This window comes from Lissotriton vulgaris, chromosome 1_1, assembly GCF_964263255.1.
Source record: "Lissotriton vulgaris chromosome 1_1, aLisVul1.2, whole genome shotgun sequence".
Classification (NCBI taxonomy): Eukaryota; Metazoa; Chordata; class Amphibia; order Caudata; family Salamandridae; genus Lissotriton; species Lissotriton vulgaris.
In genome coordinates, this window is record NC_141685.1 from 2,108,997,037 (window position 1) to 2,109,285,394 (window position 288,358).

The 288,358-nt window shown below is 47.4% G+C and overlaps 1 protein-coding gene across 4 annotated transcripts; it reads left to right on the forward strand.

The window, feature by feature from the left end:
* Positions 1–64,928: 64,928 nt before the first annotated feature.
* Positions 64,929–188,589, forward strand: PARP11 (poly(ADP-ribose) polymerase family member 11). 4 transcript variants are annotated; one of them, XM_086921441.1, is made up of 9 exons: positions 64,929–65,329; positions 66,728–66,876; positions 68,136–68,267; positions 81,892–82,012; positions 93,689–93,764; positions 95,350–95,422; positions 114,112–114,242; positions 157,427–157,578; positions 187,929–188,589. In XM_086921441.1, the coding sequence occupies exons 2-9, from the start codon at positions 66,874–66,876 to the stop codon at positions 188,243–188,245; spliced, it is 1,005 nt and encodes a 334-aa protein (XP_086777567.1). In that variant the 5' UTR covers positions 64,929–65,329; positions 66,728–66,873; the 3' UTR covers positions 188,246–188,589. The 4 variants fall into 4 exon arrangements, with proteins under 4 accessions (XP_086777567.1, XP_086777575.1, XP_086777593.1 ...); XM_086921449.1 differs by having other exon boundaries at positions 64,965–65,183; XM_086921467.1 differs by having other exon boundaries at positions 64,965–65,183; positions 81,896–82,012.
* The last annotated feature ends 99,769 nt before the right edge of the window (positions 188,590–288,358 follow it).

A 288,358-nucleotide genomic window follows, 5' to 3' on the forward strand; every position in this document is an offset into this window, starting at 1 on the left:
GAAGGGGAATGAAGGCAGAGCAAAGGGTACAGCAAGTGATTCTGAAGCTGGGACAGGAACGGTTTTAGAATTTCTTTTCAGAGAAGTGTATGGAGGGAATCTTGTACATGTGCCATAGACAAAGGCACATTTTTATGCTTTTACTACAATGTTTCTGAAATTGTCAGAAGAACGGGAGAAGGGGCACAAAGAAGCACAATAGTTGAAAAACATATCACAAGTGTAATGGACTGATTTAAATTCATTATGCAAGATTATAATTCCTAGTGATTTGTGGGCAGAGTGAAAGGCAGTTGTTGCATGGCCAACTGAAGAACCAGCTATTGTTGCTCCTAATAATGCTCTTTTTGAGGAAGTAGCCAATAAGTACAGGCAGGTAATTGAGGATTTCAACAAAATAGTGCTTGAAAAATATATAAATTTGGTAGCACTTTTGAGAACTTCACAGGAGCCGAAGAAGTCAGTGCATGCTTTTTATGAGGGGCTCAGACAGATTTTTCAAGAAACACACCTACCAGTCAATGATCTTGAGAAAGATGGTGTCAGTGGTTTAGTGTCTGCTTTTATTATGGGTTTAAGGCCAAACATCAGTAATCATATACAACAGAGTGAATTGTGTTGGCAGACAAAAATCATAGATGAGATCCTGAAGCTCGCCAAAAACAGTAGTAATTACTTTGATGGAAAACAGAAAAGGATTAAGAAATGTCGATGACTGCTCGGAGAAAGGAGAAGGAGTTTGTGAGAGAATCCCGGAATCAAATGTGTTCAAATATGAATTATGTTCAGCCTGGAAGGAAAGGGATGAATCAAATTCAAGGTGCGCAAATGAGAAATGGATTGATACAAAGGGAACTGGAGGAAGAATAATAAAAAATGATGGTAGAAATGTTGAAATGGTGATAAGAAACACTGCTTGTTTCTTCTGTGGGAGGATCAAGCACTGGAAATGTGAGTGGTGTTAGGATCCAAATAGAATTGAATGTGAAGGTCTTTCCCAGATGCAGAAAATTTCAGAGCAAGGTGTGTAAAATCAGAAATAATTTGAAATGTTGTTCCCATCAGCAACAGTGCTGCAGCAAAATATGAGACATAAAATGCCAATGCAGGGCAACAATAGACTCATTGATTCTAAATAATGATTCAGCATGGAGCAATTCACAATGACGGTGTCTGAGGAGAAGCAGTCCTAGAGGTAAACCAAAGTGGCCCATATGTTGGCGGCAAGGACAATGGCCATCCCGTTTTATTTCTGATTGATACAAGGGCTACTCGTTCTACAGTTCGTTCTGTGGAAGTCCCATTCTGTAATAAAGATAACAATAAGAGAGAGTGAGAAGAGAACGTTCTCACCTTCTCTTATAAGTGCACTAAACAATGAAAAGCGAGAACGCTACCATATTCTGTTTATCTACTTGGGATGTATTTCATACATCAGTGTGGAAAAACCCTTGGTTTTTTAAAAAGACCCCTTATCCACTGACCTAATTGGTAGCATGCTTCATCATTTGGGTCCTCCTAGAGACAGCTAGTGCATCAAGGGTGTGCTAAAACACCCAATTACAGGGAGCGGGATTTTTGGGTGATTCTCAAGTGAGGAAAAAGGTGATTTAAAATTGCCTCTAGGTTCTCAGCAAATAAAGGTATATTTAATAGTGGTGACATTGGGCAAGGTTTAAATACAGTGGTGGATGTGATCTGCGAAAGTAATGAACTCTCGTATCCTAGGTCAACATGTTTCAGCCATAATATTTCAATGCCCCTAGGGTCAGTATGGCCTTCTTCAGGACCAATAGGGCATGCACGCTAAGTCAACTTATGATTGTTTTTGTTATTCTCTTTGAGTTTGTGTTAAAATAAAAAATGAGACAGTCATCATGGTTAATAGTAGTAAATTATTCAGGGAAGCATAGATTTCACGCGCTTACACCGTGCATTAAGCTCCAAGCATGATGGAACCTCCGGTGCCTCTGAAAAAACCTGCAGTAAATATTGCTTACTGTACAATGCATTGGAATTTATGTAGACTACAACAGGATGCAGGCATGTTCCAGCATAGTGTCGCTACACATGTTGTTTTGGCAGCGCAATGTGATAATGCATGCACTACATTTATGTGTTACACAGGCAGTGCGATGTATGAGAAACATGCATCACGTGAGGTAATCAGGCTTATAGTGATCAGCTTTAAAATGGTAATACACACACAAAAGATTATGTGAAGAAAATGACACAATTAACATGCACGTTTACTGTTCTTAAGCATCAGAATACATACTTGTTGTTCAGTTTATGTTGTCAAAACATGGAAGCTCCGACGGGCGAGCCCTGTAGTCATACACTGTAGTGATCATATGTAATATTATACGATGACCCATTCTCAAGGGGTTTACAAAAATGGTATTTAGGTTGTCTGAATCCCTAACCACACTTACTTCATCAAGGGTAATCACCCACTTATTTACCTACTTCAGACCTCTAGAGCTCCGTCTTTTACTTGCCCTCAAGCCATGCCTGGCTAAATAATATTAGTCAGCGCAGTGCAGTACTTCTGGGTAGTTCATTAGCACATGGGCGTTTACATTACATCGGTACCTGGAACATTCCTTGGGTACTGTCTGAGTGTTCTTTCGTTTACGGAATGAGAATGTGATTGTGGCACATAGAGTGTGACTGTGGCACATAGATCACTTTAAAATCAATAATTAACAAATTGTTAATCAAGTTACAGTAGATGCCCCAATTAAAAATGGTCAGATGGAAAATAAACACCAGTTCATTTTGTGGAATTCAATCCTTTGAATCTGATGGGCCGAGACTAGCTTTGCAAAATGAATTACGTGAATATTGTACACTGGATGGTTTTGTGTTTGAAACACAAGATGAGGATTTAGTGTTCAAAATAAAATCACAAGAGACTAGAGTTTAGCTTTCCCGGCTTTGACAAAAGTAGACCTACCTGTGAATTTTAGACTTAGGGCCTGATTATGAGTTTGGCGGTCAATCGGGATGCCACAGCACCTCCACCCTTGGTGGAGGTGCTGTGGCCGTCGGAGACTGCAGCACCAGTGGTCTGACTGCGTCATTACAACTGCAGCAGTCTGACCTCCTTTACTCTGCCGCAACTGGTAAGTTGCACCCCCGGCCAGCATATTACGAGTTTCCTCACTGTCAGCGGTCTCATGTTGGTGTTCACACCATGAAACTGCTGGTGGTGAAGATACTAAGGGGGCCCCAAAGGGCCCCCTGGTGCCTCATGTCATGGGGATGCATGCAGAGGGGCATATGGTGTGCCCCCCTGTCTGCATGCATGCCCAGTTCCTGCACAGTATGAACCTAACATTCCATGTTTCTGCTATAAGTTGCTTTGGTTTTCCCATTGTGGTGTCTTTTTTGAAATGGCACCACCATGGAAATGCCAAAGACCCCCCAGACCAGGAGAAAATTCCTAATCTGGTGGGCAGCCGGCTGTGGACTTTGTCGGTGCGAAAGCAGGCAGTGGCGTGCTCCCCGTTCCTGCACCACAAAAGTCGTAATCGGCCATATATTGACAATGATGAGGTATGGAATTTTTCTGAAAAAGAGATTGGATTGATTAAAAGTTCTGAACCAGTTAAAATAAAAGACCAGATGCAATTTTCCCTAGAAATAAACAGTGTAGACTTTCTTCAAAAGAAGGAGAGGAAAGAATGAACCCATTGACTGAAAAAATGATTGATCAGGGAATCCTCCAGGAGTCAATGTAAGGCAAAGACAGACTCAGCTGTTCCTAACGGATAGAGAGTTATAGGAGGTAGACCAAAATCACTGGAATTGTTGAGTCCACAGAATGCCAGGAATGGATCTCAAAGAAAAAGGCTGAGTTCCTTGTGAAAAAAGATACGAGAGTGCCCTACTTCTACACTCTGCCTAAAATTCACAAGGGTACCACCCCAGTGCCTGGACGCCCTATAGTGTCAGGCATAGACTCTGTGCTAGAGCCCCTCTCGCAATTTTGCGATCACTTCCTACAACCACTGGTGAAGAGAATCCCGTCCTATATCCAAGATACTAAGGATGTTCTCTATCTCCTTGAAAATCTGCCAGACAATGTCCAAATTGACTTCTTGATCACCCTTGATGTGGAGGCCCTCTACACCAACATCCCACAGAGGGCCACACTCGGGGTGATTGAGGAAATACTCAACAATGAGGAATGGACCTCGCCCACACCACCCTCCTTCATTATGGAGTGTGCCAACCTTGCCCTGACAGAAAATTTCTTTGAATTTAAAGGGCAACACTACCACCAGACCCAGGGAACTTCTATGGGCAGTACTTTTGCCTCCTCGGTGGCCTGCCTCTACATGGCTGACTTCGAGGATAAGCATATCAATGGCCCTATGACACCCTACCATTCCAACATCCAACTCTGGAGGCGATTCATAGATGACATCATCATACTCTGAAAAGGGACCGAGGACCTCTATCTAGAGTTCTTCAATTGGCTTAATACCTTGAACAACTACCTCACCTTCACCATCACAGCCTCTAACTCTAGGATAGCATTCCTGGGCCTGACGATCAGACTAGAGGGGGGTAGAATCGATACTACTATGTATTGTAAACCTACGGACCGAAACAGCCTGCTCCTATTCACGAGCCACCACCCCAGAGCCCTTAGGCTAAACCTTCCCTTTGGTCAATTCCTGCGAGTGAGGCGCAACTGCACCCATCTCAGAGATTATAAAAACGAGTCCAAAATCCTATCTCGCAACCTGAGAGAGCGAGGTTACCCAGCTAGAGAGGTCTACAAAGCACTAAAACGAGCACAGAATAATCATAGAGAGGCCCTCTTGGAGATCAGTACTCCTACCCCACAAGACAAGGATCTGCTGACCTGTGTTACAACTTTCTCGCCAGCCTCTACAGAAATCAAGAAAATAATAAAGAGACACTGGCAGATCCTTAACACAGGAAACCTTAACCTTGCAACCCCAGGTTTGCCTTCAAAAGGTCCAAAAATGTTAAAGACATCTTGGTTCACACCAGGCCTAAACAAGCAGATACCCACAGACAAAACACACTCTGGCAACTTCCACCAGTGAAAGGTCACTACCCCTGTGGGTCTTGTAGTGTTTGCCCTTTCACAAGTATCACCAAATCTATCCAACTAACAGAGACGTTTCTGTGGGAACTACGATGTCACACTAACTGCAACACCCCCAATTGCATCTACTTACTTAGATGCCCCTGTGACCTCCAGTACGTGGGCATGACCACGCGCCCTATTAAGATCCACATTGCGGAACACAGAAGCAACTTCCGCTGCAAGAAAACCAACGCTAAAATGTGCAAGCACTTTGTAGACCTTAATCACACTGCTGACTCACTGAGATGGCTTATCTTAGAGACACCAGGCGACAAATCCAAACAGAACCTGTTCCATAAGGAACAGAGGTGGATTCACAGGCTTTCCTCTGACAGGCGGGGTCTTAATGAGGACATTCCGTGGAGTACACTGTAAAAAACGACTATACCAGTATACTACGTACACATAACGCTAACCTTAATGCCCTACATCCTTGGCTGTTTATGGTATTAGACACACGATGCATTGACCTTACATTAAATTGTTATTCTTTTGTACTATTACATCCAACCCAGGGTCTATCCATAAATCCATTCTCCTTGTTACTGCAACCCTGCTTATTGACACTGGGACCCTTCCAAGATGGCCCCTGCGATAACTCCAACCAACTCCTGGCCTCTAATGAGAACTGACCACGTCCCGAACAATACAATTGGTATCAGACATACGATGCCTTGAACATTTAATAGGTTGCTACTCATTTGTATAGCTTTATTCAATCTAGGATCTACCCTTAGACCAATCCTCCTTGTTACTGCACCTTGCTTATTTAATTTGGGTCCCTTCCAAGATGGCCGCCGCGGTAACTCCCATTCACACATGACTTAACAGGAGCTCTGACCGCGCCCCCAACAAATCTCTAATCAAGGTTCCTGCCCATTGTCTCGGCACTATCCGGAACCCGGTAGGTCAGGTAGGCAGACGGTGCTGACCAAGGCAGCAGGAAGTAAGTGGCTTGCCCCTTTAGCTGTTTTTAACCCCGCGCAGATGCAATAGTTTTAATCGCGCTTAGCTCCCTAGCGTCGTAATATCATGTCCCGGAGCTGCTTTGCATCTTTAGCCATGCGCTTATGCCTTGCGCGTGTATCGTAAACCTTGTTCCCCTCCCGAGCCCACAGATACCGCGCTCCGGTCCCAGCACATCTTCTAGCTGGGACCGACGGTTGCTGGCACACTCGGCTCACCGCCATTAACCCTCCAATAGTACGCCCGAGCATGTCGGAATTTGAGCGCCGTTGATGCCAGGACGGGAGAGCTTATAACCGGACAATGCTCTAACAAATAAAGAGGACTATCCTTGAGCCCTTAAACAACTTTTGCCTGACAATCTTTTACATAAAAGATCAATTCACAACACGTGGGCATAGTAAAGAAATCGTTAACACTCCACTACAGGCACAATGAGGAGTAAGTCTAACTGACCCACGTCCTCTGTTCAAGCTACTTCTACAAATAGAATCACTACTCAGTGGTCGAAGGGATATTAAGATAGCTTAACACGCCAGGCTAACAGAGGGAGTCACAAAAGGAACCCCCCTGAGCATGGGACTACTAAGTCCTAAATATTACTTGTGCAAATCTAACCAGAACTTATACCAGGGCTACTATGGGATGCAGTAGGACTGGAGTCATAACCAATCCACCTAATAATAATAAAAATCTTTTACCCCCTAATCTTTGACACTATGAGGCGACTGTGTGATAAGATGACTACTGGGAATGTCTCATACATTTTACTGTTGCGCTTGTTCCTCTCTAACAGCCTTAAACCCCTATGGTTCTTTCCCCTTGAAGTAATACCTACCGGGTACTGTTGACACCTAGACACTTTGACTATTAGGTGAGTAAACATGTTACCCTATACATAGGTTCAGACGGAAGTTTCTGTTCTAATGCTGCTTTTTTTTAAATGCCACCTTCTATTTTTAGCTAATAGCACGGTGCAAAGTAACCATGTGATATATAGACAACTACATACTGGTCACCTGTTATCACTGGTATGTCATTAATTTTATGTCACTGCACCTTCACAGCACCAGGTGCTCACGGTCACCACAAGGAGTATGTTGTAACATAACCATGGTAATGTTCTCTTTTGTCTCCATAGACAAGAGTTGTCCAATATAGGTAGTACAACCTTTTAAACTGACACTTATCTAGGTCATGTTTTTTTTTAGGATAGATGTTAACCACTAGGTCCTGAAGAATCGCAGCCAAAGGGCAAAGCAAGAAACATGTTGACCTCACGTTAAAATCTGTAGTCCTGGATCGACACATGGAATCCTAAATTCCAGCGATCATAGGCTACCCACTGTTTTTAACTGTGACAGGGGACCACCAGAATAAATTGATCTCAGGTACCTCATGTCACATTTTAACTCACTTACCTACACTATCCGCTCCTTTCTGGCCCCTCACCCACACTTCACCCGAGGCAGTTGGTAAAAAGATCTCCGTTAAAGAGCCCCTCTTTGAGGTGAGCCCGTGGGGCATTGCACCGCCTGCCCGACGAGGAGCAACCGCCAATGATGAAGCATGACACTCGCAAGGGTGTGTGAGGCCTGGTCACCCCCACGCTCCTGTGCCTGTGCCTGCTCCCACTCCCGCAGCCCCAGCCACCCGAGGGCTGCCGAGCCCACACCAGCCTCCCGCAGCCCCAGCCACCCGAGGGCCGCCGAGCCCACACCAGCCTCCCGCAGCCCCAGCCACACGAGGGCCGCCGAGCCCACACCAGCCTCCCGCAGCCCCAGCCACCCGAGGGCCGCCAAGCCGGCTCCAGCTTTTCCCGCCGCCCCAGCCCGTGGCCCCGCCCCCCGACAGCCGATTGGCTCGCGCTCCCGCCTCCCCGCAGACCCTCCCGACCGGCTCCCTTCTTATGACGTCCCCAGAGCGACCGCGCAGCGGACGCGCGCAGCGGGAGCACCGATTGAGCGCCGAAGGTGCGCCAAAGGTAAGCCCGTCTACGCCCGTCCGCGCCTGGACCGCGCCCAGCGCCAGGACCCCTGGCCCCCGCAGATCCCAGCCCACCTGCCGGACGTACGACGCCACCACCCTCAACGCACTCAACGCCGGCCGAAGCCCAGGATGCTACCGAGCCACCCCGAGACGCACCCACGGACCCTTCTGCTGCAACTCCTTCAAGTTCACCTGCATCCGGACCTGCACCACTCCAGCAGTGCCCAAGACCTCGACGAGCAACAGCAGCAGCCACCTGAGATGCATCCTGCTCAACACCCGCTCCGTCCACAGGCACGCCATCGAGATCTGGAACCTGCTCGACACCACAGCCCCAGACGTCGCCTTCTTCACGGAAACCTGGATGAACGCCTCCTCTGCGCCTGACATCACCATCGCCATCCCAGACTGCTACAAGATCATCCGACGGGACCGCATCAACCACACCGGAGGAGGCATCGCCATCGTCCACAGGAACTCCATCCGCATCACGACCAACACCGACGACACCCTCACAACCGCCGAGCACCTGCACTTCCAAGTCCACATCAACCCGAAGACCACCCTCAGAGGCACCCTCATCTACAGACCCCCTGGACAACGCACACAGTTCAGCGAAGACATCGCCGACTTCATCAGCCCACACGCCCTCTGCTCCGCTGACTACATCCTCCTCGGGGACCTCAACTTCCACCTGGAGAACAACAACGACCGCAACACCACCACCCTGCTGGACAACCTCGCCAACCTGGGACTCAAGCAACTGCTGACAACCCCCACCCACTACGCCGGACACACACTCGACCCCGTCTTCGCATCCAGCAAGGACATCGCCTTCAGCCACGCCACTGGACTCCACTGGACGGACCACAGCTGCGTCCACTTCAGCTTCGCAAGGACCACGATCCACCACCACCAGCAACAGGTTGCACGCAGGAACTGGAACAAGATCACAGCCGACCAGCTCGCGTCCTCCCTGAGCATGAACCCTCCCACCAGCACAACAAACCCTAGCCAGGCGGCCACCAACCTCACGAAGTGGATCAGCGACTGCGCAGACGAGCTCGCCCCCCTGAGGACCCCGCCTAGCAGACCCGGCAGCAAGAAAGCCCCATGGTTCACCGACGAACTCAAGAGCTCCAAGAAGAACTTCCGAGCCCTCGAGAGAACCTGGTGCAGAGACCCCACTCCGGACAACATGACTGCCCTCAAGCTCGCCACCCGAAAACACCACCAACTCATCCGCGCCACCAAGAAAACTGCATTCAAGGAACGACTGGACAACAACGCACACAACAGCAAAGAACTCTTCAACATCGTCAAAGAGCTCTCCAACCCCAACGCTGGAAACAACAACATCACCCCTTCGCAAGACCTTTGCAACTCCCTCGCCTCCTTCTTCCACAACAAGATCGCGGACATACACAACAGCTTCAGCACCCAACCGACGAACACCACGACCGAACCACCGCCCCCCACCACCACCCTCCGCGCCTGTACTCCGATCAGCACCGAAGACACCGTCCGCACGATGAACTCCATCCACTCCAGATCTCTGACCGACCCCTGCCCTCACCACGTCTTCAACAAGGCCGACGCTGTCATCGCACCCCATCAACACCTCCTTCGATACCGCTACCTTCCCGGAGAGCTGGAAGCACGCCGAACTCAGCGCTCTACTCAAGAAACCATCAGCTGACCCCACCGACCTCAAGAACTACCGCCCCATCTTGCTGCTCCCGTTTCCTGCAAAAGTCATCGAGAAGACCGTCAAGAAGCAGCTGGCCGCCTTCCTCGAGACGAACGATCCCTCACCCCCTCGCAGTCTGGCTTCCGGGCCAACCACAGCACCGAGACCGCCCTGATCGCAGTCACCGATGACACTCGAGCGCTGCTCGACAACGGAGAAACAGCGGCCCTCATCCTCCTAGACCTCTCCGCGGCCTTTGACACTGTCTGCCATCGTACCCTAGTACAACGCCTCAGCAACATCGGAGTCCAGGAGAAGGCACTGGAGTGGATCATCTCCTTCCTCGCCGGGAGGACACAGAGAGTCCGCCTCCCCCCGTTCAGATCTGAAGCCACCGAAGTCATCTGCGGCGTCCCTCAAGGCTCCTCGCTCAGCCCAACCCTCTTCAACATCTACATGAGCCCACTCGCAGACATCACACGCCAGCACAACCTCAACATCATCTCCTACGCCGACGACACCCAGCTGATCCTCTCCCTTACCAACAACCCCGCCACCGCCAGAGCCAACCTTCATGAAGGGATGAAAGAGGTAGCCGAATGGATGAAGAACAGCCACCTGAAACTGAACTCGGACAAGACGGAAGTCCTCATCCTGGGATCCTCACCCTCCGCCTGGCATGACTCCTGGTGGCCCCCCGCCCTAGGCAGCGCACCCAAACCAACAGACCACGCACGAAACCTGGGCTTCATCCTGGACTCCTCCCTCTCCATGACCAGACAAGTCAACGCCGTCTCCTCGTTGTGCTTCAACATCCTGCGCATGCTACGCAAGATCTTCCGGTGGATCCCCACTGAGACCAGGAAGACGGTCACCCAGGCCCTCGTCACCAGCCGTCTGGACTACGGCAACACCCTCTACGCCGGAACCACCGCCAAACTCCAGAAGAGACTCCAGCGGATCCAGAACGCCTCAGCACGACTCATCCTGGACATCCCCCGTCGCAGCCACATCTCCGGACACCTGAGAGATCTGCACTGGCTCCCGGTCAACAAAAGAATCACCTTCCGTCTCCTCACCCATGCACACAAAGCCCTACACAGCCAAGGCCCAGGATACCTCAACAGCCGCCTCAACTTCTACGCTCCCAAACGCCAGCTTCGCTCGACCAGCCACGCCCTCGCCACCGTCCCCCGCATCCGTAGAACCACCACCGGGGGACGGTCCTTCTCCTACCTCGCCGCCAAGACTTGGAACTCCCTCCCCACCCACCTTCACCTGACCCAGGACCACCTCGCCTTCAGGAAGCAACTCAAGACCTGGCTGTTCGAGCAGTAACAGACCCCCCCCCCCCCCCTCCCAGCGCCTTGAGACCCTCTGGGTAAGTAGTGCGCTATATAAATTCGATGATTGATTGATTGATTGATTAAGGCCATTAATACCAACATATTGGTTACCCAGGGTAGCACTCCACTGAGCACTACCTTTTCTCCTTTTGTGACCGTATCTCTACCTCCTATAACTCTCTATCCGTTAGGAACAGCCGAGTCTGTCTTTGCCTTACATTGTCCCTTTGGGCTCCGACTGTGGCTGGACCTTCCATTCAGAGTTCCCTGAATGGTAAACTGAGCCCTAGGATCTCGACGTGATCTGCCCTTCCCCCCTTCATTTGCAATATAATCCTCCAGGAGTCCTCACAATTCTCCTGTGATGGTGGTAAAGTAACAAAGTGGAAATGGTTCATGACTTCGGTCAACTTTGGCCACAGATGGGCATTATGACACCTTCAGGTGCTCCTATAAACAATAGTGCTTAAATATTGGCTTTATTGAAAGAAATACAACATTCACAGCAAACTTCAGTAGTCAAGTGTGTTGCCCAGAAGGCTGGAAAATATTTAACTACATTTAGCAATAAATATCCGCACCAAATAGCATAATACTGTGCATTACGCGATAAGACAGTAGAGCGTGAAAATGAAAACCATGAATTAAGAATAAGCACTATACAAAATGCAAAAAATATAAGCTCCATCTGTATGAGTTCATTTCAGATTTCTAAGAGTTCTTCAGGAAAAAACCTCAGATGATGAAAAGAACAGATGGGAGAAATTGGGCTACCAGAAAAATTATCTGGATTTGCATGTTAATGCTTAATATAAGTACATTCTCCAGGATACAATGTTGCACTTAATAGATATAAACTTACATGGTCAGACACATGCAGCTACAGACAGCATGATACAACTATTTAACGAATATTGGGAAAATGCAGGATTTTGAAATGTTGCTGAGGAAATATTTGTGAAGAGCCTGGTATGCCAGATCAAGGCAAAAATACATTAACTTTGACAAATCAAACTGCTAAATTAGAAGACCCATTTACAAGACTCCAAGCAGAATTTGTAGAGATGCTGTATGCAGTGGTCTAAAGTACATCTTAGTCATTGTCTGCTTGTTTTATAAATAGGCCATTGCCTATCACACCCATAGATCAGATAGCCTTACAGTTGCCAAACTTTTGTTGAGGGAATTGATACCAAGATTGGGAATTCCAACTTCTATTGACACAGATCGTGGTACTCATTTTAAAAATTGGGTTTTGCAAATAATTTGCTCAGCATTTCATATAAGCCAATGGTTTGAGTGTAGTAATTGTGCGTAACCTTTAGGTGTGGTGGAGAGAGCTAATCAGACCCCCCCAGGATATAGCGGCATGGATTAGCAAATTTAGCAGCACAAATATGGAAATTTAGCTGCATTTTTGCTGCACTTTTATTTACTCATAATCATTCATTCTCAGCCTTAAATCAATGGAAAATGTTTTAGGGGGGTGGAGGGTGTCTCTTCCAGGGGTCCCAACCCTTCAGGGAGGCATCTAGTCTAAGGACAATGAGTATTTGTGAGATAAGTCAAACAACGTCACATTCTGGGGGAGGGCTTATGTTGCTTTCCCCCTCTGCCCCATTTGTTTGTAGTTCAGTTTGTCAAGATAGCACTCTCAGGTTTAAGTCTGTATTATCATTAGCCGCAAAAATGTTTGCTTCGAATCAGTGAACTCATGAAGGCACGTGTGAAACACTAAAGTGTGTCTACAGTGGAAAAGAGTGCCCGTGATCTGCATCGAGCACCAGCAGTGCCTGGGGCGTGGGCGCTAAGGCGCCTAGAAGCTCTTCCGGCCTGCCCTCTCCCCAAGTGCTCTCAGGACATCTTACGCTCCTTCTGCACCCTCGTGCCCCCGGGGTATCTATCTCGAAGGCAGCAGAAACTCTGCGAAGTCTGTGGCTGCACCGCCCTTCTCCACCCACTCCCCCCACCTTGCAGATTTAGCCCCCTTCTCCCCCAACCGTGCTCCCTTCTTCCAAACTCAGTGGATCCTCTTGCTCAACTATGCCACCCTGTGGCTTCAACCACCCACCCTCTTCACAACCACCCCGCTCTGCACCTCGCAGAAGCTGCCTTCTAAATGCTGCCTTTGCACCCCCTCCTTTTTAACTTTGAGGTGAGTAAAGCCACTCCTTCCCCCCCTCTCGCCATCTCTCCTCTCCCGCCCTCCTCTAAGCTTTGTTTGAAAGTGAACTCACATGAACGCTTCTCTGCCTCGCCTCTCGGACGGGGGCTGTCCCGGCTCCCGCTCACATAAGATTAATGCCCTCCGTGCCATCCAATCAGAGCAGTGCTGCCCTTGGAGATCTGGGAGCGAGCCAGTTCAATTAGCAACAGCGCTTTGTGACCCGCGTTGTCGCCGTAGAGTTTTCTTTTAATCAGAACAGTCTACAACTTGTGAAAGTAAAAAACTCTCACGGGCGTACTTACTACTTCCACATAACAGGAGCTGCCAGAAAAGTTCTTTGCACCAGGCCAAGAACATTTTCTTTAAAGGACGCGATCATCAAGCCAGGCAACCTAATAGAACTTGGGTCCATTTCGCAGGCACTTTTGTAAAAATTGCGGCATTTTTTACAAAAGTGCCGATTTTGCGGGGACTTTTTAAAATATCGCGGCATTTTTTCAAAAGTGACGATTTCGCGGCAAACCGCGAAATCGCAAAATCCTAGAGGGTCTGGCTAATGGAACTTTCATAAACAAATTGGCAAAAGTATGCGCTTCATCTGGTTTAAAGTGCCCTGAAATACTTCCTCTTGTTTTAATGAGGAGTACTCCACACAGAAAGACTAGTCTATCACCCCATCATGTGATCGTGGAAGAGCAATGAGGCTTGCCTATATTACATCAGCTGTATTACTGCATTAGTATCAATAACTGAACTAGATCCCTGCAAAGGCCAGAGTGATATGGTGAAATCTGTCTCTCATGAGATGAAAGTGGTAACGGAAGTGGCAAGTGACATTGTTTGTCACAGTTTGAATCCTGGAGCCTGGATAGTGGTCTGAAAGCATGTCAGAAAGAACTGCATGAAAGAGCGGTGACGTGGACCCTATCAGGTAATATTGACAACTATCATTCAAAGGAAGTGTGCTGGAGTGCTGCAGTGGATCAATGCTGCTAATACAAAACAGGTGTAAGCAACTGAAGTAGTAGAAGCAGAGACTAAATCAGTCACTAACCTACAAAGTCTAGCACAAAGTGAAATTCAAAACCAAGCTCACATTTGCAGCGTGGATACAGAGAGGGGTGAGAATTTTGGAACTGGTGCAGAAAGAAATTAACTCATACAATGTCAGGTTAGTAAAAGCTCTGATGAAGTACTTTAAAAGCCTAACATCCCGTTTCAAAGCCAGGATCAAAGTAAAGGGCTGTTATGGTGTAAAAACCAAAAGCATGAGTGTCAACGAGAAAAAGTATTCTCTGATCCAAACAATGAGAAATTGCAGTTTAAAATCCAAGTTACTAGAACACCCAGCGGAAGAGAGCAGTTTAGAGTAAATCATGCAGAAGAAACTGAACAAGGTTCAACCACAAGTGTGTCTAAGTACTTTAGAGCACACAGAAAACCTGATAAAGACTGTTGGTGAACAAAGAAAAGATGAAGACGATATTCCAATAAAAACAATTGGAAAAGAAAGTATTGTGAACCAGAAAAGCCTGAGAGGCAATTAGACTCTAAAACTAGTGGGAATGAATCACATATCGTGAAAAGGTCGTCCAGGAGGAGAGCACCAAATAGAAAATATGCTTCACCTGAATGAGTATATCTAGTCTCAGTATCCGGGGTTCAAGAAGAAGAATCAGAGTTAGAAAATGATAATCCAGGGAATAATTGTCAGTAACATTTGAGAGTGAATCTGAGAATAGAACAGAAACAGAAAAAGAACCAACTTGAACTAATAAAGAGACTGTTACGAAAAATTTGAAGTGAAAACTAATTGTTTAACAAGAAAAAAGACTTACGATCACAAACTGGAATAAACACTGTAAAGAAATACAGAAAATATTATTTTGAATGTTTGTTTTGATTGGTTTAAAGAAATATGAATAAAAGAAGGAATCTATTCTTGGTTTTAAGAAAATGTTAGTTGCCTCATGTCTCGTATAGAAGATGGAGAACAGCAATGCTGTACGATTGCAGGATTAATAATAATATGAACAATATTATTAGTCTTAATTGGGCTGTTACTGGGCTTACTGACCCCGGTGAGACATGTTTCTATGAACACTAAGTTAACTACTGTTAAGAATAGGTTGAAACATAATATGCTACAGCATGAAGAGAACTTAGTTACTGGATTTCAAGATAACATCTATACTAAAATGATACATGAATACATAAATATTATGAAGACTAAAGTGTTTTGTTTGTACTTTTCTTACTACTTCTACTGGTAAGGGATGAAAGTATGTTCAGCTTCCATTGTCTATGCTTTGCCATATAACGTGTATGTTGCTATATTTAATAATGATGGATTTCTTTCTCCTTATCTAGCAGTTTTCAATGTGTCTTTAGAGGGCTTTCTTATAAAGAAGATAACAAAACTGTTAGATATGATACATTTTCAGGGGTAATTATACAAAATAAGTATTAAACTAAAATTACTAACTTGAGTTATATATGTAGTTCAGTAGCGCAGAAAATAATTTTGTTAGGGAATAACAGAGATCATTGGAGAGAGCGAGGTCCAGTGGGATTCCTGCAGAGTGGACTCCCAGTGCGAGGAGACGGCTGCTGCACCAAGCAGGTTGTTCCTCCTGTGCAGATTCAAGTCTGCGACCTCCATAGGAGAGGGTCACTGTGAAGATAGCCATGAGCAGAGTACCGTGAGAGGAAAGTATGGAGAGGGGGGTGAAGGTTGGCACCCTGCATGGTAGTGTTTCAGCAGCCCCTTGTCATGGCCTGTGGCTCTAGGGGCGCTACCACCATTCTACCACCATCTTGCGGTGACTGTCAGTGGTGTGCCAAGAGATTGTACAGCAAGGTATTATGCAGTAAAATACACGGACAATGCACCACTGCTAAGTACTGGTTATGTTGCCCACTGATACTCTCCTGGTACTGAGTATTTCTATTACTGTGCACAGTTTTACACATGCTTCTTTGTTGGCATGCTCTTCTTTTGTGTTTCTTTTTTGTGATTTTTTTCTGTGCCTTTTCTTTGAACATAAGGAATGTTGCAGAGCTTGGTTGGCAGTTCTAACACATCTACAAACCTGTTTAATGCAGTCTCGAACACCGAGACTACATCTCCCAGCCACACGAGCGCCACAGCCATGTTGGGAGGGCCTTGGTATAAGACAAGCCCCGCCTGTGACCACGAGGTTGCTATTCATCTACTGGCTTGAGGAGCAGATATGCTCTGCTCCTTGTCTTCTGGGTCTATGATGGGCGCAGTCCCCCGAAGTCTCCAGGCATCTGATGGACTGTGTAAAGCAGATAATCCTGGCAGATGAATTGAAAGCAATGCTCAGCTTTCCTCGTCAGCTCACGGTGACATTTATGAGCTCGGACTGATCTTGGGGGTAAAAGTGCATGGTACAAGCCATAGAACGAATGCTCAAGAGAGCATAATCTTTGGACACTTTGAATCCTTGTACAAAGATGTGTGGCAAGTCCCGAATATGTAATAGTGACAGTTGAGCGACTTGGGCATAAATAACCAGTTGATGTCCTGTCTTGCAGAGTGCTCCAACAAAACCCATCCAAGAACTCTAAAAAGATGGATTCTGGTAGGTGTCATAAGTATAATGAGCTTTGGATGTTATAGACATTAATGAGTATTATGATTGTTGTAGTTGATACTATTGCTTTACCAATGTTTTTTACCATTGCCTCTTAGACATGTACCCTTCCATCACCCATCAGTAAGGTACCCTTCCATCACCCATCAGTAAAGACTGCAGAACAGCGTTCAGGTGAATACATATTGCCGTAGAGATTGGGGGTTGGTTAGGTGGACTGTTCACGAAGGATTAGTCCCGACTCTTGTCTTCTCTTACAGGTTTCTTTCTCCGCTGTTCCTTCCCCAAACTCTTTCCCCCACCTGGTCACTTGAATAGACTGGGTTATGAGATATGATATGAGAAAATATTTATATAGCGCACGGTCGCTCCAAGGAGCATCATGGCGCTTTAGCTCCATTGCTGATATGATGGGGGCTTTTACTGTTGGTTGATGTTGTAGCAAAGCAGAGTTAGACAAGTGTTTTGCAGGCTGACTCAGTTAGCCCATAGATCCAGGTTTTAAGGGATTTTTTAAATGTCTGTTCAGAGCTGATTGTACGGAGATGGAAGGGCAGTTTGTTCCATGCCTTGGTGCCTATAACTGCCAGGGATTTTCCTCCTTTTGTGGCCAGAAAAGGACAATAAACAGATTAGGGACAATCAACAGGGACAATCAACAGATTGGCGGTGGCTGACCTAAGTTCTCTTGTTGGATGGTATCTGTTGAACTTGTTATACAGATATCGTGGGCCGCGCTTGTGGAAAGCCCTAAAGGTGATCACTAGGACCTTGAATAGAGTGCGTTTTTGAATGGGAAGCCAGTGCAGCATGTCCAATGCGGCCGAGGCTGATGATTTTCTGGGCCATCTTAGGACCAGCCTCGCTGCCGAGTTCTGTACCATCTGTAGTTTATGCAGGGTAGATTTCGCCACCCCTGAATACAGACTATTGCAGTTACAACGGCATTCAGACTTGGTGGTGCCTGGTGGTGGACTTTCTGACATCGAGCAAGCTCTGAGGAATCACAGAACTTGACACCCCATATGCAAGCATGGGCTGCTGGTATTAAGAGTGCTCTGAGGATTGGGCCGCCTACAAGAACGGTGCACTGTGTAACCCTTAGGTCAAAAGAAATCATCGAGGATTCCACCCTGACAGGGCAGAACTTCCAATGCAGAAGGAGCACCAGAGCACAACCGATCACTGCTGGTGCCGACACATGGAAGCTCAAAGGAGAGCCTGCACTTGCTGGGTGCTGCCACGCCTCCAGCGTACTGCTGGCTCACCAAACAGGAACGGAGCCTTGCAACACTTCACTCTTCTTCACTGCTTGAGTAGGTAAGATTTGTTACGGGCCTACCGAGATTCGGAGGACTCGATCCTAAGAGTGCTGCGCTGCCAAGACACTTTTGATTATTTTCTAAGAGTCGGCGTGGACCCTTATGTTCTGGCCTACAAGTGAGCATTCCCTGGTTGCGGCTAGCAGTGAATTAGAAATAACCTCAACCATATTAGGAAAAAGGGGTGGTACAGCTATTTGCCAGTGAAGCATTAGAGCTTCAAGTTGTTAAAGTGCCGAAGTCCATGGAGGTATGCAGCATGGAACTGAGATGTGGATGTGACGGGGGCCACAGTGAGACAAGGTTAAATTTATTTGTAACAAAGTGGATAAGTGTATGTCAAGGGCATGCAACAGTTGTGTAAGTTAGGGTGGTGTGTGGTGAAATGTGAGGTTTGTCAAGTTGATGTATGTTGAGTTTGAATCTTTGGATGCATTAGTAGAACTGAAGCAGAGTAGGGTGAGTGAATGGTGAGATGCGAGTGTATGAGGACATGTTCATTTAGTAATGTATGTTGTGAGCAAGTGGCTCTATATGTACTGGACCAAAGTAAAGTGCAGTGAGTAGGCCACCAACCCCATAGGTATAACAGAGGTTAAAGTAAGGGATGACCTTACTCTCAAAAGTGAAAGCTTGGTCAAGCAGTAAGGCAGTACCAGAGGACAGTGTAAAGCATTTGTTGTACACACTCAGTCAGCAAAAGGTTTCACACACTCACGGACTGAACTCCAGGCCAATTGTTTTTATATCAGAAGATATAGTTGTTCTATTTTTAGAACCAACAGGTATCAAAATATACTTTTCTCAGTGATGAGTAATCTCAGGTTATTGCTTTGCAGAAAGGCAATGACTTTGTAAACACAATAGGAACAGGGGTTGCAATAGGCAACACTGTTCTATACGCAATTTAGCATTAAGCGCAATGGGTTTTTCTACACAATTACAGTTGATTACTGTTGGACAGGCCTCGAGAAGGGGCCGCTCCCTCCCCGCATCATAAGACTCGAACACCGGCTCTCCCGGTGTCACCAGAAGAACCACCCCGGCAACCCACAGAAGCAACCCGCAACCCGTCCCCAACGGGACGCCTGCCCCCGAACACCCCGACATCGGCTGGCCCGGGCCACCACCGGCAGCATTGCCCCGGCCCAGCCGCCATCTTGGACACTGCACCACGAGGCCGCGTGGCCTCAGCTCGACCCCAACCCTGGGCCTGGCCAGGCCCCAACATCGAGGCACCACCATCCACCCAGGAGGTGAACGGACCACTTGGTAGGTCAATGGGAGAGAGGAGTGTCGATGGCTCTCCCCCCGCCAGGTGCCGATCGCCCCCAGCCTCCCCGGGCGCTGGCTCCACCCCCCCTGCTGGGTGTCTGGACTCCCTCATCCCGGACCTCCCGACCTCCAAGAGCGAGGGTCCGGACATCAAAGGAGGCCAGACCTATAACTGGGGCAGCTCCAGAGCAGGAAGGCAGTTGTATCCTGGAGTCGAGAGACACCTAGAAGAACTCATCCTTGACGGACTGCTGGCGCTGCCGCAGCCCTGCCTTGTGAATCATCGTCCTGCCTGCTGGCGCTGCCGCGGCCTTCTGCAACCTACATCTTCGTCGGGACCTGCTGGCGCTGCCGCGGCCCTCTGCAACCTACATCTTCGTCGGGACCTGCTGGCGCTGCCGCGGCCCTCTGCAACCTACATCTTCGTCGGGACCTGCTGGCGCTGCCGCGGCCCTCTGCAACCTACATCTTCGTCGGGACCTGCTGGCGCTGCCGCGGCCCTCTGCAACCTACATCCTCGTCGGGACCTGCTGGCGCTGCCGCGGCCCATCCTTGTGTGAACCATCGCCTTTGCCGGCTGGCGCTGCCGCGGCCCTTCTCAAGTGAGACTTATCAACCGAGCCTGTCGGCGCTGCCGCGGCCCGACCTGCCAGAATTCCGAGCTCGAGGATTGTGAGCTATCCATCGTACCACCTCGGTACCAGACCGGTACCAAGACTGTCCCGCTACCCTTTCCCTTCCAGAGACTAGAATTAAGAGGACCCTCGTGTCCCGATCTCACTGTATCGCTGATATCCTTGCTTCAAGAATCGTATATAAAGAGTGTTAACCTCATCCTTGTGTGGTGTCCATCTGTGGGGGGGAAGTTACTTGTCTGTACGATCGCTGGAGACGGCCCTCTCCGGAGGCCTCTCCCCTTGTCCTCGGCCGACCCTCCAGGTCCCCGTCTAACATTGGTGGCCAGCGGCGCGATCCGAACCAACGCGTAATCGTACAGAGAGTAACTCACCCCATGACTCAACCACAATGACAACAAAAGAGAGCGGATCCACAGAGAAATTCCAGATGGAGAAACTAGAAGAGTACAACCACCGAGAGCTAAAGCAATTTTGCATAGAACTAGGCATTGCTACCACCGGACTGAGCACTAAAGAAGACTTCAAACACGCCCTAGAATCTTGGGCAGAAACGGGTACGGCCGTACCCCAAAACCAAAACCTCGAGGCGCCAGAAACAAACACCACTCTGACAGAAGGAAGGAGATCGGGTCTCTCCCTGGAGGAGATCCGAGAACGAGAGAAAAGCAGACTCCATGAATTAGAGTTGGCACGGCTTCGGTTGGACGGAGAGCTGAAATTGGCGGAACAAAAGATAACATTAGAACACTTGCGGCTCCGAGAGGAGCGGGAAGAGAAACAAAGGCAGAGGGAACTCGAAGAGAAGAAACTGGCATACGAACATGAGCGCAAGCTAGCAGAGATAGAGATTCGGAAACAGAATAAAGATCTCGGGGTGCCCGAGCGCCCGAACACTCCGGGCACTGCAGAACCGAAAGTCCACATCCCCAAGGATGTCGTCAGAGAATATTATCGGAACGACGATATCCAGCAGTGGTTCAAGGCCTACGAGATAGCCATGACCTCCCACCGGATTGATCGAAGTGACTGGGGAGCCGGGTTATGGGGGAGGTTCATCAATGAAGGGCGCGACGCCCTGCTGCAGCTCCCGGACCATCAGATGACGTCCTATGACCACATGAAGGCCGCCCTCCTCACTCGATACGGACTCACGCCCGAGATGTACCGCCAGCGGTTCAGCGACTGCAAACGGATCCCGGGTACAACTTGGGTGGAGTACGTGAACTATTTCAGCCGAGCCTTCGAGGGGTGGATCAAGGGCAGCCACGTAACCACCTACGAGCAACTCTTTAACCTCATTGTGTGGGAACACCTCTGCAACAATTGCTTCGTCGAGCTCAGGCAGCACCTCCTCGACAGTAAACTGACTGAACCTTGGCAGCTCGCCGCCGAAGCTGACCGATGGGAAAGCACTCGAGTTGCCCGAAATGGGCCCAGTGAGCCAAACAGAACCAACCAAGGTCCCCATCACCCCCGAGGAGGAGGAGGCCAGGGTCGGGGCAGAGACGCCGTCCCGGCAACTTCCGCCAGCAACACCCCGCCCCCGGCCGGTAGGGGAAACCCCCCGATGCGTCCAGGGTTCTGAGCCAACGTTACTTGCCACCGGTGCCAGCGGACCGGCCACTATGCCAACGACCCTAACTGCCCGAAGAACCAGAGTCCTATACCCCGCCAGGTCGCTGCTGCCGCCCTGGGAGAAGAGCAAGCACCCGAAGATTATGAAGAGTACGACCAGGAACAGCCCGAGTGGGAACCCGCCGCCATGCCCCTGGGTTGCCTTGGGGAAAGAGACATGATCCCGCGGGCTCCCCTACCCGCCAACACGAGAAAATACAGCCAGTGGGTGAACATCAATGTGCGCAAGGCCGAAGCCCTGCGTGACACCGGGGCCAGTGTGACGGCAGTCCGCTGTCATCTGGTAACCCCCGAGCAGATCTTGCCAAACGTTCTTTGCCCCGTCCGATCAGCTGACAATTCAGAGAGCCTGTGTCGAATGGCCTGCGTCCCCTTCGAGTGGGGAGGAGTGTCCGGTATGCTGAAGGTGACTGTCCGCGATGATGCCCCAGTGGACTGCCTCCTGGGAAACGACCTCGAAAGTTCCCCCTGGGCAGCAGTTGAGAGAAGAGAGCACCTGGGGATGTTGGGCCTCCCTGACTGGGCCTGCGTAACGACCCGGTCCATGGCCGCCCGCGCCATCCCCAGTCCCGAAGAACCCGAATGGCCAGCACCTCCTCCCCCGATCGTCCCGGAGAGAGACGCCCTCAGTACTGATACCCCAGAGCAAAGCCAAGAAGGGCCCGCTCAGCTCCAGGACCTTCCAGAACTGGCCCAGTGGCGTCAAGAGGGTGGACCCACCCAGGAACAATTCCGGCAAGAACAGAAGACCTGTCCCTCCCTCGAGGGACTCCGACAGCAAGCCCTCGCCCAGAGCGCAGGAGACACCGCAGGGGCACACTGGATCTATTGGGACAATGACCTACTATACAGCGAGCAAAGAATTGCTGAGTTGGGGGCCAGCCGGGTGCTGGTGGTGCCCTTCCGCTTCAGAGACTTCCTTTTGAACTTAGCGCACGATGTCCCCCTTGCTGGACACTTGGGACAAGACAAAACGTACAACCGCCTGGTAACACACTTTTACTGGCCCAAAATGCGAAATGATGTCTCCAACCACTGCCGGGCCTGCCCCAACTGCCAGGCCAGCGGGAAGAGCGGCCGAAAAATCAAAGCACCCTTGCAACCATTTCCCGTCGTCACCACCCCGTTCGAACGGGTCGGAATAGACATTGTGGGGCCCCTGGACCCCCGAACAGCACAGGGGCACCGGTTCATCCTGGTCCTGGTGGACCACGCCACCCGCTATCCCGAGGTCATTCCTCTTCGGACCGTGACAGCACCTGTGGTAGGCCGAGCCTTAATGGGGATCTTCTCTCGAGTGGGCTTCCCCCGGGAAGTCCTCAGCGACAGGGGCATGAACTTTATCTCCAAGTACATGAAATCTCTCTGGCAGCAGTGCGGGGTTACCTACCGGTTCACGACCCCCTTTCACCCGCAAGGAAACGGACTGGTCGAGCGGTTTAACCGCACTCTCAAGGGAATGATCATGGGCCTGGAAGAGCCCCTACGTCGCCAATGGGACGTGCTGCTCCCGTGCCTCCTCTTCGCCTACCGAGAGGTCCCCCAGAAATCCCTCGGTTTTAGCCCCTTCGAGCTCCTGTACGGACAACCTGTCCGGGGGCCCCTCAGCCTGGTCAAGGAAGAATGGGAGATGGCCCCCCAGAGACCCCTCCAGACGTGTATAAGTACCTCCTGACCCTCCGCAACCAGACTCGGTGATTCAGGGAACTCGCCAAAGCCAATCTTGAGGCCAGTCAGGAGGACATGAAGAAATGGTACGATCAACATGCCTCCTCCATTGAGTTCGAGCCCGGTCAGCAAGTATGGGTGATGTCTCCAGTCGAACCTTGTGCCTTGCAGGACAAATGGACAGGACCCTTCAAGGTGATTGAGCGCAAGGGCCCTGTCACCTACCTAATAGACATGGATTCCCCCCGGAACCCCCTCCGGGTCCTCCACGTCAACAGACTCAAACCCCACTTCGTACGATCGGAGCTCAGCCTACTGATGGCAACAGATAGTGGGACGGAAGAAGACTCCGAGCCCCTCCCTGACCTACTGAGGACCCGTGAAAAAGATGGCTCAGTGGAAGGGGTCCGACTCTCCGATGCCTTGTCCCCGGAACAACGCCAAGACTGTCGGGCTCTCCTGCTGCAATTTGCGAACCTGTTCTCCCTCACCCCAGGGGTCACCCCCTGGTGCCTTCACGACGTGCACACTGGGGATAGTCCACCTATTCGACACAGGGCGTACCGAGTGCCGGATCGGGTGCGCACCTGCATCCAGGAAGAAGTCTCTAAAATGCTCGCACTAGGAGTGATCGAGCCATCCGACAGCCCCTGGGCCAGCCCAGTCGTCCTGGTCCCCAAAGCTGCCGCCCCGGGCGCCACCCCCGAGCTCCGATTCTGTGTAGACTATCGGGGCCTGAACGCTGTCACCCGAACCGACGCTCACCCCATCCCCCGGGCAGATGAACTGGTTGACCGTATGGGGGCTGCCCACTACCTGAGCATCTTTGATCTGACCGCAGGCTACTGGCAGATCAGCCTCACCCCCAGAGCCCAAGAACGATCCGCCTTCTCTACCCCGGATGGCCACTACCATTTCAAAGTGATGCCATTCGGCATGAAAAACGCTCCAGCTACTTTCCAACGACTCGTGAACCAGGTATTGGCGGGCCTCGAAGAATTCAGTGCTGCTTACCTGGACGATATCGCTGTGTACAGTCGTCACTGGGCCGACCACCTTCACCACCTCCGAGAAGTCCTGCGCGCCCTCCAGCAGGCCGGCCTCACCATCAAGGCCAGCAAATGCCAGATTGGCCAGGGGTCCGTGACCTACCTCGGACACCAAGTGGGGAGCGGTCTGGTGGCCCCCCTTCAGCTCAAGATCGCTGCCATCCAGTCCTGGCAGCCACCTGTCACCCAAACCGAGGTCCGAGCCTTCCTGGGGCTCACCGGATACTACCGCCGGTTTCTGAAGGACTATGGCAGCATTGTGGGGCCCCTCACAGAACTCACCTCCAAGAAAAACCCCAAAACCGTCAACTGGACTCCGGACTGTCAAGCGGCCTTCGAGAAATTGAAGGCCGCCATGTGCACCGCCCCGTGCTCCAGGCTCCCGACTACAGACGGGAATTCATCGTCCAGACGGACGCCTCAGATCATGGCATTGGGGCAGTACTCTCTCGCCGAGGGAGTCGATCAACCAGTGGCCTTCATCAGCCGACGCCTGCTGGCCCGAGAGCAGCGCTGGAGCACCATCGAGCGGGAGGCCTTCGCAGTAGTATGGGCCCTCAAGAAACTCCGGCCCTACCTCTTCGGTACCCATTTCAGGGTACAAACAGACCATCGACCCCTGCAATGGCTGATGCAGATGCGGAGGGAGAATCCAAAGCTGTTGCGATGGTCCATCTCCCTGCAGGGGATGGACTTCACTGTGGAGCATCGCCCTGGCCAAGACCACGCCAACGCGGACGGCCTGTCACGCTTTTTCCGCCTCGGCGAGGAGAGTACCCAAGAAGATGGGTGACTCTCCCTGCCTTCAGCTGGGGGGGACGCATGTTGGACAGGCCTCGTGAAGGGGCCGCTCCCTCCCCGCATCATAAGACTCGAACACCGGCTCTCCCGGTGTCACCAGAAGAACCACCCCGGCAACCCACAGAAGCAACCCGCAACCCGTCCCCAACGGGACGCCTGTCCCCGAACACCCCGACATCGGCCGGCCCGGGCCACCACCGGCAGCATTGCCCCGGCCCAGCCGCCATCTTGGACACTGCACAACGAGGCCGCGTGGCCTCAGCTCGACCCCAACCCTGGGCCTGGCCAGGCCCCGACATCGAGGCACCACCATCCACCCAGGAGGTGAACGGACCACTTGGTAGGTCAATGGGAGAGAGGAGTGTCGATGGCTCTCCCCCCGCCAGGTGCCGATCGCCCCCAGCCTCCCCGGGCGCTGGCTCCACCCCCTTGCTGGGTGTCTGGACTCCCTCATCCCGGACCTCCCGACCTCCAAGAGCGAGGGTCCGGACATCAAAGGAGGCCAGACCTATAACTGGGGCAGCTCCAGAGCAGGAAGGCAGTGTCGAGAGACACCTAGAAGAACTCATCCTTGACGGACTGCTGGCGCTGCCGCAGCCCTGCCTCGTGAATCATCGTCCTGCCTGCTGGCGCTGCCGCGGCCTTCTGCAACCTACATCTTCATCGGGACCTGCTGGCGCTGCCGCGGCCCTCTGCAACCTACATCTTCGTCGGGACCTGCTGGCGCTGCCGCGGCCCTCTGCAACCTACATCTTCGTCGGGACCTGCTGGCGCTGCTGCGGCCCTCTGCAACCTACATCCTCATCGGGACCTGCTGGCGCTGCCGCGGATCATCCTTGTGTGAACCATCGCCTTTGCCGGTTGGCGCTGCCGCGGCCCTTCTCAAGTGAGACTTATCAACCGAGCCTGCCGGCGCTGCCGCGGCCCGACCTTCCAGAACTCCGAGCTCGAGGATTGTGAGCTATCCATCGTACCACCTCGGTACCAGACCGCTACCAAGACTGTCCCGCTACCCTTTCCCTTCCAGAAACTAGAATTAAGAGGACCCTCGTGTCCCGATCTCACTGTATCGCTGATATCCTTGCTTCAAGAATCGTATATAAAGAGTGTTAACCTCATCCTTGTGTGGTGTCCATCTGTGGGGGGGAAGTTACTTGTCTGTACGATCGCTGGAGACGGCCCTCTCCGGAGGCCTCTCCCCTTGTCCTCGGCCGACCCTCCAGGTCCCCGTCTAACAATTACTTTGCAGATTACTTTTGTAAGTCCAAGATTGGATCCTAGATTCAGTCCTAGGGTCTAAGCTGGAAACAGTTTAGTAAAACTTTTTTGGTTATTGCATTGATTTTTAAGGAATACAAAGGTATTTCAAAAAGTTCACACAGAAACTTTTCAGCGAAAATTTGGCAATGTTATTCAATGGGAGAAAATTCAGGTTACAGGTAAAGTATGCTCTCGTTACTTTTGTATCCAGTACTGGGCTCCTAGGTCCAGCACTGGGATCTCTACTTAAGACAGGTGAGTAATTACGTTTCAGTAGTATGTGCGAATTTTAAAGAATATTTCAAGTTTTCAAAAGTAGGCCCTGAGAAGAAATTTCATAGAAAAGCAGACAATGGATTCCTATGGAGAAAATACAGGTTAATGGTAACCCTAGTTTGGATTACTTTTGTGGTTCAATACTGGGCTACAAGGTATAGTACTGGCTTCTCTCCTGATCACAGGTAAGTACTTCGGAATTCGTTACTCGGCTGATTTTATAGGAATATTTTAAGTTTTCAAAACTTCACACTTAAAAGATTTTTCGAGTCAAACCAGCCAATGTCATTCAACGGCAGGTAAGTGAGTTACGGGTTTCCAGGTGAGTACTCGGCTGGTGAAATTAAGGTTCTGGGCATAGACTCAGGGGTCCCCCAGGGTCAGGTAGGTACAGTTGGTTCACCCTCAGCGGCACAGGGGTAGGGGGTGCAGAGATAGTTAGGTCCAATGTTAGCCAACGAGGGGCAGGGGGCCTTCGGTTGGTGACTGCTGGCTAGCAGGCCACACGGCTGTGGGAGCTGGGCTCCTGGTCTCTTGCTCAGGGCAAATGGGGAAGTAGGACAGGGCAAAGGTTGCACTGCCAGAGGCACTCGGGTGGCTGGGTGGAGGGTGCTTTGGGTGTCGGGAAATCTTACTCTCAGTTGGTCGCGGTTGGAGAGGTCCCTGGTTCTGAGGTTGCAGGCTTTGTCTGGTTCATCGAGGAGGGTCTTTGGGCACAGGACTTTGTGTCCCAGTCACCGGGGGGACATCCTTGTGGTTTTGGATCACTCAGCAGGTGCAGAGTGGGCAGGTCTTGAGCTTCCTGGCTGGCACCAGGGGTTGGTTGTAGAAGCAGAGCCTCTGCTCATGGGAGTCCCAGTCTTTAAGAGGCTCAAGGCAGGCAGGTCCTCCAGCTGTCCCACGGTTGCTGTCCGCAGGAGTCGCCAGTATTAAGCAGGAGCAGGTTCCAGGATCGACAGGCAGGTAGGGCTGGGGCTAAGTCAGTGGGTGTTGTCCTGTTGTGAGCAGTTGCACAGCGGGTCTTCTTCTTCTTGATCTTCTTTCTTCTTTTCTTATCGGGATAGGAGGCAGGAAGGTTCAGGGAGCCCATAAATACTGAATTTAGGGGTGTTACAGGTAGGGCAAGTGCAGGGACCAATAGGTCTCTGTCCTGGGGTGGGTACACCCCTTAGCCTGCTCCTCTCCGGTGGGAGGGGTGACAGGAACCTAGCTGTGATTGGGCTGGGCTCCTCATCTTCAAGATGGCCTGAGCCCGGGGTCGTGCTTCACCTCACCTCCCCCACCTGAGGGGTGGGGTTGGCACAGACTGGCACCCCCCCCCTTCTTGGCGTACGGTCTCCTGCCATTCTTCCCGACAAAGTGGGGGTCAGAACTGGTGGGGGCCAGTTGCTGGGTACAGCAAATGTTCTGGAGAAGCACACAGAGGCGGCATGCCTTTGATGCTTCCCCCTGCCCATCCTGGGGGAGGAGATCTAGCACCTCGCCCAGGATGTGCATTGTTGCAGGCCCAGGAGAGCGAGGGGCTCTCCAACCAGGGGTCCAGCAACATGTCTGCTGTGTGGCAGCCTGGGCAGCAACTCAGTCCAGACGTGGATTGTAGGTTAGGTTTCAGGGGGCATCTCTAAGATGCCCTCTGGTGCATTTTACATTAAACCGCACACGGGCATCAGTGCGGGTTTAATGTGCTGAGCAGTTTGATACCAAACTTCTCATTCTTCAGTGAAGCCATCATGGTGCTGTGTAGTTCGTAATGGCGAACTCCCAGCACCATATACTCTTAAATGGCATCACTGCACTTACAGTGCCCAGGAATGGACCTGGGTACTGTAGGGGCACAGGGCTCATGCACCTGTGCCCACACCACTGGCATAAGGCACCCAAGTAGAGGGGTGACTGATGTATGCCAGGGCAGTAGGGTTTATAGGCATGGCACCCAGGGATGGGTGCCATGTCGACTCTCTATTTAGTTCTGTACTTAGACAATCAGCTTGCAAAGGCAGTGTGTGGGTGTCAGGGTACAGGGCCCCTAAGGGTGGCACGATAAGTGCTGCAGCCCTTAGGGGTCTTCTGTGGTCACCATGCCCTGAGTACCTAGGGTACCATTTACTAGGGGCTGATAGGTGGCCAGAGATGCCAATTGAGTTTTGTTTCAACACAGTTTTAGGGAAGGAACACAGGCCCTAGGTACCTGGTTGGCAGGAGCCCAGGGCACACTCGGTCAAAGCACATCCTCAGTTCAGCAAAACATGGGGGCATACCAATGCAAGAAAGATGGCACGTTCTCACATAAGTGTCTTGTTGAGAGATGTGGTGAGGTGTTGTGTGAATGTCAGTGCTGGATGTGATAATGCACATTGTGATGAAAATGCAGTCATTAGTGAGGGTCAAAATGGTGATGAGAGGTGTCCATTTAACATGATGCGTTTAACGTCTACTGAGGAGTAGATGAGTACAGTACATCATGTACTTATCATGTATTGGAGAGGGGTTTTGTGTACATAGTGATGAAGAGTAGTGCTGTGAATGTAGGTGTGAATGTGAGAAGGGCAGCGCCAGTATGGGATTGTGAGAGTCTGGGTGGAAGAGTTACGTTACATGGGTGGAGCTTGGAGGGCAGAAATGGTTTTCCGGATAGTTGCAGCAGAGGGTGATTATGACAGCTTGTATATGTAGGATAGTTTGAGAGATGACCATGTACTTTGAGGTGGTTGGATGTAAGAGGGGTCAGACCCGCACAAGTAGAGATTATGCAGCCCAAGAGGTAATGTTGAAATGTACACAAGTGGAGATTATGTGGACGTATGTTTGCAAAAACAGCTGCCAGATAAAAGGTGGTGGAAAGCTCTGTCAAAAATGGCATAGTTTTAACTTGAACAGGGAAGTGACAAATGCACATCATAATACTAAAATCTGTTTTAACTTTTATGCAAAAGCACTTTATTTGCCAAGCTTTTGCTGCTATGATGGGGAAAACTCAAAATGTTTAGCATATTATTGATCCATTACTATGAAGAAGTACTGACTGTGTTGTTATATTTGTATTATCTTAGATTGGTATTTGACTTGCTAATTGTGTATCTGCCATTGTTGTATTGTTTTTTAACTATCTAAATATGATACATGTATTATCACCCCAAGGGCTTAACCGATCACTTTGATGAACTGATTGTTTATACAAGCTCAAAATGTTACAAGTTTGTATTTTCGCGTTTAAGAAATCAATGTATTTTTTATTTATAGCTTTTATGACATTTTCTGTCGAATAAAGCTTAAACAAAGAAAAAAAACAATAATGTTTTCATAGGCCACACATTTTTAAGGGAAATCTGAATTATTGCAACAAGTGCAACTGCTTTTGCCTGCTCCTGCTGCTCTCACAAACCCTCGCACCGAAGCCTAGAGTTCAGATACCTCAAGGGAATCATCCATGCACAAGGTGGATGCTTGAATTTGACAGCTTATTCCTAATGCAGGGATCCACTGTGAGGCAGAGCTGGAGTAGGAATTATTTCAGAGGTAACGTGCTGTGGGCAGGGCATGCGTGAAACTGCCTCACAGTGGACGTGTGGCAGACAAAACATTAAGCTTAACCCCTTAAGTGCTGTTGACGGCCAATGGTCGTCAGCAGCGCTACCTCCCCAGTGCTGCGCACGACCATTGAACGTCCATTCAGCACTAGTTCTAATGGACAGCGCAGCACTGGGGAGAAATGTTTACACGCAGCTAAGGTGTTAATTAAAGAGTAAATGGGTGTAAATGACAGCGACAATAGTAGAACCAAATGAGGGAAGACCTGAAAACAAAGAACGCCAGAGGGTGGGTGCTCATGAGGGTCTGTTAACATTACGCTGAACTGGATGGAGATGGTATTGATTAGGGTGGTTGTGTGAAGCCTCAGGCATCAGACATATTGAGGAAGGTCTCCCAAAAATAGGCATGCATTTGAACTGTTTTGGCGGGGACTGTAGAGTCGCGCTCTAGTTCACGCGTGCTACTGCATGACGTAGCGCGCAAGGACGCGAGATCGGGAGCATCTGCGCATGTGCGCAGAAAAGTGAAAGTAGTGGTGCACGCCAGTCGCTCGGCGCTCTCCCGCTCTGTAATGCTATAATAAATATATTTACTACCGCAACCTTGAGTCCTCTAATACTTCGTGCCAAGCAGAAGGCACATCTTTACAGTGGCGACGAGGTCAGGGATACTAAATTAAAAAAAAAACGAAAAAAAAGGAAAGAGACCATCAGGACCCAGCACCAGTGAAGAAAATAAAAAGAGGCAAAGCCCAGTCAGAGGCCACCACGAGGAGCTGCAGGTAGGCGGTTAGTCACCACAGCAACACAGATCAGCGGGGGAGCATGGCAGAAGTGTGCAGAGAAGGGGGGAACACCACTCACATGTTAAGGTGCCAGACGCAGTTAACCAGCAGAAGGTACGCATAGTACAGCAACAATCCACAGAGGCGCTGGCGGAGCTAGCAAGACGCAGAGAAGGGGGAGCAGAAGAGCCCCGACCAAACCAAGCGCAAGGCGAGAGCACGAACGCGCCAGGCAGCCCGGGAGGTCCAGGGGTGGAACCAGAAGGACGCGCCACAATGAGCGCGCAGGCGTCTTCACTCACGACACCGATCCCGTTCTTGGAGAAGCCTGGAGAACCTCAAATGAAGTGGGAAGACTGGAGGGAATACTTCAAGAACCATATTGAAGCCCTACAAGATGAAAATGGGGAGGCTTTCCGCAGTGTGAAGAAGATAAGGAGGTACTTCAAGTTCTAGAGAACAATGGCCTGACAACGGAATCGGAGAAGTGTCGACTCGGAATGACGTTGGTCGTCTACTTGGGACATGAGATAAGAGGACACAGCAGATTGCTTTCACATTCGCTCATTTAGGCGAGCGAATGTGAAAGCAATCTGCGACGCCATGGCCCCAACCAACAAGGAGGAAGGGAGATCCTTCCTAGAGATGGCTGAATATTATAGCACGTTTGTACAACACTTTGCCACCAAGACGCACCACCTGAGGTGGCTGATAAGGGTGATAAGGGACAAAACGGTGTTCAAGTGGACAGAAGAGCCTCCAAAGGAATTTGAAGCCTTAAAGAATTACATTAGTCAAGCTGTACCAATGCAGGGATTAAGCATGGGCGGGAAATCCGTTTCGTTCGCGGATTTTCGGTAAATTCGCAATCCGCGAGATTCGCGAATCTCCCGCAAAATCCGCAAATCCGCGAGCAGCGGATTTTATGGCTTGCTCGCACTGTTCGCGTGAGTTCGCGGCTTCCCAGTACAACTTCGCGCCCCGCGAATAAGCGCTAAATTGCAGAAATACGATCTTAGCAAAACTGAAACTACTTACCAGGTTCAAAAGTTCAGGCTCATCATTAGTAGCCATTTCCTGTAGTGCTTCATGAGGGGCCCCTCCAGAGTTCAGTTGCCAGTTGCAACTATTATGTGACCCTGCTCTGAACCTCAGAATAGTTACACATATGCCACAAAGGTCCTGAATTACAGCTAAGGGAGACAAGCAGGAGCCAGGCTGGAAGTTCAAATCCATTAATCAGCCCCTAATTCATTATTGTCAGTTGGGGCAGGGCAGGTGTTGTAACTAATTTTGCAACAATGAAAGCACTTAGCAAGTGCAAAAGATCACTAATCAGGAAGCACTAAGGAAGCAGGTGCCAGCTAAAAAAATATTCTGTGACACATTAATCAGCCCCAAATTAATTCAGGTCACTTGAGGCAGGGAAGGTGTGCTTTGCTTTGCCACAATAATGTAAAACTGGACAACCAGAGGGTGCTGTGATGAAACAGAGGGTGGCATGGGTGGGCCAGAGGGTGGCATGAGTAGTCAGAGAGTGGCAGTGGTGACAGAGAGTGGCAAACACAAAAAAAAAAAATCCGCAAATTCGCCAGAATTCGCGGATTTTGCGGATTGCGAGTTCGCAAATCCGCAAAATTCGCGAGCGCGAGATTCGCAAAATTCGCCCATGCTTAGCAGGGATACGACCCTCTTGGACAGTCGATATTAACGACGGATGCCAGCGAGAAAGGACTGGGAGCGGTCCTCATGCAGGAGAGAAAAGACGGGACGATTGAGACCCTCAGTTTCGCCTCGAGATCCCTATCACCCACTGAACAGAAATTCAGTGTGATCGAAAAAGAGATGCTGGAGGTGGTGTGGGCCATGGGGAAGTTCTGCCAATTCCTATGGGCTACGAAATTCCAACTAAAGACAGACCACAAGCCATTAGTCAAAGTGCTCACCTCAAGTGGGCATGCGAGTGCCACACCCCGCAATGCCAAGATGACATTGTAATTGCTAGAGTACAGGTATGATGTGGACTACATAACGAGGAGATGGTAGCAGTGATGGAAGACCCAGAATGGGTGATAAGCAACCAAGAGTGGACCCAAGCGTATGAAGAAGACAAGGACATCTGCGAGGTCAAGGAGTACATAATATATAGGTGGCCAGAGAAGAAACAATTGCGAGGAGAGCTCTGGAAATTCTATGAAGTCAGAGAAGAACTATGAGGAGGTGACAGTGGAATATTCCTGTTCCGAAGCGACAACGTAGTTCCCCCGACTACGCTAGTTCCACACTTGTTGGCACTACTGCATGAGGGACATCTAGGAATCGTAAAAACTAAGATGAGGGTGAAGCAGATGTACTGGTGGCCAGGAGTGGACATCCAAGTGGAGAGGCACGTGAGAGAGTGTGATCAATACCAAAGAGCGGACAAAACTCCGAAGCCCTTAAGGCCGGCCTTGGGAAAGTTTGGCCACCCGAGTAACCCCTGGGAAGAAGTGTCTGTAGACATTCTGGAACCCGTGCTGGACACCCTGGGGACGCCCTAATACCTGTGCATCCTCGTCGACAAATACTCAAAATGGCGGGAGGTACACATACAGGAGGAGATGGATGCGGAGAGAGTGCTTAAGTTCCTTACTTCTGTCTTTCTCAGGGAAGGGATCCCTAGATCCATTCTGAGTGACAATGGGCCGCAATTCACCTCAGAGAAGTGGTACAAGTATGCGGAGAGGAACGGTATCAAAATCAAGCATACCTCCATATACCATCCCTCGACCAATGGACAGGTGGAGCGGTTCAATAGAGTCATAATGGGGTCCATCCAAGCTGCCATCACGATGGGTAAAGACTGGGAGAAAGAAGTACAAAGTATGATGTGGGCCTACTGCATCACCCCCACCAGCACGGGGTACAGCCCTTAGCAAATCTTGAGAGGAAGACACCTCTTCACCAAGGACAATGTAGCATGGAGGGAAAAGACAATCACCAGCAAGTGGTCTCCTGCAGTAGTGCAGCAAAACCTAGAGAAGACCCAGAGGATATACACAGAGCACTACAACCGGAGGAGAAATGTGAAGGAAACAGCCCTTGAGAGGGGAATGGGTGAGAGTCAAATTAGCGGTACTAAGGAAAAAGGGAGACAGCAAATACAGTCAAATGCTACAAGTGAAAGAAGTATGCGATAAAGCAGCACTGCTCAGTGATGGGAATGTGTGGTCCCAAGACTGCATGTCAAAATGCAACAAAATCCTACAATGGTCCCCGGCAGAGAACGGGAGAACACAACAGGACCAAAGACAAAGAGAGAAGGAGGGAAGTACCTCTGCTGAAGAAGGAGATCCGGGAGCAGAAGGAAACAGTGAAGAGTTTGGAGACCAGGGAATGCTTGAGACGGGGGGACAACAAGAAGGGGAGAGAATGACCACAAGTAGAGAAGAGCCGGGCACCCTGAGAGACAAGGTGGTGAGTCCTGCAGAGAATGGCACTGGGGAAGCCCTCTCCACTCCGGTAAGATGCACACGGGCAGACAGAGTGGTGGTAAGGCCCACCCGCTTCCGAGGTTTTGAACTGGGGGGAAGTTAAACATCTTGAGAGACTGTCAAGGACATGTTTCTGTTGTTAATAAAAAAGAGGGAGATATGTAGAGTCGCGCTCTAGTTCTCGCGTGCTATGTCACGACGGAGCGCGCGAGGACACGAGATCGGGAGCGTCTGCGCATCGTGCAGAGAAGTGAAAGTAGTGAAGGACGCCAGTCGCTCGGTGCTCTCCCGCTCTGTAATGCTATAATAAATATATTTACTACCGCAACCTTGAGTCCTCTAATACTTCGTGCCTAGCAAAAGGCACATCTTTACAGGGACTAGGCTGCTGTGCGCACCTCGGTCCCTACTCATTCATGTGTCTGTTTACTTGCTTTTCCCTTGCCTGGAAGTGAGGTGTGTGATCTGGAAGGCTTTTAAGCAGGTTAAGCGCCTCTGCTGTCAATCCTACATCTTTAATGTTTCGCTGCTCTTAGAAAGTTAGTGTACAACAGTGTTATCCCATGGTGTCTCTTCAAGGCTTGACCAAGTCTCACCTTCTCAAAGCTGAAGTTAATGCAGTTTGAGTTTTCCTACATCTACAGTGTCGGTCACTGGACTCGCTGTTGTTGCTATTTGCTGCAAGCACTGCAGCCCTCTCACCATGTTACTGTTGCCGCCAGTACTGCAGTCCTGCTTTATTTACTCTGTGAGGGGCAGAAGCTAGTACTGTAGTGTTGCTCCCGTGGTCTCTCATGAACATTTATTTGCACTGCTTCTTTTACTCTGCTCTATTGGCGTCTACTCCGGCTATCACCCCAACATCCTGAAACCCAGGGGACAGTTTCTGTGATGAATACATGTTTAAACTGTGGTTATAGGTGTAGTAAGACTACCATGCAGTACCAGCTGCAGTCTTTCAGTATGCTGGCAGACCCTTTGCATCTACCTGCGGCCCTAGTGTTGTGTATGCAGCTTACCGTCCTAAAAGGGATAGTCTGGACAAGTCAATATGGTTGTTTTGTTCGGAAAAAAATCCAGTACATGATATTCAGAAAAGTGATGTTCATAAAGAAGTGTTGTGACTCGTTTCAAGGATTCCGAGTCAAGTTGCAAAATAGTGATAACAACCTTGATTGTTATCACTATTTTGCAACTTGACTCGGATCCTTGAAACGAGTCACAACACTTTATAAACAAGCATTTAAAATGAAACAGTCTCGCCTTTGCAAAATTTAGAGATATTGCATTGTAAATGACAAATTTTTTATTTGTGTTGGTTTTGAAAACACACAATTAATTGGCATTGTCATTTACAATGCCAATAGCTTAATCTCTCGCAAATGCGAGACCTATTGCATTTGCACCCACACACACACAGAGCCACACACACACACACATAGGTGGTGGATGTGGTGGATCTGGTGGATGTGGTGGTGGTGGTTTGGAAGTTGCGGTGGTGGATGTGGTGGATGTGGTGGTGGTGGTGGATGTGGTGGTGGTGGATGTGGTGGATATTGTGGTGGAGGATGTGGTGTATATTGTGGTGGTGGTGGTGGATGTGGTGGTGGATGTGTTTTGTTTTCCATTTTAAGACGAAGACGACACACACAATGCAGCAAGTGTTGCATAACCGGAGCAATGCGGGCCAGTCAAGGCGAAAGAATGGCGGCGCATTCTTTCCCACCATTTTCACTGGTGTAATTATATACACACCTCTGGCTCGGAGGCCCGGATGAAACACAGCTGAGAGTCGCACAGGCTCCTCCTGCCTTTGAAAACATGGAAGCCAGCTTTGTGATATGGCTACCTTCACAGACAGCAGCCTTCTAGTTTTTGCTTGCGGTTATTCAAGCCTGGACACAGTTTGAATATAGGAGGGCGCCCTTTGGTGTCGCGATGTCGCCTTGTGAAGGAAAGTCCCTTAAACTAGCAAATGAATGATGTTTTTTACACTTGGGAGCCAAGGCAACTGAGTGCAGTTGATCAGTCCAAGCCCAACTACGTCACAGGTGACCTTAAGGGTTTCTGAGGAAAGGGTCACACAGAAAGATGGCATGGGAGTGCTTTGTGAAGGGCTGCCCTCCGTGGGTGTCCCCAAACAAGTCACACAAATCCTCTGTTACAGCTGAAGGACAATAACATCCCTACATGGGTCTTAACTAAGCACCCACTCCGCAAAACATCAGTATATGTGCGAAATTTAGACTTATGTCCAGGATTTCTATTTTGCCCCCATTTGTCACCTCACATGGAAAGAATTTTAAAATCCGGCGAAAAACCTTTTCATGCACCCCAATAAATATTGGGTAGGTGAAAATAGTAGGGAAGATAAAAGGCAACATATTTTCTCTTAATAGCAGAAACTGCCTTTACAAATACATACATTAGTACGTTATGCTTAATTATTTAAGACCTTTCTTGCACATATTGGGTGTTTGGGGCTTTTTCACAAACAAAATGCACGATGAACTCACCCTATTTTACAGTAACTTCATGCGTGAGTGAGGGCAGGATATGGCATCAGCAATATTTGTGAATGCTCAAACAGTCTTCCCTTCGATGTTCTCAACAGTTTAATAGACATCTCTCAGACCCTGATCTGGGAACACCCAATCTGTGTCAGTCTTCAATCTCAATTTTAATACTCTTGAAAAAAACCTTAATTTTGTACATCCTCAAAGTGGCCCGATCTTTTTATGTGCTCGCACCTTAACTCTGCAACTCTTTTCCTCCTAATATCAAAAGTAACACTGTACACAGCCTTATTGAAAAAAATGTATGCTGCTTTTTTGCTACATAAGATTCTTCCACCTTAATAGAATTCATCACTACACACATCTCTGAAGATAGCCAGCATCACAAAAACATGAAGATACTTAAAAATAAATATTTAAAACCTCAGTGAGAGCAAAGTTAGCTCTGCAGTCAAGATTGGACTGTGGACTTAATTTGGATTTGTGATATTCAAGAGTGCTCGAAGAGAGCATTGTTATAATTTATTTATAAAGTCACATTTGGGGCTTTTAGTGGGTATGCATGGTAACCATACCCTTGTACCCTAGTAGCACCAAGGAAGATAATTAGATCTAACCCTTTTCCCCGTGATATTGCTGAGCGCCCTACTTAACTGGTAACCAACAGTATTCGATCTTATATACAGGGTAAGGCAGCCGCAGGGGAACATGAATAGAGATCAGGAAGCAAGAGATCTCTTTAGTAATTTAACAGCAGGAAGTTCGATTAGTGCAGCAACTAACATAGACCGGAATACCAAGAAAGAGGGTCTAAAGGAATAATTCAAGAAGCTGGAATCCCTAAAAAGGATGGAACTAAATAAATGGTGGGATGGGGCTACATTAAAGCAATACCTCATTGTTAATAGAGTACCACGTGAGCTTCGGTCACAGATTATGCCCACATATGAAGATCTTGAACCTGACCTCCTAGACACCTGGGAAAAAGAGCTAACCAGCAGTTGTAGGAACTTGATGAATATTCTTATTCAGAATGCAGAGAGGAAAATCACTAAACTTTTACAGGAGATACAGAAATCAGAAGATGATATTAAATAATTGAATCTGCCAGAAGCTACTATTAAGAATTACACCATTATGGATGAATATTTGAGTAACCTCCAAGCTGATATTAAACGTAGAAAAGCCAGGAAACTAAGGAGGGACGAGAACGATTATAAAACAGGAACCAATCAATAAATCAATCAATGACATTTATAGAGCGTGCTACATACCCGTAGGGTCTCAAGGCGCTGGGGGTGGGGGGTGTGCCGCTACTGCTCGAACAGCCAGGTCTTTAGCTTCTTCCTGAAGGAGAGGTGGTCTTGGGTCAGGCGCAGGTCGGTCGGGAGGGAGTTCCAGGTCTTGGCGGCCAGGTAGGAGAAGGACCTGCCTCCTGTAGTCGCTCTTCGGATGCGGGGGACGGCGGCGAGGGCGTGGTTGGCTGATCGGAGGTGGCGTTTGGGAGCGTAGAAGTTGATTCGGCTGTTGAGGTAGCTCGGGCCTTGGTCGTGTAGGGCTTTGTGTGCGTGGGTGAGGAGGCGGAAGGTGATTCTTTTGTTGACGGGGAGCCAGTGAAGGTCTCTCAGATGTCCGGAGATGTGGCTGGTTCGTGGGATGTCGAGGATGAGTCTGGCTGAGGCGTTCTGGATCCGCTGGAGTCTCTTCTGGAGCTTGGCGGTGGTACCGGCGTAGAGGGCGTTGCCGTAGTCCAGTCGGCTAGTCACGAGGGCCTGGGTGACGGTCTTCCTGGTCTCGGTGGGGATCCACCAGAAGATCTTCCGTAGCATGCGTAGGATGTTGAAGCATGCCGAGGAGACTTTGTTGACTTGCCTGGTCATGGAGAGGGAGGAGTCCAGGATGAAGCCCAGGTTGCGTGCATGGTCTGTCGGTTTGGGTGCGGTGCCCAGGGCGGGAGGCCACCAGGAGTCGTCCCAGGCGGAGGGTGAGGAGCCCAGGATGAGGACCTCCGTCTTGTCCGAGTTCAGTTTCAGGCGGCTGGTCGTCATCCACTCGGCTACCTCTTTCATCCCTTCATGCAGGTTGGCTCTGGCGGCGGCGGGGTCGTTGGTCAGGGAGAGGATCAGCTGGGTGTCGTCGGCGTAGGAGATTATGTTGAGGTTGTGTTGGCGTGCGATGGCCGCGAGGGGGCTCATGTAGACGTTGAAGAGGGTGGGGCTCAGAGAGGATCCTTGAGGGACGCCGCAGATGACTTCGGTGGCCTCTGACTTGTACGGTGGTAGGCGGACTCTCTGTGTTCTTCCGTCGAGGAAGGAGATGATCCATCCCAGCGCCTTGTCCTGGATTCCGACGTTGCTGAGGCGCTGTACTAGGGTGCGGTGGCAGACAGTGTCGAATGCCGCGGAGAGGTCTAGGAGGATGAGGGCCGCTGTTTCTCCGTTGTCCATCAGGGCTCGGATGTCATCGGTGGCGGCGATGAGGGCGGTCTCGGTGCTGTGATTGGCTCGGAAGCCGGACTGTGAGGGGTCGAGGGATCCATTCGTCTCGAGGAAGGCGGCCATCTGCTTGTTGACGGTCTTCTCGATGACTTTGGCTGGAAACGGGAGGAGCGAGATGGGGCGGTAATTCTTGAGTTCGGTGGGGTCCGCTGTGGGTTTCTTGAGTAGAGCGCTGAGTTCGGCGTGCTTCCAGCTCTCAGGGAAGGTGGCGGTGTCGAAGGATGTGTTGATGATGTCTCGCAGGTGGGGTGCGATGACAGCGTCAGCCTTGTTGAAGACGTGGTGAGGGCAGGGGTCGGTCGGTGATCCGGAGTGGATGGAGTTCATCGTGCGGATGGTGTCTTCGGTGCTGATCGGGGTCCAGGCGTGGAGGGTGGTGGTGGGGGGTGTTTGATCGGTCTTGGTGTGCGTTGGTTGGTTGTTGAAGCTGTTGTGTATGTCCGCGATCTTGTTGTGGAAGTATGAAGCGAGGGAGTTGCAGAGGTCTTGCGATGGGGTGATGTCGTTGTTTCCTGCGCTGGGGTTGGATAGCTCTTTCACGATGTTGAAGAGTTCCTTGCAGTTGTGTGCGTTGTTGTCCAGCCGGTCCTTAAAAACAAGTTTTCTTGGCGGCGCGGATCAGCTGGTGGTGCTTCCGGGTGGCCAGCTTGAAGGTGGTCCTGTTGTCTGGTGTAGGTTCTCTTCTCCAGACTTTCTCGAGGGCTCGGCAGTTCTTCTTGGAGCTCTTGAGTTCGTCGGTGAACCACGGGGCTTTCTTGCTGCCGGATCTGCTGGGCGGGGTCCTCAGCGGGGCGAGTTCGTCCTCGCAGTTGCCGATCCACTTCGTGAGGTTGTCGGCGGCCTGGCTGGGGTTCGCTGAGCTGGCAGGAGGGTGCTGGCTCAGGGAGGTGGCGAGCTGGTCTGCTGTGATCTTGTTCCAGCTTCTGCGGGCGGCCTGTTGCTGGTGGTGGTGGTTCGTCGTTCTCTTGAAGGTGAAGTGGACGCAGCTGTGGTCCGTCCATTGAAGCTCTGTGGCGTGGCTGAAGTCGATGTCTGTGCTGGAAGAGAAGACTGCGTCGAGTGTGTGTCCGGCGAGGTGGGTGGGGGTGGACACCAGCTGCTTGAGTCCAAGATTGGCGAGGTTGTCGAGCAGGGTGCTGGTGTTGCGGTCGTTGTTGTTCTCCAGGTGGAAGTTGAGGTCCCCCAGGAGGATGTAGTTGGCGGAGGGGAGGGCATGCGGGCTGACGAAGTCGGCGATGTCCTCGCTGAATTGTGTGCGTGGTCCCGGGGGTCGGTAGATCAGGGTGCCTCTGAGGGTGGTGTTCGGGTCGGTGTGGAAGAGTGTTTACTATTGCCAAACGTTTTGATCACTCAGTGAAACAAGGTCTCCAAATATGATTTCTTTGTTAAAGAAAGGACTAAGTTTTTGTCCTACTTTGCAACCAGATTGGTATATGACAAAAATTGATGTTTACAAATTCGTAAGAATGTTGAAATTGAAAAAATACTTTTTGAATGTACCAGAAAAAGGTAAACGTAAAGGTGCAATAAAGGAAGCAAGTGAACTGACTATAGAAGGAATTAATGCTACAAGGTTATTGTTATCTATAACTGAAAATGAAGATGATCCAGTGACAATATCACGACTTCTAGGAGATTTGGAAGTGAGTAGGTATGAGAGTGATAGCAGTGGTCTCAAAGTAAAATCTAGGTGGACACCGCAATTAACGACTGGGAATACTATTGATGCTTTTTACCGGTCTGTCATTGTTGACCTTGACAAATTAATTGACAGGAGTAGAAACACGAGGTACTTCAGTAGAAAGGACAATTTGACCAGGGGAGAGAGACAGGAGCTCAAAGAATTGTCAGCCGATAAAGAATTGACGATTCGCATGGTGGATAAGGGGGGTAACATAGTTGTGATGGATACAGTTACATATGAAGATGAAATAATGTCACAACTTAATAATAGGGACTATTATGAGAAATTAACATATAACCCCCTATCAGGATTGAGAGACATAATCAATGGTCAACTGAAGATATGGTATGATCAGACACTGCAAGACCTAGATGAATATAATTACCTATTGATATCTAGTCCGAGAGCACCGTGTATGTACACTTTACCGAAGGTGCATAAACATTTGGAGAAACCTCCTGGAAGACCCATAATTTCGGGTATTGGAGGACCTACTGAGAGATTATCACAGTTTATAGACATTTACTTGCGACCTTATGTGCAAAATCTCCCTGCTTACATACAAGATACCAAACATGTATTGAATATTATGCAAGATCTTATTTGGGAACCGGGCATGAACTTAGTGACCTTGGATGTAGTGTCTTTGTACTCTAATATACAGCATCACCTGGGTATCAAGGCATTAGAGATGTTTTTGAATAAGAGACCTCTGGAATTGTATGACCATACAATGATGATCTCACAGATGACGGAGTTGGTGTTAAAGAATAATGTATTCTTGTTAAAAAATAAGTGGTACAGACAATGCCTCAGTACGGCGATGGGCTCCAGGTTTGCTCCATCTTTCGCGAACCTTTTTATGGGTTGGTTCGAGGCGGAGTGGATTTGGGGCCGTCGTGGTCAGAGATGGATTGAAAATATCCACTACTGGGGTCGTTTCATCGACGACTGTTTGATGATATGGACCGGTACTGAGGAGAAATTAGAGGAGTTTTTCTTGTTCTTTAACGATAATGATGTAAACTTGCAATTTACTACACACTTTGATCAGGAACGCATCATATTTTTGGATATTGAACTTTTTGCAGTTGGTAATAAGTTGTGAAGCAGATTATATAGAAAGGAGACGAGTTGTAATTCTGTGCTCCATGCTGATAGTTGCCACCCTAAGAACTAGATAAATGCGATACCTTTCGGGGAAATGGTGAGAGTAAGAAGAAACTGTACCAATGATGATGATTTTGTAAGGAATTTGGAGGATGTATCGAAGAGATTTCAAGCTAGGGTATATGACCGAACAGTTATCAATAAAGCAAAAACAAGAGTATTGGATTTGAAACAAGCACAAACATTGAGACCTAAGGAAACTGTGGATAGAGACATAAATAAGAAAGGACAAAAGATCAGGCGTATTACACACTATAATGCTGATAGTTATAAGGTATATTCTATTTTGAATAAGCATTGTCATTTATTGACAGCAGATAAGGACATTATGCCATATATTGGCAAACGACCGGGACTAACATTTAGTAGAGGGAAAACGCTGTCTAATATTATTAGTCCCAGTTATCCATACAAGGGAGATGACAATTGGCGGACAAATAAATTTAAGGGCTTCTACAAATGTGGCCATTGCAGCTCATGTAGATGGGCTGTTAACAGAGTCAAGACTTTTACTTATAACAATACTGGTGAATTCGTTAACGATGATTTTATCAATTGTGATACCACCTATGTGGTATATGTGATAGTATGTTCATGTGGCCAGATATATGTTGGCAGCACTATTAGAAGATGGAAGGATAGGATGACAGAACACTTGAGAGCATGGAAAAATGGAGACACCAGGTACCCAATCGCAGCACATGCAATACAGAACTTTGAAGATCAACATAAACATACTTTTAGTTTTCATGGTATTGACCATGTTAGCCCTGACCCACGAGGGGGCAACACACAATTGAAGCTGAGACGGAGGAAAGTTATATGGTTAATGAAATTGAAAGCTGTAGAGTGCGGTATGAACATCGATAATGAATTCCAGTACTTTTTGGGTGATTAATATATATCAGTGTAAATGTACCTGTTAAAGTCAATTGAGCTATATGTTTCTCTAATTTGTTAAATTCATAATAAGAAGTTTCTGGATATGAGAATTGGTTGATAGAATGTCTGCTTTTTCCTTACATATGTGACTAAACAGGAAAATGTACACCTTCCAAAACCCTTTAGGGATATCCGATACGGATGGTAATTATGTATCTATGTGGCAGAAATGACGCAGAGATAGAAACGATTATTGTCTATGTAAATAGATAACGGTGTAGACTATATAATAAGGTTCTGCTATCTATGCTGTTAAGAGATTGCTTACTATTGTACTGAACACTTTTTATATGATATAATGTGCATATTTAAATGACCTCTTCAAATGTAGGAGATATAAGTTGAATGTAGTATTTAGGTATATTCTTTTATTTCTAGATAAGCTTACTGCACCTCTATTCTTTACTTTTCACTTTTTCCTTTATACTTTCTCGCTCCACTATAGTTTCTTAAAAATATTGTTTTGTTATTAAGTTGACACACAATGGCTACCCCGGGTTGATAGAATAGCAATGGTATTGTGATATGGTAATAAGCGTAACAGGTTTGTTCGACTGAGTATTATTATATTGTTGTTAGTACTGTGCTTTACGGATTCATGGAGACGTCTTACTATGGAGATATTTTGTTATACGTAGCAGCGCTTTCGTTTTTGAATGAGTGATGCTTTATTTATTTGGGGCTGACGAGCATTTATAAAGACGATTAAACATATTGTTATAATAAAGTTGGTATTATACGAATATAATTATTAACAAGAATTGTGTTATAATCAGTAGAACAAGCATAGCAACCTGGTATTTATATACGTTTACGTATTTCGGGATAGATATTTTTCCTAAAACTTAAGTGGATTTATATTTCTGCTGAGTGTACTGGTGTGGCGGATATTTAGAGACCTGTTTGCGCTAGAATACGCTTTAGATTATTTTCTTATTAATCTTAGTATTGTCGGGGTACTACCAACATTGAAACACACTTAAAGATGGCGTCCATAGTTCATTACTATAAGAGGTACAACCAAGATGGCGCTCGTGTAGAACGCCGACTACCGGAGTGAGCGTGCACTCGTGGACAGATTTGCCAACAGGTAAGACCTTAGGATATGAGTCGAGGATTTTGTTTGTTATAGCTAATGAAGTCATCGTATTATCTAAGGGAGATGTACTCTAGATTTGCACACCCGTTTTAACCAAACACAGGCGCATGTGAGACCATTGATAATTAATACTTTACGGTTATTATTACTAAGTAATAGTGTGACAATGAGAGCCATGGTTGGTGTGTTTCATATATATGACAAGTAACGAGCAAAGTAAATAGGTGTGTTGTTACTTTTTAGAGACAGCGATCGGAGAAACAGACCCGACGCATTGAACCTGATTAACATTGAAATTCGCTTTGGGTGAGTAGTTGTGGTCGTATATAGCTATTTTAGCTAGCTTGAATGTAACTCTTTGAATAATATTGTTACACAATTACTTGGGTTGTTTTCAGATATTTAGTAACAGTGCGCAACTGACATAAATACTGAAGATTGTCAGATACCAACGTGGGACGACGCGCAACGGTATTGAATTTGAATTACATATCTTGATTTATTGATGCATACCCTGAGTGTGTTTGCAGGGGGAGTGTTTTTGGATAGTAATGAGATTTCAACATTATGATTGCAGGATTATACAAATAACATTTCGTGTTGATAAAACTGAGGACAATTGAGAAGCTTGCTTTTCGAGTATAGGACAGGTAAATATATCCATCCTAACTCTTTTCTCTGCTATATGATTCTGTTGTGCGACCATGTCTCTATCAAATGACTAGAGTACTGCATGTCTTGAACTATGGTGGTGGCTTTCTTTGCCTTTTTGAGCACGATAAATAGGTGACTTGTACTTGGTTTTGACTTTACAGACTTTCCTTTTCACAGGATTCTAGTAAGACTGGATCTTTTCCGTGTGCTTTGAATTTGATTTTGAGCGTTTTACAAATATATAATGCTCGAGTAATTTATATATTATATGTTTGGGTTGCAGCCCTGAAGAAGTCAATATGTATTATAAGACATGACGAAACACGTGTTGGCTGCGTTTTGAAGATTAAAGTGGATGACTAAAATCCATTAATGTGGATCAATTGGATTGGAGTGTTTCTTCCTGCGATATGAGACTTTGATATTGGACTCTGGACTTAGTTTGGATTTGTGATATTCAAGAGTGCTCGGAGAGAACATTGTTATAAAAGATCTATTTAACACAGTGTTTCTGAGCTTACAAACACCGCGCTCTGTTCATTCTCGGGAAAGGCTTAAGCATTTAGATGGCAGTGAGATAAGCAGGCTCGGGGGATTTAATGATCCGGGGATTAAAGCTAGGGTATACACACAAAGTTAACATTATTCGCAAAGGCAACGAAAACGTGGAGAACATAGCATCGCTGAAAAATGGCCAGAGCTGCCAACTTGGGTACTGGGGAATCAGGTTGGAGTATCCTCGTCGACTCAACATTCTATGATTCTGGTCAACTTATTTAATCACCCCCATTTCTACCAAAAATTAATATGTCCTTCCGTAATGTAACTAACTGTTGCTTATGTAAAGCGCTCCAAAACCTTTGGGTCGATTTCCCCCTATATAAAACTGCAAAACATAAATATGATGCAAGGAGGGCTCCTTGGACAACTCTAAAGCACTTAACACAGACGTTTATACCCAGCAATCTTTAGCCTCTAACCACGTCTCTACAATCCCCTCGTGATCGGTCACCCTCCTAGCGGAAAGCCATGGGAGTTCCACTCGTCAGATTCTGGGAGATGGCAGGTCTTCTACACGGAAAATACTGGAAGCATGCCCCTCCCTACCCGGCTCCAGTACAAGTCTTTCGCAACCTAATCTAATCAGAGCACTCAGATCACAAACTGCTGCAAGCCTCCTTACACTCTGCACATTATCTAGAAAAGCTAAGACTTGACTGTCGCGCTTGCTTTGTGACCCCACTCATAAGTGACCTGCCTGGTCACTTCAACTGTGGCACTGCTAGTACACCATCTCGACCTCTAACCCTTAAACGTTCCGACCTACCTGCAGAAGTAGTGAGCTTTCTCTCCCGTCCACTATACTAAGACCCCACCTGCAAAAAAATATTCAGAAAAGCCTCCCTTTAAACAATACCCTGGGTCCCAATCCCTGCTGTTCTTACCCACAGCTCCGACTGACCAGAACTCCTGGCTTAAAACCTGGCAGTAAAGGAGACAGTTCACAGCTGTGGTCGAACGTGTTCTATGTAAAGCGTCACGGCTGGGTTGTAGCTGAAACACAAAAAGGAGACTAAGGGATTCCAACCAGAAACGCTACAATTGGGGGCCATCTTGGAACTCGAGGTTCAGGGTGTTGAATTTACCAATTTTTGAATTTTTAGTATCTACGGTCCCCCCTCTCACCTAGCCTCCATCCATACTCCCAGGATGACAGCAGGGGGTGCTGAAACTTGTGTTCGGGGCGCCTCTGCAGGTACATGGACCGTCCCTGCCCCTCCTTGGAGAAGCCCTGATAGAGCAGCATGCGCATGTGGGGCATGGCGGGTCTCATCTCCGGGTGGGTGCCCGTGCTGCCTCTGCCCAGCTCGGAGGGTGGCAGCTCGTCCTCCCGCTTCTCCTCATGGACCAACCCTGCCCCTCCTTGGAGAAGCCCTTATAAAGCAGCTTGCACGTGTGAGGCATGGCGGCTCTCATCTCCGCGTGGGTACCCCTGCTGCCTCTGCCCAGCCCGGGGCCGCCCGCTCTTCCTCCTGCTTCTCTTCTTCATCATTTCTTTCTGCCCATCGTGGATGCACGCGTGTGACGCCGGAACGGCGACGGCGGCCGTGAGGGCTGGAGACAGAGAAAGGGGGTAAAAAACAAAGGGGAGACGCTGCTGAGGGGGCCGCGGTGAAGTGCCAGTGCAGGAACCGAAGCGGTGGACGAGGGGCCGTGCGAGGACCCCCGAAGGAAGAGGGTGGCACGCGGAGGATGAAGGAGGAGGAAGTGAGGGGCGCATGACCGGGAGAGGTGAGTGGCCAGTACCCGAGGGGTGGGGAGGAGGGTAGGGGCCTCTAACAGTTTGACAGGTATGCTGTTTGATAGAGGAAAGTGAGATTACCCAGGGGGAAAAGGGTGCATGGTGGGAAGAGACGCCACTGGGGGAGGAGGAGGCTAGGAAGACCTGGAGGAGTTGCGCTGATCCAGGAGGAGGCGAGGTGAAGGAGACAGCGAGACGGGCAGCAGGAAGCTATAAGCCCCGTCCTTTTCAGACTAGGGGGCGTGTTTTGGACTGAGGACGTCACTGAGAGAAAGAACCGAAAAAACACACCCCCCAATCCGAAAAAGACGGGACTTAAATTGAAAGACAAACCTCTTCTCCAATGGCTTGCCGCCGTTTAGGAAGCCAGCCAATGGAGAAGAGGGGCGGGTTTAAGCCTCACTACTAAGAACATAAAATCTCGCCAGCGAGACTGCGCATGTGCGCAGCCTACGCTAGCCGAGACCTAAAGATCACTATTCTGAATATCATGTACTGGAATTTTTTCCGAACAAAACGACTATATTGACTTGTCCTGACTGTTTCTTGGAACTCTCTTGTGAACAGGGGTTAGGGGTTTCCCCCTGTCTAGGACAAGTACCTTATTTTGCTCAACTAAACACAGCCAGTAAGGAATCGGGACCTATCACACTTTTTTCCTTGAAGTACCAGCCTAAAAGGGCCACGGGTAATCAGACAGCGATAGTCCACTTTTGGTGTGGGGAATCATAGGACCCGAACCTGCACTTGAGACTGGCCTCAGCAAAATTCAAAAATCAAGTGCAGTATAAATTGTAAGTGGTAGGAAGTTAAAACAAGCATTTACAATGCAATGGTTTCGCCTTTTGAAAAGTTTGAGCTATTGGCATTGTAAATGACAACATTTGTATTTGTGTGTTGGTTTTGAAAACAGATAAATAAATGGCATTGTCATTTACAATGCCAATAGTTTAATCTCTGGCAAATGCCACACAAAAACACACAGACCCACACACATGGCTTACTCCAAGCATAACAGCACCTAGGATGCTGAGACTTAAAGCCTCAGTAGATAAGCATTGTAATGTTCTCATATCAGAAAATGCTTTTCATCACATTGTTGTTTTATCTTTTGGGTGTGAGTTTGTAGCATGTATCAACCCAAAAGTTATTTACTTTGTCAAAGTGGTAGGGGATACCATCTGCTTAAGCCAGGCTGCAGTTGGGTCATATGTTTACCACATTTCACAACTTAAGATCTCAGATATGGAAGAATTTAATTTCAGAATATTTTGAAGCGCTCCGGTTTGTTCAAAAGGATTCAGTAACTCCAGATGTCCCGAGGACTGATGGTAGTTAAAGGGTACAGACAATCTGAGTGTCTGAATACTGCAGAAGTACAACCAAAAAAAGCATAAATAACCAGGAGGACTGTGAAAAACAGGCTACTGCTGCATTAAAATTTGAGGTGAAGTGTGGTAGCTGGTATTTGCTGTATGGTGGCACGTTGCTGATGACACAATGACTGTGTTTTTTACGTCTGTGCTAATTGTAGAGAGATAAGCAGGGAGAAAAGACAGCGGCAGACAATGTGACGAGAGGTGCTAGGAGAAACGACCAGAGGGGAGGCTTAAGGAGAGAGAGAGAAAGAGAAGAGAAGAAAAAATTGAGAGGATGAAGAAGGGATATCAAAAGAAACTGGAAAATTAGGAGAGAGGGTAGGTGTGAGAAAGAATGGAGAGAAAAAGAAAGTGGATGTGAATGAGGACGAGTGAATGGAGAAGGGAGCACAAAAAATGAGGAATAGAAAGAGAAGAGAGGAAGAAAGGAGGGGATTGAGTGCAGAAAATACAGTCCAAGAGAAGGGAAAACGAAAAGAGGAGCGAAATATTCAGAAAAATTCGATGGTGAGAAGGAAAAAGAGGGGAGAAAGGGTAGGTGTGAGAAAGAATGGAGAGAAAAAGAAAGTGAATGTGAATGATACGGGAGAAAAGAATTGAGAAAACCGAATGGGAGAAGAGAATAGTGAAAGACAGTAGAGAAGGGAAAGACTGGGAAATGGGAGACAAAATAAATGAGGAAGAATGAAAAGGGTAGACAAATGTTGCAGGGAAAGCAAGATGAGGAAAGGAGGGTAGAGGCAAGAGGAGGGAGGACGTAAAGGAAGAGGCCTGGGCTCTGATAGATATAATTATAAAACATGACTGCGGGGAGGGCACTCAATAAATTAGAAATGCAGAAAAAGATGAGAGGGGTAGGACAAGGGACAACGAGGTTGAGCATGCATCAGCTCTGTACCCCGGCTGCTGAGGCGCCCGAGACCACCCGTGCCACGTGGCACCGAAGGACTGGGCGCAAAGACCACTATGGAGAGTGTGGAGGTCCGTCCCTGCCACCCAGGAGACAGCACCTAGGACTGGCAGCACTGCCGAGAGAGCATTGAGGAGGCAGACGGCCGTGGACGCGTGAGACAGCACCCAGTGCTGTAGAGAGAGCGACAGGGAAGTAGGATCAGAGAGGCGGACCCTTAGTAGAGGCCGTCAGGGACAGCACCTAGGACGGTCATCCAGAGAGTGTCAGGGAGGCTGCATCCAAGAGGCATCTGCATGGAGTTCCCCAGGAGCACCCACTAGAGGGGGGGCACCGTCGAGAGAGAGTCAGGGATCTGGGGCCACTTAGCCAACTGGGGGCCTCCCGGGGAAACCCCGCGGACGTGCGACGCAGTTAAGAGACCTCTGGCAGCTAGGACTAGAGAGCCAGCCGACAAACGGAACACAGCAGGGACTGGCGGCACTCGCAGAGGGGTCAGCGAGACACCAGCTCCGTGGAGGCACCCAGGAGAATGGCGAAACAAAGTTTTGAAGAAAAAAAAAACAAGTCAGGTCCCGGGCCGGCAGCCAATCACAGCGCGGCCCAGGGAATGACGTCACGGGGGTGTCCCGGGCCGGCAGCCAATCACAGCGCGGCCCGGGACACACGGCAACAAGGGTTGGGACTTAAAAAAAGAGTCAGAAACGCCCCCGAATCGCGTTTTCACGGGGAAAGCGTGATTGACAGCCAATATCTTCCAATGGCTAGCCTCCATTTATGGAGCTAGCCAAAGGAAGAAGGGGCAGATTCAAGTCCCCCATACTGTAAACAAAAGTTTTCACCTGAATGGAGCACTGCTTCGCAGTACTACGGCCAGGTCGAAACCTAAAAAACGTTGAAGGCTGAAGCTCATCAAAAACAGTAAAGCTAGAGCAGCTGTGCTACAAGTAGGCCTCTGGGTGCTGCAGCATGTATGGAAATGGTTAGATCAGATGGGCATGGCGGCTGTTTTTGCTGTGAATTGCTTTGTGAATCTAGGTAGACCAACAATACTTCTCTGGACTGCAGCCATACTGTTCCACAATGTACTCTCTCGCTCCAGCTTTTGTCTACATGTCATTAATGTTTCTACTATTCCGCTATGTCACATAGTGTCTAAAATGCTCAGAGGCTGATTAAAGGTGGCATTTTGGTGTTATGTAAAACTAAAATAATTATGAAGCATGGGGATTGTGGCGGTTGCTAGCTTGTGAGGGCGGTGTTTTCAGACCTTCAAATGGTGATTGGGCCAGGCTCTAAAAATAAGTAATTAGCATAGGATATCACCCTCCTCCCACCCTAACCCTCCCCCAATGATCCTGTCCTCAGCATGTCATGAGATCATGGTTAGTATGGATCTCTGGTTTGATGTCCGGTTCCTTGGTTTCTGTTGCTTTGCCTTGATTTATACCGCAGTACAGTTGTTCTTTTTAAAGGGACAGTGTGAAGCAGGAGAGATTGGCACAAGTTGAAATGTTCTTTGGGTAAATTGGTTTTATTATGTCTCAAAGTCTTCTCCGTGATATCCAATTTTGTTGAAAATTCGAACCACGTTTGACTCACTGCGATTGCTCGCTCTCCTTGTCAAGAAGCCTTTGAGTGGCTGTGCCAGCATAGTTTTGGGTTTCATGAGCTGAATGACTCAGTGGAAGAAAGGTTTATCCAGCAGCATGAAGTGAAAGTCTTGTGGTGAGTCTGTGGATCGTGTGTTTGTGTATATATATAGAAAAATATGCTGTGCGAATCTAGGTTGAGTTGGGAGTCAAGTAAGACGCCCAGGGGTTTTGCCAAGGTGATCATTTTGGTGTTGATGCCTCGGTCATATAGATTCTTGTGCCAATCTATTGTTAATCCATTGTTGTTTTTGGTAAGAGGATAAGGAATTCCGTCTTTTGGGTTAAGAGTTTAAGCTTCATGTTATTCAAGCAATTTTGAATGTTAGACGACTAATTATTCTTGGGAGACTGCCATAGCAGTCAATTCACATATAGATTTGGGGTTTTTGGTATATTGATGAATGAGACACCACTTTTACGTAGGAAATCTTTGAGAGCTCTACATAAAGATCTTAAAGAATGGGGACAAGGACTGAGCCTTGGGGTACTTCAAATGGTGATGGTGTAAGTTTACAAGTAGAGTTGCCTATACTTACCTGTGGGAATTGATTTGAAAGACAGGGTCTGAGCCAACTCAGAACAGTGGCACAAATGCTCATGTGTTCTAGAAAGATTGTTTAGAGGGTGGCCTGGTCAATTGTATCAAAGTCAAAGTGAGGTCTAATAGAATGAGAAGGCAGTCTTTCCCTTGAACGAAGAGTTTGAGGGAGTCATCCACTGTCTTGAGGAGTGGTTTCAGTACAGTGGCCTGTTCTGAAACTTGACTGTATGTCCATAGAAGTTACTGTAATATAATGTTGCCTCATATTCAAGCCTACCAAATAGAGGATCTGCCTGGTTGAAAAAAACTATTGTCAGCTCAACAAGATCTTACAATAGGTTTAATTCCCGTCCATTGCTTATCCTTGGTTGGCTTTATTGTCACTACCATTTGCCTGCTTATTCAGTGGTTTACCTTGTCCATCGTGTGTTTGTCCCTCCTGTAGAGCATAACCTCTTTACTTGTGTCCTTCCACTGTTCACTTATAGGAAACTACTTTTTTCTTTTTGTTTAAGCACTCCATGAGTGCATGTAATTTGTCGTTATCTTTGTTGTGTGCTTCTCCACCTCCATCTACTCCCATGCTTTAAGTTCTCGTCTGTGTGCTTCCCTCCTCCTGCAATCCATACTGCTCTAATCTGTGTTCTTCTCTCCCCCCTGTGCTTCACATTACTCTTTCTCACCTGTTTATTTCTCCCTTGTGTGCTACTTTCACCTTCCCTGATTCCTGTTGCTACCTCCCCTTCTCGCTCTTCGCTTACAACCCCTCTCCCCCACTCAGTGGTCCTATTTTTCGGTAGAGCCTAGCTTTGCAGCGCATGCGCTGCTGTAGGGTATGATGTTGAAGTGGTGTGGAAGCCCCGCCCACTCTCCTCCCATACTTTTCATTGGCTGGTGGCATCGTCTTTGTTAAACGCTGGCTTCCAATTCAATGAGGCTTGTTAGTCCCTCCTTGTTACCGCCCTGTCTCCATTTGTTGCCACCCATAAGGACTGGATCTTTTACTTTGCTCCTTACACGGCATGCTTTATCTAGTGGATGAGCACTATTTAGTTTATTACAATGACGTCTCTTGTGCTTTTTTATATGTTCATGCTGAGCGCTGGAAACCGCGCTGTTTATTTATTAACTTTAATTCGGAGAGCGGCGCCCGCTTCAGGGACAAACGGAGCTCTTACACTGATTCTGCCCCCGCCCTGCAATGTTATCGGTGGTTCTGGCGTGTACTATATTACCGTGTTCTCAGATATTTATTTAAGAGGCTTTGTTAACGAATGGTTTCACTCCTTAGAATACATGTATTTTAAGAAGGGTCTGAGTGCCTGCATCTGCTCACATCAGCCTGGTAGCTCAGTGCAGCAAGGTGCCCACTAGTCAAGGTTATAACAAGCATTTGCAATGCAATAGGCCTCGCATTTACGTGAGTTTCAGCTATTGACATTGAAAATAACAATGCCTTTTATTTTTGTTCTCGTTTTTAAAACATAAACAAAAGGTATTGTCATTTACAATGCCAATAGCTTAAACTCGCGTAAATGTGAGACCTATTTAGTGATGTGCCTCCAAGGAGGATATTTTGATACCCTGTCCTAACTGTATAGGTAGGTATCCTATATCATGCCCTGTTGGCTGGCCTGAGTGAACAATGGTGGGTGAATTTGTTTTATTTTACAGAGTTTTATATAGCGCAAACTTGACCCAAATCGGGTATCAGAGTACTTTACATAGCACCAGTTGCATTACATGTGGGCACATTCATTTTTGTGAGGCACGGGGAGATTAAGTGATTTGCCCAGAATCACAGGATGTTCAGCGTCATTGTCCAGACTTGAACCCAGTTCCCCAGATTCGAGGTCGACCGCAATAGCCGTATGGCCAATTCCTCTCCCCAATGGCACGGATCCACCAGGGGGGTGTGTACCTGGCCTGGCAAAGCACAGGGTGCCCCAAGATAGTTGTTTCCCAATGTTTTTGAGTGCGGTGTGCGTGCTATCAGACCTGTGTGCATGTTAGGGATTGCATGTAAGGAATTCATCTTTCTTGAGTCCTGCTCTGGATCTGGGTTGGATTCGTTCCATGTTGTTATTCCTGACACATCCAACATCCCATTCTGGTTGTGTCTCCCTATGATGACCTGGCTATGTGCCCTGTGGTGAGGCTGAGTTGGTGGTGGACATAGGCTATGTTGGATACCTGTTCAGACACTGCTGTACTCATCAGGACACAGGATATGGGACTGTGTATTTGGGTTGATGGGGGAGTGGCAGTCCAGGTTGGACTGTAGTAGTCTTATGTGTTGTTTGTAGACATGTATTGAACTGTCAACAATTGGTGCATCAGGTAAAGTGAAGTGTGAGAGAATAAACAAGCTAGGCCTAGGTTTTCTATCTGATTGGGTGGATGTATTGTGTTGCTACTCTGTAGATCAGCTATAGAATTTGACTTCACTTTCCTTTTTGATTTATAAATGTTGTTGTTTCTTTTGAAGCTATCCAGGGTAGATAATATGCATCTGCTATGGTGTTTTGGTAATGCCAATGCAATTAAGATAAATGGTGTCACTTCCTGTAAAGTGACTTCCCATGACATGAGATGTTGTGGTCTTTGTATGCGTTTCAGATATTAGGATTTTGCATATGGAACTGATGCATTAAGGTGAGGCATAGTGCCAGTGAAGTCCTCAGACTTCGGTCCAAGGTACCATCTCCCCTCGCCAGCTCTGCAGTGCCTTGCTTCGCCCAGAAGTCAGCCAGCCCCTCTCCTTGGCAGAGTTCGATTCCACCCTGGTCCTGATTCCTCCGGCGCATGGTGATCGTGCTCCATTCTTTTCTCCTGGTGTAATTCGTGCTACATTGAGTGGGTTACCTTCATCTGCTGTTTGTTTATTTTTAACCTCTGTTATTTCATTCATTTTGTTGTTATCTCCTGGTACTCGGTGATTGTTGTTCCCCTGGTCTCCCCTTTACCTGCCGCCACAGACCTCTCCCCTACCGCCCGCCTACGAGCTCCTCGTCCCTCCCCTCCCCTCATCATGGCGTGCCTAAGGCAAGCCTGTCTGCGCCGTCCGTGCAGGTACCATGCCCAGCGCCATACCGCTTGGTCCCCACGAACACCTCAACACCAGACGCCGCTACGACACCAACCTCCTCAACGCACTCAATGCCGGACGATCCACTGCCTGCTTCCAGGCCACCCCGAAGCACACTCACGGACCCTTTCACCTGCCGAAACAGCAGCTTCACCAGCCAGCATACACCAGCACACCCTGCCCCCTCCCCCCTCCCATCCTCCCTCCACCAAGGCAGACCACAAGCACCTCAGATGCATACTGCTCAACACCCGCTCCGTCCACAGGAATGCCATCGAACTCTGGGACCTGCTCAACTCATCGTACCGGACGTTACTTTCCTGACGGAGACCTGGATGAGCACCTCATCGGCACCTGGTGCTGCCATAGCCATCCCGGATGGCTACAAATCACCCGCAGGGACCGCACCAACAGACCGAGAGGAGCAGTCGCCATCGTCCACAGAAATACCCTCAGAATCTCAACCAACACCGAAGACACACTCGGCACACCAAACACCTGCACTTCCAGATCCACGTCGACCCCAACACTACCCTCAGAGGAACCCTCGTGTACAGATCCCCGGGACCCTGGCCACAGTTCGACTAAATCACAGACGTCGTCAGCTCGCACGCCCTGGCCTCCCCAGACTACATCCTCCTCGGAGACCTGAACTCCCACCTTGAGAAAACCAGCGACAGTAACTCCACCACACTACTGGACAACCTTGCCAACCTCGGACTCAAACAGCTCGTAAGGACACACGCTCGACCCCATCTTCTCCGCCAGCAACCACGTCACCTTCAGCCACACCACTGAACTCCACTGGACCGACCACTGCTGCATCCACTTCTCCTTCATGGAAACCACCGCACACAACCACCAGTCAAGAATCCCCCACCCCAGCTGGAACAATTGTATTGTATTGTATTGTATGTGTACTTATATAGCGCGGTCCTGTCACCCCAAGGGCATCCTGGCGCTTGAAATCAACGTTAACACCACATACGCTGCTCAGACAACCCTGGGGAAAAGATGGGCCTTTAGGGCTTTTCTAAACGGGAAGAAGTCCCTTTGGCTTCTTAGGGACAGTGGCAGGGAGTTCCAGAGCTTGGCCGCTGTGACACTGAACGAACAGCCACCCATCCTCACTCTCTGGAATCTCGGTACCACGAGAAGCTGAGCCGAAGAAGAGCGTAAGGACCGCGAAGAGGAGCACCAAACAAACATATTCTGCAATAGAACCGGGCCTTGTCCATGCACCGTCCTAAACACTAAACATGCAGCCTTGTAACGGACGCGTAGGTGCACAGGCAGCCAGTGTAGATCCCGTAGGGCTGCTGCTGAAGAGCTATGATTAGGGCGGGAAAGAGCCAGCTTGGCGGCCAAGTTCTGCACCAGTTGAAACTTCCCCGGCAGTGTTTTTGGAGCCTCCAGAAGTAGCGCATTACAATAGTCAAAACGACTCAAGATGGTACCGCGCACTACTTCAGGCGTGGCCTGCTCGGGGAGAAGGGGCAGAACTTTACGCAACATGCGTAGCAGCATCATGCACGTGGATGTGGTCTTGTTCACGTACATATCCAGCTGCAAGTTGGGGCCGAAAATCACCCCCAGGTTGCGTGCCGACTCAGCAGCTGACACAATCTCGGGGAAGGTCGGGGGCCAGAAGTTCTCCGGGAGTTCACGAGGAACAAGGTCACCAAAGACCAGCTGATCACCACCCTCGCCCAAGACCTACCAACCGACCACATAGACACCGACACAGCCGCCCGCAACCTCAGGCAATGGATCGATGACTGCGCCACCACTCTCGCTTCGATCAAGAAACCCTCCAACAGGCGCACCGACAGAAGAGCCATCTGGTTCACCGCCGACATCCAGACATCCAAGCAGACCTGCCAAAAACTTGAGAAGAAATGGCACCATGAGCAGACACCGGACAACCATGCAGCCCTCAAGAACGCCAGCCGCAGACACCACCAACTCATTCAAACTGCCAAAAGGACCTCCTTCAAGAGGCACACAACAGCAAACAATGCACACAACAGCAAAGAGCTCTTCAACATCGTGAAGGAACTTGCGAACCCCAGCTCCATCGACATACTGCTGTCACAAGACCTCTGCGACTCTCTAGCAACCTTCTTCCACCTCAAGATCGCAGACATTCACAACAGCTTCAAAACCCAGACCCCTGCAACAGCCACCAACACTCCAGACTCACCGCCCCCCAGTCACATGGACGTCTGACCTCCTGGAACCACATCAACGATGAAGACTTCCATGAAGACCATTAACACCATCCACTCCGGCTCACCATCGTACCCCTGCCCCCATCACATCTTCAACAAGGCGAGCTCCATCATCGCACCCCAACTCCGTAAGGTCTTCAACAGCTCTTTCGAGACCGCCACCTTCCGGGAGAGCTGGAAACACGCCGAGATCAACGCTCTACTCAATAAACCCAAGGCAGACCCAAAGAACCTCAAGTACTTCCGGCCCGTCTCCCTGCTCCCGTTCCGGGAGAAAGTCATCGAGAAGACAACTGACCCAATTCCTCGAGGAGAACAACACACGCAGCAACTACAGCACGAAACTGTCCTCATCGCCGCCACTGATGACATCAGGGCCTTGCTGGACAAAGGTGAAACCGCTGCCCTCATCCTTCTGGACCTCTTGGCCGCCTTCGACACCGTCTGCTACCACAACCTTTGCACACGCCTCTACAATGCAGGAATCCGCGACAAAGCCCTGTACTGGATCACCTCCTTCCTATCAACAGAACCCAGAGAGTCTGCCTCGCTCCGTTCTGATCCCAAGCCATCAAGATCACCTGTGGAGTGCCCCAAGGATCATCACTCAGCCCGACCCTCTTCAACGTCTACATGACACTGCTCGTCGACATCGTCCGATCGCATGACCTCAACATCGTCGCATACGCCGACGACACCCAGCTGATCTTCTCCCTCACCAAAGACCCTGCCACTGCCAAATCCAACTTCCATGAAGGGACGAAGGCCGTCGCTGAATGGTTGAATAACAGTCGCCTTAAACTGAACTCAATCAAGATGGAGGTCATCATCCTCGGCTCCACCATCACCGCCTGGGACGACTCCTGGTGGCCGGCCTTAATGGGAACTGCGTTGACACCCACCGACCACGCACGCAACCTGGGGTTCATCCTGGACTCTTCACTGTCAATGACCCAACAAGTCAAAGCCGTCTCATCCTCCTGCTTTAACACACTCCGTACGCTTCACAAGATCTTCAGATGGATCCCCACCGGGACCAGAAGAACGGTCACCCAGGCCCTCGTCACCAGCAGGCTTGATTACGGCAACGCCCTCACGTGGGAACCACGGCCAAACTCCATAGGAGACTCCAGCGCATACAGAACGCCTCTGCACGCCTCATCCTCGACATCCTCCGCCACATCACCGTCCACCTGAGGGACCTGCATTGACTTGCCGTCAACAAGAGGATAACTTTCAAGCTCCTCATCCACGCTCACAAAGCACTCCACGACGCCGGACCAGCATACCTCAACAAACGACTCACCTTCTACACCCCCAAACGCCAGCTCTGCTCAGCCGACCTAGCCCTCGCCACCATCCCACTCATCCAGCGAACAACCACCAGCGGCAGATCCTTCTCCCACCTCGCCGCCAAGAAATGGAACACCCTCCCCATCCACCTACGACAGACCCCGGACCTGCTGACTTTCAGGAGACTCCTCAAAACCTGGCAAGTGTCTCATTGATTGATTGATTGAATATGTGTCTGTGGAAATACTTTTGTGAGTATATTGAAGTTCTGTTGCCCTGTGATGTTTCGTTGTGTGCTGTGGTGTACTCATGCTTTCACTTTGTAATACATACATATATGTGGCTATGGTCATTCATGTTCCAACAAAAAATGTGTGTTTCTCCCAGTATTTGGTGGTCTGACTGTAGGTACCTGATTATGACATTACCTCATTTACCATACACGACATGCTACGGAACACCTTCTTCTGTATTGACTTTCACTGGGTAGTAACAATATTGTGTGGGGTAGGTGTCTAACCTACCCTCTGCGACTACTGCGTTGGTTGGGGGTGTAATATTTATTGTAGATGTACAGTAGAAGGATGACATGCGCGATGGACCCCATAGCTACACAGTCTCGGTTGCAGGAAGCGTGTTGTGACGAGATTCAGAGTTGAAATACTCCCCTTCCAACTTCTCTTACGAGGTGGTTGGCCCGACAGATTTGGTACATCGGAAGTAAGTATTGTAATATGGCAAGTGGATTTGGACTCGGAAGTGGCTCCATTTGACATTTCCGAAGGCTTCTCGGTTGGAATATCCAGTCGGATTCGGAGTAACCGAGTCGGTTGTTAAGCAATGGGTTTTGTTCATCATAATGCGTTGGTCGGTCTGACTCCAATCGGCTCTCAGATGCCCTTCCAAATGACATTGTATGCCGCCCCTTGGTGGCAGTTGTGCATTAATTGAGCTATTTTTTTTTTCAATACATTTTCTGGCAGGGTCAAAAGTATGACTGCTGTATAATTTCCACCATTTGTAGTTTATTTTAGTTGTTATAATTATTTAAACTTTGCTCACTTTGCCACTGGATTCAAGCAAGCCGGGCTGAAGACGACTGGAATGCCAGAAACCGGTCCTCGGAAGCTTGTTTCCGGTCCAGGGAAGACATGTCTTGGCAGTTCGGGCTGGACTGTTCCCATGAGGCACAGGGTCAGACTGATTTGCATGTAGCCATGTCTGAACTGGGGTGGCAGAGTGGGCTAAAGAACGGTGATGGATTAAACCCAGATCTTTTGACTGGGTGTGAGTGTTTGATTGATTCAGATGCTCCGTCCATCACCACCCCCTTTTGTACCGCTTTTGGCCGCCATAAGAGTGGCAGGGTATGCTCAGACGTGAGTCCCTTGCTCACTTTGCCACTGGATTCAAGCAAGCCGGGCTGAAGACGGCTGGAATGCCAGAAACTGGTCCTCGGAAGCGTGTTTCCGGTCCAGGGAAGTCATGGCTTGGCAGTTCGGGCTGGACTGTTTCCATGAGGCACAGGGTCAGACTGATTTGCATATAGCCATGTCTGAACTGGGGTGGCAGAGTGGGCTAAAGAACGGTGATGGATGAAACCCAGATCTTTTGACTGGGTGTGAGTGTTTGATTATTTATTTATTTATTTATTATGCAACTTATAACGCGCAGACTAAACCCGAAGGTATCAAGGCGCCTATCAAAATCAATAAACAGAATATACAAAGCACCACTACGGGTATGCACATGTAAAAAGGTGAGTTTTAAGCGCGGATCTAAAAGTTTGCAGAGAGGGACTGGATCTTACTTCCAAAGGGAGGGCATTCCACCACTTGGGTGCCAGAAAGGAAAAGGCCTTACCTCCCCATCTTACTTTTCTGACACGGGGTACAGAGAGGAGAAGTTTGTGACTGGAGCGAAGATTCCTACTAGGGTTATGCCGAGAAAGAATGGATCCCATGCTTGTAGGGCTGGGTTTGGCAAGGGCTTTATACACCAGGCACATGGATTTGAAAAGGATCCGGTATTCAACGGGGAGCCAGTGCAGTTGTTTTCGGGCTTCAGTGGCAGAGGCACGTTTTGGTAGGTCAAGAGCAAATCTCGCTGCCGCGTTCTGGACCACCTGCAAGCGCTGTAGGTGACTCTTGTTCAGCCCTGCATACAGCGCATTGCAGTAGTCCAGTCGCGAGCCCAAAAGAGCGACAGCAAGTTGCTTTCTTGCCTGGGGTGACAAGAAGTGCCTGATTTTCCTCAGAATGTGGATAATCCCCCAGCAGGTCGAAACAGTCCTGTTGACCTGTTGGCACATACTAAGGTTGGGGTCGATCATAACTCCCAGGTTTTTTGCTGACAAGGTGGGCTCGGGACATACGCCCAGCGAGTTCGGCCACCACTCCGCCGACCAGATCGGTTCCTTTCCTCCAAAAACCATCACCTCCGTCTTCTCCCCATTCAGCTTTAGTGAGTTGTGGATCATCCACTGGCCAACTGCCTCCATGCAAGATCTAAAATTGGCGGCAGTTGACGTAGCTGGCTGGGAGAGAGAGACTAAGATCTGAGTGTCGTCCGCGTAGGAACCTACCTCCATCCCAAAAGATCTGATAAGTCTGGCAAGGGGGGTCACATAGATATTAAAAAGGGTAGGACTGAGCGCTGACCCTTGAGGGACCCCACATTGCACAGACAGGGATGGAGATAGAAACGATCCCAGCATTATCCTTTGTGCTCTATGGTCGAGAAAAGAGGAAAGGAGTCCCAGAGCAGACCCGCGGACCCCAATCTCCCTCAGGCGAGATGTTAACACCACAGGAGACAGGGTATCGAAGGCCGCTGTGAGGTCTAGAAGGATCAGGAGGGAGGTCTGACCCTCATCAACTCTGGTGCGGATGGTATCTAGCACTATGGTGAGGGCAGACTCGGTGCTATGTTCCCTCCTGAAACCTTGCTGGGAGAGATCCAAACAGCCCGAGCTCTCCACAAATGCAGCCAGATGTTTATTTAGATGGGCTTCGAGCATCTTTGCGGGAGCCGGGAGCAGTGAGATGGGGCGAAAGTTCTTTAATACCCCGGGGTCCAGAGAAGGCTTTTTAAGCAAAGGTTTTACTACAGCATTCTTCCACTGTTGGGGAAAAATGCCTTCCTTCATCGCTCTGTTCATGATGTCAACCAGAGGAGGAAGGAGAGATTCTCTGCACTGCTTGAGGATCTTTAGCGGGCAGACATCCAGCGGAGAGCCAGATTTGGTTTTATCAAGCAGGATTTCAAGATCCTGACAGGAAAGGGGAGGAAAGGAAATCAATTCCTGATGTTGAGAGGATTCCGCAACACTGGACTCAGGGAGAGCAGGCAGCAAAGGAACGGCGGTCAGGGATTTTTGGACCTCCAGAGCAGCATAGATGTCGGCGATTTTTGACTGAAAAAAGGCAGCTATCTTGTTGCACAGGTCCTGAGAGGCAACCACAGGATCCGGTGTCTGAAGGGTCGTAAGGGAATCGACAATCCTAAAGAGTTCTCTAGGAGATGACAATGAGGAAGTGAGTGCCGTGAAGTATTCCTGCTTGGTCTTAATAACCTCTAGTTTGTAGTTTTTAAGCAGGACCCTATGGGCTTCTCTGTCCTTAGAGGCCCAACTAGAGTGCCATAAGCGCTCCTGCCTTCTTACTTCCTGTCTCCGAAGCCGGAGCTGTTCGGAGAACCAGGGAGCTGAGGGTCTTTTCCTAGCAGAATAGCAAGACCTTACGGGAGCAAGCTCCTCCAAGGCCTCAGCAATGGTATTTTCAAATATAGAGACTGCAGTGGAGGTATCTGCCTCCCGAGGAATGGACAGACTGGTTGTCCATGGATGGAAGGAATCTTCCCTGATCTTTTTGAGGTTCCTTCGCACTTCCATGGTGCTCGAGACCCTTCTAATATAGCCCCGTGGGGGATACATCATATTGAAGGGAACGGCCAGATGGTCCGACCAGGAGAGATGGAAGGGGCTGGCAACTGTCAGCCTAGAGTCGTTAGAGAAGATGCCATCGAGCGTGTGCCCCGCTCGGTGGGTGGGACCGTTCACCAGCTGGGTGAGTCCGCAGGCTGACATTATTTCTACCAGGGAAATAGTATCGTGAGCCTCCAATAGCTCAAGGTGAAAATTAAAATCACCTAGAATGGTCAGATTCTGTCGGCCAAAATAGGGTTCCAGAACCTGCATCAGTTTCAGCCCAAATCCTGCTCTTGGGCCAGGGGGGCGGTATACCAAGATTCCATTAAATGCTGGGTTAACAGAATCTGAAAGGGAAAAATATAAGACCTGGAATGTGTCCTTGGGATCAGAAAGGGGTATAGTGTGGCAGTGGAATTTGTCCTGATATAAAATGGCCAGACCACCGCCAACACGGCCTGATCTGTCCAGTCGAGTTAGGCAGTAGCCCTCAGGGACCGCTTCAACCAGATCAGGACCCGAAGAGTCTTTGGCCCAGGTCTCCGTAATAAAGACCCAAGAAGGTGTTTTATCCAAGACCAGTTCCTTGAATACAATGTTATTTTTAATAAGCGAGCGAGCATTGAGAAGAAGACAGGACTCGCTGGGGTTTTTAGGTGTAGATAAAGAGCAGGGCTCCAGAGGAGCGGAGGAAAGAGAGAGCAGAGGCTCATCCACATCAGTCGGAAAGCACGCACAGCTAGGACATGTCAAATAATCCTCAGGTCTGTAGCGATGTGAGCAAGGGGCAGGAGCGGGCTTAAGCCGCAGCATCTCCCTTAATGAATATTTCAGGACAGGGGCGCCTACCTTGTAATGGCCAGTGGTCCAGCCGTCCATCCCGTCCTCAGCGCGGACGGGCGCAGACGGGCTGGACTCTGATTGATTCAGATGCTCCGTCCATCACCACCCCCTTTTGTACCAATTATTTAAACTTGGAAATCACTGTAGAATGTGAGATGCGAAATGCATACAAACACGTCAGCACCGAATTTCTTTAGTTAAAGTAGAGTCCAACTGTCAGCGCTAAACACAGTTGGCATTAAGAAGGACTTACCTACAGAGATGAGTTGTATGAAGGATAGAAGTCAGCAGGGCACCTGCGAGCCCACACGGCTGTTTCACTTTAGTTTTTAGAAAAACCCCACTGGTACTTGTTTGCCATTTCCTCAACCGCATGTCCCCTCCGAGGTCCTACTCTACCACCAGCTTAAATAAATAAATCAGCAGAGGACAGCCATGATATAGAGAAGCAATTACCTTATGGGTTCAGCAGATCGTGTGACAATGTCCTATACTAGCAGTGATGCAGATGATCAGCCCAAAATGGGTTACTCTAACGTCCGATGCATAGCACTTGGCAGGGCTGTAGTTAGTCCACATGAAGCTGATGAGAGACACAGAATGGAGAACAGGCTACAACCAATAGAAACGGAGGAAAGTAAACTGGTAAGCATAAGGACCAAGAAAGAGTCCCTTTTAAGGCATATTAAAAATAATAGATTTCACAAGCACAGCACAAGCGAAACCTAAATAAGGGATTGTGTCAAAATTGAAAAGTTATAGGTTAATTTAAAAAAGGTAAAGGAACATTTCTCAACCACTGAGTGTAAAACAGGTGTTCTGCAATGCACCATTTTAATGATTGGAATGTGGCATTTGAGTTAGCTTGTCAATGAGAAATTGAGAATTCACAGTTTTTCTTTTATTCACTGTTTCATTGATGATTTACTGGTGTGAACTGTGATTAATTTAGACAAAGGACAGATTGGTGGTTGAATGATGAAAACTTTCCCAAAAATGGTAGAAATCAAACACAGAATACGTTGAATGAACAAAGAGAGTCTGATGTGTGTGATAGAGATCAAACAGAATACATTGAATGAACAAAGAGTATAATTTGAGTGAAGAAGGGATTTCTTTGATGGGTCACAATTCTACTTCAAAGAAAACCGTTCAACAAACCGCGGGCATAGGACCGCTTGGGAAGACAATAAGGCCAATCAAATTAGAATAATACTTACGTGAGTAACATAATCATTTTTACGACTATTTTAAAGTTCTCGTGGAATTGTTGTTTCTTTTCTATTTGGATATTAATAATATGTATTATTTTAATTAACAATGTTACTAACCATTGTTATTTAGTATCGTTGTATTGAAAAGGGGAGGTGTGTCCCGATTAACACAACATCGGATCACCCACCACATTAAACTCGTATTGCTCTAGGACAGGGGTTGTATTCATCAAAGGCATTTGCTCTCTGCAGCCAATAAATGCTTCACTATTCTGACCGACGCATTTTGATTGGCTGAGATGCCGACAATGCTCCAATGCTACTTGCTCTTACATATTACTCGTTCCTCTCACAATGTGTTCGGCCAGTCGGTTAGCTCCAAGGCGATCCGGAAGTATAGACATCATAGAGGCGAACGTCTTCCGTAACAAACACAATAACGGGAAAAGAACCTTGGGTTGAATTTTCGAACTGTCCGCGTAGGCAGTGGACAACCGGGGCCAGCTAATAATGGGCTGGCTGTACCTAAGTCTGGGCGCTGACCTCCAGAGGGGCGCATGGAGTTGTCAGCATACAGATCAGGACGCAGTCTCCATCTGAATTGTCTTTCAGCGTGTCAGTCCCCACTGCAATTAATCATTATTTTTCCCTTATTCAGGCTCCCCTGTTCAACATCCTTCTCTCCTTCCTTAATTTCCCTTACATCTCACTCCTTACAATGTTGGCGCCGGCCTGAATGAGCTGAACTGTGGGTGTTTCAGGTGAGGGTGGAGCAGAGTAACAAAAGTCCCCTGTTGTCACGTTTAATTTGCAACAGTAGAGGAAATTGAGAAAGGAGCAGAGCAGAAGCGTGCCAGCCAGCTAAGGTCTTGGTCCAGAGTAGCTGAACCCCAACCCCTAAGTATTGCTTTCCACGGCAAATAATGGTTGCACAATTAGTGTTTGTTTAGTGATATTTAATTAAGTTCTACAGTTTCACTTTGTGTGTTAGTACTTGCCGTTTTGTTTGTCCTCACCATAAATGCAGGACTACAAGTACCAGGATGCTAAACAAAACATGTATTTGAAGTCAGTGCTGTTAACTGTTTGTGTTGCGCTTTGTTTAGTTTTTATAACAAGTTGTAGACTACAGCTAGGGCAAAATGCGTGCAACGATTGGGGGATGGATTGGTGGGGGCGGCAATCACAGAAAATACCGACCCCTGCAACAGGCCTATATACCTGGACCTTAGAAGGCATCGATCATTATGGCCTGGCGAGGGCGTCACCTTTGACACTTTAGGGATGACTATGAACAAACTAGACCAATGGTCTTTAACGTGTGGACCGAGGCCCTATGGTTCGCGAAGCCTACTTGGGGCCTGTGCCTGATCAGAAAATGTAATAATGTAAACAGATTGGTAAAGTGGATATAAATAAATAAGAAATATACAATTGAAAATGTTGAAAACACTCTGTAAATGTGAAGGGATTTAAAATTGGAGGTTAAAAATGAAGTTAGTTCATGCCTAAGCAATAAGTATAAAAAGTCCTCTGTTGTCAAATTTAATTAGCAACAGTAGAAGAAGACGAGGGAGGGGCAGAGCAGCAGCATGCCAGACAGCTGAGGTCTCATTCCAGAATAGCTGAACCCTAACGAAATTTGTGTCTGATGTTTAGTGAAACTGCACCTGTCAGTTGTAGGATGAGCAATGGGCTGTCGCATGAATTCTTATAAATACGATGCTGTGGCCAGGAGACGATAAAAGAGACTGGAGCGTACGCAGCGTAGATTCTAGTATTAATCTTTTTCTTGAGTAATATATTTTTTATGATTTGGTACTGTTTTTTTCCTGGGTTCTTCTGAAAATGAGTCCCAGAGATAGAGCCTTAGTTCTAGAAAGTCATCCGTGGTAGCAATTTAATAGCTTGCCAGTGATAATTATTTAGTACCGGCGAAGACTCCAGTAGTTGCAGTTGACAGTTCCTCCAAATAAAATTAACAATTTTTGGGGGTGTTTCATTAGGGCATTGGAATGACCAAACTCTCCTTATTAATAGATGAAAGTTGTAGTCCACTATTTGTAGCATAAGTACTCAAGGTTGAGATGGTATGGTATATGTTCAGAGACGAAAGAAGGTCATGAAATAACCTTTCATATTACAATCTCCATTTTCAGAACAAAGATCTTCGCTGCACTAGTTTTAAGACATGACAGAAAAATCCTAGAAGGGCTGATGATACCAGATCCCCTACCTGTAAAACATCTGATGAGAAAGAAGAGGAGAACACTCCCACGTCTATTTTCAATGAGAAGACCATGTCATGGTAAGAGTGAAGCACTCTCCCTTATGATATGATCCCGCTAATTTGGTAGAATCAGCATAGATAAAATGGCCTCATGTGAAACATAAGGAGAGGCAGAGGCCATGAGAGGCAGGTGGCATGGCTCATTATAAATTAAGAGTTTTTTTTAAGATGAATGTTAGAGATATTGGAAAGAAGCTGTACGCTCCAGCTCCATTTCCTCTTTAGCTCTTCAAACCCAGATACACATTAGACGCTACTCTTTATTGCGTTGTCGTTTGAAGATTCGGGACAAAACGTTTGACGTGGTGGTGATCTTGGTAATAAAAGATTTTAAGATCTTAAAATGTAGTTTCTTCTCATTGCTGCCCCAATCCCACATACAACCTACACATTCTTGAAGAATATAATTTTGAGCCTGCTGATAACTGCAGTAAGAAGTCTAATCTGCAATGTGTGAGTGTGACTCGTAGGGTTGTATCTAGGGCTCCCGGTTTTATGGGATTAATTTTTTTGACATTTCCGTCTGTATACATATTTATTTTTTGCTAACTTTATCTGTATTTATCCATTTTTATTTGGGGTTTTGTGGAAAAATTTGTATATTTCCATATTTATTTAACCGATAAATATGCACTCATGCTTGAATGCCTGTCAGGTTTCAATGCTGTGAACATCCGCAGAAGATAAATCAATGCACTTAAATGAAAAGATGCCAATTTTAATATCAATCTTGTGCATATTTACTGCTGTTAAATCCTCTTTACCAAAATGTCATTCTTTTTTTACCCCCTTACCTATCAAACCACACAGCTAATGGCTTGGCAGTCATAGCAGACAGTATTTAGAATTACTCAAAAAGCAACCCTATTTCCGTTTTTATCCACACTTAAAAATAAATACAAACAAGAAAATAAATGTTTTCTGTCTGTATTTATCTGTAAAAACGGAAAACAGGGAGCCTTGGTTGTATCACACTAGTGATTGTTTTAATTTTCTTTTTCTTACTGTTTATTTTCCCCTATCATTATAACCATTTTGGCATCACTGTTATCCATCTCTTGTGAATCTTATTGCAGACTTTCTCTGGATTTAGAACGAGTTGCTTAAATCAAGCATTTCTGTTTTACCTAGGAAAAGTCAGTTCTCAGAGATGTGTCATTTGTACTTACTAAGAAAAAAGAGCTATACGAGGAAGGCAATTAAATATTTGCCGAAATGAATATCATGGTTTCATGCAATTTCAGCAACATAATGTATCTCCTTGATTGGAATTTCAGGACGCACTTCAGCAAGCACCGGAAGGAACCTTTACAAAAATGGTTAATGGCGTTATGGAAGAAATGGACATATCCGATACACAGTGGGGTTGGTTCTACCTTGCTGAATGTGGAAAGTGGCATTTGTATCAGGTATTTATGTATATGACAACTTTGTGGCAGAGTATAAAATATTGCACCAAATTATTTTTATTTTGGATATTTTCTTTATGGATGATGATTACAATCCTCAAATTGCCATTTGTATGTTTTGGGTTTAACTGGTCCTCTCCTGTAGGCGCCTGCGGGTTCTCACTGTTTCGAAGTGTGTCAGACGAGGATTGGACCTGATATTCTTATTCTGTTTCTTGCTGAAATTTACCACTTCTTTACCTCGCGTTTTATTTGCGATATGTTCAGTTTCACAATTCCTGCATTACTTTTATAAGGGTAGAGCCCCCCCATCTCTTTGCTCCTCATGTTCACTAAGCCCCTTCCCTCTACAGTGTTGACTTGTCAACTAGTGTTTTCTGTGCCTGCACTGGCCTCCTTTCTGCAGTTCTTGTGTATATCCTCAAGTGAGTGACAGCTGGCAACAGCTTCTGACATCATCTGCCAGTTGACCCCACTGTCAGCAGTTTTGTTTTAAAAGTGGCCTTTCTGTTCTTGCCGTACATGTTCAGAGATCTTTGTGTACCTTGCCTCATCTGGCTAACTTGGCAAGTTGTTATATATGAGGGTTGCACTTAAGAAACATTTGTTTTATAAGAAGACTTTTTAGTAAGTTTATTTCGATGATTACAAAGATAAAATGACTAGCATTTGACAAGTTTTAAGGTGTTTTAAGTGTGTTTTTTGTTGTTGTTAACCAAAGCTTTTTAGTTTAATTCTTAAGATCACTGTATACAGTCACAGCAAGCTGATATCACATTATTACTGCAGACTTAGTTCAGATACGTCTATTGAGGTCTCGGCATATGTCATTACATTTGTGCTCATCAAGATCGAACAAAACCTCAGTTATCCTGCCCAGTAGTTGAGATGTCCGGTGGCTCCTTATCAACTGCCTACAAAGATTGTTTCTGATTATTTGACTGTCACATAGATCTCCGTCCAGACTGAGCACCTAGTCTCTGGTGCTGCCATGTGAGAGGGATCCCCTGTATTGCTCAGTGGCCCAACTTATTGGTGTCTCCCCACCTAAAACATGTTGAGGTCTTTCATCAATAGGATATCATATCGAGGGGGTCCCCGCAGTCAAATATTTCAAAACCGAGTACCAGGTGGATTCAAAGTCGCTGTCTATTTCTGACATGCTACAAATCAATTTTTGCATGGCATGATATTACAGAGTCCTGTTGTTGGCGATATCTGGCAGTTCCTTCTTCCATCAGAACACTGCCACCGTAGTTTTGGCTTCTTCCAGGCTGTTCCATATCAGAATGTTAATGCCCTTGTTATGTTATTGGCACTTGGGAAGTGCGAACAACTTAGTTTCAAAGGCCTATTGAGGGTAGACAAGCCACTAGCTAAAATAGTCTGGTTTTAAGCAGCTTTTTAAAAGTAGTATAGCTGTGGCAGGGTAACAAAGGCCAACAACAACGAAGAAGGGTGGAGCACTTGGAAGAACCGTTGAACCAGCCGCAGTCTCTACCAGTAATACAGCCAGCTGATATGAAGTTGCCAATCCACTGCTGTAGAACACAGAAGGAAGAAATAAGGCAAGCCACCAAACATCTGAGAAAGAGGATGGCAGCAGGACCCGACAACATTCCTTCAGAGGCACTGCATGCAGACATTGAAAAATCAGTAAACGTGTCTACCTCATGTTTGTAAGAATCTGGGTAGAGGAAAAGGTGAGGACCGGAGTTTGCCAGGGTTGTTTACTCTCGCCTTTTCTCGTCCTTCCGGCCATAGACTGGATCATGAAGACATCCACAGCAAGGAGAAGAAATGGGATCCAGTGGACACCTTGGACACAGCTTGACGACTTGGACTTTGCAAACCACCTGGCCCTACCCTCCCATACCCTTCTGCAGATGTTAAATAAGACAGGGTAGGTGGCAGCCACATCAGTACAACTTGGCCTTAACATTCACAGTGGAAAAACCTAAATCCTGAGGGCTAACATTGCCAGCACAACTGCAGTCACTCTTGCAGGCGATGCACTGGAAAAGGTTGAGGCCTTCACCTACCTGGTCACTGTAATAGAAAAGCAGGGCAGGACAGACGACGACATCAAGGCAAGAATTGGCAAAGCAAGGGCTCCCTTCATTAGGATTAAGAAGATCTGGAGCTACAAGGACCTAATGCTGCAAACCAAGATCATGCATTTGAACACCAATGTGAGGGCAGCATCCAAGCCGTGAGGGAAACGGCCATTACCAGCGCTCACCTGGCAGCCAGCAACGCCTTGAGAGAAACTGCTCCACAATCCTCGCCGGACCCACACCGAGCCACACGCAGCTGGGTCACTACAACACCCAGCTGCCCCGGGGTCTGGCGCAGCGCCAGTTACGCAAGCGACGCGCCCGGAGGCGCCATAACTTCAGGGAGCGCCGAAAGCTCTCAGGGGCAGCATCTAAGCCGTGAGGGAAACGGCCATTACCAGCGCTCACCTGGCAGCCAGCAACGCCGTGAGGGAAACGGCTCCACAATCTTCGCCGGACCCACACCGGAGCCACACGCAGCTGGGTCACTACAACACCCAGCTGCCCCGGGCGTCTGGCGCAGCGCCAGTGACGCAAGTGACGCGCCATGAGGTGCCATAACTTCAGGAAACGCCGAACGCTCTCGGGGGCAGCATCCAAGCCGTGAGGGAAACGGCCATTACCAGCGCTCACCTGGCAGCCAGCAATGCCGTGAGGGAAACGGCTCCACAATCCTCGCCGGACCCACACCGGAGCCACACGCAGCTGGGTCACTACAACACCCAGCTGCTGGCGCAGCGCCAGTGACGCAAGCGACGCGCCCGGAGGCGCCATAACTTCAGGAAACGCCTCCTGCCCCGCGGGACGCGCGCGGGCAGTGCCGGGCTGAGCCTGGGCAGAGGGCGGGCCGTCTGGGGCAGAAGGAGGCAGGGCTGGGCCCCCCCTTTTCAACAACAACCAAAAGGTACTGTACGTCTACAACTTTCCAACTCTTTGGAGCCCTATGGCATTGGAGCTATGGGGAAAAGGAAAAATCCAGAGGATCTCAATGAGTCTGCTGGAGGGGCTAATAAGGGAGGAAAGCATGCCAAGAGACTGAAATCCAAGCCCACTAGAAAACGCCAACCAAATGCCGGGGAAAATTGTGTTATATCACAGATGGACAGAATTGACGAATTGATCCTCGATTGCACTGATTTATTAGTAGACACCCCTAATTTTGTGGCAGTTGAAGGGGAGGTAGCTAGCCAAAGGGTTGCAAAGGGCAGTAAGAATAAAACAATGGGCCCTGTAGTTATCCCTAGAATGTTCATGGGCAAATTACACACAGGGGATAATCCAATAGCAGCTAAGATAACTGAGGATAATTTAAATGAGACTGAACTTCATGTGGATCTGAATTCAGAAAGCTTTTTAAATTTACCCTGTGCTAATAAGTTTAGTGTCTTAGCCCATATCGAAAATTCCCACTTAGACACCAGACCAGACATGATAGATTCTGGATTAAGAACTCTCGAATGTATACTTGAGATACTTTCTGATGTACCTGAACATCGTGATAAACCTTTGTTTGACCTAGTGACCCATTTATGTGCCCTAATTAAGGGAATGCAAGTTAAGATCGATACCTTAACTGCTGCGGTCAACAATTTAAAGCCAGAGCAAATTAAAGCTGCTGTAATACCTAAAGCCCCTAGTTCTAACCAAGCAAGTGTATTAACTTATGCAGGAAAGGTTGTCGCTATGCCTAAGAAAAAACCTAGTTTAGACACGGCGGTACCCATGGGTTCAGGAACAAATGAGTCTGTTAGACCGGGGAAATTAAGGCCCTTGGAGAAACGCCAATCCCATGAGCACAACCCAATTCCATCGAAGAGTACAATATGCCAGCCTGTGGATAAATGAAGGTCTAGACCAATTCAAATTGGGCATAGCCATTTATCTAGTTTGCAGCAAATGGGCCATCATGGACCAAACACTGGTTTTTCCATATCTAATTCTAATCCCTCCAAATCTCCACCAGTATATCTGATCAACATACCTAAGCTTCCTGTGGGCAGGGAACGTGAAACTCCTGATTCTCTGTCCAGCAAAGCTATTCATTGGATCAGATATGTAAGAGGATGTAGGTCCGTGATCAGGGAGGACATTCAGCCTGCAACTAGATTAACTTTCCAGGGTGATCACTATGATTGTATAGAACTCATTTTTAAAAACCCAAGGGTAGCTGGCGAATTACTAAATATAGAATTTAGATCTTGTTCCCCAGATCATTCTAGGTTTCAGATGAGAGCAACTCCTCCCCAAACCTGGAAATCTATAAGGGGGAAACAGTCTGATACTTTAACCTCATAGATGCTAGTAAACATCCCTCCCCAGTGCTGCGCTGTCCATTGGAACTAGTGCTGAATGGACGTCCAATGGTCGTGCGCAGCACTGGGGGTTAAAAGGGGAAAGCTCGAGATTAGACTTGAACGATTGACTCTTATCCCTAAGAAATTTAGATAGTGAAACAGTGTAACACTAGGTGAAGATCTTAGTTCCATTCTTACTAATCCACCCAAAAAACAAACTTCGGTCTGTCCCGCTGACGAATTTATCTCCCCCAATACTTGCCAAAAACCTACAGGTGAGGAGTGTCTTATCCCTTGCGCTAGTAGCCGTGGATCTGTTCTCTCTTGGAACATAGCTGGCCTAAAGACTAAGCTAGAGTCGCCTGAGTGGGCATTATTCATTCAAGAACATGAGATATGTCTATTTCAGGAGACATGGGCATTGGAGGAAGTGCATTTCCCTGGATACCTAAATTATAGCATTCCTGCTGTAAAGGAAGGGAGGGGGAGACCATCTGGAGGATTAACTATTTGGATAAGACAAGACCTGGGGGTTATAGTAAAACCTATTTGTACTAATCATAGAGATCTCCAGGTCTTAAGTCTCAAGTTTTCAAATCCTGTACCAGTTTATATTTATAATTTGTATGCGAGAAGCACGGGCTAGAAAATCTGAGGTCTTTGTGCTTTTAGAAAACGTATTAGAAACATATTGTTCTCCCTTTAATGTAATTGTGGGGGGGTGTGGGGGGGGGATTTTAACGTAAACTTTGAGCCTCTTATGAAGGGAAGCTTTAACGTGTCAGAGGAGGAGGATAGAGAGTGGGGGATTCCCAAACTGGACCTTGAACCAGTTAGTAAATGGTCTGCGGTAGCCGTTCAAATGAACTCTATCTGCCTAAATAAAGGTCTAAGAGCTGCAAATGGAAGGACCGCAGGCGATAAAGCTGGGGCACTTACATTTAGTAGTGGCATACGTAAGAGTACAATAGATTATATTCTGCTTAATCTGGCCTTTTGGAAACATCTCCAGGATATGATGATCATAGACAGGGTCGAAAGTGACCACAATCCCTTGTCTTTGAATCTTTCCTATTGGGACTCTCCTGATTACCATGGGGCTGAAATGACTCCTACTCCCTCCAGTGACATTGTGTTATCAAACGATATGCGCCACGTTCGATGGCCTAAAGTTTCCCTTTATAAAGAGAATTTGGATTTTATAGCTAGTAAGCTTAGACAGGAAAAATAGACTTATTACAGTTAACGGAAGGGGACTATGATATTTTAAAATTGCAACAAGGAACCAGAACCCATGAGACTCTTTTTGGTGAACTTAAAAGCCTATTTGTTAAGCCTTCCAGGCGTAAAGACAGCCTCGCACCAGAACCATCTCGCTGGTACACTTGTGAATGCAGGAAGGCTCGCCTTGATTTGGGAAAAGCAATTAAATCTGAGCCCATTGAGAATATTAGGGCAGCCAGGCTGAAGTACACCAACATGAAATTGGTCCTTCTGTATGAAAAAGAAACTTGGAGGACAGTAGTGACCACCACCAACAAAGTCCAGAACTTCATAAACACTCCTGGGGAAAATTCTCCAAATTCACTGGCCAAACACCATCAGCAACATTGACCGCTGGCAGCAAACTTTCCACTTTCTGCTCATAAAGAAATCGTGGCAAGCCACTGGGGCTGGTATTGTTCATACCCTCTGCACGCCTGCATTAAACCTCACCAGGCAAACCCTGATCCGGTTCCCTCAAGTGAAAAGAAACAACTAGCAACTAGGCCTCAAGGCTGACTATTAGGAGATGGGTTACACCTGAAGTCAAATTGAAAGAAAAGCTCAGGACAGAGGTGGCTGGAGAGTCCTGGTTGATGGCCTATACCCCAGGAGGGGTAGTAGATAGAAGTAAGTGATAGCTGTGGCAAGAGTGGATATTAAAAGACTGCTTATTCCAAAGGTGAGGTGCTAGATAAGAAAAAGAATGTCCCCGCATCAAGTGGTGTGCATATGGGAGGATGGCCAGTGCCGTGTCAGATGATTTAAGTTTTCTAGCTGGCTGATATAACCTGATCTTTGTATGTAAGTATACAAGACCTTCGCCATACAAGGCCGAGTGTAGCAAAGAGATTAAATATACAACACACCTTAACAGGTAGCCAATAAAGTTACTTTAAAACTGGATCTGCAGAAGTCCCCTTTGCAGATGACAAACCAATCTGGCAGCCATAATCTGAACCACTTGCAAGGAGGGACTTACAGGAGGGACTTATTTATTGCAACCAGTAGAGTATTACCATAATTGAGGCCAATAGATATAAGAGCCGGTGTAGGAGTCTTCTTATGGTTCAGAGAGATCCAAGAAAAAAACCTTCCTAAGCATACAAAGGAATCCAAGGCAGGTATTACTCACTGCTTCTACTAGATTCGCCATGCTGAGTTAGTCATCAAGCAGGATGCCAATATCTTTTTACAACTATTTTTCGAACAATTAGGATTGTTCATTACTTTAGGCCACTGGTATGAAAACCAGATCTGGGTGGCCTTGCCAAATAGAACAATTTTTGCCTTTACTCCATTTAGTTGAAGGCACTCTGCTTTATCTAAAGCACCACAGCATTCAGTCAGTCACAATCTGATTCTTGTTGCTTCCGTATTGTGTCCGATAGATACCACCAATTCGGTATCATCAGTATAGGATAGGATCTCCTCTCCAAGCCACAGTCCCTGTTAACCTCTGGTAAAGGGGTCACGTGGATGTTAAAAAGAGTAGGACTCATTGGAGATCTCTGTGCCCCCCTGCAGATGATGGTGACAGCCCTAGCTTTGAAACGGGGTATAAATACATCTTCAGATATAACTTCTAGGAAGTCCCTAAACCAAGCTAGGGCCTGTGAGTGAAGACTGATGTCGTATAACTTCTCAATAAGGGCCATATGACAAACTTTACCAAAGCTGCAGAAAGGTTTTAAAAGGAGTGTTGTTTTGTACTGTGAGCTGGCCTAAAACCTGACTGAGAAAAGTCTGGTTTATGATTGGCCTCTAGGTGGTGGGAAAATTGCTTGTTCAGTTTTTGTGGGAAAAAGCAGCTGTGAGGTAGGGTGGTAGTACTATTGTTTGGCAGAGTCTGCAGTGGGCTTTTTTAGAATCTTGGAAACTTTGATTGGTGGTGCATGTCAAGCATCTGAGCTCCTGCAGTCAAAAATATTAACATTCCCTGGAATGGGTAGACCAGTATTTTCCTCATACTCATAAACACCTCTACCTGAAAGGGAGGAATCTTGGCGCACTTCCACCAGATATGAACGAAAGTGCCTCTTACGTCACAGTCTATCCAGCAGAGTGGGCTAACTGCAGGGTAAAGTTCATGTAGTTTGGTTGGGGCGAGATGCCAATCATACAGTAGTTTGTAATGGGCCTGCTGTCTCAGAATGCTTTGTTTAGCCTTATTTAATCTTCTCCAGATAAGAGCCCACTGTTTGTCTGTAAGATCTCTGCCAATTAGCTCGTCCCATTTACTGTTAAAAGGGGTATTTGTCTCCAATGTTGCATTTAATAGCAATTGATAGACTATTGAGATATTTCCTTTAGTTCCTAGGGTTCTCCAATAGATGTTTCTCTATGGGAGATACATCACTAGAGCTTGCTTTTTTTATTGGGGTGGGGGGTGTAAAGCCTAGTGTCGAAGCTTTGTAAAGTGGTACCTCTCCCTTTCCTCTACTCCAAAGTCTTTCTTGTAATCATCAGAGGACTTGATGACTCCCTCCCTCACCATATCACTCAGCATACAATAGTCCCCACATCCCCAAGTGTCACTTGGACCTTGCCACAGTCCTGGAGTGAATGCATGGTTAAAATGTATGAGAGTTTGGGGCGAGGAATAAGTAGTCTTCTTAAATCGTTTGTTCTCCTCATCTCAGATTGTAAGGATAGTCTGTGTAGGTGTATTGAGGTATACATTAGGTGGGCTGTCATCTCTGAGTTTCCACACTGAGTCCTTCTATTCCTCTATCCGTGTGTGACCAGGTTTTTCTGATTCCTATGAACTCCAGTCTGCCAGAACTCTTGGTTTCTGCTGCCCCATAGTAGGTTTGCATGCCTGACAGTGCAAACTCCCTTTTTCTGTTGGGCAACAAAAAGTTCTGTATGCTACTTTGGTTCTCTTCTCCACCCATATGTATTCCAGGAACACACTCTTAAGTGCAGCAAAAAAAACTTAGTGGTATCATGTAGGAAGCTGGCTCTGTATATACAATACCAAAGTGAGGTAATAGGGTGCACAGAGTCCAGTGGAACCCAAAAGGTAGGCAGAGGTAAAGTACATAGTGCCTCACTCTCTAATTGTGGTAGTGTGGTTGAGCAGTAGTGTGGCCGGGTGCAGAGTGCTGAGGCCCAATTGTATCCATTGGTGGATATGGGGCCTCTGGTTGGTGGCTGCTCACGAGCAGGCCACTGGATTGTGAGAGCAAAGCTCCAGGACAAACTGGGGGTTTAGGCCAGCACCCTCAGCGCCACTGGGGCGGCCGAGTGCTGTTTTGGCTTCGGAATCCCTGTAGCTTTCAACGGGGAGTCTCCGGTTTGCAAAAGCACTGCAGGTTTGGGGACGAAGGTCTTCTGGGTGCGACCACCACTTGGAGAGGTAAGTTGGGATCTTGGGGGTTGGTTAGGCACTGTTGGTTGGGCCACCCAAGGCTGTGGGGTGTCGGCTCTAGGGGTGCCTTTTAGGGTCGGATCTTCTTACCAGGTCCTGGTTGCGGTTGGGGGACCTTCAGGTTTGAGGCTGCAGGTGTCCGCAGGAGGTTTGAGGCAGGCCAGGATCGCCAGGGGGGCCTCCTCTTGGTGTTGGGCCACTCGAACTGGGGGGCCGTGGGCGTAAGGTGCAGAGTGGTGCAGACCCGCTGGTAGAACTGGGGGTCTCTAGTTGGCAGAGGTAGGTACCACTGTCCAAATAGGGTCCCTTTGCAACTAGTCAGGGTAGGGAGGAAACACTCTTCTGATAACCCCTGCTCACCCCCTTGGTAGCTTGGCATGAGCAGTCAGGCTTATCGAAGGCAATGTGTAAAGTATTTGTACCAACACTCACAGTAACTCAGTGAAAACACCACAAACTGACTCCACAACAGTTTAGAAAAATAAAGGTATTTTATCTAAACTACACAAGACCAAAACGACAAAAAATCCAACATACACAGCTCAAGATTATGGTTTCAAAAGAGTTCTTAAGGTTGCGTTAAAATAATCCACAGTTGCGTGAAAATAGTTCATCGTTGCGTCACGGTTCGCCAACAGTACCTTTAGATGCGACAAAGTTCCAAAACAGAAGCTAGTGCGGTGGAAAACAAGTGAAGCTTCACTCCTGAGACTCTGGGGAGACGATGCGACAGCCCCGCTGAACTCAGCGGGCGTGTTGCGACGAATCCGGTCTGTATGGGGAGGGAGGCGAAACCTTGTATGGATTCCGGTGCGTAGGTTCCGTAGGGAGCGTCTCGCAAAGGCACGATGCGACGATCTTCTGAACGGCGACTATCTCGGGTGCGGCGGCAATGCTCGGGGCAGGGTTGATCTTCTCCTCTCGTGGCCCCTCGATGCGATAGCTCTGCGACGGTACTCGCAGCGAAGTGATTCGGTCTGCAAGCAAGCTGTGCGGCTATCTCACCCAGCGATGGCAGGCTCTGCAACGATACTCTTAGCGATGGTACTATTCCCGCACCGGAGTGATGCGTTCTGCAAGTGAAGGATGCGTCAGTTCCTGCAGCGGTAACAGGCGATGCGACGATTTCGATCTTCGCGGCGGCGGGAATTTCCTCGCACTGACGGGGATGCTCTCCGCAAGCGAGCGATGCATGAAAATTTGCAGATAGTCTTAGTTTCTTGTTCTCCAGATTTCCCAACAGCAGGCCACAACTTCCAGATGCCCCTCAGTCGGATTCAGCACTCAGCAAGGCAGAACTCTCTCAGCAGAGTTTAGGGAAAGCTGGGGGTGAAGGAGGCCAGCTTACAACATGCCCTTGAAGATCTCTTCAAGCAAGGGGACAAAGCAACAACAAAGTCCTTCCCCTCTCCTTGGCAGCAAAGCAACTGCAGGTCAGTCCAGCAAAGCAACAGCAGGACAGTCTTCCTTCTTCAGTCTTGCAGCTTTCTCCTTGGCAGAGGTTCCTTCTTGATTCCAGGATGATCTAATTTTCTGTAGTCAGGGGTCCTGTACTTGCATCCCTAAAAGCCTTTGTTCCCTTTGTGCAGGAGGGCTCTGAGCCTGGTCTGAGCCAGTTCTGGGTGTTCCTTGAGCACGTTGTTTTCCTGGCTTCTCCTTTCCTTTGAGTGAGGGGCAGGGTCGTCAGCCGCCCAGCAGGAGGTGGAGCCAGCATTGTGGAAGGCAGGCACATCCCTATTCAGGCCAAGGTGCTATCCCCTTCCACCACTCTAGAGGCAGATGGAGCTATTCAGCCCAGGGATGGCCCACTCAGCCTCTGGGAGAAACCCAGCCCCTGTCACTCACAAAACAGACAGTCAATTCACAAACAGGACAAGGCACACAGAAAGGTCAGACAAGGGAACAGCCACTTTCTAAAAGTGCTGTTCACAAACACAGGATTTAAAAATGACCTTTCCTAAAAGATTTGTTATTAAATTCTGAGTTCAGGGATACCAGACTTTTATGTCCTATCTTGCTCCTATGGGAAGATATGCTGATAGCCACTGTAGCCAGCATTCCCCATGATAGCCTATGGGCAAGATAGCCTTACAATAGTGAAAATCGAAACTTGCTGTGATTCACCACCAGAGCATGTCACCTGCACTAGTACATGCTCTGCCTTTCACATACACTGCAGCCTGCCCAAGGGAGTACCTTCAGCCTTCTATGGGGGTGACCGATGTGCACAGAAAGGGAAGGGTTAGGCCTGGTCAATGGGAACACTGACCAGGAGGACATGGCAGTTCACCGGCTGCACACTGCGGTGGCAGGCCTGAGACACCATTTTAGGGCTACTCATGTGGGTGGCACAATCAGTGCTGCAGGCCTACTAGTAGCATTTGAATCACCAGCCCTCGCACTCTCAGTGCACTTTACTAGGGACTGCTTGGTAATACAAATATGCCAATCGTGGATAACCAATCACAATAACAATTTATACAGGGAGCACTTGTACTTTGACACTGATCAGCAGTGGCAAAGAGCCCAAAGCATCTAAACCAGCAAAAACGAAATCCAGCACAGCATCAAAAATACAGGAGGTAGAGGCAAAAAGATAGGGGGAAACCACGCCAAGGATGCAAGTCTAACACCCTTGGATCCTTGCGGAACGGGAGTCTGGGTTTGAAGGCAGGCAAGTTCTCTGGATTTATTGAGGTTGCTGGCTGCAAGACACACCAGGATTTTGCCGGAGAAGGTTTGAGGTGAGGACAGGCCGGTATGGCTGGTGGAAAGTCAGTGGGGGTCCTCCTCTTGTTAGTTTCGGGACAGCTGTTCGGTTCTACTTCTTCTTTTCTTTTTGCAGGTTTTTGTCTGACTTCTTGGTTCAGGGCTGCCCCCTGAATACTGTATTTAGGGTGTGTTTTAGGGGTCTCAAGTACAGTAGCCAATGGGTTACTGACCTTAGGGTGACTACAAACTGGGTGTGCTCAACCCACGTGGGGAAGTGAGCACAATCCCTAATCCTTATTGGGGAGTGCCTTCCATCTGCAAGATGGCGGGCACTGAAGAGTGGGCTTCACCTCACCTCCCCCCACCTGAGGGGTGGGGTTGGCAGAAGTAGGCACACCTGGGCTGGCTAATTTTTCCCACCTGTCTTCCCGCCGAAAACGTGGGTAGACAGGAAGGGGAACTGCTCCTGATAGCAGGAGAAGCTGGGGTCGCATTACAAAGGCTGTCAGGCCTTTGAAGCTCCCTGTGGCTCTTTCTGGCCTGGGGGAGGTGTGAACACCTCCGCCCAGGAAAGGCTTTGTTTCTGGGCTGAGGGAGCGAAGGCTCCCATCCTAGGGGTCCATAAATATGTCTCATGGTGGCAGGCTAGTATGTACCAGTCAGGGAACCCACCAGAGGCTGGTCGTTTTCCAGGGGGCATCTCTAAGATGTCCTCTGAGTGCATTTTTCATTAAATCCCAACCTGGCATCAGTGTGGGTTTAATGTGCTGAGACGTTTTGTACCAAACTTCTCAGTTTTCAGTGTAGCCATTATGGTGCTGTGGATTTCGTAATCATATAAACTCCCAGCATCATATACTCTTAATGGCAGCACTGCACTTACAATGTCTAAGAATGGACTTAGACTCTGTATGGGTGTAGGGCTCATGCACCTGTACCCTCACCATTGGTATAGGGCACCCAGCTAGATTGGTGACTGATCTATGCCAGGGCAGGTGGTTGTAGGCATGGCACTCAGGGATGTGTGCCATATCGACTCTTCACTTTGTTCTGCAACAAAACACGCAGCCCTCAAAGGCTGTGTGTTAGTGTAAAGGTACAGGACCTCTAAGGGTGGGACAATAAGTGCTGCAGCCCTTAGAGGCCTACCCTGGTCACAGTGCCCTGGGCACCTGTGGTACCATTTACCAGGGGCTGACCTGTGGCCAGAGAGTACCAATTGGGTGTACAAGGTACAGTTTTGGGGAAACTGTTGGAACACTCTTCCAACTGTCTTTTTTCTCCCATACAACAAATGCGAGGCACAATAAGAATTGTTGATACCTGTTGCTTTAACACCTTATTGGCAAAGAAATGGAGAACTAATGAATACATGCTTCAGCATTATGTAGCAAAAGGTACTGCAAATAATAATTGGTTGACTGATTCTATATACACCAAGCATTGCATCTGCATGTGGCTTGGCCCTTTCCTTTACAATAATTAAATCAATCATTTGGGAAAGACTTTAAGGATTAAATAACATGTCCAAGTACTTACCTTGGTCTTTGCAGATGACATTCTTGCATTGGGTATTGCTGATATGGGTCTGACTCTTGAATAGCTGCATTAGATAAGTACACATTTGAAACAACTTGTAAAATGATAGAGACACAGATAATGAAATTTGGGTGACCTACTAAATTCAACCTTGTTTATCATAATCACTATTTGAGGCTAGCTGGCTTTTATGAAAGATATCATGGCAGAATTGTACCTTTGATAACCTACATTGAAAATGAAATCTGATCAGAAATTATAACTTGGGTGGATGAGTCTTGATAATATCGAGGCATTCGCCCCTTTTTGAAACTGACCCTTATTTTATAGAATTCTGTGATGTTGCAGAGGATATCTTTCTAATTTTTGTTTTGTTTCTTCTAAAGACAGATACAACTGTACAGTGCTCGATTAGCAGTGAAGAGATTGAATACTGGTACAAATTGCAACCTCTGGGCACTCTTAATTTTACTACAGTGAAATTTAACTATGTAATCAACTTTGCAGGTACTGTATGTTTTACTTGTAATTGTGGCAACATCTATCCCTTAGTGCTGCCTAATATGCATTTACTGTGTGTTTGTAAGTTTCCCAGTTATTTGTTCCAAGGCACATAACTCCTGTACTAGCTAAGATTCTGCATAGTGATACTATTTGTTGATATTATTGCTTCTCCTTTATTAAACGGTTTTATTTAGAAGAAAATAGAACTAATTTGAAGTTTTGCCAATCTAATACAGTTTAGTTATGATGATGGCTTTAGTGCCTTAAAATTGGCATGCTTTTGTTGATCTATACTACTATTATAAAGAGAGAACTTGCACCTTTTGGCCAGGTAAACTCGGGAACCACAGCGCCAATCTACACACCTGATACATCTATGAAAATGTCAGGGTGTGTAGATGGACATAGGCTATATAAAAAAAAAAGTAAATTAAATTTGTAAACAAAGTAGTCCCCTGAAAGTAGCGCCGGCCAGGACCTAGCGCTGGCCGCGACGCGACGACGTGCGTGATGACGACGTGTTGGAGCGGCGGACATGGAGCTGAGGAGCGTGGGCGCGTCATGGCGAAGAGGAGCGGATCAGCAGCTCAGGTAATGTAAACATTGAAATCAGGGCGGGAGGAGTGGCGGACATGGAGCTGAGGAGCATGGGCGCGTCATGGCGAAGAGGAGCGGAGCGGCAGCTCAGGTAATGTAAACATTGAAATCAGGGCGGGAGGGAGTCGGAGCGGGAGGGAGTCGGAGCGGGAGGAAGCCGGGACGGGAGGAATTCGGGAGGGGAGCGGGTGTGCACAGAGGGGCAGGCGGGAGGAGTGGGGGCGGGAGGCAGTCGGGACGGGAGGGGGTCGGGTCGGGTCGGGACGGAAGGGGGTCGGGGCGGGAGTGAGTGTACTGCCCCCAGCCCCTTTCTGCCCCAGGCAACGCTGGGGCGGGCTGCTAGTCCACTTATAAAAGTGCATAAGTGTTGGGTAATTAAGTGCGTAGCCCGGCACCAAAGCCTCCACTACCAGTCCCCATTGGTATGTTAGCAACCGATTATTTATAATGGAGGGTTAACGTAAATATTTATAGCAATTTCAATATTATTAGGGCATATACTAAGCCATATCAAATAACAGTCCATAAACCCATTATGATCCAGTTAATTTGTGTAATCTTCTTTGTTTATAAATACTTAAGTTCAAGTAGTACAATTTTCCCAAATATGATGTATTCAATCCTACAACCTACACATTTCATGAAAGATTGCTTTCTCAAGGCTATGATCAACATTGCCAACAACTTTATCCAAGAAGTTTCGCATAGCCGCTAGTTCTCACCCTTGAGACCTTATAAGCTCTTTAGCCATGCCTGCACATTAGCCTGGGTGCTGCAACATCTTCTGTTACTTCACATGCCACTGGCCAATGGCCCCACACTGAAGGTTGGGCTTCCGTGCTATTTAATGAACACTGGAAATGCTATTTATGCATAGATAGGGCAAGTCTGCAACCTAAAGGAATTTGAACGATGATTACATTTAATGTTATTCAAATAATGCCTTCACTAACTGCGCCTGTCAGTGATGCAATCAAAACAAACCGATATTGATTAATGGCAGGAGTGGCTTGATGCATGTTACTTGATTTATTTTTACAGCTTCTTTCTGAAATGGGCAAGTAAACGTGGGATGAATTTGTCTTATTGTTTGTTGTATCGACACGCTTACTATAATTTTGCATTGTATTTAATAGTTTATTAATCAGATTTTACCATGTGTAGTGCCATGACGGAACCTAAATGCGCTGCGGCTAGGGTGACTGACTCCGGCATCTGGGGATCACGGTTCGATCCCGGCACCGGTGGCAGATTAGCCCAGCACCATGTGACACTTGCTTAATCTTCCCGACGGCCTCCAGCGCCTAGAAACCCTTACGGGTGATTGTGCACTTTACAAATGTGGATTATATTATATTATCTTTTCTAGGGATATGCACACTGGTGAGAGCACTGACACACACCAGAACAAATTTTCGCACGAAGATGTATGTTGTCTTTTATTTTGCTATCCACGCAATATGAAATTTCTCTCAAAAAGTAGCTCAATCAAAAGGAGCAAAAGGCATCAGGGTGCAGGTGTACTGTGCTGGACATGGTATGATATATATGAGGCAACAGCAATGCCTGTAATTCCTTAAGATAATTTGTTGTATAATTAGTGCCACACTTGAGATATTGTTCAACGCAAGTTGTCAGCCCTAGGCAGTATAGAAACTCAGATGTCCAATGTCAGCCTAGGAAGCAATAGCTGTCTGCCCTGCATAAGGTTAAATTCACTGAGACAGTGCATAAACACCATTGGGGCACCTTTGGAAACCAAGCACTCCAGAGGCACCATCGGAGTATGCACAAACAGGACCTAGCTAGTGGTATAGATGAGGTGCTAGTAGGATGGTGGCAACTGGGCTGACGCTGTGAAGCTCTGAATGACCCTGTAGCCTGGCCAGTGATGAGGGGCTCTGGCTCTGCCCGAATAGCCCTGCAGTCAGTATGGTAAGGCTGGGAAGCAACTCCTGAGGACTAAAAGCTTTAATGGGGCGGTAGTGATGTGGAGGCAGGAGACTCAGCGCCTAAGTGGCACCAGCAAACCTCCAGTGGGGTAGAATGAGCCTTTAGTACTTCTAAATCCCTTCCCTGATTTGCAGTATGCAGGTATGAGCCATCAGCATCTGTAACTGCCCAGTAGGGGCCTTGAGTGGGGCTGGGGATGCAGGAGCAGCAGGACCAGGACACTGGTGGCCTGAATAGCCTTACAGTTGGGATAGGATGAACTTGAAGTATGTGGCAATGCCCCTCCCTGCCCTGCATAGGGCAGGTATGAGGCAGTATCCACTATCACTGCCCTGTAAAGACCTGCATTGGGGCGAGCTGGTGATGCTGAGGCAGCAGTAGGGGGCTGCATATATCCCTGTGCCCTGGACACTGTTCCCCCACCTGGTGTGTAATGTTATAAATCACTGGCCTCTCTCTGCTCATCTGTCAAGGGGTTTCCCTCTGTTAACTCAGCTGCCCCACCCTCTCCTCTGACATGGAAGCTCCTCCCTTCTGCTCCCCGTAATACTGCTGTAGCTCTCTGTGACGTCATGTGCAGTTAACAGGCCTTGCAGTTAGGGACGTGATAAAAAGGAAGGACTAAGAACATCCTTGTCGTCATGTTGGAACTGGAAGCGAAGGAAAGAGGCAGACCATCTGCGGAGGCCTAGTGTTCAGCTGAGGGACGAAGTTTCCTGAGTTAGATTTGATGCTAAATTACTGCGTCAACACCACCAGGTCTCAGCAGAGACTGAGCCCGCAACTACTGCTGTCCTGTTCGTACATGGCGGCTAACGTTGCAGCGATGTCTGCTTTCTAGCTCCATTGCACTGGGTTATTCATCCACAGGCCCAACCGCTTTAAAACAAGTATGTCCTTTCAACATGAACAAATACATTTTTCCAGTGAATGCGGAGTGAACAAGTAACGAAGGGCCTGATTATGATGATGGGTGGGACCGCCACCAACAGCCCTTTGGTGGCAGTCCCACTGCCATCATTATACTGATTACTGCATGCCACATTAGGATGGCGGGCGTAGGGTTGGAGATTGACCACCACGGATCCGACGGGTTCAAGGAGTCTGTTGGAGGACTTGTATCCCTATAAAAGTGGCGTTGCCTCCCATGCACCCCAGTAGAGATTACAGTGTCCCCTCCCGCCGGCCGTTTACCCACCACAAAAAGGCTGGCAGAAAGGGACATTGAGAGCCTAAAGTGGGCCCCTTCATCCTCCCTGGCCCTCCGACATGGCCCCTGGGGGGGCACCTAGGTCGCCCCCAACATATCCCTCCACTATCATAGTGCAGAAATATGCAAGGGGTGCATATTTTGTAATGCGGCGTGTGCTGCAGGCCGCAGCACCTGCCACAATACAATATATACACTTGTCGACCGCATTGAAGGCGGTCTCATCGTGATTCAGGGTGTGGGACCACCAACAGCTTGTCGTGGGGTCTCGTTTCCCACCATGATCCAACCACCATCCTAATCGGGCCCCATGTTACTACCAGACTACCAATCTCATAGATTTCAATTATTCACGCAGGGCATATTTTTATTAGAGGGCATTCCCTGAAGTGGGTACGAATGCCATAATTCACTCCCAGCGAAGAGGTATGCAAATGATGCAGGGGAGATAGGGAGGTGTGGGGTGCAACATTCTGTAATTCTAGGCAAGGCACTTATCTGTCCCCGGCTAAAAAAACTACTCTGTTTACAGAACTCAGAGCCACTGAAAACATGGACCACTTGCCTCAAATGCTCTTAGAGAAAGGGAAAAGTAGTCCCTAAAAAATGCTACAATAGGAAAAATTGAAGGGTACAAGTACTGGTGCGCTGCTCTGTGGGAGTAAACAGTCACCGAAAAGGAGGGACAAATAGGAATGATTAAACACTTGGGAGCAAGGATTTTTAAAGGACACAAAAACAAACGAATGAAAAGCATTGGGCGGGCTGTAAGGCCACAAAGTATATACAAAGTATATACAACAAGTCTTGAAGTTCGACCTAAAAACTGGTAAAAAGCAAAGTTTATCTAATGTGAATTACTTATCTCTTAATAATTATTTTGAGATTTTCAAATCTTATTAAATCATCTTGTAGTTCTTCCCAAATGTAATTGTTTATTGTAATCATCAGCTAATTCCTCCTCTATTTAAATGAAGGGGAAATTGATGACAGAGGCACAAGATGAAATTACATTACATACCAACCCCATTTAATTCTCAGTGTTAACCCTGAGAGCTGTAAATCCTATGCTGTTTCACAGGATAAATTGAAACTTGTATTATCATGCATTTAACCTCACCTTCATGTTATCATCATGTATGTCCTCTTAAATTCGCATTAAGAAAAAGTTGATAGCAGAGGTGAAAGGTAATAGTTACATATGTAGGAAAGTGGATTAAAAGTTGGGGTAGATGGTAGTCCTCCACAAGTAATAATGTCACTATTCTTGTTAGGTCTTAGTACCTGGCATATTAAGGTCTAACATGCCAACTAGTTGGATGTTTCAACTAGCAGCTTGTTCATTACAGTCTGTTTACTGCCTTTACCAAATGTATTCCTGCTTCATTCTTTTGTATTATTTATTACTGAAAAACAGCTTAAATGTGGGTTGCCTTGGTGCCCAAGCTGCTATAAATAGTTGAACATTGATCAGCTAAATCAAAGTGAAACACACTTATTTCATACTCGTGTATGTGATATGAGCTAATGAACTAGTCCAAAGGAATTTACACACTACTTTTAAACAGAAACATCAAGGGGTTTAACCGTCATACTCAAAACATATTACTGCGGGAAGATGCTGGAGCTACAGTAAAAGAAAACAATTAACTTTAAATAGTTGAAATGCATAGTTCAACTCTCTTTTCAACAGGAATGCGAGTGAAATAGTGGCAGCAGAACACAGGACAATCAATATCCTCATCAATGAGCCCTTGACCATTTTGTCAGTCAGGAAAAGAAAATTCGAATTGAAGCGAGCTTAAGGCTGCTGAATGACAAGCTGGCGACAGCAAGTTATAGAACTGACCAAGTAAACAAATATGACAGTTTGAACTATGTGAAAATATCCTGATTAGTTGTAAATGAACTAGCCTTCCTACTGAAAATACTGAATTTCTGTACTTGGATAGAGAACATGCCTAGTTAGCCATGCACTCTCACCTGCGGGTAAACGGGTATTCTGTTGTTTAATTGTAAATGTATCACATTTCTACGAGAGAACTAACATTTATCACATTTCTGATCATCATTCACTTTTCAGAGTGTAGAATATAGACACATCTTAATATGAAAGAAATATTGTTAATATTAGCAAGTTTGGTAGCTCAGAATATTTTAGTTGCAGTTTGCTAGGCCTGCTTCCCCCTCGGGTTCCCTCTTGTCCCAGAGAGAAATACTGGCCATTTGTTCATGTTGTAAGATTCTGAAAGGCCTAGACATGGTACTCAATTGAACTTTCTCTAAAATCATCAGTATTAATTTTTAACATTGCCTTTCTGTTTTATTTCTTTTTAATTAACGGCCACGAATCATTAGAGCAGCTCTAGAACACATTTTAAAGTGTTTTTTTCTTCTTATATTCACTTTTTAAACTAAGTATTGATAAGGGGGAAAATACAAGCTTTTGATGATTTTTCTAATCTTTGCACCTCCCAGTACATTAAAATACTGATCATGCCGGTAACAAAATATAGGGTTTGCACAATGATCCCAATGCCTTTTGGATGCATTACAGTGCTTACACAGGTAAAAAAAAAACGAGGGCAGGGAGAGGAGGTGCATGCATACTCTAGCCTAATCATAAATTGACACAGTTTAAGTTCTAGGCTTCCTGATTTGTGCGTGCGTGCCACTGCATTTTATCAGTGAGGGTTAATCCTAGATAATCAAAAACTGTAACTTTTCCCAGTGGTTTCCCATCTAAGCAGGGATTAGGATGTGTGGAGTTCCCTGTATTAAAAACCACGTATTTGGTCTTTAAAGAGTTTAAATCAAAGCCCCTGCTTTTGTAAAATGACTGGAAAATATCTAGGGCCCGCTGAATTCCCATCGTGGATTTGAATAGACGCAAAGTGTCATCAGCGAACATCAGGGCCAACCTGGGGGCATCTACATTCCTCCAACGAATCAAGTCATCCACAAGACCGTTAATAAATAGACAGAGGAGCATTGGGGCTAAAACACACCCCTGCCTTACCCCTCTGTCTATAACTATAGGATCTGTGAGCTCACCATTTTTCCCATATCTGACTTGTGCATAGTTAAATTCGTGGGGCTGCTTCATCTGATGAGAGGTACGGAGGGACCCCATACTTAAAAAAAATTGACCATTATTTATCCCTGGGGACCAGGTCGAATGCTGATTTTTAGGTCCACAAAGATCAGATAAAGACTGTCGCCCTCCAGAAGCACTGTCTTCAAATAGAAGATTTGCAGCCTTAAAATCTGATCTATTGTGGACATCCTTGCTCAAAAGCCAGCTTGATAAGGACTAAGTATGGAATGCTCCTCCATCCACCTCGCTAATCGATCCAAAAGTACTCTTGCATATATTTTTTGCGAAACATCTATGAGACTAATTGGACGATAGTTAGCGGGGAGAAGTGGGAGCCCTTCTTGTAAATCGGAATAATCTCTGCCCCCAACCAGGTCGTTGGACTTGGCATCCCTTGAAGAAGAGCACTAAATAGGCTCCGGAAGTATGGGGCCCAAATAATAGGTTTGGTCCTAAAAACATCGCCTGGGATCTTGTCTAAGCCTGGCGCTTTTGCGGGAGCCAAACTGTTCAATGCGGCCATTATCTCTTTTAAAGAGATTTCTGGGGCATTGGGGGAAGAATGCTGAAAGCAGGTTGGTGTGCCCATAACGTGGCCTACTTCTTCCTCTCCCCTTGCATATAAAGATTTGAAGTGGGACCTCCATATTTCGGCCCCAGGATTTGGCTGTATTGCCGATTTGCCCTCTTTGCAACCGGTGTTTACTAGGTTCCAAAAGGTTTGCATGTCCCTTGAACATAAAATCCGCCCTCATGCTTTCTCATTTGTCACCCTCCCATTGTTTTTTTGCAGCATTGATTGTGTTTCTATAGGCTATTCGCTTATCTTTTAACATTATTTTTTTGTCCTTTGCTTTGATAGCTAGGATCAGTGATTGCTTAGCCCTTCGACAGTCACCATTATACCAGGAGTGGTCCATAGACACCTTTTGTTTGGATTTTACAACAGGAAAAAAGACGCTTGCCAAGTCACACACTAGGTTTTTGTGGTTTCTACCAATTTCTGCTATAACTGTATTAGCGACTGTTGCATAACTAAATTGATTGGCAACCTCAAGGTATGGAGTGACAATTTTATAAAGGGAGACCAACTTATCCTGGGAATTACAAATGGCCCCCATTTCACTTGCATCCTACAACCGGTAAAGGTTAACCTAGGCCCATTTAAATGAGGTTTACCTACTTGGACACCCTTAGAGCAAGGTGATATGAGCTCTAAGACCAGGGCATTTTGGTTGCTTTCATGTCTAGGTATAACCTTAAAATCGATCTCCCAACATCAAGATTTAGTATCCATCAGGATGTAATCTAAAATGGAAGAACTTCCGGGTCTAATATAAGTGTGGTTTGCTGGGGAATCGGATGTAGTTCGGCCATTACAAGCCCTAAGAGAATGGGTCAATGTGAGAGTGTTTATTTGAAGCACCTAGGGGGTCCAGGCTTGGGTCTGTCGGGCATTCAAATCTGGGATTGAGGTTTGTTGCCAGGGTTAATAGTTGTAAAAACTGGAATCAGCTGCTGGTGGCCCATGGAGGCTTTGGAGGTTTGTGCTATCGATGGAGGTGTGCCTGATGTAATGTGATTAGGGGGGGCCTCTCCATTTTCTCACTAAAGGTAGCTTCTACTCCCTCAGCCCTCCTTGCTATCTGTTCTATTTCCCTTGATTCCGAATTTAATTGCTGTGTTCGTCCTAGTCAGTCAACGGAATCCAAGGGTGCGTATCTATTTGCAAGTGTAAGGTTAAAAAGTGGTTGATTCATATGCCCTTACCTCCTGGTTTAATTTTGCTCATATTGGCGTCTGGGCCATCCTCCACTGAGTGTCCATAGATTATTTACTGGAGCCAGTCTTGGGGGGGGGGTAAAAGTACCCTGATGGAAGGGGCCTAATGTACCCTTTGTACCTGTAATGAGTTCGAATTAGGAGTGACCTGACAGCCTGTGGGTTTCTAAAATTGATCACAATGGTATCACCATCTAAATCTTTTGCTCTTTGGCCCACCCAACTCACCCTGTGCGTGAATAAAATCTCACTCTCATCCTTATAGGAAAAATGAAGTGGTTGAGACAGCCAAAAAATACATTTGTTTTTTTGCTCATAATGCGATTCCCTTTGCCCCTTTTTGAGTTCTGGCACATTTGTTAGAATAATAACATATGGTGTAGAGTCCAGGGGGAGGTTGATGTATGGTAAGTCTGAACTTCCCTCTGCGGACACATTTCGCAGATCTTGCCCCTCTCTAGTTCTGCACTTTGAACCCAAGTTTTGCATACTTGTTCCCGCTTGGGAATCGTCTGCTAGGGATCCTTGCTGTCTACCAGTCTCCCACCTCCACCTTAGTTCCCGGCTTTCCAGGCTAGTGATGCTATTAGTTGGTTTTAGATGTATTTAGGTGAGCCACTACTTCTTCCCTAATGCCCTGGCTTGTGGAGTCGAATTACAGAGGGTTACTAGAGCATGGCCATTTCTGAGATGGGTTTGGTGGGCTAGGGGCTAGGTCTGGTGGTGGGGGTCTTTCTCCCTAGGACCTGCCTTACTAATGAATTCATCTAGTAAGGATGCAAGATTATCTACCTTGGTGGTCAGAGTGGTCAACTCCTCCTTGATTATATTTCTTATTTACAAATGCAGGTCCCTGACCAAATTTGACACCAACTGTGGTTTTTCTGTGCTTTCATTCACATGCCCCCCAGCCCTACATTTCCTGGTACCCCATCTTATGCGGGATCCTTGGCCCCCTTCTTCTGAGTTTTCCCAGCTTTTGCAGCAGTTCTAACATTCCCTCTTTTTCGAGAGTCCAGAGAGGTATCCCCAGTAAGCAAGTCCAGTGTTTGCACGTTGTGTACTATTGCACGTGTTCTAACTTGGGACCTTGGGGGGGGGTCTGGATTGATGACTGGCGGAAAAGATTGCAATTCAGTATTAAAGGTCGGTAAGGCTAAATTTGTTGTAATCGATAAGCCAGTTTAATCTCATTTGAAACCACCCCTATGGCCCTCTGAAGCATCTTGTTGATCGAGGTAGGCTGGTGGCTTGTTGGTGATTGCGTAGATACTGACGCTTTTTTCCCTGAGGAGATAAGTCTCCCCATTTTTGTTGGCCAGCGGGGGCTTCCTTGTGGGTCAGTTTAGATAGCCAATTTGGAGAGGGGACAAGAATTCAGTCACAATATAATATACTAGCAGCCCATCCCGACGTTGTCCGGGAGCAATTAGGCATCAGAGCCCCCGCCTGCACGTAGAAAAAGGGATAGGTTAGGCTCTGGGTGTATTTAAACCTTTTCTTTCAGACCATGTTTTGGGTTTGCATAAGAGCCCACTTTCCACCTCCTGGTCACCTTTTTAGATGCTAGGGCAGCATTCTTTCGACTTCTGTAGACACATCTGCATCATATCCACTCTTGTTAGTTTGCTCACTGACTTTCTGACTGTGCTGAAGGATGATCGTACTGCAAAAGCCGTTATTTGGTTCTCTCTACGCATACCAGCCCTCTCAAGCCTTCTGCCATATCCCTTGCGCTCCAGCTGGCTGTATACATCATACCTGTTCCCTTCCCACGTGGCATCTACTACACCTTGTCACAGCACCCCTTCCCACGCGGCATCTACTACACCTTGTCACAGCACCCATTCCCGTGCGCTCGGTCTTTGTACCTCAATACCTGCTCCCTGGCCGCCTCAGCATCACGTCACTCCGCCCCCTTCCTAGTGCTGTTGCATTGTGACTATCACACAAGTGAGTGACCCCTTTCCTGACCCTCTCTGCTACTCGCCACACGCCTCTCGTTTATCGGGTCTCCCTTTCTTCGCCTCTTGGTTGCTCCAATCACGTCTCACCAGTCCTCCAGTCTCCGCTCTTTGCAATCAATGCTCGGACATCAGCGTACGCCGCTCCTCCCCTCACTCCTGATGTCATGACTCACCTCGCAGCCGGCGCTACTTTCAAGGGACTACTTTTTTTTATGGTAAATTTTTTAATTATGTTTTTTTTTATATAGCCTATGTCCATCTCCTGGACCTTCCCTTTCCAACGCTGTATTGGGTGTTGCGATTGGTGGTGTACTTTTTGAGTTTACCATTGCTCAAAGGACACCGTTCTCTCTTTATAATAGTAGTATAGATTCTGCTTTGGGGGTTTTACAAGGGGCGAAATTAAAACAAATTGTAAAACTCTGTCGTTGAGTAGTTTCTTCTGGCAATATGTGGATCAATTGTACGATGGGGACACCCACCTTATAGAGCAGCTCCTACACGAGTCCCGAAACGGCAGGATGATCTTACTACAAGACCAAAGGAAATGGCCCAGCCCAGTCTCCTTCGGGCTCTGACGGGTGCCCGTGCGCCGCCCGCGCTGCGGGAGGCACTCTGTGCTTTTGTAGCGCCTCCGGGCACTAGTGCAACGTCAGCGTCCAGGCTGCTGGGCGCTGTAGTTCTCCTAGCCGTTCACGTCAGGGTTGGTGGCGTGGAGTAACAGCAATTCCATTTATCATGACATTGGTGTCCATCATCTACCATGCCTTTCTTCATTTTGGTCTAAAATGCCTTCAAGGTAAAGTTCTGTATTACTGCACTCCACTCTTGCTTCGTTCTTCCCAGGTACATCTCAATAATCATAGGGTACTGTCACTATTCGAAATGAGTATTAGGGACATCTTTACTGCTTAAAGTGTGATGCTTAAAGATCACTTCACTGAACTGATCAACCTTCCTGCCTGATTGTATAACTATTTAAGTCTCCACCTAGAGGAAAATAATGTTAAAATGTTTTTTTTGTTGGGCTTAAATAATGCATTTGTCTTCATACGCTTGTATTTTCTAAACAGAGATGAAACAAACTAACGTGACGACTGGAAAATCGCGTCCAGTAAAACGAGCACCGTTTTCTATTAATGCATTCAGGTAAGTGCAAGGAAAGCTATGCAGTTTTAGTGCATCGCTGATAGGATACCTGCAAATGTGTTTTTTGTTCCAGTAATCTAATCACCACACACTGGCTCAGTTGCTCTGATACTCCATCCTCAATAGCTAAGAAGTGGATAGAGACATGGTGTTGAGCTGGTGTCTAGCAGATATTGGGATAGAAATTACTAGAGAGACTTTGGACCATTTCTTGCAACCCAGTAATAGATTACTCCTAATCGAGAGTTGGAAAGCCGTATTGGATGCAGGCTAAATTGAAATCTAGAAGCTTTAATACATTTTTGTATAAACTAATATTCCCGGTATCAGAAATTAACTCTGAATAGTTGCATGAATTTGATTGTAAAGTGTTCATGAGCCTTCTTATAAGGTTGTCGTTTTTTAACATCACTAACACCACCTCTTTTGTAGAGTAGTTTTGTTGCTCCTTTAATTTTAATACTTTTAACTGCCATGCTTATGAAATCTAGAGGAACTCTTAGATTAAAAGTCTAGATAATCATTCTAGAACACCATTTTTCTAAATATTTAACTGAGTAGTGCAGCTGTTTAATAATTTGAGTTCCTTTGCTGTTGCATACACTTTCACCTCACTTTCATTTTTTATGCTATACAGTAGAATGTCATATTTCATGGTTACATTAGCATATTATTGACTTTGCCATTTACATTCAAAGAATTAAAGCATTTGTGTCCTTGGTCTTGCCTCACATCAACAGAGCAAATGGATTATTTTGTTTGCCTCACTGTTTATTTCCTTGCTTGCCTTTAATGTCTTGAAATAGACTGTTTTAAACCTATTATTTATTTTTAAAAGAGGTCGTATCCCAGCAACGTAGCACAATTTACAGTGGTTGAGGGGGAAGTGCTGAGCCAACTTTAAATGTTTTGCATTGTTCATTAGTTTTAGTATCTCAAAAGATCCTACTCGTGTTTCAAAATTGGATCTGATGGTTCCTGGTAGACCTGCGTCCTTCTGTTAATTCTCAAATAATATCAAACCCACTTTGATGGTTGCTCTGTTTTCTGGCCATGGCTTTGGAACTCTCTGCCTTTACAGCCCAGCTACTTGGAGAACCAGATACTCTTTTGAAAGTAGCTACAGACCAAGCAGTTGAGCAACTATTTCAAGCTGCTCCTCTAATGTTTGCTAGTGAAACATTCAGCGAGAGCCAAGAGGCCACTTGGGGTTGAAAGAGCACTTCAGAAAAAACAAATGTACACATACAAACTGCTTTTGGGAGGAGCAAATACCTTAATTTTAAATTATTTGAAGGTAATGCTTGATTAAAAACCCTAGAAGGAGAAAATGTATCATTTCCGATAATAGCTTTTAACTATAATTCTGAGAAGTTATTTGCTGGTGTGTATGTGATTGTCATGATATCAGTTATGTTGCCTTATAAGGGACCAGATCCCTTTTAGCAGAGGAAGTGGAAATAATACATGCTACAGAAATTAGCAGCTCGAAATGCCTGTTTATCTCTTTCCTTCATCAGATTTGTTTTTTCTAATTGTCTAAAGCATATTTCTAATTCTTTCTATTTTGTTTTCTTTACTGAAGTTACGTCTGTGGAAATGAGTCAATTCCTATACCTTCCCACTGGGAAAATGTAACTAAAGAAGAACCTTCCCAAGTAAGAATCTGCATGGCTTGCATTTCTGTACTTGACTTTGACTCGTGGTTTCCAGTTGGCTAAAAAAAACCTTGTCTCTCTTGTTTGCTTTTTGCTTATAAGTGAGGTTTACCAATGCTTTTTGAATAGCAGTAATTTGTTGGAATTAGATCCTCACCGGGTTCATATGTCTTGTTTGGGAATTCATCAACTGGGGAATGTTATTTTATTTATTTATTTATTTTGAATGTTTGTATATTGCGAACAAGACCCTTGCGGGTATCGGAGCGCTTTACAGGGCAAATATAGGTGATAGACATAAACATAAAAATACAATGACTTATGTGAATAAAGTGGTGGTTACTATTACAGACTGACACATATCTACAAGATTGTATAAAATAGTTCAGGTGAATTTGGATAAGCGAATCAATTTCACTTTGTTTTTTGAAAATGCTGCGGATGGGTTCAGTCTCGTTGGGTGCAAGGCGTTCAAAATTCTGGGAGCCATCCCTGAGAAGGTACGGTTATAAGTTTTCTTCTTGGAAAACTGTTGTGGTTTCAGTAGAATATTATCGGAGCACCTAGTAGTTCAGTTACCACCCGATAGTACTAGTTTCTCCGCTAGGTATCTCGGGGTTTTGTGATGCAATGCCTTGTGTCATATACAGGCGATTTTCAAATGGATTCTGGTCTCAAAAGGTAGCCAGTTGAGGGCACGAAGGTCAGGGCAAATGTGACCGTTTCTTTTGGAGCCTGTGATGAGTCTAGCGGCTGCATTGATTGAGGCTCTTAGAGGGGCGGTCGTTGATCTGGGAAGGCCGCAGAGAGCGATACGCCCATAGTCCACTCTAGGGATTACTAAAGTCTGAACTGCCTGTTTGAAGTCATTTGCTGGTATGAAGGGTTTCAGTCTTCTCAGGGTGTTCATCTGAAAATGTGCTCCTTTAGTTGCAGCGCTGATGTGATTCTTTTTTTTCTTTTTTTTTTTTTTGTGATTCTGCATATTTGGCTTATTATCCAGAGTTATTCCTAGTGTTTTTGCCAAATCAATAGTGAGAGGTCGAGTGCTGTTAAGTGCTTCATCCACTCACGGATAATGGTTGTTTGGCTTTGGGGAGCGATTAAGAGGAATTTTGTTTTGAGGGGTGTTCGTTTCAAGTGTTTTTTTTGCCAGCCAGGTCTGTGTTTTTTGGAGCATTGAATTAAGGGACTTGATGTCTTCAAGTGAGTGGACCTTAATGTAGAGTTGTGTGTTGTCTGCGTACATGTTATAATGGATATTTAAGGAGTCGAGAAGCTCGGTGAGTGGTTCCATAAACAAATTGAAGAGTGTCGGGGAGAGGGAGGATCTTTGGGGTACTCCCAAAGTGACTGATCTTGAATCTTTGTGTTCTGTTTTGAATGAAGGAAGTGAACCAGTTTAGAACCATTCCAGATAGTCCTATTCTATGTTTCAAGAGGTCTAGTAAGATGACTGTGTCGAAGGCTGAGGATAAGTCAAGCAGGATTACCAAACAGGCTTTGTTTTGATCCAGTATTTTAATGGGTCATCTATTATGTGGGCCATGGCTGATTCGGTATTGTGGCCTGAGCGAAAACCTGATTGGAATTGGAATTGTCTTTATGTTTTCTGTCTTTGTTGTGAAAAAGGAAGCAAATTCCTCGCAATTGGGGAGTGTTTCTGAATTAACTTGGGAGGTGTTGGAGACACCCTGAGATTGAGATTTGATTATTTCGAATAATCTTTTGTGTCGATTCTTGGCTTGGTCTGATTGTTTGGAGATGAAGTCAGCTTTTGATTGTCAATTCTTCTTGTATTAGGAATTTATTGTGCTTGTTAGTAATTTGAGGTGGGCCATGGATGCATTGTCTTTCAATTGCTCTTAGTGATTTTCTGTCTTCTTTTGTCTTCCATCATACCAGGGGTTTGAGTATTTTGCAGTGACTCTTTTCAGTTGTAGGGGAGCTAGGTTGTCTAGTACCGTGTTCATAGAGTGGAAGTAATGATTGGTCAGTTCATGAACATCATTTAATCCAACCAGTGGGGGCGTGAAGATAGGACTAGCGGTTGCGAGGGAGGCAGGATTGATGTTTTCTAGGTTCCACTTCCAGATTTTCGTTCTCGTGGCTTGGACAGAGAGTAGCTTAACTGCTTAATTGATATGGAAAGTGATGATGTGATGGTCAGACCAGCCTCATTGGAGGATCGATTCCAACTGGGTGGAGTCCGCTTTGGAAATTACTAGATCGAGGGTTGAGCCTTTTTCATGGGTGGGGCTGTCACAGATTTGGGAGAAGTTAATGTCGGATAGGAAAGCTTTGAGGCTATTGACCCCTGGGTCATCAGGGTCATTCCAGTGGAGGTTGAAGTCCCCCATGAAAATCTGACTGTTCTGCTGTCAGACATTTGTGGCTAGGATGGCCATTACGTGTTCAACGAAGGTGAGGTTATTACCTGGAGGATGGTAGAATGAATGTAGTGGGCATATTGGCTTGTTATTATTAGTGATGTCTAAGCATAGATATTCGCAGGAAGAGCGCACCGGGGAGTTGGGGCGGTTCAATGAGATATTGTTCCTCTGTATGCAGGCAATGCCACCACCTGGCCTATCACATCGATCCAGTTGTGTAATGTAATAGTTTGGGGGAACTAGTATGTCTATGATGGAAGTAGTGGAGAAAAGGACCATCATCAGAAGCAGTCTTGCACACCTTACCCAGTAGGCTTAAGGCACCCAATTAGGAAATATCCATCACTCCTTATGTGTATGTCCTCCCCTGTTCTATGCCTCCCAACCCCCACTTGAAATGGTGTTCTGTGTGTACACATTTGTAAAGTACCCCTTCGTTGGAAAGCACCAAGCGATAGTACTTATCCACCTCCGCTATTGGATAACCATTTCACCCTGCCAAGATTTTGAAGGTGTGTTTTACCTCAGTACCTCTCCAAACAAGCTAGTGTCACTGAGACTAATCAGCCTCCACTGGCAAAATCCCCTCCACAAAAATTACTAGAACCATGCAAAACCCATTTCTCAAGGATTCTGATATCAAAATGCTGATTTTAGGGATTTCTTTAGACCAAAGCTGGGTTGTTTGGTCCCTGCTCTAATACCCCAAAGGCAACACATGTGGTAGGGGAGTGAAGTAATTTATCAGTCACCTGTACGCATCTCTATACTATCTCCAGAGGGACAATGCCAAAGTGGAAAAATAATGTACCCTTACAATCTACTAAACCTTTGGTACCTAGCCCTAATACCTTTGGGGTAACCTCCCCAAATGTATCTTAACATTTAGAATCCATTAACTCTTGACAGCACTAAACGCGATGTTCACAGATTTTGAGCTGACATTTGCCGTAGTCTGTGCGACAGCGGACCACAGGAGAACATTTTTGTCTTTCTGCAGAGACCGTGCTGTATGTATATATATGTATATGTGTATATATATATATATATACGTAATTATTTGTCTCGAGGTTTAGAAACATTGACAGTATTTTTTCTGTTTCTATTACCATGTGATGGCACATTGCACTTTAAAAGGGTGATCAGCCCTCGTGACGTTGTCATGTGATCAAGGCTATCTCTAGCCGAAACGCGTCATGGCGGACTGGTGCTGGGCTTAATACTAAAATAAAAATATTTGCACCAACTACGGGTCTTGCTGGTTCCTGTTGTCCACTGTTCAGCTGAATGCTGTCTGTTGCTTAAAGGAGCGCCACGTACCTCATATATATATATATATATATATATATATATATATATATATATATATATATATATATATATATATATATATATATATATGTGTGTATATGTATATATATGTGTGTGTATATATATATATATATATATATATATATATATATATATATATATATATATATAGAACTGGGGTATAGTACTCACTGACCCGGTTCTGAAAATGAGTTTGCCATCTAGCCCCACTATAACATTCAGCAGAGGGAGAAACATGGGAGCTGTGTTAGACCTCACCAGCCCTGAGGTTAGAACTAAACCCAATTGGTTAAAACCCAAAGATGGTTTTTACAAATGCTCCTCATGCCGGGCTTGCAAGTTCGGGGTAAGCACAACAGAATACAGTACTCCATTCAGTCCTACACCACATAAGATAATGGGAGACTATAACTGCAAAACTGAGTTTGCAGTATACGTTCTCACCTGTACCTGTGGACTTAATTACATCGGAAGTACAAAGCTACAGGTACATGAGAGAATACTTCAACACCTACGTGCCATCCTACATAGCGATCCCAATTATCCGGTGGCACGCCATTTCAAACAAGTTCACAGTAACAACTTATCTTGTTTGAAATACTATGTGGTATCAGCAGTCCCCAAACCACGCAGAGGGGGGAACAGAGAAGCTTTGCTTAGGAGATTGGAAACGAAATTTATCCTTAACTTCGATAGCAAATGCCCAAATGGTCTGAATAACACCGAAGATATGTACACATGCTTGTAATTATGTATTCTGATTGCTGCCCTGAATGATAAGATACACACTGTACAACTTTTGAGTTTGTTTTCTGCTTAATCGGGATATTGTTATCCGATTTTTTGATTGTGTTTGTATTGTCAATTTCGTGGTCAATACAGAAATGTTGAATGTTCTTTGACATACGAATTATGACGATTGTTTAGTGTTTACCTCACTTTTTCACACTATGGTAGAGACATTGTATTATGTCATATCTCAGTTGAGGTCCGGTTGAAAGATGCATCTTTATCTTTCAACCATTTTTAACATGTTTTGCACGTAACACATCATTTGCACAGGGTATATATTTGTAGAAAAATCCGGGAAGCAGCTTTACTATGCACTTATCCTTTTGTATATCCCCTTTTTCAACTAAAGTCACAAATCAGTTTATAGCTATATGCATTTATGCAGCTATTATGAATTTTTGCACTCTTCTATGTGTATTTGGATTTATCCAGGAATGTTTGAAAAATTGCCAAAATGAAATTTTTCGCTTTGAAATTATATTGTAATTTCAGAAAAAGCTTTTATGACGTTATAATGCAGTACGACAAATTTCCAATATATATAATGATGTATTTGGAAACGGTGTTAAGGTCATGTAAAAATGATTTATGGCATGAAGGGATAGCTAAATTACGTTGATTGTGTACGAATCATGTAGTCTATTTGCTATGTCCATCGTTTTCTTTCCTGAACACGTGACCTTGGTGGGAAGGGCATATTATTTAAAAATGGCTTTAACCACATACAGCCTTTATGTGAACAAGGGCGCCTGAGCCCGAAACGCGTCATCTGTTGACTGCTTCTAGGTTAAAATAAAACATCTTGCCTGAGAAAAGAAGCGGTTCGTGTCTCTTTCTTCGCCGCTGAGGCTTTGGTGGAGGTGGAAGGAAAAACCTGTTTGCGATATGTATGTATATATATATATATATATATATATATATATATATATATATATATATATATATATATATATATATATATATATACACATACATACACATATATATATATACACATATACATATATATACACATACACACAAACAACCAGCTCCCACAGAGGGATATATGGAAGGAGACACGTACTCTGGGCAGTAAAGGTACGGCATCTGTTTTAATAGATCAGATCCGCCTCAATCACAAAATTAAAAGGGAGAGAGGCGTTTCGGCTTGATCCAAGCCTTTGTTAATTTGAACTGCCATTTCAGCCTGGCAAATAAACCTTTAAAGCCCCCCCCTAATGTAGGTCTTAAAGCCCATATGGCAGTTATATGGCAGTTATGGTATCTTAAAAATAATATAAATATATATATATATATTGTATATGTCCTCTTAGTGAAAAAACTCCAGTGTCATTTTTTCCTTCTGGCAAAGCTGGCTCTCCCATAGGTTAGCACACGTTTACAATATTCCATTTAATAAGCACTAAAATCAGTTTGAGAGTAGCTATGGATCATTAATATAACCTGTTGGCTTCGTTTTATTGATGATTTGTTTATTGTATGGAATGGTTCTGAGGAGAGTGTTTTAAATTTCATACATGAAATCAATGAAAATGATCTTAATTTGCATTTTACCTCTGATGTAAGCAGGGAATCGGTGACATTTTTAGATGTACATGTTTTTATATCTAATAACATTCTTACCAGTACCCTTTTTAGGAAACCGACGGCAGGTAACACTCTTTTACATGCAACGAGTGCCCATCCCCAACATTTAATCAAATCCATACCTTACGGTGAGATGCTACGCATCCGCCGTATTTGCAGCAATAATGATGACATGATTGTTAAGCAACATGAAAGCTTTTTGAGATTTGTGGACAGGGGCTACAGTGCCAAAATACTGAATACTGCCATAAGGAAATCCAGGCTTAAAAATAGAGGTGATCTGTTGACATACAATGAGAAATCAAAGACAGTGCAATGTAACAAAGCCAATGAAGTCAGACTAGTACTGACATTCTCCAAGCAGGAAAAGGAAATCAGGAGTATAGTCAGAAGAAACTGGCACTTTGTCAAAGATGATCCCACAATTGGAGATGTGATGCCCCCAAACCCTTCAATAACTTATCGCAAAGGCTTAAGTATGGGCTCCATTCTCTCAAAAAATAGTGAGGAACATATAGGGAAAGAACCGTGGCGACCTACTAGTAGGGGCTTCTTTCTACAAGTGCCTGGCATGTAAGGCTTGTCAACATGGTGTCAATACCAAAAAAGACACTACAGTAATTCCTAGAATTACCAGGGAGATAAAACAGCATCTTACCTGTAGAACTGAATATTGTGTGTATATATTGGAATGTGATTGTAAACTCAGATACATTGGTAGCAGTAAATTACAAATCCACAAGCGCATTTTACAGCACCTCCGCGCCATTGTTAACAAAGACCAGAGTTACTCGGTGGCTAGACACTTTGAGGCATGTCACAACAGTAGGCCTCAGTGTCTTAAATACTTTGCCATAGAATCTATTCCGTTAACAAAAAGAGGAGGCGATAGAGAGGCATGTATGCGCAGGCTGGAAACCAAATATATTCTTGAGTTCAATTCCAAGTGGCCAGGAGGTCTTAACACCACGGAGGACCTCCACACATACCTATGACCTGCCTGAACAAATGCCAGATTGCAGCCATAAAGTAAACATCACCTGAACTATAGTAAAGGAGGAGTCGGATTATGCTTTGCACTTTTTGCACATGTGTATTTATATTTTGATATCCTGTGTAATATGTATAAAATAGTGTGATGTGTATATATATGAATGGACTGATTTTAGCCGTCTTTTAAAATATTGGGGTAGCTTTTTATCCTAATGTTTTTTATGATAGCTGATTTTAGTCATGTCACCGATTCCCTTTTTTATAGATTAGTTTTATGGTGAGGTTTTTACTATATTTGCTTCATTGGTACTGTATGATCTTTTCTAGTCTTGAATCAAATTAGTATAATTCTTGTTGAAAATTGTTAAATTTTCCCCTCCCTATACCATTTCATTTCCTCGTAATCCCTTAGAACCAGTCACTTTATTCTTACTGCACTTTTTTGACACAATGTCACTTTATTGAAAATTATACTAAATTGACACGAAGTCACTTTATGTTGATGCCACATATCATTTATGGCAAATAGCTTGTGCAATAATGTAGTTGAAGTTGAGAATGCATTCATAAAGCTAAACAATACCAATTGGTATTGTTACCTCCTTATCCAAATACTTAGTGGCTGGAAAAATGTCCAATATGGACACATCTTTTGTTGTATCGTCCTTTTAGATAAATTTTATTCTTTTTGGATCTTCTTTTTCTCTATCATTATGTAATAATAGAGATTTTTATTTTTTGTATTATGATTTAATACACGTTGGTGAGCATTGATTATGCACTATAGTTATTAATTAATTGATGGACAAGGCTGAAACAATCCTTTCTGTGTAAAAAGTCCTTTTTTCGGGGAGTTAAAAGCATTCATGCTGTTATTTTAATGTTTGAAAAGTTAAAACATATCCCCGTAGGTGAACAGAGAATTGTAAATGTATCTCCAAAAAATGCAGGATTAACTTATGTATTTATACAGTTAACAACTACCATTTGTAATGGTAAGGATAAGAGAGAAAAAATATATATGTATTTATACATGTAGTATTTTGTTTATGTCCATCATTTGAACATGTGACTGCACGATATCACTTTAAAAAGGGCAAAAGCAATCTGTAACGCCATGTGACCAAGGCCGCTGGGACGGCCGAAACGCGTTATGACAACCTGTCTAATGGCTGAATAAAAGAAAGAATGCTGAAAAAAGACGGTCCTTGCCTCGTGTTTCGCTAGGGAAGCATCGCTGCTGCGAGGTATTTGCAGATATATATATATATATGTATATATATATATACATACATACACATATATATATACACATATACATATATATATACACATACACACAAACAACCAGCTCCCACAGAGAGATATATGGAAGGAGACACGGACTCTGGGCAGTAAAGGTACGGCATCTGTTTTAATAGATCAGATCCGCCTCAATCACAAAATTAAAAGGGAGAGAGGCGTTTCGGCTTGATCCAAGCCTTTGTTAATTTGAACTGCCATTTCAGCCTGGCAAATAAACCTTTAAAGCCCCCCCTAATGTAGGTCTTAAAGCCCATATGGCAGTTATGGTATCTTAAAAATAATATAAATATATATATATTGTATATGTCCTCTTAGTGAAAAAACTCCAGTGTCATTTTTTCCTTCTGGCAAAGCTGGCTCTCCCATAGGTTAGCACACGTTTACAATATTCCATTTAATAAGCGCTAAAATCAGTTTGAGAGTAGCTATGGATCATTAACTCATTTAAATAGTAATTAATGGTCAAGTAAGATTTTACATTACTATTTTGGAAATGGTACTTTAAAAAAGTTATAAATGTCCTGCCTAAAACCAAAAGGGTGTCCTGGCAAATTTCAGCGTGAGATGTGAATTGCTGGCAGAAAGTTGACAGATGGCTCTTTGGTGTGGGGAGGCAGGCTCCTCCCTTGACATGATGGCCTGACTGTGTGTCCAGTCGCTTACGAAGCTTCAGAGGATGATTACTTTGTCACTGGCAGATGAAGCACATACTTAGACCTGCCTCTCCTTTGTGTCTCTTGTCAGGCTGGGTCCCAACCTAGGGGGAGGGGAGGAATTGACCAATACTGCTTTGGGGCTGGACAAAGGGGTGTCCTCTAACCTACAGACTGGCAATGGGCATAAATATAAACCCCACAGATTTCTCCTCAAGACCCTCCTGTGCTTTCCTGCTATCTGAAGAACTTGAATGAAGACTAGACTTGCTTACCTTGAACCCAGGTCACATATGTGACTCCAGGGGTTTGTTGGCTGACCTCCTGTTTGAGCTACAGGGACACAACAAGCTTCCAGAAGGCTCTCTCCATACAATTGCCAAGCTGACCAGTTCCAAATGGACCTGCCTGGACCCTGCCGCTAGCCTCTTCTGAAGTTGTCCTAACCTCCAAGTGGTGTAGAGCATACTTTTTCTGTTCCAAACCTGCAAGACATGAGACTTAGAAGCATTTTGCCAGCTTTCTGCCTGGAGAACATACAATGACTAGGGTCGCCGTCAAAGCTGCAGCTGTCAACATCGAATCTCCTGTCATTTTCAACTTTATTCTTTACCCCTCTAAAGAAAATCCGACTTACTTAAAAGTTTCTTAGTCGAAACGTAAGAGGCTTCACTAGGATCGACCATGAGCAGCATCCGATCAATGTCCAGGCCTTCTTGTACTTTGCTCGCTCTGAACATTCCCACCTTGTGCGATGACCATGCTTAGACCCCACTGTTCGGCAACCAGCTGTCGTCGAGTCCAGCTTTGGATCCAGCTTGCAGTTTGCCCCAGTGAAGATTCGACAACGACCACTTTTTCTCCATAAAAGTTTCTAAGTCAGATGGTGAACATGTTACCAGAATTATCCTGGTCACTGTACCCGACCTGAGCTCCATCTAAGTCGGCCTTAACTTTTTAATTTGACCCAGTCTACTCCAACCAGATACTTGCAGTTGGTGCTTTTTGGTTCTATTTTTAATTCAAAGTTTAAAAATGTATATCTCTTGCTGAACTAATTAGAATTTTGTTGATAGTTTAAATTCTCTTCCAAAGGGATCCTACATCAATAGTCGTAAGCACTGATTATTCCCGGCGAAGCGCGGGAACCCCTGAAATAATAAAAAAAATATATGAAAACCTATATATACGACTATATATCATTTTTTCAATATATCAATGCAGGCCCTTTAGAATAGAGGCTAATCAATGCAATAATAAATAATTGTTTTCGCAATCACATACTACATAGTATAGACCACAGGAGGACAAGCATTACTCAAACTCTTTAAATGAGCAAAATTAACACCAAACTGCAAAAGAGCCTGCATTATTAGCCTATAGGCTGCATTGAAAACCAGTATCCTAGAAAAAAAAGCAATTGCAACACAGAAACTGGCAACATGCCTTTAAGGCAGTCATGACCCCTAGCTTCCCATCATGCCTCAGGGGTGAGAGTTAGGTCAGTTGTTCTTTCCGTCTCCTTCAGTCAGGACTTGGAAGTCACAGCTCGGACTTTTTGACATTTTTGTCAAATATTCCTTTCTTTAATAGTGGTTTTCTACTTTTCACTCAACGTCTTATTGGTCTTAGAATGAGGTTCAATCACTTTTTTAATAGAAAGTGCCAGCATTGTAAAAAAACTGTCCAGAAGAACTCTCAAGGAGAGAGAAAGAATATGTCTTTATGGCCTCTTTGAGAGGAAGAAATCTACATCAAGAGGTAGGTCTTCGGTGAGACATAATAAAAAGAGTCTTGGTCGACGTCGAGAAGTAAAATCCTGATCTGTTCACCATCGGTGTCGGGATCAGCATCGAATTTACCAGCGGTGAAGAAACAGATGTCATCGAGACCTCTGCAGTCAACGGTGCTGGTGCACCAATCGACGCCCAGACCGAAGATGACAGTTTAGACGTTGAGTCAACAGGTAATGAACCCTCCGTTGGCATCAACCAGGCGACGCGCAGCGTCGAGGAGCAGGTCTCAGTCAACGTTCGAAGTCAAGTCATAAGACTCCGTCGGGGTATTCTCTTGGGCGTTCGGCGTTGAGGCAGAAAACTCCGTCATCCTCTTCCCATAGACGGTCCACGTCGAGACACAGGCCTCTGTCAGCATCGTCACACAGGCGCTTGACATCGGGGCACAGGACTCCATTGACAACATCACACATGCATTCGTCGTTGAGGCAAAAGACTCCGTCGGCGCCACGTCATGGCTGCTCGACGTTGAAACAAAAGATTCCATCTTCGTCAACTCAAGGCCGCTCGACGTCGAGACGAACACCTCCGTCATCGTCAACCCGGCAACGATTGATGTTAAGGCACAGATCGGTCTCCAGAGGGCGGTCGACGTCCGGGACACACCGCTCGGCGTCAAGACATCGGTCTCCGTCGTCACCATGTCCAGTAAGCATTTCTCCGTCACCTTCACCGAAGTCAAGAGCAAAATCACCAGTGGTGGTTCAGGACGTAGTGACTCCGCCTTCAACGTTGAGGCATTCTCATCATTCAACGTCGACCTATTGCACAAGTTCCAGGCGCATGTCTTCATCAACCTCAAGGTCACCGGAAGTGATTGTTTCGACGTCAAGCAGCCCTGCGTCTTCACCTGTAGGCCCACGCTCGCGTTCTGAGGCCTCTGCACAAGGAGAGGCAGAAAACGACATCTGTTTACCTCTCTCCTAGGTGGATGTTACCTCTGTATCACTGGCAGAATACTGAAACATCAGCACAAGGCCCTCAAGAATATGCAAGTCCTCTACACAGATCTCCCCTGGCCTGGCTGGTACAGGCAGTAGATCCCTTTCCTACTACTCCATCGAGGGGTAGAGATCATACACGTACCCTGGCAACCTCTCCAAGAAGGACATCTACATCTAGGAGTCATCGGAGAAGGCTCAGGTCACCGACTCGTCCTCCCTCTTCTACCCAATCTTCAAAGAGGGACTACTCTCCGACCCTTACAGACGGTCCTCCTTCGAGGATCTCCCCGGTGGACGACATCAGTACTTCTCAAGACATCCTGGTCAGAGAGGGGCAGCGAAGTTGAACATCGCTATGCCTACCGCTCAGAGTTCATCCTCAGTGATTTTTGAGACTCTACATCAAAGATCAGCAGCCAGGCCATTGCTACCCTTGGTACCGGGTCTCCTCCAGCCGGTTATGGAAACTTTTCTTACACCGGCAACGCTCAAACCCCACCAGCGAGGATCTTGAAAAAGTATAGACCTCCAGGAGAGGATCCATTATTTCTTCAATCCGACCCACCTCCTGACTCTGTAATAATTGCGGCTGTGAAAAAGACACACGCAGTAGCATCATCATCAACAGTTTCTCCAGATAAGGAGAGCAGAGCGCAGGACTCGTGGGGAAGGAAAGTCTGCGGCACGTCGGCCTCCATGTTGAAGGTCTCCAGCGTTTCGGGTCTATAAAGGCGTTACGATAGGTCTTTGTGGGACTCACTTCAAAGGTTCACAGAAAAATTACCCAAAGAAGACCGCAGGGGCACGTCGGCCTCCATGTTGAAGGTCTCCAGCGTTTCGGGTCTATAAAGGCGTTACGATAGGTCTTTGTGGGACTCACTTCAAAGGTTCACAGAAAAATTACCCAAAGAAGACCGCAGGGACTTTGAGGAGGTATTGCAGGATGGAAGCTTGGTGGCAAATCAAGTTATCAGCGCCGCAGCTGATGGAGCGACATTGTCTGCGCACGCTTATGCTCACCGAATCTGTGCCAGATGTTTATCCTGGCTCTGACTAACTGCTTAAACCTGATGCTCGGTCACAAATTCTCAACCTCCCTTTCTCTGGATCCTCCTTGTTTGGCACTCACACAGATGAGATGTCCAGAATAAAGACTGAACTACATACCCTAAAGGCAGTAGGGCTTGAGGAAAAGGAGGAGTTCAGGCGCCGATACAGGCCATACGATCGGCAGCCCTTCCATCAGAGGGTTCAAACCCCTCAGTGGCAGAGGCACCAACATCAGCAGAGCGAATCAAGATCCCACTATCAGGGATGTCGTGCTCCCAGAGGGAGAGGAGCCCCTTGTCAATCTGCTTGCTCAGCAAAAACTCCTTCAAAGCAATGAATGCTCACTTCCCCCACCGCCGTTTTCCACTCCAGTGGGGGAAGTATAGCCAACCATCTGCAAGAGTGGCACAATATCACAAGAGACCAATGGGTATTAAGTACGCTGCAGAGTGGGTACTCTCTACGTTTCCGGAATCAGCCTCCCTAAGTCCCTCCTGTAAAAACTACGTTTCCTCAGATGCAGGTACTGCAGAAAGAAGCATCCACCCTCCTGCGAAAATCAAACATCGAGGAAGTTCCCATTTCGCTGCGTGGTAGAGGGGTATACTCATGGTACTTCCTTGTGAAGAAAAAAGCTCGGAAATCAGAGTACAGACCTATCCTAGATCTTCGTGTTGTCAACAAATCTATCAGGAAATAGAAGTTTCGCATGTTGGCTCTCCATCAAATATATCCCCATCTCCAGCAAGGCGATTGGAGGTATTCGCTGGATCTGCAGGATACATACTTTCACTTCCCAATCAATCCACATCCCAGAAAGTTCCTGTGTTTTCTGGTGGGATCGATCCATTATCAGTTCAAGGTACTACCCTTTGGGCTGAAGTCGGCTCCTCAAGTATTTACAAAGTGCATGGCGGTAGTAGTAGCTGCTCTATGGTGCAAAGGTATCTTTGTTTACCCTTATCTCAACGACTGGCTTCTGAAAGGTCCTTCTCCCCAGAGCACAAGGGCCCACTATCAACAATGTCTAGACATTTGCCAAAGGTTAGGTCTCCACGTCAACTTCGAGAAATCGACTCCGCACCCCACACAGAAAATCCACTATCTGGGTGCAACAATAGACTCCTCAATAGGAAAAGTGTTTCCTTCAGAGAAGAGACTGTTATCTATCACTCTGAAAGGCAAGCAGATTCTGCGCAGCAATTCTCCTTCAGTCTGTCGGGCTTCCTCTCTCCTGGGGTCGATGGCATCCTGCATATTTCTTGTACCCAACACCAGGTTAAGGATGCGTCCTTTACAGCAGGATATGGAGGATTAGTGGGACCAACGAACGACTCAATGGGAAGACGGGATACATCTGTCAAAAGCAGCCAGAGTATCAATTCCTTTGTGGATTCGACAGGAGAATCTGTTGGTGGGAGTCCCGTTCCATCAACGTCCTCAGATACAATCGCTAATCACAGATGCTTCCCTCCAGGGTTGGGGAGCACACATGGAATCCCTCCAGACTCCAGGTAAATGGTTGAAAAAAGAACGATTGTACCACAACATCATGCTGGTTCTATGAGCGGTACATTTAGGCCTCAAGGTTTGTCTCCCATCCATTCAGACCAGCTCCATTCTAGTTCAGACAGACAACACGACCACCATGTACTTTTTGAACAAAAATGGAGGGACTCGATCATAGTATCTATCTCTGACAGCCCAAGCTCTCTGGCATTGGCTCCTGAAAAGGAATCTGTCAATTACAGCAATACACCTGTGGGGGGTAGCAGAACACACAAGCAGACGCTCTCAGTCGTCACTTCGTGACCCAGCAGGACTGGGTTCTAAACAATGAAGTCTTCGAAGAAATCTTCAAAGAATGGGGTAGGCCAAGCGTCGACCTTTTCGCGGACGAAACAAACAAAAAATGCTGCGACTTCACCTCAAAGTTCCATTGACCAGGGTCGAGAGGGAATGCCCTTTCGATCAACTGTTCAGGAAGCTTTGTGTACGCTTTTCCTCCCCTTCCTCTTATCCCGAATGTTGTGACCAAGCTCTCCCACTCTAAGGCGAGGATGATTCTGATCACTGTGGTCTGGCCACAGCAGTGGTGGTACCCGGACCTTCTACACCTATAACAATGCCCACACAAGAGATTGCTGTGCAGATCGGACTTACTGTCCAAGATGAACAGGAGTGTTCATCACCCCCACCTTCTGTCACTAAATTTGGCAGCATGGCTCCTGAGGTCCTCCAATATGGTCATTTACGACTCCCTCAGGACTGCATGACCATCTTGAAAGAAGCAAGAAGGCCTTCCACAAGACACTCTTATGCTTGTAAATGGAAGCATTTCTATATGTGGTGTGTGCAAAATAATTACGACCCTTCCAAGGGGCAGGAGGATGTGATTCTACCTTACCTACTTCACTTAGCTGGGGCAGGTCTAAAATTCTCTTCTATAAAAGTGCACCTGGCTGCCATTACAGCATACTGGCGGTCCCCTTCTCAGGTTTCTTTCTTTCAGATGCAGGTAGTGAAGGATTTCTTACAAGGGTTAAAGAAGGTCTATCCTCCTATTCGACCTCTTTCACCTCCCTGGGAGCTGAATCTGGTTCTATCTAAACTGATGGTTCCCCCATTTGAACCTATCCACAAGGCAACACTCCAGCACTTTACTTGGAACGAAGCCTTTTGGTGTCGATTACTTCTGCTTGCAGGGTGTGCGAGATCCAGGCTCTCTGCTCGAAAGAACCTTACACAGTCTTTCATCTCAATAGAGTTGTTTTGAGAACCCACCCCTCCTTCCTTCGAAGGTGGCATCGGAGTTCCATGTCAACCAATCCATCTTGTTACCTACATATTTCCTTATCCCTCTACACCTGCTGAAACATGCCTTCATTCTTTAGACCTGAAAAGGATGTTGAAATTCTACTTAAGACAGTTCTAAGCCAATTAGGAAATCTGATTAACTGTTCAATAATTACGGGTCGATCAGGTCGGGCTTTCCAGCCTCCAAGCGTTCCATCTCCAGGTGGATAGTGTCCTGTATCAAACTGGCTTATCAATTAGCACAAAAGCCCTTTGGTCTAGGCCCAAGGCTCATTCCACTAGAGGAAAGGCAGCTACAGCAGCTATTCTCAACAATGTACCGATCTCTGAGATCTGCAAGGCAGCCACTTGGAGATTGATACATACATTTACGAGACATTATTGTCTTGATTCAGACACCAGAGAGGACACTCAAGTGGGCCAGGCCTCCTTGAGAATATTGTTCTAAAGGTGAATGGAATTGATTTGTTTATTTGGTCTTTTCTTCTTATTTGCCCAGAGGCGGAGGATGGGCTTTGATGCTTATGACTATAGATGAGGAGCTCCTGGAAGAGAAGGATAAGTTACTTACCTGTAATCCTAGTTCTCTTCCAGGGATATCCTCATCAGGTCATGAGTAACCCACCTGCCTCTCCAGGCAAATGAGACTTCTGTTCTTCACATTTTTGTACCCTAGCCTTCGGGTCTTCGAAAAGAACCACTGACCTAACTGTCACTTCTAAGGCATGATGGGAAGCTGGGGGTCATGACTGCCTTAAATGCACGGTGCCAGTTTTTCTGTTGCCATTGCTTCCATTTTCTATGATACTGGTTTTCAATGCAGCCTGTAAGCTAACATTGCAGGCACTTTTGCAGTTTGGTGTTAATTCTGCTCATTAAAAGATTTCAAGTAATGCTTGTCCTGCTGTGGTCTATACTATGTAGTATGTGATTGCAAAAACAATTATTTATTATTGCGTTGATTAGCCTCTTTTCTAAAAAAATATATATGTATATATTGAGCAGAACTCTTCTTCTTTTAAATTTCCCTCGCAGGACGCCAATGAAGAGCACGGACCACAGTTCTTTAGGAATACCTTCAGTTTATTTAATCCTTTGCACAAACAGAAGGGGCAGCCATGACACGTTTCGTCCCTAGCTTGGGACTTGATCACATGACACCATACCACCTATTACAATCATTTAAATAGCACACCACTTTTTTTACTTTTTTTGACTTCTCTTTTTTCAACTTTTTTTCTTTATCAAACAAACAAGTGTGCACAAAGGTTTGTGGAACACCTACACCTCCTAAAGTGCTAGTAACAGTGCTAAAGTGCTTCCAGTGATTTAAAATGACATTGAAATAAATGTTTTGTAATACTGTTGCATGTTTTTCATTTCAAATACAATGAGTCAATTATACACTTGTATTCAGTTCAGCGAATACACCATCAGCAACAAACTCTATTGGTCCAGACCAGTGTTTTATTATTAAGGCATAAATGCATTGGCACATCGAGTGTTGTTGTCTAGTTTTTTTTATATATATATATATATATATATATATATATATATATATATATATATATATCTGTATATATAAGTTTTCATATATATTTTTTATTATTTCCGGGGTCCCCGCGCATGGGCGGGAATATTCAGTGGTTATGACTTTGATGAGGATACCCCAGGAAGAGAACTTGGATTACAGGTAAGTAACTTATCCTTCAGACCATAAAAGATCATATCTACAGTTCTACTTATTGAATTTTTGTCGTTTTGGTGTTTAAATATTCTCTAATTTTCTAAATTGGTTTGGAATTTTATATGCTGTGGTTTCACTTTATTATGATTTGAGTGGTGCATAATGACTTTAAACACACAAAAGACGGTGGGAGAATACTTGAAATAAGTCTAACTACTGGCAATCACTTGGGGTAGCGTTCCAACCCATTGTTCTTTTTCCCTCCATGCCACCTCGAATCACACCCAGACATATGCAAATCAGTCTGGACCCTGCTCCAATAGCATAGTCCGGCCCGAACTGTCAAACCTGGTCCTTTCTGAACCGAAACACAATCATACTAAGATTAATTTCACCAGGTTTGGTGCTCTTCCTTTGGGTGTAGCTTGGCTCCAGTGTCACAGTGAGCAAGGGACCTATATCTAGGCATACCCTTGGCTACTTTAGGCTTTACATCAAACACACAAAAGGTGATGGAGGAATTCTTGTAATGTATCTAACTACTGGCAATCGCTGAAGTTATCATTCCAACCCATTGTTCTTTTGCCGACTATGGGCCCAGCCATATGCAAATTAGTCTTGACCCTGCTCCTATACGATCAGTCCAGGCCCTCCCTGAACCGGAACACAAACAACCCATTTGGGCAAAATAATGGGGGGTTGGAAATCTACCCTGAGCGATTGCCAGAGCTGAAAATTACTGCAAGTGTCCTCCCATCTCCTTTTGTGTGTCTAAGTGGCAAATTGTATGCCTAGATGTGGGACCTTTGCTTACTGTGCCACTGGAACCAAGCTTCACATGACTGAAGAGCCCCAATTGGGGCCGAGCCAGTCTTGAGTTGCTTCTGTTCCAATTCGAGAGGACCCAGCTTGGCAGTTTGGCTGGACTGTTCCTGTTGGAGCAGAGCCAAAACTGATTTGCATACGACTGGGTCTTATATGAGGCCGGTGGGCAAAATAACAATGGGTGGGAATGCTACCCTGAATAATTGCCAATGGTTGGATTGCAAGCTCACACCCATCACCTTTTGTGTGTTTGTCAGCATAAATAATGTACACATTGCCTCTAATCTAAGCCTGACTGCTCTGTACCAAGCTACCACAGGATTGGGCCTAGGTTTATTTAGTGACTTTAGTGGTTCACCCTGACAAGATTTTGATTATTATAGGTGAGTACTCACCCCCTCAGCTAATACTTCAGTTTCTTACATTTCTAAAACTTTGAATAAACCGTTCAATACTGTTCACTTTTTACACTTTGGTTTACTAACTTAAATGATTCTAATTGTATTTTGCAGCTTATTATTTTGGACAAAAACTCCAATGAATATAAAGAAGTAGAAGGCCTCTTCGGAAAAACTCTGAATAGTGACCGCATTTTAAATATTCGGCGAATACAAAACCTCGATTTGTGGGAATTTTTTTGCAGGTAATATTTCAAAAATTGTCAGAAAATAGAACATTGACTTTTTCTTAAAAAAATAATTATACACACAGGGTTAAAATCAAGTGAAACATGCTTTGAATTACAATATTAGGAGTAACAGTCTGTGCAATCTAAGTGTGTTTTTTGATCTACTATATGAATCAAATCCAATGTACTACTAATGAAAATAAAAGTTGCATAAATAATTTTATGATGCTGGGTGTATGTGGGTTTGTCCTTCGCAGGTTTTTCCCTTTGGAACTTAGTAGTGTGGTTTTTGTGTGGGGGCGTCAATGATTTCACGGTTATATGTAATTCTTTCTCTGTTGACTGTCTTCTGTTTTTTAAGACCTCCTTAAACAGACATCCAAAACGACAGTTAATTGGGAGCTTAGTATGGATATGCAGGATATGTGCTTAGCCATCTATTGAAATATGTCATAACTTATTTGTAATTGTGGGTGGTCGAGATGTAAGCTTTGGTCAGAATTCATGAGAAGATCTCTTGCCATCAAGGACCCCTTTCTTCTCATCAAACTCTTGCCTTTCAGGAAGGCCAGGCATTCAAAATGTAAGGTTCCTGCTGAGCCTGGCGGACGCCCTGCTAAAGCTATAGTTATATGCAGCTCTTTCTCAATATTGATGGATCCTGTGGCCTGGAGAATGCATTTGGCATACCTACTCTGCCTGTGACTGGGTCGGATTGCTGCTTGACCCCAACAGCCGTTTTTCCCTAAAACTGCGGATTTCCTTGTAGCTGCTAGCGGAACCCGCTTCGCGGGTCCCGCGTCGCCCTAGGACTTGGGCAGAAGCATTTCTGTGGTCGTGGACTGGGACAGAGGGCTGCGAGCGACGGGGTGTGGACTCCGTTTCCCAGGAGTCCAAGGGAAACCCGCGCCCGTTACACCTGGGCTGCTCTCCCTCATCGTCCCGCCCCCTGCCTCCTTGGATCGAGATAAAGTGCCCCGCTTGGCTCACGAACGCGGGACACATACCTACTCTGCCTGTGACTGGGTCGGATTGCTGCTTGACCCCAACAGCCGTTTTTCCCTGAAACTGCGGATTTCCTTGTAGCTGCTAGCGGAACCCGCTTCGCGGGTCCCGCGTCGCCCTAGGACTTGGGCAGAAGCATTTCTGTGGCCGTGGACTGGGACAGAGGGCTGCGAGCGACGGGGTGTGGACTCCGTTTCCCAGGAGTCCAAGGGAAACCCCGCGCCCGTTACACCTGGGCTGCTCTCCCTCATCGTCCCGCCCCCTGCCTCCTTGGATCGAGATAAAGTGCCCCGCTTGGCTCACGAACGTGGGACACATACCTACTCTGCCTGTGACTGGGTCGGATTGCTGCTTGACCCCAACAGCCGTTTTTTCCTGAAACTGCGGATTTTCTTGTAGCTGCTAGCGGAACCCGCTTCGCGCGTCCCGCGGCGCCGGTCCCGCGTCGCCCTAGGACTTGGGCAGAAGCATTTCTGTGGCCGTGGACTGGGACAGAGGGCTGCGAGCGACGGGGTGTGGACTCCGTTTCCCAGGAGTCCAAGGGAAACCCCGCGCCCGTTACACCTGGGCTGCTCTCCCTCATCGTCCCGCCCCTTCATCTAACTGGAGGAATCGCCCTATAAGAATTGTAGCGCCCTGCTGCGCGGGAGCGCCCGGGGCTAAGCCCGGGCAAAGGGCGGGCCCTCTGTGGCCCTCTGTGGCCCTCGTAGGCCAGAGGAGGCCGGGCTGGGCCAACTCTTTAACATCTGTAATTCTGTGTTCTTAGTCCTGCCACTCGCTGGACATGACGACAGAGGAGGAAACCCCAGGCAAAAAAGGAAGATTACGCAATGGGTCATTGGAGAACTATTTTCCTAAGAAGAGTGAGGGTGAAAAGGATTCTATTCTAGCAGAACGTAGGGCAGAGCGGCGTCGCTCAGTTGAGAGTATGAAGCATAGACCCCTCACGGATAGTTCCCTGCTTGTATTGACCCGGGAGGGAGGTTCTGTTGACTTGAGTGAGGATAACGCTAGTCAAGAAGGCGTTCCCCTATTGTTCCGGGACTTTGTATCCACACCCTGCCCACCTTTGGATAACATCACAATAGTCTCTCCTACCCCTAATCCAAGTTGCATTATGGTTAAATCTAAACCTAGGAAACAGAAACCCAAGCCCTTACTTGCTGCTCAGATCCACCGCCCTCCACCTTGTAAAAAAAGGAGGAAACAAAGGGTGGCTCCAGGTAAAGCCAAAACCCTGCATACTGAGTTTGGTAAAAGGGCAAAAACCCCCATTTTAACTGAGATTATCCCAGCAGAGGTTCATGACTCTACACCAGCAGTAATACTACCATTGGTTTATAGTTCATCTGAAGTAGCTATAAAGCCGGTGGCTCCTGATAGTAATAGTAGAGATACAGCAGCTGATACTTCAGCTCCCCCCACATTGATAGGGAACTTGGAGTTTTTGCTGAGATCTCTCCTTGTACCAATCAATGAGTCCATTAAAAAGGTAGAAATCAGACTGACCATATTGGAAGCCGCCATAACCAGTATGGCCACCCTGACTAAAACCCAGGGGAGTGGGGTGGCGCATCCTACACCCACGAGAAGGCCCCCTCCCACCTCTGTTCACAAGAACCCATCTGCCCCAGCTCAGCCGGCCAAGCAAACTTTACAGGCCCAGGGTAGAGTTGACCTTCCCTCCCAAAATTCATTGCCTCCACAACATTTAAAGAAACCAGTAACCGAATCAGGTGACGCCCCAAATAAATCAATCTTAAAGGCCCCGGCAAGTAACAACCAGGACGCCCTAGGGGAAGGTAAAAATAATAGAATACCACATAAAAAGGTGCCACAAGTAGAGATTCCCCCTGAAGCAGTGCCCTTTGTGGTGGTCTTGACTGGGGTCCCTCAGTTAGCAGAAAATTAGAAGGAGGATATGCTGACCTCAAGAATAAAATTATTCATTGGTTGAGGACACATAGGCCGATAGCGCCCAATATTGATGGAGACATAGTCCATGTCAGACGGATTAACTGGCTGGGGAGTAGAACTAAAAATATGGAGGGGGATCTAGTGGTGGTCAACTTTAGAGACCCTCGGGCTGTTGATTATATCTTAAACTGGCCACCAGGAAACGGGGGAACTTGCATCATCCCACGTCAATCCTATAGACCACCTCTTACCTTGCCCTACAATAACAATTATTCCCATTTTGGGCAACACATTGCCTTGATGTCTGACCAGCGTTCTGCTTGGTCTACGGTGCCCTATAGACACACAATGAACCATGGCACCAGGATGAATCATCTGAGACCTTTTACCCCACTGGACACTTACAATCGGTTTTCTCAGCTTTCTGGGTTGGAAGATTGCGATTGAAGTTCAGTGCCAGGGGGGGAGGTAAGGGAATTCCAAGGGGAGGAGGCCCCAAGACGACTCTGTGGGAATACAGATACAGGGGAAGGTAGTTCTATGCCAGCTCAAATTGTTGTTACTAACAACATTACTGAGGTTTTTATCTTAGTCGAGCCTATGACTAGCATGGTTGATTTCCCCGTAACCCCTACTCCCCTGGCACAGGAGGGGGGGAGCTGCAAGCCCATGGCGGATAATGAGGGTGTGAAAGGGGGGGGTTACACCATAGTGCCTAAAGGACGGCGGTAGTAAACCTCCTTTCTTGGAACATTGCGGGGTTAAAAAGGAAGTTAGAAATTCCAGAGTGGCACACGTTCATTGAGAGGTTTGATGTTTGCCTGTTTCAGGAAACTTGGATTCTATTACCATTATACAAATCGGGGTATGCCACCCATTTTTTGCCAGCAGTAAGCAAGGGTAAGGGTAGACCAGCGGGAGGCCTCTTGGTCTTGATTAAAATAGAACTGGATTGGGTGGTTACTCGCCACAACTTGGAGTGTAATGATCTACTCCACCTCTCCACTAGAGGAAAGGCGGAGGGTAGAAGGGTTGACCTTTTCAATGTTTACGCTAGAGGGTCACCTGGGGACTCAGCCTCTCTGACTTTAACAGCTCTGGACTCCGCCCTAGCTAATTGCCCTTCATCAGCAAAAATCATCGTGGGGGGTGATTTTAATTGCACGTTTGAACCCCTCCTCGGAGATGACCCCCTGGGTATTGAAGAGGAGGATTCAAAATGGTCCATCCCAACCTTATCCTTGCCCCCCATTAGGAAATGGTCAGCTAGGGCAATCCAAATCAATGCACTGACTAGGGACCACAAGTTAAGAGCCCTTAATGGCAGAACTATATCCGATCAGGCAGGGGCACTGACCTTCAACAGACTTACTGGGCCGTCCCGAATTGACTACATCCTAATGGATGTTAGCTTTTGGGCAGACCTTATTGATATGGAAGTCCTCCCAAGTCAGGACAGTGACCACAACCCCCTGTGTTGCAAGTTTAATTGGGGTACCCCCAAAGACAGGAGGGTGAATGTCATCTTAAAAACATCTAAAGAGATTATCCCATATAACAACAACCGTAGATTGAAATGGGATAAGGCTAATCTAAAGAAGGAAGATCTAGGGGCCATAAAATCATTGTTTGAGGGCTTGTCTTCTGATTTGGAGATCTGGATTGGTGAAAATTAGATTAGCGGGTCCCCATACCCCTCCCTTGACTCAGCGTATAAAACCACAATAGATCTTGTCGGCCAATTCTTTACCTCGAAAGGGAAAAGCAATAGGGATACTGTTAAACCCCCCTCTTCCAATAAACCTTGGTATACAGCCCAGTGTAAGGGCAAAAGAAAAAACCTGACAAAAGCCCTGATTTCTGGGGATCCTTTACTGGTTAGAGCGGCCAGGAAGGAATACCTAAAAGCATTATCACTGGCCAAACGTGAGTGGGAGGAACAGCATTGGCAGGACCTATCCAATGCTGTGAGCAGTAGGAACCCGAACCTTTTTTGGGATCTGATCAATAGAACTAGGCAGAGGAAATCGCAACCATTGGCTGTACATATAACCAGTCAGCAATGGTTTGATCATTTCTCATCCCTATATGGAGGTAATGAGGAAACAGCCAGCCCTGGAGTAGATAGTTTGGGTGATGGAGATTTCTTAGGGTTAGGCGATCCCCCATTTAAAACCGTAGAAGTAGTGACGGCGATCAGACATCTAACCCCAAAGAAAGCAGCTGGGCAAGATGGGATTCCTGGAGACCTGTTGATAGCGGAGCCGCAGGCTTGGGCCAAATTAATCGCCGCCATAATGAACTTGATTACCAGGGGTCACCAGGTGCCAGACTCTTGGAAGGGGGCAGAGGTAGTAACCGTGTTCAAGAAGGGTGCAAGAGATGACCCTGCGAACTACAGACCTATCAGTCTGATAGACATAATTCAGAAAGTGGTCGGCAGGGTCATCATCTCAAGAGTAGGAGACTGGATGGAGGAGGCCAGTATTCTTTCCCACCTACAAGCGGGGTTCAGAAGAAAGGTAGGCACGATGGACCAGGTCTTTCGCTTTTGTGCTATCTATTGGAAGGCAGTCACCATCATGAAAGGCAGCTTATACATGGCCTTCGTAGATCTCAAAACGGCTTTCGACCTGGTCCCCCACGCAAAATTATGGGAGATCCTAGGAGAGATGGGATTCCCCGGTGGCCTCCTGAACCTAATCGTAAAGCTCCATGAGGGGAATTACGCGAGGGTCAGATGGGGAATCCAGGGACAGTTAACAGTTAACAGATAGGGTCCCTGTGAGGAGAGGAGTACGCCAGGGCTGTGTTATGGCTCCGACCCTTTTCTCCCTATTCGTGAATGGAGTGGTGGACCATCTGAAGGGGGAGGAGACGGACGCCCCATCCCTGGCGGGGGAAAGAATCCCCACTTTACTCTTCGCCGACGACACCATATTAATCTCCAAATCCCCAGTGGGTCTACAAAAACTCTTGAACCGGTTTAGCTCCTTTTGTACCATCCGAGGCTTAACCATCAATACCTCAAAAACTAAACTGATGGCACTCTCCCCCTCTAAAAGATTCATAAATAACTTTCTGCTTAATGGTGTTCCTTTGGAGTTGGTCGAGTCTTTTGACTATCTCGGTGTCCGGATAAACAGTCGAATGACCTGGAAGGACCACCTGGCCAAAATGCTACTCAGCCACCAAAGAGTTTCGGGGGTGATTTTGAGGGAACTCCGTGAATCATGTAGTAAACCTGTCTCCCCGGCTATGGTCATCTACGAGGGTCAGATTCTTCCAGCGGCATTATACGGCTCCGAACTCTGGGGGTTCGAAAATGTTTCAGATCTTTCGACAGCGGAAAACAATTTTCTAAGGAAGGTGGTGGCTCTTCCTGCTTCCTCCCCACTAATCCCCCTGAGATTAGATCTGGGCAGAAGAGCTGGTAAGGCTACGCCCGTTGCTCTTTTGGACTCGTTTAAGAAGGACTGAGGAGCTTGCAAAGTATGGCGAGGGGTTGGATGAGCTTCTTCAACTGGACACGGGTAAAAAAATAGGATGGTTGAATAAATTGAAAGACATGGTTCTTAAGTTAGGACTAAGGGATGCTTGGGAGTCACAATTGCCGTCACCCAAGGAGGTGATCAAAAGTTATATTGGGACTGGGTGCAGAGTAATGCACTGAGGGTTACGGATGGGGGCTCACTCACGGACCAATTTTTGTTAGTTAAATGTGTGAGAAAATTGGAGCCCTTCCTCGACCTGATAACCAAACCCTTAGATCGAGCACTATATCTAAATCTGCGATATGGGACGCTTCCGGTGCATGACTTCACGGTGAGGTGGTCAAACTCTGGTGCCCCCATGCGTTGATGCCCTGGCTGTGCAGCACCAATAGAGTCTGTGGCCCATCTATTTTTTGCCTGTCCAGCTTACAAAGGGGCGCGGAAATTTTGGCTGAAACCTGTTTGCAGAGAACTGGGGTTGAGGTGCCATAGCCAGGCACTCCGTGTACTCTTTACGGACTCTTCATCTCCCTTCATGATATGTGGGGTGGCAAAGTTCTTGGGTAGTGCATAGACGACGCGCTCCCGTTTATTGAAATTGCACTCGGGGGGGGACCAACGGTTTGAGGATACAACCGCTGGTAGCAATCTAGTGACTGTGGTGTACCTCCTTTCTTTTATTCGTATTTTAATAATTTTATGGGAGTATTGCAAATGTATTTTATATGTATTCTTTTATGGTGATCAAGTTGCCGAATAAAGATATTTCAACAACAGCATTTGACATAGGCTAATCAACATTGTCGGCAGATTTGAGAGTTAGGCTTTTGTGACCCGTGGTACAAAGATATTTACTTTGCAGGCCTGTTTTGCTATTAATCTCTACTCAATCCCATACACGGCCACTACATTCTCAGGGGACTTCTTTACAATAATGATGGTCAACATGGTTTGTATCTTGTTTGTGCAGGACATATGTCTCAGCTCAGAAATGTCTCCCTCCAGGTTTTGCACTTGTAAAAAGTTTCATATCTTTATCTCACAAGTCAAATCAATCAATCAGGGATTTGGGAAGCGCACTACTCACCCGTGAGGGTTTCAAGGCGCGGGGAAGGGGGATTTCAGCAGCTCTGTCTCACCAAGTGCAGTGTCTAACATTTTGCTACTGAACTACCAGGTACTTTCATCTTTTAAGTGTTTGTATCATCATAGCAAATGTTTCACTTTCATGGTAGTGAAAGATGTGTCTGTCGTTGATCACTGCACTGAATTAAATGAAGTTTCTCTACTTTGCCTCTCTTGTGCATTTCATACCTTCAGTTATCCTCTGAACTACCCTACTCAATGTATTTTATCCACTTTGTATTATATCCCCACAGGACTGCTCAGTTACGACTTTCAAACCTGTAGATATAGTCTGTGCACACCTATTGCAGCCCAAGACACACATTCTTTGCTTAATCCTTCAGAGCCCTAAGCGTCTTTAGTGCAGTCCTGCCCTCTGAATAATCCGGTGTCCCTCAGCACTCCATTCTTTCTACACTGCTAAGCCTGGCTTTTTTCTTTAAGTTCCGTTCATTTAGGAAGTTTGCATGGAGGAACTCTGGACACACCCCATAGGTCTTAGCTCAAGAAGTAAAGTGCTAGCTTCAGCTTACTGCATATGATCACTATCTGTGTACAGCTGATGGTTACAAGCTACTGGATGCACTGTAGCCCACCTTTTTTTATTTGGAATTTTGTACAAAATATCTCAAAAACATCATATTCATGATAATTCAGTGATTTAGTACATAGTTGAATAATTTATCTTGGTGTAATAGATATATACAGTTGTAATTGGTTATTATATGATCATATGTTTTAATTTTGCCTTAATTACAGTATAATAAGAAAAAAGTGCAATTTTAGACCATCTTAAAAAAGAAAGAAATCAGCTCAGTTTCTAAAGGGATATAAATGCTCTTAATTATACACCTTCCTAATTGTATTCTTCCATTCAGCAAGTAGAGGGGATCTGTTCATTTTCAGTGGTAAGTTTAGATAGAGCAAGCAATGAACATGGATATACAAATTAATTGGCTTCAAAGTAAATCTAGGCCAGGGATCTGCTTATACTAATCCAAATGATGGTGGTACTTTGATCCCCCTCCCTCACAAATAGTGACACAAAATACTCACCAGTGTGTTCCCCATTATGATCAGGCCCAGGCCATGTGATACCAATTCCATATATTTTTATTTTGACACCTGGGCATGTACCCAGATTAAGTGTTAACCTTGTGTAACTGTGGGTGTGTAGTAAAGCATCTTTCTGGAGTAAAGTTGCACTTGACTCAAATTAGCTCCTCTAACACAAAGTCTCCAAACTTGCACCAATCATACCATATTTTCGTATTGACTGTAATACGAGCACATTTTTCCCATTTTTTAAGATTAGGCATACTGCAGGAAAAAAATACTAGTAAAATATCTAAACAATGTATTTATTTATGGGTTTATGAATCAAAAACAAGCACTGGGAGTTTTAGAACGCCTTGTATTACACACAAATAAATATAATAAACAGGGTGGCAGACATTAGTGATTAATATAGGCAATTAGCTTAAAAAGGGAAGAAGAAATCATGTCAGTCTTCACAGAGCATTGACTATAAAAAGAGGGTAGTTTACTACTGGGCCGGTGTTGTGGAGGGCTTTGTGTGCATGGATGAGGAGCTTGAAAGTTATCCTCTTGTTGACAGGGGGCTAGTGTAGGTCTCTCAGGTGGGATGTGATGTGGCTGCGCCGGGGGATGGCGAGGATCAGACGTGCAGAGGCGTTCTGGATGCGTTGCAGCCGTCTCAGGAGCTTGGCCGTCGTTCCTGCGTAGAGGGCATTTTCGTAGTCCAGTCTGCTGGTGACCCAAGCCAGAATGGTGGCAATCTTAGGCTATAGGGGCGCCACCTTGCCGCTTCCTAACTGGTGCACTAGGTACACCACAGAGTCCAGCTCGATCTGGCACTTACTGACCTTGATCCTGAGGCCTGCCTTCTGCAGAGCCTTCAGCACTACCCAGAGATTTTGCAAGTGATCTTCCCAGTTGGAACTGAACACTGCAATGACGTTGAGGTAGGCAGCACTGAAATACTCCTGTCCAGCCAACACCTGGTTGACAAATTTCTGAACGGTTGCAGGGGCATTCTTCAATCCAAAGGGTATCACCTGGCATTGGTAGTGCCCCTCTATGGTTGGAAATGCTGACCTCTCCTTGGCCCGATTGGTTAAGGCAATCTGCCATTACCCAGACGTTATATCAAGTGTGCTGAGGAACTTTGCTGCTCCCAACCAATCTATGAGCTCATCAGCTCTGGGGATGAGGGTCATGTCAGTCCTGGTTAAGCCATTGAGCCCACGGTAGTCCACACAGAACTGCAGTTCAGGAGTGACACCGGGTTCAGCATCCTTTGGGACCAAGTCCACTGAGCTGACCCAAGGTCTGTTGGAGAGCTCTATCACCCGCATCCTAGAGACCTCCTCTTTGATGCTAGCTCTGACCCTGTCAGTCGGCCTTTAAATCTTGTGCTTTACAGGAGACTGCCCCCAGTGTCCGCGTCATGGGTACACCGATAATTGACACCTGGGGCCAAGGGGAGAAACTGCCCCAACAAATGGCAACAGTCACGCTGCTGTTCTGGGGTCACTGAAAGGATCACACCTTCCACTGACCCATTATGCTCCTTGGTAGACAAGTGGTCGGGAAGAGGCTCACTCTTCTCCTTGCCCCATCATCTGTCACCAAGTGCATGATCACTTCATACCTCTCAGTGAGGTTTGAAGTGGTGCACATGGAAAATTCACCAGGTAGGTGACATTGCTTTTGCGCTCCACCACCTCAAAAGGCCCAGTCCACTTGTCCTGCAGAGCGCAAGGCACTTTCTGGCGAGGCTGAATCTCTACCAGAGGAGCATTCTGGTCATACCAGCGTTTTATCTCCTTCTTGCTGGTTTCTAGGTTTGCCTGAGCGAGTTTCCTGAAGTGGGTAGTTTGGTTTCTGAAGGCCAGCATGTAGCTATATACATCCTGGGAAGTTTTCCTCGGAGCTGTCTCCTAGCACTGCTTCACCAAACTGAGAGGTCCTCTCACCAAGGTGTCCATACAGAAGCCCAAAGGGACTGAACTCTAATTACTTCTGTGGTACCTCCCTGTATAAAAAGAGAAGGCATGGTAAGAGGACGTCCCATTTACGCCTCATTGGTTCGGTTAGACCCTGGAGCATGCCTTATATGCTTTAGTTGAATGTTTCTACCAGCCATTACCTTGGGGTGGTAAGGAGTGGTGAACTTGTAGATCACACCACACTCCTCCCACAGGGATGTCATATACTTTGATATAAAATTGGTACTACGGTCAGATAGAACCTCTCTGGGGAACCCCACACAGGAAAAGATCCCCATTAACGCTCGGCCCACCACTGGCGCCATCGTTGTCCCCAGAGTGATAGTCTCCGGGTACCGGGTGGCATGGTCCACCAAGACCAGGATATACCTGTTGCCCATGGCTGTCTTGAGGTCCAGTGGCCCCACAATTTCCATACCTACCCTTTCAAAAGGGGTGTCAACAACTGGAAAATGTTGGAGGGGAGCATTACACTTACTCCCTTGCTTACCACTTGCCTGGTAAGTTTGTCAAGACCTACAACGTGCATCAGACTGTCTTTGCATTTGGGGCCAAAAGAAGTGGGTGACAATCTTGTCAAAGTTCTTGTCCTGCCTCAAATGTCCTGCCAAAGGCACGTTATGCACCAGACCCAGTAAAATGGTCCTGGAGCGCTAGGGTACCACCAGCATACTGGCTGATACAGGCTCAGAAACCTTAGGCTCGCTGTTTAGACCATTCCCCCAGTAAATGTAGTGTGATCCACACTTATCACCAGTTGCTAGAGAACGGCATTCCGTCTGTTCCCTGAAGAATTCTTCCCTGTTGCCAATGGGTCAGCTCAGATAAGTCCCCCTGTTAAGCCACTTGCTCCACTGTAGGTGCTAGGTCATTCCCCTCAAGGTCAGCCTCCCCACGGACCGTAGAAACTTCAGGGGCGGCTTTCCTGTGCCACTGCCCTTTCTCTTGGGATGCACCTGGACCACTGTTTCAGGCTCCGGGTCCTTCTAATCACCCTTACTGGCTGCCATGAACCATTGGATGCGCATGCCCACTCTGGCAACCCAATCATCTCCAAGTGAGACCTGAGCTCCACATCCTTCTACAAGAACAGCTCCAGGTCTTTACCTAGCAGACTATCTACAGGCATGGTAGGGATCACAACGACTCTCAAGGGACCTGAAATCGCCCCCCCCACCCTCCATTCCGAGGGAACCTGCGCCACCTTACACTGGCGCTCTGAGTTGTCCACAACAACTACTTGGTGGAATGCCCCGGGCCTATTTGCTCTTCAGAGACCAAGTGACACCGGACTGAGGTCACACTGGCTCTAGTATCTCTGAGAGCCTCTACCCTTCTCCCATTGATATACCCAGGCTCTGTACTGCTAAGTGTTTGCAGACACCTGGTTTCCTGGGACCACCTCCCTGTCCCCTAGTGAGACCAGGGTAATTTCTGCGGGATCCCCACTCTCCTCTGGGCACCCCTCCTCCCCAAGCGCTACACTAGTAATCATTTTTTGACTGCCCATAGGTGGGTGGCTGTGCCTTTTTGGGGCAAGTGGCCGACCTGCTTACAGGCATAGCACTTGCGGGTACCAGTCCCTGCATGCTTCCCTGAAGAGATCTCTGGTTTCTTAAATCCTGGAGGAGAACCCCTCTGTTTTACCCCCCCCCACCCCTCACACTCTTCTGCTGGGGACCCTGCCCACCTTTGGTGGAGTCTCCCCCACTCACCTTCTTGTGGACCCTGGTACTCACCCAGAGGTCCGCCTCCATAGCAAGCTTCCTAGGGTCATTACGCTTACTATCAGTCAAGGTCTGGCGCAGCTCTGTAAAACATAGACTAGACAAGTGCTCCCATGCATTCCAGTTGTAGATCTCCTGAAAATCTGTCACATTGCTGCCCTTCTCTCAACCATTCAGCGACCCACAAAAAGAATCTACACATTCTAACCAAGTCTGTGCATCAGTTTTCCTACTGGATAGGTGATGTTATACCCCTTACCCAAAGCCACTAAAGTGTACCTCTCTTCTGTGAAAAGAGGCCACAATCCTTCTCACCAGTTCTTTTCGGGAACCCCAGTCATGCAGATAGAAGCCTCATAACCCTAAAACCACCTTTGGATCTCATCACCCTTCTTGTACTCCTTGCCTCCTAGTAATGTGTACTATCCTCTGAGTGCACTGAGGAATTGCTGCCACCATATGTGCTGGATCTACTCCTCTGATCTAGCTCCTTACCTCTAAGCTGGTGGTCTAACATCTTTTTCTCTTCCATTGCCAGCTTGAGCCTCTCCTGCTCCATTGCACCTTGCTTCCCGCCTATCCTCGAGCTCCTCTGGGGACAATCCACTGCTGCCTGACCTGGGGGTTACCTCCTCCCAAAAGTACACCACCCCTTAGAATAGGCTCCTCCGCCTCCTCAACAAGATCTCCCGATCGCTCACTAGCATGATGACTGCTACCCAGGCCCTCAGCGCCTTTTGTAGCTCCTCTTTTCTGGTGAGGCCTCTGATTTGGACTCTAAGGTTTTTGAAATAGCCTTCAACTCCTTTTTGTTGTAGGTTTCTAACCTTTCCTCAAAGACTACTACCAGGGATGCAACTGATAATGCTATTGACTCCGGTATGATGTAATAGAAAGTCCAAGTTTCCAACAAATGGCAAGATCAAAAACAGACCAAAACAGAAACAGTCAGAACCCCCAGGATATTGCGGCATAGATTTGCAAATTAGCGGCACAAAAATAGAAATTTTGCTGCATTATTGCGGCACTTTATTTCAATTTTCAGCCTCAAATCAATGCAAACTGATTTAGTAGAGTATTTAACTTTGAAATATGCATTATAAACTGAGAGCGTTTTTCTGCTATATTCTCCTTAGTGGGAACATTCCAGGACCATAGGTTCAGTCAAGCACAATAGCACAGGGAGACCCCAGGGGCACCCCAGACCATAGAGACGTCATCTCCTCACCCTCTCTTCTAACATCTATTTTATTTTATTTTATTTTATTGTAGAGTTTTATATAGCGCGAACAAGACCCGTGGGTATCAGAGCGCTTGACATCAGAGTAGGTTAACTAACATAAGTGATGACATTATAATACACAACAGATATGAGGTAGATAATAGAAAAAATATGATTGTGTGAGACGATATAAATGCAGATAAAAAACACAAGTGAAATTCGCATTAATAGGTTAACTAACATAAATGTTGACATTACAAGAAATTAACAGATATGAGGTAGATAATAGAATGACAATGATTGAGTGAAACAAAGTATATGCAAATAAAAACACAAGTGCACTTCGCATTAAGAGGTGGGCTAAGCTTATATCATATGTCATGTGTACCGCCCAAGTGAGGTAGGCGGTGGTAAGGTTTAGGTTTAGAGAAATGTTAACCTTTCTAAGACCAAAGCCGTTAAGAGGTAGATGGTAGTGTGGCTATGACTAGTGTGAGACAGTGTATATGAGAAACACAAGTCACCATGCAGTTCGCGTTAACTTGTCCATTCGTGGGGTAAGGCTAAGCTGATATCATAAACCACATACCCCCACAAAAACTGAGGTAGGAGAGGGTAAGGCTTAGGCTGTAGATAAGATAAATTATTAGGTTTAGGCTGTGAGATACAGATATGTTATCACAGTGCCCATCTGGGCATTAGGAAGGGTATATCTGCGTCTTATATAAAGCGCCAGTCTTGAGTCAAATTAGCTTTCATCTTATTCCAGTTGGCGCTTATCCTTCTGAGAGCAGCCCTAGATCCCGATAGTGTATCTATGCAAGGTATTTGCACATCATGTGGCTCTTCACTTCCCTCTTGAATGATGCAATGTTGCGGATCTTCCTAATGTTTGGAGGAAGAGAATTCCAGATTCTAGGGGCAGCTCCAGAGAACGCTCTGTTGTAAGTCTTTTTCTTTCGGAACCTGGCTGGCCGCAATAGCAATTCAGCGGCACTCCGACTTGGTCTGTCACCTCCCGATATCTTAATTTTCTTGGCTAGATATCTAGGAGTGTTGAAGTGTATCGCTTTATGGGTGATACATGCTAACTTCATTTGGATTCTGGCTTCATAAGGTAGCCAGTTTAAAGCTTTCAAGTGAGGGGATATATGATCAAATTTCCTAGATCCTGTGATAAGTCTTGCTGCTGCGTTGAGGCAGGCTTTTAGCGGAGCTGTTGACATTTTTGGTAATCCTGCTAAGGTGGAGCATCCGTATTCGATCCTGGAGATAACAAGAGATTGGATTGCTAATTTTAGGTCAGCTTCAAGGATGAAAGGTTTCATTTTCCTTAAGTAGTTAAGGTGGAAGCGGGCACTTTTAGCCATTGCCTTAATGTGTGCTTTCATGTCGAGGTTCTCGTCAAGGGTGATTCCAAGCGATTTAGCTGAATCGACTAGTGTTGGGGTGCAGTTTAGAGCAGTCACTAGTTTGGTCCATTCCCTACTTTCCGAATGGCACTTTGGTGGTGAAATTAGTAGGAACTCTGTTTTGTGAGCATTTAGCTTCAAGTGATTGGTGGATAACCATTGCAGTGCCTTTCCTAAGGACTCGTTCATCCGATCGATGTCTTCAACGGAGGTGACCTTTATGTAAATTTGCGTATCATCCGCATACATGTGGTAGGATATCTGTGATTCTCGGAGAATTTCTGTGAGTGGTTCGACATACAAGTTAAACAGGTCTGGAGAAAGAGTCGATCCTTGTGGGACTCCTATTGAGTTGAGACATGGAGTTGAGGTAGAATGATTGACCAGGAATCTTTGTGTCCTGTTCCGAAGGAAAGAGCCAAACCATTTCAGCACATTTCCAGTTAGTCCCATCCTATCTCGAAGTCTGGCCAGTAAGGCTTCGTGATTTACCGTGTCAAATGCAGATGACAGGTCTAGGAGAATCAGTAGGCAGGCACGATTTTGGTCTAGGGCTTGTAGCGCGTCGTCCACAATATGTAGTATAGCCGTTTCCGTGCTATGTCCTGCTCTGAATCCTGATTGGCAGTCGTCTAGTAAGGAGAACTTGGTGATGTGTTGGCTTAGTTGACCCTGCACACATTTCTCGATTAGTTTGGCCAGTAGAGGGATGTTAGTCACTGGACGAAAGTTATTCGGATCTGTTGCATCCGCTGTCGGTTTTTTGATTATGGGAACCACTTGCCCTGTTTTCAGGCAATCAGGGAGGATCCCTTGCGATAGTGATGCATTGATTATTTTGGTCCATATTGGGACCAGAGTGTGGCTGATATCTCTTAAACATTTTCCGGGTAGAGGGTCTTGGTAGTGGTTGTTAGGTTTAATTTCCGACAGCGTTTTGGCGATCTTATACTGATCGTATAGTTTGAATGTGTCCCAGTTTGCTTCGTTTTTTGTCTTGGTACATTCTAAAGGCTGAATGTCATCGTTCGGGGGCAAAGAATGTATAGTGAGGTTAGTCGCCGCATTTGTGAGCTCTTCTTCCAGCGCTTTTGCCTTCTCTGTAAAAAATGTGGAGAATTCTTCACAGCCTAACGGAGTAATAGTGTTCTCTTGGGAGGATTTGGCTAGTCTATTTGATTGTTGTTTAAGAATTTCAAAGAGTTTTCGTGGTCTGTTTTTTGCATTGTCCAGCTCTGATCGGATAAATTCCTTTTTGGAATTGATGATCTTCTTATTATACTGGCTCCTGATTTTTCTGAGAGCTTTCAGCTCCGGGGATGAGGGGTGTTGTCTCCATTTCCTTTCGGCCATTCTCAGTTTCCTTCTGTCTTCATTCAGTGATCCACTAAACCAAGGATTTTTTGTTTTCTCTGTGACTCTTTTCAGTTTTAGTGGCAAGGTGTCGTTGACGATATTTTCGATTGATGTAAGGTAGTGATCTGTAAGCTCATTTACATTCTGTAGATGGCTCGGTGGCTTTAAGTCTCTCTCACATCTTTCAACCAGTCTCTCAATATTAGCCTCTTTCGTGTCGCGAATCAATTTTTTGAACTTGAAGGGTTGCACAGTCGTGCCCTTTCTCACTGTGGGTATCTCAAATGAAATTGCATGATGATCAGACCAATCACAAGGGTCTATAGAGAGGATCGATGCATTTTTGTCTCTTGCAATAATCCAGTCTAAGGTCGATCCTTTCAAGTGTGTAGGTAGCGAGCAAGCTTGAGTTAGGTTTAGCTCGTGAAGGAAATCTTTAAGCTTATTAACTAAATTGTCATTATGGTCATCCCAATGTAGGTTGAAATCACCCAGGAATTTGTTATTGACATCAGTATTGGGGTAGGCAGTTATGATCTCCATTAACTGCTCTGTGAACTTTGCGTTGTCACCTGGTGGATGGTAAAACGCATGCAAGTTGCATGTTTGATTGCTTGCCGTTTTTATATTAAGCCCTAGGTATTCACATGATTCTTAGGGGTCAGCTTGAATTTCTTTGACCTCAATCTCCGATCGGTGAATGCAGGCTATACCTCCTCCTGTTTTTATTGGTCTGTCTCGTCTCACAATCTTATATTGTGGTGGTACTAAAAGATCCATTGTTGGCGAAGATGATTCTGTTAACCAAGTTTCAGTCAGGATTGCCAGATCTATTTCCCTATTGATGATGAGGGCTGCTATATCTGATGCATGATTTGTTGCCGAACGACAATTGAGTAGAAGGCAGGTCATGGGTCTCCCTGATTTACTAGAGTCTCTATCAGTGTATTCAGTTGTTGTTAACTGTATTTGTTGTAGATTGAGGAGGTTGGGTTTTCTGTTGCTCTTTTTGGATGTTCTGTTGGAATCGATTTCTACTGTTTTTATTATCTCCTTCTCACTCCCGGGGTCAGGTGGTTCATATGTTTGGAGTAAAGCAAGTATTTCCTCTTGTGTCAATGATTTCGTCCTATGTGGTCTATTCAAACTGTTAGCTAGTGTCAAGGCCCTCCCATTAATCGATATGTTTGAGTAGTGTAATATATTCTGGATATTCGTGACCTTCGAGTGGATGCTTGCCGTTATCTCCAGGATTTCTCTAATTGCTTGGGATGTGTTAATAGCTTCTAGTGCTAGGTTGCTAACTAGCTTCTGGAGCTCTTTAATATCTTTCTGGTTTCTGGCAGATATCTTAGTCAGGTTTGGACTGAGTATCCGGGGTTTGCATTCTGTACTTCTCTGTTTTAGATCTGTACTCCGAGCCGCATTCCTTTTCTTTTTCTCCCTTGATATATTGTTAGTTCCGAAATTATTTGGGATGACAAGGGTGGTATCCGGTTTATGTGAAGCCAGTGGTGATGCTTTTGTTGGAGAGAGTCTACAAACCTCCTGTGTTGGGCTTGAGGTATGTGGCAGTGTGTTGGTTTCTTCTGTTTCCTTCAATTCCCGGTTCTCATTGAGTGAATCATTCTGGGTCAGCGGACGCTCTAGATGTGATGTCTTATCTTTTGGTGGTGATGTTTGTTCTTCCCTTCGGCGCTGGTCATGCTCTTCTTTTGCATGATTAACAGTTCCCTCTATCCCTTCAACCTCATTCTCAGGTAATCTCGAGTCAAATTCGATTATATCTCTCGAGCTATTGGTTTGTTCGTGGAGGTCTTCATATCTATTGGCGTCCCCGGTCGAGTTAAAGGCGTTATTGTCAGGGGTGTCTCCTGCTGGTGACTGGTGTTGTGAAAATCTTGGCCCCTCCAATGATTCTTTTACCGTTTGAAATATCTGTTCAAACTTCTTTAGTTTGGTGTTCCCAGCTTGTATTAGCACTATTCCAGTTTTGTAAATGGTTATGCATAAGTCTGCTCTGCATCTTAATGAAGATGCTGTCATTATTTTTGTGCCATGTGGGATGTTTTTCGTTGATTTTATGGAGAGTGTTTTTGTAATGGCATTACGCCATTGAGCCGATTTCTTTGTATAGAATATCAGGTCGTTTAGTATTTTGCCTTTAGCTATGTTAAAATAAGGGTCGTAAAACAGTTTGTCCGGATTTTTTCTTAGGGTGTTGTGTTTGAATTTTTTTGCTGCAGCTTTGGATAGTTCAGCGGGGTATTCTATGTTCAAGGCAGTGGAGCCAGTGGCTGGTAGATGCCTTTCATCCATCATTAATTCCGCGTTAGGTGGTCTTGAAGTGACTCTCCTCTATTGCTTCCAGGAAGATCCACTGCTAAAGTAGTATCGCTGTGGGTACAGATAGAGATCTATTTTTCAATTCTTCTATTCTTCTATTCAATTCTTCTATTGCCTCATCTGTTTTTGACTCTTAATTGCTCCAGTGGAGGTAGAGATAGTTTCTTCCTGGCGGTCGATAAGTTAATTCGCTCTTGTTAGGCTGTGTCTTGGGTATTCTGGTGAAACTTTAGTTATTCCAATCTGTCCACAGTTTCTATTGTCCTTTCTCTCTTTCCCTATACAGTTTCGAATTGTCCTTTCTCTATTTCCCTCAATTATCAGCTTTGATTGTCCTTTTTCTATTTCCCTCAGTGATCAACTTCCCTTTCCTTCGATAAGGGACTGAGACATTCCTTTCTCTATTTTGTTTGTGTCTCTTTGTGAGGGTCTCCAGTTGCCACTTTTCGTCTTTATCTTGCCGCCATCTTAAGGTCAGGCATGCCGTGTTAGTCTCCAACTTCTGTTTATATACGAGAATTCCCCGGTATTATACATATTCCCCGGCAGCCGTGTGAACCTTCCCTGTCCTGCTCTTGTTTCTGCTAGAACACAGACTAGGAGATCCAGCGCCTCTATAGTGGCTCACTCTTCTCTCACCTCGCCATAGCAAGTCCGTCCTTTGTGTCCACGTTCCTCACCGGTGCCGGATTCCCGGTAGCGCAGCCCGTACTACTCCCGCCGCTCTGGTGGCGCCGTCACGGTTCCTCACGTCGCTCCCCTGCTCCTTCGCCTGCTCTCGCCCAGCCGCTCCAGTCACGAGCCCTGCTCCAGGTCTCCCGTCGCGGCACTCTCATGCCGTAATTCCGCCCCGCTGAAAGCTGGTTTATATCCTCCGAACCCGCTTGCAGGCACGCTGCAACCAGCTTCATAAACATCAATGCTGTTCCAGGAAACGGTTAAAAACTACAGTGCTATTAACTTGGCCACTCTGTAAAGTGTTGCTAATGTTTTTGAATGTGTGACAGAAAACACTCTGGTCACTTTGCAACCATTTTGTCTGGTTGTGTGCAGTTATTGTCCATATATTATATATTCTTTAAATGTATTTACCCCTTCCGTCCCGAGCCTGCAGCTTGAACAAAAAATGCCAGAGAAATGAAACATTTCCTACACAATGTCTTTCTTTTTCGGATACACTTCACAGGGGAACGAAAGAAGGAGAGGAAAGAGAGGTAAGAACCGCTTGCTGAACTTACCACTTCGATTCCGAGGCTGCAGCTCGAACAGAGAAAGATGACCTTTCCAACAAAATGGTCTTTTCACATTTTTTAGTCCATTTTATGTGGGAACGAATGAAGGTGAGGAAAGAGCTGGGTAGAACTGCGTGCTGAAGTCACGGTTTTCCTTCAGAAAACTTGGACGAGGGCGGAGCAAAGTGTTGCAGAGAGCTGGATGGTGGGTGGGAGGGAGAAGCCCCTGCACCTCCGCAGAACTTTAAAGCGCTCGGCTTCCAGGGGGAGGAAGAGTTGTCCTTCTACACGTACTGAGCCCTGCGCTCTGTCATAGTTCCAAAATGTGGCTTTATTTATACATCAGGAAAGAGCACTTCCAGAAGCTGAAACGCAAACACTGCTCTGCTTTCTCTGAGACTCGCCCCTCTTCTTCCAAAGTGCACGGACACAGTTACCTCAACGCAGTGCAGCAGGAGTAAACAGGCAGCTACTACAGCTGTGCAGCACCACATAGTGATGTGTGCACGTACAACAAATAAGATGTCACCATCTTTTTTTGCTGCCCGCCAGAGACCTTTTTCTCGGCCAAAAAGTTCAATATCTCGTTCATCGCGCTCTTGTAATGTAATGTAATGTAATTTGTACTTGTAAAGCGCACTAATACCCCAACTGGGGTGTCCTGGCGCTGTAACGCATACCGCTGTGGAACCCTTCCTGGCTTTTCCCTGTGAAATGTCCACTCCTGGGCACCCCCAAGGTGAAGCCAGGCAAGGATGTGGAGAAGTGTGGCTCAGTGGTTAGAGGCGGCAGACCCGGAAGCTGGGATCGACCGTGGACCAGGGTTCGATTCCCCGCCTCAGCGGGTCTCGGGCTCAAAATTCCACGGCCTCGATAATTCTCGCTCCGGTGCCTACTCGACTCACGGGGTCTCACTCTGCAACTCTGGGCAATAGCTTGCTTAATCTCCACAACGGCCCCTCGCAGTGGGATGCCTGGCTTTCACCCTGTGGATGGCCTGCCAGGGCCTCTCACAGGGGAATACCAGGACGGGTTCCCTAAGCAAGCGCCAGGATGCCCTTTGGGTGACAGGTTGCGCTATATAAGTACACCTACATTTACATTTACATTCTAGCGCTGTTGGGGCTGTTGTGGAGATTAAGCAAGCTATTGCCCAAAATTGCAGAGTGGGACCCATGATTAGAATAGGCACCGAGGATAGAATTATTAGGTCCGAGGAAATTGAGCCTAAGACTCGCCGAGGCGGGAATTGAACCCTGGTCCCGGGCCAGACCTCTGCATCAGGGTCTGCTGCTCTAACCATTGAGCCACACTTCTCTTCAGCTGATTGCACAATTATTTTGCGAATCACAAAAAGCTAGAGTGCCTGTACAGTGTGTACGACATAATGGTCTGCGATATGGTAGTTATGCACACCAATCACCCTTGCCGAGCTTAAGAGAACTTGCCGGCAAGCTGAGAGGACGTGGAGGAAATCCTTCGACCCCACATTAAAATCATTGTACTTCACCCAGCTTAAAATCTATCACAGAGCTATCTGTCAAGCCCGGGCGGCATATTATGCCTCAGAGTTTTCTAACAGCCCTAACCCATCTAAATTAATATTCAAGGTGCTCAAAGATATGATGGGTAAACGGGCCACCTCGCTAGAAATCTGCACGGACTCCCACTGTGAAAGCTTGGCATCCTTTTTCGTGGAGAAGGTGCAGGTAATCTACCGAGGGTTCATGCCATCTGTGCCCGGTGACGAGCCCAAGGCTGTAAGAGCTCTGGACTGTGAACTTTTGTCTTCCCTACCTGCTTTGTCGGCTGAGGCGTTTAATACTCTGAGCCTCAAAATTAAATCTGGTTCTCCTCTAGACCCTCTGAAGCCAGAGCTTATTACTCTTCTGCCGCCCCTATGCCGTGAGCCTATATTGGACCTGATCAATCTCTCACTAGCTGAGGGCGTGGTTCCTGCCTCCTGGAAGCAAGCAGTGGTCAGCCCCATTTTGAAGAAGCCTAGTCTCGACCCTCTGTTACCTGAGAATTACCGCCCCATCTCCCTCCTGCCCTGGACCGCCAAGGTCACTGAGGCACACGTGAATTCCATCTTGTCTGCTCACCTCTCTCGCAATAATATTCTTGACGAGAGCCAGAATGGTTTTCGCGCACAACACAGCACCGAAACTGCGCTGCTCTTTATGAGCGAACATCTGCGTTCGGTGCTGGATGCGGGGCAGACAGCGGCGCTCATCTTGTTAGACCTGAGCGCCGCATTTGACACGGTGTCTCATGACATTTTGTTGCGGAGGCTGGAGGAAGTGGGACTTGAGGGGAAAGCTCTTCAATGGTTCCGCTCTTTCCTCTCGGACCGGTTTTTTAAAGTAGCTATCCCACCTGGTCAGTCCTCTTTCCACCCTTTGGGACTAGGAGTACCTCCGGGATCTGCGTTGAGCCCCACTTTGTTCAACTTGTATGTGAAACCGCTGGCTGCTGTCGTCAGACAAAGTGGCTTAACCATGACATCGTATGCCGACGACACGCAGCTGGCGGTGACACTCAGTGGGGACCCTGAGGTGACTGCCCCCAGGTTTCGCGCAGGGCTTTTAGTCGTGGCGAATTGGATGCGTATTAACTGTTTACAGTTAAACGCTAAGAAAACCGAAGTCCTGATCTTAGGAAAGCAAGCTGAATTGTGGGGTGACCAATGGTGGCCTCCTGAATTGGGGGTGACTCCCATCCCAGTTGCCGAAGTGAAGAACCTGGGGGTCTGGCTTGATTCCAATCTCTCTTTTACCAGCCATACTAAGAAGATCGCAGCTACCTGCTATGGTATTCTGCGAGGACTGAGACCAGTCCTCAAATTCTTCGACCCCCCTACTCGGCAACTGGTGGTCCAAGCCTCTATTCTCTCTCGGCTAGACTACGGGAGTGCTCTGCTGCTTGGTGTTAATCAGGCCGAGGCCACCAGACTGCAGAGGGTGCAGAATGCCGCTGCGCGGGCCATTGTGGGCCTCCCGAGACGGTGCTCTGTATCTGCAGTTCTGACCTCCCTTCACTGGCTGCCGGTCAGACAGAGAATCAAATTCAAGGCACTCTGTCTGACATTCAAGATCCTGAAATTTTCGTCACCTCCTGCCCTGACGGGTCTTGTTTCCCCGTATGTCCCCAGGTGGTCTCTCAGGTCGGAATCTCTTCATCTAGCAAGCACGCCTAGATTCAGACTGAGTAGGATGGGAGGTCGTTCATTTCGTGTCATGGCGGCTGGATTATGGAACTCCCTTCCTGTCCATATCCGTGCCCTTAACAGCCTGACTCTCTTTAGACGTGCGATCAAAACCCATTTGTTCACCTCTGTTGACTGATCTCCTCTCTTTTCAGCGGCGATTTGTTGTGTTGTGGTACTTGATCAGGCGCCAGGACGCCCCTTCGCTGGGGCAGCTGTGCGCCGAATAAAAGTTATTAACATAACATAACATAACTGTAGGTCAAGTGCAAATGTAAGTACTATCCTCACTGCACTCTGTGGGAGATTTAACCAGCAAGGTAGCTCGTCTGTGCAGCTTCAGCATACCTAAAGGTGATTTCTAAGTACTTGGATGATCTTACCTGCATTGTTATTACGGCTACAGCATACCTCTTTTGCTTGATTTCCTTGTACCTCTAACATGCATATTCGGATGTGGCTGGCTCTGGTTACCCTGCCACAGCCCACTTCGATTTCCTTCTAGGCACGAATGTACCATTTTTGTAGATACCTGGCTCCGGTTAGGATAGGCACCATCTTGTAGTGGGTTTAAACCCAGTTTTTAATGATTTTATGTGTTTAAATGTTCTCAAGTTTATTTTAGTTTGATATTCTTTAATAGTATTAACCCTCATCAGGGTAACCTGCTGTAGGACTATGGTTGCTGGACCCAAGTTAGTATTTTACTTTCTTCCCTTTGTTTTCATGCTTCTCTTCCAGGGGATCCTCATCAATAGTCATAAGCATTAGAATATTCCCGCCCATGTGCGGGACCCCGGAAACACTATATTATATGTGCCCCACATATAAATACATATATATATATATATATATATATATATATATATATATGTGTATATATATATATATATATGTGTATATATATATATATATATATGTGTATATATATATGTGTATATATATGTGTATATATATATATATATATATATATGTATATATATGTATATATATAACAAGCAATAGCAGCCAAATCACATTAGAGCTGAAATATGCTGTGAAGAATTTCCACCATGCATGAAAAATAAGCATTAGAAACAGGAGAAAACAACACCAAAGTTTGTTTAAGAATTGTTTTAATGCTCAGAAAGCAGTAGAAATTCTTAGAATTCACTGGAAGCATAGGAAGCTCCCAGACTGCATTGCAAACACACAGTCTAACAAGACTGAAAAGCTAACCTGTAGCTAAATAGCAAAAAACTGACACTGTGCCTTTAAGGCACTCATGACCCCCTGTATCCCATCATGCCTCAGGAGTGGCAGTTAGGTCAGTTGTTCTTTCCGGCTCCTTCAGTGAAGGACCCTGGTTACACAGCTCCACTATTTTTTCTGGTTTTTTTACAGAAAAATTGCTTCTTTTGACAACTTTTGCTCTTACTTCGACGTCTTAGTTCTAGTCAAGTAAGATACTGCTTGTTTTGAGCAGTTTGGAGTGCATTTTCCTCTGAAAAAATGCCTTCACTCTTTGATAAATGTCCTTCTTGTAACAGCAAGAAGGCCAAGACAGACAGCCACGAGGTCTGTATTGTTTGCCTGCCTGAAGACCATGATCCAGAGACCTGTCCTCATTGTGAGAACCTGTCAGGAAGGACTCTCAAGGACAGGGAGAGGATTTGAATTTATGGCCTGGCTCACAGGGCTTCGAGAGGGAGATCTCCAGTGAAGAAGGGCCCCAAGAAGACCCATTCCTCTTCAAAGAAGAAGTCTTCACACCCTTCAACTTCAGCGTTGAGCTTGGCGCTGAGAAAAGATCCACAGGTGGAATTTTCCTCTTCGAAGCTGCCGTCGACGGCGGGCTCGCCGTCAGGAGGAAGACCAGGTACGTCGACGACATCGAAGGCACCGGCACCGTCGGCGAAGTCCCCTCCGCCATCGTCAACCGGGCGGCGATCGGCGTCGAGGAAGGCTACTCCGCCGCCGTCAACCGGGCGACGGCCGGCATCGAGATCCATTACTCCTCCGCCGTCGTCAACCAGACGACGACCGGCGTCGAGGGACGTCACCTCGCCGTCGTCAACCGGGCGACGACCGGCGTCGAGAAGGGTGACTCCTCCGCCGTCGACAGTGGCTCGTCGATCGGCGTCGAGGACGCGGTCTCCGTCGGTGCGGCAGCAGCGCTCGGCGTCGAGGGTGCCCAATACCCCTCCGCCGTCGTCGCACAGGCATTCGACGTCGAGACATGGCTCTACGTCGGCGACTGACCATCGTCGTTCGACGTCAAGGCAGGAAGCTCCGTCGACGACAGGGCGAGGCCGTTCGACGTCGGGGGAGAAGCATGCGTCGGCGACAGGACATCGTAGTTCGACGTCGAGGCTGAGGTCCCCGTCGACGACCGGACACCACCGTTCGACGTCGAGGCAGGAAGCTCTGTCGACGGTTGCTCATCGCCGCTCGACGTCGAGAGATTACGAACACTCTCATGGACATTCGAGGTCGAGGTTGTTTGACCCTCCGACTCCTCGGAAGCGGTCGGCTGCAAGAAGTGAGCGCTCGACGTCGAGGCACTCTGATACGATCATGGTGACAGAATCAGCTTCTCACCATTCATCTTATCGGTCCTCGGGCTCCTCTACTGCGCATTCAAGATCCAGGAGCCCTATACACAGGACTCCAGAACGTCGTCCAGATCCTTCAGCGGGGCGCATCAGACTGTCACCTAGATGGTACAGATCCTTGGACCATTGGAGAGACGATGGGACTACCAAGCGGATGCAGGAGTATGCCAGCCCACACCACAGGTCACCCCTCCAGAACCTGGTGGAGGAGATGGACAAGCGTAGCCCTCCCAGGCGCTCAACGCCTGTGAAGCTGCCCACCAAGGCGCCAAGAAGGTCCCGTTCGCCTGCAAGGAAAGCTAGACGGGATGATCGGGGAAGATCTAGATCACCTGCAAAGGATCCTAGACTGGAAGGTCGAAACCAGGGCAGTTCTCCTGTGCGGTCACCGACCAAATCCCCCAGGGCGTCCCGATCCCCTAGAAGAGAACATCGGGCAAGAGATCGGGTCAGATCTCGCTCTCCTAGACGGGAGGAGCGCTCCAGGAGGTCGCGGGAGCGGAGACGCAGTTCTTACCATCGACATAGACGTACTCCGTCTACCTCATCCACTTCATCTACCAGATCGTCCAAGAGGGACTACTCACCGACTTTGACAGACAGTCCAACGTCCAGGTCCTCCCCAGTGGATGATATTGGCACGTACCTGGACGTTCTGCAGAGAGGTGCGCTTAAGCTGAACATCGAGATGTCTGTCCCTCGAGTGACGACGACAGTCATTTTCGAAACCTTGCACAAAAAGGCCATCTCCAGACCTCTGCTGCCTTTGGTTCCGGGGATTATGGACCCTGTCAAGGAAGTTTTCCTAACCCCAGCAGCAATCAGAGCAGTGCCAGCGCGCATTACCAAGAAGTACAAACCGGCGGCTTCTGACCCGGTGTTTGTGAGGTCTGACCCTCCGGCGGACTCTGTTATCGTGGCAGCGGCGAGGAAGACACATGCGGTGGCTGGTTCATCTTCAGTCCCACCAGATAAGGACAGCAAGACCCAAGACTTCTGGGGTCGGAAGGTTTGCAACTCTGCTGCTTCCACTCTTAAGGTCGCCAGTGCGGCTGCGCTCCTGAGTCGGTATGACAGAGCCTTACGGGACTCGATGGAAAGATTCAAAGCCAAACTGCCGAAAGAGGACCAGCAGGACTTTTAGGAAACTGTTACGGAGGGGTGTCTGGTGGCTAACCAGATGATCAGCACGGCCGCGGATGGGGCGGTGCTTTCGGCTCATTCCTATTCCCATGGAGTTTGTGCCAGAAGATCAGCCTGGTTGCGCCTTACAGGTCTAAAGCCGGATGCTCAACATCGGATTCTGAATCTCCCCTTTTCGGGTTCCGCTCTCTTTGGGGAACACGCGGACGAAGAGATGACCCGAATGAAGACTGAGCTGGACACGGTGAAGGCGGTGGGCTTGGAGAAGAAAAAGGAATTAAAGCGCCGCTTCAAGTCCAACAGGGGGAGAGGGGCCCAACAGAGGGTTCAAACCCCTCAGTGGTCCCAGAACAAAGCTCAGGGAAAACCCCAGTTTCGTGGTAAGCCCAGCAGGGGCAGAGGGGGCCACCAGCAGTCCTCCAACACCACGAGAGGAGGGAAGTCCTGAACAGTGGCTTCCTCTGACGCCGTTGCCCACTCCAGTGGGAGGAAGTGCTTCGCAACACCTGGCAGAGTGGGTCAGCATCACAAGAGATCAGTGGGTGCTGAATATACTGCGAAATGGATACAGGATACGTTTCCGTGCTCTTCCAAAGAGCATCCCTCCGAAGAGCTCTTGCCCTCACCAACTGAGCTTGCTCCGACGAGAGGTAACAATCCTGCTGCAGAAAAGAGCGATAGAAGAAGTTCCTCGCGCTCTAAGAGGCAAAGGAGTTTACTCCAGATATTTCCTTGTCCCCAAAAAAGATCAGGAGGACAAGTTCAGACCCATACTCGACCTACGACTCCTAAACAAGGTTATCGTCAAGGAAAAATTCCGCATGTTGGCGCTTCACCAAATATGTCCTCATCTACAAGCCGGAGATTGGATGTGTTCGGTGGATCTACAAGATGCGTACTTTCACATCCCGATTGCGCAGCAACATCGAAAGTACCTGAGGTTTGTCGTGGGGAGCAAACACTACCAGTACAAGGTGTTACCCTTCGGTCTCAAGTCCGCACCACGAGTCTTCACCAAATGCATGGCAGTGGTGGCGGCTTTTCTTCACAAGAAGGGTCTCTTCGTTTATCCATATCTGGACGACTGGCTCCTGAAGGGTCCATCTCCGGTGCGGGTAGCGCAAGATCTGCATCTGTGCCTGCAACAGCTTCACGGGCTCGGCCTCCATGTGAACCTGGAGAAGTCGGTCCTGCGACCTACGCAATCCATCCACTACCTAGGCTCTGTTCTGGACACAAGCGTGGGAAGAGCGTTTCCTTCGGAGGAGAGACTTTCTTCCATGAACCTGAAATGTGGGATTCTGCTAGAGTCTCGACCCCCAACGGCGCGACAGGTGGCGTCTCTGCTGGGTTCCATGGCGTCCTGCATTTTTCTCATCCCGCACGCCAGGCTGAGAATGCGTCCTCTGCAACAGACCCTGGAGGATCAGTGGGACCAGGCAACAGGTCGTTGGGAGGACCGTATCCATCTTTCCCAGGCGACAAAAGAGTCCATCAGATGGTGGACTCGGAGACACAATGTGATGGTGGGAGTGCCTTTTCATCAGCCCATTCCGTCCCAATCTATAGTGACAGATGCCTCCCTGCACGGCTGGGGCGCACACATGGGTCCGCTTCAGATTCAAGGCCGGTGGTCTGCACAGGAGCAGACATACCACATCAACATGCTGGAACTCAGAGCGGTATTCCTGGCTCTCAAGGCTTTCCTACCAGCGATCACCTCCAACTCAGTCCTGGTTCAGACGGACAATACAACAACCATGTTCTATCTGAACAAACAAGGAGGCACAAAATCTCGCCCACTGTCTCGGGAGGCTCAGACAATATGGCATTGGCTCCTCGCTCGAGGTCTCACGGTGGTGGCGGTGCATCTTCTGGGCGAGTTGAACGTCAAAGCAGACGCACTCAGCAGGCACTTCGAAGATCAGCCAGACTGGGTGCTAAACAACGAAGTGGTGGAAGAGCTTTTTCGTTGCTGGAGACGTCCGTCCATAGACTTGTTTGCAGATGACGAAAACGCCAAGTGCCACGCCTTCGCGTCCAGGTTCCACAGGCCGGGGACGCAGGGGAACGCTCTTCTGTTGGATTGGGCAGGGATGTTCGCGTACGCGTTTCCTCCCCTAGCTCTGATCCCGAGGGTGGTTTCCAAGCTCCTCAGGACGAACATGGAAATTATCCTGATTGCTCCAGACTGGCCTCGGCAGTGGTGGTATCCGGACCTTCTACATCTATCTGTGTGTCCACACAAACGACTTCCTTGCAGGTCAGACCTGTTGAGCAAAATGAACGGGAGGATAATGCATCCTAACCTCCCATCATTGAACCTAACAGCATGGCTCCTGAGGTCCTGCAATACGGACATTTGAACCTGCCTCCAGACTGCATGAGCATTTTGAGGGAGGCTAAGAGGCCGTCCACGAGAGCATCCTACGCCTTCAAGTGGAAAAGGTTTTACTTGTGGTGTAGGGATCATCATTTGGATCCTGTTAAAGGGCAGGAGGACGTCATTTTACCATACCTCCTCTCCCTCGCAACAGCTGGTTTAAAGTACGCTTCCATTAGAGTACATTTGTCAGCTATTGTGGCCTATAGGAAGTCCCCTGACCAGGTGTCTTTCTTTCAGGTTCCAGTGGTCAAGGATTTCCTTCAGGGTTTGAAGAAGGTGTATCCCCCTGTGCGAAATCCTTCTCCTCCGTGGGAATTAAACCTAGTTCTATCAAGGTTAATGTCTCCGCCTTTCGAGCCCATCCACAAGGCTTCCTTACAACATCTCTCTTGGAAAGCAGCTTTTTTGGTGGCAATTACCTCTGCGCGCAGAGTCAGTGAGATACAAGCGCTCTGTGCAAAGGAACCTTATACTGTATTCCACCATAACAGGGTAGTACTAAGGGCTCACCCATCCTTCTTGCCTAAGGTCATCGCTGATTTTCATATAAATCAGTCTATTTCCCTCCCTTCCTTTTTTCCAAATCCTACGACCCCGGCAGAGCGGTCACTTCACTCCTTAGATCTTAAAAGAGTGCTTAAGTTTTATTTGGAAAAGACTAAAGGGATTAGGAAAACGGACCAACTGTTTGTGAACTATGGTGCAATGAGAACTGGCTTTCCAGCAGCAAAGAGGTCCATTTCCAGGTGGATTGTCTCTTGCATTAAGTTGGCCTATCAACTAGCAGGAAAACCTTTGTTGATGTCTCCAAAAGCGCATTCCACTAGAGGGGAGGCGGCTACAGTGGCTTTCTTGCATGACGTTCCCATGTCCGAAATATGCAAGGCCGCGACTTGGAAATCAGTGCATACCTTTACGAGGCATTACTGCCTCGACTCTGATTCCAGGACTGACACTCAAGTAGGGCAAGCCTCCTTGAGGAATCTGTTTTGGTAGTCTATTTTTTGTCTACTCATGCTTATTGATGAGATTTCTGTCTTATCTTTCCTTTGCCCGCAGGGATGAGGAGAGGCTCGCTATTTTATTCTAATGCTTATGACTATTGATGAGGATCCCCTGGAAGAGAAGGATTAGTTACTTACCTGTAATCCTAGTTCTCTTCCAGGGGTATCCTCATCAAAGTCATAAGCAACCCTCCCGCCTCCCCGGGCAAAGGATACTCTTTAATAAGGAGATATTGTTAACCTATGTGTTCTTGAGTTTGGTTTTCAGTCTCCGAAAAGAACAACTGACCTAACTGCCACTCCTGAGGCATAATGGGATACAGGGGGTCATGAGTGACCTAAAGGCACAGTGTCAGTTTTTTGCTATTTAGCTACAGGTTAGCTTTTCAGTCTTGTTAGACTGTGTGTTTGCAATGCAGCCTGGGAGCTTCCTATGCTTCCAGTGAGTTCTGAGAATTTCTACTGCTTTCTGAGCATTAAAACAATTCTTAAACAGACTTTGGTGTTGTTTTCTCCTGTTTCTAATGCTTATTTTTCATGTATGGTGGAAATTCTTCACAGCATACGTCAGCTCTAATGTGATTTGGCTGCTATTGCTTGTTTTTTATATATATATATTTTTTATATATATATATGTGTATTTATATGTGGGGCACATATAATATAGTGTTTCCGGGGTCCCGCACATGGGCGGGAATATTCTAATGCTTATGACTTTGATGAGGATACCCCTGGAAGAGAACTAGGATTACAGGTAAGTAACTAATCCTTACTCGAAGTGTTTGGTGAATCCACGACCCCCGCACTAGGGAAACATGCACAGTGGACAGGCCGTTGGCGTGCCAAAGGCAAGTCCATCTGTGCTCAGCACCAGCCCCCTGTGGGCTTTATGCCGCAACCCATAAAAAAACAGCAACCTCCTCGGGCTAAATACTTTAAATACTTCAAGAAGACGTTGCTCTGGCTCAGTGTTAAGCTGTTATAATAACGAGGCACTACGGAGTTGCCCAGAATGCAATCTCACATTAACAGGCATCAAGGTGAGTAAAAACAAGACTGTCAGCACCCCCACCCCCTCTTGGTTGAGGCAAAAAAAGTTACACTACCCTTGCATTGTACATTAATAAATACTCGGTCACTGATAAATCATAAGCACAAATTTGCAAAATGTGTAGAGGGACATGCTTTTGACTTAGCAGTTGTAGTGGAAACCTGTGCGGATGCATCTGGCCCCGACTTGATTGACGCCACTCTGTCGGGCTTCTCCATTGCTTGGACAGATCGGGAGGGAAAAGCGGGAGGGGGCTTAGCTGTAGTCTACCGAGATCATTTGAGGCCAATCTTCACTGATATTCCGTGCAAACACGACTGTGAGGTGCTCTCTTTGAAAATTGAATTTAGCCACACCTATACCTTCAATGGGCTCCTCACCTATTGTCCGCTGGGTCCTAGAGCTGACTGTATACAAACTCTTGGCCAGCTATTCGAGTATAAGGTAAACTTTCAGGACTGCACTATATTAGGCGATTTCAACTTCCATTTGGATAATTTGCAGGATAAAGATTCTAGTGACATTATTGATTTGATGACTAGTGTAGGGTTAGAACAGATCATTGGGGGCCCTAGTCATAGGGCAGGGAATCTGCTCAATTATGTATTTACGGATAGCCAGTTTCTAGAACCCAGATGTGTACTTAATTTACCCTGGTCGGATCACTCTGCTGTTCTGTTTTCTTTATCCATACCCATTGCCTCAGGCAAAACGTGCATTTCAACCAGAAAATACAAGCGGCGCCACTGGCACAGTTTAGACGCCACTGAATTCAATTCCCTACTGGAAAATAGCAGACCCGCTATTTCCGTTGATTCAGAGACAATACCTTGGACTATCACTCATGGATTGGCTCAACAGTACAGTCCCTAGTGCCATCAAAAACTGTTAAGGCAAACTAAGCTACCCCTACTGAGCCGTGGTTCTCACAGGAATGGAGGCTTTTAAAAAGGTGATGCCGCTAGCAAGAACGGCGGTGGAGACAAAATCATGCCACCACAAAAAAAGAAATTTATAGGGAGATAATCGTACAGTACAAAGAATTGATTTAAAAGTAAAAAAAATCTATTTTTTCTGATAAAATTTGCAAACAACCGTAATAAATAATTCTTTGCCTTGGTTCAAAAATTAAGTAGAATCCCACACACCAGAAATTGGGCCATTGACCAGACCTTTTGTAACACTCTAGCGTCTTTTTTCCATGAAACAATTAGCAGTATCTATGACACATTCACCTCGAATCACTCTCTGGAAATGTTCAGTCCTTCGGATGAGAGCGGAGGTGGTGTTTTTAATCAAACAGACCAAAATGGCCCATCAGAAGCTAATTCAGCTCGGCTATTTAACTTCTCGCCCGTCTCTTTTGATCAGGTTCTCAACCTATTTCGCACAGCTAAAGCTAGCTCCCCGGCAGATCCTTGTCCCACTAGAATAGCACAATTAGCTTTGTATCTTATTGCACAGCAACTCACTGACATTTTCAATCCTGTCCTCAAAATAGGAATATTTCTCGAAATTTGGAAAAAGGCTTCCTTTCTGCCTCTGTAAAAAAAAAAAAAAAATTGCAACCTGTATTCTCTGGACCCCAGTAATTAACGCCCGATCTCCCGGTTGGCCTTGCCGGCAAAAATCTTGGAACAATGTATTAATCAAGAGTTGACTACTCTTATCAACAATAATCATGTATTGTATTCTACCTAGTACTCGTTCAGGAGTGAGCACAGCACGGAGCTCGCCTTGATTATTGTTACGGAGGAGGTTAGACGCACGATCGACAATGGAGGAAATGCCGCTTTGATCTTTTTGGACCTCTCGGCGGCCTTCGATACGGTGGACCATGGCTTACTGATAAGTCATCTCCAAATGATTGGCATAGGCAGTGTAGCTCTTTCTCTTTTTAAATCTTTTTTTATCTGAGCATGAGCAATTTGTGGAAAACGACAGCTATGCATCACACACCTTTCAACTCCCATGTGGGTTTCCACAGGGCTCTTCGCTTAGCCCTTCTCTTGTTAATCTATATGTCACCCTTCTAGCCAGGCTTATTAAATCATTTGGCTTTACCATGGTGTCGTACGCCAATGACACTCGGATTATTGTTTCTGTCACAAATAATATCCAGGTCACATCTTCTAAGTTCCAAAGCTGTATGCAACAGGTTAGCAAGTGGATGTTGGAGAATTGCCTGAAGTTAAAATCCAGTAAAACTGAAATATTGCTCTTTGGAAGCAATACCTCCTTTTGGTCTCCCGACTGGTGGTCTCAAGAACTCAGCCCGCTCTCTATTCCAGCGACACATCCTTGTCTTTTAAACATCAGGCAAACACCATTACCTTATCTACTTCTTTACATTAAAAATTCTAAGGATATGTTTTCTATACCTCTTGACCTACACAAAACGATTTGTCTCTGCACTCAACTTATCTAAGTTAAACTACTGTAATGCTCTCTTTGTTGGTCACAGCAGGGTCTACCTAACAAACTACAGGTTCTTCAGAGCGCGGCGGCTCAACTACTACTAGGGATCTCTGGACATCATTCAGCTAAACACGCTCTTAAATCCCTCCACTTGCTCCCTGTGGAAAAAAAGGATTGACTTAAAAGCCCTGTGTATTGCTTTTAAAGCACTCCACAGTCATGAACCCGAATAACTAAAGCACCAGTTCCACTGGTATTTTCAGCTGAGAAATCTCCTGTCATAGTCTCTAAAGCTGGAAGAGGTTCCCAGATTTCGACTTGTAAATTGTGGGGGAGTGGGGTGGGCAAAAGTTTTGTTACTGTGCTGCTCCTTTTCTGGGTGCTGTGTGGGGTTGGCCAGCAGTTTCTGCAGAGGAAAGGACAAAGATTGGAACTTTGCTGTGAACAGGCATGAATAAGTATCTCCAAGGGCCTGTGTGTGCTGGCCTTCTGTTCTGAAGTCTCAGGGACACAAAGACTTCGCCCCCCAGTTCCCCTGATCCCTGCTGCTGAGAGTTCTGACCTCTCAGGAGGTGCCTGTTCCAGTTCTGGGCCTCTGGAGGTTGTTCCTGCTGTTGAGAGCTGGAAGAAACCTGAAGAACTGAGAAAATCGACGCATCGCCCTTTTTGCGGCTGTTTTTCCCGACGCAGCACTGCTGTGCGAGAAGAATCTCCATGCGCCGCTGCAAAGACGATGCAGCACTTGTCATGGCTGCAAGAACTGACGCTTCGTGGGATCACGGCTGAAGAAACCGACACAGTGCCACTTGCTGTCACGGCATTGACCGTCAACGCATCCTGAATTTCCACGAATCACACCTTTGCAGCAAGTTTTCAAGATGCAATACCCACGGCCCAGAATCGTTTTTGAGACGACGCAGTCCGGTTTCAACGCATCACTTCTCCTTCTGTCAGGATTAGCTTCGCAGGATTCAGACGCAGTAGAATAAAGGACCATCTCCTGACATCACCAAGTACCCTGACATGGGGTTTCCCCCCAGGGTCTTCGAGTTATCAAGCAAGGGACACCAGGTAGGGGAGTGGTCAGCAGGGACAAAGGCTCTGAAATGAAATAAACACAACCATAAGAGAATGTCAAACAGTCTACTCTCTTCAATTCTCGCTAAAGCACATACGTCTATTATACCTGTCTGTCATCTGCATACGAATATAACAAAACACCATATGACCCCTGTAGCACCATCTGATGAGAAAAGCAGAATCATATATCAGTGTATGTACATTCATGAATGGATTCTCTTTTTAATGCTTTACCAAAAACCCCTACCCTTGCTGGAATTCCTATGAGATTCAAAGGACTCAACCCTCCAGGAAACAAATGAATCCCAAGGCAGAAAAGCAAGGATGGAAAGATCCCTGAACTGAAGGCTACCCAAGCAGAGATCCAGAAGCCTTCCTTGGAAGTAGTCAATAGGATACCCCCTACCTAGGAAAGTAATTAGTTCGGAAATCAAAGAAACCTTTAGCTGTTGAATCACAGCATAAACATTAGTGTAAACAAAAGGAAAATCCGCAATTATGGTGACTTGCGGTTGCGACCACCGCCAAGCCCCGCACTTTTATTTGCTAGTATGGATCCCAAGTAACAGACGGTGTTACGCTGCAGCCGCACGCAGTAACCCGCTGTAATGTTCACTCCTAATCCCACAAGTAATTGCACAACCGGCGTTACGCGGCAAGCAACACGCTGTAACCCGCTGTACCGAAGAATAACAATCCGCCAAACGGTGAAAGCCCGCCAGCAGAAAACCAGCAACCGAGAGAGAGGCGGCGCCCCAGCCGCAACCGTTCAATTACTCACGAACCCGCCGAAGCTCTGCCACAGCTCTCCTCAGCTCCGCCCTTGCTCTCCAGGACCAGGACATGCTTCGCCAACCCGACGAAGAATCAACACAGGAAGAATTACGCGCAACCTCTCGCGCTTCATGACAGGATTTATCACTTCCTGTCAGCACACCGGAATCATGGGAATTGTAGTTCAGTGCTGCCCAACGCTGTTACAGGGCTGAATCCTGACACCTGCGTGTAGCAGAACTGTTGCATCGCCTCCTCAAGGACTCAGGAACTGACGCATCCCTTTGTTTCCCGATGCTTCTCTTCTCCGTCTGTTTAACCTTTGAAAAGTCATAATCTTATTACATGTATGTTGGATTTTTGTTGTTTTGGTCTTATTGAATTTGGATAAAGATAAGTTATTTTTCTAAATTGGTGTGGTGTCCATTTGTGGTTTAAGTACACATACTTTAAACATTCCCTTTGGGATAAGCCTGTCTGCTTTTGCCAGGCTACCCAGGAGGTGAGCAGGAGTTATCTGAAGTGTGTATTCCCCTTACCCTGACTAGAAGCAAGAGTCTCTATTTGGACAAAGGTACCTACCTCTGCCAACTGGAGCCCCCATTTCTAACAAGGTTTAACTGTAGACGACCTTACTCCGATCTTGGTGGAGGAGGAGCTAGCCTCCATCATTTTGATGTGATCTAGGAGGAGGGGGATTCTTCATTTCCATAAACACCCTTGGCTTGGCCACCAGCCCCTCCAAGGACAGAACGGTTCTACCACATCAGATGGTGCCACATGGGTGCGAGTGGCAATGTGGTATCCAAATACAATTTTCAGAGACTTCCAACAGGAGAAATACGCACACTTTGCCTAGGTGAGTGCAAAAAGGCAGCAAACCCTGATGCGTTACAACTACACTCGCCTTGATCTGGGAGCAGTAGAAAAAAACTGTATTTACATGTTTGTGACATAAACCAAGGACACCACATCATTAGAGCTGGTATTCATCATGCTTTTCTTAGCACTTTTAAGAAATGTCTTGCCATCAAATGTTAGACTTACCAACCTACGTAGTGAGTTTCTCACCTCTTCTCGTCTCAAAGAAACAACATACAGCCCTGTGGACAAAAGTGTAAAACATATTATCATGCACTGAAATACATATCAGAATGTTAGCAATATGTACTTTTCAAGGAAAGCTGCATTCAGATTCAATGGGGAGATTCCAAAGTCCAGCATCTTGCCTAGGTGGGCTAATTACACTACACTTTTTGCAAATTAAAATTTTCCTCCGATGTCTGTAAGTGCATGCACAAATAAACAATAAACTCTGATTCTAAGTTGAACTCATGAATATTATTTGTTTTCTATGCCAAAATTGGGTTTTACATATGGCTCAACATAACAAATGGAAATGAAACAAAATCGCGCCTGGGGCTCCTGTAAAAATATATTTTAAATAATGCTGTTAGAACCAGAGGAGATGCACTGCTTCTATTGAATCCACAGATGGGCTGGCAGAGCACATTAAGGTTCACACCCAATGGTCCAGGACTGGGGTGGCACTACTTGGGAGGGTAGGACTCACAGCTGGCAGAGTCCAGGTGCTGGGTTCAATGTTGTTGTAAGCCTATTCTGTCCCTGAGGCTTCTGATCAGGAGGCCAGCAAACTGGCACTTAGAGTCACTCTTGGGCCCTGAGGGTAGAAATGCTGGTCCAATCCTTCTTACACAGGCAAGTGGGCAACTGGTCAGTACAGTTGGGCAGCAGTTCATCAGAGTGGCAGTCCTTTCAGCAGCACAGAATTCCTTATATCTGATGCCCACTTTGATTTAGAGGAAACTTCTAGAGGTTTCCACCCCCCACCCGAGCTGTCAAACATCTCCATCACTTTTTTGGCCCCAACTTGTCTGTGGTCACAAAATACAGTGTCAATCCCTTTGTGAGAGTGCTCAAGCATGGCCTTTGTGATCTGCAATTATGATTGGTGACAGATTCCCCCCTCCTCAAAGTGGCGTACCCTGCCAACACCTATCTTCACTTTGTCTTACTATCATCTGGGAGCGCTATACAAAGACCAGCTGCTAGCTACACCCATGCGACCACGAGCTGGCTGCAGACACCAAATGGTTAGGACAAGAAAATGCCAACTTTCTAAAAGTCTCACAAAAAGAAAAAAAGCCCCCTTCTCAGGCTACTTGCATTATACTTTAAACTATGACCAAATAAACACTTTCATTAAATCTGGTCAGGTACATTTATTTATACCTCTTAGTCATATAATTTCATACAACATTTTTGTATGAAATTATATGACTAAGATGGTATAAATAAATGTACCTGACCAGATTTAATGAAAGTGTTTATTTGGTCATAGTTTAAAGTATAATGCAAGTAGCCTGAGAAGGGGGCATTTTTTCTTTTTGTGAGATTAATAAACGGTCCAGCCCTCCCTCAGCCCCACCAGGACCTACCTCCTTTTGTGTGCAACTTTCTAAAAGTGGCATTTTCAGAATTGTGATTAGAAATCTGACTTTATCATTAAAGAGTCTTGAGCTGTTTACCAGCTCCTAATTGAAAGTCATCACATATAAAATGTAATAAGATACAATATATGGAAGTGGTAGGCCTTGCAGTAGTGAAAAATGAATTTAGGCGTTTTTCACTACCAGGGCATGTAAAACTAAAATGTACATGTCCTGCTTTATAAATACACTGCACCCTGCTGCCTGGGCAGTTCAGGGATTGCCCTAGGGGTGCCCTATGTATCAAAAAGGAAGGTTTGGCCCCTGCAAACGTTTTGTTTTGAAATGGCAGTTTAAAACTCCTCACATTGGTTGCAATGGCAGGTCTGAGATATGTTTAAAAGGATATTGGAGTGGGTGGCACAATTAGTGCTTCAGGCCCACTGGTATCATGTGTTTTACAGGCCCTGGACACATGTAGCACCACTTTACTAGGGACGTACAAGGAAATTAAATAGCTAGTTGGGTGTACGCCAATTCTACCATGTTGTAATGTGAGAGCACAAGTGCTTCGTCATAAAGTCAACAAAAACAGTTGAACAAAATAGGACGTTGAAAGCAAAAGGTTTAGAGATGACCCTGCTGAAGTTACCAAGTCCAATATAGAGCAACTCCACACCATGCTCAGTGAAGGCCATTATGCTGCCATGATCCTGCTTGACGTTTAAGTGGCCTTTGACACCATAGTTCATAATGCGTTGCTGACCAGACTTCTACTGGATTGAGATCACTGCAAATGCTGTAACCACTATCCTATATATATATTTTTAAATAATTTTATATAGCGTGAACTAGACCCGAAGATATCGGGTATCAGAGCGCTTTACATAGCACCAGTGTCGTTACAGGAGTACACATTCATTTTTGTTAGGCACAGGGAGATTAAGTGATTCCCAAGAATCACACGATGTTGAGCGTGGTTGTCGAGACTTGAACCCGGTTCCCCAGCTTCAACGTCGACCGATCTAGCCGTAAGGCTACATCCTCTCCCATCAATAAGCACAGCCAGCAAGTACCCATTGATTACACAGAATAATCTTCCTGCAAATCACTTTGTTGACCATCAAGGATCATACCTCCTTCCAACTATTACATCAATGCAGTCAGCTTCCAAATGTACACCAATGATACCCACGTTTACATTTGTATGTGAAAACACTCAAAGGGACTTTTCGCATAGTCCTCTATCTACATAACGTTTACTACTGGATGGAAGAAAGCTTTCTTTGGCCAAATGGACCAAACCCAAAGGACCTAATCTAACTCTTCAGCTTGACGATTGGTCTACCCCCTTACTCTAGGCCAGGGGTACTCATAGTACGGCCCGCGGGCCGCTGGCGGCCCGGCAAGCCTTCCTTGGCCGCCAGCGGACATTGCAGACATCGTACCAGAGTTTTTTTTTTAAAGAGTGTCTTCTGCAACCAGAGCGCGATTCAGAGACTCTGCTGCTCTTTGGGGGCCGGGCGATTCCCGCCATAGTCAGAGTGGGGCTGCAGGGGCGCTGAGAGGTGAACAATCCTCATTAACATGCCAATGGTCTTTTAAAGACCTGTGAAGTGCTTAGGTGTGGCTGTATGTGTGCGCCTGGAAGCTGTCACAGCCCGGGCACACACAGGCAGGGTGAGGTGATGGAGGGAGGGAGACAGAGGGAGGGAAAAGGAGGGAGAGCGAGTGAGGGAGGGAGGGAAAGCGAGAGAGAGTGAGGGAGGGAGGGAAAGCGAGAGAGAGCGAGGGAGGGAGGGAGGGAAAGGGAGGGAGAGCGAGGGAGGGATTGGGTTGCAGACAGAGGGAGGGAGGGAAAAGGAGAGCGAGACAGGGAGAGCGAGAGGGAGGAAGAGGGAGGGAAAGGGAGAGGGAGGGCGGGAGGGAAAGGCAGACAGAGGGAGGGAGACAGAGGGAGGGAAAGGGAGGGAGAGGGAGGTAAAGGGAGGGTGAGGGAGAGGGAGGGAGGAAAAGGGAGGGGGAGGGAGGGAAAGGGAGGCAGACAGAGGGAGGGAGAGGGAGACAGGGAGGGAGAGCGAGGGAGTGAGGGAAAGGGAGGGAGAGCGAGGCAGGGAGGGTGAGGGAGGGAGAGAGAGGGAGGAAGAGCGAGGGAGGGAGAGCGAGGGAGGGAGGGAGAGGGAGGGAAAGGGAGGCAGACATAGGAAGGGAGACAGAGGAAGGGAAAGGGAGGGAGACAGAGGGAGGGAGGGAAAGGGAGAGGGAGACAGAGGGAGAGCGAGGGAGGGAGGGAAAGGGAGGGTGAGGGAGGGAGAGGGAGGGAGGGAAAGGGAGGGGGAGGGAGGGAAAGGGAGGCAGACAGAGGGAAGGAGAGGGAGACAGAGGGAGAGCAAGAGGGAGGGAGAGCGAGGGAGGGAGGGAAAGGGAGGGAGAGCGAGGCAGGGAGGGTGAGGGAGGGAGAGAGAGGAAGGGAGAGCGAGGGAGGGAGAGGGAGGGAGGGAGAGGGAGGGAAAGGGAGGCAGACATAGGAAGGGAGACAGAGGAAGGGAAAGGGAGGGAGACAGAGGGAGGGAGAGCGAGGGAGGGAGAGCGAGGGAGGGAGAGGGAGGGAAAGGGAGGCAGACAGAGAGGGAGAAGTAGACAGAGTGAGTGTGAGGGAGGGGAAGGAAAGGGAGGGATAGCGAGGGAGGGAGGGAAAGCAGGGGAGGGAGGTAGGGAAAGGGAGGCAGACAGGGAGGGCGAGGGAGTCAGAGGAAGGGGGAGGGAGAGTGAGGGATGGGAAAGGAAGGAAGAGCGAGGATGGGAGAGAAAGGGAGGCAGACAGAGGAAGAGAGACGGAGGGAGACAGAGGGAGGGAGAGGGAGAGCGAGGGAGGGAGGGAAAGCGAGGGAGGGAAAGGGAGGCAGACAGAGAGAGGGAGAAGGAGACAGAGGGAGTGTGAGAGGCAGGGAAAGTGGAGGAAAGGGGGAGGGAGGGAAAGGGAGGCAGACAGAGGGAGGGAGGAGGAGAGAGGGAAAGGGAGGCAGACGGAGAGAGGGAGGAGGAGGTAGGGAAAGGGAGGGAGGCAGAGGGAGGGAGACAGAGGGAGGGAGAGGAAGAGGGAGGGGGCAGAGGGAGAGGTAGGGAGGGGAAGGGAGAGGGAGGGAGGGAAAGGGAGGCAGATAGAGGGAGGCAGAGGCAGACAGAGGGAAAGGGAGGGAAAGAGAGGGAGGGGAATGGAGGGATATCAAGGGAGGGGGAAGCGAGGGAGGGAAATGGAGGGAGAGGGAGGGAGAGCAACAAGGAGGGAGGGAAAGGCAGGGAGAGGGAGGGAGAGCAAGGGTGGGAGAGGGAGACAGAGGGAGGGGAATAGGGAGACGGAGGGAGGGAGTGGAAGGTAAAGGGAGGGAGGGAGAGAGGGAGACTGAGAGAGGGAGACTGAGAGAGGGAGACTGAGAGAGGGAGACTGAGAGAGGGAGACTGAGAGAGGGAGACTGAGGGAGGGAGACTGAGGGAGGGAGACTGAGGGAGGGAGACTGAGGGAGGGAGACTGAGGGAGGGAGACTGAGGGAGGGAGACTGAGGGAGGGAGACTGAGGGAGGGAGACTGAGGGAGGGAGACTGAGGGAGGGAGACTGAGGGAGGGAGACTGAGGGAGGGAGACTGAGGGAGGGAGACAGAGGGAGGGAGAGGGAGGGGGAGGGAGACAGAAAGGGAGACAGAGAGAGGGATACCTCAGAGTGAGTGAGGGAAGGGGAGAGAGGGAGACCTCAGAGTGAGGGAGAGGGAAGGAGAGAGAGGGAGACCTCCGAGAGAGGGAGACCTCAGAGAGAGGGAGACCTCAGAGTGAGGGAGACCTCAGAGTGAGGGGGAGGGGAGGAGAGTGAGGGAGACCTCAGAGTGAGGGAGACCTCAAAATGAGGGAGAGGGAAGGAGAGAGAGGGAGACAGAGGGAATGAGGGAGAGTGAAGGAGAGAGAGGGAGACAGAGGGAATTAGGGAGAGGGAAGGAGAGAGGGGGAGACAGAGTGAGGGAGAGGGCGAAAGAGAGGGAGGGAGGGAGACCGAGAGAGAGAGAGATGTATGTGTGCCGGGTCTGGTGGCTTAGTGGACGAAGGCGTCCGCTGCAGGGACCTGTGATCAACCTCATGGTCACAGTTTTTTTTTGTTGCTCTAGCCCCGCCCCCTTCCCCACTGGCCCCGCCCCCACCTGTGCTGCCCTCGGGCACAAACCACACTGTAAATGTGGCCCCTGAGAGAAAGTTTGGAAGTACCCATGCTCTAGGCACTGCCCAACCCTGCGCAGGATGTAATAAATCTGGCAATCCTCTCCACCCTAGATTTCTCATTCACCTGTCAAATTAGTACACATGGCTAAAAGTGTCAATATGCCACTTTTACTCTTTTACTGGTTCAAATTATTCTTTGCCTTTTTCAACCCTATTAAAATGAAAATATGTGCTTTTTCATGTGAATCTAGGCTAAATATTTGAAACCTGATAAACTCTCAACAACTTCAAAATCACAAGTCAACCATAAATGACCAAATCTTTGGAGATATGACTATTTTAAACTAGCACTGCCTTCCCGGTGGAGTCGAAGATCAAATTCAGTTCATGGCAGTATCATAAGGCCATTTTTTAAATGAACTATTCAATCCTTACCAGGAACCTACATTCAGCCTCCTTACATTTGATCCCTTGGTGAAGCAAGGTGAATAATAAGACCAAAGCCCAAAAATGTGAAACACCTTTGTCCCCATCTCAGAGTAGAATGCTATTACCTCTGAATCAGGAAACTACTTGAGCAGCATTTGTTTTTTGTTCAATTGCCTGAAACTTTCTTTTGGCCTGTCATAGTGGAATGCTGGAATGGGACCTTCGCGTTATGCTTCTGGGCTCCAGTGGCTACAGATACTCTGATCTAACCCTTTGTTGATTTGCTTCCTACAGTAAGGAAACCACAGTTAATATAATTAACATTATTCAATTGATTTACTTTCAGTATGAACAGAAATAAATTATTAAACAATGTGTTAACTGTTAAACACTGATTATAATTTCATGATATACCTTTACACCTATAAAAAGATGGACATGGAGTTAGGGGTTGAATGTTCTACTGAATTAGTACAATGTGTTAGCAGTAGAATGTATAGCCATGTTAATGCAGTAATCTGTTTCAGATGTGCTTAATTTTTAGATTTGTACTTTTTGAATTTAATTTATTTTGTGGTTCTGCTTCAGGAAAAGAGCACAATTGAAAAGAAAACGACTTGTTGCTTTTATTGATGAAAGAATGTTATTTCACGGCACAAGCAATGAATTTGTGGAGGCGATATGTAGTTATAACTTTGATTGGAGATTAAGTGGCATGCATGGTTCTATGTATGGCAAAGGTAAGACCATTTTATTTAGACTTTGCTAGTATGTAAAAGCTGCAGTGTGCTCATTGTAGTGCCAGGAGGTTGAGAGCTGCCAAAACAGTAAGCAGTACTATATTCATACGTGCCTCCCTTCCTCCTCCATGCTGTACAAAAGCTTTTACGCACTGTGTGCTGAATCTTACTTTGTGTTCTGCTTCTAATGGTCTGTGAGTTGAAAAGTTGCCAAAATATATTTCTGAGAGAATATACACACATTTTGACTGTGCAGATAGCATTACTTTTAATCAGCTTGCCTGATCAGAATAATAATTTGACCATCTGTAAATGATTACATTTATGACTCTATTTAGCGTATCCTGCGTATGTTGTCCTAGGCAGTATTACACTAAGGCTTTTATTGTCACATAATGTCTCATTAAAATGAGTGTAAAAATAAATACTTTTCTTTCTTACCAGGTAAGGTACGGAAATCGCAGCAGTTTTATGTATCATAGGACAGACTATATAATTTACAAAAGTCCATGTGCACCTAAAACTTTCTGTGCCTTTCACCTACTCAACTTGTCAGTCGGTCTCCAGCCATTTCTCTGATCTTGTGAGAACAGAACATCTTTGCACAGCACACACTACCATACACAATTTCTTTTTTCTGCTTTCTGGCAACCAGAACTTTACTTCATATATTGACTTCATTTCTTCATGGTTTCTTGTCTATGCTTTAGGTCAAAGACTTTTGTCTTTTAAGACTGTTTTTCTTGTCGCAATTACCTCGGCAAGGAGGGTAACTGAGCTTCAAGCTCTTAGCTCAAAGCCCCCATTCTTGACCATTCATGCTGAACGAATGGTTCTTAGGACCAGGGCTGCTTTTCTGCCTTAGGTGGTTACTCCATTCCATTTAGGACAGTCCATTACCCTCCCTACCTTCTATCCTCCCCCTCACCCTTCCAAGGAGGAGGAGCGTCTTCACCGTCTGGACCCCAAGAGGGCGGTGAGCTTTTACCTTGATAAAACAAAAGACTATCGAGTGGATGACCAGCTCTTTGTGGGATTTGCTGGCTGCAAGAAAGGACGAGCTGTGCACAAGCGCACACTCTCAAGATGGATCATACTTTGCATCAAGATCTGCTACGCCCTGGCTGGTAAGGAACCTCCAGAGGGTATAAGGGCTCATTATACTAGAGCAAAGCCATCAACATCTGCTTTGTTGGGTGTTCCTGTGGAGGAAATTTGTAGAGCAGCGACATGGGCCTCCCTCCACACTTTTGCAAAGCATTACTGCTTGGATAGCGAGGTGAGGAGAGATGGCCATTTTGCGCGCTCTGTCCTACAACATTTTCTGGTATAGAGGAGTGGACACCCTCCTCCGGGAGTGGGGACTGCTGTGGGACTCTATTCACAGGGTGAGGAATCCACTGGCAGATGTATCCATCAGAAGAACAAGTTACTTACCTTCGGTAACGCTTTTTCTGGTGGATACAGTATCTGCCTGTGGATTCCCCACATGCCCACCCGCCTCCCCGTTGTCCACTCTTCTATATCTGAGTTTATGGCAATGTTTAAATGTGTGTATATATATATATGTATATGTATATATATATATATATATATATATATATTTGTATATATATGGTATTTTTCATGCATTGTCTTCACACTATGTGTTTTTTTTTATATTGTGTACTGTGTACATTGTATATGTATATATCTACTGTCATTGGTCCGCCGGGTGCCTCGAAGGCACGGAAAAAAGGGCGGAACTGATGTCATCATGCCGACGTAGGCCTTATAAGGAGTCGGTGACGTTAGTCTGAGTCGCGCGCGATGCTGCGCTCCTGTGACGTCGTCCACGCCAGCGTGCTACAAAATACTTTTCCGAACGTTGCTGGCGCAGGGGGATATTCACAAGGTGAGGAATCCACAGGCAGATACTGTATCCACCAGAAAAAGCGTTACCGAAGGTAAGGAACTTGTTCTTTAGGGAGGGTATTCCAAATGATGGGGGCTTTACCAGAGAAGGAGCGAGATTGCGCAACTTTCTTTTTTAACAAAGGGGGGACGAGGAGGAGAGAGTTGGTCATGTACTGCCTGCTTTTTTTAGTTGTTTGCAAGGTAGAGCGTGGTCTTTTGATGGAGGACTTTATACGTAATGCAGGCTATTTTATAGAAGGATCTACCTTCGATAGGAAGCCATTTAAGTTTCTTAAGAGCCGGCGGGATTGTGGTCAGGATGTTTGCAGTTAGTTGTAAGCCTGGCCGCTAGGTTGAGAATAGATTTTAGGGGGGCCAGGAGAACTTTGAGAGATCCCGAGAGTAGGGTGTTGCCATAATCGATTTTCGAGAGGACTAGGGATTGGACAATTTGAAATGTTCCGCTGGAATGAAGGGGTTGATTTTTTTGAGATGTTGGAGCGTAAAAATTGCTCCTTTTGCCGAATTTTTTATGTGGGAGTTGATTGTAAACTTATTGTCGATGGTGATTTATTTCAGATTTTGTAGGATTAAGTTTGAGATTATTGGAATAGAACCAGGTTTGGATATTAGTCAGGGCGGTGTTAAGGTGCAGTACAACAGCGTGGGATTTAATTTTATAGGAAAGTTGGGTATCATTTGCATTCAGGTAATGGCTAATACCGGCTTGTCTGAGAATGAGGGTAAGGGTTTCCATGAATAGGTTGAAGAGTGCAGGAGAGAGGATAGATCCTTGGCGGACACCAAGGGAGACAGGAGTGGGTCTAGAGAGGCAGCTTTGGATTTTGACTTTTTGTGTTCTGTGTTGGAAATAGGAGTTGAATCAGTTGAGGACGGTGCCCTTAAGGCTGGACCAAAATGTAAGTGTATTGAGTAAGGTTGAATGGTTAACTGTGTCAAATGCCGCAGAGAGGTCAAGGAGAATAAGTAGGCAGGTCTCACCATTATCTAGGGCATGGTGGAAATCATCAACTATATTTAGCAATGCAGTTACAGTGCTGCAGCTTTTACGGATTGCAGAGGGTCGAGTAGATTGTAAGTGTCAATGTGTTTATCCAATTGAAGAAGGGCACATTTTTCAAGGGCTTTTGAGAGAATGAGGAGGTTTGGGATGGGGCTGAGGTTATTGGGGGCATTCGGGTTGGGCTCAGGGTTTTTCCGGAATGGGCGTGATTTGTCCGAGTTGAAGGGAGACAGGGACGCACCCCGAGGAAAGGGAGGAGTTGATGATATTGGTCCAATAAGGGACAATGACGTGCTTTAGATCTTGGATGAGGGAAGATGGGAGAGGGTCTTTAGTGTGGGAGGACGGTTTTAATTTGGACAGAATGTTAAAGACTTCTATTTCGGAAACGGAGAGGAAATTCTGCCGGAGGCGTTGTTTTTGAGCTGAATGTTGTCGGGAAAAATTTCAGGTGGGGGTGGGGAGGAAGCAGGGGGTATGATCAGAGGGGAGGGTGTTGAAGTAGTATCGGAGGTACATAGGGGGTTGGGAAGGATCTGAGTTAGAATGAAGGATTGGTCAATTTTGGCGATTTTATCAAAGAAGTTAGCAATTTGTTCGCATTTGTCCTTGGTGGCCGTCATGTTGGGGGGTGGATGGGGGGGGAGAGGTTTTGTTTCTAATAATGTTGAACAGATCTCTGGGTCTATTTTTGGCACGGGTGAGTTGTGAGCTAAAGAAGGAAGCCTTTTCAAAAATGCTTCTTGTACTTGGATCTAGCAGTTCGAAGGAGGACGAGGTAGGAGGGGGAAGGGTGTTGTCTCCGAGTTCTTTCTGCCAGTCTAAGTGCTCGTCTTTCATTGTTGAGGTCTGAGTTAAGCCATGATTTGGAAGGGATATTTTTAAGAGTTTTTAGTTTGGGTGGTGCTAGTTGATGTAGAACCTCAGAGACAGTTTTATTATAATGCTCAGTGAGTACATTTGCATTGAGAGATGGAGGGGTACAACTGAGTTGTGCTTGGAGTTTGGCCTCCAGTAAGCTAGGAGGGATAAGATTAAGGTTTCGGTATAATATTGTGTGTTTTTTTTTCTTAGAAGGGGCAGGCGGGGGCTAAGGGTGAGATCATTAACAGTATGAGGTGGTGGTCAGACCAGCCGATAGGGATGATGTTGGATAGGGATGCCAGATCATTGTTTGCAATGATGGCGTCAAGAGTTGCCCCTTTAGAATGGGTTGGGGAAAGGCAGAGTTGTTTGAGGTAGTTTATCTCAAGGAGGTTATTGAGAAGTTTGATACTAGGGTCTTCGGGCATGTTCCAATGAAGGTTAAAGTCTCCTAGGTAGAGATTTTTAGAGCTCAAAAGTGACGATTGCGAAAGAAGGTCAGATAGTTCCTCAGCGAAGGGAAGAGGTTCAACTGGAGGGTGATAGATGTTATGTAGTCGTATTAGGGGGGGCGCCTTGAATTTTAAGTTCCACTCCAAGGTATTCAAATGTTGCAAAATCTGTGTTTTTGGATAGGGAGAGCTGGAGTTCGTTTTTAAAGATTATTGCTAGACCACCTCCTATTCTCTTGTCTTTTCTGAGGCTAGAGTAACCGGGCGGGAGAGAGTAAGTCAAGGATGGGTGTTGAATGATCTTTGAGCCAAGTTTCCGTGAGGAAGGTGACATATATATTTTCACTAAGGATGGTTTCAGAAATATCAGTTGCATGTCGAACCGCCGAACGGCAGTTCACAAGCATGCAGGCCATGGGCTTAGGGTTGTTTTTGGGGAGAGAGCACGTGTGGATGGCTGTAAGTTGAGGAGGGGGTCTTGGAGGGCAAGGAGAGGAGAGATTTCTGCTGGTCTCAATAATATGGATGTTAGAAAGAGGAGGGGCCGCATCCTTAAGTGGGGACTTAGGTGAATAGGAATTGCAGATGTTGGGGAGGTTAGAGGTAGAGTAGTCATTCAAGGTGCGAAGAGGTCTATGTGAGCGTTTGTAAAGTGGTGTGGTTTTCCAGAGTATGGTTTTAGTGAGTTTTGGAGGGCCAGTGCTTGGCGAGGTGGACCAAGAGGGGCGGGTTTTAGGGTTAGAGTATTTGAATTCTATGAAATCTTCTCTAAGTTGGGCTTGTTCGGATAGCAGGTAGGAAATGTTGCAGTCAATGCTGCAAAGTGTCTGGGTTAAAAGAGTGAGGTGGGCCGTAGTTGAGGTGGGGGAAGGAATGTTCTGAGTTGGTTGGAGGAGGAGGTCTGGCGTTCGGAGGGGAAGAGAGAGGTCTGGGGGGGGGGGGCGAGAAAGGTGTTGAAACTGTGGGTGTGGATGAGAGAGGAGAGTTCCGGCAGGTCTGTGGGGGGAGAGAGGGTAGAGGGGAGTGGGGAAGGATTGGATAGTTATGGAGGTAGTTGGGGCAGGGGGGGAGTAGGAGAGTTCGGAGTTGGTCGGGGTGGAGGTTTGTTCGGAGAGGGTGAAAGGCATTGGGGTGGCAAGTGGAGTGCTGCAGCAGTGGTAGTGGGTAGGCCTGGGGGGAGGAGAGAGGGGTGATCTGGCGGTGTGATGTCATGGAGAGGGATGGGACAGTTGGAGGGGTAGGGGACGTGATAAGAGGAGAAGAGTGAGTGTACAGGGTTAGCGGAGAGGCAACATCAGCGTTTGGGGCAGGGGGTAAATTCGGGGAGGGGGTGTAATGGTGCGGGCTAGGAGGGGAGCTTGAGAGGAAGGAGAGGGGTTAGAAGTGGGGCTAGGGTTCAGAAGGTAACGGTCATTCGGAGAGCATAAGAGTTTGGGAGATAATGAGTGGGTTTGAGATGTTTTGTGGGGGTTCAGGTTGGTAATGGATAGGAAGTCGGAGAATGTGATATATAATTAAGGTTAGAGATGTCTAGGGGAAGAAGGGCATTTGTCAGGGAGTTTGGGGAGCACAAGAATGGGGATGAGGGTAGAGGGGAGAAGAGTAGGTGATGACAATTGGTTTGACAGAGTGCAGAAATGATGCTCGAAGATGTTGATGTGGTGTTAAGAGGCTTGTGTGATGATGTTTCCAGTTTTGAAGATGGAGATATCACTGGGAAAAATGGGAGAAGGAGTAGTAGAGAGTTTGAAACCGTAGGGAATATAGTTAATTTAGTGATATTTTCTTGTCTAACTATCCAAGCCTGCCTCTGCTAGGTTGTGTATTGGAAGGTGCTTTTCCATTTGGAGAGAGGTTTAGAGTAGAAATTGTAGTTGGTTTTTTATGGGGGACGTGAGGCTGAGTTAGGTTTCAGGATGCCAGATTAGTATTTTATGTTTAAAACATTTCTGAAAGATTGGGAGGCTAGGGAATTGACCAAGAGTTAGGGCCATGTCTGGTAAGGGGAGTGCTAAGGGGTGAGAGCAGGGTTGGTGCGGGACGCGGGAGTGGGACTGAGGTGGGACATGATGGTCAATTAGTTTGGAGGAGAGCTGGGAAGAAAAGAGGGAGGGAGGAGTGGGATGGAGCTAATAAGCGGACAACAAGAAGTGAGATGAAGGAGATTAAAGTAAGATGGGGAGATTCCACCACTCTGGGTTGGAAGGTACCTGAGCCACTCCCCAATGCCTCTCCAGACCCTCTGGAATCCACCAAAAGGTCTGCCTCCAATGTGAGCTCCCTGGGGTCAGAGAACTCACTCTCCAACAGGTGTTGGCATAGCTCTGGAAAACAGGGACTTACAATAAGCTCTCCCACAATTGGATCACACAGCCCCACCAAACTATCCTTGACCTCACCATCCTGTGCCTTGCACCCGTACCCCCACACCACTCTCCTGAGATTGGTAAGACAGTCTCTGAATGTCTCTGTCATTCAACCCACACTCTTCTGGGCGGTCTTCACACTCGCATACTAGGACTTCAGCCTTGGGGGAACTCCTCTCCCTGCACCTCTAATCTCGAGTCAGTAGAGTGTCCCTCCCACCACTAGGACCATGAACCCCTGCGTCAGTTACCCCATTCTCCTCAGGAGATACTGCACACTACTGGAGCTACCTCATGTCCTTGAACCTCCTGGTGTATGTTATCCCCCTCCCAGTCAGGCGCCACATCTCTGGGTGTGTGTACTACTCCCTCAGCACTAGATAACTTAATTCTGCTGCCACCATCTGAGCTGGATTACACCCCCAACTCATCAAAGCTCACTCTCTGAGCTACACACATTTCTTGTTGATGGGCTAAGACACTCATGGCCTCAAGCCTCTCGAGCTCCAAATCAAGCTCCCTCATTCTTAACTCATGCTCAAACTGTATTTTCTTTTCCTCTAGTGCTAGTCTCTCTATTTTCTAACTCCAGTTGCCCACCCAATTTGAGCTTGGCAAGCTCCATTTCGTGTATCCTGTTTTCCTTCCTGTCCGCCAGCTCCTCTGGGAACAGGCTCTTGGCAGAGACACTGCTACCTGCTGGGGAAGGTACTCTCCTCCCCTCTGGACCCAATGGCCACTCCATCTGCCCTCTACATTCTTATCCCCTTCTTCAGGGGTATTCCTTGCTTTGACCCAGGCACTCAGCGCCTTTTGGTACTCCTCCTTCTTGGAGAGACCGGTCATTGAAACTTTGAATATTCTGCAGAAATGCTTAAGCAGCTTAAGTAGCTTAAGTTGTAGCATTCTAGTCTCTCCTATTCCCAATCGCAATCAACAGATGCTAAGGATCCTGCTTTACTCATGGTGGTTAAACTTGGAAGTTCTTTGCAAAAATATAAAATCCCAGGAAAACAATCTACCAAAAAGTATGTGTATCAGGGTAAGGGGGTACACTCTTAAAATAACCCCTGCTCACCCCCTTGGTAACTTGGCACGAGCAGACAGGCTTATCTCAGAGGCAGTGTGTAAAACATTTGTGAACACATACAGTAATCAAGTGACAACATTACAGATGGACACCACACAAGTTGTATATTAAAAATAAGTATGTTTTATATAGATTTAACACAAGACCACAAACGACAAAAATACACAATACTGTTCTTAACATAGGGAGAATTAGCTTGGTTGTATCTTGGATGTAAAATGCGACACTTTGAGTCAATGTACCTTAAAATGTGTAACGCAATACAGCGAAAATTTTGCAGGGAAGGTGATGCAACGGTTCCTTACACGCAAGAATGGTGATGCATCTGTTCCCTACTACTGCTCAAGGGACGGTGATGCGTCGGTTCTTCTCTGCGAGGGGAGGTGATGCGTCAGTTTTTTGTTACACTTCCGGGACGATGCGGCAAGCAACGCCGTGATGAGATGAATATTTGGTGCAAAGAAATAAAGATGACATCATCTTCTTGGTGCGATACGATGCGGACCGCGACAGGCCCTGCAACGCGCTTCCCGGTGATGCCGCGGTGCCTGCTGCAACGTCGATCCTCTTCTCCGTCTATGCACGGTGCTTCAACAACAATGCGAGTCGCGACAGGCCCTGGGACAAGCTTCCCGTTGATGCGGCAGTATCTGCGGCGACATCAATCCTCTTCTCCTGCGATGCGAGGCGCTTCGGGGGCCCTGCAATGACTCAGCGGTTCTTGGGGGCCGCAACAGGCCCTGCGACACGCTTCCCAGTAATGCGGAGGTGTCTACTGCGACGTCGATGCTCTTCTCCGGCGATGCAAGGCCCTCTTGTGTTGTGCAACGGCAACTCTGCTTCACGCTTCTTGCTCGTGTGTCGTGCTTCCAGCTCCATGCGAGACGCAGTTCCTCAGAAAGTCCAGCACAACTGTAGGCACTTCCAAAGAACTCTTGGGGAGCTGGTGGGTGAAGTCTGTTGTCCCTGAGACTTCAGCAGGAGGCAAGCTCTTTTCTCAAACCCTTGGAGATTCTCACAAGTTGATGAAAGTCCACACAAATGTTCCTATCTCCTTTCTTTGGCAGTCAGGCAACCACTGCAGGCCAATCCCCCAAGCAGCACTTCAGCTTAGGGATAGTCTCCCCTCAGTCCAGACAAGGAATACACAACCTAGCAGAGGCAGGCTTGGATAGTTAGACAAGAAAATACCTACTTCCTAAAAGTGGTATTTTCAAACACAGAATGTTAAAACCAACTTCACTAAAAGATGTATTTTATCATTCTGAGTTCAGGCATACTAAACTCGATTTTCTAACTAGTTCCCTGAGTCAGTTAGGATTATAAAATGTAATAATCAAACTGCCCATTCTGGCCTATGGGGAATAGGTAGCCTTGCAATAGTGAAATACGAAAAGGGCTGTAATTCACTATTAGGACATGCCACACACATCAGGGCTTGTCCTACCTTATACTTACAATGCACCCTGCCCTTGGGCCTACCATAGGGGTGTCTGATATGAAGAAAATGTAAGGTTTAGGGACTGGCAAGTGGGTGCACTTGCCCAGTCAGCATAGCAGTACCAGACTGCAAACAGGCTCTGCAATGGCAGACCTGAGACACATTTTACAAGGCTGTTACTGTGAGTGGCACAACCAGTGCTGCAAGCCCACCAGCAGCATTTGGATTTACAAGCCCTGGGCACACTCAGTACACTGTACTACGGTCTGACAAGTAAACCAAATCAGCCAATCATTGAGTCACTAATCCATACATCAATTTACAATAGGAAGAACATATGCACTTTAGCACTGATCAGCAGTGGTAAAGTGCCGAGTCATTAAACCAACAACAGGTCAGAAAACATATAGGAGGAAGGCAAAAAGTTCAGGGATGACCCTGCAAAAAGGGCCAAGTCCAACACCCTTTGATGGCATTTGCTTCTTTGGCAATAAGGCAGATATCTGAAAGAAACAGGTTAGCATTAGATTCCTTACCTTAGAATATCCCCAGGCGTCAGACTGGATCTGGAAACTTTTGCGTAGCAGTACCCCTGCGCGTCGGTAGGCGTCGTCTGCGGCTCCGCGTCTGTCGTCGGCGTCGTTGGCGCCGGGGTGACGTCGCCGGAGTACTTAGAAGCCGCCCTCGCTGATGCCTGGGCCCCGACCAGGCCTGCTCCCACTGCCGGGCCCTGACGTCTAAAGCTAGGCGGGAGCGGTCCCGCCAGCGACTCGAGCTCTGGCAGTCGGACCACGCCGCTCAAGGTCCTGGTCCCCGAGGAGTTAGAGGGACCCATCGCGGGGTCGGAGCCACCATAGCTCCAAGAGTTGTCCTCGGTCTTCAGGCTCGAAGTCCTCAGGTAAGCACAAGAAGTCGAAGAGACGTCATCGCTCTTCCGACTCCCCCTGACGATCGCGTGATGTGGCCGGGGGTTTGGGCGACACCGCCCACGCTGCTCCGCCGGTGCTGCAGGCGTCGCGGCCTGCTTCATACACGTCGGTCCCTGGGCAGAGCGCGACGTCGGAGGAGATTGAGGCCTTCCTCGCAGCCATGAGGTCGCTCACTCCTCTGTCGGGCTCTGTGACGCCTTCGGGCCCACCGGCCCCGACTGGGGTCCCCAGTGGGTCGGCCGCTTCGGCCCCGACGCCGCCGGGTGCTTCGGTCCCACCGCAGCCGGTGACTTCGGTCCCGGCGCCGCAGGCCCCCACTGGACCCGGGTCCGGGTCGTCGCTTGTCGACCTTACGACCTCGCTGGTGCCGGCCCCCAGGGTGTCGCCTCCGGGAGGCGCCGTCCCCGATCCCTCCCTCGATTTGGGTCCGGCGCTGCTCGGCGTTGTTCTCGACGCCGATGGGATATTTCTACTTCTATGACCCGGCCCCATCCTTTGATCCTGAGTCTCAGGTGATGGGTGGCGAGGCGGATTGGGAGGGGTCTGAGGACCCTGTGGCACAGGAGTGCCAGTCTTATCAGGTCTGGGCAGGTGAGCTCGCAAGTGGTCTGGACACCTCGCCGGACACTGGCTTTGTCTCCCCTCCTAGCGTGGCTACGGAGGAGGAGGCTGCTTACAGTGTGGTGCTGACGCGAGCGGCCAAGGCCTTGGGCCTGGAGCTCCCCGTCGCGGCCGTGAGCACTAACCTCCTCACTGAGGTCCTTAAACCGCAGGCAAGCTCGGCCGAGCCTCTGCTGCCGTTTAATGAGGCCTTGTCTGATGTTCTTCTGGGCACTTGGTCCAAGCCCGCTACAGGTCAGCCTGTAGATAGGAACGTGGCCAGACGCCACCGCCCGCCTCCGGGCGACCCTTGCTTCCTGTCCACCCACCCCACCCCTGAGAGCCTGGTCATCCAGGCCTCTAACTCCCAGACCGCATTCCCGACGGCTCCCCCGATCGGGAATCCAAGAGGTACGAGCAATACGGGAAAAATGTATTCTCATCCCTGAGTTTAGGGCTGCGGTCCGTCAACACTGCATGCCTCTTGGGCCGTTACACCCACTCTCTGTGGGACACGGTCGCGGACGTGCTGCCACAATGTCCGGTGGAGGTCCAGACTAAACTTACCCAAGCCCTTGCGGAGGGTCGAGATGCAGCACGGTACTCCATCCGGTGTCGGCTGGATACCACAGACTCACTAGGCAGAGCGATGGCAACGACAGTGGCGATTTGTCGCCACACCTGGTTGAGGTTCGCCAACTTTTCGGCTGATGTCCAAAACAGCCTTATGGGCATGCCGTTTGATGGCCGTCGCCTCTTTGGCGACAAAGCAGACCATGCGCTTGAGCGCTTTAAGGACTCCAGGGCTACGGCCAAGTCCTTGGGCCTCTCTGCCCCGCGCCAGCAAACAGCTGTTTTTCTGTCCTTTCGTGGCCAAGGAAGGGGCACCCCCACACGTCCTGCCAGCCATGGACCGCAGACTACCGTCCAGCGCGGTGGCGGACATGGAAACCGCCGTGGCGGGGGTCAGGGACAATGGCGAGGCCAATCCACACCTGCCCCTGCAGCATCCGCCTCAAAATCCTCCTAGTCTGAGCTTTCAGGTCCATGTGACGCCAGTGGGGGGCAGGGTTCGCCATCACCACCTCCACTGGCGCACTGTCACATCGGACAAGTTGGTGCTGCAAATCGTCCGAAGGGGCTACTCCCTCCCCTTCGAGGCGACCCCTCCAGCCATATCACCACAGTACCACTGCGTGTCGGGGGATCACTTGACACTTCTACGAGAGGAAGTTACGGTCCTCTTGGCCAAGGGGGCCATCAAGCGCGTTCCTGGGCCAGAAGTATGGTGTGGTTGTTACTCCCACTACTTTCTGGTACCCAAGAAGGGCACAGGGGGCCTACGCCCTATCTTGAACCTGCGGAACGTCAACGGCTTCCTCCGGCAGGAGAAGTTCAAGATGCTGACACTGGCTCAGGTCCTAGCTGCCCTGGACCCAGGAGAGTGGATGGTAGCGTTGTACTTGCAGGATGCTTATTTTCATATCCCCGTCCTGCCGGCCCACCGGCGTTACCTGCGGTTCACGGTAGGCCACGAGCACTTTCAGTTTACCGTGCTCCTCTTCGGCCTTACCAGCGCCCCACGGGTGTTCACGAAAGTGATGGCGGTGGTCGCAGGTCATCTGCGCAGGTTAGGGGTTTCAGTCTTCCCCTGCCTCGACGACTGGTTGTTGAAGGCTGGCTCGCCCCAGACAGTCGTCAGCCACCTCCAGACTACAGCTGACCTCCTGCACCTATTGGGGTTCTCCATCAATGTGCCGAAGTCGCACCTGTGTCCCTCTCAGAAGCTCCTCTTCATCGGAGCGGTTCTGGACTCGGCACAGTTTCGGGTTTATCCTCCCGAGCAGCGGGTTCGGGATATTCAGGCTCTGATTCAGATCTTTCAGCCGTTATCCTGAGTCTCTGTCAGGTTGACGCTGCAGCTTCTGGGGCTGATGGCCTCCTGCATCCTTCTGGTGCATCACGCCAGGTGGCGGATGCGGGCTCTGCAGTGGGTCCTGAAGTTTCAGTGGGCCCAGCATCGGGGCAACTTGTCCGACCATGTCTTGATCTCGGAGGGCACTGCAAGACAGTTGCAGTGGTGGCTCACGGACCGCGATTGGGTCAGCGGCAGATCCCTCTCCCGACCCCAACCGGAGCACATAGTTGTGAAGGACGCGTCCCTCCAAGGCTGGGGAGGCCACATGGGAGAGGCGGAGATCAGAGGCCTCTGGTCTCTGGTGGAGTCCCGGCTCCACATCAACCTTCTGGAGCTGCGGGCAATCCGGCTTGCACTGAAGGCATTCCTCCCCTCTGTCCGGGGGAGTGTAGTGCAGGTGTTTACGGACAACACCACCGCCATGTGGTACTGCAACAAACAGGGCGGGGTGGAGTTGTGGACCCTATGCCAGGAGGCTCTACGCCTCTGGCAATGGCTGGAACATCAGGGTGTGACCCTGGTGGTTCAACACCTGGTGAAGAACCGGGTTTTAGAACCCAGCGGCGCCAGGGGAAACGCCCGATGTCTTAGGATTAACCTGTCTTAGAGTATAGAGACACGGGATACTTCTTGGTGACGTCAAAGATCAATTTATTGGCTCCAACCAGGAACAGAGGTCTACGAAGCACAACACGGGTGGTTCGCTAGAGACTGCACAAATTCATGGAGCGGAGCATCGTCTTTTATGCTAAAAATCACATTCCTGGCTAGCATCAATTACATACAAACTGACCAATCGTAGGGTGATACTTCAAACATATCGCATGACGACAATCCCACTTTCCGTTGTCCAGCCCACCAGAAATGACCAAGCAAATTCCAATATTCCTGTTCGATCAGGCCGGACAAACCCATCATAAAAGACCTCAACCCAAATCAATGATTAAGCCATAAAGGAAGGAACAGAAGCAGATGAGAAGCAAGATAGAAGGGTGTGTGCATGTACTATAAGCTCAGCAATGTCCTGTCCTTTGATCTTTATCTGACCAGCTGCTTAACAAGGAACTGGCTCAACGAGGTCAGCCTCGGGCAAGGGAGTCAGTTCGACCAGGTCACACAAAAGTCAGTTAGTGTACGTGTCCCAAGGACTCGTTTGGCCACAGTCATCGGCCTATGTGAGGGCAACCACACAAAATGGCTGCCGCACACAAAATGGAACCCGAGGGTTCAAACGAAATCCCTGAATGCTTAGTGGTCTCATTGATCGATTATGACGAAAACACTTGTACATACCGCGCTCGTCATTTGTGGTCCGCTGATACCAAAATAGTCTATAGCCGACGACCTTCATTGAACGGGTTCATAATCTCTGAACCACAGACCCTCGAACCACGGAACCACACTGGCAGGTTCCCTGAACGCCAGGGCGGACGAACTCAGCCGTCGGTGCATGATGGATCACGAATGGCGTCTGAACTCTGACGTGGTGCAAGGCCTCTTTCAGCTGTGGAGAGAGCCTTGGTTAGATCTATTCTCCACAGAAGAGAACGCGTAATGTCATCAGTTCTGCACGTTTGAATTTCCAAGGCAGCACTCACTCGGAGACGCTTTTCATCGCGAGTGGAGCTGCGGTCTGTTGTACGCCTTTCCGCCTATACCACTTCTACCCAGAGTGCTGAAGAAGATCAGACGCAACCGGGCCCAAGTTATCCTTGTGGCTCCGGACTGGGCACCAAGATACTGGTATCCCGAGGTACTCAGCATGTCTGTCGATCCCCAGATTCGTCTGCCTCTTCAGGAGGACCTTCTGTCGTAGCAGCAGGGCACGGTCCTCCACCCGAACCTGTCCAGTCTCCACCTCCATGCTTGGAGATTGAGCGGCGATGGTTGAGGCCATTTGACTTGCCTCCTGAAGTTTGTGATGTGATTCTGGCAGCCAGGCGTCCCTCCACAAAGTCGGTATACGCCTGCAGGTGGAACAAGTGTGTGACATGGTGCACAGCAAAGGTTGGTCATCCCCTTTCTGCCCCTCTTTCTGAGGTTCTCCTCTTCCTTCTTTCTCTTGCCCAGCAGGGCTCTGCTCTGGGCACTATCAAGGGCTACCTTTCTGCCCTTTCTGCCTTCTTGAGGCTACCTGATCAACCTTCTTTGTTCAAGTCCCCAGTTGTTAATAGGTTCTTGAAGGGCATCACTCATATGTTCCCTCCTGTTCCTTTCGTGATGCCTCAGTGAGAATTGAACCTTGTTCTTACTTTTCTGATGTGCGCTCCCTTCGAGCCACTTCATAACTGTCCTCTCCGTCTTCTTACCCTTAAGACTGCTTTCTTGGTTGCCATCACCTCTGCCAGGAGAGTGAGTGAGCTCCAGGCTCTTTCATCCAAGCCTCCCTTCCTTTCTGTCCATCCGAACAAGGTTGTGTTGTGGACAAGACCCACTTTCCTGCCCAAGGTAGTCACGGCCTTCCACATCGGGCAGTCCATCACCTTGCCCACCTTCCTTCCACCTCCGCATCCCTCTAAAGCGGAAGAGCGGCTCCACCGTCTGGACCCAAAACGTGTGCTCTTTTTCTATTTGGATCGCACACGCCAGTTCCGGACGGATGACAAACTCTTTGTTGGTTACGTGGGCGCTAAGAAGGTACGGGCGGTGCACAAACGGACCATCTCTCAGTGGGTCGTCTTGTGCATCAAGGCATGCTACTCCTTGGCTAAAAAGGAGCCTCCTGTTGGGCTGAGGGCCCATTCCACTCGGGCCACAGCGGCTACTACTGCCCTGGGCCGGGGAGTCCCCTTGCAGGGGCAGTGGGCCTCGCTGCACACGTTCACAAGACACTACTGCCTGGACAGCCAAGTCCGGAGGGATGGCTTCTTTGGCCGTTCCGTCCTACAGGACTTTCTGGTGTGATTATTGGTTCGCAGACCCACCACCGGGGTTGGTATTGCTGGGGTATCTATTCTAAGGTAAGGAATCTAATACTAACCTGTTTCTTTCAGATGCACAAGTTACTTACCTTCAGTAACGATATATCTGTAAGAAACAGTAGTTAGTATTAGATTCCTTACCGCCTCACCCATCCTCCCCGTTCTGCGAACAGATATCTAGGGTTGAGTCATCCCCTTTCAGGGCCCTAGTTTCATGGCACCAGTGTTGGTTTTTATCATGGCTCTGCGTTTCTGGCACGGAAAAGCTGTGTATAAGAACTGATGTCAGCGCGCGAGGGCGGCGTCTAAGTACTCCGGCGACGTCATCCCGGTGCCAACGACGGACGCAGAGCCGCAGACGACGCCTACTGACATGCAGGGGTACTGCTACGCAAAAGTTTCCGGATCCAGTCTGACGCCTGGGGATATTTTAAGGTAAGGAATCTAATACTAACTACTGTTTCTTACAGATATATCCTTACCGAAGGTAAGTTACTTGTGCAATGCGTTGGAGAGCTTTAAGGACTCCCGGGCTACTGCCAAGTCCTGGGGCCTGTCGGCCACTCGGCTTCCTCCACCTTCTGCTTTTCGCTCATTTCGTGGTCACGGAAGGCGTGCCCCATCACATTCGTTCCAGAGCCACAGGCCTGCGCAGCAACAACGTCCGCGCTGACGTGGGAACCGTCGAGGCGGTTCTGGGGGCCAGCGGGCGGGTCTGTCCACCTCCACCCCCGCAGGATCCACTGCAAAGCCTACCTAGTCCGGACTTTCAGGCCCGTCAAACGCCAGTAGGCGGCTGAATTCGCCATCATTTCCCCCACTGGCGCAACATCACATCGGACAAGTGGGTCCCGCAAATTGTCCGAAGGGGCTACTCCCTCCCCTTCGAGACTACCCCTCCAGCCATGCCACCTCAGTACCAGCGCATGTCGGGGGACCATCTTGCGCTTCTTCAGCAGGAAGTCACAGCCCTCTTGGCCAAGGGGGGCCATCGAGCGCGTTCGTGGGCCAGAAGTAGGTTGTGGTTGTTATTCCAACTACTTTCTGGTCCCCAAGAAGGACAAGGGCCTGTTTCCTATCTTGGACCTCTGGAACATCAACTGCTTCCCCCAGAAGGATAAGTTCAAGATGTTGACGGTAGATCAGGTCTTTTCTGCCCTCGACCCTGAAGACTGGTGTTGGACTTGGCCCTTCTGGCAGGTTCACCCCGAACTTTTTGCTTTTTGAATGTGAATTGGTGGTAGTGATTTTTGGTTTCTGCGCACTTTTACTGTGTCCCAGTGGAAAGTGCGTGCGCACTCTGAGTGCGTGTAGTAAGGTTGGCCTTCCCTCCCATAGGAATGCATGGGGAATGTCTGTGTCCCTGGTAGTTTGTGATGCGTGAGGTGTGCAGGCTCGAGTTTGGTATGTGCGAACTCGTGAGATTGAATGCTGCGCAATGATGCGTGCAGCATGTTTGTGTCTAACATGGAAGTGTCACTTCTAGAAGTGGGCCTGTCTGTGCAGTGAATGTGCTGGCGTGTGATTGGCTGGAGCTGGCTGGGGTGCCAGGCTCCATGAGTCATGATGGGTCTGCCCGGTGGTGAGTGTTGAGATTAGCATGTGTGATGAGAGGGAGTGGTGCCCCTGGGACCTGAATAGGGCTGGGCTTTCCCCACACCATTCTGGCTCCGCCCCCTGTGGTGCGTCTAATGTCCCTAGCCCTGCCAGTGAATAGAGTGAGGGGCTGAGCACATCAAGAGTGCTCACAAACCAGCTGCAACTGGTTTTTCCCCTCACCCTGAAGCCAGACAAAGGATTTTTTAGTATAAGAAGGGCCTGTGTCCCCTTACAAAATGTTCTCTTCCAGGATCCTGTCTGAGGGGGGCTGCTGCTGCTGCTGGGCGCCAGGAGGACCGCCACTTGGACTGCCTCCCTGCCTGGAGGCCCAGTGAGCTGGCTCTGGGCCCAGCCTTGCCCCCCCCCCCCCCCAAACCCCCCCAATCTTGCTGCAGTCCTAGGAGGACTTTTTCTGGACTGGTGGACCTTTGTTTGCCTACAGCGCTGGGAGTGCTTTATTTTCCTCTTATAGCGCTTGGGAGCGCTGTAATCAGTCCTCAAGTGCCTGTGGGCGCTGCATTTGCCTTCTAAGCGCCTGAGAGCGCTTTATCGTGTCACTAGCGCTTAGGAGCGCTTTTAATTTCCACAAAGCGCTGGGGAGCGCTTTCCGTTCACTGCGGCTGCCCACGCCGCCTATGTGCCGTTTTTTTATATTATTTAATTACCAGGAGGCTACTCCGGGTTTTCTTGACGGAGAATCGCCGCCGCCGGACCGGAAGTCAGGCAGGCCGGAGGCGGGACGACGAGACACCCGGAAGTGACCTCCCTCCCCCGGGGCTCCGAGACGAGAGGAGAGCCCCGGGGTGCAGTAGATGTTGCGTGGCCATCAAGGAGAAGGACGAGGGCCCACCCCTCCTCCACTGGACCCAGAGCGCTGGCCGCTCCGCACCGGAGCAACAGGAGAAGTCTGACTGCGAGGCTCCCCGAGTGAAGGGAGAGCCCCACAGCCGAAGAAGAGAGCTGCCTCCGGGAAGCAGACCGGTGAGTGACGGGCCGGGCGGGGAGCTTTGAAGGGGGGCATTGGTTCCTGTCCTTAGCCCACGAGGGCTCCGGGGGCCATCATTGTTCGAGGGGGGCGTCGGGGCACATTTCCGGTGCTCGCCCCTCCTGCCCTTTGCCGGTGCTCGCCCCTCCTGCCCTTTGCCGGTGCTATAATAGAGCCTGCACGGCTCGGGGCATTTTGATAAGTTGAGCCCGAGAGGCTCCCATGTCGCGAGGCTCACCCGTGGACTTTTACTAAGTCCCTGCATTCTTTGTTCGAGCCTGAAAGGCTCAAAGCGCCACAATTATTCTCAGAGCCATGAGAGGCTTGCGGCGGCATAGTTCTTGCAGAGCCCTGAGAGGCTCTTGGGGGCATTTGCATTTGTTCTGAGTCCCCCAAGAGGGACTCCCACGTAATCGGGAGCATCACTCCGGTGTGGAAGAGTGGCCCCGAAAAGCAGAGGGCCGCTTCCCCCCCCACAGAGTTGCTAAGAGCCCACGAGGCTCACAAGAGTTTGGTGGCCAGAGCCTGCAAGGCTCCAACGTGTTGGCCCCCATCATCTCCAGCTGCCCAGCACTTAGTGGGCAGCTGCTACGTTTAGGCCCCCCTGACTTTGGGACACAGGGCGTCCTAGCCCGAGGAGGCCAGTTGGCCTTTGTACAGTCACAGGTGGGGACTTAAGTGATTTCTGCACAATTGTGTTGCCTTTTTACAGTCACAGGTGGGGACTTAAGTGATTTCTGCACAATTGTGTTTTCCTGCACCTCTGAATGTATGTAATGCATCAAGTGTTTTCCTTCCCTACACCTCTGAATGTGTTGTGATGCATCATGTGTAATGTTCCTATGCTTATACCCCTACAGGTATTGTGATACTTAGGTGGGTGTTCTTGCTAGTACAGGTGGTGCTAGTGAGGTCCTGGTTCCCTGAGTAATATTTTCCTAAGGTGGTTAGGGTTGCGTAGGTGGTACTTAACTGTTGCCAGTGATTACTGGTTGTGTGCTCTATTTTTCTATTTTGTGCTACAGTGATTTAAATTCTATGTTCTAAGTGCTAGTTCTAAAAGTGACTATTCCTGACAGTGGTCCATGTGGCCCTGTCTTGTACATATCCCCTGTAAATTCTGCCCGTGCCTGTTGGCACATTGTAAAGTGTGTGTTTTTATCTAATGTGTTTTGGTGTAATACAAAGGCTATTCTTATATATAACCTTGTGTGGAGTTTCCTTTGTGGTGGGACTTGGGTGTTGTTGCTGGGTGCGCGCGCAAACACTTAACCTACCTAGCCTCCAAGTTTAGCCTTGCTGCTCGCGTCACGTTACCTAGAGGGTGATCAGGGGTTATCTTGGCGTGTAACTCCCTTGCCCTGACTTAGGAATGGTGGTTTCTGCCTGGCTGTGGCGCAAGCCTTGGCCAACCAGAAATCCCATTTCTAACAACTGGATGATAGCGTTTGACTTGCAGGACGCATATTTCCACATCCCCGCCCTGCCGGACCTGGTGTTACCTGCGGTTCAGGGTAGGCCACCAGCATTTTCAGTTTACTGTGCTCACCTTCGGCCTTACCAGCGCCCGCGGGTGTTCATGAAAGTGATAGCGGTCGCAGCTCATCTCTGCAGATCAGGGATTCCAGTCTTCCCCCTATCTCGACGACTGGCTGTTGGAGGCGGGCTCGACCCAGGCAGTCTTTTCCCATCTCCAGACTACGGCCAACCTCCTGCATTTGCTGGGGTTCTCCATCTACGTGCCGAAGTCACCCCTGATTCCCTCTCAGAAGCTCCTCTTCATCGGAGCAATTCTGGACTCGGCGCAGTTTCGGGTTTATCCTCCCGAGCAGCGAGTCTGGGATATTCAGGGTATGATTCCGATCTTTCAGCCTCTATCCCGGATTTCGGTCAGGATGACCCTTCGGCTACTGGCCCTGATGGCCTCCTGCATCCTGCTAGTGGGTCATGCCATTTGGCATATGCGGGCTCTGCAGTGGGACCTGAAGTTCCAGTGGGCACAGCATCAGGGCAACCTGTCCGATCATGTCCAGATCTCAGAGGGCAGTGCATGCCAATTGCAGTGATGGCTCACGATTCACGATTGGGTCAATGGCAGATCCCTCTCCCTTCCCCAACCGAAACACACAGTTGTGACGGACGCTTCCCTTCTGGGATGTGGCAGCCACCTGGGAGAGGCGGAGATCAGAGGAATCTGGTCCCCTGCGGAGTCCCCACTCCATATCAACGTTCTGGAGCTTCGGGTGCTCCGGCTTGCACTGAAGGCATTCCTTCTCTCTGTCAAGGTAAGAGTAGTGCAGATGTTCGTAGACACCACCACCGCCATGTGATACTGCAACAAACAGGGCGGGATGGGGTCGTGGACCCTCTGTCAGGAGGCTCCGCGCGTCTGGACATGACTGGAACATCAGGGCATTTTCCTAGTGGTTCAACACCTGGCGGGTTCTCTGAACGCCATGGCGGACAAACTCAGTCACCGGTGCATGATGGATCACGAATGGTGTCTGAATTTGGACGTGGCGCATGGTCTCTTTCAGCAGTGGGGAGAGCCTTGGTTAGATCTATTTGCCACCAAAGAGAACGTGCAGTGTCATCAGTTCTGCTCGTAGGAAATTCCAAGGCGGCACTCTCTATGCAACGATTTTCTCTGCGAGTGGAGTTGTGGTCTACTTTATGCTCCTCCCCCTATACCATTACTACCCAGAGTGCTGAAGAAGATCAAGTGCGACCGGGCCTCAAGTCATTCTTGTGGCCCCGGACTGAGCTTGAAGAGTATGGTATCCCAAGTATACACCTGCAGGTGGAATAAATGTGTGGCATGGTGCACAGCAAAGGCTGTGGACCCCCTTTCTGCCCCTCTTTCAGAGGTCCTTCTATTCCTTCTTTTTTTGGCCCACCAGGGCTCTGCTCTGGGCACTATCAAGGGATATCTCTTGGCCATTTCAGCCTTTTACGGCCTCCAGATCAGCCTTGCCTTTTCAAGTCCCCTGTTGTAAATAGATTCTTAAAAGTCATTACTCATCTTTTCCCTCCTGTTCCCTTCATAGTGCCTCAGTGGGACTTGAACCTGGTTCTGATATATCTGATGTGTGCTCCCTGTGAGCCACTTCACAACTGTCCTCTTCGTCTTCTTACTTTAAGGACAGCTTTCCTGATGGCTATCACCGCTGCCAGAAGAGTGAGTGAGCTCCAGGCTCTTTCTTCTAAACCTTCTTTTCTCTCTGTCCATCCGGACAAAGTTGTTCTAAGGACTCGTCCATCTTTTCTGCCAAAGGTTGTCACTGCCTTTCACATCAGGCAGACCATCACTTTACCAACCTTTTTTCCGCCTCCGCATCCCTCAAAAGAGGAAGAGAGGCTCCACCGTCGGGACCCAAAATGTGCGCTCTCATTCTACCTCAACCGCACACAAGAGTTCCAGGTGGATGACCAGCTCTTTGTTAGCTACGTGGGCGCCAAGAAAGGTTGAGCCGTGCCAAGCGGACCATCTCTCGGTGGGTCGTTCTGTGCATAAACGCTTGTTATTCTTTGGCTAAAAGGAGCCTCTGGTGGGACTGCATGCCCATTCTACCAGGGCGACAGCAGCCACTACTGCTTTGAGACGAGGAGTGCCCTTGCATGACATCTGTCCGGCAGCTACGTGGGCCTCGCTGCACACATTTACCAAGTATTACTGCCTGGACAGCCAATTCCAGAGAGACGGCTTCTTTAGCCCTTCTGTTCTCCAGGAATTTCTGGTGTAATCTTGGTTCGCAGACCCGCAACCGGAGTTGGTATTGGTGGGGTATCTATTCTAAGGTAAGGAATCTATCACTACGTGTTTCTTTCAGACGCACAAGTTACTTACCTTCGGGTAACGATATATCTGTAAGAAACATTAGTAGTGATAGATTCCTTACCGCCCCACCCATCCTCCCCGTTCTGGGACCTGACTTCTAGGGTTAAGGACATTCCTTTTAGGGCCGACTTTCATGGCACCAGTGGTCAGTTTCTTGCATAGCTCTGCGATCCTGGTGCTGAAAGTCGTGTACAGAACTGATGTCAGGGCACGTCTAAGTAGCTACAGCAAATTCATCATCATGGCGCCAACGATGCACACGAAGCCGCACGACGACGCCTACCAACGCGCAGGGGGTACTGCTGATGACAACTTTCACTACTAATGTTTCTTACAGATATATCATTACTGAAGGTACGTAACTTGTGCATTATGCCTCCCTCCAGTGGGAGGGGGGCATTACCCTCTCTCTGATTGGCTGGGTCCCCACATCTTCAAGATGAAGGGGACTGAGATGCGTACTTCACCTTGTCTCCCACACCTGAGGGGTGGGGGTTGAGGAAGGTGGACACTCCTCTCGGCCTAACTTGGTTTTCCCACCGATTCTCTGGCCCCCAAAGTGGGGGTCAGAACTTTTGGGAGCCAGTTGCTGGAGCAGCAAAAGGCAGGGTCAGCTAACAAAGGCTTTGAAGCTTCCCCTTTGTGGACCCAGCTCATCCCGGGGAGGAGGCACAACACCTCTGCCCAGGATGAGCTTTGTTTCTGGACCCAGAGACCGAAGGCCCTCTACCTAGGCGTCCAGAAACTTGTCTGGTGGTGGCAAATGGCGGGTAGCTATTCAGGAACAACACATGGGTTGCTCGTTTTTCAGGGGGCATCTCCAAGATGCCCTCTGAGTTCAATTTGCATTAAAACCCACACTGACAACAGTGTGGGTTTAATGAGCTGAGATGTTTGCTACCAGACTTCCCAGGTTTCAGTAAAGCCATTATGGAGTGTGGAGTTTGTAATGACCAGCACCCATATCCTATATTCTTTAAAGCTTTACTGAACTTACAATGTCTAAGAATGCGCTTAGACACTGTATGGGTATAGTACGCATGCAATTGTACCCTCACCTGTGGACTAGTGCACCCTGCTAGAGGGGTGACTTACCTAAGCCACAGGCAGTGGGTTGCAGGCATGGAACACAGGGATGTTAGCCATGTATACTCTTCACTTTTCTCTGTACCTAAACACGCAGGATGCAATGGCCGTGTGTGGGTGTTAAGGTGCACAGTATTTAAGGGTGGCACAATAGGTGCTGCAGTCATTAGAGGCCTACCCTGGTCATATTGCCCTTGTTACCCATGGTACCTGTTACAAGGGGCTTACCTACCTGTGGCCAGAGATGGGCCAGTTGTGGAGACAACAGGTACAGTTTTGGGAAAGAAAATAGGCCTTGGGAACCTGATTGGCACGGACCCAGGGCACATCAACTCAATTTGCATCAAGTGTCAGACAAAAAGTAGGGAGGTAACCATGGAAAAAGGGGCGCTTTCCTCCAGTCCTTATAGTGACCTTTACCAATAAAGAACACTAAAAGTGATAGACAGTCCATAGGATGACATTTGCTGCATCGAAGAAAACAGAAGAGACTTGCACAAAACAAAAGAGGGATTGTATGCAACTGTGGCAACGCTCCTGGAACCCAGATCTGTGACTGGGGGTGAGTGTCTGAAATGTTTCAGCCCTCCGTCCATCATTTCCTTGAGTTTGCTGTGTTTTCCCTAAGTTGGCAGGGTATGGCCAGACGTGGGGTCCCTTTCTCACTGAATTCAAGCTAGCCTGGCTGATGAAGGGTGTTACCCCGAAACCGGTCCCAGGATGCTTGTTTCTGGTCTAAAAAAGACCTGGCTTGGATGTTTGGGCTGGACTGTTCCCATGAGGAACAGGGTCCAGACTCATTTGCATATGACTTGGTCTGAACTGGGGTGGCGAAGTGAGCTAAAGAATGATGCTGGATTAAATCCAGATCTGTGACCGGGGGTGAATGTCTAAAAGGTTTCAGCTCCATCCATTATCTCCTTGTGAATGCTCCTGGAACTGCCTGATCGAGACTTGTCCTAAGCTAATTTTTGGTTCCCCCAGACAGAGGGACCTCTGTAAGAGCCTAAAGCACCCTCAGGCTCCTCTTGCCTAGTGATCTGCAGGTAAAACAACATTCCATATCCGAAGAATCGCTAGACATTGGGCCCACCGAGGGATTGCCCAAATCCAGAAGGTCTTGTGCATTGTGGTACCTGTAGTCCTGCCTTTCACAAAATTACTGGCAGCCGCCGCGTTCCCTGGGACACCGGATGTCGAAGTACAGTTTTTCAAAGTTTACATCTGCCATGGCTTGTTGGTCGCCAATCTGGCAACCAACCCCTGCATTAAATGCTGCAGCTAGAGGGAACTCCATCCACCTTGCGACCAACGTCAGCATCCACCCTGTCATGTTTTACATCTTGTTCCCTGCTGCACTGTCTAATGGGTGAAAAGCAGCTCTCTCGTGGCTCCCATTCTGTACCCAGGGCAGCACTGCAGCCGGGCTCCACGGTCAGGTAAAATAACTCCAGTTATTTGTATCTGAAAAAACACACTTTATTTGTACAAATTGGTATTGGATTTCTAGTCAGTTGTGTCAATTACTTATCGTCTGTGTTGGTACCCTGAAATGCTTAACACATGTTCCTCTAGTAAAGCCTGACTGCTCTTTGTCACACTACCAGGACTGAGGGGAGGATTTATTATTGTGAATTCAAGGAATATCTTTGAGGTCTGTGAGAGTATTGCATGGTGAAGCCTAACCAGCATCACCACATATACTCCACCTTCCTAAAATTGTCATCTAATTTTCCTCACAACTATATTGAGATTCTGAAAGAGGGAAAACAACTTCAAAATGGGGATTTATGCGTAAGTGGAAGAGGGTCTATATCTGGTGTTTACAAAATAACTTTGATCCAGCCAGATGGCAATCTCCAATTCCATACCTCTTACTTCTTGCAAGATCTGGGCTTAGTTTTACATCAATAAAGGTGCACCCTACAGCAGTCACTACAATAAGGCCATGTCCTTCATAAACCTCTGTATTTAGAATGCCCATAGAGTAAGATTTCTTAGAGGGTATTAAAAAATGATTTCTTCCCACTAGAATCACTTCTGCTACTTTTGAGCTGTTACACGGGGTTACTTTGCAGCATTTAACATGGGAGGCTGCTTCCTTCACTGTTATCATTTTTGTGCATAGATTAAGCGAGTTTCAAACTCTGGATTTTCATAGGAACAGAGTGGTAATAAAAGGTCACCCGAGTTTGTTCCCAAAAGTAATATATAATATCCATGGAAATGAAACGATTTCTTTACCAACGTTCTTTCAAAATCTTTCTAATCCAGCAGAGGTAGCATTTCACTCTTTAGATGTGCAGGGAAAAAAAGTTCTGTCTGGATAGAACAAAGGATATTAGACATTCTGACCAAGTATTTATCAACCTTGGTCCAGTGAGAACTGACGTGCCTACAACAGAACAATCAGTTTCTAGATAGATAGTTTCTTGTATTGGACTGTTATCAGTTTTCATCAAGTAAAACCCTCCCTTTTTGACCTAAGGCAGTCACACTCCTTTAGACCAAAGTCATCTACTGCGGCTCTCTTAATAAATGCCCCTTTTTCAGAGACATGTAAAGCTGCTATTTGGACATTCATGGATACATTTACCAAACACTTGTTTAGATTCTGTTTCCAGTGCAGATGTTCTAGTGGGTCAGACTTCAATGTGAAATCTGAGATGAATGTTGTTTTTACTTCTTGTGTGCAGTGTTGAAAGAGATAGGCTTGCTACTCTATTCCAAGCTTATGCCTACTGATGAGGACCCCCTGGACAAGAAGGAAAAGGGACTTGGCGGTAATCCTAGTTCTCTTTAACCCCTTCGATGCGGATGACAAAGTCAGCTCGTCATGGGCGTTACCTGCGCTACGCGCAAGACGAGCTGGCTTTGTCACGTAACGCGTTTTTTTTTAATTTTCAGCGCGCAGCGGGAAAACCTGCTAGCGCGCATGCGGTTAAGGGGAATCCTCATCACAGTCCTAAGCAGTGCCTATTCCTCCCAGGCATTTATTCGTTTCATCCAGGATCCTGTAACATCTGTAAAAATGAACGAACTGACCTCACTGTCGCCTCTAAGGCATGATGGAACCCTGGATGAAGGGTGATGTCCTTAAATGCACAGTGACAGTTCTTATACTCCTGGGTTAATGCAGCCTATCTGCTGACAATGTCCTTCATTCTCCTTTTCTTCCTTTCAAAAAGAAAGGTTTGTAAATGATTCTTTCTGGTTACTTTTCATATTGTTATTATTTAATTGGAGCCCTTTCTTGGAATGGAAAATAAATGAAACGTTACCATTTTTAGCCTTTCATAGGCTGCAAGAACAGTTGTCTACTTGAGTTCACTTTTCTATTGAAAAGCTTTGCGCCTATGGACATATGTGCGTTCTTTATATACATTTAGCACCGTGCGCTGGGATCCCCGGCATGGGTGGGACAATTGAGTTCTTATGACTTTGATGAGGACTCTCTTGGAACAAAACAAGGATTACAGGTACATATCCTTTTTTAATTTAATTGATTAAATAGATTTTTTATCTTTTCATGCCATACTCTCCACTTTTTTTATGTTTGGTGTAAGCTGTGCTCCATACCACTGATAATTAGTTCCAAGGTCGATTGTTTTGTTTATCAGTGGTAAATTCTTAGTGTACATATTGCCAAATGGTTCATTTTACTAGTGATAATGAAGTGTTGGCAGCCTTCCCCTGAAATATTTTACATGAACTAGATCTTAAACTTTGACTTTTTTGTTGTCTCTCTGTTGGGACAGGCTTGTCAAGTCAAGTCAAGTCAAAGGATTTATATAGCGCACTACATACCCAGAGGGTCTCAAGGCGCTTAAGGAGGGGTGGGGAATTACTTGTCAAATATCCACGTTTTAAGTTGCTTTCTGAATGCTAGGTGGTTCTGGGTAAGGCGAAGGTAAGTGGGAAGTGAGTTCCAGGTTTTAGCTGCCAGGTAGGAGAAGGATCTACCTCCCATGGTGGTCTTGTTGATGCGAGGTACAGTGGCAAGGGCTTGGTTGGAAGAATGAAGCTGACGGGAGGGGGTGTAGAAGGACAGTCGTGTGTTGAGGCATTCTGGTCCGATTTCGTAGAGTGCTTTGTGTGCGTGGGTTAGGAGCCGGAAAGTGATCCTCTTATTGACGGGAAGCCAGTGGTGGTTTTTCAGGTGACCAGAGATATGTTCTTTACGCGGGATGTCTAATATGAGCCTGGCTGAGGCGTTTTGGATTCGTTGGAGTTTTGCGGTAGTCCCGGCGTAGAGGGTGTTTACATAGTCCAGTCGGCTCGTGACCAGAGCGTGGGTGACCGTTTTCCTAGTTTCGGTGGGGATCCAACGAAATGTTTTTTTGAGCATGCGAAGAATGTTGAAGCAGGATGAGGAGACGGCGTTGACTTGTCTGTTCATTGAAAGTGAGGAATCCAGGATGACGCCCAGGTTCCGTGCATGTCTCTTTTTCCTGATTGGATACTGCTTTGTGTTTTCTCCTAAGGTTGTGTGTGTAAAAAAGAAGTTAAGCTTAGGGAGTTAAGGTATTTTTCTCTTTTGCCCTCCCCGCCTCTTCAATTAGATTTTTTGCTTCGTATTACCAATATTGAAGCACTGTATCGTTCTTGGACTCTTCCAGACTCCGAAAGGGGCAAACCAACTGGGCGTAAAGACCGTAACCAGATATTAAGAGCATTGTCTGAGGTCCTCCCAGATGCTTCGAGTATTTGGGAAGTTTGAGAATATGAGAGGCATAAATATGCTGGAAACCAATTGTTTCAAGGAAACTTTACTTAATTGCTCTTCATAACTTGTTTATTCATATTGCTCTATAACCTCTTTCATTCCAAATTCCGAGCCAGTACTTTGGATGCTGCTGTCACGTTATAGAAACTGGTCGTAAGGCCATTTTCAGTATTTAGGATTGTGGAGATGAGTCATAAAAGAATATGCTAAAAAAATAAAGCAGATGTATTTTTGCTGACCTTACATTAATTCACGGGGTAATTTTATCAGTAATTTGCCACTTTAATCTATTCCCCTTGCTCAGTACAGATTAACCACAAATGAGGACCTGCCCTACCTTTGAGACATAAATAAAAAATCAATGTACGGAAATTATTAACACAGGCGTATAGCATATTCATATGTCCATCATCTTAAAGACTAGAACCTGGGATTGTTTTCTTCCATCTTGTTTTTATCTTTTGCTGTGCTACCGATATTGTAATTATTTTATGTCCTGGTAAAAGAAGGCTTCTCCCAGTCACTTTTCTTCTTAGTAAAATGATTTCATTTCATTTCATTAAGTCTTTATTGCGATTCTTCATCATAAAAGACAGTGAATATCCAAATGAATACAAATTTCATTCACTTTAAAATACACCATCATTTCTAGAAATCTAAAACATATAGTCATATATGCATAGTCACATCAGCAACAATTAATAAATAAATACATACATATATATGTACATTTTAAAACCAATTCTAAAAAAGGATTAAATGTATAAACCAGCATAGAGACTTAATACATCTGTTACTTTTACAAGGGGTGTATACTCTCCAAATATAAAGTATTACCAACTCCTACCCCTGATTTCAAGGGCCCAACTTAGATCTTTACATAGCTACTTTGCCCCCCCCCCCCTGTATTTATTGCATAAGACCCACGCCCAACTCAAGAACGTTGCTACTCCAATTACAGCGAGGTGGCAAGTATCAGATTTCAATATTCTCCTTGCAACCATCGCCTATCTAGTTCCCATGGGCAGACATACTGGTTTCAACCAGGTGCTCCTAGGTTGGTGATAAACAGGGCATACAAATAAAAAGTGATCAATATTCTCAATGTGATCTTGGAAGAATGCACACTTATCGCTACTAGCAGGATTCCATTTTCTAGTAAACCATCGTAAGGGTAATGTACCTACCCTAAACTGATGGTAAAGTTTGCGATTGTGTGGCTTCGAAATAAGGTCCCAATACCCTTCCAAAAGGGATTCATCCTTAATGTCAAGGAAATCCCTCGACAGTGACTGGCTTGATAGACTTTGCATCAACCGGGTAGTTACGTTTGCAAAGCTATTCATCCAATCAAAAAAATGTAAAACATCTGATGCAGCTTTACTGGGTGCCCCACGCTCTCAACTCACTTAAGCGAGTTCCAGGAGATCTGCTTTACTTGCTTTTGCCAATAAGAATTAAGTTAACCTCTTGATATTTCATATATAAAAACATACATTTGAATAAATCTACACATTTTACCACACTCTCCACGATTTTGGGTGGCTTAATAAAACTCAGGAGCTCAAATCCCCTAAGCTTGAAGTGCCTCCAGTTAAAATATATTGCACAGAAACTCTCTATCTCTGGTGCTGCAAAATGTTATGTTATGTGTATTTATATAGCTTACTGTCACACAGTGAGGGTATCCTTGAACTTCACAGGTGAGTGAGGTTAGCCTCAAGGTGATTACTCGAAGAGCCTGGTCTTCAGCTCCTTGCAGAAGACAATAGGAGAGGAGGAGGCTCTGATTTTGTTTGGGAAGTCGTTACACACGTTAGGAGTGATGTATGAGAAGGTGCAACCCCCTGACCTGCTTTTGTGTATGTATTGGTTGTGTGGTACTGAGAGTTCCATTGAGTGGAGGCCTGGAGGGTTGGTGGAAATGTCTGTGGCTGTTCGGGTAGGCTGGCCCTGTGTTGTGCTGTGCTTTGTGTGTGTGTGAGAAGCTTGAACTGTGCATGCGTTTTGGGAACCAGCGGAGTTTTTTCAGCCGTGGGATGGCCTGGCTGCTTCATTCTGGACAGACCTTAGCCTTTTTCTGAGTTGTTTGATGATTCCTGCATAGGGAGCATATTCGTGTAGTCTAATCTGCTGGTGATGATGGCTTGGGTGACTGTCTTCCTAGTTTTGTTTGGTAGCCACTTAAAGATTTTTACTTGGAACTCGGTCTCTTCGTATTACAACTTATCCTGCTCACATTTGGGAAACACTTGAAATCTTACCTCTTCCAGTTCACCTCGCCTAGAAACTGCTCATTGTGCAACCCATGTTTACCTAATTACTGTGCATGTTTCCTGTTGTGCTCTAAAAAAACGCTCCTACTGTGTCACTGTTATCCTGCCTGTTGCATTTTCATTCAAAGGTGTCCTTGTAAAGCTCCCTAATACTCTTTATGGTGTAGATGAACTGCTAGTACATGAAGAGCAGGATATCTGTATACATTGGCCTGACTTTTGTATATTGAAGGCTTTAATAAACGTGCATATGTAAAAAATATTTCAGATTTGTTTTCCATTTAACTGTCTGAAATCTTTAATATGATTTATAAATAACAGAGTTTCTTTCTTTTCAAGGGACGTATTTTGCAACAAATGCCATGCATTCTAGCCCTTACTGTGTAGACCGTGAAAAAAATGGAGATGCCTTAAAAGTACATGGGGTGACACAAGAACAAAGCTGTGTCTCCAAGTGGTGGAAAACCATGTTCCTTGCAAGAGTACTAGTTGGAGAATCTGCTGTGGGACATCCAAATTATCTGCGGCCTCCTTCCAAAGATGGCAGCATTGTCAATTTGTATGACAGTTGTGTGGACTCTATTTACAATCCGAAGATATTTGTCATTTTTGATGCCAATCAAATATACCCGGAATATGTCATCGAGTTTGTTTAAACTTTTAACAGTGCTATCAGACCTGTATTACAATTTTGTATCCGCCTGCTTATGAAAGAATGAAGTATGCCTGCTGTTTTCTAGTTGATGTATGTTGAATTGTTGTTGAACTCGGAATGATTTTTTTATTGGACTAAGTGCCAGACATGTGTACTCATCTGTTTTTTTCATGTTTTTTGCACACAACAAGTATTTGATGATGAGCTGTCTTAAATACCTGGAGTTTTAAATGAGGAAGATGATATATTAAGGGAAAAGTCACTATGTACAGTCTAATAATATAGTTTTGCCTATACTGTATCATAAAATACCTCAAACTATACAATACAAGCCTTTCCTTTTCAGGTAGTGCGTGAAATTATTGAAATCTTAAGCTTCTTCGAAAGCTACGAGTACTTTCTGTTGCAAAACACTAGTGTGAAAACATTTGAAAATTATACCTGAAATTAAGGTTACAAAATCTAAGGGGCTCTATCAAATTATTGTAAAGTATTCGTTCATAACTCCAAAATTAGGTTAAAAAAAACTCTGGGCAATAAAGTCTTAAACATTAGTTAGATTGTTGGTCTTTCCAGTCACTTAATTCCACTCAAGCAACTGTAAATAATTCAGTACTCTTTTGGGACCAACATACTATTATAAAACTCATACCAGCATTTGAAGCATTGAATAATAATCTCGGCATCCTGCATTTTTAAATGCTTTACTATATTTAACTATTTTACATCACAAGCTATTCCTCATACAGTGATGTTTTCATTTACATTTTGGATAAATTAGTATGAAAAGTGCAAGTTTGTGATCTAACGGCGGTGGTTTCCATTGTGCAGTTATAGTTCAGACCTAGTTGCACCAGATTTTGTAGAAAGCTAGACCTTTACCCAGAAAGTATGCTGTTTTTGTGACTCAATGTCAATTCATTCAATAGTTTTTAAGGAAATAAGGTTCAAAATGTATAGATAGCTGGACGATTGGGTGTGCGTTAGTCCCGCAACTTTAAATATTAGAGCAATCTGATTGGCTGAGGGGGCTCCCCGCCACTTCCCTTCTGTGTTAGAGAAAAGCTCCTGCGAGGACCACAGGAGCTTACAACCTGATTGGCTGACCGCAGCACAAAGTGAAATGTTGTTGCTCTCATTACAAGACACGAGGACTCAGTCCCCTGTGTCCTGAAAATAAAAAATGAAATAACATGTTTAAGGGTAGGGGTACCTTGACCCCGTTCAACCTTGTAGGTCACGAGGCAGGGGGTCACAAGGACCACATTTTTAAATGAAAATGCTTTGTTTGGTTGCCGCGATTACGTAGGGCACAAGGGAGTCCCACAGGAATGAATGAATGAATGAATGAAAATATTTGTAGAGCGCACAATGGCCAAAACGGCTTCCTGGCGCTGGGAGCTCTAAAGAACCGAACAGACAGGGCCAGGAGGTTTAGCAGGGGTAGGCCAGGGCAAACAGAAAAGTTTTCAGCGCTTTACGGAAATGTGAAAAGATAGGGATCGAACGCATAGAAAGAGGGAGGGAGTTCCAGAACCGGGGAGCAAGAACAGAAAAACGGGTTCCACCAGTGCGAGATTTGTGAAAGCGGGGGACAGTGAGGAGGGCAGAAGATGATGAACGGAGAGTGCGGGCAGGGGTGTGAAGGGAAATCAAAGAATTGATGAAAGCCGGTGCAGAGTGATCAAGGGCCCGATAAACAAGGCACCCTAGTTTGAACAGAGATCTCTGCAGAATGGGCAACCAGTGAAGGGATTTAAGGACGGGAGTGATATGATGGGTTTTGGGCAGGTGAAAGATAAGACGGGCAGCCTGATTCTGGATAGCTTGTAAGCGGCGGGTTTCATAGGCAGGAATGCCGGCGAACAAGCGGTTGCCATAATCAAGGCGGGAAGTGATGAGGGCAGAAATAATGATTTTAAGGGAGTCAAGAGAAAAGAAACGAGAGATTTTCCGGATCATTCGGAGGGAAAGAAAACATGAGGACACCACGGCACTGACCTGGCCGTGCATGGACAGGTCCTGTCTGACCTTGATGCTTAAAGTTTTAACAGAGGGAACGGGGGTGGGAGGGGGGCCAAGAATGGGAGGCCAGAAAGCAGGGGACCAGGGGCTGGATGAGTCGCCAATCAGGACAAGCTCAGTCTTATCTGGATTGAGCTTGAGGTGGTTGGCGCTCATCCACCCAGAAATAAAGACCATGGTGGAGTGGAAAAAGGATAAAGAGTGAGAAGAAGAGGAAAGATCAAAGACGAGCTGCAGGTCATCAGCGTAGTTATACACAGAGACCCCCAGCTCAAGAAGGGAAGAGATAAGAGGGTGAATATAGAGGTTGAAAAGAAGGGGAGAAAGAGAGGAACCTTGGGGGACCCCACAGGGCACTGGGAGGGGGGAAGCAGAAAAGCCGGGAAGGTGAACGGCTAGGGAACGACCTGTCAAGAAGGAGGTGATCCAGGAGAGGGCAGAACCTCGTATGCCCGCTGCGCTGACACGGTCCAAAAGAATGTTATGGTCGACCGTGTCAAACGCAGCGGACAAGTCGAGGAGGATCAAAGCTTGGGGGGAGTTGACGTCGGCCTTGGCTTTAAGCTCGTCAAGGACGGCTAACACCACGGTTTCGGTCGAATGACCCGAACGGAAACCGGCTCGGTGAGAAGCCAGGAGCTGGTTCTGTTCAACATAAACAGAGAGACAGGAAGTAACGTAAGATTCAAGGATTTTAGCAAGATAAGGGAGAAGAGAGATAGGTCTAAAGTTAGAGGGAAGAGAAGAATCGAGACCAGGTTTTTTAAGAATGGGAGAAACAATAGCAGATTTAAATGAAGAAGGGACCAATCCAGTGGAGAGAGAAGCATTAAGAAAGGAGAGAGGGGTATCAGGACAGGAAGAGAAAAGGGTTTTAAGAATACGGGCAGGGGCACAATCAGTGGGGGAGCCAGACTTGATTTTAGTGAGCAGAGCTAGAAAAGAGTCCAAGGAGAGGGGGGGAAAAGAAGAGAAGGAAGGTTTAGACGCAGAGGGAACAGGAACAGAGTGAGGAGGAGTAAAAGGAGTGACCAAGATGTTAGATTTAATTTTAACAATCTTCTCGATAAAGAAGTTGTTAAGAGAAGAGCAGAGGGCCTGGGAGGGAGTGAAGTGAGGGCAAGCACGATCGGAGGTGGTCAAGTTGTTGACCAGAGAGAAGATTTCTTTAGCTTTGTTAGCCGAGAGCGCCACTTGTTCGCAGAAGTACTTGGTCTTAGTGGCCAAGATGGCCATCTTGTACTCCTTAAGAAGAATTTTGTATTTGGCCTTGTGGTCAGGGCAGTAGCTACGGCGCCAAAGGCGCTCTGAGCGTCTAAGCTCCAGTTTAAGAGTCTTGAGCTCCGGGCTAAACCAACGGTGAGCCTCGTGAGGGCGAATGGACTTAACTAACTTGAGGGGGGCTACTAAATCACATGCAGAAGAGAGCCAATTACCAACTACAGCGGCCTGTGAGTCAAGGGGAATACCAGTGAGGTCTGGGGAAGAAGAAGCAAGGGAGTGAGAGAGGGAGGCCAAGTCAACACGATTCCAGGTACGGGAGAAGACATTCTTGGGACGAAGGGGCTTGTGAGGGGAACCAGTGGTGATAGAAAAGGAAATGAGAGAGTGATCAGACCATGTACATGGGAGGATACTGGGGGGGGAAACTATGTCCTGGGATGACCAAACTTGGTCCAGGATGTGTCCGAGATTGTGGGTAGGGACCAAGACATGAGACTTAAGGTTGAGACAGAGGAGAGTGGCCGTGAAGTCCTTGGATGCTGAGTCCTCCCTGGGATCGCCAGGCCAGTAGTTAAAGTCCCCAAGCAGGAGGACAGAGGAGTCATTAACCACCAGCGTGGCGAGGAGTTCCTGCAGGGAAGCCACGAACAGGGGCATGTTCAGGGGAGGGCGGTAAACAAGGACAACGGTGAGAGGTGCCAGCAGCTGTAGTAAGAAGATTAAATAGGTCAAATTGGTGTTTGCCTGCCGAGCGAGTGTTGAGGAGATAAGCAGAAGCAGTGTGAGGGGGAGATGAGGGTCCAATGGGGAGGGGATCGATATCTAGCGTAGGAAGGGGAATAATAGGGTGAGGAAACACAACACGGTCTGAGCGGGGAACATAGATATCTAATGCAACAAGGTGCTGCATGAGGGTATGGGGAAGAGGCACCTCAGAGGAGCAGGCGAGGAGTTGTGCAGGCGTATATGACAACAAGGGGGCAGGGGGTGTGGCCCCTGGTCCCGGCCCGTTGCGGACGGGCGCAGACGGGCTTAACTTAGGTGCAACTTCGGCGCGCCTTCGTCGCGCCCGCTGTGCTCGTCCGCTGCGCGGCCGGGATAGTAGTGCCATAAGTAGGGAACCGGAAATAGTAGGGCGTGGCAGGGGGTGGAGGGACAGAGGAGCTGCCCCGCCAACCAGAGAGCAGCCCAAGATGTTACACACGCCCGTCCCCGCCCTCGTGACCTGCCCGTCAGAGGGGGAGGGAACGCTCAGCGTGGGGCGCTCTGGTGGCGGCAAACAAGGAAGTCCCAAGAGGACAAGGGGTGCGCGGTGTCCTCAGCGCAGCCCCAGAAGCAAGGAGCAAGGTGAGTAAAAGTGTCCAAGCACGAGTTAAAAAAGAGCGTTGCGCCGCGCCTCGGCAGCGTTGTTGCTCCGGGCGAAGCCTCGGGAGGTCTGGCGATTCAGCAGAGCTAGGGCGGGACTTGCCCGGCAGGTAGAAATTGCCAGGGGAGGAGGGACAGAGGAGCTGCCCCGCCAACCAGAGAGCAGCCCAAGATGTTACACACGCCCGTCCCCGCCCTCGTGACCTGCCCGTCAGAGGGGGAGGGAACGCTCAGCGTGGGGCGCTCTGGTGGCGGCAAACAAGGAAGTCCCAAGAGGACAAGGGGTGCGCGGTGTCCTCAGCGCAGCCCCAGAAGCAAGGAGCAAGGTGAGTAAAAGTGTCCAAGCACGAGTTAAAAAAGAGCGTTGCGCCGCGCCTCGGCAGCGTTGTTGCTCCCGGCGAAGCCTCGGGAGGTCTGGCGATTCAGCAGAGCTAGGGCGGGACTTGCCCGGCAGGTAGAAATTGCCAGGGGGGGAGGGACAGAGGAGCTGCCCCGCCAACCAGAGAGCAGCCCAAGATGTTACACACGCCCGTCCCCGCCCTCGTGACCTGCCCGTCAGAGGGGGAGGGAACGCTCAGTGTGGGGCGCTCTGGTGGCGGCAAACAAGGAAGTCCCAAGAGGACAAGGGGTGCGCGGTGTCCTCAGCGCAGCCCCAGAAGCAAGGAGCAAGGTGAGTAAAAGTGTCCAAGCACGAGTTAAAAAAGAGCGTTGCGCCGCGCCTCGGCAGCGTTGTTGCTCCCGGCGAAGCCTCGGGAGGTCTGGCGATTCAGCAGAGCTAGGGCGGGACTTGCCCGGCAGGTAGAAATTGCCAGGGGGGGAGGGACAGAGGAGCTGCCCCGCCAACCAGAGAGCAGCCCAAGATGTTACACACGCCCGTCCCCGCCCTCGTGACCTGCCCGTCAGAGGGGGAGGGAACGCTCAGCGTGGGGCGCTCTGGTGGCGGCAAACAAGGAAGTCCCAAGAGGACAAGGGGTGCGCGGTGTCCTCAGCGCAGCCCCAGAAGCAAGGAGCAAGGTGAGTAAAAGTGTCCAAGCACGAGTTAATAAAGAGCGTTGCGCCGCGCCTCGGCAGCGTTGTTGCTCCCGGCGAAGCCTCGGGAGGTCTGGCGATTCAGCAGAGGAAGGAAGGAAGAACAAAAAAGTGTTTTTTTGGTTTTTTTCTAAGTGGGTGGGTGTCTCTTTGGGGCAAGCCAAGCCCTGAGGGCATCCCAAGATGGAGAGTTGAGCATCCACCGGGGGGAGGTGGAGGGACTGCGGTTTAAGGGGTAATGGTAATAATATGTTACTTTACGTTTAAAAAAGAAAACCTAGAAATTCCCTGAACACAAATGATAGTGACATTATAGTTATCCAGTATTAGGGGTGTCTTTCATAGATTCACATGCCTGAATCATTCCCCGTCGTCGGAATGGGAGTCCCCAGTACATAAATAAAGTAATGTCCCATAGACATATAGATAAATAGGCCTAAAGGCCTCACATTAGTAACCTATCTCTGTCCTTTTGATGAAAGGACCAAACTATAGAAAAGAGCCAATCAGCTGTCACCTCCCTCTAGAACCCTCCTGGAAGGAGCCTCAGTCCCTCAGATTTTCTACCCCACGTTGTGCTAAGGGAGTCTCCTCTATACTCTGCTCAGATTTTTTCTTCACAACTGGTTTCCAGTGTTCTTGGATACCTTTTCCTGTCTCTTCTGTGAGATACTATCATGGCTGACACACCAAAAAAGGGTCTTTTTAGATCCTGTGGTTCATGTGGAAAGAAAAGGCTACATGGTTATGACCAGCATAAAGACTGCCTATATTGCCTGTATCCGGACCATTCTTCTAAAGACTGCAAGGTATGTCGTACCTTTTCCACTAAAACCCTCCAAGACCGTGAAGGACGCCTTTTAATCTGGCTCCAGAGACTGAAAGACAGGGACCACCTTGAATCTTCTGAGGAAAGTGAAGGTTCTTCAGTCTCTTCAAGATCTTCTCTAAAGAGACCAAGGGTGGCTTCTCCTAGTCCTACGGCTCCTCCTCAAAAGAAGACATTAAAGAAGTCTTCAGAGGTTCTCTCTAAGGCAACGTCTGTGAAGATTTCCTCTCAGGAAGTTCACACCTTCAAAAAGCCTGTTTTGACACCGTCGACGACGGCATAGTCAACATTTTCATCGTCGAGAAAAGCGGTGTCTACTGCTTCACATGTATCTACGACCTCATCGAAGGCAGGTAAGACTTTGTCGTCGACGATAGCCATCAAGAAAACTCCGTCGATGCTGGCCTCGCCGACGACTGGATCAGCGACGACGGGCTCGTCGACGAAGGCACCGTCGACGAAGATACCGTCGACGAAGACCTCGTCGACGGCGGGGCCGCCGTCGACGGTGGAGACACCCCTGTCGTCGACGATGTCTTCGTCGATGGTATCTTCTTTGACTTCACCATCTACGACACCCGTCGACGCTCCACCTTCAATGACCATGCAGTCGACGGCCTCTTCGACGATGATGGATTCTGGCCTTCAAACCACGTGTGTACGCCTAAGAATCACGAAAAAGGCGCTCATGCCGGCTTTAACACCGCCAAGCAGGGTTCAACCACTGCCTCCAGCATGTCTTCTTAAAGAGGAGGATTCAGATGAAGGGGACATGTTTCAGACGGCTACAAGCCCTTCGGAACTTAATGTAAAATGCCAAAGTTCGGAAGAAGAAGAGGATCAGGTGGAGGAATATCATCCGCCACCTCAACCTATGGTTTGCCTTCCAGCCTCTTTAGTTACTGTCTTAAGGTACCTCATTCAAGACTACAAACAGAGGTTTCCAGAGTCTCCTGCTCCACCACCTACCACAGTATCTCCTTCACCAAGACCACGGACTCCACCTTTAGATATTCAGCCTGAGCAGTTTGATCTGCCACATCCTCTGACTTCTGATGAGGAAGAGGAAGAACAGCAGGAAGAGGGAGAGCTGCAAGATACCCAATCTATGCATGATGACTTATGTTATTCCCTCACCTGCGTCTCCAGTGCCTGCGCCCGCAGATTCTCCACCAGGCGACATTGGAGGGTTCCATAACGTAGTTGAGAGGGCAGCTCAACGTTTTAAAATAGCAATGGTCTCTCAGGAACAAGACTGTTTCTTGTATGAATTTAAAGAACCTCTCAAAAAAGCAGTTAGATCAATACCCATTATTGATTATTTATGGATTCAAGGTGTTAGTCATGCAGAACCCTTACTCCGTACCTCTGGTGGTACCTCGATTAGATAAAAAGTATAGAGCACCTGATACTGCACTGGCTTGTTTGATAGGATACCCCAAACCAGACTCAGTGGTGACACAGGCGGCAATGAAGAATTCCAGAAATCCTTCTGCCCCATTATCGGCACCTCGGATAAGGAAGGCAGGAGGTTAGACAACATTGGGAAGCGGTTCTCCTCAAGGCAGCCAACGCTTTAGCGCTCTTGGGACGCTACAATAGACAGTTATGGGCGGATATAGCCCCATATGTAACGGAATTACCAGATACATCCAAAGACGAGGTAAAGAAAACTTTACTAGAGGGTGAAACCTCGGCGTCAGAAATAATAGACCGTGCGATGGATATTGCTACAACTGGTTTCCGTCAGCTGGCTGGAGCAGCAGTCTTGCGACTGCAAGGGTGGCTAAGGGCAACTTCCTTTCGACCCGAGGTGCAAACGAAAATATTGGATATGCCCTATGATGGCCAATTACTCTTCGGCACCAAAATTAATGAAGCGCTGCAAAATATAAAAAAGGACACAGACACCGCTAGGGCTCTGGGCACTCTCCAGTACAAGAACCAGTCCTTTCGTGGGTCTAGAGGAAGAGGATAGTCCTCTTATAGAGGAAACTATCAATACAGGTCTTAAGACCAGAGTCGACCCCAATATCAGCAACGCCATCAACATGGACATCAATCTTCTTATGGCAAGTCGTCCTTTCGTGGTAAAGGGCAGCGGAAAAACAATGGGCGTAGACAATGACATGTCTCTACAGCCAGTCCCGGATTAATTTCACTCATCAAAAATTGGAGGAAGGATTTCCCATTTCTTAACAAATTGGAGAAAGATTACCACGGACCGTTGAGTCCTTCAATTGATTCAATTCGGCCATTCTCCGGAATTCACACATATTCCACCCCAAATTACTCCCCGCCCAATGAATCACAAAAATCTACGGGTGCTTCTCTGAGAAGTCTCTCTTATGCCTCAGAAAGGGGCAATAAAAAAGGTACCTCCGTCTCAACAAGGAAGGGGATTTTACTCTCGCTTCTTTCTAATTCGGAGAAAAGAGAAGTGGAGACCAATTTTGGACCTCAGGGCCCTCAACAAATTCCCGAAGAAGCAGCCGTTTCGCATGGTGACGATCCAGGATGTCTTACAACTACTGGAAGAGGATGATTTCATAACGTCCCTGGACCTTCAGTACGCTTACTTCCATATCCCGATTCACAGATATCACAAAAAAATATTAAAGGTTTGCAGTGGCTGGCAGACATTTTCAATTTAGCGTCCTGCCCTTCGGGCAAGAGTCTGCACCTCGCATCTTCTCAAAATGTCTTTACCCAGTTGCTGCATATCTCAGGCAGCGCCATCATCAAGTCTTTCCGTATCTGGACGACTGGCTGATCAAGGCTCCATCCTTGGAAGACGCGTCCAGGTCTTCCAACGCTTGTCTGTAACTTTTCAATCATTTAGGACTTACTCTCAATCGGGAGAAATCAGTCCTTCTGCCTTCTCAGAGCATCAATTTCCTAGGTGCACCTCTCGACACACGACTAAAGAAAGCCTTTCCATCTCAAGAGAGAAAGAACAGGATTCTGACACTGGCTATGCTTGTGACTTCAAAGAAGACCTTAACAGTCCGACTTTTCGAATCCCTACTGGGAATTATGTCATCATGTATCCTCTTGATACCTCACTGCAGGCTACACATGCGCTCCCTCCAGGAGGCACTCGCAAAATAATGGGTCCAGTGCTCAGGGTCTTTCGACGATCGCATTAAAGGTCACTCCACAAATGGTCAAGGCCCTTCAATGGTGGATATTGGTTCGAAACCTTTCTCAAGGCTTACCATTCCTGGTTCCGGCTACACCACATGTCATCACGACAGACGCCTCCTTGGAAGGTTGGGGAGCTTTTCTCCAAGAGCTACAGATAAGCGGGAAGTGGTCCCCCTTAGAAAAGGGGCTCCATATCAATCTCCTGGAACTACGGGCAGTCTTCCTCGCCCTGCAAGCTTTCATTTCGAGAATCGAAAATTCCCTAGTGCTCGTCCGTACAGACACCACTACGACAATGCACTACCTCAACAAACAAGGAGGGACTCGCTCATTGACACTCTTTCACAAGTCGCAGAAAATTTGGAACTGGGTAATCGGACACAATATATCTCTTCGGGTGGAGTATGTTCCAGGCATGGACAATGTGCTCGCCGATTCACTAAGCAGACAGAGAACGACGTCTCACGAGTGGGAACTGGATTAAGGAATCCTCAACCAAATTTTCTCGAGATGGGGTACTCCTCAGATCGACCAGTTCGTCACAAGGTCCAACACCAAATGCCCACATTACGCAAGTTGGCATCCCCAGGAAGGGTCCCTAGGGAATGTATTTTCGATCGCATGGTGCAACGTCTTTGCGTAAGCCTTTCCACCATTTCCAATGATTCCCAGGGTCCTCAGAAAGCTGAAGGCGGAGCCTTGTGCTCTCATTCTGGTAGCTCCAACTTGGCCACGCCAACATTGGTTCACAGAACTCCACCGTCTATCTCTGGAACCGCCGATGCGTCTGCAGAAATTCCCATCTCTCCTCACGATGTGCAACCAGCAAGTCCAACATCCGAATCTGGCCTCACTCAAATTAGCCGCTTGGCTCCTGAGTTCAGAGAATTTCAAAGCTTGACTATCCCGCCAGAATGTAGAGCAATCTTGGCTCGGGCTCGGGCTGATAGCACCAACAAAACATACTCTTTGAAATGGAAGAGATTCTGCGTCTGGTGTAAAGGTCAAGTTCTACATCCTTTCTCTTCTTCCCCAGAACAAATATTGCCTTATCTTCTCCATCTGGTGAACTCAGGCCTGGCTCATGCGTCCATCAGGGTCCATTTGGCGACGATATCCCGTTACAGAAGATCTCCTGCTGGCTCTTCGTCTAACAGATTGGTCAAACAGTTTTTAAAAGGACTCTACAGGACCTTTCCCCCTGTGAGAATTTTGCCTCCTACCTGGCACCTGAACAAAGTCCTTAACCAGCTTAAGAAGCACCCCTTTGAACCGGTACACAGGGCTGACCTGAAATACCTCTCTTGGAAGACAGCCCTCCTACTTGCTCTCACCTCCGCAAGATGGGTGAGTGAGCTTCAAGCTTTATCAATACAAGAGCCTTTCCTGAAATTCAAGCAGGATAGAGTAATCTTGCGGGCAAACCCAAAATTTATTCCAAAAGTTCTGTTGGACTTCCATCTCAACGAGCCAGTGGTCTTACTCTCTTTCTTCCCGAATCCCACGACGGCAGAGGAAAGGTTGTTGCACTCTCTAGTTCTTAAGCGCTGCCTTAAATTCTATATTGAAAAGACAAAAACCTTCAGGAAGTCTCATCAGCTATTTGTGGCTTACAGTAGACCCAGAAGAGGTATCCCACTCACCAAGCAAAGTATATCCTGCTGGATTTCTGCAGCTATTTTGTTTTGTCATGAGCAGGCAGGGCAGCCCCTGCAATCTAAGGTGCAAGCCCACTCTACCAGGGCAATATCTACATCCATGGTGCCGTTTGCAGGAGTGCCGGTCATAGACATTTGTAGAGAGGCAACATGGAAGTCGCCACATACCTTTACTAGGCATTACTGCCTGGACACAGAACTCATGAAGGATGCTGCGGTGGGACAAGCAGTACTTCGTCATCTGTTTCAGTAGAGGTGAGCCTTCTCTTCATCCCTCCATCCTTCTCATGTATGCACATTTCTCTATTGTATAATTTGGTGGTATATCTCGCTTGCAAATGCATGTTTCTATTAGTTGTTTGATATGTTATCTAATGACTTGCATATCCTATACCATCCGAAATGTGCTTTGTTCATTGCTTGCTTTTCTGATTCAGGCATGTGAATCTATGAAAGACACCCCTAATACTGGATAAGAAATGCTTTACTTGCCTGTAACTGCAGTTATCCAGTATTCGTGTCTTTCATAGATTCACATGCAACCCTCCCACCTCCCCTGGAAGGGCTCACCTACTTCTCTCAGTAATACGCCTACTTAGCTTTGTGCATACGAAAATCTGAGGGACTGAGGCTCCTTCCAGGAGGGTTCTATAGGGAGGTGACAGCTGATTGGCTCTTTTCTAGAGTTTGGTCCTTTTTACAAAAGGACAGCGACAGGTTACTAATGTGATGCCTTTAGGCCTATTTATCTATATGTCTATGGGACATTTCTTTATTTATGTACCGGGGACTCCCATCCCGACGACGGGGAATGATTCAGGCATGTGAATCTATGAAAGACACCAATACTGGATAACTGCAGTTACAGGTACGTTACGCATTTCTTAGCCACCATGAACTTGATCATGGGCAGTGTGAATGTAAGTGGAGAGTAATAGAAATCTGGGCGTGGTCCGAGAAAGCTGCCGCCTCGATGTCTGTGTTGGGCTTTTTGGTACTAGAGAGCTGGAAACTAGGAAATAAGCTATTCTAGTGTATGTCTGGTGGGTTGCTGAGAAAATGGAATAGGCCTTCACAGCAGGGTTCTGGGCTCTTCAGACGTCCACCAAGCCTGCCTCTGTAAGGTGCTGCAACACTCAAACATTGAACCTTCCCAATTGCTTGCTGGTTGTTGGAGTTCTAGGCAGGCCACTGTAAAGTTGTGTTGGTGAAGGAAAATCCGCTGGGTCAGCCATCCACGCTTACTTTCCAGGGCCATGCAAAAAACTGTCTGTCATACCATTTAGATTAATTCTACCCCAATCGCGGCGTAGCAAATGGGTTTCTTTCAGGAGGCAGGTCTCACTCCTGGAGTCCTTCAACAGTGCTGAGAGGGCCAGTCTCTTTGCTCGGGTAATAAGACCTCTGGCTTTAATGCTCAATACCTTCACCTTCCCTTAGAAGGAGGGTAATCAGAAAGGCCCTGAGCAAGATGTGTCCCAATAGGTCTCTCACAGGACTTGATAGGCCCTGTTTGGCTGATTGCGAGTACCGAGTGTGAGCAATCTGGAAGCATCTTGGAGGTTGGGGAACAAATGAACTTGGTAACCTGTGTAAACCAGTATGTGGTAGTTTGAGGGTCCATGTCTCAGGTGCTAGTTCATTTCAGAGAGCAAGGAAGACATATGGGAGCACCGCCCTCTCCATGGGTTATGGGTCAGCAAGTAAGGAACTTTGGTGTTCAAAGGCATATAATCAGCAGGCTGATCAGGCTTGATTTCCCAATGGGGGCAACCAACCAGAATATCCGCAGAGCTGGCTTGCGACACAGTTGAGAAAGTGCTCTCACGTAGATGGCTGGGTGGCCTCTCTGTGGTGGAACCAGGAGTCCTCGCCCTTCGATTGAGATGTATGAGGGCCGAGCTCTCTCTGAGGCTTTCAGCAGTTGACTGTTTGCTAGACTTCTGCTGGACATGGCGGCAAGATCTTCCCTTACCTTGAGGTGGTGGGGAGTGAGACCGCCGGCTTGGTGTCAGTGTAGAGTTTGTCTTCTCCTGTTAAAGCCCCTGTATCCATGTGGCCTCTCAAGGAGCGAAGTGCATCTGTTTTTTCCGTCCCACACAAAGATAAGGTGGAACAGGTGGCTCCACCTGTAACAAATTGCCTTCTCAAAAACAAAGTGGTTGCTAGTTTCAGGGCCCTGTGTTATTGGAGCGTGAAGAGCACTAAATCTTGATAGATCCATACTAGTATGCCCCCGAAGGTGATGGTGCCCGGATCGCTCACTACCGCCAATATCATTTCCTTTTGGCGATAATTATGTAAGCAGGATGTCTTGTGGAGTCCCAGGTTCTCCAGAGGGGCAGCCAGCTTGGTGAGTGTGGTCCAAAATGAGGTCTTTATCAACCAATTTTGGGACTATGTGACGAAATAGGCGGGTTACATATTCTTCCAGCTGGACAGCATCTGCCTACAATGGGACCCATTTTATGTGAATGTTGGCTCTTCAAGACCTGTTCTCCATATCCTCTAGATAGTTGAGATCCGCAGTATAGTACTGAAGCTTAAGAATGTGGTGACTGCATGCCTCCAACTCTTCTTCTCTGGCGTCATTTCCCAGTTCCAATGTGTCAATTTGTTGGCCAAGTTCCCCTAATTATCTGCGGACTTCTTTAATATCCCCAGCCACCTCCTGTTTCAGGGTCTCCATATTGCTACGTAGCATTTGGAAGAGGGATTCCATAAAACCTTGGTTCACAGGGGGCTCGTCCTTTGATGATTTCTTCTGGATAGCTTTGTGGCTGGGACTCCGATCCTCTGGCACCATCTCCATGCTTCACTGCAGAGTTAGTTAGCAAGTCATTAATGGGCATGTATTTCTTGCCATGTGAAGTCATCATGGCTATACAGCACTGTCTCTACTCTTGTGGTCACTCCAGGGGTCCTCAGACAGAATGGCTCCCTCTTCAAATCTCCATCTTCTGGGACGCCCCTGATAGCAGCACTTAGATCCTAGTACCACGGTTGGGCTGGCACGCAGGGAAAGCAGCACCACTCGGGCGGGCGCCGCTGCATGAGTGTCCCAGCCAGCACCCCGAATGCCACCAACAAACAAATCCAACTTTCTCTCCGCATCAAGGAATGCAGTGGGGGTCACCAAGCAGCAAATTCGGTCGCCCCCGCATCCTTCATCCACAGGGCAATCAACTAGCAGGGAGGGTAGCTTTCAATGGCATTCCTCCTGGAGGGCCAACACTATCCATGTCCCCGAGGGGCAATCCCTAACCTCCGGCTGTCTCAGTGTTTTAGATTTGCATGCAGTGTGATCCTCTGTGAGGCACTCACCCACAGCTAGGCCATGCGGACTAGGTGGCTGATCGTTCAAGTGCAGGAGCAGCCGTCTGCCCTGCAGGCTAGCCAGGGGGGTAGTACTGCAGGGTCTAGCACCACCCTCGTACAGCAGGTCCAGCCACACGTCTAACACTTTTCTCTTCAGCTGCTGGACCACCTCTTGTTCAGCGTCGGCCTCGCCCCCATGATCGGAGAGTCAGGGCCCAGCCATCGCCTCGCAGATGATAGAGTGCCACTTTTCTCTAGCAGGGAGGATCTCCATGTGTCTTCCCCAGCGGGCCTACTATAGGCCTGAGAGCCCTCCTGACAATGTCGCCACACCAGATGAAGCAGTTCAGTGTAGGGCTCTGCATGTCTGCAGCTTACCACAAGATGGATGCCTCAGCCGGCCACCCTCCTTAGCGGTTCCAGGTTTACCAGGTGCCCCAGGCAGTCAAGGCAGCTGCATCTTCTCCTTTCGCTCCGGAGGCGGCACATCGCATTGGTGTCCACTGGGATCGCCAGGTAGGTCTGTGCCAGCTGAGGTGTGACTGTCTTTTCCCGCTAGGCAGTCTCTTTCTGCAGAGGAAGTAGGTCTGTCAAACATCTCAGACGAGCAAAGCTGGTGATGTAGCCCATAAGTTGCGCCTCACCACGTATGCCGTCCCCACATTTACCATACTGCTACAATTGGACTGTGAGAAAGTTCCCGACCTAGTCGGAGCCAACTTACAAGGACGGACCTCCGTGATCTGCTCCTACATGGACGCCATCTTGGACACGCTCCCGACATTACTAATTTTAACACGTTTTTGGGTAAGGGAGTCTCTAAATTAAATATTTTGGTTGCATCTACAAAAAGTTGTCTCAGTCATCCTCGAGATGCTTCACTCAAGAGCTGCTCCAAAACTCCTGCTTCCATTGATTCCAGGTCTTTTGTATATAGTTGGGAAGAAATTTATAACACTGGAACACATAAGTTGGCTTCCCCAAGACTTTTAAAGAAATCTAGAGCCTGCCAATAATATCCATGTTTTCTAATAGCTTACTCCAAACGGGATTCTACAATTGTTACTTCAGTTAAAACGCGACAAGCATCAGCCCCGGAATACACTGCACCTCCTGAACAGGAAAGCAAAAAATGGGATTTAGCAGGAAAAAAAGAAATGTGGTGCCACCACAGTTCACCTTAAAAATGTCAATGCTACAGCGTTTTTTGAGCCATTACCAAAGGGAAATAACGGTCTGTATGAATTCTCTTGTACACAATTTACCTAACCATAGGCAACAAGATTATTTTATTTAGAATAACTGGGTGAGAATTCTTGGCTTTGCTTAACATAGTTTACGCCGGACACGTAATTGATGGTAGGTAATCTCCATTTACCATCTTGTTATTTGACAAACATACAGATGTTAACGAATAAAAGATTAAATATGAAGTAGAAACTCTAGGTGCAGTTGGCCTACAACAGAAAATAATGTATTGAAATAGTTTAAACTCATGGATAAGCGATCTTACTAAAGGAGGGTTCAGTCCCCTCTGTGGCCCGACCAATCTTACTAGCACTAGAAACAAGGGTTCATGTACCATGATCGGAAAAACCAGGCAAGATCTGAGGCAACTACCTCAAAATCATCAACACCTAGAAGAGGAAGACATTCATCAAGAAGAGAGAGACTGCCCCCTCCCACCACCATTTCCCACACTGGTAGGAAGAGCGGCGCAAATCTTCATACCGAAGAGTGGTCCACCCTCACAAATAAGAAGTGGGTGCCATGTATTGTATATCATAGATATTATCTTCCTTTCAAAACAATTCCTCTGTCTATGCCACCAAGCCCAAAACAAAAGCACCAACTAAAAATACTAAGAGAAGAAACTTTTGCACTACTTTCGAAAAGAGCCACAGTAAAAGTTCACACAACCAACAAGGTCAAGATATGTATTTGAGATAATTCCTAATAAAATAGAACCAAAAGAAAAAATACATCAAAAAGGTCACATTTTGCTCCTTGTTCCTCGTCTCAAGTGGAACAACTGGATATGTTCATTAAACCTACAAGATTCATACGTCCACAATCCAATAGGCCCACTTAACGTTTCTGAGACTTTTAGTAGGTCATCAGCATTATAAATAAACCATCCTCCCATTTGGTACCCACAAACTGTTATAAAAAGCATGACAGTAGTAGCAGCTCACTTAAAAAAAAAATGGATATACCCTAGGCTTCTGAAAGCCAGTACTCAGTAAAAGGAGCAGGTCATGAATAAATTACCTGGAGTCACAACTACTCCCAGAGATTAAACTATTTAGAAGCCCATCTGTATACAAAAAAAGAAAGTGTGTATCCAGGGGTGCCTCTTTGATTGATTAATTAATTGATTGATTGATTGTGGGTTTGTAAAGCGCTAGAATCGACTCCCGAAGGAGTATCTCTGCACTGTAGACCGCTGGGGAACCCGTCCTGGCTTTCCCTGTGAGATGGTCCCTACTGGGTATCTCCAAGGTGAAACCAGGCATCCCTGGCGTATGTGGTGGGCCGTTGTGGAGATGAGGCAAGCTAATGCCCAGAGTTGCCGAGTGTGATCCCTAGTTAGAGTAGGCACCGAGGTGAGAATTATCGAGTCCGTTGACGCTGGTCCAAGACCCTGCCGTGTCGCGAATTGAACCCTGGTCCCGGGCTGTCCTCTGCTCCCGGGTCTGCTGCCTCTAACCAGTGAACCACACCACTCCACTCTGGATGACAAGATGGCAGACTCTAGATTGCTCTATGCCCGACTAAGACATCTGCCCTCATCTTGGTGCTGTAGTCACCTATCTGGCCTCAATACAGCAGCATTGTGCACATTAAATCCTACTGTGGACCCTCGCTCGTAACTTGATCGGAAACTGGTGGCAGGGACCTACCCAGGCTGCCGACCTGCCATGTGGGCACTTGCAAATGGTGGTGTGGAGGGGCATCAGGCTTCCTCCTCCAGCCTAGTGTAGGGGCCCAGCACGATGTGACTCCTGGCTTCTTTTGGCTTTGGACTTGTTGGGCTCTTTGTATAGGCCTTCGTCAACACGCGACTATCCATAGATTTCCTCTTAGTTCTGAGAAGACCAGGTCCCACCGGCCAACTTGTGGATCTGAACTCGTTGCAGGGCTGCCTGCACTGTCCTCTTGATGGAAGCCTGGGACACCAGAGACTGCTCACCAACAGACAGAGTTTGGTGCTCACGCTGCCCATGGTTAACATGGAGGCTTGCGGCACAAGTGGGCCCAGCTCCCTGGAGGGGTCCTGCCTCAAAGCCGGACCCCTTGAACCTTGCCAGTTATCTTTTGTGACAGACAAACTAAACAAAATAGCTTCATGGAACACTATCCGTATGGAGAAAGCCAAAGCAAAATACAATACACTTCAAGGGCTCGTCTGACCCTTGCTCCCATCACGCATTCAACAAAGGATCAACCCCATCAGCAAAGCCCTCACCACATCCTCAACACCCCCATCAATACAGATACTGTTCTGGAATACTGGAAGCATGCATCCGTCAATGCCCTCCTGAAGAAGCCGTCAGCCGACCCAACCATACTTGCCAGCTGCATACTGCTATCCATTCTTCCATCCCCAGTCAAGGTCCTAGAAAAAGCCATTAACAGATGCCTCTTCAACCACCTCCACAACAACCAGATTGATAACAGCATGCAGTCAGGCTTCAGACCAAACCTCAGCACTGAGACTGTCCCCATAGCAGCAACAGAGGACATCCACATGCTCCTCGACAGAGGTAAAACCACAGCTCTCATCTTTTCAGTCCTCTCCGCAGCCTTTGTCACCGTCTTCCATTTTATTCTTATCAGATTACTCCTCAACACAGGCATTCAGAAATTAATGCTCCAGGTGATCTGAACTTTTATAGCTGGAAGAACATAAACCGTCAGCCTGCCACCATACTCCTCAGAAGCAGAGGAACTAATTTGCAGAGTCCTGCAGAGCTCTTCGTTCAGTCCAACCTTCATCTACATATGCTTGACCTTGATGCCAGACATTGTCCAGGCTTATAACATAAACATCCTCAAAAATACACACCACACGCAACTGATACTCCTTTTCTCGAACAAAAAACCTAACAAGTTCACCACATCCATGACTGAAATAGCCACCTGGATGAAGTCCAACTTCCTCGTGCTTCACACAGGACCAAAGTGGTGATTTTCGGGAAAGGATGCCATGCTGTGGGACTCCCACTTGGTGGCTGACCGATCTCAGACCCCCTCCTGCATATAAACATAAACTCCCCAGCATCGATATAGATAGCAAGCTCAACGCAGTTGCATTGTCCTGTTTGCATACCTTGAACATGCTCAAGAAAATCTTCAAGTGGCTACAAAACAGCATCAGAAAAACTGTCAGCCAAGCTTTCATCACCAGCAGAGTGGACTACATGCACATCCTATACACAGGAATAGCCAACTTACTCACAAAAAGACTGCAAACCATCCTAATTGCAGCAGCCAGACAAGTCTTCCATCTACAATGCCAGGCCCATATTAAATCTCACCTAAGTGAGCTCCAAAGCTCCCGATACACAAGCAAACACACTTCAGACTCTTCACCCACACATACAAAGCGCTTCACAATACAGGCCTAGCTACTTAACCAGCCGCATACAATTCCACCACCCCACATGGCACATCCAGTCTGCGGACCCTCACTTGCACACACCCCATGCATACACAAAAACAAATCAGGAGGTTATTCCTTCTCATACATTGCTCTTAAAGCCTGAAATGACCTCCCACATCACATCAGAGCCTTCTCCTCCTTGCTTGAAACCTGGCTCTTTTTGGGGAGAGGATGTACCCTAACAGCTATGGTGGTCGATCTCTAATCCGGTTTCGAGTCTCGGCAATGATTCTCAACATCCTGTGATTCTGGGCAAATCACTTAATCTCGATGTGCCTACAAAATATGAATGTGTCCTTGTGTAATGCAACTGGTGCTCATGTAAAGCGCTTTGATACCTTTGGGTCAAGTTTGTGCTACATAAACCTACAAGAAAAAAAGCCCTCCTGAGGCCAGCCTCACACACCTGCTACAGCACCAGGGTACCCTCACAGGTGATAGCATGCTATAAAAATACAGTTCGTATAATATAACATAACAAGCATGTCGCTGGTGAAACTTAGTCCCAGAATGCTTACACAAGAAGGATCTGATACAGCTACAATCCCACCCAACATGCAGCAGATTGTGATTGTTCTAAATCAGAGGCTTTGAAGTTGAGGTGGTTCTTGTGAATACCAGAGAAGGGTTTCGCCTTTTCTCCTGACCCGTAGGCCTGCTGGGTGGGCTTTCTGCCTCCTACCCCAGACCGACCAGCGGGCAATATTTCTTGGGGCCTGGTCCACTGGGCTGGCTGGCTGACTGACGGGCAGCCTGGCCTGCTCTGCAGCTCCAGAGCTCCGACCTAAGTAACCTGGATTGATCAAGCTGCAACCATTTGGACAGGTTGCCCAGCTTTCTCGCCAGCACAAACTAACATAGACCAGTGCACCTCACCTCCAGTAGATGTGCCTAAACAGGCTGAAGTCCCTCCACCAGCCTCATCCTCACTTGATGCAACAGACACAGACCCTGTCCTACAAGCCATTGAGGTCACCCGGAACAGCCCTTGAGACCAAGATAGGCAAAGTAGGTACAAGTGTTTCTCTGCTAAGACAAGGTTTGTGAAATGTTGTTAACCAAGTAGCCAAAACCAAAGGGCGCTTCACAGAGCTTAGGAATTCCATCATTTAACTCAATTCCACGGTTCAATACCTCACCACATCGTCCAGACTCCTGGAAAAGCATGCAAAAGCTTTCGAAAACAAGAGCACTGAGAAATAAGCTGAGATTTGTCGGGTTCTTTGAAGAGATCGTAGGATCCTCATCCGAGAAGTTCCTGGAAACCATGGATTGTGCATCAACAAAGGCAAAAGGCAGCAGGGTGAATGGCAACTGCACTACCTAGGCTAGTCACAAGAGTAATTTGCACTCGTTTTGCCCACCTCAAATGACCAGCTGCCACATGATCACAAATAAATATAGAAGAAAAGGCTGATGAGAGGCAATGCACAAGATCAGCAAAGGTACTGTATATAAAAAGAAAAGTTCATTTAGTAGTCGTGGGTTTCTCTTGCAAGTTTTTATTTCTCAAAATCCTCTGTACACATGTGGAAACAGTTAACAGCATTTCACCCTTCACAGGGGCTTCTTCAGGGCAAGGGTAAAGTAACAAAAATCTGCATGTCAATGTAATGAATCCAGCAATAGATATGCTTGCAAAGCGTCCCTCTTGGTAGACGATGTCTCCAGAAATTAAGGCCTTAAGCCATTAGCGTGTACCCTTGTATCCTTTGCCCAATTATAATAAACGGTGCCTCCAAAGGGTGGGAAATTAACTCCTATGGCACTATTGAGCCTCCAGTATGATCGGTAAATGCACTTAAGTCATCCAGGCATCCGTGTTCCTGGCATGCCTGTGTGGCATGCCCAGGAGCAGCATTCCAAGCGTCATTAAAGCACATATCAATAGACTTGCAAGAGAAACCCACAATGCCTAACAAATTTACTTTCTTTCTTGTGTACTTTTGCTGATCTTGTGTATTGCCTCTCATCAGCCTTTTCAATTGTGGATTGTGTCCTGGCTGTCCGCTGTCCACCTGTAGCCCTGTTTTGTCCTGGAAAGGCTTGCTAGATAAATAGCCAGTCACCAGTTAACGACAGATGGGATCTCTCTATGCCAGCTCTGCCTGGAGGAACCCAGGAGATGTTGAATTGCTTCTATCAGGTGAGTCTGAGTGAGGCAACAAATATGAGAAATTGCTTCATTGGCTGGTGACTAGGGATGTGATATCTAGATTGATCCCCAAGCTTTGGGACTTCACCGAACAGTGAATTATTGCCTCATCTGAGGTTGCCTCTACTTTTGACTTCAACTATACTGACCTTTATGCTCAACAGCAGCATCCAGTGTGCAAATATACCCTCTTAATGAAGAACTTAGTATTAGAGACCCCTCTACACTTATACTTCTAGATTTCTAAAAGCATTCACGTCTCTTGATAGCTACTGAGGCACTGCAAACACATCATTGTTTTCCTTGTAGGCAGCCTCATTACCAATTTTTGGGGAGGTGCCTAGCTCCCTGCTCCACACCTGTCTCCTGCTCAATTGGCTGCCATCTCAAAGGTGGAATTCCTTTGTTTTAATTGTTTTATTTTGATCTTCTTTACTAGTAGTATACAGATTGTAGGGGAGTGTTTGGCTGCATAAAGGGGTTGCTGTTCCCCGGTTTCGCTTATTTTAATCTGCCCACTTGTTATCGTCTGATGCACTACTGAGCTCGCAAACCACACCCCGTGCATTGCGCCCACCATGGAATGGTGGGCTATTTAAAGACTCTTCCGCTGGTGTGCCAAAGACGAAACCGTCTGCGCCCGGACCGCACGTAGCACCTGTCATCTGTCACTCTGGCTGTTTCATATCAGACCTCTGGGCCTCTTTTAGTCTCGCCAATACTCTGTACCAAACTTCCCAACAGCACCAGTGCGGGTACCGGGAGGGATCCTGCGCACGGCACTCAGTGCAAGACTGCACCGCACGCCCAACTGCGGGTTCAGAGCAGAAGCCCCAGAACGGCAGCTAGCTCCTGCTTCCGCCTCTTGGCGCTGCGCCCGCAAACTGCCCCAAAGTTGGCTTCAAAGGGAGCGATTCTGAGCTGGAAGTGCTAACACCCAGGAAAGAGCAGAGGCGGGCCAGAGCACTGCTTGCAGGAGCGAGACATTCTGACTGAGGCCAGCTCGCCCCTCCCACGAAGTGGAGTGGAGCGAAGAACACTCCAGACTCGATGAGTGGACGGAAAATAGGAAAATAGTCCTGATTGCTGTGTACTGTACAGAGAGAAGTACTGCGGGCCCAAGTGCGTCCTGGTCCTGTCCGACAACAAAGTAGTCCCTACATTGGAAGATACTGCCCTGCAGCGTACAGTAACTGTAGTTGGTCGATGCTGCTTCCTTTTAAAACGGAAGTGACTCATCGACCCACCAGCCAATAATGAGGGAGATAACAAAAGCAATGCCAGATTTAAACCAATGGCAAAGGACAAAACAAAATAAAACGCAATAGGTGGAGTTTCACCCTTAATGTTAATTGCTTGATGCCTCGTAAAGGCAGTGCATGCGCTGCCTGTGCAAGACCTAAAAAGGAAGAGCACAGGAAATGTTGCGGCTGGGCAGCAGCGAAGGTGTGCGGAAAGGAGCTCAAGGTATATGGTGAAGCCGCACTGGAGACAGTGGGATGGAAGGACTACTTACCTTGGGATGCCTTACAGCAGGATAAGACAGTTAGTGAAGGGGGTACATGAAACACAGGGTTGTATGACTAAACAACTACCAACTAAACACTGAATGCCTAAACCACGAAGGCCAAACCACTACCAAAGGCAAACCACTACGAATCACTAAACCACGAAAATTAATAATTTTTCATATTACCGGAATCTACCGCATCGTTAAAAAAAAACGAATGTTTGAAACACGGGAAAAGTTAATTAAATTAACAATACTTTTATATTAAACAATTCTATTTAATTAATCTTTAAATTATCAATCCAATAATCGTATATTACAAGTGCTGTTGGAGCATGCGTGCCCCACCAAGTGATTGTTCTAAAGGGCAGTCAGGCGATGAGAACCATACTACAAACGTCTCCCTCAAAGAGCGCAATAACGATTATTAGTCATGTGGCCAAGAGACTAGCACCTAGTTATGTTATGTCAGGAGTGTTTATAAACTGGTTTAATTCTTTAAACATCAGATCCAGGGGATGCTATATAATCATAGTTAAGAAAGAAACAGGTCTAAACTCCTAATTGAACTGTGGTGGGTAAATGTATTGTTAGGAGCAACAGAAAACATGTATTGTTTTGAGCAATATAGGAACAGAAAAATATTTCAATAACTCCAACGGCCATTCCACAAAAAGGTCTCTTAGAATTTCTTTTTTTTTTTTAATGGATTGAAGTACATATTTCTTTTTTGTAAAAATAATTCACTTAAATAAAACAGAAAAAACGTCCGTCCACCGTTTTGCAACTACTTCACCTTTTACAACCAGAGATAACAGTTGCATTGAGCACTGATCTTAATCGCATCACTGTAAAACAAACCAACACTGCCATCTACTGGCCTAACACGCCAAATTAAACCAAACAAATATTTCTACATCGTAAGTAAAATCAGGAAATGTACAAATTAATATTACACATTCCTAAATTAATAAAAAATATCCAAAAATCAACATCCTGTTCCAAATTGTTTTATTATAATTGCACTTACATTTAAGATTAATTATTTACATTTTGACACTTTCGTCTGGTTTTATAAGTCGTGGTTCAGGTGGTCGTTGTTTGTGTACAGTACTGGTTAATGAGGTTGTGGTTCAGGTAAAGGTCATGGTTAAGGATTCGTTGTTTAATACACTTGTTGTTAATGATTCGTTGTTCAGGCTGTTTCCGGAGACACAGCGCTCACAGCCCAGGTCTGTCGAATGACAGGCAAGGGTTGAAAGGAGTATCCCTCCACACAAAAGGAGAAACGCCAGCACAATGACTCAATTCATCACAAGCCATTACATTGATTTATGTCTTGTTGATTTCAACCAATCTCTTCTTAATTCAATTTTACAAATAAAATTATAAACGTCAGGTCATTAAAAGTACCATACACATATTCATTACCAAACTTATTCTTATTTTAAAACCCCCATCAAAAATTTTACAATAAAAAAACAGATAGAGGGAGAGTTTAACAGCTGTAAAAACAGTAAGGGAGGCCTGACTGCGGGCCTACTGTGGTTTTAGAATAGAACGTAGGAACTTATGTCGCAAATTATTGTATTTTGGACAGAGCATGACTACATGTAATGTATTGTTAATCGATGTGTTATCACAATTGCAAAGGGGCAGGTCAGAGTTCGTAAAACAACCATGATTAAAAGGGACTAAGCAGGGAAATAAATTCATCCTGAAATAAGTCAGCAGGCAGCGTTGAGAATGTTTTCATGTTCCAGGTCAGATAAGGTTCTGCTTTCCTAACAGTTTTCACAAAAATTGCATGTTACGTAGAATGTTTAATTAATACAGCATCCTCACGTTCTAATGCCAACTTGTTCCTAAAGGCGGTTTCAACCAATTTGCCAACAGAGCTGGTTGTGACAGAAGGATTATCATACAGTTCAGGCCTCTAATTCTGCGGCAGTGATGGCTAGTTGATTTATGATTGACAAGTGATGACAAGGCAATGATGCAGGAAGTGATTTATGGTCCTACTTATTTATTGTGCATCATAAAAATGTCAAAGCGAGTTATGATATATTGGCAATAATGACTTATAGCCCCAAATTGGCCATAAAAATGTTGCAGTGATTTATGACGGGCCTGTCGCAAATGATTTATGCCCCCCTAATAAAAGACACAGAAGGGATCTGTGCTGATGAGATGCAGCCAATATTTCCAACCTACAAAAGAACAATGTGTATTATTGTTTTGGGAGTAGGCCTCGTGCAGGGGTTTCCCCCCCACGCCCTTCCTAGTTAGGTTGCCCTGTCTGAGACACCGGTGACTCTGTCTTTTACCAGGCTTTTCCGGATGCCCCGAAATTATGTGTTGTAAGCTGCCTCAAATGCAAAAAGAACAATTGATGGACAGAATGCAGAACAATGTCATACATTCACCCCAGTACAGAGATCTGGGCCTAAATCAATAGTTTTTTTGCTCACCATGCCATTCCAGTTTGGACCCAGCCATATGCAAATCAGTCTTGACCCTGCACCCAATGGGAACAGTCCAGCCTGAACTGCCAGGTCAGGTCCTCCCTGGACTGGAAACAAGCATCTTAGGACCGGTTTCTGGCTTTCAGCCCTCATCAGCCTGGATAGCTTGACTCAGTGTCATGGAGGGCACTGGACCCACGTCTGGGCATACCCGTCCCACTCGGGGTGACAAATGCAAAAAGAACAATTGATGTACAGAATTCAGAACAATGTCATACATTCACCCCACTACAGAGATCTGGGCCTAAATCCATCGTTTATTTGCTCCCCATGCCATTCCAGTTTGGACCCAGCCATATGCAAATCTGTCTTGACCTTGCGCCCAACGGGAACAGTCCAGTCCGAACTGCCAGGACAGGTCTTCCCTGGACTGGAAATAAGCATCCTAGGAACGGGTTTGGGATTTCAGCCCTCATCAGCCTGGATAGCTTGACTCCAGTGTCATGGAGGGCACTGGACCCACGTCAGGACATACCTGTCCCACTCGGGGTGACAAATGCAAAAAGTACAATTGAACGATGGATTTAACCCACATCTTTTGACTGGGGGAGAATGTTTGCATTGTCATCATTCCGTCTATCATTTCTTTGCTGTAACACTGTGAGCTGCCTCAAAGCATATGAGGAAATTACTCAGGACCTCCGTCCTCCGGGACGAGCAGCAGCTTCTTATCGCTCTGTAAAAACTGCACAAGGCTGTCTCTTCCCCTACTACAGCCAGGTGGGTACGTTGGGTCATGCAGGAAGCGGGCATTGACACAAAGCAATTTGGGGCTCACTCAGCCAAGGATGCCGTGGCTTCCAAGGCTTTTTCTTTGGGAGCTCGTCTAGAGGAGTTGAAGCGTGCAGCGGAATGGTCCTTGGTCTCGACCTTTAAAAGGTTTTACTTCAAACCAGTAATAGAGGTCGCTCAGTTGGTGGTAAGTAAGCTTCAAACTAGCATAATCTGAGCCTCCTGTCCTGACATAGAATAGAAATTTGCCTAGCACCTTATAGGTAAGTTTCAATTCTATTAAGTCTGCAACAACGAGTAGTGGTATTCCTTTAGAACATTTTAATAATTAAAATGTTCTAAAGGAATACCACTACTCGTTGTTGCATGTCAGAGTCCTAGCAGCCATTTCGGCAAGGCCACTTTCAATTGTATCTTAATGCTAGCAGGCGTTAATCTGACATAGCACACATATCAGAATATCTGTTCTAACTTTATAAAAAAATCTTGAGTGCGATTTCCACATACATACATTGATTAATTCTATTAAGGACACAGAGGCGAGGATTATCCTACCCGGGGCACAGTCTTCTGCAAACCCACCCATAAGATGGTAAGAAACCGATTCATGTTGATAAGATTTCCAGTGTTAGTTGGGAAATGTACTTGTTGCAGTAGCTTTTTCTTGTATGCAATCATTGAAACCTTGTACTTTTGGATTGGGTTTTCTTCAAATCCTTACACTGTCTATGCTTTTAGAAAATGACGGTTCAAAACAGGATCAGTGATGGATTTGCATGACTCGCACAAAGAAAGAGAAGCGACAGACAGAGTGAAAGGACTATGTACTGGTTATGGTTATGGCCGAATATGTGACGTTTTTCCGTATACAAATACCCCACATACCATCACTTGAGGAAAAGCAGTCAGAGTACAACCGATGCCCAGGCTGCTGGCGCAAGACGCCTCTTATTTCCCATCTTGAACAGTTACCAAATAAAGAGACAGGCGCTGGAAGCAGGGACGCAAGAACAGAGTTTTATTTCTCATGAGGAGAGCCTGTCATTTCGGACACGCACACAGTGTCTTCAAGAGGTGCTCTAACAAGTTTCTCTGAGGCTTCGTCTTTTATACACAGATTTATGATGTACAAACATTCCTTATTGCAATAATGACACTTTGAAGTATGAAAAGACATCCCTGTTTCAGACCCATTCCCACACGTAACTACAGTAGAGGTCCCACCCCATATACAATAGGAGGGGGCTATCACACAGCTGGATGTTCCGCCGATTCTTAGAATGTGTGCGCCTGACCGGATCGCAGGGGGTGGGGAGGCCATGATCAATAGTAGCTCCTTTGAAGAGGGGCGACTCCATACAGTAGGGGGCAATAAACTGTATCCTCAGGCTAGGTGATGACCGGGGATCCGTGCAAACAATCGGGCTCAAAGGAAGGGGTCATCAATAAAGGGGTATTCATGAAAGGAAGGGTGGTGGTGGTCAGGCGCGAGGTGTGATTCCCAGGGGCAGAGTCACGCAGAAGGAGAGGTTTTATGACTTGTGCATGTGAGAGCGGGGGCAGCCATGGTGTGCGGGGAATGCTTGCAGGGTCAGGGGAGTGCGCTGGCGATCGATCGTGAACAGGGAGACCATGGTACCTAATATGGCTGCCGTGCATATGCGTGTATGGGCCTACGCCGGCGGGATGAGGCGGTCAATGCTTCGCGGTATTCGTTCTGCTTACAGTGAGAGGTATGGCGGACACAAATGAACGCCCCTTATGTACATATACATTTGTCATTTTTCACAGTCGCCGCTTTTTAACATAAGTTAGTTCATTTCCGTGTTTATCCTAACTGGCGGGGTGTACATGTGGCCATGTGTGGTCAATGAAATAGCGTTTGTCAATACTAGCGGATTGCGCATAACCATGTGCAGTCGATGCGATAGGCGGAATGCAGTACATATGAATTTACATTTGTCGTGTTATACATACAAGTCTAGAGATCGGTATACTACTCAGTCGGGGTCAATCAAGGAAATGTTCCGACATATTATAGAAGTTCTGACTCTCTCTTCGGTGGTATCATGTACAGATAAAGGTGACCGATAAACATTTTGAAAGCAATACAAAGTGGTTGAGGGAGGAATTCAGTTCAATACAAGCAATTAGTCAAAAAGAGGGGGGTCTTCGTCACAGTGTCTTTTTAGCAGTGATATTTACAACAAGGGGTGGTGAGGGACAGAGTCTCTGAATTAAGCAGAAAGCTCTCACCCAGTCAAGAGATCAGGGCTAGATCCAACACCGTTTTTTAGCTCACTGCACCATCCCAGTTTCAGAACCAGGCTGTATGCAAATTAGTCCGTTCCTGTCCCAGTGCATGATGGGAACAGGGCAAACCAAACTACAAAAGCCAATTCTTACACTGGGAAGGAAACAAGCTTTCTAAATCGTTTTTAGCAGTGAGCCATCACTGGTAGGCTCCAGTAGTCCGTCTTCTTCCGTTGGCGCTGTTGAGCACCGGCGGTGGAGCTATAGGTCCAGCTCGGATCCAACCTTACGCGTCGCAGGGTGCGATCTGTCCTCTGCTGTTAGACCACAGTCCTGTTTCCTGACTAATCTTTTTAGTGGTGCCTCATGCTGGGCACCTGCATTTCTTTCTCCTTCCGTGGCAAAACCCTATTCTACCTAAATGCTGTTCTTCTTTTCTGAGTCAAAATCCATGTGGAAAGAGGGGGTGTCGTTGGATAATCGAGGAAAGAGAGGGCGGAGTGGGATCAGATCTTTGAAACAAACCAAGGGAGCAAGGGATAACGAGCAGGCAGGCCCATTGATCGGGCTCGAAGGGCGGGGGACTTCTGGCACAAGTGGGTCAGCAAACAGAGGGCTTCAAGGCGGCCCTTCATCCTTTCAATTTCCGTGCTTGAGAGTGGTGCCTCGTCCCGCGTCTCGTTGCTCTGCGGCTCCACCTTTGGTCAAAGTTACAGGTTCTTCATGATCTGCGGCCAGGCTGAGCGTCACGTCCGGCCCCTCTCCTCCGGTGATTGTGTATCTTTGAATGGGTACAAAACAAGCTTTAGAGAACTTGCAGGAGAAGACATTTATACATTTCAATTCCGTCCCAAATCCTAAGTAGTTGGGGATATGTTCATTGGTCACAGTTTTGGTGTTCATTCATGACGTATATGGAGAGAAGTCAGACTCCTATCGACTGTGTGTTCTATCAAACTCGAAATCGGACCCTTCAGTAGAGACTAACCCGAGTCCTGACAGTCTTACATTTTCCTTCAGGGTCGGCTAACTCTTGCAAGCAGGGGGGAGTGCTATCATCATGAGAGAGGGACAGGGGCTAAACATTCTTTTCTCGGGGAGTAACGGTTAATCAGGGTCATCAGTTATACTTCCGGGACAGCAGATATGGAGCTGGGGTCAATCGGGAGATTCGAGGACGCTCTGGACATTCGTACTTGGATGCGGAGGGGTGGGGCAATCTGGACATTGGGGATTGTGTTTCTAACGAACTGAAAAATGGAAGGCCACTGACATATAGCCCCCCCTATAAAAAGGCCAGATCAGGGGACATCAGTCGTCTTACCTGTCCTTTCCTTCTTAGCCAATTCAAGTTCCTTCATTTTGCGGAAAGGGGAGGTAGTAACATGGCAATTTACAATCGTTTTGGGTTCTGTCAATTTTTTCCAAACACCTTTGTGTTCACAAACCAATTAGGCTTGTGCCGGCGGGGCACAACGTAACCACACAAAGGAAAAGGGAACGGGGGGGCTGGACCCTCAGAGAGAGAGTTGTCCGCATTCTAAACGAACTATTCGGTACACGTACGACATGGAGAGAGAGAGAGAGAGAGAGAGAGAGAGAGAGACGTGTACGATAATAGGCCATTTAGTGCGCACACAACACAGGACAGCGGGGGTCAAGTTATATAGAAACACAGGCTGAGGGACGACGTAGATCCATACATTACGTACACACGAATTCAGACGGGGGAGATAGTACATGTATTACATACAAAAACCCAAGACAAAACAGAGAACAGTTTCTGGCCACAAAGATTTCTGCCTGCATGCTGCGCATTCTTAGTATCCTACTTAATTCATCTGGGGGCTGAGCTTTTTACCTTTTTCTTCTTTCTTATCGTCGGCTGCCTTGTCTGGTGGCGTTTTGGTTGCAAATACTTACACTTTTGTCAATTGGTCGGGAGTTAACCTGGTCGGGCTAATGCTCACGGTGGGATCTCCTAATCGTTTTTAGTGAATGGGTTTCCAAGCTGAGACAACACAGGGTTTCAGTCGGGAGAACAATGGGGCAGCTTTGAGTTTTATGTCTATGAGGGTGCAAGAAGAAGGCGGTAAATCTTAGACATTGACTACATTCCTAGTCTTTCAGGCGGAGGGTACTTGGGTAGACCTCACCCCAGAATATTCCTTAACCTTTCCTTACTTAGTTAAAGTTTTGAATTTACTCATTGGTGCACGTTATTCTTGGCTGCATTATTTGGGGTGCCGGTTGGAGTCATATTTTTTCATACTGTAATAACCCGTCAAGTTTCTGCTTCACCCTCCCAGTCGCTGTGTTCAGAGAGAGAGACAGTTGTTTCCAAGTAAGGGAGCGCTATATCTTTGTTTGTTCATCGTGTATAGGCACCATGTTCAGACCCCCTTTTCCCCATTCCATTGGTCGTTCAATCATCACTTAAGTCATACACAAAACATTTCTTTTATCAATCCAAACATGTGCAACGTGTATTCAGTCAAGCTATACACATCAGAGCATGCACGCGTGCACTCATATCGTGCAAATTCGTCACGTTCTCAGGGGTAGTCCCCATAGGTAATATCTAACTTTCACAGTGCTAGCCTGACTTCCGCGCTGGACCATGGCGTGTTGCTTAGGTCTTCTCCATACTTTAGGCAATATTCCGATGTGACCTGCAGAAAGAAGGGAAAAAGAAGGGGTGGGGGCAGCGTTTTTAAACCACATCCACGCGTATAAACCCGAAAATGCCTTTACTTACCACATACTCAACCTATCTCCGCGGGATGCAGTCCCTACCATCTCGGCGTTTTAAGCCCAGAGGGACCGGCAGTGCGGGAGAGATAATTATTGATGGACTGCGTATTGCATAGATCGCCCAAGTGTGGTATTACGGGACGTGTGCAGGGAAGGGTCAAGACAGAGGGCAGTCGGCGCAAAGTGGGGGGTGAGCTCGTGTTCTCCTCCGAGGAAGAGGGATGGTCTAAAGTGGTACAGGGTCGTTTTGTGCACCAGGCGCGGAAACTAGGGGGGCTAGGTGGCATTCCTCGGAGTGGCTTAGGGGCGTCTAGAACAATTTCCCTGATACATGTGGCATACAAGTAGAGACTAAATACCGGGATCTTTATCGATTGCTTTACGTTGCATAAAAATGAAAAACACACACAACAAACCTGGACCATTCACGTTTGCAATATTTCTGTGTACTATACTTTTTAACCTTTAACTAATCGAGCTGCTTCATTTCACCTGTATTGTACTTATATCGGAAACAGTGTTCATTTATTCGAAACTTACCAATCTAAGTGCTACAACTATGTTTGTTTTTCAAAAACCTTTAATTAAAAATGTTGGTGCACAAATACGGGCCTACAACCACGTGGGCCGGCCACGGAGCAGACTGGAACGGTACACGCGGAGATATTTATTTGTGGAAAGCATAACAGAGTCGGTGGTCGGTGATTTCATAATTAAAAAGTGCGACAAATACGATAAAATCATGTTGAAAAATCATTGTGAGCAAGTACCATAAGTGTCGAAAATTTTTAAACTTTCAATAACATGATGCGCCAAAACTTAATATCAATTCATTGTCCGAACATATAATCGGTACCCATCCCATATCAATTCATTGTCCGAACATATGATCATTGCCCATCCCATCTCGCCATGTGCAAAAATTGCATACATATCTCATGATATCAAGGCTGAGCAACCGGGACACAACAAGGAGTTGCGAGTTTCATTTGTACCGGCGCCATTTTGGGTGAGGTCAGGCAGGTCCAAGTATAGTCAAAATGTCTCCATCAACTTGTGGTTGGACCAGAACCTCTTTCGGCAGTCCAAAAGTTTTCATTAAAGGGTAGCAAAAGGGACTGGCGAAATGAACCATCAGTCAAAAAAAAGGGGGGGTGGCAACAATCATTCCTACCGGGTCATACTGGTGTCCCACCGGAACTTGATCAAATTGGTAGTCCGCAGGATTTTAGTCATTCATACTGAGGCTGGCGCCGGCATGAGAGCGCCATCGTCTCGTGGCTACATCCTGGTCGTTCCGTGGGTGACCATGGCAGTCATTCCCCATCGGGGGGTGCCCGCGGGGGGGAGGTTGGGGGTCGGGGGCCCCGCCACCCGCGGCTCTCATAGAATCTTCAAAGTCGAGGAGAACACTTCTGGTCGTGGGACTTATTTTCTAGCTGACAAGCGACCGGGCCATCTTTTCACGCCGGGCCCGCTCCAGCAGGGTCGACCGCCTATTTCATGAACTTGGCTGGTTTGGGCGAAGCGTAGCTGTATCGCAACAGTGGACGAGGCCCCGCTGGGTGAGAGGAGCGTCGCTGTACCGCAAGAGTGGACGAGCCCTTGTCGGGTGAGTGGAGCGCTGGGGGTGCAGCTGGGGGCCTCCACCTGGGGAGGTGGGAGAGGCTCCTTCGCGCCGCCTCTCCCACCCAGTGCACCCCACGCCGTTTCCCGGCTCCGACGTTCGTGATGGCCGGACCAGGCGATAAGAGGAGGGGGGGGTCAGAGGCATAAGCAAGACATCCCCCCCCCCGGCGGCCTGCAGGGCGCCAGAAGAGGATGGAAGGACCAGTACATTCCGGGCCGACCATCCCACGACCTCTCCGGCTGATGGCGGTTAGTCGGGCCCCGCCCTGCACGTGTCGAGGCCTCATCTTCCGGATGGGCGTAACCGTGGACCTGTTGCACTTCGGGAGCTTCCGGAATGGGTGTAGGTATCTGCTGACTTGTATCTATCTCATGTTACTGTTTATTGGGCGTGGCGGGCGGTGGGACGGACAGACATGTTTGGAGCAGTGAGGGGCTGCGGAGCCTAGCCACCTCGTGGCTGCCGTGATGTCAAGCTTGGCTTCTCTTACCACTTTCACGTTTCTTATTGCGAGTTATTTCTAACGTTTCTTATTTCCAGCGAAGTCAAAAACTCATCAGTGGCCTACTGATTTTGCTCGATTTCTTTTTCCTTCCTTTTCTTAGTGTGTTTCATGCTAAAGTTTCTGTTAACAGGATACGGTGATTACTTCGTATTTTACATATGTCCTTTTTATTAGGGGTGCCCTCCGGTTGAGCCAGATGATTTACCTCTAGTAAATGGTCCGGGTGGAACTAGTTTACCAATCAGTGGGGAGTAGATAGGCATGACAGATTACAACGGGGGACAAAGGTCCACATTACCTACCCTTCACTACTTGCAAAGACTAGACAGAATATTTCTATTCCACGTTATTTGCAAACAGAGAATACCTCAAAAGAACTATTCCTTTAACAATAAATGTCCAGACAATCAATCAATCAGTGGGGAGAAAAACAGGCATGACGGATTACAATGGGGGACAAACGTCTGCATTACCTATCCTTCGCTATCTGCAAAGGGAGACAGAATATTCCTATTCTTCTCTGTTTGTAGACAGGGAATATCTCAAAAGAGCGATAATCAATAGAAATCGATAACAAACAATCAGTGGGGAGAAAGACAGGCATGACGGATTACAACGGGGGACAAAAGTCCGCATTACCTATCCTTCACTATTTGCAAAGAGAGAGGAACGTTCCTATTCGTCGCTGTTTGCAAACAGAGAATGTCTCAAAGAGAACCAATACTTCAAGTAGCAACCAAAGCTAAATGAACCAATCAATGAACAATATCAGTATTTACATACCGATTTCGATACAAACAATCAATCAATCAATCAGATGGATAAAGCCATCCTGCCAATCAGACGTAAAGACGTCCTACTTAATCTTACCCGGACCGTGCGGACAGTTCTTCGCCTTCCCTCTTCCAGCGCCCGATCGTTCTCTTACTCCATGTTTTTACCGCAGCATTCCTGTGGGATTCCAGTCAGGACAGTAGGTCGCTTGAGAGAGGTCCGTTCGGAATCGGTGAAGTTCATTCAATCGGCAGCCGGACGAGGGCCCTCTCATGGCAAGTATACTCCAATCGTTTAGATGTTCACCCCATCGTCTGGACCTCTCTTACCGGACCTTATGTCGCTGATGGACCCCGCGTTGGGACGCCAATTGAGGAAAAGCAGTCAGAGTACAACCGATGCCCAGGCTGCTGGCGCTTGAACAGTTACCAAATAAAGAGACAGGCGCTGGGAGCAGGGACGCAAGAACAGAGTTTTATTCCTCATGAGGAGAGCCTGTCATTTCGGACACGCACACAGTGTCTTCAAGAGGTGCTCTAACAAGTTTCTCTGAGGCTTCGTCTTTTATACACAGATTTATGATGTACAAACATTCCTTATTGCAATAAAGACAATTTGAAGTATGAAAAGACATCCCTGTTTCAGACCCATTCCCACACGTAACTACAGTAGAGGTCCCACCCCATATACAATCGGAGGGGGCTATCACACAGCTGGATGTTCCGCCGATTCTTAGAATGTGTGCGCCTGACCGGATCGCAGGGGGTGGGGAGGCCATGATCAATAGTAGTTCCTTTGAAGAGGGGCGACTCCATACAGTAGGGGGCAATAAACTGTATCCTCAGGCTAGGTGATGACCGGGGATCCGTGCAAACAATCGGGCTCAAAGGAAGGGGTCATCAATAGAGGGGTATTCATGAAAGGAAGGGTGGTGTTGGTCAGGTGCGAGGTGTGATTCCCAGGGACAGAGTCACGCAGAAGGAGAGGTTTTATGACTTGTGCATGTGAGAGCGGGGGCAGCCATGGTGTGCGGGGGATGCTTGCAGGGTCAGGGGAGTGCGCTGGCGATCGATCGTGAACAGGGAGACCATGGTACCTAAAATGGCTGCCGTGCATATGCGTGTATGGGACTACGCTGGCGGGATGAGGCGGTCAATGCTTCGCGGTATTCGTTCTGCTTACAGTGAGAGGTATGGTGGACACAAATGAACGCCGCTTATGTACATATACATTTGTCATTTTTCACACACTCCGCAAAAATTATTCTGCAAATACTATCACTGGGCAAATTATCACAACGCAAACTTTTACAATGAATGTGCATTTACCAGGCATGCATGTTAAAGGTATACTCATTGTAAAAGTTTTAAAGGTAAGAGGAAGTACCCTACCCGACCCTACCCTACCCTGCCCTACACCCTAATGTAGAACCCCTGCACCACCCACCCTCGACACACAGTCCTTTTCCTACATTTACACTACCAAGCATGACCCCCCAAAACTACCATAAAGCACTTTTCTTCTCTACACAATCTCTACAACACTACCTTAATACACTACCCCCAGCATGACTCTACACTACACAAACACTACAACACTACCCTAAACCCTAATACACTACCCCCAGCATGACCCTACACTACACAAACACTACAACACTACCCTAAACCCTGATGCATTACCCCCAGCATGTCCCTACACTATACAAACACTACCCTAAACCCTAATAGACTACCCACAGCATGACCCTACACTACACAAACTCTACAACACTACCCTAAACCCTAATACACTACCCCCAGCACGACCCTGCACTACACAAACACTACACTACCCTAAACCCTAAAACTCTACCCACAGCATGACCCTCCACTACCCAAACACTACAACACTATCCTAAATCCTATAACACTACCCCCAGCACGACCCTACACTACACAACAACCACACCACACTACACTACACAATCACTACCCCAGCACAACCCCCCCCCCACCCCCCCAAAAACCCCAAAAAAAACGTATCTCGCTCTCGTCGTGGTTCCATCCATTTTTTTTTCACAACGCAAGTGCATTTACCATACATGCCTTTACAACGAAAATCGTTGTAAAGGCATGCGTGGTAAATGCACACGCGTTGTGAAAAAATGCGGAGTGATGGTATGCGAGCTCAAAGACCTCGCGGAGTAATGGTATGAGGGGGTCAAGGTCCGCGGAGTAATAGTATCGGAGTAAACGTTGATTACCGTTATGGACACTATGAAAGCCTATGTTCTTGGATATCCCCCTTGGTGTTATGGGAGTTGATATTTTTTCTTTATTCATGTTATTTTAAATACATTCAAAATATTTTATAAATACGTCTTTCTTGCTGCTAGGAGATTTTGATGTTATTAAAGCGGAGAAACACAAAGCATAATCTGAGCCTCCGGTCCAGACATAGAATTATATATTTATGTTATATTTTACTGCAAGATAAAGTGACGTTCAGTGATGGTAACTTGTGAAAGTGCTTTTCTTCGCAGAACAACCCCGACTGACTGATGTGCAACTTCCCAGTTCGCCTCTGTGACGGTATGATCGGCTCCTAATTAAAAGAGGGGCATGCAAATCATATCTTTGGAGCAGAGGTGCTGCAGTCGTCGATGCTGCAGTTATTTAGCCGATGATTCAAGACGTGTGCTATATTATACTCCTAAGGAGAAGTCTGGCTGGAACGGTAATAACCGATCAAACTACATGACTAAAGCGCTTGCCCCGTCTTTTGTTTAATTAGTTGTGTTAAAAACATCACTGTTGTCCTCTCCTCAGCATTGCACGTTATGGCTCAGATTAGCACTGTATTGCATTGGTAATTGAAGTGCTGTCATGTCGCACCTAGAGTTATCGAAACTGAGTAGACTGGAAACTGCATGATGCAAAATGACCCCGAGATAACAATTATTCCCAGACCTAGGGAATGGGGCGATACTGGTGAAATCTTGCTACCGCGCTGACCTTTGGGGGCAATTCTCCATTTATGGGACTTTTTCCATGAACCAAATAAACCAATTTTGTCCTGACGAATTTAGCCCCGGAAATTCATGGGATAATACCACCGAATTCAAAATTCCTGATTTGGCCATTAACAGGACATCCAAGCTTAACTGGAAGACCAAGGCGCTTATAGGGAGAGCCAGTGTGTTATGTGACACTTGCAGCTGGAGAAACAACTGTGGTCTTCTCTGACTGGAGGTCAACATGTCAGTGTCACCACTCAAAAAGCCCCTGACCCCACTGCCTGTACGCGCTGTCAAAGTCACAGTTAGACCTCAACTTCTGATTGGCGATCAAACACTAACGCTTCTCTTTATTACATGGGTCAGACTGGGACAGAAAATAGACCCCGGCATCAGAATAAAAGTGGTTGCCCCCTATTAGCGGATGAGATATCTAAACAAGTGCCCACATTTACAAATTGGGGCAGTTTTCAAATTTTAAAGACATGGGGACATATTTACAATAACTGCTGCATCCCTGCATATCAGTAGGGATGCACCAGTTATTTTGCGTCACTGCAGAAAACCTTTGCGCCACCATAGATGCTCCACATTTACAATGCGGCACACCATGGCGCAAGAATAGACAGATCTGATGCCGTAAAGGTGACGCAGTGTTGGAGTTGTGTCGCAAGTGCGATGCAACTCCAGCACTGCTCGGGGCGCCCCAATACTTGCTCTACTAAGTCACGGCACCAAATTTTGCAAAAAGTAGCCCTTGGTTCAAAAAGCTCCCCTTTTTAAATGGTGTAAATCCGTTCAGTAGTTCCTGAGAAATTCAAAAAATTGTGATGAAAAAATAATTTTCCCATAGGAAACTTTAGACACTGTTATAGCAAAAACTGCTGAATGGAATTACACCAAATTTGTTAACAAAGGTACTGGTTGGCCCAGAAAGCGACCTTTTTAAAAATGGTGTAAATCCTTTCAGTAGTTTTTGAGAAATTAAGGAATAAAGATAGTGATATCTGTATGCTAATTGGCAGTCAACACTCCAAACCAGGAAGTGTTGGCAGCCATCTTGTGCCTTGGTAGAAGAAGAAAGGAAAACAAGAGCGCAAAACGCAAAAAGGGGGCAGGGTAGAAACACCCAGACCTCCTAGGCCTGCTTAGGGGGTCCCACAAGGACCCCCAGGGCCAAAAAATTTGCACCCTGAGCGGATCCTGTTGAGGGAAAAAAAAGGAAGCCCTTTGTTAATATTTAGCCCACAGACCCAGGGATCGCCAACCCCGAGACTTGAGTTTTTAAATATTTTTTTTTTAAAACCCTCCTGTGTGGGGGGTGGGGGGTTCGAGCGACCTCACACGTCCTGGGGACCGCCACCTACCCGGGGTTTAAATATTATAATCGAGGGGGTCCGTGACAGACCCCCCCAGCCCTGGGGACCACCACCTTCCGGGGGCTTTTGAAATGTTGGGAGGGGGGCCTCGCGGCCCCCCTCCTGGAGCCCTCGATGGCCCTGGGGACCGCCACCCCTCTGGGCCGGCTCCTGTAGTGTCCCAGGGGGCCCACCCTTGGGACACTGTAGTTTACTATGACAGGGTGGGAGCCTTGCGGCTCCCGTCCTGCCATAGCAAACTTGATTTGGATTTTGAAAGAGAGAGCAGGAAAACCTGCTCTCTCTTTCAAAATGCAAACCAAATTGCTTTTCCACACGGGGAGCTGCATCTTAGCATCTCCCCATGTGGAATGGCAATGCCGGCACACGAGGGACGCGGGGAGCCTGCAGGACCGTGGGGGGATTGGAGACCCCCCATGGTCCCCAACGGGGAAGGCCAGCCCCGGGGGATGGGTTCCCTGGGGCTACAAGCGGCCCGGGAGGGGGGCCACGTTGACCCCCTCCCCAAAATTTACATAAAACAAAAATAAAAATACAAAGGCCAGCCGAGGGAGATGGGATCAACGGGGCCTTAAGTGGCCTGAGGAGGGGGGCAAGCAGCCCCCCTCCATAAGATTTCTTCTTTTTTTTTAAAGGCCATGCCCCGGGGGATGGGGTCTCTGGGGCCGATTAAAGCCACAGGAGGGGGCCACACGCCCCCCTTAAAAAAAAATATTAATAATTAGGGGCAGGCCCTGGAGGATGGGGTCCCCAGGGCCAATAAATTAGAAAAAGAAGTGAGGCCAAACAGCCCTCCTTCTTAAAAATAAGAAAAAACGGCATAGCGCCGGAGGCCACGCCCCCTCCTTTCAGCACTCTGCAAACGCGACCCTTGCGCGTTTGCAGTTGGGGAACAAATTCTCCTTAAATACTGGGGGTCCCTGGGAGCCAACTAGCCCACCAGGAACCTCCAATATGCGCCAGGGGGCTGCGTTGCAAAGAGGTGTTCTGAGGCCATGCCCCTTTTTACACCTCTCTGCAACGCAGCTCTGTGCCGCTTAATGGAGGTAGCTGGTGGGCTAGTTGCACCCCTGGGGCCCTCAGGATTCAAGGGGAGTTAATCCCCCAACTTTGCACAGTGGTGAATGGAGGGGGCGGGGCCTGAGGTGACATGTGTGCAAACACACCCTGTGGCGCGTTTTAAGTTGAGGAATAAATTCCTCTTCAATCCTGAGGGTCCCTGGGGGCTAACTAGCCCACCAGGTACCTCCAGTAAGCGCCACGGAGCTGCATTGCGGAGTGTTGTAAAAAGGGGAGTGACCTCTGAACACCTCTCTGCAATGCAGCTCTCTGGCGCATACTGGAGGTGCCTGGTGGGATAGCTGGCCCCCAGGGACCCTCAGGATTGAGGAGGAATTAATTCTCCAATTTAAAACGCGCCACAGGGCCCTGGACTAGGCAGAGGGACAGTGCTTGTTTTCTGTGCAATCCCAGCTATCTCATTACTCATAAATGTAGCTAGATGGTGCTCAGACAGTACACCATCAACTCAACTACTTTTATTTCCACCCTTTGAGTAGGATGTTTTATTCTCTGAAGGGTAATCACATAACTAATACTGGGGGGTCATTTGATCAGTCGTAACAACAAAGACCAACAAGATTAACGAATGTCGTCCTATTTATGCTGCCTCTACCAACCAAATCGTTTGCTCTTGACCAACTTCCTCATCGATGATGACAAAATGGATGACAGCAGCCAATGATTTTGAACAAATACCAGGAGACCCAACATTTTAATGACATACGGTGTCGCAGATAATGTTTCAGCCCCACACTCTACTTCCAGGCCTGTGTGACATATAGTGAATTCTTGTTGAGTGTTGCCGTGGCAACATTCCCCCTAAGTATATGACCAATGCTCTCATTTCATTGTGAGCGTTAACTTAATGCTACATAAAAAACGTTTTAAGTTCTCGGGTTGTTTGCATCTGTACTCTCACTATAATATTTGGTCATTTGGAGAGAGACAGCTATAGATCTATGTATAGATAGAATGTCTTTGTGTGCAGGTTCAGTGTATTGCAATACAATATTCCTATACCTAGTCTTCTTCCCAATGAAAGAAAGATTTGATAACTTAATTAAGCTAAGAAAGTCATTGATCTGCACACTTCCATGAATGCATTCTTTCAGGTCTCTAGGCATTTCCCAAATGAGGATTTAAGAGAAACAAACGCAACCTTTTTTGCCCAGTCTGCCTGTTCGACCATGACCTACAAATTTCCTTAACACCATCGCTGCTGATAGTTTTCCCCTACTGTGCTCAGCTCGTCATCAGCACAGCTCAACCGTGCCTCATGACGAGCTGAGCTCGTCATGAGCATCGAAGGGGTTAAGGAAAGCCAGTCAAGAAGTCTTAGTTTAATGTAACACTGTATAGACAGAATTTTAGATTTTAAGTTCTTACCACAGGGACACAGAAAGAGAGAATGCATTTATCAAGTACAAGACTGTATCCTAAAAAAACAGAGTCATCAATCTCTGTAGCAATGTTGAATTTTGTACACGCAAAACACAAACATCCTGCCTTAACAAACATATATTTTTGTAAATATATTTTCGCCTGATTTAAACAAAAGACATGACAGTGCTTACTGTGGAAAAAAACAGAGTGCCTGGTAGTCTCCAATCTACTTCATTCCTCTTTACGCCCCCTAATTAAATCCCTTCACCGTGGCGGAATTTGCGCCGCAGGGAAGGAGTTAATCCACTTTCTGATGCTTTCTGCCCTTTTATCTCTTTTTTTAGGTTGAGCATTCGAGACCTCTTGTATATACTTTAGCATATACTTATATGTGTATGTACTTTATGGGCTCAGGAGATCAGCCCTAGGACTTTTCTGCTTCTGCTTAGCGACTTTTTTTCTGTTCAACTGCCTGTATTTAACTGTCTTGATAGAAAATGACCAGCAGAGGTCAGTAAAACACCAGAATTGCTTTCTGCTGAGGGACTTTCTTTATAAAAAATTTCTGGCAACTACCGCACTTACAATTTCTTGATAGAAAGCGACCAGCAGAACTCAGTAAAATACCAGAATCACTTTAGCATTCTCTAGATTCCAGCTCATACAAATTGTCTTCCACAAGTACCCGTAGACAATAATATTTTTTTCAAATCTTGCATTTTCAGTGATATGACCATTGAAGGACCTGGTTTTATATTAAAAACATAGCTTTGGACTATACCATTTCCAGCTGAAAGGCAATATTTTTCTCCATGTGTTCCCATACCTGGCGTATCACGCAGTTTGGTTCTTACTTTCCTCCATGGTAAAGAACAATAGATGTTTCAGCACCCAGGCTAATGTGCTGCACAGCTAAATACATATAAGGTACCAAAGGCGAGACCAATTGCATTGCAAATGCTTATTGTTGCAGGTTCCCGCGTTCTCCTTTTGAGACAAGCTTACCGTTTCTCTCTCCCCCTGTCTTTCCGATCTGTGTATGTTTCCGTCTCTTGCTCTGGTAGCAAATAATATCTGATGTGGAAAAATAAGTGCTGGTACCCAAAAAAAAGCAATGGTGGCCTCCACCAGCAACTGCAAGCTGAAATTAATCACTGAGGTGAATTAAAATTGCCAGCATTGCCAAACTTAAAGGATGTATTTAGTTGCCTGTTTCCAGAGCAAGCACAAGTAGATACAACTGGCAACACCAGCTGGTTACTATGTCCGCCGGCACCCGAGAAAGCCCGAAATTAGGGAATTGAAGTTATAGGTTCTACCTGACCCATAACAAACATAGAAGAGTGGTAAGTCACTAAAGTTAGCAACCCCACATAACTATTGGTCCTGAAGAAAGCCCCCTGACCTTACTGGGCATATATATGGCTAAAACATGTCGACAACTCACATGGACAAATGAGTGCGTTAGATTGCTAACTTGTCTTCCTACTCAAAACACTGTTTTTACTTTCCTTCATTCCAAACTGAATAAATCTTTTAAGTTTGGCAATGCAGGCAATTTTAATTCACCTTACGTGAGCACCACTTATCACTGATCACTACTATATTACCAGTGGGTGTACCTCCAGGTAGAGGATAGCTTACCAAAAAAACCAATGAGGATGCTGTCATGTTTATAATTAGACGAACAACCAAGATATACCGCCCAACCACCTATGAACGCGAATGAGGGTTTTTAAAAGATGGCCAGAATACCGGACACTGGTTACATAGGTACAAGTGATCCATTCTCCATTGATAATTTGTTAACCATTAGGAAGCCACATGGATCGTAGCTTCTTCTCCCTCCCTCCCCTTTGATCATATACATCCACATGAGCAGCCCTTCAAACCTGTCTCAGGCCTGCCACTGCAGAGCCTGTGTGTGCAGTGTTAAACTGGCATTTTGACCTGGCAAGTTCACCTACTTACTTAAAAAAGAGGAACCAGGGTTTTTTGGACAGGTCCAGCACACATACTACCTAATAGTAATAGTTTAATTGTATGGGTGTGCAGCTCCTAAGGATATAAGTGGTAGTCAGGTCTCTGGAATAACCTACAAATGGAGGAAGTGCCCTCACATACTGTCATGAAGCTCCAAACGCTTTGCAGAGGCAGACCGTAGCTAGTCCCAATCTCCTGCCGACCGGTGTCGCAGCGGTTAGGCTCCTAAACCAGCCGAGAGTGGAAAGGGGAAGCGGATAGAGAGAAGAGACACTCCCATTGCTGAACACCCAGGTCAAGGTCTGGAATCTTCTGATTGTTTCTTCCGACCATCTTGGCATGGATGTCTAATGCACAAAGAAGGGAAAATAAGAAAACACACCTACCAAGATACTCTAATTACAATTCTATAATTAGCACTTATCCTACCAGCTAGTGAGGGAGTCTGCACCTCTCTTCTGTATTCATGTTTGACTGGAAGCCCTGTCTGCAAAAGAAAGACCTTATTACTACTGAGATAACTGACAGTTCACTCTTGAGGGATTAACTAAGTTTCACCTTGATTGGCCATAGGTCATGGGACATTTCTGGTCTAGAACACACTGTCATTCTCAAAGGCAATACAAACACAAAGGCAATAAGCAAAACAGTGCCTCTGATTTTTTCAATTGGGTTTCCATATGAGACCATATCCTCTACCATCTAAGGGTAGATAGCTACATGGGAATTCTATCTGAATGGATGTTCTCACACATAGTGGCATTGTCTAATGGGGCAAACACATTTTTTTTCAATGATTACATATAGGTGTTCCTAAATTCCTTATCTAAAACATTTCAAAAGAGAAATTACATCATACATATTATCAGGGACATGTAGATACCTCCCTTTAATAAGTGTGCATCAGGTGGACTATGCAATACAAAAGCTAATGATCAAAAATGTGTAAACAAAAGACAAGAACTAGAGAGTCCTGGTATTTCCATTATTTAAAATACATCTGGTCCATCAAAAATTAAAGCAGCAGAAAAAAGGACCTAAATACCAAATTAGAATAGGCATCAAATTTGTCATATTCCATAAAACGTAAGGTGTCTCCTATTGAGGTGGAGAACTTGTCTTACTATAGTATTGAGTCAGTTAACCAGTCCATCACTACCCTAACAGTCAGACTAGAAAGCATCAGAGTAGGCCTAAAGAAATTTTTTGAAAACCAAACTGGTCATACAAAAGGGAATTATGCATAATATGGTGGTCCCTAGTATATCACCATTCTGGAAGTGTGAACCTGAACAATACATCAACAATAAATGGGCTAACTGGATGAAAGGAATATGAAAAAAAAGGAAAATGGGACTAGGTAAAAATGAAGCCTTGTTTCCTTTATGGTACAAAGCCATACACTACTTGGGAAGCAGAACAAAACTGACTAACGTAATATAGAAATTAGGTCACAATGTACAAGAGTCACAAACCTATAATTTATTCTTACGTCCAATCAGGATACATAATTTTAGGGCTGTCTGGTCCTTTAAGGGAAGAGGACAGTATCGTGACTAGATGACACACTTTGATTCTGTATATCTCTTTTTTATTTTCCTTCAAATACCATTAAAGCCAAATTTGACATACACTGGTGAAGTGTTGTCTTGTTTTGTTCACAGCATGAAAAATCATATCTGTGAAATTTAGTATCAGCGCTAAAAAAACAACAAAAAACACACATATGCCAAGCCATCAGATATACGCGCTGTATATCTAGCACAAAAAGCATAGACAAAACAATAGCATATGTAAATAAGCGGTGACACACAACACTATTGCATGCACTTTTATGCACTGTGAACCTGCAACCCAAAACAGAATATTCAGGCCTGCTTGATTTGTCAGGCTTAAAATCCTCACCCTCCTTTTGACAGCAAATCACCAGGTAGTGGACATTTGGCTGTCAAAACACAACTAACTGTGTCGCTTCTGACACACAGGACCAGCAGGAACAATTCATAAAAGGATAAAATGCAAAAATATGTAAAACGCACAAACATTACTGCACATAACACACAAAATATCAACTGTAACAACCATCTTTTGAAAACATGCTAAACACTTTCCAAAAACATTTTCACAGACACTCTGCGTGTACTGTGCGCCAACACCCTTTGAGGCCCTGCTTTTCCAAGCAATAATTTCTCCATCTCTTTACACTTACTCCTATCCTACCTCACTGACCTTAAAGTCAAAATCTGCCTTGTTGGGCTCCTCAGCCCTCTATCTCTTCTTCACTCTAAGGCTGAAAAAAAGACAAAAAAAACCTTCTCAACTCTTTCTAACCTGCAATAACCAACCCTATTTAAAAACGCATGATATAGATATTACTCCTGTTAGGGGCTACAATTTATTTCTATACTTAGATTATTAAAACAGTTACTGTGAATAATTCGCAGAACATAATAACACATACCAGTTTTTAGAACAAATGCTTGTTTGCAATGGTACTCATTTCATCAACCTTCAATGGATGAAGGTGTCAGTTAGGTCCAGCAAAAGTTAAAACCTTCCACCCTGATATTAAACTCAAACCTCTGCACCAGGCACATCGGCGCACTGACCTATTTAAAAGGAAACCCAAATGGGAACAACCTGCAAATTTGTATTATACCTAAATGTATGCATTTACTGAAGAAGCCTAAAGCACTTTAAAGCTATTGTAAATGGCAAAAATGCCCAAATTTTACCCAAATTCGACTTTGCTATTTGGGGCACTTAAAAATAAATATCCTATAATAATGTTACATATTAATCATCCTCAGAATGTTCTTTACAAATTGCAGAGGTTGGACATTAACATATCTCCTGCAAATCCTGAGAAAAATAGTTTTTTACGCCTGCATCAAGTGAAATTCTATATGCTAATGTTCTCATTATGCAGTATACCATACCTTAAATTAAATTATAATGCCAGGAGGTCACAGTATAAGTATTAAGCTTCATGAATAGTAAAACACGAATTTTGTAGCACTTATTTTTATAACCCAATCAGTTTTGAGAATTCCACTTATTAAGGCTCTGTAATTCCTCGAATCTGACTTCATTTTCTTTTCTCTTTTTTTTTTGCTCTGTGCCACGTAGGCCGACGAACAAAGTGGCCTGGCCTCCCCAGGTCATGCATACATTAACCAGATTTAACTGTAAGAGACTAACTTCTTCACCCGAAACTGACCTGCAAAACCAATTTTCCTGATTGATCTTTATCTGAGATTGCCAATCAATGTTCAAGACATCATTAACTTTTAGTTTCCTTGCACTTGCCCTATCTTGTTTCAGCATCTGTTACGGTTTCTTTCTTTTTAACTGTTTCTTTCACTACATGGGTTAATTATTACTTAGGAACTGAGCCAAGAATATGCTTAGAAAAATGCTTAAAGAGTGGAAAACCCTTAATTAAAATGTCTTCCTATAATACAAAATAATGAACCTTAGTTTTAGAACCTTTTTAAAACATTATTCTGAAATGCAAAGTTTCACCCGTGCAACTGAGGGCAAAATCCTGGTTGAATAAATATTCCTGTTCATGTAGCTTGTCTCTAAATGCTTTGTAACATGGGCAGATGGCAGTCTTTTTCAAACTGAAACATATCAATGCGAGTTTTATAATATTTTGAGTTCAGCAGGAATTTACTTCAGCTGATCTGTTTGCCTGTTAATATCTAACACAATGTATCTAAGGAAAATGCTGTAAGTTTATTTTATTTTTGCAAAACACCCAATTTCGTTTTTGGGAGCTTTTTATTCCTAGTGAATGTGAATTTACATTTTAGTTTTTAAACATTTAGACATCTTGCTTAATAGACTGAAAACATCAAAAAAACACAAACACACATTTGAGCTCATTTCAGACAAACAGGAAAGGGTCAAACACTCAAGACACACAATACGGCGCGCTTTTAGCCATGCATTTTCATAAATAGCACCAACGCCATTCACTTACAGAAATTGCACTAATGGGAAAACCACATAGACATTTAAACACACATTTAACCCACAAACCAATACTCAGGGCAGAAATAAAGGACAGCCCAAAGACTGTACATAAACCAAACCATTTTTAAATACTATTTGTAAGTCATATTTACAAGAAACGCTTCTCAATTATGTTCCAAAAGACTGCAAAAACAGCCCAACAGACTGATGTATGTCCAAGAAACGAAAATACACTCACTTCACTAGTTTTGGCTAGCAGAACACCAAACAAAATCGTTCTGCATATCTTCATTCATAAAACTGTGCAGAACAAAGGATCCTTGTATGTATTATGTCCATATTTTAATTCCCTGGGGATACAAAATCACCAGGGAAGAAATATGTTTATATACCTAAACCTATTTAGATATTCCCTCTAGGGAAGCCGGCTAATTTACTTCACGTCACAACATGGTACCTTCCAAATAAAGCAACACATTTTCATGTGAGCTTTGAAACAGGCATGTCAAAAATATTGCAAAATATACAATATTATAATCAAAATAGTGCTTAATGTACTTTTCGTACGTGCACCGTTCAACTAAACCAAATAGAGAAAATTCTCCTCATTACCTGTCTACACAAATTGCAATTTGCATATACAAACCTATACAAATCAAAAAGTTGGCCAACACAAATTCCAAAGTTCCAAAGCTACAGTAAGCGTTACTAAACTCCCTTACTCTTCCAAAGCTACAGTAAGGGGTACTAAACTACCTTACTCTTACCAATCAAAAAGGTTATCCAAATTCTAACTGTCAAGTTCTACATGACCTAAAGGTCGCTTTGTTTTTTTTAATACTCACGCCAAAAAGGTTCTCAGTCAGGAGTGACATGATGTGGAGGATCAAAATCAGGAAGAGCAGAAATACACTGGGCTGCAGAGACGAAGAATCCCTGTGCACAGAGTACCTTCTTAGTAGAATCCTGTCTTATCCTCCTCAGTAGCTTTCTGTCTCCTGACAAGATCACTCCCACAGAAAGTCACTTCTCTGATGAAGCCCACGTTGGCCGCGCCATCTGAAGAACTGAAATCTTCATTCTCAGGGGTCTCACTAATACAAAAGAACTTGGCACAGAAGCTGAAATATTAAGAGACATCTTTATTAAATTTAATAGGTGAGGCAACGTCACATAGAAGCCACAGCACCCGAATGAGGTGGTCTAAAGGGTACAAAACACAGAGGCCTTTTATATGTTTAGAGTTACAAACTCAGCATCAAAGAAAGGGGCAGTCCTAGCTTCTGCAAGCATACAAAATACCTCATATGGACATACAAGATCTGCAAAATATTAGCCAATAGAAAAACATCATGTAACCAGAATGTCCCCCTTACGTCGTGTTTCTGCCCAACCCATAAGTCAATCAATTACAGCACTTATAAGTCAATCAGTAATGGCAGAACATGTCTGTATGCAGTCAGGCCAGCTAGTGTCTGAGATTGCTTTCAAAGCAAGGACGGGGGGGGGGGGGGGGGGGGGGGGGGTTCGCACGTTGCATTCCAAAGGGCAGAAACGCTTCATGAATAGAGCAGTCTGTGTAAAGGCAACACAAATTGATGACAAATGTAAGATGGAGTCAAAATTAAAGATCCTCACGGTCACATCCTAATTGCACAGGAGGGAACGCCGCAGCACATGCGGACGTTCCCTCCTACTCAGGGCTCGTGGATGGACGCAAGTCTGTCCTCGATCGTAATGAGCCCCTAACTGTTGATTATGCAACCAACATGACATTCGCATACCAAATAAAACACCTAATAGCCCTAGCATACGTGCCAGTCACAGACGTAGCTGAGCACTACAACATACTAATAGAAAGTCCATTTTACACCAAAAATTAACAAAAACTAGCTCCCCTTTTAGACTATTTCGAGGACACTTGGATGGGGAGACTACACAGATCAGGCCATAGACGACAACCAAAGTTCCAAATTCCTTGGTGGAAAGTATATCTATCAACCCTAAACCAAGAAGCAAAAACAAACAACGCAGTTGAAGGTTGGCATAATGCCTTCCTATCTTCAACAGGCCGAACTACTCCTACCCTGCACACACTCCTAATAGCAATCCAAACAGAACAAAGCTTTCAAGAACTAAGAATGGAGCAATCTGTCTTACAATTAAATCCCAAACTATCACGACAAACTGCTCAAATGCACCAATATTTACATTAACAAGTCCAACTTTATCCAACAACAAAAGGACTCGAATTCTTAAGAATGATTGCCAAAACCCTAATCTAAAATTTAAAACTTACTAAACTAAAAACAAACGAAAAAATATATATATCTCTAAAATATTAACAAACACTTTTCATTAAAAAAAATGAATAATCATTTTGTCTAAAATATATATAATTTTTCTTAATATATAGGCAAAATAATTATATAACAAAACACCAACAATCAAAAATAACACTTTTTCCAACCCCCAATAAAATATATTTAAAATAACTTACCTTTACCAAAGATGTAAATCGACAATCCAACTTCTCCAAAACAATCCAGATAGGTATAAATCCATGGAAAAAAATATAATCCCCAACAAAATGGAAAAATACAACTCTGCCAAATCCATCGAATATCCCTAAAAAATTGATAATCCCCAATCCATGAAAAACCCAAAAACGTTACAAAAGTCGAAAAAACGCTCCCAGAAACCCGAATAATAAAGGAAGTGCTAAAAAAACATTAGTTGAAACCACTACAATACACTTCCTTTTACAAAAAAAGCAAAACTTCAAAAAACGAAAACGCTTTCTCCAAAAACCTAGAATAGAAACACAAACATTCCCACCCACATAAAATGTTAACACCTTCGGTGCTCATGACGAGCTCAGCTCGTCATGAGGCACAGTGGAGCTGTGCTCATGACGAGCTGAGTTCGTCATGACCACACCCATTATCATTATGGCCCAGCACAGCAGGGGAATAGCCTGCACAGCCAAGGTGTTAAATTACACATTTTAAAACACAATAACATGCATCATAGACACAAAAACTAACTATGGGGCCTATTAGGATGGCGGACGGACCTGCGTCCGTCCGCCACCCCAGAGGAGGAGGGACCGTCCGCAGGGGCAGCGGCGGTCCCTCCGTGCGAATTACGATGTGACCGCCACCCTGGCGGTCACATCCTGTATTTTTAACAATGCGGCGGGTGCTGCTTGAAGCAGCACACACCACAATGTTAAAAAATGCATGTTTACCTTTGCATGCACAAAGTGGCAGGCACCGCGTGGTGCCTGCCGCTTTGTGCACGCAAAGGCAGGGGTACCATAAGTATCCCCCATGTGCACTCCCCACCCCCCTTCACCCTTGGGGGCCCGCAACGGGCCCCCAAAGAAAACACCGTATGCCTTTCCACGGCGGAAATGCCGCTGTGGAAAGGCATAGGAGGGCCGCCATCCTATTATGGCTGGCGGTGTCTGATAGACACCACCAGCCATGTTAGAGCTTTTCCGCCGTGGTCGGAAGGCGACCTCGGCGGAAAAGTGGAGGACGGAAAAAAGATGCCCCAGCCATCCTAATCTGGCGGGGGGTCTTTTCTCAGTCCGCAGTGGATAATCCGCAGATTATCTGCTATCATAATCGGCCCCTAAATACATACAAACACAATAAGACTAAGTAAGCCATTAATCCAAAAAGCGCCACTAAAATGTACAACCTAATAGACGACTACAATCATCACAACTTCTAAAACATAACTCCACATACCCTAAATATAAACCTACTACCTTCAAAACACTTAAAATAGTTAAAAAATAAACAAAATATCTCTTACCTTCTCAAACGCGAAGCAGCTTCCAACCGCGAGCTTGAATCTTCCCAAATGACCCAAAAAGAGCAAGAGCGGTAACAAAATAAAACACCCAAATAATAATGTCAATACAATAATAGTTAAATAAATGACAAAAAAATGTATTTAACACAAAATAAATATTAGAAAATGTATACAAACATTGTTCCAATTTTCTAAAATTGTATATACTGTATTACAAAATATTTTATTATTTTATATATTGTAAAATTATAAAATTAAATATTATCACATTATAATATTTAATATCATAATTAAAAAAAATATGTATGTTTAAAAAAAATTGCAAATTAACATATACATGTAATTCCTGTCAAATAATACATTTCCTAATATTTGAAATGTATTAATATTAATAAAAACATATTATTATTCATAAAATTAATATATTTAATTCATACAGAAATGCTGAAATGTAAATGTATAAAAAAGTATATAGTTATACAAATTTTGTAATAGAAAAATAAAAATTCATCCAACTATATGTACAAAATATATTCAAATGTATAATGTATTTACATTAACTATACTGTTTCTATATCCCTATAATGTACTTCTCTCAAAAAATATACAAATGAAAAACAATTTGTATTAAATTGAAAAATCCAAATACATACATATTTGTTAAAAATGCATACTATTATTTATAATAAATATTTGCTTTAATTTATGTACTCTTCGAATAATGTAATAAAAAATATTTGTAAAAAATGTGTAATTTTTTTATACCAAAAAATAACTAACACTAGTATTGTTTAATAATGTGTATTTTATTTAGAATTTTAAAATATATGTACTTCAAGCTACATTTAATTGTTTTAGGTGCTGGATAGTAAACCTAATTCATTTACTATTCCCACTCCAATCTACATTTAATTGGGGTAGGTGCTGGACACTGAACCTAATTAATTTACTATTCCCACTCCATTCTACATTTAATTAAAGTAGGTGGTGGATACTGAACCTAATTAATTTACTATTCCCACTCCAGTTTACATTTAATTTGGAGAGGTTATGGACACTGAACCCAATTAAGTTACTATTCCCACTCCAGTCTACATTTAATTGGGGTAAGTGCTGGATAGTAAACCTAATTAATTTAATATTACCACTCCAGTCTACATTTAATTGAGGTAGTTGCTGGATAATAAACCTAATTATTTTACTATTCCCTCACCAGTCTACATTTAATTGGGGTAGGTGCTGGACACTGAACCTAATTAATTTACTATTCCCACTCCAGTTTACATTTAATTGGGGTAAGTGCAGGATAATAAACCTAATTAATTTAATATTCCTACTCCAGTCTCCATTTAATTTAGGTAGGTGCTGGACACTGAACCTAATTAATTTACTATTCCCACTCCAGTTTACATTTAATTGGGGTAAGTGCAAGATAATAAACCTAATTAATTTACTATTCCTACTCCAGTCTCCATTTAATTTAGGTAGGTGCTGGATAATAAACCTAATTAATTTACTATTCCCACTCCAGTCTACATTTAATTAGGGTAGATGCTCGTGTCATATAGCTAATTCTTTTCTATATACTGTGTTAAGTTAGCATGAGCTTATTAAATGTTTAAACGCCATTTTTGCTTTTTGCTTCATTTTGCACACAACACATAATTGCTGTTTTAGCTTTCAACCCAGAAGAGCTTTGTGATTTACTTGAGAAATAATATGTTATTGTTCTGATATCAGTTTTGCTCGGTACACTGTCTGCACAGTGAGTGCTGAAGGCTCCAAGGATAACTCAACACAGTGTTGTTGTGAGGTCTGATCTTCGCACCTCCATAGACATAACACACATGCTGCTGCCAAAATCTGGTTCTAGGCGGGTTTTATATTGTTGTGCTGAACACACACGGAACACACTTGATGGTGCTTCGCATGCAGAGAGCTGGCGGAAGATGATGTGATCCTCTGCCACTGAGATTTTGAGGTATGGGCCTGCCCTGCTAAAACCCAAATGAGACCTTTATAGATATAAAATACTATGCTGAATAGGGAGGGTGAGAATTAGGTATTGTCAATTCCTATTCATTACAGCATCTTAATATGCTGTCACCATTTGCCTTTTATGGACTAGTAACTATGCTGATAACTTTGTTGCTTATAATATGTTTGCTTGTATTATATAAGATACTGCGTTTGAGAACCCTGCATTAGTAAATAAATATTTCAAATATGCACGTGTCCTCATTTACTCCAGGTTCTGGTTTGAAATGATTATATAGCGAAAGAGTGTTCATGTGTTCCACGATACCTGAGGTAATCTAAGTTCATGTTCTGGTTTGTCTAAACATTGGGAGTTTGTTATGACCAATAAGACACTGTAGCTAGTTTGGTAAGGGCATTTTGGGTACTGAGGTGAGTTTTGGGCTATCCTAATTCACTGAGGTTCCAGGTCTCTATGCACAGTTCTGTAGGAGAACGGAATTCCCGCTACATGGTGCCCATACGTTGTTGGCCTTATATCATGACACTCGAGTAGTATATCATTCAATCCTTAACCCCTTCACTGTCGTTTCCGGAAAACGGTGGAGTCGGAAAAAACTTACCTATTTTTGTAATATGTCTTTTCAAGCTTGAATCTCTCTAAAACGGTTTCCTTGAATTACTACTCGTGTTTCCTGTGCTGTCATGGCTGCCGTGGACATTCCGCAAGCATAGTCACATTGCGGTGCGAGATCATTTGCAGATGTACAATGTGCCTTTAGAAGGCTTGGCTGTGATCATGGTGGTGAGTGCGGATGCTGCTTACCCTTACGAACTGTTTTATTCGTGGGTGACATTTCCGGAGGTGGACGCGAATTCTAATGTGTTCCACACGTACACTCCCACGGCTGTACCTAATGAGTATACCCCGTACAGGGCACAGGAAGTTCCAATTGATGTTTGGCAGCATTGAGTTTGGTTTGGTGGCGCCCTACCCCATTCTTTGACCGCTCCGAGGTTAGGTCCTTTGTCCATTCCAGGCGCTAGTTAGCCTCTTTTGACTGGATTTACTCCTCATCCTCTACACGGCAATTGTAACGTGGCTGAACTTCGACGACTACATGTAGTCGCAATTGCCGTGATTAGAGCCTTATTGCATTACATGGGCCGTAATCTTCCCGGTGGAGCCCCGGGGGGTGCGGTGCTTCCGGCTGGACAGGGTGGTTTGAAACTCAGTCCCGTCATGGTCAATGCTGTAATGGGCAAGAAGCCACAGGATAAGGATGATTTTCCTTTCTGGCTTGCCGAGAAATTTGACCAACTGGAAGCTGTATTTCCTAATACGACTCCTGGTGAAAAACACCGGATTCTTACGCTTAGTTTGCCGAAAGATTTTGCCCCTGAGCTCGTTGACTGTGAGACCTGGGGTAAGACTTTTGCAGCGGTATATGCAAGGTGCTACGTCACCCCGTCTATGTCAGTGCTGTCTACGGTCCTTACACGCGTTCAAGATGATCACGGACCGGAGTCTGCGGTTGAGTTGGGCATGCGCCTGTGTGGCACCTTCGGTGTGGTTTGCGATATCATCCTTGCTAATGTCAATGGGGATGCAGTGAACTTTCAGGTTGCTGACGCGTTGGCGGCACTTCCTGATGCAGAGAAACCCCGACAGTTAGCGAAAATTATTGTGGCGGCTTATAAAACTGTGGGTCGCAATAGTAAGGGTCTTAAGCCTTTTTCTGCTAAGGAGAAAAAGCAGCCCCAGGGACAATCTTCAGAAACGGAAGCTCAGCCAAAGTCCAAAAAACAAAATTGGCCTAAAAAACAGAAACAGGGTAAGCAGCAACAACAACAAACACAGGTTTCTCGTCCTGCGTCTCCGTTGCCTGCGCAGTCAGAACGTGTTTATGACTTGCACGATCGCGCGATGATTAAATCTCCTGATCGATTTCAGGCTTCTGACCAACGCTCTCCTCGTTCCCTTCAGGACTCATCGGCCCGACAACCAGTGGAGGAGGGGGCGGCAGGGGTCGGGGTGGCCAGCAAGGACGTGACCAGCCCCGCCCAAAAACGGTGCAGAAAGGCAGGAAGGCTCGACACCGAAGAGACCGCAGTTTGCCAAGAAAAAAGTTGCAGCCTTAGCAGCGCGTCGATATGCCACAGATAGTGAGAACGCAGCTTCGGAATCTGACGTGGGCTCTGACCTTTCTGGACAGCGCGGCGGAGATTCCCATAGTGAGAGAGGCCCTGCATCCACTACTGAAGGTGACAGCGACTGATACTTATGTTGTGATTGAAACAGCTGATACAAGAGTTGCTCCCCCTGATAGACTTTTTGAAATTGTCCTGTTAATTGAGGGTGACATACAACGAACCATAAAAGGGGTATTTTGGGAAAATCTTTCGTCTACCTATGACATTTTGCTTTCGGAGGCTGACTGGCCCCCACCTTTTGTTCTCGCAGCTCCGCGAGGGGAGGAGGTAACCCTCCCCAGTTTCACGAACACAGTCTCGAAAGAGGATGCGCTGCATTTTGCAGAAGAGTGGGCTCTGGCTCTAGCGCCGGCTGTGTACCGCAATCAATGTGGTTGGGATAAATTGTCCCCATGCCACGAGATTCCTTTACGGTCTCAGCCACAACCTCAACCTCAATATCCCATACGGCGTGAGGCTAAGGCATTCATCACGGCTATCCTTGAACAATTGGAATATCAAGGTGTAATTGAAACATGTGTGTCACCGATGAATAACCTTCTTTTTACTGTAAACTAGCCAGACGGTTCATATCATTTGGTGTTGGATTTTTTTTTTTGAAAATCTGTTTATTAGCATAGTGGTCAAAGCAAGAACAGACAGTTATGATCGTTTCAATAAACCAGAGTGGAACATGTTCCCGCTTGTACAGTAAGAATGGGTGCACAGTACATTACGATTATGAATTTTCCCCCTTATTGAACCAATTGAACAAACCCTTACAAATCAACATAGACCCTCCCACCACCCTCAAGAAACCCTCCCGACACTCCTATTGTGTGCGCATGAACATCAGAATGCACATTGGCTACACCCATATTGTTGTGCATCACGGTAAAGTCTATCCACACAGTCAGGCAGGGGTTGAATCAATAACAGTACGGGATCCCCCGTACTATCGCCAAGTGCACCACAGTTCGAAACGGTACATGGAATCTCAAGAATGGCAAGACGTGTTTAATACATGTGCAATGAATCATTAGAGCCCTCATCATCCCCTGTTTCAAACATTCCCAGAATAGCAAACTAATCCAATGAAATCGGTGTTTTTCTGAGGCCTCTACGTTCCTCCCTCTGCAGAGCTTCACCCTCCGCCCTGCCCCAGCGTATCACTTCTGCTTTCTATAAATCAGGATCCGGTGGTCTAGGTGATTTCCACCTCATCATGATTGCTCGTTTCGCTAGCAATAGGGCCATGTCAGTAAAACGTGTTGCCACGCTCCTTTTGCGTGCCGTTGGTCCCAGCCCCAGGAGTACATATTCTAGGGTGAGTGGTTGTGGAAAGGAGCCTGCTCCCTCGAGCAGGTCATTAATAGTGGTCCAATAATAGCCTAGCTGGGGGCAGTGTGATAGCATGTGTACTAGCGATGCGTCGTCCGTGTCGCATCGGGGGCATGTGCCAGCTGCATCAGGGAACATCACATGAATGCGGTGTGGGGTCAGGTAGGCTCTATGTAGTAACATCAGCTGGATAAATTTGAACTTCGGATTTCTGGTTACCTTCTTGGGAAATTGGAGGATACGCTCCCATTCCTTATCCCTCAGCGGTCTCCCTATGTCTCTTTCCCATTTCGTCCTGAGGGGCAATTGAGGGACTGCCCTCCCCGTTCTGATGCTAGCAGTGAGCCACTTATTTAGGTGGCTGCCCATCCCCATGAGGTATTGCATCGTTGGCAAGGGATTTGTGAGTGGTTCCCGCCCCTCCAGTGCCCACCTACTTGTTATATAATGTCGAAGACCAGCATGCATGAGGAACGAGCCTCCAGGAACACCATGGGCTCGATTCGGATCCGGTAAAAAGCACTCCGAATTGCTGTTCGGAGCATTTTCCCCGTACGAATCGTACCTGAAGGCGTCCCCGTACGAATGTGCAAGTACGATCACAACCTAATGCGTCACTTCGTACGCCACGTAAAAAACGTCGTACAAATCGAAAGTCCATACGAATAGCAGTCGGCTGACGCTCAACGCTACGTCCGAACGTAAATAGACCGCGTCTCCCGAACCACAAAGTACGATCCGTGTTCTACACACTCCGTACGGCTCTTTTCCTACGAGAGCTCAAAACTAACCCTGGGCGGAGTTGGCCGAGTGGGGCTTCGCGGAGCTACGCGAAGTGGGCGAAAAACGACGCCCACCTCCGCACTCCGCGTAGCCCCACTCCGCAAACACCACTGGCCGCCAGCCCCGCCACCCGCCTCCCTCCCGCCCTCCCTAAATACTTTCAATTAAAGGAGGCAAATAATTAAAATGCACTTACCTTGCCCGCCGCTGCCCGCCGCGTCCCCGGGGCTCGCTACCTTCCGTCTTCCGTCTTCTTTACTAATGCGCATGCGCGGGCGGCCGTGCATGCGCATTTCTCACGAGAAAATGCGCATGCGCGGCCGCCCGCGCATGCGCATTAGTAAAGAAGACGGAAGACGGAAGGTAGCGAGCCCCGGGGACGCAGCGGCGGGCAAGGTAAGTGCATTTTAATTATTTGCCTCCTTTAATTGAAAGTATTTAGGGAGGGCGGGAGGGAGGCGGGTGGCGGCCAGCTATGCTCCGTCTGCGGAGCATGCGTAGTGCAGCCTGGCTACGCCCGCTCCGCAAAATGCGGAGTAGGCGGCACTACGCACACTCCGTGCACGGAGCGTAGCTGGCCGCCCACCCCTACTCAAAACTACCGTAAAACCACACTCCGGCACGACCCGCAACCCGGTACGCGACAAGCAGGACATGGACGCCATCGTCCGTGTAATCCCTATCCTGTACGCCCACCACCTCGTACTGAGAAACCGACGATGGCGCAGAAGGTGAGTACAAGGAAGTTCTGCATACCTGTCCGTCTTGCAACACGCGCACATCTCCATTTCACGATTGTAATGTCTGGGCATGTTGCGCCACACACTCCTGCACAACACCAGTGAAAAGCGGTGACCGGACGCACCTACGTCATCGACCACGGGGTACGGCAGGTCACCGCACTACACCAGTGCAATACGGAGACCGGCCGCACCTACCTCATCGACCACGGGGTACGGTACGTCACCGCAGTACACCAGTGCAATACACCGCACCTACGTCATCGTCCACGGGGTACAGCAGGTCACTGCACTACACCAGTGCAATACGGAGACCGGCCGCACCTACGTCATCGACCACGGGGTACGGTACGTCACCGCAGTACACCAGTGCAATACGCCGCACCTACGTCATCGTCCACCGGGTACGGCAGGTTACCGCACTACACCAGTGCAATACGGTGACCGGCCGCACCTATGTCATCGACCACGGGGTACGGTACGTCACCGCACAACACCAGTGAAATACTGAGACCGGCCGCACCTACGTCATCGACCACGGGGTACGGCAGGTCACCGCACTACACCAGTGCAATACGGTGACCGGCCGCACCTACGTCATCGACCACGGGGTACGGTACGTCACCGCACTACACCAGTGAAATACGGAGACCGGCCGCACCTACGTCATCGACCACGGGGTACCGTATGTCACCGCACTACACCAGTGCAATACGGTGACCGGCCGCACCTACGTCATCGACCACGGGGTACGGTACGTCACCGCACAACACCAGTGCAATAGACGTGTGGCACATACGCCTTCCATGTGATTGTAAGTGTAAGTGGTGTGCAGAACACCCACCAGTGCCCAGCATCAGAGTGTGTGGCTAACACCCCCCCCCACCAGTGCCCACCAGTGCCCAGCATCAGAGTGTGTGGCTAACACCCCCCCCTCCCCCACCAGTGCCCGGCATCAGAGTGTGTGGCTAACACCCCCCCCACCAGTGCCCACCAGTGCCCAGCATCAGAGTGTGTGGCTAACACCCCCCACCTGCGCCCACCAGTGCCCAGCATCAGAGTGTGTGGCTAACACCCCCCCACCAGTGCCCACCAGTGCCCACCAGTGCCCAGCATCAGAGTGTGTGGCTAACAACCCCCCCACCAGTGCCCACCAGTGCCCAGCATCAGAGTGTGTGGCTAACACCCCCCCCCAGTGCCCACCAGTGCCCAGCATCAGAGTGTGTGGCTAACACCCCCCCACCAGTGCCCACCAGTGCCCAGCATCAGAGTGTGTGGCTAACACCCCCCACCAGTGCCCAGCATCAGAGTGTGTGGCTAACACCCCCCCCACCAGTGGCCAGCATGAGAGTGTGTGGCTAGCACCCCCCCCCCCAGTGCCCACCAGTGCCCAGCATCAGAGTGTGTGGCTAACACCACCCCCAGTGCCCACCAGTGCCCAGCATCAGAGTGTGTGGCTAACACCCCCCACCAGTGCCCAGCATCAGAGTGTGTGGCTAGCATCCCTCCAGTGCCCAGCATCAGAGTGTGTGGCTAACACCCCCCCACCAGTGCCCACGAGTGCCCAGCATCAGAGTGTGTGGCTAACACCCCCCCCAGTGCCCACCAGTGCCCAGCATCAGAGTGTGTGGCTAACACCCCCCCCACCAGTGCCCAGCATCAGAGTGTGTGGCTAACACCCCCCCAGTGCCCACCAGTGCCCAGCATCAGAGTGTGTGGCCAACACCCCCCCACCATTGCCCACCAGTGCCCACCAGTGCCCAGCATCAGAGTGTGTGGCTAACACCCCCCCACCAGTGCCCAACAGTGCCCACCAGTGCCCAGCATCAGAGTGTGTGGCTAACACCCCCCGTGCCCACCAGTGCCCAGCATCAGAGTGTGTGGCTAACACCCCCCCCCCCCCAGTGCCCACCAGTGCCCAGCATCAGAGTGTGTGGCTAACACCCCCCCCCCATGCCCAGCTGTGACACAAAAACACATACCATTGTAAACCGCATTACCATCTGGAGATTGACACATATGAACATACCTAAATTACAACTTGACACCAGCTCCCAGGCACACAGCAGTCACAGACATTATCACACAAAGTCAACTTCAGAAAATAACAAGAATTGCTTTATTCAGCTGCTCCAAAAAAAGAAACGCAAATAAGAGTCCCTGCTCATTAAAGGCCAATGTCCAGTCCAAAAAAGTCTGAGCAACAGTTTGTACCTCCATGGGTGTGGGCACACCCAAACTTGCCTGCACATGGCGTTTAATCCGCAGTGGAAACGATGTGGCCACCATCTGTGGAATCCTCCGGCACCGCATGGACAGGAGAGGGAAGGACAGGTGGAGTGGGTGCAGGTGTAGTGGATTCAGCCACACTGGCTGGTGTATTGCCAAAAGTAGCTTTGAAAACCTGGCTGCACACCTCAGTCAGTGCAGAAAAACTACCACCTGAACCCGGGGACACATTGGGGGTGGAGGTAGAGGGCTGTGAGTCTGTACTCCTGGGTGTGTGGATGCGTGTGCGCGTTGTGTCCCCTCTCCCTGTGGGTGTGCCTACATCCCCTTGAGATTGGGTGCGTGGAGCTTTGAGTTTTTTCTGATGTGTGGGTGTGCTGGGTGTGTGTGACCTGTGGCGTCTGCGCGTATGTTGTGTAGATATGGGAGAGGCAGAGGTGGATGGGTCAGAAGGATGGGGCGGAGACAGATGCTGCTGGGTGTACATTGCTGCCGTCAGTGTTGACTCTATGGCAGCCACACTCCGACGTAGATCAGACATGGCCGATGACATGCCCTCCATGAACAACACCAACTGTGTAATCAGTTGTGTATGTCCATGGAGGACAGTCAGTATGGATGTCTGACCTACTGCAATCTGCCGGAGAAGGTCCACAGTCTCATCACTGAGGGCAGCAGGGGACACAGGGGCAGGGGCTGCGGTGCCGGGAACAAAGGAGACACGGGTGCTAGCACGGACCCTAGGGAAACTACCGACTGGGAGGGTGGAGATGGTACTTGAGGAGGGGACGCCAGCCAAAGATGATGGAGTGACCATTGCTGCATATTCCCCCTCCTCCTGAGAGTCTGACTCGGAGTCGTCGGCATGGTAAGATGTGTCAGTCACATGTCGTCCGGCCTGCAGACTCTCGCCACCCTCCGTGCCACTGCCTCCCGCTGACTCCTCAAAGCAGGTGGCACTGTCGGTGTGTGCCTCTTCCTGGTCCACGCCTGTGTCCCCTCCAGATTCAGATGATGATGCTGTGGCCAAGGAGAAGAATAAAAACATATCAGTCACCTGTACACATCAGACATGTCGGCTACAACTCATTAGGCTTCATTTCTGAACATGGCATGCATCATGAGTCACATGAGACTGAACACTGCACAATGATAAGTCTAGTTGTGGTCAATTGCGAGAGACACTACGCATAATGTATAGTAGGATACAAGCAACAGTGAAGGGAAAAATCTATCATGAGCGACACAATGATGATTGACTGCCTGACAACAGGATAGCTGATGAAGCATCACAGATCATTTACACACCCTGCCACCGAAACCCAGACCTGCACATGCTGAATTTCCTTACACCTTGTGCCACATGGGAAAAGTCCTTCCTGAACTGACATGTGATGCCATCCTGGGACCTGAACCAAGTGTAACATCACCTCACACTGCCATCACAGCTGTTGACACCCCAAGCCTCATTGTGTGACTGACCATCAATAGTAATTACAAACAACATTCGACTTATTTGGCAACTATGCACACACGCACTGCCCAGTGTGAGTATGCATAAGCCCAAAATATTGCACATGTACATTGTGCACCTGTAGCCAACACATGACTATTTGAAAGAGTACCATGGACAAAGGCCACTGAGGCTGACTCGTGCATAAGACACATGTTTAGACTCAAGATCAGTGCCTAAATATGAAGAACGGCAGAGACAGTGCACATGTGGTGCCACATGTAAGGTTCCAATAGGTGTCACAGAACCCCCTCCAACATGATGATGTGCAAAGGAAGATGCATACAGAGACATTGCATCATAGGAGTACATGTGAAAAACAAACATCATCCAAAGTGCAGGTCAAATGTGTATTAGGGCAAGGCATGTAAATAAGCAGCTGCAGAAACTGGGACATTCTGATGCCAATGCATGGAGTGCCTGTCTGACCACAACACTCAAACTATGGGAGTGTAACCATGCCTTGGAGCACTGCAGGGAGCATGTGACACACATCACAACAAACAGACATAAACCTACCCACTACTTGCTGCTGTCCCTCCTGCAACTGCCTATGGAGGTCTGGGAACACCACTTCCAGGACCCGGAGCATGTTGGGGGTGAGGTGGCGGGTGCCGCCATGCCGGCGTGGAGCTTCCAGCTTTAGCTGTACTCTGGCGATGCGGCGGGTCCAGCACCGGATGTCCTGCCACCTCTTCTTGATGTTCCGGAGCCTCCTGCGAGGCCCCCCTCACTCCTGACAGCCCTGGCGATGTCCAGCCAGATTTCACCCTTCTCATAGGCAGATACCTGTCACAAATGTAAAGTAAAACAGCATCAGTACACCTGGTCCATGTTCCAAACACACACATATGTGCACAAAAAACTTGATAACAGGGCATTGTAAGCTAAACACATTAGCATTTTTGGCCACGAGTATGTGGCCTGTGAGCAAACACCACTGCATGAAATGCCATTGAAAGGCTACAGATGACATGACGGGTGCTAAACACTCTTCGAGCATGGCACTCACAGACCTATGTATGCAACATCTGGGTGCACTGCAGCACGTGACACGCTGTCACATACCTAGGCTGTGGGGTTTTAGGTTTAAACCTATAATAACTGATAAAACCCCAATGAAAGATAAATAGCCCTCACCGGTTAAAACATATAAACACTGAAAAAACACCTGCACAACCACAAACTAAATGCCATTCAAAGAAAGGAAAAAGAGAATGAAAGTGTCATTTTTCTTCCTGAAGGTGTCAATACAATGTAACTTTGTTATACAAGCTAGCAGTAAAGAAGACTGGCTAACATTATTCTGCTTGAGTTTTGTTCTTTAGGGATGCCACTAAAATGTTGTTTCTTCTTCCTTTTACTTTTTTCAGTTTTGTGGCCTTTGGTCTAAAGATGCAGGGTTTAGTTTCATGTTTTAGGTCTAGTTTAATTATTTTATAAACTGTAGAGAATCAGAAAATATCAAACTTATATTTCATATTTTGGCTGGCATTTGATTCTTTCACTGATAGGTAAAATGGCTGGTTTCATAAAAATCTTCCCTAATATGTGTCATCACATTTACCCACAGAGAATGGGTAAAAACCCTTAATACATCAGACCATAGTTTCTAGTGGGTCAGTATTGATAGTAGGTGAATTGCCAACACCTCAGGCTTTAAACATTCAATGCAAGGTATAGTGATAAGTATATATATCACCAAACATCTGGGATAGTGGTGAAAACATTACACCAGACTTTTGGAAAGCATTGAACTCAGTGTCACTTGTAATGCTCTGCAAAAAAGGTTCTTTCCAAGTGCAACAAAGATTGGAGTGATATTGTTTGTATTTGCAGTGATTCAGCTACGTATATAAAAAAGTTGAGTCAGACCTGTCAAAATTGATACCCGAGCTGAAGTGATTCCCTGTAGGAGATCCTTGCCACTTGTTAGATGGTATGCTGAAAGCATCTTTACCATCTTCAGAGTTAATGAGGGATGCTATTAACTTTTTAGTCCATTCTGGTGCACTGTTTCCTTATGCACAGGAACTAAAACGCAAATATTTATCATTTTGTGCTTTATGTGGCATCAAAGAAAGAGTCATCCCAACTGTGTCCCTTAGATGATGGGTCTCAGCCCAAGGGGCTATGAATGCTGAGAGGGGCTTTTCACAGAAGATTACATGGGAAGGAAAGAGCGAGCGCACATGACCCAAAGACTCACTGAAGAAGTATCGTATGGTGTACTACAATAAGATTAATCTGCAAAAATCTATTTGGACCTCATATATACACTATAAGTACACTGTCTATATACCATGTTCTTTCAGTGCAGAAAACAAGCAATAATAAAAGAAAAAGGTTCCATAAACACCAGAAAAACACTTTTTCTGTTGTTTTTAGTGGCACGAAAATGTGTAACCACTGATAACAACTGTTTTTTAAGATATTGAAAACACTGAAAAAACCCCACCAGAATTTACCAAAAATAGAAACTGAAAACAGGAAAGCCTACACATACCCCACAGCTACAAAGAACCCTCTAGAAACAACACTGTACACCCTGGCACTCACTCCCAACAACATTGCATCTAGACACTATACATACACAGTGGCTATAATGTCACACACACACCAGGTGCACACTCCAAGGTATTGCACACATCACTCACCTGATCCTCTGGTCTCCCATACAGCTTGCTGTAGTTAGGCAGGAGGGCATCCAGCAGGGCCTTGTTCTCACCATCAGTCAATGCAGGTGCCCTCTCCATGCTAAGCCAATCAGGGTCCAGAGGATTCAGAGACAGCAGCTGTGGTTACCACACCAATGTTGTGCAGGCAAGTGCCCTCCCACAGCCACATGCTGCCTTATATCTGTGCTGCAGAGGGGCTGTGAGTCCAAGGAGTAGTGTTTGATATGCCACCATAGTTAGCATCCTACGTTCCATCCAATCACATCACACATAAGGAAATGACACACATATGCATGGTTTGAAAACTGAGCCTGAGCTGAACAACAACTTTTGCAACATTGTTTACTTTTGCCCAACTGACTTTTCTAGAACACCTGTAGGAGGCTCAAAAAAATCTGTATCCATGACAACCTGGTTGCATTTTGATCAGTCCACTGTTCCCCTAGATGTTCCCTATGTATTTAATCAAATACCCACACAAGTAAGGTGACATTGCCATTGCTAAAGCAACCCATTCAATGGTGTAACGAGGCGTACACACGCACGTACCATTGGGGTACGCTTTGCTCGCGTATGGCTGAAATGCAATAGGGAAACGAGGCGTACACATGCACGTACCATTGGGGTACGCTTTGCTCGCGTATGGCTGAAATGCAATAGGGAAACGAGGCGTACACATGCACGTACCATTGGGGTACGCTTTGCTCGCGTATGGCTGAAATGCAATAGGGAAACGAGGCGTACACACGCACGTACCATTGGGGTACGCTTTGCTCGCGTATGGCTGAAATGCAATAGGGAAACGAGGCGTACACACGCACGTACCATTGGGGTACGCTTTGCTCGCGTATGGCTGAAATGCAATAGGGAAACGAGGCGTACACACGCACGTATCATTGGGGTACGCTTTGCTCGCGTATGGCTGAAATGCAATAGGGAAATGAGGCGTACACACGCACGTACCATTGGGGTACGCTTTGCTCGCGTATGGCTGAAATGCAATAGGGAAACGAGGCGTATGTACAGTGCGTCAGACATGCTCAAGTGAACGATTGTTCCTGACCTCCTTCATGTCACCATTGGGAGAGTGACTCCAGGAAATCACATAGCAGGGATGTAGTCTACCCTCATGTTGACAATGTGGATGCATACATCAGCATGGCATCCTCACATCAGCATGCCCCAGGTGTGGCAGACATTGAAGAAGCACAGGGACTGCGACCTAGTGCCTCAGTTGATGTGTGAAGAGCTGGCAAGACTTGTCATTACTCCTTTAGCACATGTGCATCACATGCATACAACACTTTGCACCGGCGTAACGTCTACAACTTATTGTGATGCACATCAACACTGGACTGGCACACCATTCAGTACAGGGAACTGGCACATGATGACAGCAACATGCCCACTGTGACAGAGGTGTAATAGACGCACAGCATGACCCTGAGTCACCACGTCATGTGTGTCCCATATGTGACATTGTGCCTGCTGTTTGCATATGAAATGTTCAGGACAGTATCATATTACTCACCTTAGAATATCCCCACGTGTCATCCTGGACATGGCAATTTCCGCTCAGTAGTACACTTGTGTGTCGGTAGGCATGTCCTGCGGCTCACCGTGTGCTGTTGGCGTTGTGTGTGCCGTGATGACGTTGTCTGGGTACTCATACGTAACCTCAGCGTGCTCACGTCAGGTCCTCTGTATTAACAACACCTGCGCTGGTCCCATATAAGTGTAACCTAACTCATTTTTGAAACAAGATCATAGTACGATCACTTCTGACCGTTTCACTTGGATTGTCTGACTCAGGACGGTGCCAATAAGGATGTCCGTTTCAAAGCCTGTGAGGATTGCAACCCTCTCATGTTGGTGACTGACCCTCACCGTCGGTGTCTCCACAGTGTTCACGTCAAGCAAGACAAGTAGAGCTGCTCCGACTGCCGGGACCAGACATATGAATCCAGGTGTGATTGGTCACACAAGCCGCTCAGACTCCAGCAGTTGTCCCTGCACCACAATGGCTCATGGTCTGGACGTAGGAGGAGTGCCTGGGCGTGGGTGTTGAGACATCATAGCCCCTGGAATTGACATCAGTCCTCCAGGGCCAAGACGTCAGGTAACCCACATATGTGAAAGAGATGTCATCACACTTCCAAATCACCACAATGCACGCGCAATGCTGCATGGGATTTGGGTGACACCGCCCACGCGGCTTTTTCAGATTTGCAGCCGTTGTAGCCTGCACCACAACCTCTGGTCCTCATGTCCATGATGTCCCTCACACCACCAAAGGCCTACGCGGCGGATTCTGGCCCAGCGGACCCGTCTGGGGGCACTAGCGCGTCTGGTGATTTGCCCCTGACGCCATCACTCACTTTGTCCCTGACGCAGGCGGCGCATTTGTGCCAGACCCGCTGGGACAAAAAGTATCTGAATGTTGATCCTGGTCCTCGCTGGTTCACCTCACAACCTCACTGGCAACTGTCCCCCAGGTGCCAGCCTTGGCGCCGTTCTCGGGTGGTGGTGTCCCCGATACCACACCCTGTACGGCACTGGTGTGGGAACAGTACGGCAGTATACCGCCATTAATGCTGCAGGGGGGTTCAACTCCTACGAGCCGGGCACAGCTCATGACAAGCCTGATTATCAGGGAATGGGTGTCAATGAGTATTGGGAGGGTCTTGAAGACCCACTGACACATGAGTGGCGGTCCCAAGGTGACAGGACAGGTGGACTGGGGCATGCAAGTGGTCTGGACACCTAGCCAGACACTGGTGATGTCTCTACTCCAAACGTGTTAATGGATGAGCAGCCAACGTACAGTGTAATGTTTATGTGGGCGGCCAGAGCCTTGCCCATTCATTTCCCCGTTGCAGCGGTGAGGACCAACCTCCTCACTGAGGTCCTTCAAGTGCAGTCACGCTCCGCTGAGCCTCTGCAGGCCTATCCTGAGGAATGTACTGTATCTATATTGTTCTGCATGTACAGGCACGCTGCATGTTTGGCTGTAGATAGGCACGTTGTCAGACGACCACACCCCTCCCCGGACTGACCATGTTCCCTTTCCTCCCACCCCACCCCAGAGAGCATGGCCATCCAGCCCGCCAAATCACAGACCACATTCCCCATAGCTCCGCTGTAGAGGGTATCCAAGAGGTCTGAGCAGTACAGACAGATGTCATCATCCTCCCTGAGTCTGGGACTGAGGTCTTCCAACATCACATGCCTCTTTGTCCGCTTCCCACACTGTCTGTGGGACATGGTTGTGTAACTGCTGGCAGAGTGTGCGTTGTAGGTACAGGCAATACTTGGCCAAGCACTTGTAAGATGCCAGTCAGCGACACCGTATTTCATCCAGTGATGGCTCAATATCCCCGACTCACATAGATGGCATCCAGGGAGGCAAATTTGTCTGAAGATTGGTATGTATTCAAAGTCAGGGATATGCTACTTACTACTGTTCCATTATGATATTTTGTTACAAAAGGTAAGTAACCAGTTCATACATTTCAGTACATCTGCTGTAGGAGCATCCATATTGTGTCCTTGCCGTGATTACAGGGTTTCTAATGTACGCACACCATGCCACTTGTGTTAATGAAGCCCTCATATGTGTGATTGCATCACAGACCATTTGTGACTAATCAAACATGATGATGTTCATGTAATAGTTAGGGAAATATCACACCGCAACATGACTATGTCAGAACTGTGCAAATGATGCCACATGTGGTGTGTGTGTGTATTGCTGTAAGCTGTCTGGATGTGCAGACAACCTCCTACTGACATTCACATGCCGTGTGTCACTGACATGATACATTGTCATGCTCAATAAGACCTTTCCATCAGATATTTTGTTTGCATGTCATATCCATTCCACAGACCACAGGTCTTTTACTGTTCACGGAGGAGTGGCTGGGAGTTGGAACATGTTACAACAGTGTGTCTCCCACGCCACACTCACACTTGTCTAGATTTGTTGAAGCAGTGTTGCTTGTGCCATGTACATTGTTATTGTCTTAGTCAGACAGTTGAACACATTTTCTAATATTTGTGTATTGCAGGGCACCCCCTCTGGAACGGCCGTTACCTGACTTGGAAGCCATGAGGGAACGCAATTGCATCCTTCGTTATCGCTTCACCAGACAGATGATCAAGGACCTGACGGACAGACTGGAGGCTCACCTGCAACCACGACACAGGTATCCAACGGCACTGACACCCAAGGTAAAGGTGATGGCAGCCCTCCATTTCTTTGCCACAGGTACGTTCCAATTGACCATAGCTGATGTGGGAGGGATGTCTCAGACCATGTTCAGCCGTGTATTGACAGATGTTTTGGCAGCGATGTTGCTCCACCTTGATGAATACATCACATTCCCTACTCCAGAACAGTTGACAGATGTCAAGGGGGAATTCTATGCCCTGGGACGCATGCCACATGTAATTGGTGCAATTGATGGTACACATGGTAGTCTGGTGCCACCACAGGCTCAGGAGCAAGCGTATTGCAACAGGAAACACTACCACTCAATAAATGCCCTGGTGGTGTGTCTTACCAACATGATTATCTCACATGTCTCTGCAAGTTTTCCAGGATCGTGCCACGATGCTTTCATCATGAGGCGTAGCAGGGTACCACAGATGATGCTGCAGCTGCACAACCACCGGGCATGTCTTGTTGGTGAGTATACTCTGTCAGCTATGTATGTCAGTATGTCACACCTTCGTCTTCTGAATCATATTACACACTCATTTCCATGATGTGGATTTGCAGGAGACGCTTGATATCCAAACATGCCGTGGCTAATGACTCCACTACGCAACCCCAGGACAGCTGCAGACCAGCGGTACAACAATGCTCATGGGAAGACCAGGTGGGTGATTGAGCGGACATTTGGAGTCCTGAAGAGCCGGTTCAGGTGCCTGGACAAGACAGGCGGAGCCCTCCAATACAGCCCACGCAAGGTGTGTGACATCTTCACTGTGTGCTGCGTGCTTCACAACATAGCAGTGGAGAAGGCCGTGCCGCTCTACCTTGACCCTGATGAGCTGGAACATCCGCCCGTAGAGGATGAAGGCCTTGCCCAGGATACCAGTGATGAGGAGGTAGAAGATGATATCCGGAGTCACCTCATCCGCAACTTCTTCTCATAATGGTGAGTCATAGCTGCTTTTATGTAATACATGTACTACAGAGTTGCATGGGTAGCATGATGTGTATGCAGCAGACTGTATGCAATGTCACTTGGATGTCTGTAGTGCTGTGTCACACAGGTGCAGATGTAATGCAACACACATACGTGCTATGTGTGTACTTGGAATGTACAGGTGTTCTACAACATCTGGATATTCAACAGGACATTGTCTGAATGACATTGTACAGAACTTGACCCCTTGTGTACCACTCTCATCCACAGCTCACCCTGCCTGTTGTCCGTTTGGGTCATCGTGGTCACCCTGCTATTGCTCATTATGATTGCAATGTCAGCCTAATCAACGGAGCATGCATGGACATGTGGAGAAGTCATTTTGGGTAAGGACTCATACGAGGCTGTTTACCGTTGGTATGTGTTGAAACGTGTGGTACATGTTCATGTGCATGTAGTGCGACCATGAATACATGCAACAACAATATGTTACTTATTACATGTATGCCCACTCCCATGACAGGATAGTCACCCCATCTGACAGTCATCTGTTGTAGTTGTATACTCTGGTGGATGCATCAATGTGTGTAGACATTGACACTGCAACATTGCATATACCTTGGTTTAACATTGTGTCAGAGGTCTCAAACACGGACTCTGTGGGGGATTGCAGCATCACTGTGTGCATTTGAATGTGACTGGATCTTCACCTCCACCTTGTGGGACAGTCCAGTTTGGTTGCCATTCTACCATGTCGTGTAGGTGTTGCCCACTGTATGTTCCACATGTCCTGAGAACTGTCCTGTGAATCTGTGGACATGGATGCATTGCCCCTTGTTGCACTATTTCATGTCACTGTCATGTCGTTACCTCCGTGCAGGTTGAAAATAGTGCTCCACCAGCCTTCACAGTGAGTAGCACTTCTGTTTTGAATCGCATGATGCCATGTATGTTTTGCTTGAGACGTGACAATGTTGGGATGATGTGTTAATTATTGTGTTGCACCAGTGGAGTGCGGTCATTCACATGATTCTCGAGTCCCGTGCAGCATTTATGTGCAATGGTAGCGTATCATTTTGTGGTTTGGTTCAACTTCACTTGCAGTTGATATTTCTTCTAACAGCATCTCATGTTTAGCTTAGTAATGCTATGTTGATAGATCAAAAGACTGGCTACAGAGTGCCTTCATTGCATGTAGGTCATTAGCTTCCTCATCATATGTGATTCTTACAGCTGTTGTGGGTGAAGTAAATTTTGCCTACATGGCCCTTATGGGTACACATGATCAAAAACAGATATTACAGTCTGCGTAAGTAGCATTGCCAACTGTTTTCATTTGTTTGTGAGGTCCACCTCATCTGAGCCAGTGAATGATTTTTTAACAACATAGGTCTCATTGCATGGTCGCTCACTTGTGAGTGATTCACAATACTCTAATGGATCACAGACTGTCCTAGGTTTTATGTGTCTGTGTCATAGCATCGGATCTGATGTGATAGCATGATGACTAATCTAATGTTGTCTCCAGTCATTTTACTTCACAGGTGTGACTGGTACAGTGTATCACATGAGGTTTTTGTATTAGCAGTGACATGAGAATGTACTCCTAATGGTTATTTGCCTCTGTTTCAGGTCTCCCTCCCAGCAGTTCCCATCCTCTCCTTCCGTCGCCTGATCACCCTTTTGTGTCTGTCATTTGTACTCAGACCAAGGGGCTATTTGGAGGTGGAACCCTTTGAGCATCACACCACTCTGATGAAGAAAGGTACGGCCAGTCCTTGACAGGCTTGTACCCAATATTACTGCTGCATTACAGGTGACATCATTAATAGTGTCATTTTGAGTCCTTGCCAATGCACATGTATGTTTGACAGTGCTCCATGGGCTCACAATGTAAAAAACTCACGTTGTGCATGACGTGTGTTTTTTTTAAATATTCTGCCGCCTTCATGTCAACGGACATGTCCTTCTAATGTGCATGTTTACTATTTGGCATTTAGTATGCTTATGCTTGTTATGTGTTGACGTGTCCAGCGGGCACATGCATGGTGTTTGGGAAGGCTGTAATACTATATTTTGTGTAAGGTCGATGGCTTTGTAGCAGCTGTTTAGCTTTCCACACACTAGCTGTAGTCTACACCTGCTGACGCTGTGTGTCCTGTGCCCCACTTGTCTGTAAGGGCCCTGATAGAGTGACTGTGATCTTTGGTCATTACTGTGCCATTTTATTTGCAGGGACCCCGAGTGAGTCAGACACTCCTGCCTTCACATTCACATGTAACTCTGTGGCTTGCAAATGCCCTTGCGGTTTGTGCCCATTTGGCAAGTTGTCACACCCCTCCTGCCGTCATGTCTTCACTCATTGCTGCTGCTGCATGCACAGGCACGATGCAGCACACACGATCCAGGCACACAGACACCTACAGGATGACCCTCCTTCCATCCTTTTGTAGAGCATGCTCCTGCCACCCTACACACAGACAACACCAGACAATCACCCTCCTGGTATCACAATGCTTCTGACTCAGCCACTGCAGCTTATGTGTCTGTGTGTGCAGCACATACTGGCACAACTATGCAGATTCACATGACATTGGGTCTACGTACCACCAGGTCATGTGCCGTGTACAGCACACACACACCTTCCATAGGCACAATATTGTACAGTGTTACCTTGTCAACACCACAGCAGGAAAAATCATCTTGCTAACAGTCGCGTGGCAGTACACAACCTGGTCACACCACTTCGACATAGCTGTCACAGTCAGTCAAGTTGCCACAGGGGACACTCACCATGACCACGTCTCTTGGGTGTGGTGTGATTTACCCAGTCTGGTGTAGGTATGTGTCAGATGTGGGTAGTTGTTCTGTATGCGTTGCTCCCATAACAGGAGTGTAGTACTTGTAGCTACATAGGGGTAGGTCACCTAGTCAGGTGTGCTTGTGTAGAGTGCAACAGCCCATTGCCCACAGTCTGTCCTGCCACCCTTGTCCTGTGCGCCATTCATGACATCCACAGTACTGCATCATGTTGATGATAGTTCACATAACCCTAGGACACAATTGTAGGTACTCCCTACGTGGACAACTAGTTTTGTCACAATGATCTGTACACCTCAATGTGACTCTCCTGGGCCTGGCTGTGATAGCAGTTTGGCATCCAAACCCCCCTCCAGCATTTACTATCCCACACAGGTGTGTCTTGCCATCCATGTATGTAGTTGTTAGTGATGTCTGACCGATGTGTGTCCTCACACGGAATCTGATACAAGTGTGTGGATTGCTGCTGTTTGTTGGATACCCTTGCATTGCATACATTTGCACACACATATCATTTTATGCTGTGGTTCAAAGATAAATCGACAAATGCGTATGAGGTTCAGTGTATTTATTTGGTGATCTTGTGCAGGAAACGTGAATAGGTGCTGTACATAAAGGGGTTGAATCCAAAGTTCAGTGGTGGAGATGAGATGCCTTACAGTTACTGTCAACATAGTCCAGGCCACAGTGCTTGGCATCATCGGGTAGACTGTGACCAGCAAGTCCATGTGGGAGAGTCGCATAGGGGATACTGTTGCACCCAGGGGCAATATGCCAGTTCCTGTGTCCTGGGAGTTGTGCATGGCCCACTGCCCCTCAACGTCTTAGCCGTGGACGACCCACCTTCCTTGGGGGACCCTCAGGTGCAGGCCTGGACGATGCATGGGACGCTACGTCAGAGAGTTCCTCCTCCTCCTCCTCCCCCCTCCCTGCGGCTGGTGTCACACTTTGCCGTGATGTTGCTGGCCTTGTGACACAGGGAGGGTGCTGCATGTTGGCAGCTATCTGACGTAGCGATTGGCTCATTTCCCGATGCACCGTCAAGAGCTGAGCCAGACTTTCCTCCACCCGTCCATAATGTTGTTGTTGCCTGGCTATTTGCTCTGCCTGCTGTTCTTTCACCTGGTTGAGGACCTCCGCAAGCTGGCCTACCTCCCTGGTGTCCCGCTGGTATGCCTCCAGGATGTTAGTGAGTTCAGGCATACCGGGCCCTGCAGCTGGCTGGCCAGATTCCCGCCTCCGCCTTGCACCTCTCCCACCACCCTGACCCACATGAGCACCGCCTGCGCTTGTGGGCACATCCGGTCGACGGGCCCCCCGAGTGCTGGCAGAGTGGAGGTTGTCTGCCACCTCAGGGGCGCCCGACAAAAGGTGTCCCTCATCTTCAGACAGGCCCTCTGATGGATCATGTGCAGGGCTCTGACCTGTCTGCTGTGATGTGTTGGGAATGGTTCCGGTGGTTGGCAGAGATGTAGCTGGTACAGTTGCTGCAGGTGTTTGGGATCCAGAGGTGCCAGGTTTGTTGGGGTCATCCACAGTGCGTTGAGTGGCGTGGCTGTCGGTGGGGTCTGTGTCCGGCTGAGCCTGGGACTGGGATCCTTCTCCCCCTGGGGGGGGGGAGGGGCTCCACGCGTTGCCCTGTGTGTGGGAGAGAGGCACTATCAAGTGACATCTTGTTTATTTATCCATTATCTGCATCACAGTTCTACATGCTTTAGATTGTTGTCATTGTTCAGTTGTGCATGTAGTGGTAGTAAATTGACATGTACTCAGGGGTATTTTCATTCTTCCATTCTCTTGACAATGACTGACACAGCCATTGCTGTGTCTTGTCTTGCCGGCACTACACATGTTAAGCATTGCTCAGGTTCACGCAACATCCAGGATACGGTGAAAATATTATGTCTGCGTCAAGCATGCACAGGGTTTAGATGCAGCATGTTGATGTAAGAGACAGGGCATCATTAATTTGCATGACATCAACTACTTTGGATGTATTTGGTGTTCCGTGATGGCCACACAATGCCAACACCCCTGGACCTGTACACACACTTATCGATCATGGCTTTTGAACGTGTCACTTCTCTAAGACGCATCACCTTGTCAATACCCATGTCCATGTTGTTACTTACGTGCATCCACATCAGTCATGAGATGGGGCACGTGCATTGTTTGAGAGGCACAATGGACGGGAGCTTCTGCAATGTGCATGTATTACTTGTATGCGTATTCATATGAGTGAGTGTTTAGTTGTGATACATGACAATTGTGACATTGTTGCACTCCTATGCTTGTCCCCAGGGGATGAGTTTCTGTAAGGGGGGTGTATGACAGGCCATGTTAGTAGTTTGTGTGTGATTTTCAAGCGTCCATCGTTCATTATTTGGCAGCCCCCTGATGTGGCATGCTGGCATATTTGTGATTTTGGGTTCATGCACAGGATGTGTGACCTTGTCCTGGTGTTTGTGTTTGCAGTGATCACATGAGAGACTTGTGGTGCCTACACCTGTGCCCATTGTGTACTACAGAGCATTCCCAAATGTGTGTCCTGACACAGTACATTGTCCACTGCAAATGGTGGGTGTGTTGCAGGCAATTAGTAGATGACTGCTATCCCTGCACATTCAGCTCTATGGTGTTTTGAAGGCCTGTGCAGTGCTTGGGTGCAACTGTCTGCGTGCCCAGGGGGCTGAGGTGAGGTGACTGAGGCAGGTAGACAGAGGGATGGAGGGAGACAGAGGGAGGGAGTGCAACAGGGGGAGGAGGCGACAGGGGGAGGGGGCTACAGAGGGAGAGGGAAACAGGGGGAGTGTGCGAGAGTGGGAGTGGGAGGGAGAGGAGACAGGGATGGAGCCAGGTTGTTTGTGCTTGCTTGCGCGCTACACTGCCTTACTGTGCCACAAAATGTTGCTTCTCTGGAAGGAGTGTCTGTTAGAAGGGGACCCGGAGGGTCGGCCGAGTACAGGGGGGAGAGGCCTCCGGCGAGGGCCCTCTCCAGTAATCGTACAGACAAGTAACTTCCCCCCCACAGATAGACACCACACAAGGATAAGTTCGGCACACTTTTATATATCTTTAGGAGAGGTGATGAGCGATACAGTGGGACCCGGATACGAGGATCCCGTCAATTCTAGTCTCTTTGGGGAAAAGGGTAGCGGGACAGTCTGAATACCGGTCTAATGCAGAGCAGCAAAAGGTGGAGCTCACAATCCTCGAGCTGGAGGGTTCGCAAGGATGGGCCGCGGCAGCGCCAGCAGGCTTCGAAGATAGTTCACGACGAGGAGGGCCGCGGCAGCGCCAGCAGGCCTTGAGGATGGTTCACGACGAGGAGGGCCGCGGCAGCGCCAGCAGGCCTTGAAGATGGTTCACGAAGAGGAGGGCCGCGGCAGCGCCAGCAGGCTTCGAGGATGGTTCACGACGATGAGGGCCGCGGCAGCGCCAGCAGGCCTTGAAGATGGTTCACGAAGAGGAGCCGCGGCAGCGCCAGCAGGCTTCGAAGATGGCTCACGACGGTGAGGGCCGCGGCAGCGCCAGCAGGCCTTGAAGATGGTTCATGAAGAGTAGCCGCGGCAGCGCCAGCAGGTCTCCAAGGATGAGTTTGTCTCGGTGTCACTCGACTCCAGGATACAATTGCCTTCCTGCTCTGGAGCTGCCCCAGTTATAGGTCTGGCCGCCTTTGATGTCCGGACCCTCGCACTTGGAGGTCGGGAGGTCCGGGATGAGGGAGTCCAGACACCCAGCAGGGGGGTGGAGCCAGCGCCGGGGGAGGCTGGGGGCGATCGACACCTGGCGGAGGGGAGCCATTGACACTCCTTCTCCCATTGACCTGCCAAGTGGTCTCTTCACCCCCTGGGTGGATGGTGGTGCCTCGACCCGGATACGAGGATCCTGTCAATTCTAGTCTCTTTGGGGAAAAGGGTAGCGGGACAGTCTGAATACCGGTCTAATGCAGAGCAGCAAAAGGTGGAGCTCACAATCCTCGAGCTGGAGGGTTCGCAAGGATGGGCCGCGGCAGCGCCAGCAGGCTTCGAAGATAGTTCACGACGAGGAGGGCCGCGGCAGCGCCAGCAGGCCTTGAGGATGGTTCACGACGAGGAGGGCCGCGGCAGCGCCAGCAGGCCTTGAAGATGGTTCACGAAGAGGAGGGCCGCGGCAGCGCCAGCAGGCTTCGAGGATGGTTCACGACGATGAGGGCCGCGGCAGCGCCAGCAGGCCTTGAAGATGGTTCACGAAGAGGAGCCGCGGCAGCGCCAGCAGGCTTCGAAGATGGCTCACGACGGTGAGGGCCGCGGCAGCGCCAGCAGGCCTTGAAGATGGTTCATGAAGAGTAGCCGCGGCAGCGCCAGCAGGTCTCCAAGGATGAGTTTGTCTCGGTGTCACTCGACTCCAGGATACAATTGCCTTCCTGCTCTGGAGCTGCCCCAGTTATAGGTCTGGCCGCCTTTGATGTCCGGACCCTCGCACTTGGAGGTCGGGAGGTCCGGGATGAGGGAGTCCAGACACCCAGCAGGGGGGTGGAGCCAGCGCCGGGGGAGGCTGGGGGCGATCGACACCTGGCGGAGGGGAGCCATTGACACTCCTTCTCCCATTGACCTGCCAAGTGGTCTCTTCACCCCCTGGGTGGATGGTGGTGCCTCGATGTCGGGGCCTGGCTGGGCCCGAGGCTGAGGTCGACCCGAGGCCACGAGGCCTGGTCGTGCAGTGTCCAAAATGGCGGCTGAGCCGGAGACCGGGGTTCTGAAAGGGATCCGGGCCAGCCGATACTGTGGTGTTCAGGAGCCAGAGTTCTGTCGGGGAAGGGCAGTGGGTTGACCTGGTGGGTTGCAGGGGTGGTTCTTGTTGCGAGAAACAGGAGGTGCAGGGGTCCGTGTTCCGCCATGCGGGGAGGGATCGGGCCTTCCACGTGGCCTGTCCAACATGCGTCCCCCCCAGCTGAAGGCAGAGAGAGTCACCCATCCTCTTGGGTACTCTCCTGGCCGAGGCGGAAGAAGCGGGACAGGCCGTCTGCGTTGGCGTGGTGTTGGCCGGGGCGATGTTCCACAGTGAAGTCCATCCCCTGCAGGGAGATGGACCAGCGCAACAGCTTCGGGTTTTCTCCCCGCATCTGCATCAGCCATTGCAGGGGTCGGTGATCTGTTTGTACCCGGAAGTGGGTACCGAAGAGATAGGGCCGGAGCTTCTTGAGGGCCCACACTACGGCGAAGGCCTCCCGCTCGATGGTGCTCCAGCTTTGTTCTCGGGCCAGCAGGCATCGGCTGATGAAGGCCACTGGCTGATCGACCCCTTCGGTGTTGAGTTGGGAGAGGACGGCCCCCACGCCATGATCTGAGGCGTCCGTCTGTACAATGAATTCCCGGCTGTAGTCGGGGGCCTGGAGCACGGGGGCGGTGCATATGGCGGACTTCAAGTTCTCAAAGGCCACCTGACATTCAGGAGTCCAGTTGACTCTCTTGGCGTTCTTTTTGGACGTGAGTTCTGTGAGGGGCCCCACAATGCTGCCATAGTCCTTTACGAAGCGCCGGTAGTACCCGGTGAGCCCCAGGAAGGCTCGGACCTCTGTCTGGGTGACCGGGGGCTCCCAGGCCTGGATGGCGGCAATCTTGAGCTGGAGGGGGGCCACTAGGCCACTTCCCACCTGGTGTCCCAGGTAGGTCACGGACCCTTGGCCGATCTGGCACTTGCTGGCCTTGATGGTTAGCCCGGCCTGCCGGAGGGCGTTCAGGACTTCTCGGAGGTGGTGGAGGTGTTCTGGCCAGTGGCGGCTGTACACAGCAATATCGTCCAGATAGGCGGCGCTGAATTCCTCGCGCCCCGCCAGCACCTTGTTCACGAGCCTCTGGAAGGTGGCGGGTGCGTTTTTCATGCCGAATGGCATCACCTTGAAGTGGTAGTGGCCATCCTGGGCACCTGGGGTGAGGCCGATCTGCCAATAGCCTGCTGTCAAGTCGAAGATGCTCAGGTAGCGGGCGGCCCCCATGCGGTCAATCAGTTCATCCGCCTGTGGGATGGGATGAGCGTCGGTTCTGGTGACGGCGTTCAGACCCCGGTAGTCTACACAGAACCTGAGCTCGGGGGCGACGCCCGGAGCGGCGGCCTTGGGTACCAGCACGACCGGGCTGGCCCAGGGACTGTCGGATGGCTCGATCACTCACAGAGCTAGCATCTTGGAGACTTCAGACTGGATGCAGGCGCGTACTCGATCAGGTACCCTGTACGCCCGGTGTCGGATAGGGGGGCTATCCCCGGTGTCAACGTCGTGGAGGCACCAGGGGGTGACCCCAGGGATGAGGGAGAATAGGTCGGCAAATTGTAGTAGCAGTTCTTGGCAGTCTTGGCGTTGCGCTGGGGACAGGGAATCGGAGAGGTGGACTCCTTCCACGGAGCCGTCTTTCTCGAGTGTCCTTAGAGATCGGGGAGGGGCTCGGAGTCCTCTTCAGCCCCACTGTCAGTAGCCATCAGGAGGCTGAGTTCCGAGCACACAAAGTGGGGCTTGAGTCGGTTGGCGTGGAGGACACGTAGGGGGTTTCGGGGCGACTCCATGTCTACCAGGTAGGTGACGGGGCCCTTGCGCTCCACCACTCTGAAGGGTCCGGTACATTTGTCCCGGAGGGCGCAAGGTTCAACCGGGGACATCACCCAGACCTGTTGTCCCGGCTCGAACTCGATGGATGAGGCATTTTGATCATACCAGCCCTTCATGTCTTCTTGGCTGGCTTCGAGGTTGGCCTTGGCAAGTTCCCTGAACCGCCGGGTCTGGGTACGGAGGGTCAGGAGGTACTTGTATACATCAGGGGGAGTCTTCTGAGGGGCCACCTCCCACCCTTCTTTGACCAGGCTGAGGGGGCCCCGGACGGGGTGTCCATGCAAGAGTTCGAACGGACTGAAGCCCAGGGATTTCTGGGGGACCTCCCTGTAAGCGAACAGGAGACACGGGAGCAGCACGTCCCATTGGCGACGTAGGGGTTCCTCCAGGCCCATGATCATCCCCTTGTGGGTGCGGTTAAATCGTTCCACTAGTCCGTTCCCTTGCGGGTGATAGGGGGTCGTGAATTTGTAGGTGACCTCGCACTGTTGCCATAGGGACTTCATGTACCTGGAGATAAAGTTCGTGCCCCTGTCACTGACGACTTCTCGGGGAAGCCCACCCGCGAGAAGATTTCCATCAGGGTTCGGCCCACCACGGGCGCCGTCACGGTCCGCAGCGGTATGGCCTCGGGATAGAGGGTGGCATGGTCCACCAGGACAAGGATGAACCGGTGTCCCTGTGCTGTCCGGGGCTCCAGGGGCCCCACAATGTCTATCCCCACCCGCTCAAAGGGAGTGGTGACGATGGGAAAGGGTTGCAGGGGGACTTTCAGTTTTCGGCCGCTTTTCCCACTGGCCTGGCAGGTGGGGCAGGTGGGGCAGGCCCGGCAATGGTTCGCTACATCGTTCCGCATCTTCGGCCAATAGAAGTGGGTCACCAAGCGGCTGAACGTTTTGTCCTGCCCCAGGTGCCCGGCAAGAGGCACATAGTGGGCCAAGTTCAATAGGAAGTCTCTGAATCGGAGGGGGACCACCAGCACCCGACTGGCCCCCAGCTTGGCAATCTTTTGCTCACTGTAGAGCAGTTCGTAGTCCCAGTAGATCCAGTGGGCCCCTGAAGCATCCCCTGCATTCTGGGCTATGGCTTGTTGTCGGAGGCCCTCGAGGGAGGGACACGCTCTTTGTTCCTGGCGGAACTACTCCTGAGTGGGGCCACCCTCTTGGCGCCCCTGGGCCAGCTCCGGGAGATCTTGGAGTTGATCCGGTTCTTCGTCGCCGGACCCCGGAGGCCCAGGCTCAGGGGTGACTTCTTCTGTGACGACTGGCGGAGGAGGTTCGGGCCACTCCTGTTCTTCTGGGCTGGCGATGGCGCGGGCGGCCATGGATCGGGTCGTTACACAGACCCATTCAGGGAGACCAAGCATCCCCAGGTGCTCCTTCCGCTCAACAGCTGCCCAGGGGGAGCTCTCGAGGTCGTTCCCCAGAAGGCCGTCCACCGGGGCATCGTCGCGGACAGTTACCTTTAGCATGCCAGACACCCCTCCCCACTCGAAGGGGACGCGGGCCATCTGGCACAGGCTTTCGGAGTTGTCTGCCGACCGCACTGGACAAAGTACATTGGGTAGGATCTGGTCCGGGGTCACCAGGTGGCAGCGGACTGCGGTCACACTGGCCCCTGTGTCACGGAGGGCTTCAGCTCGACGTCCATTGATGGTGACCCACTGGCTGTATTTCTGCGTGTTGGCAGGGATGGGAGCCCGCGGGACCATGTCCCTCTCCCCTAGGGCGACGGCTCAGTTCGGATCATTGGCGTAGTGGCCGGGTCGTTGGCATTTGTGGCAGGTAACGTTGGAGCGGAACCCTGGTCGCGTTGGAGGGCTTCCTCGTCCGGCCGGGGGCGGGGGGTTGTTCATGGAGGGCACCGTGAGGGTGTCCCGTCCCCGACCCTGGCCTCCTCCTCCCCCCCGTGGGCGGTGGGGCCCTTAGGAGGCTCAGTTTTGTTCGCTGGGCCAGCTCCGAGGGACTCGGGTGCTCTCCCATCGGTCTGCTTCGATGGCGAGTTTTCGAGGTTCGGTCAGCTTACTATCAAGGAGGTGCTGTCTTAGTTCGACAAAGCAATTATTGGAGAGGTGCTCCCATACCATGAGGTCGAATAATTGCTCATAGGTGGTGACCTGGCTGCCCTTGATCCACCCCTCGAAGGCTCGGCTGAAAAAGTTCACGTACTCCACCCAGGTTGTACCAGGTATTCGTTTGCAGTCTCGGAATCTCTGCCGGTACATTTCGGGCATGAGCCCATAGCGAGTGAGGAGGGCGGCCTTCATGTGGTCGTAGGATGTCATCTGGTGGTCGGGGAGTTGCAGCAGGGTGTCTCTTCCTTCGTTGACAAATTTTCCCCATAACCCGGCTCCCCAGTCGCTCCGCGGGATTCGGTGGGAGGTCATTGCGACCTCGTAGGCTTTAAACCACTGCTGGATATCGTCGTTCCGGTAGTATTCCCTGACGACGTCCTTGGCGATGTGGACCTTAGGGTCCGTGGGGGCAGTGGGGCTCTGGTGCCCGGAGACGCCGAGGTCTTTGTTCTGCAGTCGAATTTCTAGTTCCTTCAAGTTGCGCTCATGCTCGTATGCTAATCTTTTTTCTTCTAGCTCCCTCTGGCTCTTTTTCTCTTCTCGTTCTTCCCTGAGCCGTAAGTGTTCGAGGGTTATTTTTTGTTCTGCCAATTTGAGTTCTCCATCTAAGAGGAGTCGAGCCAGCTCTAATTCGTGGAGCCGGCTTTTCTCCCGTTCTCGGGCCTCTTCGGACGAGAGGCCTGATCTTCTTTCGTCTACAGGGGTGGTACTGGTTTCGGTGGTCTCGAGGCTTTGATTTTGGGGTGGGGATGTTTCCGTCTCCACCCAAGATTCTAAGGCGTGCTTGAGGTCATCTTTTGTGCTCAGTCCTGTGGTAGCAATGCCCAGTTCTATGCAGAATTGTTTTAGCTCCTTGTGGCTGTACTCTTCCAGTTTCTCCATCTCCGGGTTAGTGAACTTTGGATTCTTGTGTGTGGTCATGGTGTGGGGTGTATGTGATTGAGGGGGTGATGGTGTGTATGGATGAGGGTGTGTGGTTCTGATTGTGAAGGGGGTGGTGTGGGTGTAGATGTGATAGGGTGTATGTGTGAAGGTATGTTGCTGCAATTGTTGGTGTGCTCTCAGTTTCTTCGCAATAATGGGTATGTTGCAAAGGATGATGGGTTGTATGTGTGGACCCTTTTATTGGTGAAAAAGTGGGTGTGGCTTATTTTGAATTGGTTGTGTGTGTCATATATGGGGTGGGTGTCAGTGTTGACCTCTGTTTGCCTGTTTAGCTGTGACCAGTACATTCTTACTCAAGAGACATGTTTGGTGTTGTTGTGCTGGTTTGGGTGTTGGCGTTGTGTGTGTGCGGTACTTGTGCGTGCGATCGAGTTGTACGGGCCGTTGGCGGGTGGGGGGCTCGCGTATGCTTGTGGGGGGGGTGGTGCGTACGGTACTTGGGCTTGCGATCGAGTTGTACAGGCTGTTGGCGGGTGGGGGGCTCGCGTACGCTTGTTGGGGGGGTGCGTACGGTACTTGGGCGTGCGATTGAGTTGCTTGGGGTGGTGCATGCAGTACATGTGCGTGCGATCGAGTTGTACGGGCCGTTGGGGTGGGGGCTCGCGTACGCTTGTTGGGGGGGTGGTGCGCAAGGTACTTGGGCGTGCGATCGAGTTGTACGGGCCATTGGCGGGTGGGGGGCTCGCGTACGCTTGTTGGGGGGGTGCGTGCGGTACTTGGGCGTGCGATCGAGTTGCTTGGGGTGGTGCATGCGGTACATGTGCGTGCGATCGAGTTGTACGGGCCGTTGGGGGGGGCTCGTGTACGCTTGTTGGGGGGGTGGTGCGTACGATACTTGGGCGTGCGATCGAGTTGTACGGGCCGTTGGCGGGTGGGGGGCTCGCGTACGCTTGTGGGGGGGGTGCGTGCGGTACTTGGGCGTGCGATCGAGTTGTACGGGCCGTTGGCGGGTGGGGGGCTCGCGTACGCTTGTTGGGGGGGATGCGTGGGGTACTTGGGCGTGCGATCGAGTTGCTTGGGGTGGTGCGTGCGGTACATGTGCGTGCGATCGAGTTGTACAGGCCGTTGGGGGGGGGCTCACGTATGCTTGTTGGGGGGGTGGTGCGTAAGGTACTTGGGCGTGCGATCGAGTTGTACGGGCCATTGGCGGGTGGGGGGCTCGCGTACGCTTGTTGGGGGGGTGCGTGCGGTACTTGGGCGTGCGATCGAGTTGCTTGGGGTGATGCGTGCGGTACATGTGCGTGCGATCGAGTTGTACGGGCCGTTTGGGGGGGGCTTGCGTACGCTTGTTGGGGGTGGTGCGTATGGTACTTGGGCGTGCGATCGAGTTGTACGGGCTGTTGGCGGGTGGGGGGCTCGCGTACGCTTGTTGGGGGGGTGCGTACGGTACTTGGACATGCGATCGAGTTGCTTGGGGTGGTGCGTGTGGTACATGTGCGTGCGATCGAGTTGTACGGGCCGTTGGGGGGGGCTCGCATACGCTTGTTGGGGGGGTGGTGCCTACGGTACTTGGGCGTGCGATCGAGTTGTACGTGCCGTTGGCGGGTGGGGGGCTCGCGTACGCTTCTTGGGGGGGTGCGTGCGGTACTTTTGGGGTGGTGCATGCGGTACATGTGCGTGCGATCGAGTTGTACGGGCCGTTGGGGGGGGCTCGTGTACGCTTGTTGGGGGGGTGGTGCGTACGATACTTGGGCGTGCGATCGAGTTGTACGGGCCGTTGGCGGGTGGGGGGCTCGCGTACGCTTCTTGGGGGGTGCGTGCGGTACTTGGGCGTGCGATCGAGTTGCTTGGGGTGGTGTGTGCGGTACATGTGCGTGCGATCGAGTTGTACGTGCCGTTGGGGGGGGCTCGCGTACGCTTGTTGGGGGGGTGGTGCATACGGTACTTGGGCGTGCGATCGAGTTGTACGGGCCGTTGGCGGGTGGGGGGCTCGCGTATGCTTTTGGGGGGGTGCGTGCGGTACTTGGGCGTGCGATCGAGTTGTACGGGCCGTTGGCGGGTGGGGGGCTCGCGTACGCTTGTTGGGGGGGGTGCGTGCGGTACTTGGGCATGCGATCGAGTTGCTTGGGGTGGTGCGTGCGGTACATGTGCGTGCGATCGAGTTGTACGTGCCGTTGGGGGGGGCTCGCGTACGCTTGTTGGGGGGGTGGTGCATACGGTACTTGGGCGTGCGATCGAGTTGTATGGGCTGTTGACAGGTGGGGGGCTCGCGTATGCTTCTTGGGGGGGTGGTGCGTATGGTACTTGGGCGTGCGATCGAGTTGTACGGGCCGTTGGCGGGTGGGGGGCTCGCGTACGCTTGTTGGGGGGGTGGTGCGTACGGTTCTTGGGCGTGCGATCGAGTTGTACGGGCCGTTGGCGGGTGGGGGGCTCGCGTACGCTTGTTGGGGGCGGGGGTGCGTGCGGTACTTGTGCGTGCGATCGAGTTGCTTGGGGTGGTGCGTGCGGTACATGTGCGTGCGATCGAGTTGTACGGGCCGTTGGGGGGGGCTCGTGTAGGCTTGCGCGAGGGGTACACGTGTGGTATGTATTGATTGCGCTTGCTGTGAGGCATGGGATCCCGTACGAATCTATCTTCATGCGCGACTACTTTGGCCCGTACGAATCGCGTTCTGGGTTCCCCAACTGGATCGTACTTGTGTGGTTGTACGGCAGGTTTACAAATCGTACGGTTTGATTTTCGACGCAGAGTCATACGGGGCTTCGACTGTTGTTCGTACGGATGGCTGATATTCGTACGGGAATAGGCGCAAATGGATCGTACTACGCAGGTCGGACGGTTATTTTCTATTCGTACGGATTCGGCTACGAATACGAATCGTACGGGGAATTTTTTTACCGGATCGGAATCGGCGCCTATGTGTGTCGTCCCGTGTCTTCGAATACCACGGTGGGAGGCCGCCGTCCTGAGCTTACAGAGCAGTGGTTCGAGGGCCAGGATAAATAGCAGCGGGGAGAGTGGGCAACCCTGCCGAGTGCCCCTCGCCATAGCTATAGGACCTGAAATGTGTTTGGAGGTACGCACCAGAGCCGTGGGATTGGTGTATAGCAGTTTGACCCAGGCAATATATTCGGGAGGAATCCCGAATTTCGCAAGCGTAGCAAACATGTAATCCCATCTGAGGGAATCAAAGGCTTGTTTCAAATCCAGTGAGATGCAGCCCTCAGAGCCCTTGTCCGCCGGGTCTCGTAGCATCAGTTGGGCCAGCCTTCTAAGATTCATAGCCGTACTTCGGCCTGGCACAAAACCACACTGGTCGGGATGGATCAGCTGTGGAATGAATTGCGCCAATCGCGTCGCCAGTACCTTGCTCAGAATCTTATAATCGGTGTTGAGGAGGGATAAAGGTCTGTAATTAACCAGGTGCATCCCATCTTTACCCGGATTTAATAGGGAGGTTATTAACGCCTGTAGGGATGACTGTGGCAAGGAGGTGGTCCGCAGGGCTTCCAGGTAAATAGTGTGTAAGCGTGGGGCTAGGAGATCTATGAATGTTGCATAAAATTCGGCTGGTAGGCCATCCGTTCCGGGGGCCTTGCTCCTCGGGAGAGCGCGTATCGCCTGTCTAATCTCTGCTATTGTAATGTTCCACTTAAAGCCCTTGCATTGCCTGTCAGTGAGTTGGGGTAGTTCTAAATCCCTCATGAATTCCTCAAGGGCGGCCTCTGAGAGGCGTTGATGGGGGCCATATAGTGTGGTGTAATAGTCTTTGAAAGCCGTGTTGATTCCTATTTGAGTCGAGGTCGATATCCCTGCCTGGTCCATTACCTCCAAGATCGGATGGCATACCGGAGAGTCTCGTATAATACGGGCTAGCAGGGGGCCAGACCTATCTGCCTGTGTGTGCTGCCTATTAGTGTATTCACTGTAATCTAACAGTCTTAGGTCTTCTAGCAGCTCGGCGTGTTTTATATGTGCGTCCTGCAGTGGTGTGAAGTGTGCATTCGTGCCCGCAGCCTCACTTTCCAGGGATGCCAGCCTACCCTCCACTTCTTTTAGGTTATTGATCACCTCCCATCGTCTGCCCATCCGGGTGGCCATCGCCTCTCCTCTGAGGAAGACTTTGAAGGTGTCCCACTCCATTTGTCGGGTGCTGGCGGTATGTGCGTTCGTGTCAAAGTAGGCTTCAATGGTGTCTGACAGGGACGACCTGAAGACCGTGTCTTCGAGCAATTCCGTGGCCAATCTCCAAGTCGGGATGGGAGCCAGCGGTCGGCCCCATTGCCAAGTGAGCTCAACAGGGTTATGATCTGAGGGTTTTTCCCATGTGTTGAGCCTGGACAATCGATCCCGTCAGGGAGCGGGAGCAGAATATGTGGTCTATTCTGGTGTGTAGTTGGTGCAGTGGGGAGAAAAAGGTGTATTCTCTGTCTAGTAAATGTATGCTGCGCCATGCGTCCGCCAAATCCCAACCCTCCGCCCATTGTGCCAGTGCATCCGCCTGTTTCCTGCTTTCGGTGGCATGCAGTGGGGAGTGTGATCTATCCAGAGCAACATCTAGCACAGCGTTGAAATCCCCCCAATCACCCAGTGATGATCAGCCCAATCCGCAAGGATCCCGTTGACATTCGCCAGGAACTCCGATTGACCTGAATTCGGTGAGTACACACAACCAAGCACGACTGCATCCCCATCCAATAAACCCCTAGCAAACACATATCTACCCTCTTCATCAATTCTCTGCTCTAACAGTTTAAAGGGAACAGAGTTGCGAAGCCAAATAGCTCCCCCCCTGGAGAACGCTGAGTAGGAAGTAGCGAAGAGCTGCCCCCTCCATTTCTTGCGCAGTTTCACATTCTCAGCACTGTTCAGGTGTGTCTCTTGCAGGCATGCTGTCATGATTCCCCTACGGTTGAGTTGGGCTAGGATTCTGTGATGCTTGTGGACCGAGCCCATGCCCCGCACATTCCAGGTGCACACATGGTAAACATTAAGTGGCCCCTTGACCGACCGTGTAATGCATTAAAGATGAGCTCATGAGTGTCCATGCCAGATATGTCTTGCTGCCGTAGAGGAGTGTCATACAAACAGGTAACCCCTTAACATTAAGGACCCCAGGCTAACGGGCTAGGGAGCCGAACCAGTATGCCCAACGTGGGCATAGGTCAACTAGTTCCTTGTGCATGTGGTGGGGGGAGCAGACCACTCGTGCCTGTCTCTTATTGGCCTGCGATGGCATGGTAGCCCCCCATAAACTAGGCCCTTTTGCAACCCACCTATCGTGTAGAATGAGTTCATTCATACGTTACCACCTGGAGAGTGTTTTGCTGTTCAGAACTCTGCTGCCATCTGGGCCGTGATCATAGGGAACAACTGCAGGTTGTCCACGGACCCTGATACCTCAGTGTGCGTGTCAGTGGTGACAGTGATCCTGTCCCCGGTTGCTCCCGCGTCGTGTGCGGCGAGCGCCTCCTCCGTCAGCCGCATCATTGATGATTGTCCTGCTGGTCAGTCCCCTGTGGTCTTTGCCCTTGTCGGTGAACCCGCCGAGGGGGGGGTTCGTCTGGAGTTGGAAGTGGTGTCCCTCTGGGCTGATGGGCTCCGATGTCTGTCGCTTCCGGCGCCAGCATATGGGTCCTGTGAGGCCGGTGGTGTTAGTGTGACCTCCATCCATTCCTCTGCCTACTCAGGCGAGTCGAAGAAGTGAGACTTGTTAGCATGTAGGATCTTGAGCCGTGCGGGAAACAGGAGCGCATATTTCATGTCTCTCTCTCGCAATTTGCGTTTCACTCCCATGAAGGTGGTTCTGGCTCGTTGTACCGTGGGCGTGAAGTCAGGATACACTGAGACATTCTTGTCCTCATAGCGTATTGGCGCCTTCTCTCGAGCCACCCTCAGCACAGTGTCACGATCCTTGTAGTGGAGAAGGCGTGCAATCAAACGACGAGGGGGTGCTCCCGGTTGTGGGGGTCTCGACGGTATTCTGTGTGCTCGTTCCACACTGTATAGGGATGTAAGATCCTCCGGGCCCACCATTTTCCGTAGCCAGTCTTCCACGAATTGGGTGGGGTTCCTCCCCTCGCTCCGTTCCGGAATGCCTAGGATGCGGACGTTATTGCGGCGGGCATGTCCTTCCGCATCATCCACCGTGTCCCATAGCTGTTTGAGTTGTTTCTCCACGCCCTCCAGCTTCGCAGAGTGTTCCATCTGTTGGGGTATGAGGTCGTTCAGCACTAATTTCTGTTCTGAGACTCGCTCTGCCAGTTTGTTATGATCAGCTCGGAGCAGGGAGAGGCCCGTCGCCATACTGTCTATGCGTGATTCCAGCGCCTCACGTGTGGCGCGTATTTTGTTGAGGATAAGATCTAGAGTGGTGTCTTGAGATCCCTTCCCTGTCGGTGGGATAATGTCCACATTTGAGGAGGCTAGTGGGTCCTCTGAGCCCGTGGACTGCATGTCCGCCGGTGCGCCGTGTTCCTGGGTCCTGCCCCTGTGTCTGCCCATTGATCTAGTGATCAGGGTGGTGCAGTAGAAGGTGCACTCACTGGTCTCGGCCCTCACGGTTGTCCTCGCACAGTGCCGGGGGGTGGCCGCGCGGTTCCTTGAGCCAAGAGGAAGGAGGCAGGTGTCAGGCAGGTCCCTAGGACATTAGGGTCAATGGTGTTGTGGGAAGGATAACGTCTCTGGTGGGTGTGGCATTGTGTCGCCAGGGGTCCTGCGTGTGGATACTGTCTAGGCCTCAGCAAGGTGACGAGGGGGGGTCACGGTTCGCCGGCAGTGGGAGCACCCCAGAGGTCGGGAGGATGGGGGGCGCCTCTCGCCCGGTCCAGTAGCAGGTACCTCGTTGACTGTGGCCCGCTCGCAGGCCGCCGTGAGGGTGAACCCCGTGATGGTGGCTAGGGGCCCCTGCCTTGTTGGTGGGTGCAGGGGCCGTGTGTGGGTGCCGCAGTGTGTCCCTGGAGTCCTTGTCCCCGGGTCGCCGCAGCGTGCTCCAGACTGTGCAGGGCGCCGTATCAGTCACTCGGGGGTATCCGGGGCCCAGGGGGAAGACAAGATGGCACCCGCAGCGCTGCTGCTGTGTTGGGGCGCACCTCGTCGCTGGTGCGCGGCTCAGGCAGCTCTCTCGGGTCTCCCAGCACCCACGATCGTCCTCACGCTCCCCCGGCCCCACTCTCCTCACCAGTCCATAAGCCTGCTCCGGTGCCTCCGTGTCTCGCAGGCGGGCATTGGGCTGGTCTTGGTGTCCTCCGTGACCGCGGGCGGGGCCGCCCGGCAGGATGATTCCGTCCGGGGAACTCAGCGCCAGAGGGGGGGCAGTAAGGCGGCAGCTTGAGCAGTCGCCCGCCTCCGTCCACGGGCCCGCCGGCAGGTCTCGTGTCTCGTCTCCGGCCTGGAGCACCCCCACAGCGCCCGATACCAGACGGCAGCTCGGTCATTCGGCCACTCGAGGCCGCGGCTCCCCGCTGCGCAGCAGACCCCAGCAGGCACCACGATCCCCCGGCGCCTCCAGTGTTGTCCGAGGGGGGCGGCTCTCCGTCGCTGCACGCCGCTCACCTCCTGAGGCTCTGGGCTCGATATTTAGGCGGGTCGCACTTCGGGCAGGTAGGATAATTTGCTTGTTTCGAGGGCTAAGGACGGAGCTCTTAGACTACACGTCTGCCATGATCGGCTCTTGGCCACGCCCACCATCATTTGGTGTTGGATTACCAGCATTTAAACTTGCATGGCCGTAACTGTGCAGTACAGAATACTCACGGCTCTGCCCTCATGAATAGTCTTGTGCGTAAGCGGTTTAAAACCACTCTTGACATTTCCAATGATTTTTATGCCCATCGATTGGATGGTCTAAGTTCCCAATGGACCTCCTTTACTTGCGGCGGTGTACACTAACAATTTTGACGTTTGCCTATGGGCTATAAGAATAGTCCTGGGATTTTTACTGCCCGCATAGCCTCTCTTTTGGAGAGAATCGACCCGGATGCTTGTTCGTATGTGGATGACATATATCTCACGGATGGCGAACTTTGGGAGCATCTGTGTCGAGTCAACGGGATTATTTGTACCTTTGCAAACTTGGGTTACAAATTCAACTTCGCAAAATCGCACATTGCAGAGTACACAGTGTTGTTTCTGGGCTACGGAGCTCAACAATGAGGGAAAGGGATTGGCTCCTCACTTCCTGGAGAAATGCGCAAAACTGTGAGCTCTGACAACACTGAAAAAATTACAACCTTTACTGGCCTTCTTGAATTTCGGGAGAACATACATTCCGGAATATGCCCAGCGTATCAAGCCTTTGTATGCTTTGATACAACCATCTTTTTCCAAATCATGCTGTCTGCCTGAGCATTCAGCTATTCTGTAGTCTTTGCAAGCTGATCTGCTCGCTTCTAAATTCTTACTGACTCATGATAACCAGACCAACCTGGTGATAAGAATTATCCCTGGGATGGTGGGTTTCACGTACCTGACTTTTAATGAAGGAGACACAGAACCTATTGCTTACAAGTCACACTTGTACACTTCGGCTGAATTGCGCTTTTCCACTGTGGAGAAAGTTTTGACGGCTGTGCAGATGGCAATTCTTAAGGAACGTGCCCTGTCACAGGGAAAGCACATGTTGGTTGTTATCCCGTGTCCTGCCTTGGAGGCAGTTACGAAAGCCAGTGTACCAAATTCCAAAGCTTTGCACCCTCGGTGGATTCAATGGGCTGCATCCTTGACGTCCCAGGATGTCACTTTTATTTTTGACGCCTCGTTGCGGTCGCAGGAGTACTTACAGTATGAATTCGTTCATCCAGCTCCTTTAGCAATGCCGCCTTTGGAGGATTTCCATTGCATCATTTACACTGATGGTTCGGCGCAGGTTGCGCATGGCTCTAAACATGCCTACGTTTCCGCATGCGCCATTGTGGTCGGTGCCATGGTGAACGATGAGTTCAAGTCCAGTGTCGTGCACACGCAGACAGTAGGGGACTGCACTGCACAATTAGCAGAGCTTCGTGCACTGATGCTTGCATTGGAGTACGCAGATCCTGGTGTGACAACACTAGTAGTAAGTGATTCTTACTACTGTGTCCAGTCTTACAATGAGAACTTGTTCTTTTGGATTCAGAATGACTTTCGTGATTCCAAGGGTAGCACAATAAAACATAAAATGATCTGGGTCCGAGTGGCTGAGCTTAAAGAGCAGTTGCCACTTGTGTTTGTGATTCATACTCTCGGCCATCAGCGTGTTGGAGTTCACGCTGTCAGTAACTCGCTTGCTGATGAAGCGGCAAAATCTGCAGTATCAAAATACTTAGTTGCAGCAGTTACATGGTCCAAAAGTAAAATAGATGATGACATCTTGGCGGCTGTAGCTGCCACTGAGAAGGGAGGTAAATATCCTGCGGGGTTCCCTTCGAAGTACAGATACCACTTAAGTCCCAATAAGGTTCCTTATGTGAAAATTCCTGATGTTGGGGAACGGTTGATTCCCAACTTGAATCGCAGGGCTGCATTGATTACAGCGGCGCATGAAGGTGTGGTGTCTGCGCATGCGGGCGTCTCGGCCACTGTAACTCAGCTACAGCAACGATTCTGGTGGCGGGGACTGTACAAACAGACACGCGATAATGTCCTTCAATGTGACATTTGCCAGCAGATTAAGCCTTCGACTGCTGCGCGTCCGCCACAGACACAGTTGTACATATCTAATAAACCACTGGGTTGCGTTTATTTAGATCACTGCGGTCCTTTTTTTTCTGATACTGCGTATAAGTACATCTTAGTAGCAGTTGATTCAAGCACACACTTTGTGTAGGTATGGCCCCATCGCAGCGCTGATTCACGGACTGTCATAAGAGATTTGCGTGTCTTTGTAGGGATTTTTGCCTGTGGTACCTTCCATTCAGATCAGGGTCCGGCTTTCGCCTCTAAGGCGTATAAGGATGCTATGATTTCGTTGGGGGTCCAAGTCAAGTTTTCGTCTCCGTACAGACCTGAGGGTAATAGTGTAGTGGAACCGTGACTTAAAGCAATCTTTGACAGCATGAGTTATAGGCACTGGCAGAAACAGGTTGGCCCATCTCAATGGCGTGCAGCATGCTCTAAATAATCTCCCTAGAAGGTCTCTGGGTGGGCGGATCCCGTTTGAAATGCTCTTTGGTATCTGAATGTGTGTCCCTGACCTCGACGGTCTAGACTGCGTGGCCCAGGCATGGATGAACATTGCAATGTTTTACAGGATCTACAAAAGACCAGAGACAGTCTTGCAAAGGAACATTTGCCCTCCATATCGGATGATGCGTTGCAGATCCCGGTAGTTGGCTGGCTACCCAAAGTTGGAGAACTGGTTCGAGAGAAGATCGATAACAAGAAAGAATTTGGTCCTTCCTATCGAGCACCGGTTCCCGTTCTTGGAGTGAAGGGCACTAGAACAGTCATTTTACCACCACTTCCAGGTCATAAGGAAAACAGGTTTATCTCAATTAACAATGTCAAGATACACAGGGTGGCCGATTCTTCATAGCATGACACCGGCAGTCTCATGTCCTTCGATTGTGAGAAATTCTGTTATGGCCACTACTTCTAATGCTAAGCCAGAAGTGGCCCTCGAGATGCCTGCTGTTTCCAATCCTTTACTAAATACTTTCCCCATTAATAACATTGATGACCTAGATTACGCCTATCCAGCTGATTTATCGAGGCCTGATTTACAAACACATTTGGCCACAGAATCCAGGTTCTCATTTGACTCTGTTTCAGTGACTTCGACAAAACCCTCACGTTGTGCAATATATGCCTCTTTATTTAAAAAACTTTTTTTGATACCCCCTTGGACATATATATGGCTGGTACTTTTTTCAATTTACCTTTTTATGTCAATTTGTTTTGTGTTTTATTTTTTCCATATCATCGATGGTCACTATGTCGAGGCGAGAACATGCATTCGGCATCTTAATGGAACTTTGGCCCCCTTTTCCTCATCACATTCAGCACACAGACTGAAAAGAGACTTGAATTTTGTTAACATCACTGCTTGGCCGGTTCTTGATGGGATTGTGTGGGATGTAGTTAAATTTCAAATCCATGGCCCTACAGAAGTGGTTAATGTCCCTAATGTACTGAGAGTGCACATGGGGGATGTGGTGAAACAAAACATACGTTCTGATGATTGGGATGTTCAGGCCGTAGAATCATTATTCTAAGATTTGAAATATTATGCTGCCTTTGATGCCGAAGATTTATATTTAGAATCTGCTAATTATGGTGATTTATTTTGCTTTCAACATTTTGGTAACCATTTTCTGCATAAAACCAGTTCCAGGAGGGGTACTGTAAATTACACACAGTGGGAACATTGCCCAGCACAATTACAAGGCAGCTCCGGTACATTTTTGAAAAAGTACACTTATTTTACCGACTTTAATCAATCAAGTCCTGAGTCCTTTTATTTTAAGATGACACAGAAGTCCATGTCCAAGGTTAGACTTACCGATACTAAATTGTTGTATTCGAAGTCCTTTCTAGACAAATTAGCTGTTGAGGGCAAGAAGCTATGGAAGGAAACCATTGACCTTAAATCGGTTTGGGGTTCTAAAAGTTGGCAGGTACAAGGCACTGAGGCTTTGCACCATGCATGTCTCATCCCAAATCATATGTTGTTTTTAAATTCTACTATTTCCCAGACAACATGCTTTGGATTGGCTACTTCAAAAAAGTTGAATACCCCTACTATTCGTGATTTGGAAGAATATTCCGGTTGGAATATTTTCACAAAGTTTTCCATTCGAGAATTGCAAACATTATTGCATAATTCATCCTTTAATGTATCCAGTTTGGATCCGAGGGGTTGGCTGATGTGGCACAGAAGCTCTGATTCTTGCCAATGTCGCTTTCTGGGTTTAACTGAAGGTTTTACGCAAGTCAGGCCTGATCCCTTTTTTTGATACTGATCATACTGTCACCACTTACTCCGTAGGCAAATTATGTCAGAATTGGCTACAACATTCTACATTAACTGCAGTTAAATTACATCTATCCCAGTTAACTGACAATGTCGATTTAAATGATTTCATAAAGGGCCCGGCTAGTGGTAGATCTAAACGGTGGATTTATGCTGTTTACAATGAAATCCGGAAACTTTTGCAAATTGAGCTGCTAAGCGCCTGAGGGCTATTGATCAAGCTAATTTGGAAAAGGTGCTTGCAGTGGTCGATAACAGTATTAACATGCTTTCTTCCCGCATCTACACGTTGAATAATATTGTTTCTTCTGTGGTTGATATTGTAAATGATGAAGTGTCTGTGTTATACTATGGTCAAAATCAATTGCGTTCTGTAATGCAATTTGCGTGGACCCTGCAGACACTTAAGGCAGGTAGAGTGCCCTGGAATTACATGAACGTGTCCTCCCTCTTTGCCCCATTTAATTTGACAAACAGCGCTTACTTTCAATGCGTGACGCATCCATTTCCATGTTACATATTGAGAGGTTGGAATCTTTACCGTTCTCTGTAGCTGAGGCCCCTGCTGCAACGTGGCTTATCCACGGATTAATCACATTACCTTTCTCCTTGTACAAGTTTACTAATTGTATGCGATATTTTGCGATAGGGATATGAACCATTAGGGAGCTCAATCCTCCAAGAGGCATGGTCTCTTCCGTTCAGATATAGGTGCCTGAAAGACGAAAAAGAGGTGTATCTTAATGCACGGAGTCTCCTGACCATTCATTGATATGCAGACACATCCAGTTACATGGTTCCTGTAATCAGGACCGGCCTAATTTAGCCTGTGTTTTGAAAGGAACTGAGGTTCCCGCAATCGTTCCCTCATTCACATTAATGGCAAACGGTAGTTATTTACTGTTGAATAACAAAGACTGTTGTGGTTTAATTAAAGGTATCGCTTATGTGGTAACTGTATCAGAATGTGTTGTCTGTTGCAAAAACGTTCTGTATCCCCCTACGCATGGGAATTCCGATGTTTCCATCTGGCCGCGCATCCCAACCTTGAAAGTGGAGTTCAATGGTATGAGTAGAATAAGAGCCTTTTGTTTAAAAAAGAGGTGGCACTGAGTTCGGCCCGAGAAACATTCGTCCTTCACAAAGCTAACACGCGCACAGAGGTGCAGGCGCTTTTAAATACTGATTTGCAGTAACATTTTAGCGAGCCGGTTCATCAAATCTTTAATGCCTCCTCCACTTCTGGCCTGGGTCACTTTTTTAAATTAGTTAGCAGTGGTCTCATGACTTCATTTGAGAAAATATTTGGAGTCATCCCTGCCTTCTTTCATTCTATATTTTCAAGTCTGTTTGGTGGCTTCCCTGTTTTGCTAGCATTAGCTGCGGGCATTTTGGTGATATTTTGCTTTATAAAACATGGATGCCCGTCCTGCGCTGGAAGCCGCAGAGCCCCTCCTGCCACTGTTTCGCAACCGGATGCTTGATTACTATGGCACCCTGCCGCTGGCGACTTTAAGCACGGCATTTGGATTATCGTTTCGATTTTGGGATTTCACGTGTGTCCAGCCTGTGTTTCATTGCCTGAGCTGCGATTTCGACTGGGCCCTTGATTTGTGTCTCTGCTTGACGGTGTCTCCTGACGTCGATTTTAATCATCGAATGATGACAGTGATTTCATGTTGTAGGCTGTTGCTGCATATTTTGCATATTCAGTCCTATCCTGAGATGCCTTGCAGACTTTTATTATTTAGGCACATACCTGTTTGTATTTTTTGAAGGTGCCCTTTTCTTACAAACACTTCTTTTTATACGCCCCAGGCCTATTGATTTAAACTAAAGGGGCCTTGTATTGAAAAGTTTAGACCATTTCATTTGGCCACTGTAGGCCATCATGTATGCTTTTGAAAATTAGCTTGGCTCATTATTATTGAACTCAGCTTTCATGTTATGCCCCTGTTCTGGTCTTACCTTACCTTGATTTTTGACCGTGCTCGGATCATTGGGGGGGGGGTGTCATATAGCAAATTTTTTTCTATATACTGTGTTAAGTTAGCATGAGCTTATTAAATGTTTAAACGCAATTTTTCCTTTTTGCTTCATTTTGCACACAACACATAATTGTTGTTTTAGCTTTCAACCCAGAAGAGCTTCGTGATTTACTTGAGAAATAATATGTTATTGCTCTGATATCAGTTATGCTCGGTACACTGTCTGCACAGTGAGTGCTGAAGGCTCCAAGGATAACTCGACACAGTGTTGTTGTGAGGTCTGATCTTTACTCCATAGACATAACACACATGCTGCTGCCAAAATCTCTCTCTAGGCGGGTTTTATATTGTTGTGCTGAACACACTCGGAACACACTTGATGGTGCTTCGCATGCAGAGAGCTGGCGGAAGATGATGTGATCCTCTGCCACTGAGGTATGGGCCCGCCCTGCTAAAACCCAAATGAGACCTTCATAGATATAAAATACTATGCTAAATAGAGAGGGTGAGAATTAGGTATTGTCAATTCCTATTCAGTACAGCATCTTAGTATGCTGTCACCATTCGCCTTTTATGGACTAGTAACTATGCTGATAACTTTGTTGCTTATAATATGTTTGCTTGTATTATATAAGTTACTGCGTTTGAGAACCCTGCATTAGTAAATAAATATTTCAAATATGCATGTGTCCTCATTTACTCCACGTTCTGGTTTGAAATGATTATATAGCTAAAGAGTGTTCATGTGTTCCACGATACCTGAGGTGATCTAAGTTCATGTTCTGGTTTGTCTAAACATTGGGAGTTTGTTATGATCAATGAGACACTGTAGCTAGCTCGGTAAGGGATTTTGGGTACTGAGGTGAGTTTTGGGCCATCCTAATTCACCGAGGTTCCAGGTCTCTTTGCGCAGTTCTGTAGGAGAACGGAATTCCCGCTACACTCGTTAATAAACCTAATTAATTTACTACTCCCACTCCAGTCTACATTTAATGGGGTAGGTGCTGGATAATAAACCTAATTAATTTACTATTCCCACTCCAGTCTACGTTTAATTGGGGTAGGTGCTGGACACTGAACCTAATTAATTTACTATTCCTGCTCCAGTCTACATTTAATTGGGGTAAGTGCTGGATAATAAACCTAATTATTTACTATTCCCACACCAGTCTACATTTAATTGAGGTAGGTGCTGGATAATAAACCTAATTGATTTACTTTTCCCACTCCAGTCTACATTTAATTGGGGTAGGTGTTGGACACTGAACCTAATTAATTTACTATTCCCACTCCAGTCTACATTTAATTGGGGTAGGTGCTGGATAATAAACCTAATTAATTGACTATTCCCACTCCAGTCTACATTTAATTGGGGTAGGTGCTGGATAATAAACCTAATTATTTACTATTCCCACACCAGTCTACATTTAATTGGGGTAGATGCTGGACACTGAACCTAATTAATTTACTATTCCCACTCCGGTCTACATTTAATTAGGGTAAGTGCTGGATAATAAGCCTAATTATTTTACTATTCCCACTCCAGTCTACATTTAATTGAGGTAGGTGCTGCATAATAAACCTAATTAATTTACTATTCCCACTCCAGTAAACATTTAATTGGGGTAGGTGCTGGACACTGAACCTAATTAATTTACTATTCCCACTCCAGTCTACATTTAATAGGGGTAGGTGCTGGATAATAAACCTAATTAATTGACTATTCCCACTCCAGGCTACATTTAATTGGGGTAGGTGCTGGATAATAAACCTAATTAATTTACTACTCCCACTCCAGTCTACATTTAATTGGGGTAGGTGCTGGATAATAAACCTAATTAATTTACTATTCCCACTCCAGTCTACATTTAATTGGGGTAGGTGCTGGACACTGAACCTAATTAATTTACTATTCCCACTGCAGTCTACATTTAATTGGGGGTAAGTGCTGGATAATAAACCTAATTATTTACTATTCCCACTCCAGTCTACATTTAATTGAGGTAGGTGCTGGATAATAAACCTAATTGATTTACTTTTTCCACTCCAGTCTACATTTAATTGGGGTAGGTGCTGGACAGTGAACCAAATTAATTTACTATTCCCACTCCAGTCTACATTTAATTGGGGTAGGTGCTGGATAATAAACCTAATTAATTGACTATTCCCACTCCAGTCTACATTTAATTGGCGTAGGTGCTGGATAATAACCCTAATTAAATTACTATTCCCACTCCAGTCTACATTTAATTGGGGTAGGTGCTGGATAATAAACCTAATTAATTTACTATTACCACACCAGTCTACATTTAATTTGGGTGGATGCTAGACACTGAACCTAATTAATTTACTATTCCCACTCCAGTCTACATTTAATTAGGGTAAATGCTGGATAATAAGCCTAATTATTTTACTATTTTCACTCCAGTCTACATTTAATAGGGGTAGGTGCTGGATAATAAACCTAATTAATTGACTATTCCCACTCCAGTCTACATTTAATTGGGGTAGGTGCTGGATAATAAACCTAATTAATTTACTACTCCCACTCCAGCCTACATTTAATTGGGGTAGGTGCTGGATAAAAAACCTAATTAATTTACTATTCCCACTCCAGTCTACATTTAATTGGGGTAGGTGGTGGACACTGAACCTAATTAATTTACTATTCCCACTCCAGTCTACATTTAATTGGGGGTAAGTGCTGGATAATAAACCTAATTATTTACGAATCCCACTCCAGTCTACATTTAATTGAGGTAGGTGCTGGATAATAAACCTAATTGATTTACTTTTCCCACTCCAGACTACATTTAATTGGGGTAGGTGCTGGACACTGAACCTAATTAATTTACTATTCCCACTCCAGTCTACATTTAATTGGGGTAGGTGCTGGGTAATAAAACTAATTAATTGACTATTCCCACTCCAGTCTACATTTAATTGGGGTAGGTGCTGGATAATAACCCTAATTAAATTACTATTCCCACTCCAGTCTACATTTAATTGGGGTAGGTGCTGGATAATAAACCTAATTAATTTACTATTACCACACCAGTCTACATTTAATTTGGGTGGATGCTGGATACTGAACCTAATTAATTTACTATTCCCACTCCAGTCTACATTTAATTAGGATAAGTGCTGAGTAATAAGCCTGATTATTTTAATATTCCCACTCCAGTCTACATTTAATTGAGGTAAGTGCTGGATAATAAACCTAATTAATTTACTATTCCCACTCTAGTCTACATTTAATTGGGGTAGTTGCTGGATAATAAACCTAATTAATTTACTATTCCCACTCCAGTCTACATTTAATTGGGGTAGGTGCTGGATAATACACCTAATTAATTTACTAATCCCACTCCAGTCTACATTTAATTGGGGTAGGTGCGGGACACTGAACCTTATTAATTTACTATTCCCACTCCAGTTGGGGTCGGTGCTGGATAATAAACCTAATTAATTTACCATTCCCACTCCAGTCTACATTTAATTGGGGTAGGTGCTGGATAATAAACCTAATTAATGTACTATTACCATTCCAGTCTACATTTAATTGGGGTAGGTGCTGGACACTGAACCTAATTAATTTAGTATTCCCACGCCAGTCTACATTTAATTGAGGTAGGTGGTGGACACTGAATCTAATTTATGTACTATTCCTACTCCAATAAACATGTAATTGGGGTAGGTGCTGGATAATAAACCTAATTAATTTACTATTCCCACTCCAGTCTACATTTAATTGGGGTAGGTGATGGATAATAAACCTAATTAATTTACTATTCGCACTCCAGTCTACATTTAATTGGGGTAGGTGCTGGACACTGAACCTAATTAATTTACTATTCCCACTCCAGTCTACATTTAATTGGGGTAGGTGCTGGACACTGAACCTAATTAATTTACTATTCCCACTCCAGTCTACATTTAATTGGGGTAGGTGCTGGATAATAAACCTAATTAATTGACTATTCCCACTCCAGTCTACATTTAATTTGGGTAGGTGCTGGATAATAACCCTAATTAAATTACTATTCCCACTCCAGTCTACATTTAATTGGGGTAGGTGGTGGATAATAAACCTAATTAATTTACTATTACCACACCAGTCTACATTTAATTTGGGTGGATGCTAGACACTGAACCTAATTAATTTACTATTCCTACTCCAGTCTACATTTAATTAGGGTAAGTGCTGGATAATAAGCCTAATTATTTTACTATTCCCACTCCAGTCTACATTTAATAGGGGTAGGTGCTGGATAATAAACCTAATTAATTGACTATTCCCACTCCAGTCTACATTTAATTGGGGTAGGTGCTGGATAATAAACCTAATTATTTACTACTCCCATTCCAGTCTACATTTAATTGGGGTAGGTGCTGGATAATAAACCTAATTAATTTACTATTCCCACTCCAGTCTATATTTAATTGGGGTAGGTGGTGGACACTGAACCTAATTAATTTACTATTCCCACTCCAGT

Excerpts from the sequence above, each read along its gene's own strand:
- PARP11 (XM_086921441.1), top strand. Across the intron at positions 82,013-93,688 it reads CTATGTAATCAACTTTGCAG|AGATGAAACAAACTAACGTG; the intron begins GTACTGTATGTT and ends TTTTCTAAACAG. Across the intron at positions 93,765-95,349 it reads TTTTCTATTAATGCATTCAG|TTACGTCTGTGGAAATGAGT; the intron begins GTAAGTGCAAGG and ends TCTTTACTGAAG.